The sequence below is a fragment of the Agelaius phoeniceus genome, chromosome 3 (assembly GCF_051311805.1).
Source record: "Agelaius phoeniceus isolate bAgePho1 chromosome 3, bAgePho1.hap1, whole genome shotgun sequence".
Lineage (NCBI taxonomy): Eukaryota > Metazoa > Chordata > Aves > Passeriformes > Icteridae > Agelaius > Agelaius phoeniceus.
Window position 1 is genome coordinate 23,513,143 of NC_135267.1, and position 255,105 is coordinate 23,768,247.

The following is a 255,105-nucleotide window of genomic DNA, read 5'->3' on the forward strand; positions in this document are numbered from 1 at the left end:
GGGCCTGCCAGTTGCTTTTTGCAATGCTGCTGAGAGTGTGTTAAATGAAATAGTAGTATTCAACATGTGCATTGCTGCAACAGCCACTGGCCAAGTCAAGAGATCAGAGTACCAAAAGGTTCATCTATCAAAAGACCCATTCCTGCCTCATCTAGGAAATTCACAGCCTAAATACAACAGTACATTGCAGTAACTTATATTAGACAAACCCATCAGCATTTGTTCTTGAGTAGGATTTTTCAGAGCTGGTGCTGAAACAGAACAGGAAATGGCAAACCTCTCATCTCCTCCATGCCAGGCTGGCAGCCATCCCAGCCTGCAAAGCACAGGATGGTGTGGTCCTGTCAAATCCTTTTTCTCTAGGTCACCTGCCTAAAAAATAGCCATGCTCTCAGATTCAGTTATGTTTTACACCCAGATATTGTTATGATTTTGCCCAGGTTGGCCTTTGGGATTGAAATGCGATAAAAATGAACTATACAAGATCTTAGATATTCCTAGTCATATGGAAGTCAAGATTAAGACTTTCTTTTTCCATTTTTTTTTCTTTTTTCTTTCTTTTTTTTTTAAGAGGCCACATTTTTCATTGGTGTGTAGGAGAGTTTAAAGACTCAGTATTTCTACCCCCATAGGAAAGACACCCCTGCAATGTTTCATGACTCATGCTTTCATGCAACCCCTTTTGCTTCTGACTTGTAGGATTTTATGCTGATTTTACTTTTCCATGTTTTGTTTACCCTACAATGCATTAAGCTCTTGTGGGAATACTCCATTGGATTTCAGCATTCCGCCTTTTATTTGGGGGAGATGAAGAAACTTGTCATTTCAGATTTAAACAAGCTGTTCTGCTTTTGGAACAGCAAACTGAAGAGTGAAAATACTCAATGTGAACTAACAGAAATTGGGTTACTGTTCATTCAGACAGAATTGGTTTCACGGAGTCAAAGACATAATGTAGTTTCACCCACTACAAAACAAATGCTGCTTTACCAAGTGCTTTCACTTCCAGGACTATGACTCCTGATGGAGTCAGGATACCTTTCAGTCTAGATTACAGTCCATAAGTGCTGGAAATTAATAACTGGATTGCTACTGAAAATGTGGCTTATTACCCAATTAACCTCACTGTTAAAAATGTGCATTATATTCCTAGTCAGAAGTCCAGTTTGCACAGAACAGGAGTGTTTGCATTGAAATTTACTGTATACTGAAATAACATGCTTATTCCCAGAATACTATTCTTAGCATCTATAAAAAAGTGAAATATAATCTCCAGATTTGATGTTCCTCCTGTTACACTGCCTGTTGAAGTAACATTGACAATACCTGCATAGAGGCACAATAAGAATTCTTTAGCTGTGATCCCACATGGCTTTTCATCTCACCCAAGTCTGCTGAAGGTAGCAGGCTGCTCTTAAATAGGGTTGCCTATCTCTAGCTCTTCCCAGGGAGGCAAAAATAGTTTAGAGCCAATATATAACTGTTACACATATTAGAGCAGATTTTGGTTATCTGGAGTTCTATGGATGGATTTTTGGCTTAAAGGCAAAGAATCAAAATGCCATGAAGATGAAAGAATGAAACCCAACATGTTAGGACTGTGAAAGTGGGAACACAACCGAACTCTGTTGGACCTAAAGGTGTGAGATCACTCATCCAAAGAAGCAAAGAACTGGAGAGTATCACAGTCTGTTTGTGCATCTTACAAGGGATGACTAGGGCAGCTGATGGCTGGAAAACCACAGTTTGAGTCAGATGTCTTAGTAAGCAATAACTTTGCTGGTGCCCATGGAATGGCACCATGCTGGGCCAGTGACCACTGTCATTGTACCTGAATCCTGGTGCTGCCTTGGCTTTTCCAGAATTGTGAGATGCAAAGTTGTCCCGTTTCAGGTTTTTTTTTTCCTTCTTCTTCTTAATTTTTTCTTCTTTCCCCATCACCAATTATTCTCAGCTCTCTCTATGCTGATGATGGCAGCTGGAGCAAGGACCTGGTTTGGAATTGCACTGCTCTCAGAAACAAGAATACAGTGATATACTTTGCCACAGCACCAACTACAATGCTGCTTTCTTCTTCCATGTGTCTCCTTTTCTTTCACAGGAAAACCTGCTTCTCCATACCATGCACTGTTTTGGTACACTAAGTTCAAAGAGTAAAATGATGACAGAGACGAGTGTTTAGTCAGAGTACAGAGAAAAAATGAACTAGGCAATTTATCAAGTACATTTCAAAGCAAAAGCAGGGTATTAAAACAAACAAACAAAACAAAACAAAACAACCAATTTTTTTCCCTAATTACAAAGGAAAGCATGTCATGGGTGCCAAAAAAAAGAGGATTTTTTTTCCCATGGAGGATTTTTCCTTCAGGAATGTGAAAATTATACAGAATAGTACCTTAGGCAGCTTATTTTGTAGCAGTATGCCCTGCCACCACCTCAATAGAAGGGAAGAGAGCCACCTCTGATAAGGAGAAGGCTCCAATCTTTGCTGCCAGTTCTCTTGCTGAGACCCTGCAGGATCCCAAATAGAATGAGCTGCACCAAGAGCCATCACCTACCACATCTGCAAGTTACCACCAATCTTTGTGCAATGCAAGCCAAGGACCCTGGGGCTCCTTCAGCCCTTCCTGAGCACCATCAGAGCATTGCCAACACTGTTTACTGCTGGGAGGGATGGGCAGTGGCACAGCAGCAGCTGCAACCCAGTTTTAGCTCAGAGAGAACTGCAGACTCTTGCTGTGCAGATGGGAGAGTTGTTGCTTCCCTAAGGAGCAGTTGCCAGAGCATAGATGTCTTGACTGAGCTGTGCTACAAGACATTGGTCTCACTGCCTTTGAAGATCTCAGAAATCAGCAAGACCCAGGAGCCAGGAGCCTTTCCCTGTCTGGGAAATGACCAGACCAGCTCCCACGGCCAGCTCCCACTGAGTTTGGAGATCAGCTGCTGCCCCCTTCCCAAGAGGCAGGAGCAGCCTCTTCTTCAGAGCAGCAGCTCCAGCTCCTCAGTCCTGCTGAGCTCAGCAATAGCCCAGCTGAGCTCTGAACCGTAAGCTGGCTTTGTGTGTGGATAAAAATAGTGCAGCACAAATAACATTAACACCAAAATAAGGGCAACTGTCACAGTTATGCTCTTTTTTTTTACTGTGAAGCCCTCACAAGGATAAAAGGTCGGAGACTAGAAGCCCGAGTGCAAAAAGTCTCTTAGTTGTAGCACTTCAGAGTACTTTTAGCTCTCTTATTTTTTTTCTGGACAGGTTCTTTGGACATGCAAACCTTTAGATGGGCTCTGCTAAGGAGTGAGGAGGAGTCATCACAGTGTGTAACCTCAGCACAGTGGGATTGCAAAAAGGCACTGAACTGGGAATGGAACCTTCCTTTCCAGCCCTGATGTTTAAATGTTGCCCATCACAGTGAAAATCCTCTAAGCTTATCTGAGCCAAAATGCAGAGAACATTTTGTGAAATTTTGTCCTTCTGAAATAGAGCCCTGAGCTTGCCTCCTACTCATATCAAACCTAATCTTATCCTGAGCAACAGCCTCAGCTCCCTTGCAGTCCAGACTCCTCCTCAAGTCTTTTCCCCCAACATGAAGAAATTTCTTGTGATTGTACCACTATGCATCTGAAAGAGCTGTCCTGCAAAGTGACCTGGTAAATGAAACCAGAGTGAGTGGTGTGTGAATATTATAGGTCTATTTCTTGTTCCACTGCTGAAGAATAGTCTTTGTTTTCAGAATTAACCCCCAGAGGTTCTTATTTATCAGCATAACTTTTGTTTCATTTGCCACTGAATTCCAAATATTGCTTTGCCCTGGAGACCTGTTGTACTAATGCAGAGCCTCAGAGAAAGATTTCTATTCCACATGCCAAATGTTGCTCTGATTCCTACTAGAATAATAGGGGAACTATTTTGGCTCTACATACAGAGAATTTTATGAAGAGACAATATGTGCTTTTACACAGAAGACCCCACAAACAACCCTGGATTATTTCTTGAGGTGGTGCACAGAGTTTCTCTATGTGAGAGGGTTGATTCCCCATCAGTGTCTTCCCAGCAATCTGAGGACATGTTTTTGGTAGGAGTCTTGTGTCTCTGACGAGCCCACTGATGAGGCAGCTTCATATGAAAAAGCTCCCTGTGGTAGATGTTGCTCTGCCAGCCATCCAACGTCATAATCCACAGCAAGGAATCAGAGGTGCATTATTCCTTTTCTGCTGCTTCCATCACACTGTGTGCCCACTTGAGGCAGATAATACATTTTTATCTGTCTGTGATTTTAATATCCACTACATAATTTACAGCTCTTTGTTGCTCTGAACAATTGCACCTTGATTGCTGTTAAGCAGCAGATGCCCAATAAACGCTGGTGTTGCACACATCCTTCCAGCATCTGTCTTAAACCACATCATCTTTTTAAGTAAACTAGGAACCTCTTAAAAGCAGCCAATCCCCTGCAGGCAAAGTCACTTGGTGTTCCTGTTAATCAAAGTGTGCAGCTTTTCATCACTCACCATCTTCTTCACCTAAATTTCAGTCTTACAGAAGCTCTGTGTTTAATTACTAACCACACTCGCCCTGGTTGTGCCCAGAGGTCAAAGAAGCCCCATGTCATTCTGTGCCAGTCCTGTGAAGAGCCAGGGGCACTGGCATTCCTCATTGTGCCTCCACTGACCTCATGACAAGTCAAAGAGAAGCCCAAAGCAGGCAGCAGGGCAGGTGAGCAGGCAGAGGGAGGAAGAAGCCCTGAGGCTTAGGAGAGTGGGCTGCTCTGAGAGGTGGTCGCCAGGAGCAGAGGAAACCCAGATCTAGCTGAGGAAAATACCAATGCCATTTCTGCTTTCACAGCAGCTGCAACTGCTCCGCCAGCTTTCATCTCTGGCTGCCTCCTCCTACGTTTTCTCTCCCATGGGCGGCGTGCCGGGGACTGGGATGGAAGTGCCAGGAGCCTTCTCGCAGCGCTTCCAGCAGCTACTCAGCGGTGGTTGCCTCTGATTGTTTACATGCTCATGTGCTAAAGGCACAGAATTACCATGTGCTCTTCGAAACACCACACCTGGGGAATGCACAAAACCAGGGATGGGCAAAACTGCTCCGTGCTAACAGCTGCATGGGAGTAGTGGGACAAAATCACAGCCTGGAAATGATTTCGCCATTTTGCCTCTCACAAACTGTAATCCTGAGCTGATTTGTTTTTAAGGAGTTCTGGCGTTACTCCAAAGGGCTGCATTTTCCAGAGATGAGCTATCCATTTCCTCTGGTCTTTTTAACATGGCTGCAGCTGAACTTTTAAGCCAGATTATCCCAATTTACCGGGCATGAGATTATTGCTGGTGTGCAAAATGAGGCGGAGAATTAAAAATAACCATGCCAGTAAATGTGCAGTCAGTTGGTTTAAGGCTTAGAGGTTTATGTGTCTTTTGGAAGTACATGAGCTCCAGAATAGATTGTTCAGTAAGTCTGTGTGGTAGGGAGCCATGCAGAACTGACTCCTTTGATTTTCACAGATCGTCTTAGGATATAGAAGCATGAAAAAACACCCAGGCACTCATTTTAGAACTGAGTAGGTCATTGCTTTAACTGCACGTGATGAAAGCCAGAAGTGTACTTGAGTATACTTAGCTCAGCTTAGCTCAAAGTAATTGTACTGTGCACATGTTAGGCTGTATCATACAGTGTAGAATGTGAAGTCCTCAAAGGCACTCAAAGGCACAAGTGACTGACTCCAGCCATATAGAAAAGATGCTGATGAAATTTCAAGAATCTGATTTCCTGTTGGTTTGTTAATTTTTGCAAAAATTGATTTTTTAGATGAGACCATTTTTGAATTCCTGCTTTTTACTGCTGCACAAATGCCCTACGTTTAAGAGCAGTTCATAAACCTTTTGTACCCACTAATGAGGAAAATGTTTGTAGCCCTCAGAACACAGCCCAGACAAATAACAGTCACCCAGCAGCCACAGCTTTTCATGTATTTTAAGTCCCTCTTATTCATCATCTCTTTTTCTGGTGTATGTGTTTGTATTCCTGTATAAAGAAATGACACTTTCTCTGGTCTTTCAATGCAAATTTAGTGCAGAAGATATTTACTTCACATATCTCTTGTGCTGTTGAAAAGAGGCTCCTTAAGCTAGTTTTGGACACCAGAATACATTAGCAATTCATCACAAAACATATGTAATTTAATATATCATTTTGCATTCAGATATTGGTCCCTTTTCTTAACATTAAGAGGCTTGCTACATTACAGTCAGCCTGCTGACAACCCAGGTAAAGAGTTCCTTGTCACCTTTTGTTTTTGATTATGGCTACCTAAGGCCTCGTGTGCTTGGACACCTTGGTCACTCTTTAGCCAGCAGTGGTCATTTGGAGCAGAAATGAGGAATGTTTATCTCCGTAAAACAGTTTTATTGGAGCTGAAGTCCTAATTTAATCCTTTTTACTTAATAATTGTGCTTTATTTTCCTCTTCTTTTGGTGTCTGAGATGTCCAAAATATTAAAACTAAACTTTTTACTCACCCTGAATAATACAAATGCAGCAGTCACCGTTAGACATCTGTCAGTTTCTGCCCTGTTCCATCTGAAATATCCACCAAGGATTTAGTATTCTGATCCTAATCCTAAGAAGTGGCACAAACCACAAGTGTTTAGGTTTGTTGTTACTATCCAACAGAGGAAAACACGTCAGTGCCCCAGGAGTGGACCCAGGATTTAATAATCCTTCTGCATGGATAATTTGACTTATAATTATTTAGTTTTTAGGGGCTTTCCCCAACCCTGGTCCTCCTCATCCTGACCAGAGTGAACACACATCTTTACAGCCCCTCTTGTTCCTGCCAGCATTCTGGGAGTGGCACCTGCCCAGCCTTTGTTCAAAGCCGGGGTGTGCAGATGCTGCAGCCGCCAGGGCACTGGCAGCTCGGGGCAGCAAAGCCTGCAGGAGGGGTGACACAGGATCTGCACAGGTGGGTTATTCTGAGCAGCCCAGGCAAAAATACTTCCATTGTTCAGCAGTCCCCAGAACAGCTAATCTTGCTCCCCTGTGCCAGTTGCTGTCCTATTAAATGTGTACTTTTCATAGACGTAGTTCTGCAAATTCCATGTGATACATCAAGATCAGTAAAAATAAGGTCATTTATAAACACTGCCTTCTCCTTCTTCCTCTCCCTCTCTGCCCCTCCTAAGATATGCCTGTGGGCAGGGTGAACCCTGCCTGTCACACATTTCACCCACTTCACCCAAGGCCAAGCAATAAGGCTTGAAAGGCATAACAGTGGTGAAACGTTAAAAGTAAAAAGAAAACAGAAAAAGTAATATAAAAGAAGCAGCTGTAAACCTGTTGGTGCATTTACAGCTCACCCAATGTGCACTAGAACCACCAAATACATTTCTGCTGTTCCCATGTATACTTATTGAATGCACTATTCTTTTTGGACTCACATGTATTTTCCACAAGGTCTCACCTTCCGTTTTAGTTAATGTAGCCCACCGATTTCAAAACTTGGCATAAAAAAAGGCTCCACTGAGGCCTCAAAGTTATAGCAAGCTGTGCAATCTCAATATCAGACATTTTGGTAGAGGCTTCCTGACACACAGTGGGTTTCAATTCTGCCAGGGCACTGCTATTCTGGAGTGGTACAAGGACTGTGTACAGAAATATACCATTGGCTTTGTCTGCCTCTCCCATCTACAGTCACACCAGCTGGAGACTTGGGCTTCTGACAAGACACCTGGACTCACCTGGCAGGGACTGTGCAATGTCAAAGTGCCATCTGGGTGCTTTAATAATTCTGATAATTCATGTCATAGGGAAACCCTGAAGAACAAGACAGCATTTGTATGCTGTCCTCTTTTTTTGCTCTTCTACCTTTCTGCTCATGTATTGTATTGCAGAGTTGCAAAGGGTTGTCATTCATAACAGTAATCTGGTGCCAATCATGTAAAAACTTCCTTTTAACAGAGATAAGATTCTTCAGTCTACCAGTTCTTTAACTAAATAGGATTAATTAGCAGGAAGCCAGCTGCTTAATTCACCACTGACCTGTAAACCTGATAAGAATGAGGTCACTGGACATAATAGAGCTATTTAGGAGTTTAGGTCAAACTCTAATAACATAGTTATTATAGTTATACATATAAACTATAGAAAACATAGTTTAAAGATCAGTCTGATATAATAAAATTCTGGGGTAACAAAATACTGCTTATTAAAAGAGATCTAGTCTTTAAAATAGTGTGCTCAGTATACTCAAAAGTACATTCCTTCCAAAACAAGCAATTGCAACATCTAAGCACAGTCAGTGGACACCAGACTTTGACATTCAAACCCATCAAGCTTTTATATCCTTTCCCCCCAAATTGTTATATAAAGCTCACTTTTAGTAACCTTAAGATCTCACAGGAGCTTCACATTATGAGAGCCTTGTTTCATGTTTCAATGAGTAGGAACCAGTGCTCCTCTGAGCTTATCCTAATTGTCTTGATTAAAAGAAGCTTGTGTAAGGATTAGAAAAAATAAATAGTGTGCATATATTTCTACAGCTCTCCAATTTTCCTCCAACTTCCACCTAAGTTTTCACTATTTTTTTTCTGAAAGCAATAGTTTGCAAATCGCAATTTCTATCACTAATACACATGTGTATTTGTATATTTCTGCTAAAATTATGTTCCTGTTTTCCCCCAGAATCCCTGATTTCTTCCCCAAAATTGTGTCTTGCCTCTTCTCCTCATTATGTCAGGAATAACAGGCAGGGTTTCATTGATTTACTGATAGTGAATCATATTACAGTGTGCAAACTATAGTTTGCAAATATAGCAAATTGTAGTTAGTGTGCATGAACTTTCAAAGAGCTTGGTCCAGAACCATGTACAGATCAGAAATACCACCTGAAGGCACTTTTGGAAACTAACTGGATGTATTTTAAAACCTTGCAGTCATGTAAAAACCAGACACAACATCTGAGACAAGGAACTCAAAAAAAAAAATTGATTTTCATGTATCAGGCCAATTTGTGCTTCTGATCCCAAAGCAGAAAGAAGAATGGTTACACCTTAGCTACCCATCTGGGAACAAGAAGATTTTCCTCTTTAATTTTTCTCCCCTTTTATTATTCCCTCCATCTTCAAAGCTTTCCTGTAGTAACTGGCTAGTGTCCCACCTTTCCTTGGCAAGGAAGTTTAAACATATTTCTTCAGATAGCCAAAAAGGTTGTTATGGTTTGGAAGAAAACATTTCTTCTACCCAGGAGCTCAGCACACCATGTTCCCATTTCTTCAGACTGCTGCCAATACTGAAAAGTGAGATTGCTTTTCAAGCCCACAGCTCAATAACGAACAGTTTTCTGAGTCTACTACAAAAGATCAAGAAGCCAGGCCCACTTTTTTATTTAATATACAGAGCCAGATTCTCAGCTGGTGTAAACTGAAGCAGCTCTACTGGTGTGAAGGAAAATATACCGATTAACACCTGCCAAAGTTCTGCTCTACATATTATGTTTGCAGAGTCAATGGCATAAATAATGGAAAATGTACTTAGTTTTTCCATTTTGAGACATTCTTCTTCCAGTACACCCTGGGAAAACATTGTACCCTTTAATAAAATGCTAAAGAGTCAATTAAAAAATGTAGGGCCAAAATTAAAAAAATTTAAAAAATATTCTAGACCAATTCATCACAATTACCTCCACAGCCACAGAAACAATGGGATGAATAGTTTCTCATCCAGAACTTTTCTCTCCTGTCTAGTATTAATATGCCAGAACTGGATTTGTGAGAGGAGGGATGCACACACATGATACACTCCTTGTTATGCACTGCTGTCATTCTGTCTGGTATACAGGGCTCAGCTACTGGAATTCCTGTTAGTTCAGTCTCTTCAAATGGCCAAATGATTCATCCACAGAAAAGGAAAACTTATAAACTTTGCCTGTCTTTTAGAGAATGTTATTTGTAAAAAGTGTTGCACATATGAAAAAACCCCATGTGCTGCTATCTTTTATTGAATTAATCTGTCTTTCATATTAACAGTGCAGAAACAATATATATGCAACTTTAAACAGGTGATGTCAAGGGTTGTTAGAGCTGAAAACTAACATGTTTTTTTAGTCATATAGAATTTCATATCTTCAGAGTCTGCTACTCATGTAACATTTTGGGGTATGGATGCAACTTTACAAAGAGGAATGCTACTTGGTGGTATATTATTAATCCTTTGATTCGATTTTTTTTTAAAGTAGACATACAAATCACTGCAACACTAACAGTGAGTAAACAAATACTCCCATGCTGCCTGAGAAGATAGGGATATGTGCAAGATGATAGCACAGCTAGTTTACTTTGAACTTCAGATTAAATAATATTTTTTTTTTTACCTTTTTGTAGATATCTGAGATGGCAAAATGAGAAAGAAGAAGGAAAGACAAAGCCAGGTAATGGAAATTTTGAGAAAGACTGAGTAGTCTTTCCAGTCATTCCTGCCAGCCTGGGATAGGGGAAGAAGGAAGTAAAGACAGAAAGGGATCATCCTTGTGTTGCTACAGTCTGTCCATGAGCAGAGAGAACCTTTCCAACCGTGCTTTGAAATGGACACACTCGCAACATTTCCAGTTCCTACACACATATGTCTGTCATCCTAATTAAAAAAACAAACCCAAACAAACTGTCAGTGACATGAAGTCTCATTGCTTGAGATTAATCCTCCCCTCCATGCTCCAGTTGCTCCTGCTATAGGTGGGAAAAGTTTAATAGCCTTTGAGAAAATCCTGGCTATGTCAGATGCAACACTAATCCTAGGAGAGAGCCAGGAATTCAGAAGTGACTGAAGTCTGCTGACGTGCCTGGTTCATGCAGCACCTCACATTCAAAATCATTGTTTGCCTCATTCCCATTGTTACAAGCAGGACTCAGCTTGGTGAATTTGTTCATTCCAGCAAGGCCATCCATGATTATCCAGGCCTTCCACACTGAAATTCTTGTCCAGGGCTGGGCTGCATCATGCCCCAAGCCACAGCCAGGACTCGTAAATTGGATCAGCTAATGGGAGACCTTTCACTGGTGTCAGCAACTCCCCAGACACTTCCCTTTGTGCTCAAACTGTTGTACAGGCTCCACAAAAGCAGAGGTCCTCATCTTGCCCCAGGATGGCCCATGCCTCAGAGACACCCTCTCAATGCCCTGAGGAGGGATATCCACCCCAAGCTCCTCCTGAGCACTGTTGGGGTACATATATAGCAACTAAATACTCAGTCCAAGGCCTGGTGGGGAGTTTGGACCTCCACGGTGGTTTAGCTTCAGAGATACACACAGCTGTTTGAAAGTCACTGCTCCAGCTCTTTCACATCCAACTCTATTTTTTTTTTTCTTCCTTGCTGTCCAGGAGATATTACATTTGTCAGCTCTGTCAGCACCAAGGTTTTATTTTCCCATTTTGTTCTTCCCCCTTGTTACCCGTTCATCTGTTTTCTTCCTGCCGTTTCTCTGCCCTTATGAACTCAGGAGCCTGGAACTAACACTTATTTCAAAAGTGGTGGTGAAGCCATCAGCTGAAAGCATATTTTTTTTTTTTTTCTCAAGCCTTGAACATCTGTCAGCAAACATTACGGGGGAGTGCTTGTTGCCATAATAGGTTGTGTGGAAAAACACAGCCATATCTCTATCATCTTCCCACAGTCTTCCTTGGATTTGACAAACATGGACTGTCCTTCATCTAAGGCCTACAGTAGGTAAACTGTAATGTTCATCAAATCAAGATGAGTAGGCCATACAGCTAAAGAGACTACAGGCTAAAAAAAACAGCCCTGCTCTGGCTAGCTTAAAGCACAGAAATAATTGTGGCATGCTGCTACTATCAAATCTACAAGACATATCCTCATTTATTACTCAACATGTTGTCATTTATGAGAAAATGAATGAAAATAGCAAAGAAAATCAGGTTTCAAAAGAGAAGTCCTGAAAACAGGTGAGTGATGTATCCCTCTGGGCACATGCTGGGTTGTAGGATCAGTTCTGGCTCAAAGCCTTGTATGTGAGAAACCCCAGTGATGAAAGGTCATCAGAATATACAAACCCTTCAACACATCTGTTGACCTGTGTCAGCCTCACATGAGCCTTTTGTTTACTTGCCTTTTTTTAATTAGAGATACAAGGTACAAAACAATAAGCTACACAAGGTATTATACCCAGGAGGATAACAACGACCCCATCTCATGCACAGGAGCAGCCCTGGGTTTTAGCTGCAAGTTTTGTGACTAAGTATAGTTTATTTAACCTCAGTAACCTTTCACAAAGGTGCTCTGTGCTCTGCTCAGCAAAGGAAAAGTAAACATTGTCACTTTATTAAGACCATTTATCTTAGGGTGTAAATGACCAATACCCTTCAGGCGTCACTTCTTGCACGCACACTCTGAGTTTGCACTTGCACAGCAAGTGCTTTGATTTAGAAAAGGTCTTTCCCTCAAATCCAGAGCCATGATGGAAGGTCACCAGAGTACTTCCCAGAGTACTCTGCTCCTCCCCCCTTACAGGTATGTTACAAAGGACATTGAGACCAGTGTGTGATTTTCCACCCACGCCACTGGGCTCCAGACCAGGATGACTACACCTTTGTCTCTTTGATTCCCCAGTGGATTTGGCACTGGCCCTACCCAAATGTGGAAATTGTCTGATAAAGGCTGACTGGAAATTGCATGATCTTGGCTTAGAGCAGCTGGCTTTTCCATGCCAATATTCAGCTTTTTCTGCATGCTTAGTTTAATGGAGGAGCTTGTTGTTGATAGTGTATTTACTGATAGACATTTGTCATCATAATTTTCAAGAACTGGGCTCCTGAGCTATGAAATGTCAGTTCAGAGGAGTTCTAGTGGAGATTATTGCTCCTCAAGAGTGCAATCAGACTTGCAACTGTGTGGAGACAGCAATGGGGAAGGAAGGTGGCAGGGAAGGAAAGAGATGGCAGGGAGGAGCAGAATATTAATAACCACATCAATTTCTCTTCTCATAGCTTTCTGGACAGTTTTACTGTAACTGGACTTCCATAATACCAGCAAGGTCCACCCACTTGCACTGCTCTCTGTGTCCCAGTGCCAGAGAAGAGCCAGCATTAGTAGATGACATACTTGTTTTGCATTGTGTGTGCCATAAATAACACAGAGACGTCATCATGTTCTGGGGCTGATTTTGTCCAGTTGCTGTTCCTCTTATATGAGGTAAAAAATTAAAATAACAGTGAAAAATACAGAGGAAGCATGTGACCTTTTCACCCAGGTGCTGTGCCTATGTGCTACCTGCTCCCCTTTTCCTGAGCCAGGAAGCAGCAAGCTAGATTTCTGGGGATTGTGCCAGATTAGATCTGTGGCACTACTGCAGGTGTCCAGGCTGTGCTCAGCTTTGGTAGTGCCACTCCATCCTGGGTGGAGGTCTGAGCACTTCAGCAGCCAACTTCTGGGGCAGCATTAGCACCATGGTGCTCATGCCTCTGAGCAATACAGTGCTCTTAACTTCTATGCCTCTTCCATTGATTTTTCGTAGCCTACATATGTGACAGAGCATTCAAATGCAGACTCTATTTCCAGCACAGGTCATTAATCCATTCTTTCCTTGGCCCAATGAGATGGATACACAATGCTGTTACTCAGTCTCTATTTCCCAAACTGCTTTGGCTTTCCTCTCTGTGGTGAGCTCTCCAGCCAAGGTAGCACTTGGTTCCCCATGAACAGCCCTTCAACCACCAGGCAGAGTTGTTCTCAATGGGGGTGTCCTCACTGAGAGTGAGCAAAGCCTTCTTTTTATACCTGTGTTCTCAAACTTTCCTCATCAGGCAGAAGAAAAAATGCAACTTTGATTTTTTTTTCTGCTCCACAAAGTCTTAAATGACAACATAAATTCTAGAAAAAGTTAAATTTTAAAGGCTTGGAAGGATTGAGAAAACTGCTGCCTCCCATCTCTTTCTTTCCTTCAGATAGGTGAGACTTGAATTTTTTACATTGGATACCAGAAGCAGGTTTTTTCAGCAGAAATCCTTTGAGTGAGTAAAATATGCAAAATCAGACAGTTTTCTGCACGGGAAATAAGTGAATCATTGCTGCTTTTATTGCTCATTCTGTTTATTAAAACTGCTGGGCCAAGATTTATTTTTAATGAACTCTGATCAGTCACAGCCAGTGATTTCACAATTCATGTTAGTACTGTAGGCATTTGTTGCACTGCAAACAGCACATTTGCTTATTTTCTGGAAGATTTTTTTTTCATCTGAATTGAAATTGGTAACACAGACTTCTCTGGGATTTTTCAGGCTGAGTATATTTGTTCCCATGGATAGAAGCCATATGTCAGAACCCTTTATTGTCACCAAAGGAAAAAAAAATCTTGCCTTTATTCTGCTAAGTCTTTTCCTTTTTGTTTCCTTTTTTTATACTGTGTCTTGACATCCTGCCTCATTAAACTATAGATCATCCTCATGTTTTCTCTAATATGAATGTGTGTGTATAAGGGAAAATACATACAGATGAGAAAAGATAACATATAAATCAAATTGTATGCCAAAACAGGGACAGACATAATGAAAGCTGTAGAATCACATGTCTGCATTATAGCTTCCATATAAATGGAACTGTGAAGTAGAAATCAGTGTGCTCAGTCCTTGACCACAAAAAGCTAAAATTCTGCAAAATTTTGTCAGTAAAACTGGACATTTTGGACTGGCTTTTAGAATGGCAAGCTGTTGAAAAGCAATGCAGAAGTGCTGCCCAGCAGGGCTGGGCTGACAGTGCCTAGCCAGCAGCACTACAGCCAGCTCCTTTTCTTCCTGCCTGTTTTCCCTGGGATCCAGGAGAATGAACCCACTCGCTCCAAAGGGATGTTTACTTTGATTTTCTGAAACAATTTTAAAGCAGCTGCTGGAAGATGATTAAACAAAGTATTTCAGAAATGCTTCAGATGAGGTGAGGATCACACTGTGTGGTGCTGAAACCAGATGCCTGTTTGGGACCTTGGCTGCAGGTGCTGATCAAAGTCCCCAGCTGATGATAGGTGGCCACCTGCAGGGCTTCACTCACAGCTCAGGTAGCACCATGTCAGTACCCTCATCCTCTCCCAGAGTGCTATTAAAGTTTGTTTTAAAGAAACAAACGGTACTACAGCTCTGCAAAAAAAGCACTGCTTTAATAGGATATTCTTGCCAAACCTCCCTTATTTCTTTTCCCTTGCCTCCTCCTGATATGGTGCAGCCTCATCCTTCATGGGAAACCATGGCAGCTGGATCATTTGGTGCAACAACTGCTGTATTTAGTCATTCTCTACACCTTTTTCCCTATTTTACTCCCTGAGTGTCTGTGCCAAGGTTGCCTGCACAGCCAACAGCAGTGGTATCTAATAGTGTGACCAAAGGGAACAGGATTGACACAAGGATAATTCATCTCTTTGTCTACTCAGAGGCTGAATTGTAGTCAAGATACAAATTTGGAGGATGTTAGAAGTTTAAACTCCTCTACCCCCACTGTAGAGTCAAATACCTGCTTGCATCCCCATAGACTTTAGCATTTATTATGTTTTCTGTGTCATAATGGGTATCCACTAGTAATTTGAGTAAACTCTCAGAGAATGAAGTTCTGCCTTCTCTGTGTGGAGCCTGACTCTGTCAAGGCCTCAAGTAGTGAATTATCCCCTCTGTATCCAGGAAGATGAGCTGGAGTGGTATTCAGAGCAGAGTGGAGTTTCCAGCCTGCCTCTGAGCCATGGCCAAGGTATAGACACCTTTTATGTGGAATGGGTTGCACTCTGTCTTAACATCTGGCTATCATCACCCTGAGGTGCACAGAAACATGGGTTCCCCAGGCAAAACCCAAATATTTGGCATTTCTAGCTTGTCACTTGGGCTTTGTACTAGCTTACATTTATTTAGGACTACAAAACAGACAGTTCTGCAAAATGTTAAGAAAATTAAACTTACAAAAATATTTAACTATTTAAAATTGTATGTAACACAAGTATTTGCACAGCAGAAAATTATTAAATAGATCCATCTATTTAAAACACTAATATTTGCTTTTACATTGTAGTACTCTAGCACTTTAGAGATTTGGGAAAATTAAAAAAAAAACATGTTGGCAGCAAAAGGCGTGGCCTTGCTTGTACTACAGAAAATAATGCCTCTATTTTCAGACACCACATCAGAGACAGTCCTCTGTTTTGACTTTTAACATCAGTGCATAAGTTCACTTGACATGGGAATACTCAGACCTGGCTAAAATTCTGATTCATTCTTACTCTGTTTTCACAAAATATCGTTAACAGAGTTTTTCAACCTTTCTTTTCTAAGACGTTTCATATTGTCTCTCAAAGAAAACTCCACATTTTTCTCTTTTTAGAGTTCTTTCAGAGAAAGGTTTACTTTTAAAAATGTTAAAATAAACAGTGTAAACTTCTAGCCTGAGAAGTAAGTTGCTGTGGGTGCTAGAACTACAGCTGTAGCCACAGAATGACCAGATATTTAGGGACAAGAAAGAGGACAACTCCTTCTGCTTCGTGGGATTGCAGGACTGAAAGAGGACAACTCCTTCTGCTTCGTGGGATTGCAGGACTGACACTACACCAGCAGTCTGGCAAAGGGATGTAGGACCAGAGTAAAAACCACTGCCATTTTAGGCACTCCTTTTCTCCCAGAATAGCCTGTTAAAGTCTAATGTCATAGAGTGGCTGAGTAGGAGTAATGCAAACTGAATTGTTCCTGACGCACATGCAGATCATCAGTGCCGAGTTAAGGGATAGCTCTCCTAAACCTCTTCTCACGTGGGTAAGTCCCTCATCCCTTGGGTAATCCCATTAACTTCCTCAAAGATCTAAATTCCCAGATAGTCAAAGATCTCAGAATGTTTATACCTATGGTCATTTTTCAAGTTGGGAAATGGAGAAAAATCATATGGGTTTTAGGGAATATGGGTCATCAGGTAGAGAACAGCCTCTGTACTGGAAATCTGGACTATCACAATTTTCTCAAAGTTAATGGTGGCTGTGTTTGACCTGAATTAAGCCCTGTTTGCCAATGAGAGACTCAATGAGAAAAAGGTCAGAAATGAGGAAACACGTTGTACTCTGAGAACCTCATCAGCTTTTTATTGCAGAGTTCATAGTTCTCTGTTGTCTCAGATAGATGTAACTTTTGGCCGAGGCAGAAACTCCAGTTCTCACTTGTATGCTCAGCTTTATTTAGAGTACGGGAGAAGTTCTCATAAACTTTTCAACAAAACCCAACTAAATTTTAAATATGTAACAAACCAGCTGAGTTTTGGGTTGTTTGGAAAGTAACAACCTCAAATCTGGAAGTACTTTATATGAAACATGCAGATCTGTTTTAAAACAAACATTGCAATAAATTCAGCATTGAAGTAGCTGGGCAACTTAATAGACCTAACTTCCTCCTCTATTAAATGAACTGCTTACATGGGATAATTAGTCTGAGGCTGCAAACAAAACTAAAAGAAGGCCAGAATTGTTTTCTCCTTTCCCTGCTTTTTCAAAGCATTGCTTGTGAGCTTTACAGAAATCCATAGGAACGTACAAAACTGTTCCAATGCTCCCCACTGCCTTTTTGTCTTCACTTCTGCAAATTGATTTGCTGCTTTATTATTTGCCTCTTAATATCACAAGGACATTAATTAATGCTTTAGGCTTCCCTGCTTGCCAGGTAGCAAACAAGTGTAGAGACTAGAAGCTCATTAGCTCGAAGTGGCATATTTTACCACTTGGAGCCAAGATTCAGGCTGATGCATTTGAAAACACTAGAATAAAAAGTGCAGTTTTGCATTGGAAATCTTGGTCTTTTTTCTATATACTACACTGATAATTTAGTGTCCTGTTCTTTCTCAGATTCAGTCTTAACTCTTAATTTTAAAATGATCAGACAAGCACCATATGACTTCAAGGCAACAAACACAATTTATTTGTGGTTTGATCCCAGAAACCTCATTCAGTTAAAACTCCTACTGTTCCCTGGGAGGTTTTGCCAAACAAGGATTCAGAACAGAGTGTGAGAATCTTCTCAAGGCACAGGGCAGAGCAGTCTTCACAGGGTAAGTGGTGGTCACCAACAGAGCTTGCTGAGAATAAACTCACTGAAGGGAGTCTCATCATCATCCACATGCCCGAGTTTCAAATGAAATGATGATCCAAGGTGGCACTTAAAATCAGAAAAGTGAGCAAAAATTTCCTGGACCAGGATATTAGACTGACACAGGAGCCCAGGATTTCAGTAATGGAGACCATGTGTTCCTGCTGCTCAGCAGGCAGAGAAGACACTTCAGTGTGACTTTGTGCAAGCCAAAAACTCTGGTTGTTGATAAGTTTTTTCCTTGACAAATTAATTATATGACTTTCACCCTAATGTAGAAAGGGCTTACAGTGTTGCTATGCACTGGAGGCAGCATGTCTTCAGTCCATGATTTAGTTACTTCTTGTGTAATTAAAGCAGCAAATAAAATTTTAAGGTGGATCAGCAACTTCTTTTGCAATGGCCCTTTTGGTGCTTTCAAGGCAGCATTTGTCCAGCATTTTCCTCTTGGCATAACAGTGCAGTTTAGAATCTGGATCAGAGGGGTTGGGTGTCTGAAATTGTTTTAGTTGCAGAAGTATACTTACAGTGTAAAAACGAGAATTGTGAGATAATTCAGCCTTAGTAAAAAGTCACACATTTCAGTAAGAGCATAAATATTTTGACTGTAGTTGACATAATTTCTTTTGGAGCAAGTAGAAACAGTACCAGTGTGCAGAACAGCAGTGACCTCCCACAAGTGATTCTTTTCTGACACAGATTAACTCCCCTTTTCCTTTCTCCACTACAATATTATCTGGGTGATTCTAAAATCTGAACAGTTAATTCCACTTGACAAACGACTCTAAGTCCTGACAAAACTATGGTAATGTAGCTTTATTGAGTGTCATGACGGTTTAGCTGGGATGTTTCTGAATTAGTATTTAAGTGTTTTGGTCAGGAGATGTGCAATAAAAGTCCAGAAGAAGCAGTTTCAGCAGGCTATTGATTGTTAGAGCTGGGGAGGGGGTGGGTGCTAGCAAGACAGCAGACTCAAAAGGCCTTTCTGAATACTTGTTCAACATTGATAGATAACCAATGCTGGGAATATAAGGCACCAACTCATCTCTGAAATAACACAAGACAACAGCCTCAAGCTCAAAGGTATTTTACCGTTCCCAAATTAATTTCTTCAGTTCAGCATGCTGTCCTCTAAGCCTGCCTTTGTCAGGTTAGACACTCGTGTAAAGTGTGCCACAGAAACAGGCCACAGAAAATAATCTGGAAATGATCAGCTGCCTTTTCTTGTGCACATGTCCAGTGGCACTCAGGGAGATCCTCAAGAAAAGAAGGCACAGAGCAGCAGTGTCCTCTACTCTGGCATGGGGCAGCCCTAGGCAGTTTATCTTTCCACTCCCCAGTTTGCTTTTCCCACTGGAAAAGCCAGAAGGACTGGAGATTGTTGTCTCATCCTGCACAGAGATGTGGACAGAGGATGCCTCCAGTAGAGCTGCCAATGTGCAAATACCTGATGGGCAGGAAAATTTTGTTCTTTGCTTAGGTTCCCTTTCAGCCACACAGAACTGATCACATTGTGCCTGCTGCTCTCTAAGCATGCATGCTCAGATGTAGACACAGCAGCAGAATATTATTCAACTTGAAAAACTCTGTGCACGACCTTCCTAGGTCTTAATCCCTGCCCCTGTTTTTGAAACAACTCATCCTCTCTCTGTTCCTTTTCTATAATTAATTAGATTTTTTCTTGCCCCATCTACACCCATTCTGTTTAAATATTTATTTCATCAAGTATTTATTTTATTGATTTACATTGAACAATATGGCAGAGATCTGGAAGGAGTGCTACACAAAATTAAACACAGTAAAATATTTTTTAAGAGTGATTAAAGACCTTCCCTTTCTGCTGAACTTCAGCAATAAAATGAGTTTAATTCGCTGCCTTTGTATTCAGAATCTTCAAAGCAATTTGTGAATAAGTAGATTCCTGTCTCTTTACAATATGATGATGCAGGAAATTAATTTGGTGGAAATTACTCTGGGAAAGATGGATTATACCCCTTGAAGTTAACTTGGTAGTGTTGTCATCAGAAAGGTGTACTAGCATAATTTTGCAGCTGGGCCTGAGCTCCTTCCCTAGCTGGAGACAGTGTCAAAAACAGGCTTAAAGATCATCATGTTTAATCTATTTCCTAGCATTTAGTATAGATATAAGTTTATAGTATCTGGTCAGTCAGTCTATGAAAATCCTATGGCAATCACTGAATACTCAAAATAAGTCACAATTATATTAGTCAGCAGGCAAAACGCAGTAAAAGCTGAGGAATCTGAAAGTATTTGAAGTAGCTTTGAGGAAAGATATTTACCTTTCCTCAAAGCTACCTCCTGGGTACAAGTTTGGAAGCTAACTCAGAAGCTGCTGTTTCAAACCAGTGAAATAATGATTGTGAGACAGGAATTACTGCAGTCAGAAGCAGGAATTGCTACACTCACTGGGAGAGGAAAAAAAAGCATCTCCTCCAAAAAGGACTGTAGGATATTCAGGTCAGTAATCATCCACTTCATCTTATAGAATAAGTAAGCAAAAATGGAGGAAATGTGCTTCTTTCAGTTGACAAAATATGTACCTACACTTGTGTGTGCAGAACAGCTGAGAGACACCAGCTAATGAACAACCACCCAGTATGTAAAGCCAAGACAGCCCTAACTTCTGAAGGCCCCTGCTTAATCCCTGCTTGTGTCCTGTGACAGAGCACAGAAGAACCCCCAGCTGGAAGGAAGATCATCTGCCATGATCTTTTAGAAAGAACTAGTGGATGCAGATGCAAAATCTGAGCCCCTTATTGAGGGACTTGGTTCTTGTAGGGTGATCAGTGCTTCCTGAAATCAAAGTATCTTTAAAGTGCCCCAAGCTGAACGCCAAACCCGAGAAGTTGGTTCCAAATTACAGTGCAAACATGTGAAGCAGATAGGCACACAAATGGCTACATACATGTGGACATGGGCCTGCAGTCCCATCCTTGGAGTGAATTTGTACTGTCTTCATATGGGAGAGTTAAAATAGGACAATGATTATTTAAATCGAGTGTGAACTACACAAATGCTGCCAACTAATTCTGAACAGCTTCAGTACTGGCTAAAATAGTTGTTTGAGGATTAGAAGGCTTAGTTGTTGAGATTCAGTATAAACAGATCACAGCAACAGCGCAATTGCTCAGAGAGCTTTGCTTCAACACAAATGCTGTGTCAGTAAAACATACACCGAGCATAAGGCATGGAATACACATGAAAAGGCAATGGCAGTCAATGGCTGGATGCTGGATTTCTCTTCTAACAGAACACTGGTATTCCAAGTAATGGATATTCTCCTCTTCACATGTATTTAATTCTTTCTCAGGCTGGTGTGGCAGCCCTAGAAGACAGCACGTCAGTGAACCTGTGCCAGAGATATATTCAGTCATACCTATTCCATTTAATCCTCATTATCTGCAAGGCTTCAGGCTGGGCAGGGAGGGGGAGGCAGCCGTGTCCAGCTGCAAAGAGCAATGCTGGGCTCATGCCTCACAAACAACCAGCAGAGATTGCCTCGGAGGTGATCTAAGACCTCTCTGGATCTATTCACATACACGTGCTTTTTTGAAACAAAGCTAAATCCTTGGAGACAAGCTGTCTGTGTACAGAAAGGGTCTCTTTCTTGTTTGATCTTACAAGATGTTACTGTTAACTAAGGCAAACAACCCACACCCCGTATTTAGTGTATTTTTTGTTAGTTTTAGCCTGTCTGAAATGCCTGGAGCCTGGTTGGGTCTGGCATAGACCTGTTGTGCAGCATTGCACAGGTGAAGGGCCTGAGTCCAATGGGTCTCATAGGGCTAAATTTCCTCCATGAAGAGCATATACAACAAAACAGAGGATTGCAGCTACGCACATTCAAACTTACCAAACTCTGAAAGGCCATCTATTCCCAATGAAATAACAGTGTTTGTGCTCTCAGTAGGCAGAAAGTAATTCCATTCCTTTTTAGTACTTTGTTACAATTATAGAGAGGCTTTTTGGTTTTGGATTTGCTTTGAAAAGCCATTTGGTCCCCACTGTTTGCGCCTGTCCAGTTAGATTATCTTTTATTGCATAAGAGTACATAAAAAATTTGAAAAACAAATGGAAATTCAGCTATTAGCACAGTTAGAAAAAAGAAAGCAACGCAAACCCTGGACGTGTTAAGCATCTCTTTCATCAGTCCACCCTCTTGTGTTGGACTATGACCAATGAAATAACGTAGAACATCAATCTTTTCCAAAAAACAATGTAATTCTTGCAATGTCTAGATTGCTTCTGGGATTTGAGACTGTTTACTACACTTTCTGAATTGTTCAGACAATGTTTATGTAAATGAAAATATTTATCTAGGTTACTGCTGTTAAGTACCCACTGAGAAACATTTTGCATTTATAGATGACCTTAAGCAACAATAGCAGAAGAAATTACTAGCAGGCAACATTTGGGATAGGCATGAAACCCTACATAAATCTAAAAAACAATAGTCCAGATTCTGCTGTGAGGGACCACCTGGTCCTCTTAGTCACACAGCTTTAATTCCCATTAGAAACATAGAATTTTGTTTCTGGATTGCAATGTCCAACCACAGAAATTTAACTGCAGCCTCTTTCCTGACAAGCAGCAATGCTATTTCATGTCATCAGTGACAAGTTTTGTAGAAAGTTACTGTCTATACTTTTAGGCAGAGCTGAGGAACTTTTTTAACATTCCAGTATATCAGAATTATACAATAACAGTACAAAAATAAATTAATATCAACTTACCTGCTGGGGACTGCTGTGATACTGTAGAGCTGGATGTCATGTGAAATAAAGTCATGACTACATTTATACCAAGGGATGCAGTTTCATTAGCCTTATAAAAGGATTTGCCTGGACGAAAATAATAAAGACAGTTAATCTAAGCATTTTAAGTGGGCTTGTAAAACTTTTTTACAACAGTGAGCAGACAGTAATGATGAGAATTAAAGCAGTTCTCATTAAATTTAATTTGTTTCACTTCCAGCTGAGCTTTCAACTGATGATAAATATGAACTTGTTTCCCTTTTGCAAATTTTAAAGAGAAAGACAGTGTTTGAGATCAAGCTATAGGCAGACAGTGCTTTATATCCACTTCTTAGATGCCTGCTTTCTGGCTGAAACAATGAAAAGTCAAGAAGTGAAATTATGGATACAGATTTGTTTATCTCACATACATAAAATGGCCATGAATCTTCTTGGGAAATGGTGATGTTGTTTTGATTGTTCTTCAGTCCAGAATAAATTGTGTTTTCAGGATGGTGATCAGAGAGCTCAAAGCAGCTCATGCACAACCAAGAGAGGAGAAGGCATGGAAGCAGCACCTACATGCTCATCTGCATCCTTCAGCCCAGAACTGCTCTCCCAGACCACTGTGCAGGATACCTTTCTCCATCTGGTGATGGAGATCCAAATGTTCCTGCAGGAGTGGTCCACACAGACTTTGCCCATACCACCTCATGCTTCTCTGCTGCCACTGCCAGCACAACTGCTTATGCAGCACCCACGTGGGCCAGGTGGGCAAACCATTAAGGATAAATCAGCCAAAAAAAAAAAAAAAAAGAGTGTATTATTTCTCAGGCCAGTCTGTTTCTCAGTCTGCAGTAGAGAAATCCAAACACATGGTGCTGGCACTGTTGGCCAGTGGAAGAGAGGAGAGGTGGCAGAAGGTGATGGCAGCTGTGTGGATGGCAGTGCCCAGCATCAGGAGCCTTTTCAGCCCATTGTCATTCTGTTTGTGTCTCAGTGCTTGTATTTATAATCTTTTATGCCACCACACTCTTCCAAGGCTGGCATGACACCAGAGGTGTCTTTATTTGCCATATGCTTTTGCAGACAGTCATCACACTCACACCTGTAGTTACCATGTGGCTCTTCTATCATAGAATCATAGAATCATTAACACTGGAAAAAACTTCTGAGATCATTGAGTCCAACCTTTGGTTGAACACCACCACATCAACTAAACCATAGCATTTAGCATATTAAATGCCTCATCCAGTCATTTATTGAACATTTCCAGCAATGGTGACACCACTGCCCTGGGCAGACTGTTCCAATGCTTAACCATCCTTTCAGTGAAGATATTTTTCCTGATGTCCATCCTGAACTTCCCCTGACACAGCTTGAGGCCATTTCCTCTTGTCCTGTCACTAGTTCCCAGGAGAAAAGGCTGACCCCCAGGTGGAAACAGACTCCTTTCAGGGAGGTATAGAGAGCAGTAAAGTCTTCCCTGAGTCTCCTTTCCTCCAGGTTAAACACCCTCATCTCCCTCAGATGCTCTTCTAGACCCTTCACCAGCTCCATTTTCTTTCTCTGGACATGCTCCAGCACCTCAGTGTCCTACTTGAAGTGAGTGGCCTAAAACTGAATACAGGATTTGAGGTGTGGCCTCACCAGTGCCAAGTGCAAAGGGAAAATCATTGTCCTGGCCCTGCTGGTGACACTATTTCTGGTCCAGGCCAGGATGCCATTGGCCTTCTTGGTCACCCAGAGTACCTATGAGTACATTCCCTTTGGCTGACATTTTCCCTGCCAAGGTGATAAATCCCAAAGGCATCTCCCACAGCTCTTATTTGATGTGAGAAAGAAACAGCCTACCTCCATCTATGGAGCACTGAGCTGTTCCAGGCACTGCTGCACTGCTTGTCTGCAATGTCCCTTACCCTCCCTGCCTTGTCTTGTGCTGGCAAGTGACACTGGTTGCAGTCTTGGTAGTCTTTGGGTCTGCCCATGGTGCCTTTACTTCCCAGAATAAGCTGTAATGTGTGCTGGCAGACCTGTTGTATGTGTATATATATTTACATGTATGTGTGTATATATATATTATATATTATATATATATATATATGTATGTATGTGAATATATAATATATGTATGTATGCATGTGCATATATAGATATATGTATATATGCATGTAAATATATACATAAAAATCTACAGATGTGTGGATGTAAATATGTACATCCATATATATATATATGTGTGTGTGTGTGTACATTTATATAAATACATGCATTCACATAGATGACAACAACCAAAGCACTTGAATTCATAGTGGTGCCAGACATTCTTATGAGATTTGTGACAATGTGGTTTTTACAGTCCTATTTCCACCTATAGACCACTCCTCTGGTGTCATAAACTGCTTTCTTCCCCTAAAATAAAGGAAATGTATGTACAATGCCTAGAAGAAAATGGAAGTGTAAAGCCATTTAACCCTCATGTTTAGGAAACTTCCACTGGTTAAAACTCTTTAAATAACCTTGCTTTCTGAGACTGCCTTTTCTCAAAAAATACCACACTCTGAAGAAGGCATTTTACAGAAAATTCTCTAGTTAAGAGATACATTTTTCAGTTATTAAACAATCCTGACAACATACTCCTCACCACGAGGGTGGTCAAAGAATGTGGCAGGCTGCCCAGATAGTCTGTGCTGTCTCCATCCCCAAGGGTTTTCAGAACTGGACTCAGCATGGCCCTGAATAATTTCCTGCCTGGAGCAGGAGGCTGGACTACCCCACCTTGCATTTTTTGTACAAGTCTGTGATTTTCAGCTAGTTACCACACGGAGGAAGCATGCAGTTTATGCTGGCCATATGGCAGACTTTTGGGCTTTAAAAAATGAAGAGCTCTTTCTGCAGCCCTCAGTGGTGACTAGCATATTGTTAAGCTTGCAAAAGATCCTGACAGATTCCTATCCTCAGTTGTCATAGAATCCCATATTGAGCCATGTCTAATTTATTATTTCCTGGCTAGCAGCATGCTGAAGGATGAGGACCTGGCTGAAGTGGTCCAGTCTTTTGTAGCTCTCAGAATCTCACTGAGGCACATGAAATGGGAGTTGGCAACAAGCTCCTCAGAAACCAACTCAGCTGTTTCAGTATCCTGCTCAGGAACAGAGACAGGAGCACATGTGCCACTTGCTGCCTGTGCTGGTCTCACAGAGCTCTGGATGGCACTTGCAAGGCCTTGCTCCCCCTGTCCAGCCTGACACAACACCTTTTCAACACTGCAGCCAGTGAAACTCGTTCCTCAAGATACCCCAAGTTGAGCTGAAGGACTGCAAGGGTCAGTTCTCTGTCAGGGGACCCCGAAGGTCCCAGTGGGTCCATCAGGAGGATTTTCAAGGGCCAACCTGCTGCCAAAGTGCTGAATGATTGTGTGGGGTACATGCTTTGGCTAAACTTCACATTTCTCTTGATACTTTCCTGGTTTTTATCTCATACTGTCTTTTTGTTTCTGTATTTCCCATCTTTCATTTTCCACTTGTGCAAATAAACAAAGCATAGTATTAATACTAATTCATTTAGCAAAATTGTAGCCTTGGCAAAAAGGACCATTTTCAAAGAGAACTGGCAGCAAAATAAACATGGAAAAGAACAAAAAGGCAGTGCTGCTTTTTTCCTGAGCTGCAAAAGTTGCCTTTAATCTTACTGGAGGTAATTTTTATCCAGAAGACAAAAAGAAGACTCAGATGCAAAGCAATATGGCCAAGTTTACCTAGAAACTCTGTATCTTACAAGAAGGCAACCATATAATTCGAGGTAGGAAAAGTCTGACATTCTTCAGACATTGTGGTATTGAAGGGAGACAAATTCCCAAGAGAAGCAATGTGCAGGAATGAGCAGCACAACACCAGCCTCTAACCACTATTTGTTCTGCACTTCTTCAACAAGAAATGAAATAGTTTGGTAACAGCCAAGACAATCCTGGCTTGCATGTCACCATATAAGCAGGAAATTCCAGTAATGAAAATATAATCCTGCAATAAAGGAACAAGCAGATAAAATAAGAAAAGCATATTTTCAGTTCCGAGGAAGGAAGGAGAATTATGTAAAATTGAAACACCTTTCTTGCACCTGTTAAATGCAGTAGCAAAATCCTGTAGGATATTACTTTCTTCCCCTAAAGGGACTAAATACTTTAGCTTTTTCTTATTGACAGTGACTGTTATAATAATCCCTTTGATCACATCCTCCTAACATTATGGAAAAACAACTCACTATGGGGACTAAAAATTCTTTAAATCTGGTCCCAGCCCAGAGACACTTCTAAAAAATTGAACAAGATCCTGTCAGTTGTTTCTGAATTATGTGTAAATGTCTGTCAAAACATATATTTCTTTAAGGCTTTCTTTCTTTTTTCCCTCATTCACAATTTACAACAAGGCAATTTTTTAGCATAAAATTTCTCTTCTATCTCTATATGCTTTCATGGACAAATAAATCATCTTTTTGTGAGTGATTTGAAAATTATTTTTGTTTATGTGTAGCAGAACAGTATATTCAAAATATCAAAAACTAAAAATGGCTATGATTGCCCAATGAACTTAGAAATTGTGGAAGCTGTCTGTGTCAAAAAAGTCCTTTCTAGATCTTCACCAGTTCAAAGGGGCCACAGTGAAATACTCTTTTTATTTAAATTCAAGTTTCTTTAAGGAGCTTGTGAACACTGGAGATCCTTTCCTTCCTGCAGAATTAGAAATTTTAGTGGTTATGAGTACACAATGTACATCTGCACAGAAATAACTTTTTTTTTTTCACTAATTGAATCAAATTCACAAGGCCCATGCTCAGTGGAGCATCCCCAGGCTGGCTCCATTCCCTGCTTGCTGTGTCTGTGAGGCTGCAGTGTGGGGCAGAGGCAGCCTGGAGAGCCCTGACACAAGGGGTCTCCCAAAAGAGCCCCAAAATGCTTTTATTCCCAGTGAAATGTGTCCATGATGCAGGAGCTGGAACCCTGCTCTTACTGTAAGTGCCCTGTGATTTTCAGTGACCACAAGTGATGAAGATCTTAGTTTTAAATTTCATCTATAAGTTGGGACAGGTTCACCAAGATCAAAAAGAAGGAGGAAGGGGAGGGCCATGGATGTCTGGGAAAACTAGTCCTTAAAGAAGAAAAGAGCTGAAATTCCCCAGGGACTGTCTAGCTTTGTGTTTTGAATGCTGTTCACTTAAATTGGTCTCCTGGTGTAGCTGTATCTGCTATAATTGCAGCAGATTGCAGTTGCTGAAGTATATCTCCTGTATGTGTACCCTTTCATTATGGCATATAAGCAGAGCATTTCCAGTAATTTAGAGGCAGCTAAAATCTCCTGTTCCTTGGAAGCTGCTTTCCCCATAGTAGCTCACACAGCATAAGTGGAGCAGTACAAACTGAAGAAAAGTACAGTAGTTGCTGTGTTAGAAGTTGATGTAACTAGTTAGAAGATCCTAGTTGGCATTAAAAAAGAAAAAAACTGTTAAAATTAAAAAAAGTAATACACAGAACTGTACTCAAAGTTCAATTAGAAGAAAACAAGCAAACAAACCACTGGTTTTCTCTCTGTCATTGAACTCCAGTGTCAATTTGACAGTTTCTGTCTAGCCCACTGAAGACATGGTTTTTCTTAGCATCCTTTGAAGCAATAACTTGGTTTCTTAAGGTTCTTTGCCATGATATGCTTTCCTAACAATTTAAGAGATAGTATGATTTATGACAATAAAGATCTATAGTGAGCAGCTTGAAGCAACCAGATCATAGTGATCTCTTTATCATTAATTTTTTTGCTTTTCAATGTTTTGAAGAATCACCCTCTACTGAAGGTGTCCTTCATTAAAATGAGGTAAATTGCCAGCTTTCACAGTTTTGAAAGAACGCTTGAGAGTCTGAAGTGACTTCAGAAACCTTTGAGCAATTAAAAAAGAAAAAAAAAATATTTTGATTCTCATGAAATCTTAAAGCAATCCCATTATTTCTTAGGATATGCTTCATGAGTTTTGTTCTCACACAGCTGGCAGCACTGTACTCTTTCCATAACTATGCTGTGGCTTATTTTCTTCTTATTGAAATGAAATATTTCATGCTTCAATAAAGAGACAGCCTTTTGAGTTATGCAATTATAAGAAAAAATGCTGGATCCCTCTTTCCTCACTCCAACACTGCAGACAAAATCTTGAAAATAGAAAGCCTAAAAATTAGGGCATGTATGAAAACAAAAAGTCCCAGGACCAAATAATTTGCTGCCTTTTTCTTTTAAAATAACTTCTCAATGCTTATAATTTAGTCTTGTGAAAAGCCAGCTTATGGTTGACACATGAGGTGAGTACTACTGTGAGTTGGCATCCAGAAGAGGAGTTACATTGTATTTTTTCTTTTGTAGTGCTTGAAAATGGAAAGCACTGTTTTCCAACAGTGCCACATATTGTTTATACTTTTATATCCCTTTATTTTTTGTGTTACTGTAGAGTCATAAAGCCTGCAATAATCAGAAGTCCATTAATTACTTTGCACAGCACAAACAGGACTCTTCCCTAAAGACCACAGTTAAAATAGAACGTCATGGCCAACTTGTTCAAATAGAGAGATTTTTATTTCACCTGGTTTTGATGGTTAATGGATACCAATTTTGTTTTACTCAAAAATGGCCCAGGAGGCTCAGAGGGGGAATAACTTCAGGCAGGTAAAGGGAGGCAGCACTCATCCCTCACTGGAAGAGGTTCTCAAGAGTGGCTGAGTTCTTATTCCAGGTGGAGCTGGCAGCAGAAGGGAAGAGCAGAGGGCTCTGCTGACTGCTGGGGTACAGCAAAGCACAGCAGCATGTACAGGAGCTTTTGGTACTCTTTGGCTATGCTTTATGCCATTCTCCAAGGACTAGATACACATATATAGAGCATAACCCAGAACAGAGCCAAGATATGACAGAATCTACCTGCTATTGAGGCAGTACCTTGGGCTTCCTACAGCCAGTGGGGCTTCTCTGTTGGCTTGGATAGGGGCATTCATGGCAGAACAAGCACAGCATACAGCCTTTGTGTCCCAAGCAGAGCAGTTGTGCCCTCTCTCTTCTGCTATCTAAAACTAAATACAGGGAGTTTAGATAACAGGAAATTAAAAAATACCCCCAGTGAAATACTAACCAGAATAAGGACCAGCAGTGTAATAAAGTTATTGATTTTCAGTCTGATCCTAGTTAGGTTTGGCAAGACCTTGGAGCTGCCAGCCATTCACAGGCTACTCAAAGCAGCTCCAAGCCATGCTCAGCTGAAGAGCTAAAAACTAGAGCTGTTAGCACAGGAGCTACTGGTAGGGACTGTCATCTGCCCAGCAAGGAAGATACTTATTTATAGAAAAGCCTTTGAAGCAGACCACTACATTTTAACGTAGTAATAACCAGTTAGGCTGGACTCAAGGAGCAGTAGGGTGTAACACAGCCATGCATTATATACCTCATTGTAAATGGTCTCAGAGGGAAAGCCTGTAATTTAGGGAGGTTTGAATGGCAAAACCTGGGTCATTGTAACAGATACTTTTTCTTAGTTATTTTTATGGAAAGGGTGGAAAAGAAATACTGGCCTGAAGAAGTCAGGCAGCGTGTGTTTTCATTCAACCTAGCTATGAAACCTCCCAGAGCCCAATCCCCCCTTGCCCAAATATTTGTTTTAAGATTAATTGTTCACACAGGAACTAAACAGCAACTTGCTGAATGCAAAGATTTACAGAAGATTTCTTTTCCTCCTCAGGACATTTTTCTCATGTGTTGCTGGCTCTTTTATGTGTTCTGTCACCTTTGGGGAGTAGGATTCATGCAGAACCAAGAAAAGGGCTTTTCTATTTCTTTGTGTGTTTTTAAAGTTTATCCACATATGAACTGGTTTTAGGATTAATTTTACAGGAGAACCTCAGGGCTCTGTTCAGATCATTTCACTGCAAGCACTCAACAGGCAGCCACCACACCCCAGAGCACAAGGAGAGAAAAAGCCAGCAAGTGCTGTCCCCACAGTGCAGCACCACCTCATGTAGGTGCCCTGGTCAGGTTGAAAACCACAGGCAAGAAAAAAAAACCAAAAACATTTGAGGAGGGAAACAGAAGCTCAGGAAGAGAAATCCTGGCTGCCTGGAAGACAGTGGTCCAGACCAACTTCTGTAGAGCCAGATTTTTGAGCAGGGCATGTCACCTAAATTGGGTGGAGAGCATGGAGAAAAGGTTGCCCTTGCTCCATGTACAGCCCATGGTTTTGAAAGACAGATCTTTCAAAAGTCAGCTGCACTTTAAATCCAAGCTCCTTGAACCATATGGTCAGTTTGGAGCAAGGTATCCTTTGCCTTTTCTGGCCAGATGTACATATTCCCTGCCTCATTCTAGTCCTTGTACTTGCACATTAGGGTTTTTAGGCAGTTCATTTTTCACTCCCTCTCTTCTCTATGCAGAGGATATGTATCATAGGCAATTCTCCTTGTTTTGTCTGATGCTGTAAATACATATTCCTGAATAAGTACTGTCATCAAGAGGTGAAAGTTACTGTCCAAAACCCTGCTGTGGGTAGGCTTTGGTGTATGGATCTAGAAACACTGGGGCAAATGTTCCTTCACAAATATTAGAGTTTAAAAGTGAGAGAAACAACCAAAAAATCTAAATACTAGAAACCAAGAAAGGAAGATTTCAGTAATTCCATAGAGTTCTTCCAGGTTATTATTGCAAATTAGGAAATTAAGTGTAAGCACATGTAGTAGAACTCTGCTTCTTTGTCACTAGAAATTATCTTCAAAGGAATTTAAGATCTCATCATCTCCACCTGCCTCTTATTTAATGATACACTAACCAGAAGAGGTCTGAATTTTGTCTGCATTATTATTTTCAGCTCTCTCATGCTAAGTTCCTGACGATACAGAATAATCACAAGTATGAACAGAAATTCTTGTGTGAGAAGAATACGAATTTAGTCTGTTTTTCATGGATTATGTTTATACACTGAATAAATTAGAAAAATAGAAGGAAATATTGACTCAACCACCACTTTTATTTACCCTTGCATTGTACAAGAATTCTGCAAAGCTCTTGTTCTCTTGCTTCCAAAAAACACTTGATTTTCAGCCAAACATTCAAAATCAGCATTAAAATATTGGGTTTTATCATTTGACCCTCAAAGTACTGAAAAAAATCACAGTCATTTAAAAACTACAGAACAAGATGCTGCCATGTTTTGTAGTTCAAATCAACATTTGTAGCATCAAATCCAGTAGAATACTTGAAAATTACAATATTCATTTTTTATTTTCTTTCCTTTTTCTTCTGGGAGATATGCCAAATGATAAAACTATGCTGAATATCGGCAGAACCATAAGCTGAGGAACCCAGTAGTCACCTACCCATGACACCAGCTGAAAGGGAAACTGTCTTTTGTAATCAGGTGTTTTAAAGTAGGACAATACAAGGCATATGCTATGGTGAGTCTGACTCTCATTAACTATAAATCAGATTCATTACTCGGCAAAGCAACCCTCCTGAAAGTGAATAGTAGCATGAAATGAGAACTGGGCTCTTGCTTATTGAAACTGAAGCCAAAACCAACCAACCAAACAGAATCAAGCCATCATTCAATACATAGGGCATTGTTTCAGATAATACCCAGAAAGTGATAATTAGCTGCTCTTCCTAGAATGCCTTGAGCCCCTGCTGTGTAGCCTATTGGTATTAGCATTTTCTTTTGTGGTAAAAAGACTATTTGGATCTAGTAATTGAGTTAAAGGAACAAACCACCGATTCAATTTCACATTCACTAACACCAGTTAAATGAAAAACATGGCAAAGTCCTGCCACAGCAGTCTGGCTTGAGGTTGGGAAAGGATAAGCAGACTCTAAATGGCAATCAGCATCTCTGTGGGTTCTACTGACAGAGCGTGGCTTCTGATGTGAAACTCATCTTCATGACTGAAGTCCAGAGTGTGAGGTCTGTCTGCTACATCGTATGGTTTGATTTGGTTTGATGAGCATGCTTAAATAATTTTTTAGGATCTAAATTAGTAATATTACCATCATGCAGTAATGTCTGGAGCTTTTCTAACATTCACAGGGAAAGCACAGTTGGGTTTGTGCTCAGCATGAGTTAAAGACCTTTGCAAATGGAGACTCTGGTGTAGCTTCACATGCAGATCCCTGCTAATGTCTCCCCTATCTCAGCAGTCCAATTTAACAACGCACCAAATACATTATTCATACTGTTCTAATACAAACAATTCAATTTGCGCTAACAATCACTCAGCAACAATTGTTTTCTACCTAATCTCATGTTAATATTGATATTATATAAATACACTAAGTGATCAGAAACTGCTAACAGCCAGTGCCCTGCAGATGACAATAAGAGTTATTAACAAGAAAACTTCAAATACATTTCTTTTCTCCCACAGCCTTCTGAGATTTAAAAAAGCAGAGAAAAACTGTGAATGCAAAGTGACTTGAATTTGGCATAGCTAGAGACTGAGATCTGCTGTGTGAAATATGGGCTTTATTTAAAATAGGTCATTAGTGCAGCTGTTGAAAGTGTTTAAATCTAATTGCTACTAAGCTATGTTTTCAGAAAGTAGTATTTTGTGGGTATCATTCTGGTCATAGAGCTGTGACATGGAGCTAAATATTATTTAAAATATTTATTTTACACTCCAGAGGCGCAACAAATACATCTAAATCAGACACAGTTCCTAGCCAAGATGATGACTGGAATTGATCCAAATACAAAAACAAGTGCAACTAAAACCATGCAGCTATTTTCTGGATTTGTGAGTGAACATGTCAGCCTTTGCCTTTTATATGCTGCTAACATTCAAGGGTCTTTCCATACTTCCTTGCCTTGCCTAGCCTCCCTTTTTGCATACAATGCATGCAGGGGGCATAAATTGTCAATAGAAACAGCAGCTCCAGCCTTGGTGCAGGGGAAAGATTGGCTCATGCACAGGAGAATGCTTGGAATGGCATGATAAGCAAGGTTAATCATGTCTAACCAGCTGCACTCATCTGCCCCACTGCAGCACAAAAAATCCTGGAAAACCAGGTGCTTCTGAAGATGAGACCATTCAGGGCAGTGAAACTTGTGCCTGTGACTGGATCAGGAATCGAAACCAGTAACGTCTTGTTTCTCTTTGTTATCTGCACAGGGAGACCTGCACAGCTAGGCTGGATTTAGACAGTTAATTTTTAACTTCTGAAGTTAGGTGTGATGAAGCCAGTCTGAAGTCAGCACAGGGAAAAAAACTTGCAAACTGCATCATCCAGTTCTGGGCTGCACTAAGGTGAGGGTGTAGCTGCAATATCACTCACTGGGAGCAGCCAACCGAACCATTGGTTTCAACATGTGACTTCTGCATCATAGTCCTTTTTTTGCATACATAGTGTTACATAAGTTTTGGCCCTGCTCAGGAGAGAAAAATACAGACTTCTACAGGTCTCAGGCTGTACTGCCACAGTGCTCTGAGTAGCACAGTTCTAACCATCTGAATCATACTTCCACCGCTGCTTAGGCTTCAAAGTCTTTCTACACCAGCACTCCCAGTTTCACCAATACAGAGAAGCATAAAATACCACATAATGCAGGGCAAAAATGTTCTTTAAATGATGGCATTTAACTCTGAAGTAAAATCAAAAGACCTAAATGCTAGAAACTGGGGGAGGCTGTTTTAGTTGTGGGTTGGTTTTAAAACTCTCTTAAAATCAAGTAACACTGGAAAATTTTAAAATTATCTGTCCTGTAAGCTAAGAAAATTCCAGACAATTCATTGAGGGGAGACTATAAAGATATTGTTAATTCTCCAGTGAGCCTTGTTATTCCGTAATAAATTGATTAGTCATCTGGCAGCCCCTGGATTTGATCTAATCATCCACAGAACACAACTGGCAGAAGAGCCAAAACACATCTCCTGTGCATGGCGATCTCTCAAGTCTGAAACTTGATTCCAAAAATAACAAGAAAAGAAAATTAGACGTACTTAGTACCAACACCAAGATGAAGCAGGGGGCAGGGGGGAAAAGGAAAGATGGCTGAAGATTCGTTGCACATGATTTTTGCACATCTTTTCACTGGTACTGAGGCTAGTCAATGTTCAGCCTTTGTGGGTCCTCATGGGAAGGTGGATGCCATGAAGAAGCAGCTGCCTGTTTGTTATGAGGACAGCTCTCAGATGAGGCAATTCTGACAAGAAAATTCAAGTTAAGCCTTCAAAGTGGGTGCCAGGGAAGAATAGTGAGTGCAGTAGCTATATATGGAGACTCAGGCATGGGAACAGGGCATTCCACTCTGCTGCATATGCTTCACTGCTTCCCTGACAGCTAAAAATAGGATGTCACGCATGGGCATCAGCAGAAGCAAGGTTTATTAAGAGAGAGGAAAAAATAATCTTTTTTTCTAGTTATCTTTCTTAACTTGACTGCATTAAAATCTAACTGAATTCTCCATTCAAAGACCATTTTTAAAATACAGATTTTTCTCCTATTATATTTAATTAAATTCATCCATAAATTATTCATCCATAAATTTTCTGTAAGTCCATGTGATGCAGTCCATGTGATGCTATTTTTTATATTATATCCTAGTTGATTCCAATATTTCAATTTTTTACAGCTTAAAAAATAGTCTAAAATGCCAAATTGCATTAACAGCAATATTTCCATTCATGCCATCAAATCTTAATCTCCAGATTTAAACTATATTGTTATCCAGAGAACCATTTCTTGGGAAAGAGTAGATTTGGTTTGGATCTGATTTAGCGGGAATTGCTTACAAGGAAAACAAACAACTTCAAAATTTATTTTTAAAAATATCTGCTATGTATGAACTAAATACATCCAGGAAATTATTTGATAATATTTCCCCAAAATAAGCATGAAATATTTTCACCAAAATGAACACAATAATTTAGCATTATTTGATCAAATAAATCTGCTGTTTCTGAATCACCTCTAGGGCAAGACATGAGATATTGTTAATTTAAGCTTTGAAATACATACTATCCCTGAGCATTTCCACAATAAATATTGTGTATGTATGTAATACCTGTTATTAAATGAAATAGAAAATTCTGTTTTGAGAAAAAGCCTTTAGGCATAACTATGTCACTTCTGCAGTAAGAAGAAACTTCTCTTTGCAAGATACATTTTTTACTTTGCCTTTATAGGCATTTTGTACTTTTACCTTCCTGGCTACCCTATTTTGTCACCAATATTGGTGCATACAGCCCAGCTTGACTCCTCTCTAGGATCCTTGGAAGGCTGATACAATTTGTTCTGATGCTAATCCAAGCTGATAAAAAGCTGGTAATTCACTAAGTGAACCTCACAACTGGCCAGGCTGAAGCTGGCTATGAGCGAGTACCAGAGCTTTGAAAATTCAGGGATGACATCCCAACAGAAAAAAAACTGGTTCATCTCTTTGGGTCTCCAGAGAAGAAAAGCAAATGGATAATCAACATCACCTTTGGACAAACTCAGTCCAACTCTGCATGCTCCACTTAGTACTGGTAGTGATTCGGACACTCAAAACAAGCCCTACTCTGAGTCTGAAAGTTCTAGATATTTACATAACTTTACATGTAAACATGGTGCCAGCAAGTGACCCAATGATGTCATCAGGGCTGTGTGCTGTAGGAAAGCTACAGCTTAGGCAAGTGTTTGTAACCTTTAGCTGAAATCCACTCAGGGATGGGACTGCAATTTTACTACATGGGCCCTGATCACCTGCTGAGCCTATGGGGCTTCTTCCATGATCCATTTCCACACAGAAATGCTACTCCATAGGAGTAATACAATGGCACAAGATAGAAAGTCTGAAGGACTGTCTAACAAAAATTGCATTCAAATTACTTAGGATTCCCTCTCACCTTAATTATTAAGAATTAAAGTGTGGACATGTGATTGTGTGAAGTGAACAAAAAGGCAAAGCAATGGTGGTATAAAAACAACACCATTAAAAATTAGATGTAATCATCTAAATGTAATGGCTGCAACCCTGACTAACTTACACTTTCTCTGTAGCTATGCTCTAACAGCTCTCATGCGGAATTTTGAGTTATGATCTTAAAAAAATTATATTCTAAAAAGCCTTGTTCTTATTCTACTCTTCTAAAAAGCCTTGTCATGGGGAAAAATACTGTAATTATGTGTGTTCTCAGTGAGCACCCAAAACATGCAGTAAAATGCTGAAAAAACAATGTTTTCCTGTAAGCACTTAGTTGCTAGCTAATCAGTCTGGTTTTATAAATGAATGTTCCACAGGATCCTCTTTCATGGCAGCTACAGCATTTTGTTAAATTATTGAGTGTCAGACATAGAGGAATAAATTTTCATACTTTTCTATTTAAAACTTGGATTGCAGGAAAATAAAGGATACAACTCTTTGCCTGGGATTAGACCAGTCATGAATATTTCTAACACAAAAGTTACTTCATATTTGTTTTGTACAAAAATGTGATCCTTTTAATTCTAGAAATTGAGAGTTTCTGTCAGTAAATCCATTTTATTGCTATACTTATGGTATGTGATACTTGCTCTCATGACATTTCACACATCAGATAAAATTTTGCTTTTCTCATTTCTCATGTTGTTCCTGCCATCATAAAGTGTAACACCATCATTCAAGGCACAAGGAGGAGTTGCTTATTATCCCTTAACTGACTCACACCCTCAGCTTCTGGGTTTCAGGCACTTAAGCTCTCTCAGATAAATACCATACAGTATTTTAAATTCTTTTCTTTCATTCTCATATAGACCTTCACATATACGGAAACCCAGAGGAAGATTTCAGCTGGCTTTGCTAGGCTTTCAGTCAAACCCAAATCACTTTCAATATCAAACTAGAAGTACACCAGGAGATTCTCTGTTAAATAAGTCAGCTCTAAAGCCATTGTGCTCCTATATTAACATCCCAGATTCATCACAGCTGTTCATCATGCTGCAGTTCTGCCCTTAGCGGATGCATACAGCAATTACTGTATGAGAGCTGAAGTGCCAGAGCAGACACACACCTGACTCAGGATTCTAGAAAACCTCAGCAGCAGCCCAGGAAGGAAAACAGGATAGGTCACAGCAAGAGTGTAGCTGTCCTGAGCCAGCTGAGGAAGCAGCCTTGCTCACTTGGCTGTGCTTGTTAAATGCCTGGATAAAGCACAAACGCCCTGGTGTGACCTCCCTTTGTGCAAGTCTACTGTGCTGCCTTATATGATCACCATACTTATGTAACATATTCTGCAGCTGAAGGAGGAGAGGAAGCTGATAGATTTATTTTCCTGGCATTCTTTGGCTCTTCAGAATTCTGTTACTGAACTGCTGAGAGATGAGGTCAAATCTATGGATACCACTACCCCTCTTCATCCCCCAGGTCTGCTTTTAGGGGCCAGGAAGCATACAGGTCTATGGGACCCAGTAAAACCTCCCCCAACACAGTTATTGTCATCAGGTTTCAAATATTAGGGACTTGCAAACATCTTCTTCACCTCTCTGGTACTTCAGTTTCCCAGTCTAAGTCCTGTCTTGCAAGTTTATAAAGGGCTTTCACATCCAGAAATCTCAGTATTAAAAATATCAAATTAATGAATCTTCAGAATTATACTCAAGTACATCCCTGTAAGTGTTCAAAGCAAGGTTGGATTGAGGTCTGAGCAATCTGGTCTAATGAAAAGTGTCCCTGCTCATGACAAGGTGTTGGAATTAGATTTTTAAGGTCCCTTCCAACCCAATCCATCCTACATCACAAAAATGAGAAAGTTTCTTTCTTTCTTTCTGTCTTTCTTCTTTCTTCTGCATAAGGAAGCAAGAATCAGTTCAGACAACCAAGCACCTAAATCATCAGTACAAAATTATGTTAAATCCTTGGTAATTAAAAATACTCATGAAACACTTGAACGATATCTACAACTTGCATGAAGCTGAAACAAGGTTACATTTTCCACAAGAATGCCAAATATATTCCTTCTTCCAGCTTGCTCTATAAAGAGGAGTGGTTTGGCAGGTCTCTTAAGGAAAGGAGACCAAACAACTTTGTTGCATTGCCATGGAAATACAAACACAAACAGAGCACCTCCTGCTTCCACAGGCTCCCGTCATTCACAGCTCAAAAGCACCATAGAGCATGAGATGTAGCAGACGCAGGTAACAGCAGAATTCATTTGCTTCCCCCTTTCTGAAACTTTTCCTGAAGTGTAGATCACGTATGTGAGATCCAACACGCCCTTACTGCAATGCTGCCATTATTTTGAATTTGTTTGTGACTCTATCTTTCTCTGTTTCAGCTGGGAATAGAAGCAGGAATACTGAAATGCCATATGAAAGGCTATGTATAGTTCCTTTTTTTTGATGAGAAATAGAAACTTTCAGAAACTTCTTGAGTTTTTATAAGGTTCTTAGCCTGTTTTTTTTTATAATAAAGTAAGCCTTTCCTTCATTAAACCACCAAGTATTTTGAGGGGTGACCAATGATCCACAATACTCAACCTGCAAGTTTTCTTCCTGTTTTTACTTCTGAAGTTTTGTGGAACCATTCCAGCCTGTTTCAGCAGGCACCCTAATGCCTCCTCCCAATCTGTATGCCATGAAAAGGAACTGAACCAAGTATTACATGGAAAAGTTATCAGTGAGATCAAAAAGGCAAGCAGGTGAAAATCATTATCCTAGAAATTAATTGGAATGGGATGTGTAAGAAGTTGTTAAAGTAAAAGAAAATTGAGGAAAAAAGTGCTTTGTTAAATGCCTTCACTGAAACTACCTGTTGCTGTTTTTTAGAGACAGAAATTCTAAACTGCCTGTAAATACTCCTTATCTGTATTTTCATTTATGTAGAAGGAGGAGGAGCTGTAGTGTCACCCTGCAACTAGGCAATTTGCATCCCTTTTCATACATTTTTGCTATATATAGAACTACTGATCTTGTTCAATCTTCAGGTGTGTCCAATGCTTCAGACTAGTTGGACTCTCCCCCCGATCAGTATTACGAGTGTTCACTGTGGAAATATTAAATATTTTATATACAACATTGCCCCCTACACAGCTACAATCAGCAGCCTGTAGCCTTTTAAGAGGCTCTCCTGGGCTTGGCAACACCTTTTTTAAACAGGCAGTTTATCTTCTGATAAGAAACAGAAATACTTCATTTACAATTGTTTAATGCTCTTAGAGCCTATGCACGCAGTTTCCATAACAAGATAGGAAAAACAAGCCAAGTCTTCTGCGTGGGATTTTTCTGATCTCCAGGATATAGGAACACACCTATGGTATCTTGGTGTATGAGTCATTGGGTTGCTGATGTCATGCAGTGTGTACTGTTCAGCTCAAGTAAGCGATAGGGAGAGTTCACTACAGGGCAATAGCTTCTGGTACTCTGACGTATCACCTGCCTGTTGCAAAGCTGTAGCCAGGTATAAAGTTACTTTAAACATATAAAAATTGCATTTAGAAACAGGAAAGCAGCATTCTATTTTCCATTTGTAATGCCCTGTGACTGCAGTGCTGAGCATGGAAAATCAAAATCTGCACTGCCGTTTGTCCGTCCCTCTACCTCGCTGCCGCTGGGCTCCCTGGGCACCCTGCAAAGCTGTGGCAACCAAGGCGTGCCACAGGCAAGGAGAACTGCAGGAAGGGTTGCCAATTTTACCTGTTCCTCAAGGTCTTGGAAAGCGCTTTTAAATATGGCTCAGCAAACAAAGCACAAGCCACACTCCTGAAGGGTTCGCAGCATCTAAATAAGAGTCTCACGTTACTATCCAAACATGCATCGGTGTGGGTGTTGTCAGAATGTACACTCACACATCCTGACACACACAGGATGAGGAGACAAAGCAGTTTATTTCAAGAGAAAAGGCATCAAGACATTGCTGAGCACTTGGACAAGTGAAAATGAGGTTTTGCAGGGGTCCCCATAACAGGTGGGAACACATGCAGAGTTCCAGTGGTTTGCAAGGACAGCTTTGACTACAGCAAAGGAAACAAAAATAAATGCAGCTGGCTGCTGCTGTGAAGAGGAATTGTTTGCCTACAAACCTGTTGGACATCGTAGAACATCCATCAGCCAGCTATTCTCTATGCATACACCATAACAAATCTTTTTTTAGACAAAATCTAGTAAAATACAGTGACAGTTCAGTGTCAAAGTCAGGTTTGTTTTTTTTCCTTACTTCCAATACTGTCTCTTAAACTCTCTGTCACAAGATCCAAGACCTGCTCCCTGACATTTCCAAAATGTTTTTTTTCTTAACCTCTTCTCTCTTATCCTATAGAAAAAGAAACTTCAGACACTTCCTTCTGGCTCTTGAGGTGAGTCCATTCCTGTATCTTCTAGGTTCCCTTTTTTTTTTTTTTTTTTTTGCAAATAATCCTTTTCCCCCATTCTTTATGCTTTCACCTTCTAAAGAATTGCCACCACAGCAAGCAACCAAATTCTCATTTGCTTAATTCATTGTTTCCTTAGAAATTAGGACTAGTAGGGAATAGTTTGAAAGAAGCCATGCACTCAGCCACATCCTAACCTTCATTCTAAGTAAAAAAATGCATGTTATGTCTTAGGAATCATCATCCTTTTCTGGATAATTTGCAAAGAATTACTAAGACTAACAAATATTCACTATTAATAGTTTATCCTTGACTATTAGATGCATGGATGATTAGATGGAGGAGCAGAATATTTTCTTTAGAGGACCTCTAGATAACTCCTTGAATACATATGATTTCACAAACTGCATAGGCCCTTCTGCATAGGCCCTTTTTACTGATAGCAGATATAAAGATATTAGGAAAAATTTCTTCAGCAAAAGAGTGGTCAAGCATTGAAACAATCTGCCCATGAAAGTGGTGGAGACCATCTCTGGATGTATTTAAAAGATGTTCAGATATGGCATTTGGGTTTTGGCAGTGCTGGGCTAAGTGTTGAATCTTAAATGTCTTTTCCAAGCTAAACAATTCTAAGATAAATTACACAAACTGGGGATGTATTGTCAGGAAAGGATCTGAACAGATTCCCTACAGAAGAAATTGGATTTCTTGTTTTGAAAGGGAAAATAATTTAAGCAGAAAGAAATAAAGAACAAATTATACCTTGAAATGAATGGTGAGGAAGAATACATTGCTTGATCTCAGGATAGATTTGCATTGTTGATTTTAGACAATTGTGAAAAACAACATTAAAAGAACACACCAAAAAACCAACCAAACAAACAAAACAAAACAAACAAAACAAAACAACCAAAAAAATACACAGCCAAAATAAACCCTTACCAAATACAACCCCAGAATGCAACAAAATAGTCATTTCCATTTCTGAATTACTAATAATATTCATTAGGCTCTCATCTGAAATACCTTGATTATGAAAGGAAGAATAGTAGCTGGGGTAGATGCAGAGAAGGCTACTGAGATGTCTGAAAAGTGAAGAGTCAATCCAAAAGGAGAAGGCCATAGAAATTATTGTACCTGTTTTCAGCAGGTTGACTAGCAAGATAAGGACTGCTGTCTGACAGTGCCAGAAGGTAAACAGGCCAGTCACAGAAGTAATCTCAGCTCATCAAAACTAGCTGTGAAAGAAGCATGGTAAGGAATCAGATAAAAATTTTTAACCTAAAGGCTGATACTCTATAGAAATAATAATAGCAGAAAACTAATTTGGTTTCAATCTTGAGTCGATAATCAGCAAGGTGAAAATGTTTTTATTGTGATAGCAGAAAACAGACCTTGAAAATTCAGAAGTTCTCCTCCAGTTGTCTTATTTAATATTTGTTGTACTATATTTGCAAACCTGAAAAGAACATCAGCAGAATGCAGAGAAAATAAAGGAACCACCCCAGTGCAGTTCATGTGACTTAGACAAGTGTTTAAATATGGCCAGTTGGACCCATATTGGAAGCCAGAGTTGCTCTCAGACTTGTGTGATCCTGGAATATCTCTTTGTTGTTGATGGATGCCTGCTGGTTCTGCTGAGCAGGGTAACTCAGAGATGTGTCTCTGCTGGTGTTCACATGCAGATACCATCCTTCCACCTTCAGCCCCTCCCACCACCATAACCTTAGGCTGCTTCCCAGCAGGAACAGGCATCCTTCAGCAACCACAGGGTGCCTGACTCCTTTAAACTGCAGATTAATTCAGGGATTTGTTAATATTGATTTATGGTTGAGAACAAAGTGTTCGCAATTAATTTGACGAAGATACCCGTGTTCATTTTATTAGCAAAGATGGCCAGAACTCTGCAAGGCTGTATGATTTTAAGTGCTTAAAACAAATTAGGACCACTAAATTTCAGATGTCATAAGTAAAATCCAGAATTTTACCCACCCATCATCTATTAACTCTTTCATAATCAAATTTCTTTGGCTAATGCTAAATTAACTATTAATACACATTTCAGAGTTATAATTCTGAAACAAAACCAGGTAAATAGATATCAGGACACATTCAGGGATCTTACTAAATCAGCTGGAGAAAACATTTGGGAACTGCTGGTGACAACTTTCCAACAATTATTCAATATGCTATTTTTACACTTCTGCCAAGATCCTGATGAGTTCAAATACAAAGCCCAGGTTACATAGTAATCTATAAACCAGGAAACTAGTGAATGAAAAACCATAGTGGAGTGAAATCCAGAGTGAATTCATAGTGGAGAAAAAAATAACAGTGAAATATACCACAGTGAAGTACTTAGCATTAATGGGTCCTGCAGTACAAGTGCAGATTCTGCAGTTAGAGAAGACCTGGAGAAAGATGAAAGAAAATAGCCACTGAAATAGCAAAAATTTTAAACCTGGAAGACCTACAAAGTGTGGAACCATAGGCCTTTGAAAAGCTTCAGAGAAGTTATGTTTTCATTTCTTGTCAGAAGAATAAGAGCAGCAAGACATTTACCTGTGTCAGGAAGTGTCAGATATAAATCTTGTTATGCAACTTGATCTTGGAATTTATTTCTCCAGGATGTCAGTGATGCCAAATATCTAGGTAAACTGAAATAGTAAATATATTTTCGGAAAGGGAAAAATATCCGGTGTTGTAGCAATTGATGTTAGTATTACGAAAGTATATGGGTATGAAAAGAAAAGGTATGAAATAATTTTTCATAGTTTATTGCACATTTCCTAGGGAAAAAAGGAATTCCCATCAATCAGATGAGGTTATTGTATCTTTTAATTATTAATACTTTTCATTTTCTGGTTCTACTCATCTTCAGAAAAGGCAAAGAAAGCTATTCTCTTATACTGGCAATTTCAACAGTAAATCTTTCACAGAGAGTAGGAGGAGGCGACACAGAAATATGTTTGTTAGCAGAAGAGAAGATGAATAGTATTTTTAAAGCCTATTAATTCCTCTTGCTCTACTGAAGGCAAGAAAATCCTTACTATGCACTCTGCTGAGAAATAGTCCCAAGCTTTTTCTGTGTTCCAACATTACAGATTAATGAGGATATGATACAAACAGCTATGAGCATTTCCCTATTAACCTTGCAGGTTTACCAAGACACTTAATACATCAGACTTGATGGCAGTACTTGGTGATAGTAGGTCAGGGTTTTTGCCAGCACTTACCCACAAAATGCATTTTTAAAGAGTAAGAAAAGAGAAGTAAGAGTAAGAGAAATGGCTGTCAGGTCAAAATGGATATAAATTGGAGGGACAGGTGTCTTTAAATAAAAAGTCACTGGAAGAGCAGTCCTCAAAGATTTTCCAGAAGACATGTATTTTAATCTATTCATTCCTTCTCTCCAATCTCAAAGAAGTTATGATGTAAGTTTGTTTGGGGCAGGACTGGTATGTTGACTGGCCATAGGTGTGGAGTGTCCTGAGATGCCATCTGAGCTAGTGGATATAACACAAGACCCATGGAAGGAAAGCAGACACCCATTTGCAAGGGTAGTCAGAGGCCAGGCAGGCTCCTTGAGAGTATCTCATGTGGCACCAGATGTGTTTGGGTGACTTAATCTGGACCCCAGGACATACAGCTTCAGTGGTTTAATAGAAAAACATTAATTAATGATGTCTGAAAGTGTAGCTGAAAATTTGATCCAAAACTATGACACTGCATAATTAAAACTCATCTGTTACCAAAATTTTTTAATAAAGAAACAGGTAGAGAAGTATGAACACCAGTCTTGTATGGTTTGCTAATGCCATTCTGGGATGAGACTTTAAAACTTTAGTCTTGGTTCTGCATTAATATCTTATGCTGTTTATCAGTATAAGGATACTTCCAGTTCTTTGAAGCCTTACAGAGGAGGAGAGGGAAAACAAGAATTCTGATATGTTATTAACCTTAGGAAACTGCTATAAAAGAAACTTGTATGAATTTCCTAACAAATAGTACATAATTCTAAAAATACTGGTTAAAGCTAAACCATACTCTCACAGAGATGTTTGTTAAAGTGTAATCAGTCAAACCTGTTATGCCCAAAGGAGAGTTTTTAATGTATGTGCCTTTTGATAGCCATCTTAATATTTACTGAATTTATGACCAAAATTGTGATCCAGGAAGGCAAAAGAATCATGGATTTCATCTTAAAATACAGTACCTTTCATCAAGGGAAATATGTGTCTGGGAAGCAAATTATATACCCTTCCATTGATATGATTTTGTATATTGGTTTTTTCTGATAACAAGAACTGAAATCATAATTTATAGAAATCAAAGTGTTACTAAAATCTAGTTTAGGGTCAAACAATTTCATGTACAACACTTCTCTCTGTATCATGTAGGTTTTGTGGCTTAGTAATCATATTCTCGTCTCCCTATTATAAAAGATACTTTCTTCTTGCTGCTATGATAAAAGACAGCACAAACAAGCAATTGAACCTCCAGGGGAAATAATAAACCAACTGTAAAAGGCACCACAGCATCAAGAAGCAAAAGCAAGAGAGAGGAATAAAAAAAAGTGGAAATATGTATTCACTGCTGTTTTGTAAGTGTGTGTGGTTAATTGTGACAGAGGAAGGAAAACTTTTTGACAGAATTGAAGAATATTTTGAAAAGAAAAATATCTCACAAGCACAAGATAAGGAATTACAATAGTGCAGATCAGGAGGGTCTTCAACATGAAGCTTTTTCTTGTAAAGTGAGATTTCATTTATTTGTTTATAAGAAGTCACATCAGTTCGATGATCCCACCAATGTGCAGGAAATTAGTGTATAAAGACAAATAGATAAATCTATAATCAAATAGTGTGTGTGTGTGTGTGTGTGTGTGTGTGTACTCACATGATGACAACACTGAAGCAATCATGAGGACTCCTGATGACAAAATTGAATAAAAGCCCATATAATATACTGGTAACAGATGTCATCTCCTGTGAGTGTCCTGATATTTTACCCTTTTCCTCACTTGACATTATAATTTTCTACAGCAGAACATAAAGCTCTACAAATTCTAAACATATGCACCAAGCAGCAGAAGCAGCCAAGAACCAAGTCCCTATCAATAAGTAAACTTTGAGCAGAAAAGCACACTTCTCCCTGTTTTCAACCTTTCAACATGCTTATCTGGAAATGGACTTTCCTCCCTCCCTGTTTGCCAGTCTCCCCCTTCCTCCCCACCCAGGAGCTGGAAGAGTCTTGCTGATACCAAGGTGCTTTTTCTCATTCAGTGCCTACAAAGCTGATCTCCCATCCTAGAAGAAGTCAGCTGCACTGCAAGGAAGCCAAGAGGGCCCAGTTAACCCAGGTGCATGGGGAGCATGGCAAAGCACCGTGGGGCTCCTGTGGGTCTCTGCTGTCCCTCCTCTCAGGCAAGGGTAAGTTTGTTTGCCTTCACTAGTTCAGCAGCCAGCATACAACTCACTGCTGTCCTGAGGGCAGCCTGGGAGGGCATTAGCCAAGAGGATGATGGCTCTGTATAAAGCAACGTAAAGAACTTCCTTCTCTGACTTCTGTCATTTCTAATGGAAAAGGTCAAAATATAATATTTATTTTTTTCTTAATTCCCCCAATGAAATTTTGCCCACGTGTGAGAAGACAGGAGCAGCAGGTTAGGGCTCTCTGTTCTGACCACTGACCTTCCACCTGCCTTACAGAGCAAAGCTGCAGGAGTTCTAAGCTTGATGAAAAGTTGCAGCTTAGCTCTAAGGCCTCTGACATTACATCAGCAACAGCATACTTAATGGCACACCCTCGAAAGAACTGAACATCCTAAGCATAAATTAATCCACTTGGGCATTTCAGAAACATCAGGAGAAACTCTGAGCTCAGATTTGTTGCTCTTATCAAGGTAGTCAGACTTACCAATCATGATGTCATTATCAAAAAGCTAGATAGGCCAACAGCCAATTTACTAGTACCTCATGCTAGAAGAATAAATCTCACTTGAATACCATGAAGCTGTATAGCATTTTCCTTGCCAAAGCAGCTTGTGTTCACAAAACTTAAATGCTAATTATTTAAATACTAATACCTGAAAATATGTTTAGGACTTGGGAATTGTTAAGCATGCATCCCACCTCCAACAAGAAATCTTCCAACAACCTGCAAGAAATCTTCCCTTGCCAAATACAGGCAGATGTCTGGAATTAAAGACTCAAGGTTTCCAGCCCCACCTTCACAATGGCCTCTGAGCCTCATCTTGAGCAAATCCCATGTCCACTCACTTGTTTCTTTTGCTTGAAGTAGGTAAATTCTGTCCCAAGATTCACAGAGTTTTAAGGCGGATCATTTATTTGTCTCTGGCAGTGTTTTGTGTGCTGGCATAAGAATCAAAAAAAGAGATTTAAATAAGACGGCTGTGATTTAGGAATAGTATTCTTCATTTTAGTGTTCCCACTGAAGCATTCCAAACCACGCATCCCTCACTCACTCACTCACTCACTCACTCACTCACTCACTCCCCCCTTTCAGTCCCCCTGTGGCAGGATGGAGAAGAGAATTGGAAGCACAAAGGGTAAAGATCACAGATTGAGATAAGAACAATTTACTGGAAAGAGCAATGGAATAAAACAAACAGTAACAGGAGTAATATCAGTGACAGAGGGAGTTGGCGCTACCTGACCTCTCTCTCTTCATGCCACACTTACTCAACCAGAAGGGACCCCATCCTCAGAAAATGACATGAGCTGGTATAAAATAACCTCCAGGTCCTGGCCATGTCCTCTCCTGGCTACTGCAAAAATGCACCTTATCCTGGCTGGAACCAGGACAGACCTGATACAAACACACATGAACCTCTAACATTTGCACCCAGGAGAAAGAGGATGGGAAAACCAGCCCTCCTCACCTCAACACATCTGGGTAATAAAAGAGTTAACTCCTGCTCCCAGTCAGCAAAATTATGTAGCATAGCTGTCCTTTAGTCAATGCAGTTTTAGATTACCCTCTCTAGTTGGCAATATTATTACATTTATCTTTCCACTTATCAACCAAATATCTAATCTTCAAACAGCATATCCTTTCTAGTTGAGTAACAGAATAAACAGCATAATTATATTAAGGCAATTAAGCAAACATTGCACAACATCACCACCTGAGGCTGTCAGTCTACCAGATACCTCATACTGTCCCAGCTAAGCTAACTGACTCTTGAAATAATTAGGAAATAGAATGAAAGTGACTCCTGAGCTGTAGACAGGAACAAGAAGCAGCACTAGACAGGCACAGAAGATGGATGGTAACGGTGGATGTTGTGGGTCCATGTCAATGATAGATGGAAGAGGCTGGAAGAGGATGTCATGCAAGCAGGGAGCACATGTCATTGCTGCCAAGTCTTCCTGTGATTTTGGCAAGGGCAACCTTTGGGTTAGGTTTTCTGGTTTAAAAAATTGCCCAGTGAGCAATATCCATTTGTCTTTTGACCTTCCTATGTTCCACCCTTATGCAGGCAAAAAATTTTGAGCCTTGAGCAAAAAAGGAATCAAATGATATGTTAGTGCATCTTTTGAAGCAAAATGTTTAGGAAGATTGTTGAGGAAACTAATTCTTGGTTTTATGTCAGTCAGAGCTAGGCTGTCATAAAGCATTGAGATAAAACTGAAGTACAAGAAGGGAGAGATTACAGAAGAGGCAGAATGAAAGACAAAGAACACTTCTGTATATGAAAAGACAGTAGAAAATGGTGCTTTATTTATCAAAGAGATAAGCAGATGTTCTCTTAACAGGAACAGAGGTCATATAGGATAAAATGGAAATACACAGCCCAAAGGAGTGCTGTACACACCTGAGAGTCAAGCATTAACTAAGGCTGAATTTCAACCTGGGGAGACAAACAAAAAAAGCCTGACTGTACTAACCAGCATATATAAATGGAAAGATATCTAGAATTTACATAAATGAATGCACAGAAACCTAACTGATTCTTTAATCAACTACATATATCAAGCACCTCTAAAATAGTTTGATTTGTTTCTCGTTCTTTGCTTACCCATACATTATATTTTTCAATTTTGCTGAGTCTTACTTTGAATGCAATAGAGTAAAGGGTTTTCCATTATATTTTTCAATTATATTTTTCAATTTTGCTGAGTCTTACTTTGAATGCAATAGAGTAAAGGGTTTTCCATTTATTTCTATTGAATGTCTTGTGATCGGAACAGACTTTCTCTATATCAGCCAGCTTAAATATTCCTCTCTGTTACATTTGTCCTTGCCAACAGAACAGGTCAAAATAGGATGATTTTTCATCTCTTCCTTTCCCCATATTGAAATTCTGAAAATATTCAGGCAGTTCCAATTCCTAATTACCTCCTTTTATCTCCTTAGATTACTCATCTGGTAATCTTTGCAATCCATTTCCTTCAAATACCATAAGTAATTAGGTGTCCCTATGGAGTTATTTACCTGTGATTTTTGTCATTTTTTACCAAACCATATCCATTACAACTGCATTGCCCTCTCCAGGTTTTCTGCAAATTTTCTTGCTAAAGAAATGCCTAGAAGCAGCATCTCAGGAACAATTGAGTGTGAGCTGGCATAGTAACACCATAACACCTCACTTTTCTGGGTTCCACTCAGCTCCCCAAGCTCACATTAAAAGGGCGCACGCAGTGGATCTCCCAAGGGTGCCTCTCTGCACTCTCCTCCATTGCATCTTCTCAGCCAATGCCCTTCAACTCTGATGCATGGGAAACTTAGACCATAAATTGGTCTAAATGGGGATAAATTGGTCTGCTTGGGATAATTTAACACAATTGTAGACAAAGCCTTCTCAGCAGGCTTGGTGTCAAAGCAGCAATAGTTTTACATTTGCTGTTACACTGCAGAACTCGCAGCATGTGGTTTCTCCTCCAGAAATTTGGACCTGCCTGGGTGCCAAGTTCCAGTCTCTGAGATGGATGGATGTTGCTCTTCCTCCCCAGCTGGGGTCAGCTGCCTGTGGCAGGACTTACCCCACACTCCCAGGTGTACATGGGGTGTGACAGCACAGCTGTCTCCCCGCTACGTCCAAGGAATGAGCTTATCATCTTCAGACATCCTTGTGGGCTCCCACCGTGCCCTTTGCCACCACCAACAGCTCCCCAGCCACAGCTCATTCCATGCTGCCTCTTCTGGAAGGCACTCCCTGCCCTCTGACAGTCTGGGAATGGCTTTTTGTTCACATCTTTTCATCAATCTGGGTAAACGTTGCTGGTGTAAGGTTGCTGCTGCTCACAAACCCAAGACTTTTAACGTGTACCAAATGTTCCTGCAATATGGCTGGCTCACCCCACATTAATATAAAAAATACACACTGTAAACACATCCAACTGCTTTTAACATCAAAAGGAAGTTTTCCACTGATTTTTATAAGGTCTGAATTGGGGTCTTGTGACCCTGCTACAGTGAAGTATTTACATATATGCCAGACCCTAAGTATGTGAAGAAGCCCTGTGAATTCAATATGCTTCTCAGATGCTTAAACACTTCAGTCAAGGCCTCAATGTTTATTTTAAGCTGCTGTAACAGTGCCACTGTTATATAAAATAAAATCCATGTGAGAATTCCTTTGTTCCTATAAAAGGAGAAATAGGCCTTTACATTAGTATAGATACATACATATAATGTGCCTGTTTATATACATATGCACACATATTTACATACATATATTGGCATCTTTTCTGCTCTTCATATTCCTAAAAGTAAAAGTTTTTTCTCGTTCATAGAATTAACTGCAAAATGCAGCATTTGAGTCCACATTTTTACAGTGGAAAAAAATTCCTTTTAAATGCTCTTGTCCCAGTGCTGATGGATGCTTTCCAAACCAGGAAACTGTCACACAATAGACAAATCAAAAGTCTTAACCTGAGAAGTAGGAATATTTGCCTGGGAAACATATATACAAAAACTCACAACAACAAAAGGAAGAAAGAGAGTTGGGCAACGTAGTGAAAGATTTACCTCAGAGACCATCAAAAGGAAGAATCATTTCCTTTCCTGCTTTAGGGCAATGTTTATTTATATTAAAGTGCAAAAGGTACAGTGGAAATAAACGTCCTCATTATTGTCTATAAAACCTTCAAATAACCTTCATCTTATAATGGCATTCAGGAGACATTTTAGGTCTTCTCTCTCTATTCCTTTTCCTTCCTTTATCTCTTTCCTTTTTTTTTTTTTTTTCATTTTGGTTTGATTTTGTTTTTTAATATATAATATGCAGGGTTCAGCCTAAAAATTCCCTACTGAAATTGAGTGACTTCATGCATATATATGCTGAGCAGCTGCAATCACACGTGACTCAGACAGGGCCAATGCAGCGTTTCAATGGCAATGTCTCCAAAAATTAAATAAGAAAAATGAGACTTTACCTTGGGGTAAAGGCTGGCAGACTAACACCGGAAGGGACAGAAACAGTATGTCCCCAGTTCTTCAGTCTCTGATGGAAAAGACTAAATTCTTGCATTGCTTTACAGAAGAACAGATTCCTCCAGATTCACTGCAAATCGCTTAAAGCAGTATAGAAACAGATGGTTAGGTAAATACCATTTTCTCTTTACTAGCAAATTGTTTCTGCTCTATTATTATTTGATTCTTTACAATTCATAAATAAGATTAAATCAATAACATCTGTGAACATCACTGCACTTCCGCTCCTCTGAAATACCCCATAACCCTCCATAACTTTCTTTATTGCTATTGAGCCTCATGTCGGGCTATCTTGAAACTCCTAGCCCAACAGGAAATAATGTCTGAATTACAAACACTTGGGGATTTTTTATGGTGGCAGGCAGGCAGGGAGAGGACATAACACTGAAATTCAGGAGTATTAAGAGGATTATGATAACTCTTGGAAACTGAGGGGTTTCTTTGGAGTCTTATTTCTCCTTCAAGTGCAAAACACCTGGAAAGGCAGGCATTTCCAGCAGAGACAGGCTCTGGAAATGTCAAATCATCAGAGAAGAGCACCAATTTATCATGCCACATCCTCTGTTAAAAACTCTTCAGGGATTTACTTCCCATGCAAGTGGTCTGTGGATAATGCAAAGGAAAGAGCAGCTGGTGTCAGGACCTGAGAGGTTCATCAGTGGCAAAGCCACTTCAGTACCCTCTGTGTCTGGAGAGGTAATCACCACAGCAGTCCTAGACCCAGCCCAGTGTTCCATCTGTGCTGTGCCATGTGTCATCTGTAACTAAAAAAGCACAAAAACATTTCCAGAAGGTGAAATGTTGGCAGAGGCAAAGGCTGATAGGGAGAGACTGCTGTGGCTGGTGAGGTCCTGTAGTGTGGCTTAAGAGGCACGTTGTGTTACAGCACTGTACTCATGACTCTGCTGGGACTGGGACTTCTTAAGAGACAATTATATTTTTTTCTCTCTTCTCCATTTAAAGTCTCTGAAATGAGAGGGATGGGGTCAGTGTTCTGCATGCCCTGGCTCCAGCAAGAGGACATGTTTGATGGTGATGAGGTTTGGGGGGAAGTGGAAGACTGAATAGGATAAAGGAAGCTAACTTTGCTGCAATTTCACTCATATCAATGGTTGGGATCAGTGTGCATGGTGGAACGTGACATTAACCATGTTGAAGTGCTGTCTAGGAGAGACGTGGTTGGGGCTGTCAGAAAGCAAATTAACAGCTAACTGATGATCTAGGATCTAATTCTTGAGCTCATTCCTTGGCTCTTCCTGGACATGCCATTTGCCCTCTCTCCACTGAAGGGAAAAGCTATTTTCCTTACTGCTATTAGTTTTCATGCCTTTAAATACCACGTATTTATTTAGAGATCAAAAATCATTTGTGGAGTAGATGTGGTAATGAAATGGATCTATAGTCTGCTTTCTGGATTAAATAAAAATGTATAATGTTAATGGTCATATTTTTTCCCAAAGTTTATTAATTTCTCCATGAGAGATCTGAGCCTTTTACATCCATTTACACACATAATCTTTTTTTCCTGGGTAACTAGCTTCTGACTTTTCACAGGAGGATCAACAGCCATAAATCAAAACCATCCTACACAGTTACATACCTCCATCTCTCAATATGAACAGGGAGCTAATCACACAAAAAAGTCATAGGCAAGTCAATTTGCATGCAATCCTGATAGATAGTTGAATCTGTTCAAGCCTCCCAGACCTATGTTTGAGCCTCCTGTAGCTGTGTTAAATCAGACACAAGCATGCATAGGACACGAAGGCCAGAGAGTTTTCATTAAGAGATTGTGCTCTCCACTGTAATTCCTGAGCAAGACAAAATGGCTGAAGAATAAACACAGGCAGTGACCACCAGGGCAAAGGCAAGCCCAGCACTGAGAGCAATTTAGAATAACCTCTGCTTCTTAGTCCTCAGCCCACTTGAAGCACAGGTGTGTTAAGTTCTATTATGCGAGACTGATGCAGTAGCTCCCCAGGCTTCAGTCCCCATTTCCCAGCTGAAAAACAGTATTTGGGCAGTCTGCACTAGTCAGGCTTTGTGAATGTTAACATACAAAAGATGGGTGTATTCCAGACATTTTTCTTCTCTTGAATGACTTCAGGAACCAGCGCTCTGTGTGTAACCCTGCAGCCATATCCATTTTTAGCAGATTTTTCCAAACTCACAAGTTACTATTTGTCCCTTCAAAAGTGTTTAAGCTTTATGTATTAGCCCCCTCCTATATTGTTAGAAAGCTTGAATACTTAATTACACTGATCTAATTTGGCTAAAGAAGTTCACAAATGCTGTTATTTATTTTTATCTGTGCAGTTTCTGTTTGTCTAATGATTTTGAGCATATGCTTCAGAGACACTCTGGGGCTGGACTCTCCAGATCCATAAAACGTGATCCAGAAAATGTAATCTATTTTCAGCAAGCTTAAATCAGTTTTTGCAGACATCCACTAGAGATTTCTAGTGGTTAGAAAATGAAAGAATGTAAAAAAAATTATTGTCCATGTCAAAATTATTCATTTCTCTTGATAATTATCAGGAACAGATGCTGTATTTAGTTATCTATATTCTGTGATGTGTTAATCCTTGTTTTTCTAGCCCTTTGTTTTTTTCACCAAACACATAGACATTCTTTCTGAAACAAGAAAATACATCATATCTCTACAATCTGTTTTGTTGGAAAGTTCAGAAAATAGATTAATGACCCGAAGCCATGGGCTTATTTCTTCTAAACAAAAGGTTATCACAGAATGTCAAGATTATTTTTTCATGCCCCTCTTCTTTCTTACATGCATACTACCTCCCACACCCACCTCCTGGCAAATCAAGAAGCTCTGAGCAGTCAGTCCTCACTTTCGTGACTCAGTCTCAGAGCATTAAAGCCGTAAGCTTGGCAGGTGTCCAGGATGAAGAAATATTAACAAATCTCCCACAAAGAGCACTCTAATCATAGCAAGCACTGAAGCCTTGAACATAATATTTCCTCTATGTATAAGATTTCCAATTTGCTTAATGGTCTCTCAAACTTTGCACTATGATATTGCAAATGTTCTTTTAAAAACTCCAAGTCCTCTCCAAACACATAACCAGCATGTACATTACATTATAAAAAAATATCATTTACTCTCCACTTTTGGCTTCCACTGAGAAATCTTCTTCCAAGTCATCATTTATTGGAAAATAAAAAAGAAATACCATGTTCAAGTTATCGTTAAAAGATGCCTCATTTTGTAATTCCCATTGCAACAAGAGAGGCACACACTTCCATGAAACATTGTTGTTTATCTCTTTTTGGATGACCTCATCGAAGGTTAGTTGGAAGAAGATGGAAATGCAGACAGATTTATTGGTAGCTGGAGTGCAAATTTCACACAAAAGTTCAAATGGCAGATTTTATAACTACAGCTAAATGGTCTCAATTTTGTGTGTTATGAGTAATTTCCACAAGTCGTTGTTCTGTTGTCTGCCCCACATCACACACTCAACTCTCCTGCTTTCTCTTAGGATATGAGCTGACACTTTTTCCAGATAGCTACATTCAGAGCAAGGATTTTTACAAAAAAAATGCAACTGCACCCATTTTTCTTCATACCCAAGAGGTGTGAACAACATCCAGCTAAATCCAATTTTACTGCATCATCTATATTTAGGCTATGGTAGAACTGTAGCAAATACTCTGAATATTGCTTATCTAAGGCCTTTAAGTTTATTTCTATGAATAATTACAATTTAGTTACCAGGGAAGCACATATTATAGCAGTCATTCTCCTTATTCATTGGCAGAGAGTTATGTCTGCCACTTTACAGACAAAATGTGTCTGAGTGTAGAACTGCATTAAACAGTAATTTCAAAGGACTTTTCAACAGATATTTTTCCTAAAATAAAAATATTTTTCTAAAACTTTTTTCTTTAAAGTTCCCCAGTCTACACTACTGAAACTCATAAATTGTTCTCTGATTTGGAACATTATTTATTCTTTGAGAATCTTTCTTTAGTAAAAATCTACTCTATGCTGTGAATAAGAATTTTGTAACATGAGCGTGATTAGTCTCCTAGAAAAGACAGGCTATTGAAAGCAGAAGTGTCAGAAGAAATACAAAGGTACAAGAAGAAAGCAAAGCATTACAATAATTTATGCAGTGTATAAATTCAAGTCACTACAAAAGAGCACAGCTCTCCCGCTCATAAGGATGCATGCTAGTCAACCCTACTTAGCTGGGTTTATTTTAAGAAAGCAAGGACTATGGCCAGCTCTGGAGGAGCAGGAGAGAATCCAAACTCTTTCATTAAGGAGGAATTCTGCACATTCAAACCATGTGAAGTGGGGAACACTTGCTATGTCAGCTAGTATTAATGGAGAGAGGAACAACTATGCTTCAGTTATTTATGTGCTATAAAATGTCCCAGTTTTGTTCTTTAAAGCTGCTTAGTTACATTAAAGGACAGCCCTTCCCACATTCCCTAAGTCGGGCAAACACATCCACTTCACAGGAATTCCATGCTATGCCTGATGTTCTGCAGTCCCAGGCTGAATGTGAGCAACTGCAATTCACCTTTGAGCTGGCTATGTTTCACTCTTTAACTAAAGTCAACATAGCTCTGTGTCTTATATTGTTCTTCACATTTCCACAAATTGCTCATGCTAAATATCTGGTTTTCCTTGTACCATATTTTTTTCACATCAGTGAACAAAAATGCCTTTTTTAATTTTTACCATTTTAAGCATGGAAAAATAGTGTCTAGAACACTTCATGCAGACATCTCCTTGAAATCTGACACAGTCATTAAAAAAGGGTACAATGCACAATTCAATAAATGTGGGAATAAAAAATTTTAGTAAGTCTTGAGTCATCAGTAACAAAATTAATGAATGAGATGTTTAAAACCCACGATTTCCAAGTTCAAAACTTATGAGCAAATACTTCCCTTAAATGGTTCTGACTGGTTGCCAGTGGCCAGTTCCCCACATCCTAGACAACAGACATAACTTCAAAATATAAATAACCCTCTTGGTAGAATTGGCATACACACTTCTAGTAGGGTAATAAATTTGACAATGACCACTGAGAAATAGATTTGTTCCTTTCATGTAAAAATGAAGAGTGTTTTAATATGAAAACAAAATTGTTGGTTTGAAAACCCTATATCCAGATTACATCTAAACGTATTTAGATAAACACATGTTTTTAGGAAGCAGAGCATGGAACTGGAGAATATGAAAGACCAATTAAAGAGCTAAGGAAAATTAAGCCCCTGGGTTATACTAATAAAAGAATGATAGTGATCATCTCCCCATCTAGTCTTAATAGCTGTCTTTCATAAATTTTCCATTAAAATCAAATTAAAGTTTGAGCATTGCCATTTCAATGAAATACTTTGCAGCTGCATTTCTCTCAGCCCAGTGTTAATATTAAGCATTTAGTGAATTTCTTTTAGAAGTTAATTCAATAGTGCTTGCCATTATATAGCTACAATCTCATTTTCATTTAATCACCAAGATGTTATGATCTTTCAGGATGAGACAGTTTCAAAAACTATAAAGATTGTTTTCTGAAGTTTAATAGTACCCACTTGGCCATGAGCATTAATTTCAATGAATAGTCAATATTTTCTACATCATACTTTCTACATTCTTCATCCTGACATTAAGTACCCAACTATTCATTTGCAAGACACCATAATCTTTTTATTAAGCACCTTTTGCTGCTTTATGTGCCCCTTTCGAAGCAACATAATTTATGAGCGTCTAAGTATGATCTAGTCATTGCATTTAAAATAAAACGTATTTCAAAATTGGTCAGATCATTCTTGAATTATATTTTCTGGAAATAATTTAATATGACTAGTTCAATAAAGCATTGAAATATTAGGGAAAAAAAAACCCTCACTGGTTGATTTAAGGTGCTTTTTATGTCAGCTCTGTCTATAAATGTTGCAAGATTGATTTTTCTCTTAAGCAGTTCTTTCTAACAATGTGGAAATGGGGATCTAGGTTTCTTTTTGTATCCTAACTATATACAGGGATTTTGAGATCATTTTCTTTATCAAATAATTTAAGAGAACACATGCAGAAATACTACATTTTACAATGTAACTTTTTCTCAGCTACCTTCATAGTCCCCCCAGCATGGTATTAGATTGCCACTCAGCCAAATGCAGCCCTTCAGAAGCAATGAACCTCATCTCAGTTATGTGAGGTGGTTCTCATTTCACAGCACCACACTTGTGGAAATCCTGGTGTGAAAAGGAGTCACAGACTATTTTAGGATGGGAGGGACTTGTGGAGGTCATCCGGCCACCCTTCCAGATTGTAGGGTGCTGTAGGGTGGCTTTGACCTGCAGCCCCCAAATCACCTCTGTAGTCTGTGACCTTTCTGAGCTGGAATCCCATTGCCCAGGTCACTGATGAGGATTGCTAAGCAGTGTCAGCCTCAAGTATAACCCCTTAGGAAAATCACCAGTACTCTACAGCCAGCTGGATTTCAAACCACTAATCACAACTTTTGGGTCCAGCAGTTCAGGTGGGTTTCACCCAGCTGTAATTCACAGGTAGTCCTTATCTCAACTGGCTGAACTGCATCGATACTATGGAGAGAGACTGTTAAAGGCCATCCACTGTTTTTCCCTCCTCTCATAAAAGATCACAATTAGGCCAACCAGACATATTTTTTGCCTTGTGCTGCCTGCTCCCTCTCTTCTTTTTCATATGCCTGGACATGACTTCTGGGATTATTTGCTCCACAATCTCACAGAGACTGAGGTGAAGCTGGTAGTTCCCCTGGTTGTCCCTTTTGCCCTTTTATTTGGTTTCTTCTGAAGTGTGATGCTTGACTTTTATAACCTCCCTCAAGTGCTCTGACCTTTCGAAGAGGATAGTTAGCTCCCTCAGCAGTCTCCATGGATTTGTATACGTTCCCTTATTTGATCCTGGATGGGATCATTCACTAATGTAGTCAGTACATCTTTCCCATAAACTTTGCACAAAGAACTTGGAGGCCTGAAAACAGATCTTGCCAGGAAAGAACAAGAGAAACACTGAGCACATCAGAGTTTTTTAAGCCTTTTTTCATTAGATTGTCTTCCTATTTAATAGGGAAGTGTTTTTATATAAATCTGCAGGAGGACTGGGAGCCAAACAGAGGCACAATACCAACACAAGACCACGAGAGAGTGTGAGAAATGATTCTTTAAATCCTTCCCTGAGACTTGAAAGCTTAACCTTATAGCCTTCTTTTAAAACATGCCAAGACAGCTATTTTAGTTTTGGTTGTGTTGTTTTTTTTTCTTTAACCTACAAGTCCATGGCTAACACACTAACACAGACATTGAGAACCCTGGGTCCTAGGCTCTGTGAAAGGAGTTTAAGTCCTCCTCCTCTACTGCCTGGAAAAGTGGTCTCATAGCAGATCTACAGACTACATGGAGTTGAAGAAAATGTGGTGGGTTTAGTTCTTTCTACTGGAGCTGTTCCACCCTTGTAAAGGAATTCAATATTTACTAGTCCAGGAATGTTACTTTCTAGCCAAACCATTGAGGACACTCTCTGGGAAATAGGAAAACCTGAGTTCCAAACTCTTCTTCTAGAGGCTTTTTTTTTTTTTTACATCAAGCTGTCAATTGATAAAACATACAAAGACTCCAAGGCAAAGTACAATGTGTCTTGTGTCTCTCTGCCGGTACCTGTGTGGCAAAGTTTTGGTTTTCAGTCAAACTAAAAACATCAGCCTTCAGGCAAGATGTCTCCAGACACCCAAAGTCTTCCTTCCACAGATTTTTCTATTTTTTAAATCTAGTTTGAGTGATCTGCTCCCATCCAAAGAGTCAGATTCCCCTGCACAGCTAATCCATTCTCACTGAGTTGTTCTGTTTAGCCTGCTCTTTCCAGCAGTGACACTAACTAGGGAATTGATAGATTTTCTGGCAGGACATGTGGAATGTACCTGTTGCTTTCAAATCACAGTATGTCTAGACTCATATCCAAAAAAAAATGCTTCACTGCTAAAAATAGAAGCATGGCATTTTTGGAAAAATACATTAAAAAGGAAGTAAAAAACAAAGGATTAAATATCTTTTTAGATTTGTGAATTACATAGGATGTGGTAAATTGTCTAGTCAGCGTTTGTCTACATGTGGTCTGAACATTTTTATGGAGATCCTGGGTTTAAATACATATATTTTTTGAATAAAGTTTTAAATCCCAAGAGTTGTGATGCCCATAGCAAATTACAGGGCGTTTTCCTCATCTACAAGATCACTAGTTTTTGCCATTGGTTTTGGGTACTGATTTACCCATAAAAATGAAATAGAAGAGTCACTCTACCAGAGACATATATTGTGTTTTCAGTACAGCTGAGGAAGTTCAAAGAAAAACACACATAGGAACAATTTCTCTGTTCCCACTGCAGTAAATGTACTTAACTTTAAAACTACAGGGTACTTTTTCCAAGGGTGTTCCAGGAATTAAATATTTTTCTGTAGTAGTGAAAGCTTCAGAACCATTCAGCAGTTTTTCATTTTGATTTCTAATTTTAATCCTGACACTATCCTTTTTCTGAAATGATAGAGTGAATTTTATCATTTTGCACTTTCCTAGATAAAAGAAATAACCCCTTACATGGGCAAGGCAAGATGCCTTTATTCATATATTGTTAGTCCCCTAAAATACCTCCTATTAAATTTCATAAGTACTTCTGATGCCCCATTATCTTAAGTAGGGAAAGGTCATCTTTGTCTGCTTAAAGAAATTCAGAAATGTAGCAAACCCAGAGTTTAAAATATTCCTGGCAGGGTGAGGTTGTTCAGGCAGATTTAGGCAGATGCACATAATTCACAACATTCTTTGGGAATTCCTACCCAGTGAGCATCACTCACAGAATCTGTCCTGTGAGTTTACATTTATTCTTAGTATCGTATCTGTCTTTTCCATCCTGTAAATGTTCAGATTTATATAGTTATAATTGAGCACAGGATAATGGCTCCAAACTCAAAACAGGCCCAGTCAGAATATGAGAAACAGCACAGACAATTCAGTAAGCAGTCTTATTTCCCCCTCTTTCAAACTATTTGCCTTCTTAAAAGTTCACTCAATGTGTACTCTATACTGGAAACAGAAGGATGAATAACACACCTGCAATAGAAATTAAAACCATATCAATACTATTCAGGACACTGCATACTTTTTTTGCCCTAAATTTGGGTTGTATTAACATCACCATTAGTCTGCATCAACAGTAGATCATCCTTCAGCTTGGAACCTGCTGCTTTAGAGCAGATTAATCTAACTTGGTTACTCAAACCACTTCTGCTCTTTCAGTGCCCCACAATGATTTGTGTATGTAGTATGTTCATTTTAGAAGTGGGATTTCCTTCCTTTTTTCTTGCATCAGTTTAATTATTTTGAGTGGAGAAAATGCTACAGACTTACTGAAGAGTACTAGCAACCACCACAGGTCTACAACCTCCCACTAATCCTTGCTTTAATGCAGTCCCAAACTGCTCAGCAAGCTATTTCCGTAAGTGGTTCATACACTCTCCCATGCTGTGAATATTTTTCAAAAGAATTTTTTAAAAAGAGAAACTCTTTTTTTCATTTTCTCCAAACTTACTAGAAATTAAATTTTTCTACTAAGACCTTCTCCATCCAATTTTTACATGTTCTTTAGGACCCTTTTTATGACTTGTCTAAAGGTAAATGGTTCCCAGGCCAGCATGCGTCCTGGGATAGCATTTTCACAAAATATAATCGCCAACACTACCATGACTCAGAAATTGTACACAGGCACTACTACTCTGTACTTACAAAAATCATGGCCAAAGGAAAACAAAATGCACTCATTCAATATCACAGATTATAAAAGTACTCATGACAAGCTGAGGTAAAGATTTTAATCAGAGAACATTTCTCAGAAATTGTAAAAATTGTTGAACAGGTCACAGGTCACAGGCACTGGGAATGCTGGATCAGATGCAGGAGCTTTGGGGAGCATGCTCTAACTTTGGAGGGTCAGAGGAAGATAGAGGCATCCTAACATCCTAACATCTCATCCTAACATCCATACGAGACCAGTGCCAGAACACCTTGGAGGCAAAGTAGAAGGCTTTCACTATGAGGGGTGTGTTTTGAACCACCTCTGGGTGATTGCTAGTTGGGATGGTTCCCCACCTTATTAAAATGAAGGAAGACAAAAAGACAGGTGAGAGGAAATTCAGTACAATTAAACATACAAAGCAGAGGAAACACAGTTCTGTATTGCTGCTGCTCCATTGCTGCCATGACTCACTGCAGTGCCCTTGTTCTGCAAGGACCACAGCTGAGAATGAGATGTGATGTTCCACGTCCTTGTGCTAAACCCACGCACAGCAAGACTAAGACACAGAAAACAACTTAGTTATCCTTGTACTTATTTCTGATAAGTTATTATTTTGTGCCCTTTTTTTCAGTTGCATTGTCAGTTTAGCAGGAATTTCATAACTTCAATGTGAAAATAAAAATACTATGTGCACATGAAAATAACCCATAAATTATGGCTGTTGCAATGGATTAGAATTACCCTCGAAAAATTTTTGTGACTTTCTGGGCTTATTGTTCATTAGAGATATTTAATACAAGAACTGTTTGAGGACTAGACTTGAACAGATCCTTCTAAATCATCAATAGTACCTATACTTACTGTGTTGGTTGTCTGATTGCTGAAGCAGTATATTACCTTCTTGCTGCAATCCAGTTATATCAATGTGTATTTTCATATAGCATTCCCTAAATTGTGTTTTTAATTTTTGCTGTTACCTAAGTTGTCTCTCCATTTCTAAGAGCCCAGTGGGCAAAAGCCTTCCAAGATTAGACTTTGCCACTTCTAAGTGGAAGAAAGTGAAATTCTCATCAGACAGACACTAAAGTAAAAGTTGCCTTTTTTTCTTTTTTGCAACAGAATTGGAGAATTAGTTACTAAGCTCCAGCTTCATTTTGAGCATTTTGTTGTTGTTATTCTTAATTTTTTAAATCACATTTCCTTATTTGCTTAGCACAGTACACATCTCATGTTTAGACTTCATCTTGCTGATTTCCCATTGCCACCCCAGTTGACTGCATCCTTCAGGAGGGTTATGTTATGCCATGCAGGTGTTTTATGCAATCACTAATGACACTACTGTGGCAATATTAGCAATTTTTCTTTCCTTGGCTTTCTAGCAAAGTCAGCATCTTCAGTTTTAAAAACTACTTCCAGCTACCTTCAAAACGGGAATGATATGTACATAGCAAATAGTGCAGAAAAAGATTGAATATTAAGGAACAAGATAAATTAACAAGGCTTGCCTGGACCTTGTTGTACCCCACAACTTCCTACCTATTTTTGATTGTAACAGATGTATATAATTTCTCAGAAAAAGCTGACAGCAAGGAAAAGCTCTCAACATATCCAACAGGTACAACGACTACAATTAGCATTTGGTTAGCTAACAATAGTTTCCAAAGTTAAATAATAATAATATTATTCCTGTGCACGCAAGTTAGCCTTACACAGGAAAGATAAAGAGGGAAGTGCAGCCCATGATATGAAGAACTTGTATCACTTCTTGTTAGTAATGTTTGCCAAAACTGAGAGCCTGAAAATATTCTTTTTAGTATCAAGAGGTGTTGAATATATATATATATATATATATGTAATAAGAATTGTCTCTTAAAAGAGAACTACAGAAATAGTTTTCCATGGCCAGAATTTCCTTTCCTTCTTACACCAGTGTAAGGCCAAGTAATGTGTAGGGAGTGAGGAACAAGCTTGAAAAGGTGATCATGTGGGACACAAAGTAACACAGATTCACCAGGAGCAGCAAAGCTGTCCCCATTTACTCTAGATGAAGGATTGTTCAGAAAAGGAACAGTAGACAAAATAGTAGTAGTTCATCAAAAACATTTTGTTGGATTGTAGTCTCTCAGTAACAAACAACAAGGAAATTTCAGTTAGAAGGAAAAGGTAACTTTAATATAAGCAGATGTGTAAATAGAAAATGATACAAACAGAAAGCAAGTCTGGGGAAGGAAAGTGGTGGAACAAAGCAGCTTTAATCTGCACTTTGTAATCTTGGATAGAGATACTTCAAGCTTACAAGCTCCGTGTAGCTCATTTTAGTGCCGGCAGAACTGCTACTTTGATTTCTTCTCACTGCCAAAATGAGGAAATCTTCAGGAGATGCTGTTGAAAAGGTTCTTTTTGCCCCTCAGAAATCTTCAAATCACTTTAATCTCACTCATTTTACAATACAGAAATGTGTGTTCAAGGTTCAGAGAAACAAAACAAATGGTTATGGAGGCAACAGAGAGACAGGGTAGGAGAGAATGGGACCAGTTTTGATTGATATCCAGGGCAAGATGGGGGAGGTAATTCAAAGTCCTGCTGATAGAGAATTGTGTCAGAGAAAAACAAGTAGATGCTTATATTTTCTCATATTTTTAAAGACGTATTTTCATATTTTCCTATTAAAAGAACACAAGGCAAAAACTGAATGGAGAATAAATTTGAAAAAAACAAGTTTGAAGGTTTCCATGAACAGTGATAAAAAAGAAAAAATATTTTTGAATTATACTAGACCAACACACCAATTACTCCACCATCAGGAAACAAAGTCAGGTTTATCTCTGCATTTCAAGGAAATCAAGCCCAAAGAGGTTAAGGAGGTTGCTAAATGGGTGAGGGAGCAAGAGAACAATTTACAAAATCATCCTCTAATTTGGAGCCAAGGTCAATGATTTAAACTTTATTGCTCATCTTGAAACCAAATTCACAATGAGCATAGGTGGAACCATCCCAACTAGCAATTACCCAGAGCCAGGCAAACAAGAGCTGCAGAAGTAAGTATAGCTGCAAGAGAACTCATGTTTTCAAAACATGAGATCAGCCCTGCCAATTTGCTAGCCACTGCTCACTTCTGCTGGTGATAACTTGTTAAGCCACAGCACTCAGCCACATGCCGAGCACTGAGCTCTGTCGGGAAACTGCCACAAGTTGTGGTGCCACTAAGAAGCTTCAGCTGCAGCCAAGATTTCAACACTCAGCTCTCCTATTCTTCACAACCTAATCCTCTATGCCATGGTCAAAACCAAGTGAAAGATGGCCTGGTTACTGCTGCCTATATGGAGTTTAGTGCATCTTTACCAAGGAACACACCCAGCTTCAGGCTTGTAAATATGTCAGTGAAGTACTTTGCAGAGATAAATGGTCTTGTAGGAAAGAGAAGAATGCATAATGATTGCATTTCAGGAGCTCTGATGAAACCTTCCTCTCACCATGCAGTGAATCCCAATTCTATGTAATTATATGGTTCACTGATCCTTTCTTTTGGCCCAAATTTAATGCAGCCCACGCAAACTGGTGTCATCTTCGCGCTTATTACTGTAAAATATTGACCTCAGCATGCTGAATCATGAAACAGAGTTTGTAGAAAAGGTTACAATGTGCTCTATGTTCTGGAACCCCACACCCAGTCAAGTTTCTGCTATAGACATTTTGTTTTGGGTTTGGAGGGAAACTGAGGGTTTGAGGGTTATGTTCCAGAGTACTGAATTTAGAACTTTCCCATTCAAATGACTAAATGGATGCCAAATACAGTGAGATTTTATCTATCTAGACAGAAAATAGGCACATCATTGAAAACACGCTTGGAAAAGATGTGTTTTGCAGGGAAATCCCTAAATTATAAACTTGCAACAAAAAACAGGCTGAAGTGAGGTTGTGAATATTGGAATTAGCACGTTTCTAAATGGGCTTGTTAGGAGAGTGTATCACAGAGTGGCTGCTGTTGGAAAAGATCTCTGGAGATCATCTCCACTTTAACTAAACACACAGTGATCTTCCAGGCCTTTTCTTTTCATAAACAAAAATATCTTGTGAGGGAGAAAAAATTGCAGCACTGTTACAATCAAAGCATGCTGAAGCTATGGCAACAGCAAGAAGAAAGAAGCACTACTTTCTTCCTTCACCTCACCTCCTGTATTCTACCCACATCAAGAAAAAGTTCAATGTTGCATTTGGCACTTCTAAGTTAAAGAAGAAGCAGTATAAGATATGAGGTCAGATTTTCCTTTTCTTTCTAGCCCTTCTTATATGAGTTTCACTTTTGGAAGTATTTAGTGTTTTTCATTAGTAGGAGAAATAATAAAAATTACCTGTTGAATTTATACAATTGTAACAAGAACTTAGTTCTATTAAATTCTGTTTATGTTTTTTTTTCCTTCAATTAACTGTTACTGATAATATATTTTCTGAAGTTAAAGTTATGGAGTTTTTGGTGCCAAACACTTTGAAAATTATACAGTCTTTTGATAGATATTTGCCCTTTTAAAGCTGAATCAGGACATTAGGAAATTGTGATTTCTTTGAAAAGGTCAACAAGAAGTTTTGGTATATAATAGGTAAGAATGCCAGCTTACAGACAGTCCTGTCTTTGAGGTGAGGCTGATGTGACTATTCCATTCTCAGGTAACACACATGTAATAGCTAATTCTTCTAAAATAATTCTCTGAAAGATACCAAGGGAGCTTTGAAGCCCCCCATTATCCATAACCATGCAGTTCTCCATGAGCCAAAGAAATTTCTAAGCTCTTGGAGTGCTACATAGAATATCACCATGACAAGGCTGCTGCTGCTGAGTGGTGGTTTTTTCATGGCTAAACATGAGGAATTCTCAAAGGACAGTAACAAGCACAGTCTATGAGTGTTACTGACATCCATCCTGGGAGACCCTCAAGCCATTTCTTGCCTCAGCCATACTCTCCAATTAAACATATTTAAATATTAACCATGTTACAGATCGGGCTAATTGATGTTTCCAGAAATAAGACAGTCTGTCAGAGCAGTTAATAGAACTGAACATGCCAAAAAGGCATTGTCTTGTTCTTCAGTTATAGGGATGCCTTTAGCTCCTTTATGCCTTTGTCATAGAAGCAAAAAAAAACCCTGCACTGCCAGCTTCTAACTTCTCCCTTGGAAACCTAGGCACTCTTTGTATGAAACTCACAATTCATTATAGAATTAGAGGGAAGTATTTAATAGACCCTAATGAAATGTTGAGGGAACTATGCTAATTCTGTCACTTCAGCAGAAGAATAATTTCACTAGAGAACTAGGCAAAGTCAAAGCTGCTTGTAAAAAAGGAGGAAACAGTAAAATTCACCAACAGCTGCTACCAAATAGAAATGCTAATAGAACTTCATCACAATATATTTTAAATAGTGTGGTGTTAAAATAAATTGCATTTGAACCCAAAGTCTCAGGGTCCATGGGAAATTAGGCATGAAAGATGAGCTATAACTTCTATTTGTAAGAAAGAGCCATTTTTGTGGTGTGCTTACTTATCCAGCTCACTCCCCAAGGCAGGGACCTTGAGAGTATTAAACAGGGTCTGATTCAAGAATGAACATTCAGGAATAAGCCAAAAGCAAAGAGCTGAGGCACAGCTGAGGACAGGTGTGATCACAATCAAAAATGCATCTGATGATTACCCACTGAAATCCACTATGTGAGAAAAGAAACCTCTTGATAATTAAGACTATTACTTTTCTAAACACATCAGTGAGGGAATTTACACACAGTGTTTTCTGAAATACAGAGAAGAACGTTATTATCTTTTACACAATCTGAACCCCTCTGGCTGTGCTGGGCATCCTTTTATGATACAGGATGTTGTTAGAAAGCAGTACAGATTTCTCCAATGTCTAAACAAGCATATGCTTGTCGGATGTATTGTCAGTTTACATACAAAAACTGATTTTCCTACTTCAAGTGAAAACTGCAATCTCCTACTAAACAGTATGGTTTTTATCACTAAAGGTCTTTAAAAAAATTGGAACAGATCTTTCTTCCTCAGCATAGAGCAAGGAAAAAATAGGGGTTTTTTTCTAGAAAAAAAATATCAAAACAAGTTAAATTCAGTACTATGTGCACTTGTTAAACCTCTGGTTCCCACCAGCTTCCTATTTCGAAATAATCCATATATATGTAAGAGCAGAAAGCTGTTCAGGGTTTTACTGTGTATCCTATATTGACCAAGGCCAGTTTGATTTCAGAAGGGAATCAATAGAGAGTGAAGGAGGCCAAAGTTGAAGGTTTCATGGTTGTCAGTAAAGCAAATAAATGGCAGACAGCACACACAAAAGGGCAGGAAATATTTAAATCTCACTGTAGGTGTAACAAGGTATATTGCTTTCTTAACTATGAAACCCTTTCCTGAGCTAGAGCACTGCCAGCAACAGAGAAAGTGCTGCTGTGAAGGAAGAACAAAGTGAAATTAGCTTTTGCCCCCAAGCCAGGTCCCCGTGGTCCCTGACACCCCTGCCTGTCCCTGCCCATCCCTGGCTCCTCTCCCTGCCCAGGCCCCCAGGACCGTGGGTCCCTGCCCCACTGGCAGCACAGCAGGGCCAGTCCCTGGCTCCCCAGCACGATGGGTCCACAGCCCACCTGGCCCTTTCCCCAAGGAGATGCCCAGAGCTGGGGTAGCCACGGTGCCCTCCTGCCTGCCCTGCTTTCCTGCTGCGCTGGACCAGGGAACCTTTGGAACCTGTCCCAGCTCTGGGTCACTGACCCAAGCACTCTGGCTCCCTGCGACAGGGAGAAGACACATTTAAATGAAGAAAATAGGGCAAGCAAACTGCATCTGGAAGGTACACAGCCATTTGCACAATTAACAGTCTTGCCCTAAGAGGAGTCTTGGCAGTGCCAGCCAGGGGGGCAGTGATGTGACTAACCTGCTTAGACAGAGAAGCTACCAGAGCAGAACAAACAAAAAAACATGGCAGAATTCAATTATACCCATGTAAACTTGAAGGAATGTGATTGTGAGAAATGATATAGAGGTACAAGTTTTAAATATCTTAAAATGACCACTTGTTAAACTTACTGCTCAGAAAACCCACAAGTGAAGAAACAGTTTGGCTTAGTCTTAACCAGACGACATGTGGTTTGCAATGTTACTTTTGAAAAGTTTCTCTGTAATTATGACTACTATATATTCAAATTTAGCATTTAGAAGAATGAAGTAGATTTAATTTAAAAAAAAAAAGAACAACAACAAAAAAAAGAAGCTTGTTAAAAACAAATTAAAAGGAAGACATAGAAGTCAGAACCACTGAACAACAATAAACAAAGGCATTTAAACTTGGAAAGATTTCCTCCAAAAAACAGAAGACTTATCTGAAGAAGGGAAACAGAAAAGATAAATTCAGATAAAAAACAAATAAAACTATAAAAGGCAAATGAAAACAGATTTTGAAGATTAATTTGAGTAAATAAGAACTGCTTTCCTCCCTGGCAGAAAATTTGTACAGTCCACAGACCTAATAGAAGTAAAAAAAAAAAGTAAAGTCAAAACGAAAAAGTTAGATGAATTCTCTTTATCCATATTTGTTTAAGAAAAGCTTAGAGAGATTCACAGACACTTGCTTTATAAGGGTCAAGTTTGGTGAACCACCAAAAGGTCAGTAGGGAACATTTGTGAACAGACTGATAAAATAAATGCTAAAGAATCACTTGGGTTCCATTGCATTTAACACCAAGTAGTACTATATTCAAACTATGAGACTACTGAATTTCTGCTGTAGTGGTAACCTACTGACTAACACTTCCTCAGGAGTAGAGAGTATCAGCTGTAAAAAACCTCCTTTAAAGGGGGATTGAGAGAGGGTAGAAGCAATGTACACAGGAAAGTCTGAATTCTGTACATATGGAGCTGTTAGAAATTATGAATCTGCTCAACATTTGATATCCTGATTATACTGCAGCAGCTTTTGCAGTAGAAAATCAAGTCATAGGTATTATATATACACAGGTATTAGGATTCACTGAAGGGTCAGTAGGTATATTGACAATGACTGTCTGATTTACAGAATTGCATGAGTTTTCAGAAAACTGTTCACAAGGCACCTCTCCATCAAGTCTCAAGAAACAAACCAGTCATGATACAAGGAAGACAGAGAGGTTACTTGTATGTTTGTAACTAATTAAAAACTGAGAGTGGGCATAATATAAAGAAATTATCTCAGGAATTATTTAGAAACAAAAACTGTTCAATAGAGTCATACATAACTACTGAATAAATCATGAATTTGTAGATGATATATAAAGTTAATCAGGTTAGTAAAAATTCAAGTTGTCTTTACAAAAGAGTTACATCATATGGCACAGCTTTTTGTACTCTTTCCAAGCATTTGTTCTTGATGACGGAGACAGAAATCTGGAATAAAAATGCCTATTGTCTTGTTGTCCTAACAACTGAACTGCTGACCCAAAAAGACTGACACAAAGATAAAAAAATTACAGATGAGCTAAAGTGCATAGCAACATTTCAAGAAGGGAAGGATGGAAATAGATGAACATTCTTTCTTCAATATAACCTCTGCTCAACCAGCTTTTATGCATAACTTACTGTCATTTATTTTGAAACTGCTATATTGAGCATTCAAGGCAGTTAAAGAACATGTTTCCCCTTTAACAGTTTGCCCCTGCATGACAAAAAATAAGTATAGAAATATTTTTAAATTACAGAAATTTAGTGCACTCATTTTCCAGCCTTCAAATTACTAGCAACTGCCAGGCTTTGTCACAAGGCCAGGTTTTTTGGATACTCAGCCTTCCCAGCCCCTTTACCCCAGAGCAGCTCCAAAAACACCTTCTGAAATAATAATTGGTTAAAACAAAATCAGTTTGTATTGTCCCAAAAAATTCCTGATACATCAATCCTACTGAAGATACTGAAAAATCTCACATGATAGTCAGACAGTCAAAACAAGAAGCAAGGGTTTTTTGTGTCTGTGTAGACACTTGTTTCTTTCCTTTTGACTTTGCAGTTTTGTCCTCAGCAGCAGGTGACAGATGCTCACCATTACTCACTAAAAACATAAAAGAGATTCAAAGCTTAAGTCCATGTTCTATAAATACTCAAGACAATGACATTTCCGTTTGCATGATAAGCAAAACAAAAGGTCAAGGCTTAATGTCTACTTTCATGTCTCAGCAGTGCCTGTTCTTATCTGTGGTCTTTCCCAGCCACTGTATTTCTTTCTATAATGTGCATTGCTGCGTAACAACAGCTATGTGATGGAAAATAGGTTTAGTTTTTGGTTTACAGGACAAATGTGTTTTTCATCAGCCTCACTGGACACTGGAATTCACATCATGCTACCAAATATTATGAAAAATACAAAAGAAATATAGTAAAAAGTGTAACTCCACAGCTGTGGTTGAAAACAGTTGCATAAGTGCTATACAGAATAACCAAACAGAGGAGTTCTACTGTCACTGAGAAGTGTCTGCAGTACATTATATTTTGCAGGATCACAAGGAGTCAGTCCTCTTGACAATGCTTTCTTCTGCTGCCCTTGCAGAGGTGTCATGAAAATAAAGGAGTTGTGCAGAGGGAAAACCCAAGTGGTTGAAAATGTATGTGACTGTAATGTTCTTTAATCTTTGCATACTTTGAACAGTCTGTAAAACCGTCAGTGAGAGCAATGACACCCAGGTGATAAGCAGAGAGGAGGGAAACATTCAGTGGTATGGGTGGTTGTGACATTTCCCCACTCTGTGAAGAAACAACCATGATTAGACCTTTTGAATAGAAATGCCCTGAATGTCCTTGAAGACCCATCTTTCACTTCCAGTGAAATACTGTGGGCTGCATTCATACCAAATAAGGGTTGCTGACTTAAATTCACCTCCACTCACATTTCAGAAGATATCTTCATCTTGTGGCCTGCATGCAAATACCCGGTATTAAATCTCCAGGTGTCACTTTTAACTAATAGCCTGCAATTAGTGTTTGATGGCCCATCAATGCATTATGCAGTTCCTTCCTCTGGAAGAGTTCTCTCTTTCTTTAAATTGCCAGAATTGAAAGAATTATGCTCTAATCCCCTGACTTCATCTAGTTCATTTTGAAACTTAATGTTTTTAATTTAAATCCCCTATTGGGAACTCATTCACTTCCATGGCACCAGCACAGCTAGGTTGCCCTGATTAATTACTAGCACTTACCCTTCTACTTCAGTAAATCTCAGTACGATGTCTAATAACTGGAAAGATTTAAACAAATATTTTATGTCATTTCAAATCTGAAGCTCCAAAAAATTCTACAAAATTGAAGAAAGGCAGGGGGCTATAGAGAGCCTGGGTTTAAGAATTGAGAGTCTGTGAGGTTCAGAGCTCATTCAATTCCCAAGCTACTAAATCAAATCCCTACTGGAAAGCCAGCTCACATAGGTTACACAACTCATCAAATAACACAGGTTTAGGAATCAAACACAGGTTTAGGAATCAAATTACACTTTCAGTCCTGGAGATGCAACAGAGATCCAGATTTACAATTTCTAACATACAGGAGATGCATTTTAAATATCCATGGGTTACTGTAGGAGAGGAAGCTCATGAACATAGCAAAGATTAAACTTCCATTCATGTGAAGTCTACTGGTGGCAAACATGAAGAACAGTTATTCTAAGCCAGTTTTGGAAATGGACTTTCACACATGGATAAAAACTTACAAAAAAACCCCAAACAAACAAACAAAGAAAAAAAATCAACCAAAAATGTTACCAAACAAACAACAAAAAAACTATTCCCAGCTGAAATTCAGCTTGATTATCCTTTACCTACAGGACAACCTAGGTAAAAATTCTAAGACTAATGAAAGGAAACAATCTAAACACTGAGTCTTATAAGAAAAATGGAGATATTCTTTTTCCCAAAGTATATACTCATTTTGTTTGCTAATTAGCTGTGATGAGCAGATAAAGGCCCTTTGCCAAGACTTTGCTGAAAGTCTCTTTCCATTCAGTGGTTGGCATAGAGATGAAAAGAGAGTCTTCTTCACAGTGTTCAGACTAAAGCTGCATTTTTACTCATGCCAGTTAGAGCAGCGAACATTTCTTAAGGTATGAAGGTACCTCACACTATACAATCAAATGGTCAACCATGTTTTGATAAGTTTGATCTTCAGCAATTTCTTCTGCAATGAATTAGTTCACTAAATGAAGATTTTCTCCATCAATCTCCCCATTCACTCATCTCTGTCTCAAGCACACATTTTTCCCATGATGTATCACTGCCACCACCTCAGATGCTCTAAGCAGGGAATCACATACCCAACTTTGTGGCCAGCCAGTCCAAAGACAGGTTTGCCCTAAGCAGCTTTAAAAGTATAAAATGTACATGTAATTACAATCAGACCTTGATAAAGACATCTTCTGTATGCCCATTATGACTCTAGTGAGCTACCCAAAAGTCCAGGCTCAGATACTTCCTGAGTTGGAGCCTTCTTGGAAAGCAGAGATAAAATTTCCAGGCTAATTTCATAAATGTGTGTTTAAAAAGTATATTGTTACAGTGACATACACAGACCAATAAAATTAAATTCCCTATTTTAAAAAATTAAGATTATCCATTTTGTTTTTCCTAAGTGTCATTGTTAGTTGGCTGTTGTGTCATATTTTCCTAAAACTAACCTTTTCAAAAATCAGTAATTATCTTGAAATACATTCCCTGATTTATGATAAGGAATGGATTATATTAAAAATGGGATGATGATTTAATTTATATCCCAGGTCCAATTCACCTCTAAAACAGTCTTTGGTTTTGCTTTCTGGGTGCTCAGCAAGATAGAATATTTTTCTCTAAGGACATGATTTAATGATTTATTGAGAGTCCTTAATTCCCACTGAGGTCAAAACTATCACACAAGGCCAGATCCCAGCAATACCTTAAAGGGAACTGGAAAATTTCTGCCAAGGCATCAGTACATTAGAAACAGATAAGAGAAATAGTGGCTTCCAAAAGAAACTTTCACTTCCCAAGCAAAACTGCACCTTTCTTGGATTGTATTTCTTTTTGGTCACTTTTTTTGGACAAATGCTACCATTTTATGTTTTTGGAATTCAGGTGTATGTCTATAAAAGTCAAAGTTGACAGAGCATTTCTTTCAAGAAATATATATGTGTGTGTGAGAGAGAGAGAGAGAGAAAGAGACGGAGAAACAGTTAGGAAAGGGTTTGTCCTGGTGTGCTCCCCTGAGGATCAAAAGAAGCTTTTCATCTTTCCTGGATGCTACAACCTTGATGCTGCAAAGTCATACACTGATATGCTACCAGAGAAGTCAAGTGCACCCCTGGCCCTGAGTTGTGTTTGCATCAGGAGCACAGGCAGCTTGCTTCTGCCTTGTGGTAGCAGAGGGGTGACACTGCTGACTAACCAGTGACTCCCTTCATTGCAACACCCACAAATAGCCCTGCTTTCAAAAACTGTAATTATCTGCTTCCTCTCTGATGGGCTGATAAATGGGACTGGCTTTGGACAATATAAGAACAAGGGGGTAGTGCTGGACTGCCAAATGAAGCTGCCACAGGGAGCATGAGGGTAGGATTCTTCATATGGGAACAGTGCAAACAAAACCCCTTGGCATTTGCTCTAGAGACTGTTTATTCTGTACCTCTGTTTTCTGCCATAGAAAATCCATGGGGTTCTGCTGGGCTTTCCTCATCCCAGTGACAGCTCCCACATACTGCTAAGCAACTATTCACAAGATATTTGTTTTCCTGCTCCAAGGGCAAGTTTCCCACCAATGTCTTCATGCACAGTTGAGCTACATAAAACCGTTACCAACCAACTAGCTCAGCTTCATTAACAAAAATTTATTTTCATTAGATCCTTTTTAATTCTAACTGCTAGACTAGCAGCCAAATCAGTGACAATTACTTATGGACTGTGGAATTGGTTATAGACTGTGTCACCCATGTAGACACATACATAAAGACAGCACAAATTACTTAAGCCTAAATATCTGCCAGCAAATAAGAATCTCACTTTGAAAAGGCATAATACTGTTAATAGGCTCAATCCCAGAAAGATACAGAGTGTGAAATGAATAGATCTAAGCTCAGCAGGAGTGCCTTTTTTTATATCCACTGCTAAGGTGAAAAACTGTTCCTGAAGCATTGTTCCTGTTCTCCTCCCACTCCTGATGTTCTGTGCCCTACCAGCATGCATGCTACTCAGGGAGACATACTACTCCTGTATAATTTGGCTATTCTGCCTCACACCTTAACATCTAGGAAGATAAAAAAAAACAAAACAAAACAAAAAAAAAGCATACCACACACACAAAACACAAACAAATGAATAAACACATCAACCAAAAAGCACCCCTCAATTCACTTCTATTAAAACCTTAGGATATACATAACATGGCATAAATAACATAAGAAGTTTATAAACTAATCTGTCTAATTATGAAAAAAATTGAGAGAAATAATTCTTATATCAATGAAGCCAGCTGCATATCTCTCCAGACAAATAACACCACCATCACTACTTAGGTACTCCTTTGTACTTAGCACTTTTAAATGATGCTGAGCTATAGATGTTAGTTACATCTATATTGGTAAATTAAACTTGTTAACCATGACCGTGTTAACAAATTTTTGAGAACTGATTATTGAAATTAGACAGACCAAATTAGCCAGGGGGGTTTCTAGTAATTTAACTGAAAAAAAGGTCAGGGTCCAAAAAGAAGCTTGAGTATTCCCAGAAATTCATCTGCAGCAAATCAGCCCAAATTGCAGAATGGGCTGCAATGGCTCTGACAGGCAAAGGCAAATCTTGCCTTACAACAATGTATGATGAAAACACACAACTCTTGAAGCTTGGAGGTTATGATGAAAACACACAGCTCTTGAAGCTTGGAGGTTAGCCACAGGTTTTGCAGAGCTGTAGCAAGTGGTGTTACAGGGAACGGTCGCACTTGGGCTTGCTTCACAGGAGGTGCATGTCTGCAGGGAGAGAGAGCTGTCTGCAGCTCTTTGCCCAGAAGTAACTTAAACTCAGTCACATGGGTCTAACTCACCCCTTCTCACCTTTCTGCACTGTACCAGAGGTGCTGGCAAGCAGTCAGGGGGGACAGATCTTCCTGCCCTCTTTTAAGTCTGTTTAGAATCAGGTGCGCAGCTTCAGATCAAGGAATCCACCTCCATGCCAAAAGGGGGGGAAATGGCAGATTGTCAGTACTCCTTTCTGCCCACCTGAACCATACCTCTAGCTCCTTGTTGAGAGCTATTGATTTATTAGAAAGGTTTACTTTAGGTAGCTACCAGTGCAATATAACACTGGAGTGAGCTTTAGAAAGAACAAGCTTTATCAACTTCATGCAAGCACCCTTTGAGTGCCAATCAAACATCGAAACACAGGCATGAAGAAGAGACAGATCTGGCACAAAGCGTATACAGTACAACAAACCACTCTGGGGAAGTGCTGGGCCACATTCACAACCACCTCCACTGACAGTTTATGAAAGTATACCTGTCTGAAATAGTATTTCTGTCACTTTAATTTCCCCATTTCTACATTTGTTATTTTCATCATCTCCTTAAGGATCATTCCCACCTTGTACCAAGATTACAAAATCCTAATGATTATCTCCCTTTTGATCACCTCATGTCCCCCAGCATGGCCCCATGCACCATGGGCAGCACTTCTGTTACACTCATCCTTTCAACAACATATTTCCCCCAGTACTTCTGGCCAAGTCTGGCCACCAAGTTGCCTGGTTTTCTTGTTGAAGAGTAATTCTGATCATTATCTCATTTGGAGAAAAGAGGAAGCAGAGTTAAACTATAACAGGGTCTGTTTAGTGACTGAAATGTGTCTTATGCTTACAATTATTAACACCTGACTGCATATTATCAAACACCTCCCAGTATAGGGAGTGTTGTATAGGGCTGCTTGCTACTGCCAGAGCCATAGCCAGCATTTTATAGCGGACCTGTCAATTATCAGCAGTTTCCTACCAGCAGCTTATTTTAATTTTGTTTTTTAATACCTCCCCTTATTTTTCTTCTCACTGAAGTCAGCTGTGAGTCCTCCCACCACTTATGGGTTTCACACTGGTTATCAGGACTGGCAGTACTCAAAGCACAGGAAGTGGGGTGCAGTGACTGTGGATGTCACTGCATGCATGTGGAACATGACAGTTCATGCGACGGTGGGCATGAACCTTAGCTAAAGCTATGAAAAATGCTTTTTTTACCCTTCTCTGTGCACTCTTCCCCTTAGATATATTAGTTTCAAGCAAAATAAGTTTTTGGGAAGCTGCAGTCAGAAAAGCCTTCTTTTGCACCTTCTAAACATATCTAGAGAATCATTAAGGAAATAAGAGCTTCTGTTTACAATTTTTTCTTGCTCTTTGTAACTCTCATGATTGTAGTTGGGTTACATTGCACATGAATGTATTTATTTTTTTCTATCATCTGTCACTATATAATCTTACTGTCCAAATTTATTCTCCTTATTCAGAAAAAAAAGTGGGGAAGGGAAGGGAAGGGAAGGGAAGGGAAGGGAAGGGAAGGGAAGGGAAGGGAAGGGAAGGGAAGGGAAGGGAAGGGAAGGGAAGGGAAGGGAAGGGAAGGGAAGGGAAGGGAAGGGAAGGGAAGGGAAGGGAAGGGAAGGGAAGGGAAGGGAAGGGAAGGGAAGGGAAGGGAAGGGAAGGGAAGGGAAGGGAAGGGTTCTTTAACTTTTTTAAAGGAGGATCATTTTAGAGAAAAAAAGTTCTGAATTTTATAAACATAATGAAGTCTCAGAAGTTGAAACCAAACACAGAAGTAGAAATGCATATATATTGTTTAAAATATGCGTGTTATTCTTTGTTTGAAACATCACAAATAAAATGAGTCAAGTCACAGTTAGGCTCATCTTTCACAAGCAAACTGCAGTATGCACCAACATAAAACTGAGACTATCCACAAAGCTTAACCACTTGATTTCATAAGTAACTGCCTTCTGTTTTAAAGACTTCAATTTGTTGGACAAGAAGGAAGTGGTAAGCCAAAGAGTGATTGAAATCTATGATCCATCACCACAGACAGAGCTGATGCATGATCAGTGTGAAAATAGAGAGTAGTAAAACAGAAAATGAGATAAAACAGATAGTGTGAGTACAAGATGGTTGCTTATTTGTCTGTGAATCATGAGAAAGTGGTGACTTCATTGCACATGAAACATTGTAAAATGATAATACTTAGGTCTACAGCTTTCACATGACCAAAGGACTGTGCAGGCTGTGAAACTGAAATTGTTCTTGGGAAATAACGCGATTACATCTCAACTGCCCACTGGGGCAGTTATTTCTGGTGGCCATGGATTGCAGGCATTTAGAGGGTAAAATATGCATCTGAAATGATTCCTGTACCATTCTCAGTGGAATGCCTGGTGCCTTCTTTTTATATAGCAGTGCTTAATACAAATACTCAACTAAGAGTTTGTCTCAGAGCACACCAGCAAATACTTCTGTATGCCTGCAGTATGACTCCTGTACATACCCTCAAGTGCCCATTATACCAGTCTAATCATATTTTTCCATGGAAACAGAAATAAACACACTGTTTAAGAAGATGACAAAGGCTATTTTCCTGACAGCTTTTTATAGCAAAAAAAGGTGTATAAGAAGGAGTCTTGACAGGTTAGATATATTTAGGTCATGAAGCCATTTCTTTTCTCCAGCATTTCTAGAAATGTCTGCATTTGGCATCTACGGGTGACTTTGACTATGAAAAACTGCCCAAGTTAATATATGCTGTGTTATTCTTGAGCAACATCAGAAATTTCTAAAAAGTATTTCCAAGGCACTTCTAGCACTCCTGCAGAAGTGGTGGAAATTTGGCAATTGCTGTATATGACATGGAAGAGGTATTCACATTCCCTCTGTTATACAGTTGTCTTGAAACCATGTAAACCTTCTTTAGCCAAATAAATACAGTTGAAGACTGCAATATTTCATTCTGGTATCCCCAGGACTGTCCAACTTGTTCTGAACTGAAAATTCAGATTCTTCTCAAGGTAGCCTGACCTATCCTGCTTCAGTAAAAAAGATCTTTTCTTTGAACTTCAGACTTCACTCTTCACAATCCCCTCTATGAAGCAAGAATAAGTTGAATACTGATGAGCCACACTGAAAAGTTGGGGGAAAAAGCCCAAAAGACCACTTTAGTTATCAGAAAAAGTATCAATATTATTTTCTTGCTGACAGATAACACACACACACCACCTGTCACCTTTCCCTCCCAAACAAGTACTGAAAATGTATCTCATATTATTAATACAGCTCTTTCTGACATGATGATTAACTATGTTTTCCTCTTTGTCCACATCTGTCTGTAGACACTGGCTGGCCTTGTCATGTCTTGATTTGTAGCTGGAGAAGATACTGTCTCCAGGCACCTCCCTTTCCCCCACCAAGTTGAGATGTGTACCTCACAAATCAGCTCTCAAATAACATATTGAGATTAACCTGAAAAAAAAGACAAAAATTCAGAGCAGCAAAGGATTTGCCCATTCCCAGAGACGTCTTCAATATCTGAAGTTAAAACAAGCTGCTCAATGCACAATACTGCAATGTACTACAGTGGCCTCTAATCACAAAAAGCTTCTCTCATATACATAGTCTCTGTGCTCTGTCACTGTTTGCATGCCTATCCCTGAATATTCTCCAAAACTACCGATTAAAAAAAAGGCTAATAGGACTAATCACTGCTAATTATAATAATTATTAACATTATTTTTTTCACATCCAGAATAGGTTTTATCCTCTCAATTTTCCTTAATTAGAAGGTTTTCCTGAAGTGTTCTTTATTTAATGTGAACATACTGTAGCAAGGTTTCTTATTCCACACACATTTGTGATTTTGAAAGAAAAAAAAAAATAAAGGGAGACATAACATTATATTTAAACCCAAAATTTCAAAATGGTAGAAGGGTTTGAACATAAAAGCCCATATATATATGATCTACTGTATAACTTAAAGACTGGGGATAAAGCAAATCTCAGCAGAGTTTATTGGTACCCTGCAGTGGAACTGGAACAGTTATAACTCAGCAGACACCCTTACAGGCCTGGACATCCATGTGTTTTTCAGCAGATTTAAACTGTTCAGCATTTGACAATTTTTATTACTTGAGCCTCTGGTAATGATACAAAACAACAAAGGAATCCAGTGCAGAGATCTCTATTCTGCTATCTGAGTTTGCTCTGCATATAAGAAAGTAATTCAGCTCTGAGATTTCATAGAGAACCTAAAACCTACAGGACTTTTCAAGAGGTTAGGATCTCATGTCCATGAACCCAGCACCAAGGGGTATGGTTGTACTTTTCAGTAAGAGAGGGCCAGTGTGGGAACCACACACTGGACCCCTGATCAGTTTCCCCATGAAGTCACTTCTCACCTCTGGTTTGGACTACTTTAACAAGCATTCTGCTGGGCAGTGCCTGGGCATCATGGGAGCTGCTCTCAGTTCATGATGGTCAAGGGTACATTTGTTTTGGCTCTCTCCCAGCAATGCAGCCTTGTAACAGCATCCTAGTAGATGCTGCATCTTTGAACGCACCACATCCTAAAGCATAAAACATACACCTTCTAATTTGTATGCTAAAAACATTCGTCTGGTGGGTTGTAACACAGACCCTGTATTATTTCAGGCAGTCTGAACAGCAAAGAGACATAAACATGTCTTAAGGCCAGAGGGTGCCCAGGAGACCTTAAAGCCAGTTTATACTTAGTGCCCATTTGAGATGGTGCATTGGACATATGGTCCCCGTGTCTGATCTGTGCCTGTGATGTTTTCAGCAATACAGGGATTGCATAATGCCCACTCTGTCTTCCTGGATGCCACAAAGTCCCAGCCAGAGGCTACCCCTTGTAAAATCCAGTCTTTCAGGTTACAGTTTCTTAACATGGAGATGCGCACGTACACACAACTCAAGCTATCATTTTACAGCACAAGAGATCCTCTGCACGAGCACATGGCATATGCAATCAGGCTGTGTTTATTCCCTCTGGCTCTGAGGCCATCTGGCACTAGTGAAGTCTATTACCATCCAAATAAGGGTGCCCACATCCAAACTACATGTTAGGCATGGTGCCTGGCCCGTGCTAATTCTCAAAACATGCCCAGGAACTGTTTGGAAGAGGCCTGGGCTGACTGCCCAGGGACAAACCATTCCAGGGACTGCTCAAACAATTTAACAGTGTAGACAATGGAGTTAGTGCCTGGGTCTGTCTTCTGGCACTGTGTAATTTCCAGTATTAGCAGAGCCTGCAAGTGCAAGGAAAAGGCTGATTCCTTCATGGGGCACACTTCTCTCTGACTGGCATAAAGTACTTCAAATCTACTGCATGTTAAGAGTGTCTTCAGAGATCAAAAGATTTCTGGAAGTCAAACTGTATCCTGGAAACACTGCAGATTGAATACTTGAATGTATAATAATGAACTGATACAGGAAAGATCCATTTGTAGTATTTGTCTCTGTATGTTCAATATAAGTGGGCAGAGCTCAAGAGGAGCGCAGGCAAGCCAAGGGGTGTGCAGAGGAACAGGCTTGCATGAGCAAAGACATAAAAAGCATTCAGCTGAGGAACCTAAAGCCAAACAGCTTTCAGGATGTTGGAATATCACATCCATAGTGGTGAGCATGGTTTTCACTCCTTTGGTTTTCTCAGATTTGTGAGGAGACCACTTACAAATAAAGGGAAAGAAAAAAAAACAAAAAACAGAGAGGCTTTAAAAAGGTTCTTCATTCCAACTATGTACCCTGTAGCCATTTTAAACAAAGTAAGACTGGCAAAAAAAAAAATCATATTTTCCCATTTATTCTAGCTTTTCTAGCTTGAATGCTAAGAAACTGAAATAGAAGTTTTTATAAATGTGAATGCTTTTCAGAATCAACATTCATGGATATACCAGAACACAAGATGATTTCAAAACCCCATTTCTTCTTTTTTGTAGTTTGTCCTAGGAAATGGGATAGTGGATGGCTTCTGTAATAACCAAAGGCATTTTCTGAAACAATCCAAAATATAGTTGTCTTCTTCACTTATCAGCACCCATGTAAACCCACAGGACAGTGGCACTTCACATGACAATAACCAGTGTACAGAAACTTGAGTGTGGAAAGGATTCCCCTGGGCTCAGCTGTCTGCGACTGCAGCTGACCATGCCAAATGGTTCCAGATATTTATGAAGCTCCATCTTCATAACTAGGTCATTAGCCTCCAAGACAGAGATGTTACTGAATTTTAACTCTCTGACAGTCAGAAACCTGAAGTTACTCACAGCACCATTGCTCCTCATTGTCATTGCTGAAATCTTTGTGCACCCCCCTTATGTTCACAGAGACAAGGCCTTCCCACTCTCAGACTTGGGACAAACAAAATCCAAAGAACCAAAGTTCTTTGCACTGTTAATGGCAAACCTTCAATAACTAACACTTATTTTTGACAAGAGGTTATCTCGTTCGGTTATCTCGTTCAGATACAGAACAGCTTGGCACAGCCATCCTTTGAAAGATAGGTTGCATTTTTTATCTTTCACACCAACAGCTTTCACTCTTTTTTCTAGTACTCTCAAACTACTCAAGTCAGACTAATGGACATGAAATTTTTGCTTTCCCTTTCATAGATACGGGTATTACAGCAAGTGTGAATATAAGGATAATCTCATGAGCTCACAAAAACAGTGTTAATGAAAATCATAGTTCTTCTTTAACCTTTATATTTCCTTGTTTTTTTTTTTTCAGGTTTATTTCTGGGGATTTTTTGAAGTTTTTTCATTGATTGGGGGTTTTTAATTATAATTTGTATAAAGGAAGTGTCAGAAAAAGAAGCTAGTGCAATAGTGCAGAAAAACACTGAACATTTAATTTTTAACCTTAAGCTATGCTCTATCTTAAATTATAGAATAAAGATCTCCCAGTTAAAAGATAAGATTTTGTCACTGACATTTTTATGAAGAAAAACATACAAAATCCAGGGGTTTCTTCGAGAATTGGCAAATCCCACTGAATGAAAATCCACAGGAGTCTCATTGTATTAGTGCAGTGCAGGTATTAGTCAACTCATTCAATTCACTTGCAAGGCTCAGTATGTGTCCTTCTGCTTCTAAAGCTGAACTGGTCTTAGCAGATCGTAAAAGAAAAGGCACTTCTTTCCCCCATTACTGAAAAATCCTTAAGTAGACTCATGGATTTAATTTAAAGTATCTGGCAAAATAAGCATTCAGTGGAGGAAATTGCAGCTGAAAACAATTTATTTGTGAATGCTATAAGCAATTAAAAAAAATATTTGGACTGGAAGTTAGACTCTAACCATAACTAGCAGACATTCATCCACCCAGATTTGCTGAGAAATTGTCAGGGTAGAGCTGCAGGTACTCTAGATCCGTGTGTGCTGACCACTACATCGTGCATCCCATGTGTGGGAATCACGTGAGCCGTATCACACGTTGGTCATCTGAGCTTCTGACTGCGGGCGCTGCTTTCGAGCAAACCGCAGGCAGAATTGCTGTCACAATTATGCCAGCATTTAACCTCATTTTGGTTCATTTATATTTAAGTTTTGCTGTCTTTCCAGAGCCGTGCATCGCTTACGACAGCTACTGTGTTTGGGTTAAGTTTCTGTATTCCTTCCAAGTTTGTGTAAATCACAAGCTGTGGCTGTCTGGTATCCAAATGGACTTTTTTTGCCGTAAGCGGCTTCTACCATTTCCATCAAACACAGGCCTTCTCTTACTTTTGACACCTATATAACTGCAATTATTTTTTTCTCTCAGTTCTTTTGATTTTCCCTAAATTTTTCTTAATATAATTCTGTGTGCCTTTTACCTTTCTGCCTCCATCTGCTTTCTGAGATTACAATTCTCACACTTTCCTTTCCTCTAGTGTCCTTTCTTAATATCATTGTCTCGTATAATTTCTAAAAGTAGACAAACATAAACGCCAAGCTGCACATACACATGGGTATTTGCATTGATTTCCAGTGTAACTACATTATCTACCTTTACCTTTATCTACCTTTTTTTTCATGCTTTTCTGGTCGAGGTTAGTTCTGTTTGGTTCTTTGTGGCCTACCTCTTCAGTGAGAACTCAGATTTATGCAGAAATTCATTCAATATTTCTGTGAAACTGAATAGATAAACTCTCCAAGGTACGAACCATTTGCTTCTCTCACATTTGTCTTTACTTGTTTTTGTAGAGTGCTATGCATGCCTAAGTTTAAAATACTAAGCATAAGGACCAATGCCATTAATTCCTCAAACCCCAAAGCCTCATGGCAGGTTGATTTTCAGGTGAATACTCTGCATAAGCTCAGTTTCCCTCAGTCTGGGGGGACAGGATAGCTCCAGGGACTGGATTCATGCCTCTCTTCATTTAAACTTGGTGAGGTATCAAATGTCTGGATGAACGTGGCATATTGCAAATTGTTATGTTAACCTACTTGAGAGATGCCCAACAAAAGCAATATTTTTAACCTTTTTCATCTTCAAGTGACAAAACTTGTTGTGAACATGGTATCCAAGTTGACATTTCACACACACACAAAAAACTCCCAGTGACACCTGGTGCTGCTGCAGACAAGAGTCTGCAGAGAAAGATTGCTTTTGGAAAACTATTCTGGGAGCTGATTTTGTCATCAGCAGAATCACTGTTTCTGGTTAATATCTATAGTAATTCAGTACACAGAAGCAATTTATATCAATGATACCGAACTGTCTCATATAGAATAACCTTTCTCAGAACAGCTATACATATCTAGAAAAAAAAGAAAAAAATTATCAATCCTTACTCCAAGATTAATCTGCCAAAAAGACAGAGACCAGAGATTACTTACGAGCTGTGTACAAGGAACATTCTTCTTCCCATTTTGGAGGTGTACTCAGCAACAGTGTTGAGTCCCCATCTTGATGAACTCACGATTGCTCAGGCCTCCCTTCTCTCACAGCTCTTTCTGTGCTTGTGGTTTGGCAGCTACAACCCTCACCCTGTAACCTAAGGTGAGACTCAGTGCACACTTAAGAAGAGCTCTCAAAAGGAGCAGTTGAAGACTCTGGCATGATGGGACCTCCCTGAACACTCAGCTCTGTGGAAACACTGGCATCCCTCAACCCCATCAGTTACAGACTGAGAGACCCTTCCCCATCACCCAATCCTTCCACCACCACAGTTTTCTTCTGTTCTTGACCTACTTTGCACAAATATTCGTTCACTCCTCACTGACAAAACTACAAATCGCAGTTTCCTTTCTCTCCTTGCCTTTCTCTCCTGAATCCTTTCTCTAGATGTACATCATCCTTTTCTCAATTTTAATGTTGTTTTTTGTCACTTATAAATAGACATCTCTTTGTGTCTGACCTTGGTTTGCAAAGCCTTCTCCGCCCTATGGCTGAGGAGAGGCCATTTTGGTCTTTCTGGTTTTGCAGTTCTCCCAAGAATATAATTTCCTTGGGAAAAGGAAGAAGCAAAATTTAAAAAAAAGAAAGCAAATCTTCCCCTTCATATCAAAATCCATTCATCCACTTCTAATTTTAGTTTCCCTTAGTGAATGAGACCCTGTAATTAAAACATTGGCAGATGAGAATATTATAGAGCCTTGCAGTTGAAGTGAACATTATTGTAAAACGTAATAATTTTGTGTCTGACAGTCTAGTAAACTGACTGAAAACATGTAGGACCATCCAAACTAAGGCTTGCAAGGACCAGCTTACACTGCATCATTCAGACTCTGTTTCCACAGGTAGTATTTGCAACAGGACTGAAACCAACATCCAGCTGATAGGGGACAAATTACCAGGGCCAATGCTGACCTCTACCAGCAGATGTTTTAACTTCCTTTTCACAGGACTGCCATATATCTTTCTTGGACACCTTTCATTCACAGATGTGTTGAATGTCAAGTTACAGGACCTTTGCAGAGCAAAGCTGCCAAAAGCATTTCCTCCCACCCCCAAGCATCCATATTCCACATATCTGTCATTTTCCTAACCTGGTTAAAAGGATTCAAATTACTAAGTGCCATGCTCAACAAAACAAATGCCAGTGTCCATAAGCATTTTTGTTAGTAGTTCCACTTACAGGAGACTCCCTACAGGCACTCATTCCTATCCTTACTGCCTTTCATTTCATTAGCCATTCCTTCCATCCCCAACCCCATTTCTGTTCCAACCCTAAACACAGTTGCACCAACAAAACTGAGGCAGCTGTGAGCAGCACTGCAGAGGAAGGAACAAATGCCTGGGGAAGAAGATTTTAATGTGCAACCTCTCTTAAACATGCTTTATGAAGACCAGATTGTTTCAAAGAGGAACTATCCCATGACACAGAAACAATCTAAACATTTTACAGATGACATATACCTGATCTGTGACAGAGCTAAACAGGGATTTTGCCCTTCTTACATCAGCAAGATGCAAGGGTGCAAATCCTAGTCAGTCTTCTACCCACCTGTTCTAGAGATTTTAGCCTAACAACTGAAATAATACAGCAAATACTTTTGTCAAGTAGAAATAAAAAGGAGCAAAGCTCAAGAATATGGGTAAATGTCAAAAAGCAGAGCCTAGAAGGTCATTAACAGTTTTATCAATCCCTAGAAAATTAGCAAAGATGTGAAACCCCAGAGGACAGTCTGTTAGTTCTCAACTCTTTCCCCTCATCTGCCTTACAATGCAGAAGATATAGCTGCATGTATCATCATTACATCGTTAAGTTTTCTCTCAGACTGAATATGAGTCAGAATTTCTCACAAAGCAAATCAGGCCTTAGAGAAGGTGGAAGGAGAAATGGATCATGTGTCTTCATGAGGAAGAGTATCCTTTTCTTATGAGGAGAGACAACAGGAGCAGGGCCTGTTTAGTCTAGAGAAGACTGAGAGGCAATCTCATCAAAACATGCAAACATCTTAAAGGTGGGTGCCAAGAGGATGGTGACAGATTCTTTTCAATGGTGCCCAGTGACAAGATGAGGAGCAATGACCATAAAATAAAACACAAGCAGTTCCACCTCAACATGAGGAAGAATTTCTTTACATTGAGGGTGTCAGAGCCCTGGAATAGGCTGCCCAGGGAGTTCATGGATCTTGCTCTCTGGAGAATTCCAAACCCACCTGGACAAGTTCCTATGTAACCTGCTCTAGGTTACCCTGCCTTGCCAGGTGAGTGGGACTGGATGATCTCCAGAGGTTGTCTCCAACCCGAACAATTCTGTGATTCATGTCACACTGTCTGGAGATAGGAATGCAGGGCTGTGCTTTCTTCTAAAATAAGGAGGGAAATGGAAGACACTGGTTGCTTTTTACTAGGATTTATGCAGTTTAGTAATTCTTGGCTTTGTTGTAAATGCAGGGGAAACATTTTTATATAAAGAAATAAAATAGGCTTATTTAAATGGAAAATACAGTTTGTTTTTTAAACTTTCCAAACCAGTTTCAAAAAATCTCTACCTCTGCACTCCTAAATCCCTATCTTGCATTCACATTTTACTGATGCAACACACTGGAGTAAAACATGAATAGAAGTATTTAAATTGTGTTGTTTCAGTTTTAATCTGATTCCTCTGTTAGCACCTTAACAGCTCTTTCTGGAGGGGAATTCTGTTGTCACAAAGCTCCTCTAGGGTTTTCCTGGTAAATTTGCTGGGCCTCCCTGTCCCTGTAAATTTTGATATTAGCTCTCCAAAGGGGATGGTGTATTAATTGATGATGGGCTTAGTTTTCAACCTTCAATTATAGTTTTCGCTTAAATGCTGCAGGACCAGCCTGTTTAAAGTCTCATTAATATTAAAATTTGGGGTGTTTTGCCTGTAGTGAGTGAATCTGGGCTACAGCTGAGAGACGTCCAGTATTTCTTGTCTCTAGTGATCCACAGAGCAGAAGTTCAGTCAGTGGAAGCAACTCGCTGTCATAAATATGTCTTTCCCCTGGTCTCAACTGCATGTATTGCATCATGCCAGGAGGCAGACAGTTCTCTCACCTATTCCTCCAGCCTTCCCTGGGAGCCTTCAGTCCCTTTTACAAACTCATTCCTCATGCCTGGAAATAAAGGGTTAGTCTTCCAGATTCCAGCTGAAATAATGCGTTGTGCAGACTATGAAATCCAGCATCTCTCTTGCATGTCCCCTCCTCCTGAGAAGGAGTTCACTGTCTTAATCCCAAGAGATTTTAATGTGCAAACTACATGCCAGAGGAGAACACTACACACCCATCCAATGTGCACAGAAAGCAGGATGAATCCACTAATATGTTGCTACATGACATGAACTTGCTGCTTCTTCCCAGGAATGTTGCCAGTGAAGGTATTCAAGGTCATCTTGCACAGAAAAGAGACATATCACACTCACATGAATGATTGTTCCTTGAACTACAGCTAACTTCACAGAAAGATGAGTTAATCTTGGCCAAGTTAAAATAAAATATTCCAGAGACTAAAAGTATTGTGCAGAGGGAAGCTACAGAAGCTGTCCAAATGGATAATTAACAGTACAAGGAATAGTGGATAAAATATTATTGGTGGAGAAGAGCTTAGAAATTCAGTTAGAGACAAGAATTTAATTGTATTCTATCATTTCCAAAGCTGGCATCTATAGCACCAGTCTGATACATGTGGGTCTCCTTTGTTTTGCCCTGAAGGATATTCCCCAACTCATCTAGATACTCCTTGGCTTATTTTTAGTTTAAGTCTACATTAAGTTCAGATGTGTATGTGGACATTCTTGTCAGTCATATTGCTATAATTTGTTAAAGAACACTAAAAGTGAGGCTACCTTAATAAAAGTGTACAAATCATATTTAGACTCAGTGGGAGCTTCTGCTCAGTTTGATCCAAACACAGTAGTTTATACAGCAATAATGCATAGTAAAATAGGTAGAACAGATTGCTATGAAATCTCAGTGTTCAGGTTATGTACATGAGCTTATATCTTATCATCTAGGATTAATATCTTTACAGTACAAAATCATTTCCTCTGCATCCAAATTTCTAACCATTAATGTCATTCAGGCATCCTGAATTGCTGGTCTATAGAAGTCAAACAGTACTTTAAATTTACTTCTGGGTGCATAAAGATTTTCATAATCAGAGCTCTTTGTATTAAATGTCATTCATATTTGATAAGTAAGTGGAAGACAGCAATCCCCATCCAGGGGTATCCATCTCATCAGCTAGTGTTGAATCCCATAAATTTTATGTGCACTAAATTACTTTTCTTGATTTCTAACATGTAAAACCTGTTCAATACTTGCCATACTGTAGCTACAGTTATAGTTTTTCTGGATCAGTTCCTACCCTGGGCAGAGCAGCAGTCACAACACAGATCATTAAAATGGATCAACTGTGGCCCTAAGGTCTGGATCCACTTTGCAGGAGTAATTCCTTCTGACATCCTTGCCTTCTCTTCAAAGTCTCACTACCTCTTAGCAGTTCTCCTCCCTTACAGGAGGTAGGTCCTTCTTCTGAGGAAATAGCTCATGGTATACATTTCAAGTAATTAATTCCAAAAGGAACACAACCTTCTACCCCACTCTTGGGGTAGAAGGCTCTTGGGTATCTGACCTGAATAAATGGGACTGCAAGCCCCTCAAACTGTGTAATCATCTCCCTTGGGCACAAACCAATTTAACACTAAAATAAATTCCAACATGATTCACAACTAAGTGTTTCATTTGTTGTGAGCAAAGAGTTCTCAGAATTTCAGTTCCCATAGGGAGAGGGAGAAGGGATATTTTAACTATCAACCACAGTTTGGGGCAAAATAAGCACTGAAACACTTCCCCAGAAGTGATAGGTTGGGGTTTTTCTTTCTTCTGTTTTTTTTTCTCAGCTTGATTTTTCCATCTGTAGGTGAGAAAGATGGTGAGAAGGCAGCAGAACACAGATATGATGATAGAAGCTGGAAAAGAAGTAAGAAGGATTTTGTTAGCACTTGCATCCAGTCTCAACTACAGAAAATATCGTGAACTCCTGTGGACTGAAATGCTATAGATGTGTACAATGCATGCACTTACACAAGCCAAAGAAACTCTTAGCTTGGTTTTTCCTTTTTTTTTTTTTTTTCTCTCAGCACCAGAAACACAAGTTTCGGAGTTTCGCCCCTTGCTAGAGGCCTGAACTCTTCTTGTGCACATTTTAGAGTATGATTCAGACTAAGTTCTTTTTTTGTCACTGGCCCCATTACCTAATGTTTTGCAGTCCTGCCCAATAAAGATTTATTCATCTCATATGTTCCTGGTTGTGACCTTATGTTCGGCCGCAGTTGGACTGCTTTGCACTCCAAGGCTCTTTCCTCAGCATTCCAAACCTGGGAGCTGCTGTGCCTGGGAAGACCAGTCTGCAGAACCTCACTGGACAGTAAATCAGCCCTTGAAGGCCCAAACTTTTTCAATCAAACATTCAGCCTCACCTGTTTTGTTATTGCACTAATACTGCCCTGAGGAAAATCAGAAATAAGAGTCAAATATACTTCAAATATGTTATTTAACTGAAGCATGTTTTCTTAGATTCGGTTTGAATATTGCAATGCTTAACTTTTCTTTGAACCCCCCTATGTGCTGCTTATGATGAAAGTATCAAAACCAAATTTTCACTGAAAATAGGAACCCACCATGAGGTTTTACATGACTTAAGTGGGCACTGTACTCAGTGGGCCAGCCCCCTGATCCAGACTTATTTCACACTGGAGTTTTCTGCAGCAAAATCTCATCCTTTCACAAACTGTGTGCAGCTGTGCAGTTCAGAAAATGTGACTCAAAAGTTTTCTTGTAAAGCATTTCCCTCCTTCACTCTCCCTTGCTGGCCAGAAGTTCATGAGGATCATCCCCACATTTGTTTTAATCCCTTCAGCATTTAGTTCCTCAATCCAGATATTTTTCCCTCCTGGTGAAACCTAATGGCAAATCTTGTACTGAGAACTACCAGCAACACTTTCTCTGCTCAGGGAAAATCAATGATTAACACAGGAGAGGCTCAGTGCTCACATCTCTTAGGAAAGGTGGTGTTTAAGTATCATGAGATACTCAGCTCCTAATAGTTATTTGACAATGATCAAAAGATCTGTGATATTAATTGCAGCTAATTTCTCCTACTCACTATGCCGAAAGTGAAGTTCAAACTGTGAAGGATTAATGGCCCTTTGCTACTTATGAGGTTCTTTATGGCTAATTTGTCCCCATCCATCAAGCTTGGTTCACTCATGTATTCAACAAAATGAGCAAGGCTTTAACTATCAGGGAAGGTGAGTTAATACAAAATAATGAAAGCTATTTCTTAGACTCTCTGAGGAGCTCAGTACTCGAATCCTTCAACTTGCATTTATTTACCCAGATGACCATTTAATGCAATCTTCCATTTTCCTCTATTCATTTTGCTCAATATATAGTTTTCTCACATATTTCACTATCTGTAAAAACAGTCTAAGACACCAAGAACATAAAAAAATAAGCCATCATTATTATTATACCAGTGGTTTTGATAGGAGGAGGTGGGGCTGGTAAAAAAGTTGTTTAATCTGCACTGTATTCACTGACTTTACAAGGGACCCATCTTTTGCTCTTGGCTTAAGTCACAGAAAGTTGTGGTTGAGGTGCTACCACTATCTGAAAAGTACTTTTCATTGATCTGAGAAAGAACATATATGGAGACTTCAATCATTGTGTATTTCCTCAAAAAAATCATAATATCAAACCTTTCCTTCAGATTGTCACTGTGAGAGAAAATTCAAGTGTTTCACATAGAAACCTCAGACTTAAATAATAATAGTTGCAGAAAAACAGTTTTTAAACAGGATTGCATTTCACAGCTTCAGAAAAAACGTGAATTCACCTCACTTTGTGTGGGTTCTCTAAACAGGGAAATCAAATTCCCTTTGGATTCTTCCCCTCTGAGCAAGGGTGAGAGTGAGTCATCCTCCATTTGTTTGTCTTTGATGACAAATATTACTCTCAACTTACAAACAATGTCAGCAAGAAAACAGAGCATCTGGAGCTTGTTCAGTTATGCTCCTACCTTTCCAAAATGCTACATAATAAATATGCATATGGTTAATTTTGGACACTTGAATACCTCCACTGGCTTTAGCTGGGATGATTCTAACACTAAAATTCACTGAATGAAGACCATCATACTTATTGAAGCTGTGCCACATTTGTGGTAGTAATGTGGCATTCATGGCAGAAAGACAGACCTTGAAATTCTTTAGTTTAGACATGCTCTTCTGGGAGCACCATGACATTCAGGATTTAACATAACTACTTATGCTGAAGGTGCCACCTATACCCAGATGGGTAGGTTTTTGGACAAACCACACTGTTCCCCTGCAGAGAGCATTGCTAAGACTGCCACTCTTGCCTTTGAAAGCTGGTAATTCCCTTTGTGCACCTGTGAGTCCAAAATGCAAGGTATATGATAGAAACCTTGTGAAAACATAGCCCACTCTGCAGCAAGCAATGGATCTAGTCTGGAATTTCATGTCTTCTTTCTTCAGTGATTCAATTACAGTGCTATCTGAAGCAGTGACGAAAACAGAATGCTGGAACTTCAGCTATCCAATTTAAAGGCAAATAATTCCCTACCAGACTACAAAATGCTGCAACAGAAACTATGAATATTAATGTATTGCAGTTTCAGCACTCAGAGTCTTTTCTCCTCGCTGTATTTTGCCCTGCTGAGCAATGAAATAGGTGCTCTGTAGCACCAGGCTCTTTTCACAACAGACAGGATGAAATCGTTTCCTTGGTTAGACAGCTCACCCTTGAGGTATGCTCTAAGCATATCCTTTTTTGCACATCTACACTGCAACTTCCAATTAGGGAGGAATATAAGCAGCAAGAGTCAGCAGGGGAGAGAATAAGATGTTCTTTGTCACCAGACAGAAAATTCCTTGCTGAAAAAAGGTTAGGATTCGGCATGTCAAAGTTCCTTTGCTTTTAGTCATGTGAGAGAATTCACATACATGTGCATGACTGACTTCTTTCCTAGAGCCTGTTGGAACTACAGCTCTCAGAACTTGGACTATTCAAAGAGTTGGGAATGTTTGTTTGATCCTCTGCAATAACACTTTTATAGAGAAAAGTTTTCTTCTCCCAAGAATATTTTCATCTGCAAATGCAACACAGCCTCTTCTCCATCTGATAGAGGTTTTCCACTAAATTCAATCTGAGCAAAATAACTAAGCAAATCCTACTACCTGTTGCTGTGTGCTGATCTTTTTTAGTCATTCCTAATGCAATACAAGATGAAAAAAACCTATACTTTTAAAGTAGGGGACAAAAATACACTGCATGGGATTATTTCCAAGTTGGTGCTCACCATCAAAGGTTGAGATGGCTGGACAGTGCTAAGGCAACACCAAGCAATTAACAACTCAGATTAAATATCCAACAAAGCTCCATCTCAGCTGGGATTCTAAACCATGCCCTTGAGCAAATCTTTGGGGAAACCACCAGTAACACTCCTTTCCTCATAGTTCGTGACTTTTATCTGAGAATACAAAATTATTTAATTATTTTCAAGCTTCACAATATTCTAGTCCTTACTCATGTTTGCAACAGATTGCAATACCTTAATGATGTGCCTGCTGTTTACTTGGAAGCAGAAAGGCTAAGCAGCACCTAGCTCAATCTAGCACAAAATCTGAAGCAGATTTGGGGTTAAGTTTGAGCCCTTCATGCCACCTTTACAGTTTCTGAGTTTTTCTTTAACTTTTGGCTTTGTAGCCTTGAAGTAACTTCAGTCAAAATATCTGAGCATTGTCAGGTTTCAGGTCAAAAGTATGTCAAAAGTAGAGTTTTACATGAATCCGACCCAACAGTAAATCCCTCTCTGCACTTGATTTTAAACATAAGCTTCCTTGAAAAGTTTTAGGTTTTGTGGTGAATATTTCTCACAGCTCTAGGTTGAATAAAGCTGGAATGTTATACTCCTCTCAGCAGGTTTCATCCAAAGCCCAGCTACTTTGACAGACAACCTCCTGACTAGGAGAATGGTTCAAGGCAAAGACTTGCTTGGTGTCCAGTCAGATTCTGGAGCATTATGCACAGGACAGTGCCAGCCAGAACAATAAAACAAGACACAATGGTCGCTCTTCTTTTTCACTTACTATTTTCAAGTAGCAAATATTGAGGGGGAATGCCTCATGAAACACTTATCTTCTTTTAGACTCATTACTACAATAAACAACCTTTTAGAGTCACAGCAACAAATAATTTCTGCAGTCTGTTAAAAATAGTCAATTTTTCACCCTTAGAGGGAGTCTCAACTCCCCATTTCAGCTGCCACCTACCTTCAAGAATGCCCCAAGCCTCTTCTTTCTTCTGTGTATCCCAAGAAAGTCTACTGGATGGTTAAATTTCTGTAAATAGGTACCACGCAGCTTCCTTTCTCCCAACTACACAGAGCACCAGCATAGGCAAATTCTGCACCAGAGGGACCTTAGAGCACAGATTACAGAATCACTGAATGGGTCAGGTTGAAAGGAACCAGAATGGGTCATCTCCAGAGAGAGAGGTTCCACAGCCCCTTTGGGCAACCTGTTCTAGTACTTGGTCACACACGGAGTAAAGAAAATTTTCCTCATATTCAGGTGGAACTTCCTGTGCTTCAGTGTCTGCCTGTTGCATCTTGGCCTACTGCTTGGCACCACTGAGAAGGGCCTGGCAACATCCTCTGGCACCCTCCTTTCAGATACTCAGAGACATTGATGCTATGCCTCTCAGCCATTTTCTCTCGAGGCTAAACAGGCTCAGATCCCTCAGCACTTGTAAGAAAGATGTTTCAGTCCCTTAATTACCTTTGTCATCCTTTGTCACCTGCTCCAGAAGCAACTGGATGCACAATTTTCCAGATTCAAACATGCATAGACCAGCCAACAAAAGACCTGACAAGATTTTTGTCAGAGGTGTGATATGACCATGCCTAACCTATGCCTGTGCAAGGGGATTCTGATGGGTCAATCACATGAGCAAAACTGTAAAGACAGTATCTTTGGGTGGCAGGTAGGCCCCAAGCCTCAGGACAGAGATCACAGAATCACTAGGTTGCAAGAGAGCTTCAGGATCATCAAGTCCAACCCATGCCCTAACACCTCAACTAAACCACAGCACTGAGTGCCACACCCAATCTTTTTTTAAACACATCCAGGGATTATGACTCCACCACCTCCCTGGCCAGACTATTCCAGTACTTTATCACTCTTTTTGTAAAAAACTTTTTCCTAATATCCAACCTATATTTCTCTTGGCACAGCTTGAGACTGTGTCCTCTGGTTCTGTCAGTGGTTGCCTGGAGAAAGAGACTGACCCCACCTGACTACAGCCGCCTTTCAGGGAGTTGTAGAGAGTGATAAGGTCACCTCTAAGCCTCGTTTTCTCCAGGCTAAACAACCCCAGCTCCCTCAGTTGTTCCTCACAGGGCTTGTGTTCCCAGCCCCTCTCCAGCCTCGTTGTCTCCTCTGGACACGCTCAAGCATCTCAAGGTCCTTCCCAAACTGAGGGGCCAGAACTGGACACAGTACCCAAGATGTGGCCTCACCAGTGCTGAGTACAGGGGAAGGGTGACCTCCCTGCTCCTGCTGGCCACACCATTCCTGATACAGGCCAGGATGCCCTTGGCCTTCTTGGCCACCTGGGCACACTGCTGGCTCATGTCCAGCCGGCTGTCAGTACCCCCAGGTCCCTTTCTGCCTGGGCACTGTCCAGCCTCACCATGCCCAGCCTGTAGCACTGCAGGGGGTTATTGTGGCCAAAATGCAGGACTTGGCACTTGGATTTATTAAACTTCATCCTACTGGAGTCTGCCCATACATTCAATCATTCCAGGTCTCTCTGCAGAGCCACCCTACCCTCCAACAGATCGACACATGTTCCCAGATTAGTGATGTCCACAAATTTACCAGTGAAAGACTCAATCCCCTCATCCATGTCAGCAATAAAAATATTGAACAGAACTGGCTCCAGCACAGACCCCTGAGGGACACCACAGGTGACTGGCCCCAGCTGGATACAGCACCATTCACCACCATTCTCTGGGCCCAGCCATCCAGCCAGTTCCTAGCCCAGCAAGGAGTGCTCCTGTCCAAGCCATGGGCTGCCAGCTATCCCAGGAGTGTGCTGTGGGAGACAGGGTCAAAGGCCTTGCTGAAGTCCAAACAAACATCCACAGCCTTTCCTGCATCCAGCAGGTGGGTCACCTGGTCATAAAAGGAGACCAGGTTTGTCAAACACAACCTACCCCCCCAAATCCATGCTGGCTGGGTCTGATACCCTGGCCATCCTGCAAGTGCTGTGTAATGGCACTCAATAAAAACTGTTCCATAACCTTTTCGGGTACTGAGGTTGGCTGATTGGTCTATAATTACCAGGATCCTCCTTCCTACCCTTTTCACGAATGGGCGTCACACTGGCCAGCTTCCAGCCATCTGGAACCTCACCAGTGAGCCAAGACTGCTGGTAAATGATGGAGAGTGGTTTCACAAGCTCATCTGTCAGTTCCCTCATCACCCTGGGAGGGATCCCATCTGGTCCCATGGATTTATGAACATCCAAGTGGCTCAGCAGTTCTCTGACTACTTCTTTCTGGGTAACAGGGGGACCATTCTGCTCCCTGACACCATCTACCAACCCAGGAGGACAGCTGTCCTGAGAACAAGCTGTCTTTCTACTAAAGACTGAGACTAAGATGGCATTAAGCACTTCCACCTTCTGTTAAGCACCTCATCTGCAGTTACTAAGTTCCCTCCTGCACCTAGTAGAGAAAAAACATTGGTCTTACCCTTCCTTTTGCCATTGATATATTTGTAAAGACATTTTTTATTATCCTTTATGAAAGCCGCCAAATGAAGTTTGAACTGAGCTTTGGCCTCCCTAGTTTTTTCCCTACATGCCCTAGTAAGCCCCTCAAATACTTCCTGAGAGACCTGACCCTCCTTCCAAAGATGATACATCCTCTTTTTATTCCTAAGTTCCTTCAAAACCTCATTGCCCATCCAGGCTGGATGTTTGTGTTTTTAACTCATCTTTCGGCACACAGGGACAGTCTGTTCCTGTGTCCTCAAGGTTTCTGTTTTGAAGCACACCTACCTTTCCTGGACCCCTTCATTTTAAAGGACTGCTTCCCAAGGAACTCTCCTAAATAGGCCAAAGTCTGCCCTCTGGAAGTCCAATGTAAAAGTCTCATTGATATTCCTCCTCATTTCACCAAATATCAAGAACTCTGTATTTTCATGATCACTGTGCCCCAAGCAGCCTCCAACCACCACATCTCCCACCAGCCCATCTCTATTTGTAAACAGTTCTAACATAGCCCCTCCCCTGGTGGGCTCACTCACCACCTGTGACACAAAGTTGTCCTCCACACACTCTAAGAACTTCTTGGAGTGCCTCTTTTTCTGCTGTGTTAAGTTCCCAGCAGGTGTCTGGTAAGTTAAAGTCACCTACAAGAACAAGAGCTGGTGATCCTGAAACATTCTCCAGCTGCTTATAGAATAAGTTGTCCACCACTTCTCCCTGGTTAGGTGGACAATAACAGACTCTCAGTCAGGATGTCAGCCTTGTTGGCCTTCCCCTTAATTCTTACCCATAGGCATTCAACTATGTCTTCATTAGCTTCAATACCCATGGCATCAAAAGCCTTCCTAATATAAAGGGCCAGTCCTCCAATTTTTCCTCTTTTCCTGTCTCTCCTGAAGAGCTTGTAGCCTTCCAGTGCAGCACTCCAGCCATCTGAGTCATCCCACAACATTTCCATGATGGCAATTGCATCATAGTTTTGCTGTTGCACCAGGGCTTCCAGCTCTTCTTATTTGTTACCCATACTGAGTGCATGCATACATTCACCTCAGCTGGGCTACTGATTTCACCCCTAACTCAGCCTCACCACTCTTGGGCCTGTTCCCAGAGAGCACAGCTGCATCCCCCTTCCTTCCTCAAACCTAGTTTAAAGCCCTTTCAATGAGTTCTGCCAGTTCATCAGCAAAAATCCTTCTGCCCTTAACAGAGAGATGGAGCCCATCCAGTTCCAGCAGGCCAGGTGCTGTAAAAGTTGCCCCAAGATCAAAGAACCCAAAATTCTGCTGATGACACTAACCCTTGAGCCACTTGTTGATAATGTGGGGTCCTCTATTCCTTTCATTGTTTTTCTCTGCCACCAAAGGGACTGAGCAGAACACTACTTGTGCTCCTGCCCTATCAACCACTTGACCCAGTGCCCTAAAGTCCCTTTTAATTGCCCTGGCACTCCTCTTTTCAGTCTCATCACTGCCAGCCTGGAGTATCAGCAGTGGGTAATAATCAGAGGGCTGAATCAACCCAGGGAGTCTCCTGGTGATACCCGGGCCCCAGGGAGGCAGCAGAGCTCCCTGTGGGATGGATCCAGCCAACACATGGGGCCCTCTGCTCCCCTCAGAAGGGAGTCACCCACTACCACTACCCATCCCATGCCAAACTGTTATTCAGAAGGCAGATTGCCTGCTTCAGACTTGGGCAGCAGTTTTCAGTGTTGGTATCAGTATTGGAGAGTCCCTGGACACAAACTTCCGAACACATAGGAACCTGCCTCCTCAGTTTTGTGTCTCATTGTCATGAAGAAGACCCAAAACAAATATTTTCAATGATTTTCCTTGTATTTTTCTTCACAGCCATTACCTAAAGGCGATAAAAACAAAAGTAGTTCAATATTAGAATTCATATTCCTTCATTTGAAAATTTACATTGTTGACACTTTTCTGTAATGAAAAGCATTGTGCAACACTACTTTTAATTTGTCATGCAGAGTAGATTAAAATATCTAAAGAAATTATACTGAAAACACTGCAAAACAGAAAAGAAACCCTTTGCAACAGTCCTCACTTGAATTATTTCAAACATAACACTTTATATTGCAAGTTCCCTGACATTCTATCCGTATGTTTGATCACTGGAGGCAAACACTCTCCTTCACAAAAGAGAACATTCAAGGTTTTCCATCATTCAAAGTGTCCTATAGGCTTAAGAATAATAGAGCTGCTGGTAAACTGATGGCAAATTCTAGTCAGGCATGTATTCAGAGGACAACTTCCTGATCCCTATAGGCTTAAGAAAAAATACAGCCTGTTTCACCAGTCAAAAAATGAGGCCCTGTGGGTCAGTTCTGCAAAACCACAAACAGCACTAAATAGAAAGGATTACTAGCCTCTATTCAAACAGGGCTCTCTTGGTAGGTTGTGTTACACAACTTTTCCAAAAGCATGTTAGATATTGGCAGACACTGAGAAATATCATCCAAGTCCTGTTTTCGTTCTCTCTCTCCCTCTTTTTCTTTTTTCTTTAATATACTCAGTCAATTTGGTGTCCTGGAGAGAGAAAAAATGTTCCATGAAGAAATCACTTTGAAGCTTAATTTTTCACTGCCAAAGTACTTGGGACACTTGTTTTTTCCAGTATTTCTCTAAGTCTTGTTATCACTACTGCTGACTCATCTCCTGATGCTGAGGGAAAAACAGTTTTATGGGAACACAAAGAGGTCACGACTGAATTATTTTGGCTGTTATAAATGGCTCGGCAACTCATTCTCTGCACTGCCATTAAACAGATTTTCATAAAATCTGGATCACAGTTAATGTTCCAGAGTAGAAAGATTCCCAGAGAGGTGGAGAAGCATGCAGCCTTACCTCTCAAGCAGAAGCAGCATCTCTCAGCCAGTGGTAATGAACATCACTCTTCTGAGTACTGATGAAAGCAATTCCATTCAGCACTCCCCAGTGGGAAAAGAATGTCTCCAACCTTCCCTACAAGTTCTTGAAAGGTGCAGTAAATCAGGACTGATATGTCAAGGCACTTCTGGAAAACATAGAAGTTCTGCTCTTTGTTTCTCTTTTTTTCCCTGCCTCCAAAGTTTGCATACAGACTTTGTTTGTATAGAAACAAAAAAACCCTTTGAATTATTTCTCCCTCTTTCATAACATCCCACATTCTCTCTGCATATGCATATAAATATATTCAAAAGCAAATCAAGTAATTACAATAAATCACTATTTCAATGAATTTTACCTGCATTTGCTGTCTATTAACAGAAGTTATTTGTAAATTCCTTTAACAAAAACTTGTTTGTATATTATGCTGTTTGTGACTGGTTCAGTGTACACATTTATAGCAACGTTATATGCAACTACATCCCAGTAATCAATCAGATGGGTTGTATCTACTTCTTTATCAGAGACAGAACATTATGAGATGAGAACATGGACAGACTATGCAGCTAAACACAACATTGACTGGGAATCTTCAAGTCTTTCTACTTTTCTCAAGATTTTAATCAAAGTAATAATCAAGAATATTGATCAGATGGCTGTGTGTGCATGTTCATGTGAAGATAGCAGGGATAGGTTGTGAAGAGACATCAAACTGAAAAGTCCCTTCTATTAAGAACCACTCCTGGATACTTTCCTTACCCTGAGCTAGCAGGTTGTTCAGCTAATCCTCATCTGGTGAGATTAAAGAGCATTTTACAGTTCACGTGCTAAAATGAATGTCTAATTTTTTATAGGCAAAGGGACATAGTAACAGAGGGGAAGCTTTCTCCTGACCTGAAATAAGTTTGCATTGCAATTCTCACCCTTGTCAGACAAAATATCTCACAAGCAGAGAGAGAAGCACATGGGCTGGACTGCAGTATTAAAGGAACACAGTGGCAGCCTGAGGGCAAAGCCCATTGCTGCTGCAGGCTGTGCCTGAGCCCACCCTGGGACAGATGTGCCCTTTTCCCACCAGGTTCTGCAGCCACACCTACAAGCAAGGCAGACAGAAGGAAGCTGCTCAAGTTTGGCATCTCCTTAGGTTTTAGGCATGGAATGCTTGCTCCATAAATACTATTAGCACAAAGAAAGTTGTTCTGGACAGGGAAGAAGTCAAATTTTGGGTGCTTAGAAAGTCAGAGACTGGATTGCCAACACAGAGTAAACATGTCCAGCTTTGGCTGCAAGCTGAGAGAAGGTCTTGAGGATTGCAGTATCAGCGAGAATCACCTGCATCTCTCCTAAACCCTACCTCAGGTGTCCCCTTCCTTAATAAAGTTCTTGGTGAACTTTGTTCCATCTGTCAGTTACTTGGAACTGTCACTGAACTTTGGAATATTTTTCATTAAGGCCTGCTGTGGGAAGTCTGGAATAAGCACAATGAAAGAAAAGCAAGAATAAATCTTCTCAGTACATGTTCAGCTGAGGGCTGATGGCTCAGATTACTGTTGGCATCAGCTTCTCCTGAGCCTTTCTAGTCCTGGCATTCATGAGAGTAGCGATAAAATATGGCTAACGTCTGTCAATCCCCATTTCAGCAGTGAACTTCACAGTTGAATAAACATACTTCTGAGCACTACAGTTCAATTTTCTTTTTAAGCACGTAGTTTCTTTATTCCTTCACATAGAAATTACTTTCATAGGAAATTTAAAATAAATAGAAGAGAAAGTTCAGTATAGACATGTGGTGTTCATCAAGGAGAACTTCCAAATCAGCAGGAGCTTTCCTTCACAGAGCTGGAAACCATTGCCATGCCATCGTCATATGCTCATTTGGATCCCACCAGCTACCATGGCTGAAGGCCATTAGCCCCCTTGTCTGCCAGCTTGACCAACAGCACTTTCAGCAGTTTAGTCTCCAGAGGCTGATAAAATGGGGAGAAAAAATGACCAATAATGATGGGTATTGTCCTGTTTTTGTTCCTAGGAATGGGTCCTGAGCCATGGGTCCTAAATGAGGTCACTCCTTTAGTTGCCATTAAAATGCCAGAGCACCACTGCAATCATAGTAGGAGTTTGCTTACTACAACACTTAGGATTACTCTTGGCCATGCATCCTACAGAAGCATGGGACACACTTCTCTCCTTCCGTTAGATGAGTGCACATGTGGCCACTTACAGCTTCCAGTGATGAGCAGTCTTTTCCTTTAAGCTTGGAAGGCTTATTTTGAATCAGTGTAGAATAAACATTAGGTAGTATTTCAACAATTCACCATGTCTCTCCATCCCACAGAATTTTCAATGCCTTAGAAAGAATTAAAAGCATCACTAGCTCGTAGTTGTACTCCAGAACACATTTCTAATGAGAAGCAGTAAGTGTCCTTTTGATATATTTATCTATACTTGTACATTTCTTCTGAAATATTTTCTGGTTTTACCCTGATGTTTCCATTTAATTCACTTTTTCTTTCTTTTCTCATGATTGTATCAGGTCCTGCTAGCTTTCAATTAACTTCTTTCAGTGTTCATATCCCTTAACATTTGTAACTATTTTGTTTCTCCCATTATACTCCTTTCCTGGTTTGCATGTTGCATATAGTTACACTAATTCAGTAGAGACTTTGTAAGTTGTAGTTCCTCCACCTGATGTAGGCTGAGGCATAGGATTCTCATATGCCACTACACAAAGGAGAGACATACCATGAAGGAAATTTCTTTTGCCAGCATGAGAGTTGCTTTCCACAGCCCCCATCTGTGGGATGAAGCAGGTTTGGTTGTGCCAAGTAAAATCCTGGCTCTGTCAGAAGAACATTTGTCATAGCTACTCTTTCTCCATTTTTCTCTCTCTCACCACAGCCTTGAACTTGCCTAATCCAGAAGATGTTGAGAAAGTTTTCTAGTTTGAATCCTTCCCAGTTGTTTTCCCAGCTTCTATTTCTCTCCCTCTGATATGCTTTGTCCAATAGGAATTATCATCGTGATGTTATTTTGAAATTAACTTTTCAGGCTAATGTTATCAAGTGTACATGTAAGGAAAAGGTTTGCTTCCTAAAAACTGCTATTTTTGGCAAACATATAATATTCTTCTACAGTATTTATAACATATAAACAACAATACCTGATTATTTTGGAAGCTAGGCTTGAAAGAATCTTTGATATCAATATATTATCTTTACAAATCCTTTGAGTATTTCAAAGCCTATGGATATTTTTGCAATAACTTACATTGTGTCTTGATGAAAGTCTCAAGCCAGTATTTCAACACCAGAGAAGCCCTCCAGGACAAATAGCACTCCACATACTGCTGAACAAAAGCCATTTTCTTTTTCTCTTTCAAGGTTTCATAGCTAGAGGATACAAGAAAAGTGGCTGTGGCACAGCCCCAGGCATAAATGATCCCCTTGCCTAGCTACCTTGCTAATGAAGTGGATCCAAAATGGCAAAAAACCCATCAGTCTGAACTTTTGTTCAAGCAATGTTCAGTCCAGCAGACACAGTGGTTACTCCCCATGTCAGTAGTCACTAGCATCATCCTCTGCAACAAAACTCAAACCATTTGTTTAGCATCTGCACCCAATTAATTCTGTGCTTGAGCTGTGGCAGGGTGCAATGAATAATCTCTCTACAGTTGCTCATTTGTACTTGCAATAACCTTCACGATTTGTGCACATTTTCACTTGTCAGTAGGGCACTGAAACACAGATCACAGAAAAGTTATTATAGTCCAGCAGAGCAACAGATAGACCCTACAACAACATCATTTCTGTTCATACCAATCCCAGTTCATTATTTCTTCACACTGCAAGGCAGAAGTCTCAAACCTGGAAATTTTTTGAGATGTCAAACTTGGGAACTTGGGATCAACCACCAAGTCTGCAAATCTTTTCCATCTCTCTTCTCTTAGAGGACTAGTGGGGTCTCAGCACAGTCAGTTAACCTAGATTAGGTCTTGATTTCAGACTTTGCCACTCTGTGATTTTGAGCATATCATTCAAGTTTTCAATGTTTTTGCTCTCTTGCTTAAAGCTAAACATTCAAATTGATCACTTCATAGAAATTATGTGAAGATTGATTATTTTTCTGTCATGTTCACCCACTGCAGGCAAAAAGCATCAGAGAATTTTTAAAAAGGAATATTTGCTGTCTTAGAGCTGCAAGTTATATTAAATCAATCTAGTTATCCCCCTTGATAAAGAGTCGACTATAGCATCCATATGTATAAAAGAACAACATCTTCAAGAAGAAGTTCTGCTGTGTTAGAATTTCTCCCATAATCAGTTTGTTCACATCCATTAGGAATATTAATGGTCTGCTCCAGAAGTAACAGCTTTCAACAGTCCAGGTTTTGCACAATCATGCCTCTACGAAAACTCTTGAAACCAATATACACAGTGGGCAAAGCAAAAAGTAACAAAAGTACATGTTGAAAAGAACATGTTGAAAGAAAAAGTACTGGATTATTTCTTTCAAATGATGAATATAATGTTGTACTTCACTGAAAAATATCTGCATTTGGATAGTCTCTTATTTCCTGTTTCAGGGCTAGGCATGTTATTTCCTCAGGTACTGAGGAGTTTTGTTTCAATTTTCAGGAGCCATAATCATTTAATATAAGCTTCCCCCCAAAGTAATATATGCTACACTGAAAGCTTACCTGTCATCCATTATATAAAAATAGGGAGACTAAAGGCTTTCTGTGTGTTTTGCTCTCAGATGTCAAATTGAAGCCACAAGAAAGCAGTAGGGAGAACTTCAGATAAAGAGTATTCACCATTAATGTGAATATATGAGTCTGGATTATGTTCTAGTAGTGAGACCAGCATACCTCCAGAACAAGACTTCATCAGCTTACTGAAGAAACAGTTTTTGAAAGATTTAGAGCAGAAATTAACTGAGTCATCTGGAAAACTTAGGTTAGTATGGATGCAATTTCCCAGGGATCTATCTTCTCAATGCAACAGCTTCTTAACAGGAATCAAACTTCACTTTAAGTTCAGGTCCTGTTACGCAAAGCACTTCAAGAGATTGGCTTAAGTTATCTGATAAAGGAATTACCTACCTATCCCAAACCACCTTTGCCATGATGTTGCATTCTCAGCTCAGCAAAAAACTGTGTACCAGGGCCACAGACTCACCTTCCACCTTGGGCAGCCTCTTAACTGATGCCTCACATCTAAATGTAACCCCTACTGGACTTGAATTTACTGCACATTCACACTAAAATAAAAGAATATTAAAAACCACCTGAAAACACACAAAGGTATTTATTTCCTAGAACATGGGAAATCAAAATAAAAAGCAATTATCTGGAAGATGCTCAAATGCTGCAAATTATACAAAACCATGCAGATTTTGTGTTAGAATGACCTTCAGACCTCTGTAAGAGATCTGTCCTCCTGCTCCCTTTTTACTTATTTCATGGAAAGGCTCAAAGACAAAGTAAAAATAAATTATTTAAGCAGATATGTTTTAATGTACTGATTAACATTCATATTTGCTGTGAACCAGATCAAACTTATCTGGGAAAGGAACTTACACTGCAGTAACTTGAGGATGTTTTTGCAGACCTTTTCATTTGAAAGATTTTTTAAAATAAGATCTAGTATTGCATTAATTAATTTGAATTTCAGGTTTTCATATGATTCTTGAGTTGCCTGAAATTCCTATTGTATTCTTAGCAACAGCTTGAGCCTGTCACATGAATTCTTCAGAAAAGCCAGCAGTTCAAGTATATTTTTCCCTCACATCTTACCTTTATATGTATCCTAGTGTCTTCTTTTCTTGTGGTTCAGTCCTGGGTAAAATTTGGGTTTGAAAGAATCAAAAGCTACTACAATTTTTAAGTTTTTTGCAGCCACACATCCTGTAGCTTGTGTCCTTAGTGTGAAGACACGGACCAAGGAGGGTCCTTTGGCTGGTACCCCTCTTTGGTTCTAACTCCTATGTTGGAAAACCTTACTAAATTTAGTGCAGCTAAACCTATTCTCCAGCCTTTACAAATACAGGCATAAAAGGCATACACCTTCTGCTACAGAACAAAACTGCTGAAAAGAGTGGTTTCATTCAATAAACATTGCTCCCTTTGGCGATTATGAAACATGGAATGCTTCCAAAAATCTGCTCTAAGTCCATGGGCATGCAGTGGCTGTGTTTGAAAATGTTGGTCTTCATTTTTGTTTGCATCCAAGCCCTTTCAGATCTGTTCTTTCCTCTGCTGGAATCACAGTGTGTAAACTAAATTCTGGCACTTACTAACTGTGCTGAAGGACAGCAGATCTGCTCTGCCTCAGCCCTGGTTCCTGCTGCATGTTCCAGAACTGCCTGGCAAACTGCAGACAAAACTTAGGTGGTGATGGAGAACTCCTGGGAGCAGATGTCCCTCCAGTGAGAAAGACAAGGGGATAGATGAACTCCAGCCCTGCTCACCTTCACTTATTGCCACTTTTGACAAAATTTATACACCAGGAGTGTCAAGAAAGATCGCAGCTGCTTTTGATTTCTCAGGGGGAGGGTAGGTCTCAAAGTCCTAGATAGAATCCAAATGGAGATGGTAACAAGCTATTACTAAATTAATGTCCCCTGCTGGAGTGGCAAGTTTATTTAGTACACTTTCCTGTACAGAGAAATATTTCTGCAAAACAGACCTTGGAAGACAACATTTGTGATCTAAAAACCAGAAAGGCAGGGCAAAGAGAAGATAGGAAGGCATTAGGTATAAACAGGGAGGAGCTGGCAGTGGGGGCTCCAGCAGACTCCCTGCAGGGCACAGCTGAGCCAGCAGCTGGAACCTGTTAATTTTATCCAGGTTTGCTCAAATATTGTTGGAGACAGAAGAATCTTGACTCACCACTACCATTCAGCATGATGTGGTGCATCAAAGATGTAAAGAGTTGTCACAACAGCTGAAAGGTCTTCTCAGTATCACTGAGACAAAACCAATATAAAACCCTCAGCCTATTGATATGGTGAACTTCTGTCTGCTGGGCACCTGATCCTCATTGTGCTCAGTATCTCACAGGATCAGATCAAACTAAAACAGGAGTCAAAACATTGGCTGTGTTGAATATTGCTGAGTATTTTTCTGCATTATGCAGTCAGTAATTTACTCTACACACTTTGCTTAACCGAGGCCTTTGTCAGACAACCAAGAATATTGTTTCTGTCCAATTGAGCAAGTACCACTTGCAATTCATTCTTGATTAAAAATCTGAAATGAGGATCCCAAACCTGTTTTCATACAAGTTCACGTAAAAAGTATGATCTCCAACGAGGATTAAATTGTACAGCCCTGATTTCCACCTGTCAGTTTACATTTTTTTTAATTTAGAGATAATGTTGCCTGCAAGTTTGCTCCCACATACAAAGCAGAAGAGAAAGAGGCATAACTGATAATTCATCTTTGGCTCTCAACACATTTGTTTTAAAGCAAACATCACTTTACTTGCTGTAGCATATAACAGCAAGTAATTCTTTTAAGAGAAACAATATATTTAATTGGAGTTGCTGTAGCCACTGGATAATAGATAAGTTTTCAAGCACAAAAACACTTCTCTGAAAGTGCCCTAAATGTTCATCTGTTTTCCACAAGTCTTTCACTAGTAACAAATAGAGGTAAGATCATAGCTTTCCCTAAAAACTCGCCCTTACATTTACTCTGAGATTTTGTTTAATGTTTAGAATCCTAGTGGACAGTGGCAACCCCACAGCAGCTGCAGAGCAAAACACCCCTCTTTTCACCTGAGTCCTGCCTGTTTTCACCTGCTGAGAATGCATCCCCATGCTCTCTCCCTTAGTTTTCATAGTGCAGCAAAGTGCAAACAGAGTGCAAGTATTTCTGTGTGCTTCAGGGGATTTTCTGTTCCACTGAACAAACAGGTCAGTCAAGCCTGTGGCCATGCAAACATGAGGAACAGGCCCTGCATTTGGAGAGCTGCCCCACAAGGTTGCAGGGTGGTGAGCTCCCTGGCTCAGGAGGGAACAGGGCAGCTCCCATCCATTCGTCCATACATTTGAAAGAATCTATTTAAGTACATTTGGAGTGTAATGTAATTCATAAGTAAAATTCAAATAGGAAAACAGTTAATAAGACACTTTATGGAAGTAGGCTGTTTAGACATAAACTACCTCATGTTGAAAAGGCCCATGGACATAGGAGTAATTTCCATTCAGATAAAACAGGAAAGTGTTTCTATCCCAAACACACAATATTCATTTACTGCAGTCACACATATGCCACAAGCAAGGAAAATAATACAATATTGGAAAATTTGCAAAGTGTTTCAAAAGCGTCTAAAAGGAATTTACTTATTTACACCAGATGTTACAAATTAAATGCAGCCTTACAAAAGAAGATGAATGCTGTTCAAGTATTCAGTGTTTTCTAAGGTGTGACAAGAGCATGGAGCTCACAAAAACCTCCCAACCATTTACTGCCTGCAGTTCTATTTTAAAATGCTCTGGACCAATGACATGCAACAAGAACTTGAGAAACCTGGGATCATAGAATGATTTAGGTTGGAAAAGACCTTTAGAGATCATCTAGTATTCAACATGACTTTGAATACTTCCAGTACCACTTCTCTGGGCAAACCTTTGTCAGCGCCTCACTACCTTCATCATAAAAAAATATTTTCCTTGTGTCCAATCTAAGCCCACTCTCTTTGAGTTTAATACCATTGCCCCATGTGCTATCACTACAGGCCCTTATAAAAAGTCTCTGTCTTGCTCAAAAGCTCCCTTCAGGAAGTGAAAGGATAAGTTCTCCCTGTAACCTTCTAATGATCTAGCCCTCTGATTTATATATTGATACCTTCTTTGTGGCTCTCCTTTGTTGCTCTGTCTTATAGCACCTCACAAGAATAAAACAGGAGTGGGAAAATCCCCTCTCTCTCAGCCAGCTGGTTACACCTCCCTTTATGCAGCCCAGGAATGGCTTGACTTTCTGGGCTGCAAGTGCTTAGTGCTGATTAACCTTCAATTTTTCTTCCACCAATATCCCTAAGTGTTTCTCATCAGGGCTGCTCTCAGTTTTATCACCCCCATTCTGTATTGATACTGGGGATTACCCAGCCCAGGTGTAGGATCTTGCATTTTGCCCTGTTTGCCTTAATGAGGTTCACACAGACCCACCTCTCAAGGCTATCAGGTCCCTCTGGATGTCATCCCTTCCCTCCAGCATACTGCACCAGCCAGCTTGGTGTCAGCCACAAAATTAGCAGAATGTTTCCCATTTGGTTGTGTCTTGCATGTGAAAACAGCAAGTTGAACCTACAAACTTATTTAATTCAGCTCATTTTACCATGCTAATAAATATTTCTATTAATATTAAACTATATACTTGGGCAGGGCATGCAATATAGATAAATGTGATCTACTTCAGACCTCTGTGAGCTAACTTCTACTTATTCCTTGTAGGCTGGATTCTGCAGGTTGCTTTAGTTTGCCACAAATGTCATTGGTCCAGATCATTTTAAAATAGAAGATAACCCAGAGCACAGTAAAAACTCTGCTCAATAAGAGCATCTCTCAGCTGACAGCAGTGGTACCCAGAACCTCCATCAGAAAGAGCTGTTGTCCTAAAATTAGAGCTACAAAGGATAAAAGGTCTCCCTGAAAAATGTCTCTCTAATCTTATTTTATCTCTTTTAGATGTCTGGAGAGAAGTGTAATTATCTGAAAGAGTAAAATCTTGTCTATCTTGATTATTGCAGACACTGACTAGATCCATGTGTAGCCAGTGTGCTGTGTTCTCCCTTGACAGTTCAAACCAGAAACAATTCAGCATAAGCTCCATTTAGTAGCTGCAGAGAGTATGCTTTCCTTTTCCAGCTTTGCAAGAAAATGCAAATTATAATTTTATTCACTGCTCTTCAAGCCATGTGAGTTTTGTCAAAGGTGTAGGGCCTGGTCTAATTCTGCTGGGCCCAATGGAAGTTTTTTTCCTACTAACTTGCTTAAACATCCATTGGACAACAGGAATTCATTGGACCTCAGGCATAACCATCACTTTCTGAATTTATTAGTTAAGACTTTCACACACAAACACAGAGCCCCAAAATTACATTGGGTAGTAAGAAAATAATACTAAAAAGATATTTATGGTAAAATTTAGTCTAGCTATATGCTACATTGACTAAGCTGCTGCCCTTGGAAGAGTCTAAACACAAGAGCCTGCAAAGAGGTTTAAGGAACTTACCTGTGTAGAGAGAGGGCAAAGTCACACCAATAAATGAGAAAAAGATAATGAGGTCTTTGCAAAGATCTCTGTTGTTGACTTAAGTTGCAGTCTGGTGAATGACAGAAGGGAATATGAATTTTCACTGAAAAAAGTCAACCTCAAAACAAACAAAAATCCCTAAAACGACCCCCTGAAAACTAGATCCTTATTTGCCATCAAAACAAGTGGAAGATGGTGAAAGTGAACTGAGTCTTATGACTGTAATTTGTTACACAGTCAGTAAGCTAATATCTGAGCCTCAGCATCTGCTGACTGCTCACAAAAACATTCTATTTAGCAACAGTTTTGCTGATACTGTATAACAGATTTGCTTTATTTTCTCCTCCTTTTCCCTTTATTGCAAGGGCTATTTATACAGAAATAGAATGCTTGCTTCTGAGGAGTTCATCAGTGCCTTCTGGCGTTTCCATCCCTCTTATCACAAACAGATGATCAAGACCTGACACAGAGCACCAGCTGAGAGAGCTGACTAACCCTGATGAAGCAAAAGGCCTGGCTGGTGATTCAGAACAGAATATTCTCTCAGGAGGACTCACAGACCAAGGCTTCTGGCCACTGACCTACATTTGCCAGAGAGTTGCTAACTAATCTGTCACCCTAATTTGTGCATACGTGTTGGTGTACGCACACGTATTCTCTAGTTCATACATGTCCTGCATCTAATTGTTGGGTTATTATTACTTCTTCTTATCACTAATAAAAAAACAACAAGGAACTCTTTGAATTATTGATGTTGTCATCGGTCCTGCCATTATATGGGGCAAAAGGTTACTCAGATTTTGGTCAAATTAGTTGCCATGGATTTTCCCATGTCCGTTGCATCAAGCACCCATCCAACCACTCATCTTCCCCTGGTACATCTTCAACAGCCACATCTGTATTCTTTTGATTTTACCTGATGCTGCTAAACACAATTCTGGCAATAAAATGGATTCCATCTCATTCCAAATACAAGCCAGTAGCCATCTCCTAGGATTTTCCACCACCTTAAATTATTACTATTACACTGCCATAATTTGTCATGGTGCAGAAATGGTTTTAAAAGCTCATGAAGCTACTATCAGCTTCATAGCTGAAGTATGAGTAGGTGTATGCTCCCTAAACAAATTCAGATACATATTTTAAAATAAAGAGACATGCCTGACTTTGATTTTCACTGGGAAACTGAACCAACAGTGAGGATACCTTCAACACAATGTAAAAACACTCTCAGTAGAAATTCTGCTGTTACACTAAATTCAATTGCAATTGCAAAATTGTCCCATGACATAGCCCCTTGGGAGAGATTTTACTATTAAAAATCCCCAGTCCTGGTTCTCAGACAGCAGGGACTGGCTCACTGAGCATCCCAGAGCAGTTAGATTAAGGGTAGCATCTGGGTTACTGATGAAAAAAGCATCTAATTTTAAAGACTTGCCAAAATCAAAAGCTCCCACTGATGTCTCATTTTCTAAAGACTATAGTGAATCATCATAGGTCTTTGCCTTTTCAAGTTCAAAACTCCCTGCAGTCACATTCTTAGGAGGAGAACCTGGTTGCTAAAAACTTAAAAGAAAGGAGGGGGCTGTGACATTAGTAAAAATATAAAGGCAAGCCTGGAAGACTGAATGCTCAAATGGTGGGTACCAATTCAACCAAAGTTGAGAAAAATAAACTCTTTCTTTTTTTTTTTTTTTTTCCTTTTCCCTAAGAGAATAAAAAAGCTGTCTAGGAAGGAACCTTTCTGTGACAGACTGCAAATCCCATTTGTTATTCCACTTCATCCAAGGAGCTGAAACTCACTAAATACACTGCAAGATGAGGAAGAGCACAGCCCAGTGAAAAGAGCTGTGCAAGCAAATCTCTTCCAGTGCCACTGCAGTTCAACAATAACTCAGAAGGCCCTTTTTCCCCAGTGGAGAACAGTGACTCTTTTCCAATGGGAGCTATAGAGACTCCAGAAGTTTTCAGCCCTTCTTACATATCAAAATCCTCTGGAGCTCACGTACTCCAAGTGGGGATCACTTGGGCATGGAGAGTAACAACTGACTCCTCCAGCAGGACCCCACAGCCCTTAGAGGAGGCCAGCACATTCTAGCTGAGTAGAAAAGGGTAGGGCACAGGTTAGTCAGGCTTTTTCAAATTGCACTGTAGCATTTCTGCCTTCTTCCTTCAGTAAAAATCTGTTATGGTCTTTTTCCCAACAGAGCTCTAGTAAAGAGGAAAAATTCTGCTTCTGGGAAGCCTAGGCTATCTGATTTTATAGCAAAGGCTTTGGGGTGAAGTAAGTGAACTGAGATAGTTTATGTTTTTTAATTAAACTGGCTGGAAAAACAGAGCTCTGCTGCTGACCCTGCTGCTCAGTGACTCAGAGGGGGTTACAGCTCATCTTATCTTTGCATTTTAACAGCTTTTACCAATCACCTCTCCTACATCTCAGTAAAGTTGATGGAAATTCACACAACTAAGACACAAAACATTTCAACAGTATAATTCTCAGTTTCACATTCTTTCCTCCTGCTCTCCTTGTGGGAAAATAATGGAAATCTAGCATGAGATCTAAAGTTGCACAAATGTGGAGTGGAGGCCTGACTGCTGGGATTCAAATGGGGACGTGACCCTTATAGAGATCATCATAAGCTTTTTCTGAGAAGTGAGGGATATTGTGGTATAGCTCTGACACATCTGATGACAATTCAGAGCCACCAGAGATTCTGACTCAGTTCTCACCACAACTGCCATGCCTGGATGGCATCCAGCAAAACAGATTAGCACTTGAAAACTAGTTGCTAGAGATGTAGGTGGGTAGCATATCACAGTTGCCACCTCAGAAGAAACTTCATCTTTGGAAAAGAATTAGTAATTTTATAACTATCTCCAAATTACATCTGCATGTGTCCCAAGTGCAAACAATACTGCATACTGGGACTTCCACATGAAAACTGTGCAACTTCTTTGCTAGCACTCTGTCATGAATGCACCAACACAGAATTAAGCAACAAGAGCAGCAGACCAGGGGTGTACCAACCAACCAGACACTGTCTGTCCATCAGCCTAAGACACGATCACTCTCAGAAGGTCTGACAGTTCAGATTTCCAAGGAAAACATAAGAAAAGGCGTGGGTGACTTAATAACTGTGACTTTTCCTTCTGAGTAATGGTCCAATTCAGTGGTTCTTTCAAAATGAAGAATCTTTCCATTGATGTCAACAGATGTTGACCATCACACCCTGAGAAAGAGATGGTGAAACTTCTTGGTCTCTGTGACTACACTGGTTTTAAGAAACAGCCCAGTTTCCTTTTTGGCAAGTCTTGGCTAATAAACTGTTGCTTGTGCTAATGGTTTGCCATGGCTGCTGAGAAGGGGACCAGCTCTCACTGCAGGTCTCTACAAATTTTGTAAACCAGCTGATTGCTGTTCAGGACATGGAGGCAAACACTGCACAGCACTTCAAGGAAAGGAGGTCATGAAAAGAAACTAGACCTCTAAAAAAAGTGACATGAAAGTAAAGAAAAGTCATTGCAAATAACAGAGTTGATTGATGAAGTCACTTTAGGTGAAGATGCAGCTAAGAGTCAGACCTGTCCCTTACTAAAGCAAACAAGATGTTTTTACATAAACCTGGTAATCAAAGGCTACACAAAAGTTGGATTTTCTGACTCAGATTTTACACCGCAGTTTGCACCTCCCTTCCATACCCCATCTGCCTCTCTTTTCTCCCACAAAAGAGTATTCCTGTCCAAATTATTTATCAGGAATTATCCTGGGCCATAACATGCCTGGATCATATCAGAGTACTACTGAGACACATGTTGGTCACTAGTGACCAAAATCATGCCTGAGAGCATGCTGGCAGTCCAATGATCAAAGGACAATTCCCTAACCTCTACCCCAGGACTCCCCTTACCTGCTCATATAGACATAAGTAGGAAAAAATGGGGGGAAACGCCTTGTGAAACCAAGGCTCCTTACTTGTCACCATGAGGTGTTAAACTGTACTGCTGTCTGCTCTTCAGGAGGTTTCCAGTTTCACCTCACCTTTGGCTTGAGGCACCAGTTCATTCATTCTGAAGCTGTTTTTATGTGGAATGAGAATATAAAAACCAAACAACGTGTTCACACCTTTAAAATTTCACTAAATAAAATAATAATCAATTCTCTCATACCCAGTAAGGAAGGATCACACCAAAAATGTGCACTTTGCCAAAAGACCCCTTTGGGACACAGATTAAGGCTGGACTCCTGCCTCTCAGAAGCTGTGCAGCCAGGAACAGTGTGGTCGCATCCCCAACTCTAATTTGTTAGCCAGAGTCTTTAACCAGCTGTTTGAGATATTTGAGAAAAGACATAGCTGCTAGCAGGCTGCTAGAAATTACATAGATTATCTTATGACAATAAGTTCTGTTTTGAAACTTAGCCCTGAGTATTTCTGAGGGAATAACAAGGAAAGACAAGCATTGTGAAGACAAAACAGCACTGAGTTTCCATTTCCATAGCACTTTATAAAAGCTGTGATTCTATATGGTCACTTTTTGAAAACAGTTTTAAAGGAAACGAAAGGTTCCAAAGCAAATGTAGTGGCCATGTTCCAAACAGAGGAAGCAAGGAGATTTCAAGGTACATTTGAAATTTACAACTCTACACTAAGCTTTGGCACAACTTAGAGCTGCTTTTTCACTGGAATCATCAGCTTGGAGGTTCCTTGGTTGTTGGTTTGATTTTTCTTTCATATGATTCTCAAGTCCCCTCCTGACACAGTAATGTCACCTTTCTGTTCCTTGGAATCTGCTCAGAAGAGAATATGTTCATTATAGAAAATGACAGACCTGAAACTTTATAATTTTGGGAAAAGAATTAAAGATTAGTGTCAAGATCAAGTGAACTTTCAGGACAGAAGGAGTTCCCTCTACTTGACATGACTTACCATGAACTGCTGCTTGCACATTGTTTGGATGTTGGCATTTGTTCAGCTGAGTTGATCTCTTATCACAGCTGGCTATCAGCCTGCTGCAGCTGCTCCTTCTTGACCTTTCACTTGCAGTATATTTTCTCCCCAAAATCTGTTAGGATGCACAAGGCTGGGCAGCACTTCCCTGGGGATGACAAACATCATTGGCAGGGCCCTCAACACCTGCAAGAAGGATGCCTCCTAGTATGATGTACATTATTAGGAGCAGAGTTCTACACAGCAGAGCAACAGGAGTGAAGAGGAAAATATCTAATGGTTCAGGTTGCAGCTCTCTCATCTATAAAATTGAGAGGCAAGCAACAACTGGAGAAACCTCAAAAGCAGCTACTAGAAAACTACAAGGGACAAAGATGACACTGACAGGGCCTATGGGAATGCAGTATTTCCCAACAAATAATTAATTAACAACAGCTTAGTATGATGGAAGGGAGAGAAATTTGGACTGCAATACTACTGAGAAAGTCTCTTTTTTTCCTTCTCTTTCTGTCTGCCTCTTCCCTTTCTGCACCCTAAGGCTCTTCTCTCCCTGGTAACTGCAGGGTAGCTCACAGCTGATGCCTTCAGAAAAGAGGGTTCTTTACTATTGAAACAGACCATCTCTGGTCCTTATTATGCCTGGAATATAAATCAGATGTTACAACCAATGGAATGTCTTTATATCTCTCTCAGGGAGAGGGAGTAGTAATCTACTCTGTAAAATCCAGCCTTACCAATAGCTAAAGTCAAAAATCAAATCAGTCTTCTGAGGGTACCACAACATTTCCCACTTTGATCTCTGCAGGGGAACTAAAGGAAAACAATATATGCCTGTCATATGTTGTTTCTGGGCTCCTTGTTTTGGAGGGCTCCTAGGGTGACTCAGTGATATAGCAATAAGTCAGTATCCCACACACCTTACCACCAGGGATTAGGACATGGGCACCAGAGAACACACTTACCTGCACACATTGGCATTTTGTGACAGAATCTCAGTTAAACAGTGAACAACGGTCAAATGTTAAATAATCCCTCAATTTCAAAAGGAAAAATTGCTATGAGCAGTTGCAACCCCTTACAGCAGAATTAACCATGTCTTGAAGAGCTCCTCTCCAGGTGCCACAATCACTCAAGAAAGGATCCTTAGATCCCAGCCACATCTCCACCAGGAAGGCCAAGAGCAGATCCACTACAAACTGCAGGGGCAGGATGGGGCTGCAGTGGGCTCAGCCAAGACACTGCTGCCACAGGCTGCTCTGTAGCTATGGGGCTACAGACTGTGTCCTGACCAGATATCCTGGTCAGCCCAGGAAATCCAAGAATTCCAGATGGGGACATGGGTAACACAGAGAGAGCCATGCTGCAGCTTAGGGGAGGATGAGGCTGATAGTCCCAGCAGAAATGCAGCTTCAGTGGAAGGGGGGGAATCTGCAGACACATCCTCACCTCTCATTGCTCCCCAACCCTTTAATGGTGCCCACTTAAAGCTTCACAGATTTTAGGGGAGAATCCTGAATGTTCTCTGTTTGCATTTTTATTGTTAAACATGCTAAATATTCTTCATATGTTTTGAAAAGCTAACACATTGTCTAGCCCAGCCCATCAAGCTGCAAAATTAGATGATGTTGAGCTTTGAACTCATGTTAGTGATTACACCCCTTCATTTACACTCATAGCTGGGGAGACAGCTGTCATACATGTGTGCTCAAGATGCTTCTGCAGAGAACTGAAATGCAAGCATCACAGTTTGTACCTTTTTTGCTTCCTTTTTTGCCTCCTTTTTTCCAAGCACAGTCAGATACTACATTAGGAGAAGAAAATTATTTAATTCTATAAAATTTTTATTGAGTTGCGGGGAAACAAGTCAATCCAGGCAGCAATGCAGATATATTTAACTTCTATTCATCCAGTCATCAGTATTCTGTTCTTGCTGTTGAAGCAGTCCTCTAAATATTAGGTAGCTAATGAACTTGTGCCTCTTTAGTGACATCAACATATTGAAAACTTGTAGATTGGAATTCACTGCCATTTTGCTTTTTTCATATAGCTTTTGCAATTTGCCTAATATTACTCAAAATATTCAGTGAGAGAAGGGGCCAGTTTTGGGGGAGAAGAAGGTATAAGGGTCAGTTACATATTTCATATGTATATATTCATCAAGGCTTCACTTCTGAGCATTCTGTCTGTAATTCAGCAAGACAGCTAAGAGCATTGCAACACAGCAATATGAGGGCACATGTATGCTTAGAATTAGACACAGACATAAAATCTTCCAGAACTGGAACACATAGCAAGTGTTCCACTCAAAGTCCACTAAACAATGAAATTCAGGAAGTAAAAATGCATTTTGTAGTTCATGGTTCTTTTTCTGTCAGCATTCCAGGAGCAAAAGCAAAGAATAACTGTGGGAAAGATCAAGTGCTTAAAAGCTTCTTCAGAAAAGATATTTAGTCCTTAAAGAAAAATATACATTAAAAAAAATCCCCATCATTCCAGCATTTCACAATACACATCTCTTGATCATTTGCATTAAATATAATGTTCTGAAAAGGTCAAAGAATCACATGACTGTGAGACCAGGAGAAAAAGGCATTTATATGGTTATACCAAAAAAAAATGCAGTTTATTTTATATCTTGGGACCACATCCTTGGCTTTATTCAATTCCAAGCTTTTTAAAGTACAGTGTATGGAAAAACTAGAGATATGGTTTATCAAAATTCATATATTTTTACAAGCTGGATACAGGTCTTAGAGTTGTAGGAGAATCATAATTTAGAGTAAAGAAAGGAGCTGAAAAATGCTGTTTGAAAATTATGCACTTTTTATACCATTCATAGTTATAGTAGAGCCCTAGTTTAATAGAAATACTACCTAAAAAAATTTAAAAACCAAACCAATAAACTTCACCCTAGAAACAGCAAAAGATTTTCTTTAATAATTTATTTGAAGCCTGCTACACAAAGTTAAATTTTCAGAGCAGTAAAATCACAGACAGGGTGTTACTTTAAAGAATTTCTTCAGGAAATTCAAAGCAAAAGCTGTATGCCTCTAAGTATACTATGAGTTTCCTGGCATTTGCTTGTCTGGTGCCAACAAGAAAGCTTAGGAATGCCACTATTCCAAGAGAACTGGCTAGAAAGCATCTCATTTTTCCAAGGCAATAAATCTTCTCCAGCATATCAGATAAGAGACAGGTCTTTCTCTTGACATGCAGACCTATCTGTTCTCATCCAAGTGGTGAGCTGGAAATCTCAAGACATCCGTTTACTCTAGGCCAAGAGTCCATAAAATTCCAAGAAATCTCTCTGGAGCTTACCTCAGAAACAGAATACCAAAGCAGAACAAAGAAAATAATTAGGAATTTGCTTTGCCAACAAATACAACATCTCTTTATTCTGCAGCTAACACAACCTCCCTTCCTATTGGCAGCATGCACAGAGTGAGAGAATATGAACAATATGAAGGATTAAAGATAAATTTGGAATTTTGTCCTTTGATTAAACAATGCTTGACTCCCTTTCTGAAACCAGCAAATAAGAGCTAGTGGCAATGACCATGGGGAAATTCTGTTGAACTCCCAGCCCCCTTTTTTTCAAGAAATACTGAATGCACATGATAATAAGATCACAAAAAGTGTCATAAGCAAGCTGGAAAAAAATGAAACTTTCCTCTTACGAAGATGAACACCATCTTGGCTCCTTTAAGTTGCCCCCACTCAATCATTTCCCTCCTTATTTCTTCCTCTTCTTCATATTTCCTAACGTAATTTGGATTTTATGTAGTCCATTAACAATAACAAGAAATATGCCCAAAAGATTTGCAAACAAAAACTCCCCTGGACTTTGGTCTGAATCTTGACTTTTCTCAACTCCACCATCATGCTCAAACAATTCATCCATCATGACCTGAAACATGCATGGACAGACAAATGGGATTGCAAGAGCTCACAAGAGGAGAAAAGCAAAGCGGCTGACAGACAAACACTGGACAGTTTTTCCCCTGAAAGAGTTAGCTGGAAAGAAAAGGCAAAGGTAAACACCATCCATCAGGCCTTTTCATTAAATGAAAACTCCTCTTGTCACACAGTGGTCTCACCCATCTGAGCTAAATGCACAAATTTAACTGTCTTCAAAGTCATACGGCAATTGGTTTTGTTGCATCTGTGCTACTTACTACTGACAACCTATGCTCCATTACAAGATCCCCGAGAGAAGAAATCCCCGTTCTGAAAAAATAGGCATAAACACCAACAATGCTGAGGGTAAATGGAATTTTTTTCTAGGTCCAGAGGAGCCACAGCACTGCAACCCCCATCCTGGGTAAAAGTGAAATAGTCAGGTTTGAAGCATACCTCAAATTTCCATAGGAAACCAGAGAGTAGAGCAAAGAATTAAATTCAGTATCAATTGAATAAATTTCATTCAGGTCTCAGGTCAGCTCTGTCTGACCAGCATGTCTTGTTTCCTTCAGTTCAAAAACCAGTTTGATTATACTACAGAATCTGCCAGAGAAGCCCTTCATTCTATTTGCAGTATCCACACAGTGGATGGGATACATTTGACTAAATAAACTTTCTCAATCAACCTAAACTCAAAGAACTCTTCATGAAGATAAGGCAGTCTTCAAAACCCTTCCCAATAAAATTCAGCCCCAAAGAGTGGACTCTGGGATCATTCATTTTATCGTCATTAATATCTGGTTTTGGCTTTAGATGAAATTATCTCATCCGAACACTCATCTAAACAACTGCACTGACATTCCAGAAGCCTGTGAACAAGATTATTTTATGGAGTTCAGTAACAAACAGTGCAGCACAGTGGGTGCTGTGGGAGAGGCAATCCCAGCTCAGGTTACACACCTAAGGTTACACTCATGGATAGAACTGTTGAAATTGGTGGCTTTATCTGAGTGTTTACATATTTAACTTTCAAGTGGGTGCGGGCCAGAGCAAGAACAAACAGTGAAATCTTGATGTGTTGTAATCACCAAAGGTCCCACTGAAGTCAGTGCTGTAAAGATGCCATCTGTGGCAGCAAGAATTACACCCAGCAATTCCTGCAGACTTGGGATGCTCTCCTGCTGCTATTCTGGTCTGTGCCAGTAGTACTGAGCACATGCTTTTGTTTCATTACTTACCTTCTTTTTCTATTTTTCCCCCCAATAAAAGAACAGGTCTGAGACACGTAATTTGCATTATTGCAAATTCAGGGATTTTCTGGCATTATGGATAAAGTAATGCAATCTATATACATTGCACACTGGGGGATTTTCTGGAGTTCTGAAGAAAGTCATGCAATCTATATTAAAAAACTCTTTCATTAGGTACATGGTGTTGTTACCTTATGCTTGCCATGAGATTCTAGAACAAATTTGAATAGTTGCAGTGACTCAGATGCTCACTGTTACCTTGCTAGGCCAGTATCCTGGAAGAGGGGAGATCTCCCAGAATGTGTGCAATGTTGCCATCTGTCTCCCTGCCCTCTCTGCCTGCTGATAACTCACAAACACCTTAAGTACTACATCCATTTTAACAGACAGGGGAGAGAAGAACTTTTCTAAAATGTTTCACATAGCACGGCAGGAATTGCTAGAGAGCACACCAGGTCCATCAAGTCCAAGAGAGACCCTTCAGCACATAGGGTTCTTTTCTTATTTATTCCCTGATAACAATTTTTTTGGTGTCACAGGTTCAATTTCAGAATCGAGTGAGGCTCCAATATCTGCTGGGCAAGGCACTCTTGCATCTTAAGACTCAACAGTCTCAAAAATCACATAGTGGTACACTTGTTAATGAACACAATTCTGCAAACCCACTAGACATCAGTGTGCCAAAAGTATTCAGATGGCTTGTCCACAGCCTTGTGAACAGACACAGCAACAAGGGTGTCTGGGTAGCCCATATTTTGCATTCAGGGACATCCTTACAGATATTTGGCTTAAACTGTATTCCAGGCACTGACTGCATAGCCAAGGAAAACACAGCTTCACAGAGCTATTGTTCCTTCTCACTTGATTTATTTCAAAGTATGCATACATGCATACAAAACTCAGCAGATAGCTCCAACCATATATCTGTTCATCTGTGGTCAAGCAAAAAAAGACAAGATCCCTACGGTGCAGAAGGCACAGACAAGTATCACATTACATTTTTCCACTGGAGCAACCGTCATCATCTACCACAAGCAAAAAATGGTGATGCCAAAAGCATCACACAGATGCAACTTTCCAAGTAGCCTCATAATCTTCTAAACTTAAACATTTTCTAATAAGGAAGAAAAATTTATTCCATTGTCAGTCTCAATCATTGACTTCAAAAGAATATAACAGTCCAGGAACGAAAAATCAGCAGCAGCTTCTAATGATTCGCAGCAGCTAACCAGTCTAAAACTTAAAGCCCTGGGTTTGGGTGCTTGTAATTTTCTGCCAATTCCTGCTTTCCAATAAAATAAAATATTTTCCATGGTATGTATAGTGTCAAGGCCCACATATGAGCATAGAGTTATAGAACAGATTGGGTTGGAAGGGACCTTAAAGATCATCTACTTCCAAACCCTCTGCTGTGGGCAGGGATGCCTTCTGCAAGACCAAGTCACTCAAAGCCCCATCCAACCTGGCCCTAAGCACTTCCAGGAATGGAGCATCTCACACTCATTCCTGCCATTGTTAAACATTTCAGCAACCCTTTCCTCTCTAAATTGTTTCCTTCCATAGAGGAATAGGAATCCTCAGAGTAGCACAAACCACCTTACATAGTGCTAGGGTATGTGTGCAATTATAAACACAAGATGAGAAGTACAAAAAGTGATAAGAGTGCTAAACATGTAAAAGCAATGCATCTGTAACTCGTGTGGAAGCACCATCCCAGTACAGGCTGAGTTGTCCTCCCTGCTCCCACTGCTCTTCTGTGGGAGCCAGAGGTCTCAGAAAGAACACAACAGAGCCTCTCAGTCTGCATTGTCCAACCCATTTCTCCTCTCTGGATTCACTCTCTCTTTAATCTGCTGATAGCTATTTTGACACAGAGTAGTATTTCACTACAAACCCCTTCTCGGTGCTTCAGTGGCCAGAGCGTGGTGGCGCATCAATATAAATCAATGGAGATAAGCCGAGAGTTGTTAAGAGCTACAGCTGACATCTGTACCCTCAACAGCTCAACAATTCACTCATAAACAATAGCCACATTTCCTGGTTTTATGTTTTCATAAGTTAATGAAAAGAGATAGGTTTCCCATGAGAGGTGCTGGAGCTCCACACAGCATTATTTACCCTTCTTTCAAAAGCATAATCATCGCCAACGGAAATTACTCAGAATGCAGTAAAACATGTTTTTCTAACAAAATGAAGTCCAAATCCTGCTTCCTGGACCAACATGAACTTTCCAATAGAGGACAATAAAGCTACCTCTCAGACCAGGAAAAACATATTTGGGCCTTATTCTGAACCATCCAAGAGCGGTAAATAAATATGTAGAGACAAACATTTCACCTCATTATGCTTTGGTTTATGGAGGACTGGGGTGGTGCATGCACAGGAAGATTCTTTAATGATCTCAGGGTGATACTGAACAGACCATGCTGAAAAGCTTTTTTTGATTCACTAATCCCAATCAAGTAGTGATGTTACAAATATCTTTCAACAAAAACACCCACATCTTTGTCAGTGCTTGCAAAAGAATTAGCTATAGATCAAACTAATTTAGATATACCAGAAGAAAAACAAAATCAGGAAGCCATTTTTCTTTCCTGTATATTTTTAAAGCATGTACGTAGAGGGTTTTTGTAACTGAAGCAGGTAAAAGAGAATTTTTATTTCTAATCTGTCTGCCTCTATACTGTGGAGATCATTTCCAACTTTATCATTTCATGTCTGCACTAGAAAATTTTACCAGTTTTTGTACTGCAGGGTCTGGGTGGGATGATCTATTTCTTACTTAATTGACAAAGTTGTAATGGTTTTTCAATTCCTCCACAAGAAGGAAAGTACTTTAGTAAAGTATTCCTCAAGTGTATACTTACAATGCCATGAATTTCTGCAGGCAAAATTTTTCTGTTGTCATCATAAACTATGTTTACCCTAGATGAGTTCAGCATTCTGGTTAGAGACAAATCTTTTCTGATGAGACTATGAGGCCACTAAAACTTTTCTTATGCATGAATGGTGGCACTGTTTTTAAACAGAAACTTGTTTCTGTTCAAATGAGCTCTTTATAGAGCATTTTCTCATATGATGATTGCAGATATTTGATCACAGTAAGCAATAAAAAACTAAGTATGTTTAGTTCTTCTCATGTATCTTCAAAAAAAGACAAAGTTTTACATTACCCATTTTTTAAATTTTAAAATGCTAAACAACAAAAATTTTAGGCAGTCTCTGACAGTAGTAAGGACCAACATGGAAGACTAGGGATGACTGGTTTTTTCCTGCTGTGCAAATATTACTTTTCTTGTTTGAAAGTCAAAAAACAATATCCAGATATGGTTGCTGGATATTTAATAGACAATCATTACTCTTCTTCAGAAAAGAACCCCAACATAATAAACAAACACATCTCAATAAGAAGTGTTTCACACCAAGGTCATTGCCTGATGTCCCAGACTCTCAGGCACCAAAGCCCACTGCCACCAGCAGACCTGGGAGGGCAGAGCAAACAGAGCTTTTGCACCACAATAAAAGCTGATGACTGAACAAAAATGATGTGTGATTTTTCAAAGGCCAGATGAAGTGTTTTATGCAGATGACAACTCTGACCTGGACCTCTACCCTCTAAATTGTTTGACTTGTGTTTTCAAAGTATGCACCTAGATGAGACGGATACAACAGGTGAGTTTACTTAAATAAATACCCACAAGCATTTCTGAAATTACTAACTTTTGAAAAATCCAAAGAAAATCTAGTTCTTCAAAAGTTATGTTCTCTACTCACAGTTTCACTAAGTCTCTTCAGCCAGCAATCATGGACACAAACAAACTCTTGCTCTCTGCAGGCAACTTGCAGTGAGTCCTGATGGGTTTTTTTTGTTACCACAAAGCATTTTTGGCACAATGGGTAAAGTTTTTCAAGCATCAAGATGGAGCACTTGTTGTGTGCAGGTTAAACACTTGGAGTGTTCAGAGGGTTTTGTGCTGAATGTGGGCTGAAATGGTGATGCAGAGTCCTCTAGCCATGCACATGTACTGTACAGCAGCACCCTGGCCCAGACACCATCCCAGCTGCACTTGATAGGCTCAAAGTCTGTCATGGTTCTGACTGCTCTGATAAGCAGCTCAGCTGCTCTTCCTTTGCCATGGAACCTTTTGAAGTTTAGAAACTAAAACAAAATAATAAACAAATAAAAAGAAAAAAAGTAATTGTTTATCTCAGAGTAACTGAGACTCTAAGATGAGGTGTTAACTTAGACTCTACCTTATTCAGTTCTGGTAAAGAAGATTAGGCTGCTTTTGCACTGCCCAAAGGAGTGTCCTGCCCTATAAGAACACCTGACCTACTCCTATTCCTTGTGGAGTCAAGGAGCCCAGAAGCACGAGGATTTAAAACCAGCAAAAAGAGTTACTAATCCACCCAAACAAAGCTGCTGAGAAAGCCTGCTTGCTGTATGTTGAGCAGCCCTCCTGTATTCATTCCTTCACCAGTTACCCACATGGACCCCACCTACCAGCTCTTGTAACACCTAATTAACACTTGCAGGACTCCTTAAACATGATCTTCTGAAATGGGCACCCAATCCACAGGGAACACCAGGCCATGTGGGAAGCATTCAAAATATGGATCAAGACCCACACAAGTGCTTTAGAAATCTCAGAATATCAGTTGTTTTTCAAACCAATCAACTGATGCTCTACAAAGGATGCATTTTTAATGTTTGTTTTGCCTGATGATTTCAATTTGCTACGATGTTCAGAAAATCTAGAAAACATCCATTTCAGAGCCATCCAACTTCCAAAATGGAGCCTCTCCTCATCTTTAATTTGATGTCTTCCTGTGCCATGGCCTCTCACTGCTGGTATGTCTTCAGATGGAAAGGTTTTAGGTCTTGAGTGCTGACAGGAAGACTGGGTGGTTGAAGAAAGCCTATCCCCTTATTTGAAAAACATTTTAAATACCTTCCCTTTTACTAAAGATATTACTTAACATATAGACCTAGGTCTAAATTTAAAAGATATAATATGTATGAATATTGAAATAATCTTTACAACATCATGATCAGAAGAAAGTTCAGATAAATGAGAAGAAATGTAGTAATTAGTGAACACAAATGAGCTGTATAAACTAAGAGATGCTGCATAGCACTGTTTCACTGAATGACAATGTGATCTAATTTAAGAATAAAACCAGCATGAGTCTTCCAGGTTTGAGGTCCCAGGTGAGAGTTTGAATATCTTCTATGACAAATAGCCTGTAACAACTCCAGTAATTATGTTTAAATAATTTTCCAACAATGAGCTTGGAGGTTTAAAATGTTCTCTATTTTACTGCACAGACTTGCTAAACATGTTAAGGAATACAGAGGTAGATAAAAATGAGGACAAATTTAAAACAATAACAGTGAATAAATAGGAACTACTTACTAAAACAAAATATATCCAAATTACAGAAAGATTCCAATAAATCAAACCATATACTCCTTGAAAGAGAATTTTACTGTCTCAATGGTGCTAACCTTTCAATGCCCAGTTAGCCATTACTTCATCAAAATCTCAAGTAGGAGAATTACTGGTGTGCTCAGGCTGCCTTTAGATTTCCTAGTATTTTCTCATTAATGTTAATATGCCGTTAGAACATTGTGCACTTGAATTAGTGACTCATGATATTAGACATAGCCCTAAGGCAATCAAGAGTCACAAATATCTCATAGCACACTTCAGTAGCAGTGCTCTGTAAAATATCCTTTGCATCTGAAATTCATCACTTCCTCAGCAATCTCATAAAAATGGTAACTTTTAGAGATGCCTGCAGCAATGCAGGCAGAACACAAGCCCTTCTTCCACAAGTTACTTCCCAGTGCTGTTATCAACATTCAGTGGTGGAGCTGGCTGGTAGGGAGCAAAGCTCTGACAACTTGTCATGTTGCATCAGTCACTGCTGATACAAACCGGTGAATAACGTAGGATACAGACAGAACTTCTGCAGAGAATGGCAAAACATCAAAATGACAGCAAGGTCATTACTGAGTGATACTCATTTTATAGTGTGTTTTACTTAATAACACTGACAACAGGTAGTTATTTTAAATGCAATAAAACTAACTGTTTCTTGGTGTCAGCTGAAAATGAGACCTTGTAGGAATCCGGGCTTATAAAAAAGGAACCAAACAACCAAGTTTAAGACACCTTCGATGGAAGATGCAAAATTAAAAAATTCCTTTGATGGAGGAAGAAGAATGTAGAGATATCTCCAGTTCCACATGACACTAACAAGTACTGAGCACTACAGTCAGTGTGGAAAGGAGATTAGAAAATGTTATCTACACATCTGCCAGTTGCACACCTTTCCCCAGGCTCTACTAGTTTTTGTTTATATAGAAATATTCTTTTTCCTTCAGTGCTGATTACATTAGTGTTATTAACAGTAGTGTTGATCTGTAATCATTGCACTAATTCACCCAACTGCAAAGCACCAATGTCCTGTACACACAGACATTTCCCCACACAACACTAAATCTGATAAGGAAATAAAGGAGATCCTTAAATCACCTGTGCCTTAGGAAGAGTTCAAAGTAATCTAGAAGCCATGAATTGTGCAGGAAAAATTAAAGAACAGATTAATAACTCTAATTACAAAATGGTGATTATCCTTAAATGTTTCAATCTGAATGGGTAATTAACTGAGATAATGGTTGCAAATACACATTCTGAAGTGTTCTTACCTTTCATGTTTAAGTAAGGCTAATATCCTTAAGGAGGAAATGTCCTCAAAGCATGCTTACTGTGTTAACCCAGTCTTCCCCACACAATGTGAAGTTCTTCTGGCTTAACTCTTCGAGCAATAGATTCCTTACAGCAATTTTGTTTGCTGGTTTTCTGCTGCATGAGCTTCAGCAAGATTAATCTGACTTCAAAGCAGTCAATGCTCTCTCAGTACTCATTTGCATTGAGTTTTGTAGTGAAGAAATAAAGTTATGCTGCATAGCTTACTTGAACATTAGTCTTCCATCAGCCATTTGACAAAACACTAAAAATAAACTCTGGTTAAGAAATTAAAAAAAAAACAACAACAACAACAAACAAACAATTCATGAACACAACTGCCTTAGGTGGGCATGACCCAATTTTTGGATTTTTTCCCAAATGCACATGCTAATGAAGACCAACAAAATTTACTTAGAGGGTATTGCCTTTTTTATGTTAGTAGGATAGCTAGACTGGAAACTGCACATCTCATCTCGGCAGCCCAGAGGAACTAACCCTGCCTTCAGACCTGCCCCTTATCCATGGGATATTTTCTTATTCTCTTACTTTCCTATTCAGAATTACAGCTTTGTTTAAGTCAATATGGCATGAACCATTCCAGAAATTTGACTGGATCTTCAGGCCTGAACTTGGTTACTCCTACTCACAGCTACTGATGAGGGCACTAGGTACATCCTAGGTTACCTGAGATGTACCAAAGACAAATCCATTCTTACCTGGAAACTTTCCCACCCACTCCACCCTTCTGAGAAACAGAGTCATCAGCAGGCACAGAGAGGTTGCTGCCCACCTTGAGTTCACAGCTGGGGACTAATTGGCATAAACATGTTGTCACTCCCTTTGGCAGTAAAAGCAAAGCAAGAGCATTCCTCCCCCAGACACTCAGGCTGCTCCATATGCTCTTTATGGCAAGCTGAGTGGCTGCAAACCCCAGCTATACACCAGCCAGAGAGGAGCTGAGCAGGAAAGAGTCATAACAAGCTTTGGCTTCCAGCTGCTCCCCTACAGGCTGACATTTCTTAAGTAGGTGTACATTTTGTAAAGTAACACCCTGAGGCACTCAGAGGAGCAGGAGGTTGTTTTCCAGAGCAGCCACCATCAGTCCCTGTACTCACCACAAAATTGCTGTGAGCCTCACTGTTTCACATGACTGCCTCAGACTTGGTAAAAACTCTTTGGTTATATTAACATGAAGATATTAAACATACTTGCTGGGACTGGAGGTGTGAGATATGAGACACAGCAAGCAGAAAGGAGGGACCTTTAAAAATTATGTTGTTTTTTGTCTCTAAAACACATTTCTGGAAGCACAACAAGGAAGAAATTGTTACTGTAATGGTGAGATGACAAGAAATTGTAAGAGAAAAGGCATCACATAGGAAGGTGACAAGGAAAAAAGATATAGCAGGAAGAAAAATGAGGAAATACAGCAAGAACTCAGACTGGAAGCAATGGCCAGAAATTTTGATTCCAGAGGAAATGTTCAGGCTAGAGCAGAAATAGGTTTGAAATGTATTTAGGATGTGTTCACCCACAAAGATCAAGACCACTTTGCCAGCTTTCTTTCCAACAGTTCCTAATGCCAGTACACAGAGCCTTATCCCTGCACAAGGCTTCTACAGCCACCCACATCTTAACATTAGACTGTCTGAGTCCTTTCCTTTGATGACTTAGAGGGTATGCCCATGAATTAAGGCTGCACCTTTTACCACTGGTCAGGTGTTAACTGGGTTGGTGGCTTTTGAGGGGTGGGTGTGTGTGTGTGTGTGTGTGAAATGGGGAGGGATAATGAGGAAAAGTACAGCCACAGGGTCTTGCTCTGGGCTGCCTTGTCTGAGCCAGTTTCTATTGCAGTTTCCAGACCAAGAACTCACTGTTTGTTCGTGGTCTGTGGAAACCTAACTTGTGAAAGGTTTTTTGGCTCTCCTCCTCATTTCCACTAGCTAAATTGCCATAAAAAGCAGTCATGTTATGCAGGGATTTTCCCCTTTGCCATTTCTGAGATGTCTAACCTTCTTGTTTTTCACATTTCTGCCCTGTGTCAGCAAGTGGTGTGGCTTCGGGAAACAATCTGTGTAGTCATGATTAGCAGAGAAAAAGTCCTATGAAGCTGTGAACTGTGAAGCCAAGAAGGAAGTGTGATCCACTGCTGCTTTGAAAAAGTCCAAGAGAAAGAGGAATTAAAAGAAAATTCTGATTTCTCAGCTCTACTGGAATGTGTCAGTGGTGCTGGCACAGAGAGATTCAAACCCTTCAGAGACCGCTGCTCTGGCCCCAGACTCAGAATCTTCTTTACCTCCAAATTCACAACTGAGCCTCACTGGTAGAGGCTCCTGATTCAGAGGTCCACTAAATCTCCTATCAAGAACAGGAGGCACAAAAACTATGACTGGATACCAGGGAAAACCACACCTTGTAACCATCCTTCACAAATATCTTCATCACTTAGAATCTAAATAAACCTTTCCAGAGCTCTTGGTGGGTCCAACTCTCACAATAAGAGGGAAACAATAGATCTACAAAGTGCAGACACAGGATGTTCTTAGAGGGAAGTTGCAAGTTCAGCTGTAGTGGAGGTAAATGGGGTGACAGGACAAAAGGTCTGAAGGCAGAAAGGAAGTTTCCTCAAGGTAAAGAGGATTTTTTTTACAGTAGATTTTGCTTTTTATTCAAAACTGATTTGTTTTGTGCATGCCTTATCCATGGAGCAAGGCAACATTCCACTGCCCTGTCAGACTTCTAAACATCCTCTTTTATTGCAAAGGGAGTGTCCCCTCATCCACCCTGGGATCAAGCACAGGTGGATTGCATTACTCTGGGCTGATACTGACGGTACAAGTGGTAAAATCTGAGCCTATGCACTAAATTCATGTGCCACACACTATCTTCTCTCTCTCACAACGGGGTCCAGCCCAAGCAGTATCAAACTGAAACATGGTATTTCTCTAGTGCCCTGCTCTAGAGAAATTGCTCCTGCTTTTCTCAAGAGATGCCAATTTCTTTCTTTCACTTAGACTTCACTTTTGACCTTCTTAGTGACTCTCAAAAGAGGGGGTTGGGGGAATAAAATAAAATCAGCCAGGCCACAGTTACTTTGACTGAGTTAACTATAACAACTAGCCAGTAGAAAAAAACTTGGGAAACCATCACCACAAGAAATGCACTTAAACTAAAAATATTATGGTACGGTTTCATTGGGTCTTGATCTAGGTATCACAAAAATTTCTCTTTTACTGTTTTTTTTTTCAATAAAAGATCACTAGAAAGTCAGCTATTATATATAAACTCTAAGTGATTTTGTGACTTCTTACCAAAACAATCTCATGCCCTCTGTTTTACTCAGGTGAAAAGAATTTAAACTGAAACCCAGAGCTACCATACCTAATTACGAGGTCCAGCACTGCAGAACACTTCTCGTAGAATGGCTTCATTTCTGCTTCTGTAGATGACTTGACACAAAAGGAAGTGCTAAGAAGCTGTCCAAAAATTGATTTTGAGCAACTAAGGGGTGTGGGGACACTATATGAAGAGGATCAGGGCTAAAGAGACTGTGTAGTTACTACAAATTGTGAAAATGGAGCAGATTAAATCAGGCACTTGTGCCAACCTGATTTACTTGTTCATGCACACTTGCACATCCATACTGCTCTTGTACTTCTCCAATAAAAACCAGGCATTATGTGCTATACTTCTCCTTCTGATTGCCAAGACATAGCACCTGGTTCTTGCTTCAGTTACTGAACTTTGCAAATCACAGTTATCCTTTTTTAAGAACATCATGGGGTTTTTAAAAAGGATGGTTTTTGCAAACTCACACAGGCATACTGGAGTCAATACATGATTTTCACTGAGACAATGCCAAGCTCTAACTACTTTGAAGGGCCCTTTAAATAAATAGATGAATATTAAAAGCCATTTCCAGAAATAAACTGAAATAATTAAAATAATTTCTGACCATGCTTAAAGAAAACTCATTTCCAAGCAGTAAAAATTGATAGTCAAATCTTGCTATCCAGCCATGGCACGTGAGATTTTTGTTTTGATGTCTATTAGTTCTGTAATTGTTTTCCCTCCAAGAATTCATTTCTGGAGATTTGGTAGCTCTCTGGAGTTGTTATTAATTAATCTAAAATAATTTGTCCTGAAAAAATTGCCAGGGTTCTTAATAAGTGGCAGGTCTGAATGCTTACCTGCATGATTCATGAACATCAAACTAATCACAGCTCGTCACTAAAAATACCAAAAGTTCATTGCAGTAATTACAGCCTTTAATGCAGAACATTTCATATAACTGTCTTTATATAAAGGTCTCAGTTTCATACAGATGTCAGCAGTGGCAGAAAGTGCTCCCTTTTCAGGAGAGTACTGATCATGATTTCAGGTGAACTACTCTGCAAGAGGCTATCTGCACAGGAAGGGGAAGAAATGGCTTGGATGGGAACCCAGATCACCTTATCCTAAGTTGGGATTAGTTACACCTGTCTTCATACAGCCTATTCTTAAAGACATCAGTGATTAAGACTGCCTAGGGAAGTCATGGCAAGGCTTCATCATACTTGTTATCACAAGGATTTTTCAAGTGTTTCAGCTGAGTCCTCAATGGTCCAGCTGTGTGGTGTATTTCTATTTCTTTGTAAGATCCACTACTATTCTTTTCTTGAGACTAAAAACACCTTTTTTTTTTCCAGACCTCCTTCAGTGGTGGTATTTTCTACGTGTGAAATAACTTCTCGGAGGAAATGTGTCCACCTCATCCAGAAACCTGCACAGGAAAGCAAGTCCAGCCCACTTTTACAGGCTGTTCCAAAAGCCTCCTGTGACCTCGACTGCAACAGGCAGCCTCTGTGTGTGCAGCTAGTACATAACTCTGCACATTGATGTAAAATCATACATATAGAGGCAAAAATGAAAGCCACATGTGACAATGAGAGATTAAGTGAGGAAACAGTGATGATGAGAAAGCTGGGATGATGACATGAACATAAACACTGAGTATGAGGTTGAAGGGTTACTGGGATTTTTGTACATGTCAACAAATCAGATTAGAAAAGCAGAGAAACTATCTACCTCAGCATTTGGTTATACTGCGACGTCTGTGGAGTGCTGCAGCAAATCACAGCACACAAATATTCACATTTCAAAGAAGACTTCAAGAAGACAAGAATAAAAAAATCCAGACATGTTTAATAAAGAGCTGTTAAATAACTAAAAACATGAAAATCATCATAGGAATCCAGCACATTTAGTTCACAAAGTTACTCAGTTACATCCTCTGGGATTATAAATACATTGAGGCCCCACACACAAAGCAAATGATTGGAAGCTGAAGCTAGGATTCAGAGATTACCAAGATTCAAACTCAACTCACAAGTGTAAAACCGTTCAGACTGTTTTACAGGACTTATGAATCTGTCAGTTGCCTTTTGAGTAGTAGACTCTGTGCATTTAATGTCAAGGACTTGCACTTAGATCAGGATTTGATTAAGTTAATGTTGCAATCTCAAAACCTGCTGAGTTTTAAAATTCTTAATTCACAGGGTTATTGTCAGTCTTCAATTTTAATATAAAGCAGTTTCCTTTGTTCAGAACAGAAAAGGAAGGTAAGAATATGAAGTTATATGACTTTATGTAGTAAAGCCCACAAGGAGAGACAACTCAGCAGAGATTTTCCCTCACACTGTCCATCTCTGCCCATGGCATGGCCAGACAGGAATGTTCCTGAGACAGAAATGCACTGCTGAGCTTCCCACAGCAAGCTCTACGCATGCTCCTCACAAAAATTCAGCTCCTCTGAAATTATGTGTCAGCTTTGACAAGACAGGATAAAGGAGACATGCTTGGTACTGGAGATTTTCTGCTGGAAGTAGCTGAAACACTTTTATTTTCCTGGTCTGGCAGAGTCCCTCTATTGATTTACCTTATCTTACTCAAGTCTTGTTGATTTCTCTGAATCTGATTTCACAGATATTTAATTAAACTTCTTTAAAACACTAGCACTAACTGTTGAAAACTCACATATGAGACAGTACATTAAAAGGTATCAGATAAGGGGAAATCCCAGGTGTGTATGAAATGGCTTTTAGTGTCTAAATGTGCTGGCTAACAATTAGCAACACACTGTGGGAACAGAAAACTGTAACCAGAGATGTTTCTGACCACAGTTTTACAGGCCCCTATGGAAGCACAGAAGAGATTGCAAACTTCAATCCAATTTCTAAATTGTATTGAAAAAAACCTTTAATCTGGGCTAAAAAAGAAAATTGTTTGCATCTGGAAATAATAAGAAGGCTAGGAAAAAATGGAGTGTGATTGTGGCTCCCTGGTGAAGCAAAGTCGGATATAGATTTAGACTGCAGGAACAGGCATGAAATCAGATGTTACAAATATTGCAAAGAAATGCATAAATGAAATATAACCAGTGAGAGCCAGTAGATCAGATTCTTGTCTACAAGCAGGTGAACTTTAAAGGGAAGATGTATAACAAGTAGTGTTCCCCTAGATAAAGAGAGGTACCATGAAATTGCAGTAAAAAGAGAGAAAAAGATTGGGAGAGGGAAGCTAAGTGCAGTAGAGCAAGGAGCAGCAATTAAAAATTGGTGCAACACAATGCCAGGGCATTTCAATGAAACAGAATATTGTGGGGGGTGAGGGAGAGGAATCCTGGGAACTTTCCAAAAGCATTTTAAAGCTGCAGAAAAATGGCATGTGTGAAAGACATTTTGAACAGGGTTATCAAGATGTTGAAGGAACCCCACAATAATATTTTGTCAAGCTACAAAAAATGTTACAGGCTTGTGTAACTACCCAGTTTCCAGAGATGAACAGATGGCACTAGTAACAGAAAAGGAAAAGGCAACAGCTGAAATGAAAGCACAGAAAGATGCAAACTCTAGCAAACAGTAGAGACTTGCACAGACCTGAGAAACAAGCTTGTACACAAACAAGAACACTAAAGAGAAAGGGGCATGCAAGTGATACAGAAAATAAACCAGCACACAGTCAATAGCAAATGTACAAGATACAGAAAAAATAAAATTAGAAAAGCAGTGATGTCGTGTAGAAAACATAGTGGAAAAACCTTATGCACAGAATCATCATGTCAGGGGTTTCAGGAACAAATTCAACTGCTGATAACTTTGAGATTTCTCACAGATGACATTATTGAAACACAGTAAGTAAAAAGTAAATGTTAGTCATACCCCTCAAAAAAACCCCCCAACAAACAAAAAAAGACAGCAGTGAATGAACAGGAAAACAGAAACCAAAGAGAAAATCAACACTTTTTTCCCCATGCTAAAGTGTGTCCTAAATAGTGCAAATAAAACCTATAATAGGATGAGTCTGGGGACTTTACTATAAACAACACTTAGACTGATGAAAAGGGGAAAAGATTGAAATTTCACATAGGGAGGAAAAGCCACAACTTCTGAATTAAAAAAATGTATATGGTAACTAAACCTGAGACATACACTAAAACTAAGACATAGGAAAAAAAATAAAATGTAACAGGACCAGGTTATTTACAAGCCAGATACATTATATAAGTGGCACATTGTCTATCACTGACTCCAAAGAGGTAAAAATGCTACTACATTATCAGAGCAATAATCTAGGGTATAAAACCTCCTAATATTTTCTCAAAAACCTCCAAGTACATCTGCCACCTGAGACAACAAATGGAGTAAGCTTCTACAGGATACTGTCTCAGCACACTGCAGCTTGAGCGTTGATGGGAGCTGGAAGCCAGCTACCACATCCTGAAAAATAAAGCATGAATGAAGAGGCAATCAGCATACAGCATGAGATCAGCCAGGCAGAGCAGAAATACCACTCCAGGAAAAGGCAGTGAGCTGCTGGATTGCACATCAGCTTCATTATCAAGAGATGGTCAAGAAATACTTGGAAAGAACATCTTGAAATAAATGCCTTCTTGACAAGAGCCAGACAGAACTTTTAAGAGTAGGTAAAAACCAGTAGCAAATGATATTAGAGGATAATAGCCAATGAGTAGAGGGGGGTTTTTGGGTTTGCTTTTTTTTCCCTTTTTTCACTTAGTTGATTATGGGGTTGTGGGAGTTTTGGGGTGTATTTTTTCATTCTGTTTCATTTTTAATGAAAAATATCACAATCCAAACAGGTACTTCACTGAAGTGATTGAGAGGTGGATAGCTAATTGCTGAGACAATGACCTTGCTATGTGAAAACACATCCACTGAACAAGAACTTTGACCTCACAATCAAACAGAAAACATCACCATCTCAACTAATGGAGAATTTTAAGGCAGGCACTAGAAAGACACAGGGAAATAAAGCAGAGGTTTCCAAGTGGGCATATTTAATATTCTGCCAGACTGGCCCTGCCAGAGAAGAATTCCTCTCTGTGCCCATAAAGACAAGAAAAACACAGAGAAAAGCTGAGCCAGGTTGAAAGCATCACTTAAAAGATGACTGGATCATCAAAAACAAAAGGGTTGTCAAAAATCTGAGCCACTGTCAGAGGGAAAGCTATTTCTGACAAGTCAGAATTGCCAAATTCAGCCCATGACACTGGGTTAAGTGGTCATGGTACTTGCAGAAGTCAAGTTAAGAGCCAAAGAGATAATGACAGCTCATAGCACTAGCAGCAGGGTTTAGATTTTAGAGTTACTAGTTCCAGAGAATTTTACAGGTTAAAAAAAAATATTGAAAACAAAGGAAAAAATAAAAAAGGAAAAAAAATTAAAAGGAAAAAAGAAAGCAGAGAAAAGAAAACAAAAAGAAAAAAGAAAAACAGAAGTATTTTATGAGCAAGAAGCTGTGTGGGGCTGAGTTGGTGGCCAGGATTAAACCATGACATAAATGTACAAACAAGTCAGCTAATCTACCCTAACAGATGTCCTGATTTTTAAATTTACATCTCAAACAAATATGACAGAGGGAAAAGTGATGCAGTCTCCCTGAACGGGTCACTATGATCTTACATAAAGAAAATGAAAACAACTTTCAGGACTTTTTACTTGGTCAGAACAACACATGTGAAAGAAGAAGCAGGACCAGGACACTGCACTCTTGTGTCTCACTCCTGTCTCACACAAAATGGGAGGGAGCCAAAAGAGTCTCTGTGACAATTTATCTGCTTGAAATGCTTTTAGCCACAGGGAATGGAGGTAATTTTGCCCGAAATTTACTCAGCTCATTAGGAAGCATTTCCTACTATAGAAGTGAATATGTGAAGGTATATGAGAAGGAAATTGGTTCCTGATTTCAGTCAGCTCTCCATCCTTCACTGCATACATTCCTGTACCTCCTTAGCACTGTCTAGAAGTTACTGTAACCTCCATGGCATGCATCAAGAGCATAAGATGGTTTGATGAGAAAATAATCCTTGCTATTTTTTTTCTATTTTCTTTTAAAGCAAGCTTTCTGGTACTATATAGTTAGTACTTGCCACGAAATACCATCATAAAACCTTAAAACAGCCCTTGGTAATGTTACTACTGCAAGACCATGTTTCAGTTAGTTTAACATTTAACACATTAAAATAAACACAACCTGGTTTGGGTTTTTTTTTTCTCCCTTTCAGCCTGACCCAAAATATGCTAACCTGATAGAAGGAGGCCAGGAGTGCTGCAAAGGCTCAGGCTTGATACATTGCCTCTACAGCCACAGCTGCACCACCACAGGAGAGCACATGAAGAAGTAGCCATACTTTCTGGAGATATTCAAGGCACAGATATTTTAGGGAAAACAGGGCTGGCAAATTGATGTCTGATAAAGTCTGGGAAGCCACAAGGGAAATACTCTATGTGTAGAGCTCAACAGGACATAGGACTCTATGACATTTTCCAGTTCTTCCTCACAGTTGGACTTCACAAAACCTAAGACTTAGTTTCTCTCCCCATGAACTGCTCAGCAAGGTTAAAAGGGATTCAACATCCAGTATGCTGAATTATTATGCTGTCAGCAGTAGAATCTAAAAGAGATGTTATTAAAAAAGAGAGCAAGAGTAAAAAAGCCAGTTCTTGAGTCTGTTGGATGTCAGCATATTGCTTCAGAGTCCAAGGCAGAGTTGGATTACAAGCATCCAACTCTGAACACTTCTATAAGTTAATTAAAGAAATATTACATTCCTATTCATAAAATCTTCCTTCTTCCAGAACGGACATTGATTGATGTTCTTAATAAATAAAAGATCATCAACTTTTATTCTATGATAAATCTTTCAAATTGCCATGTTGTTTGCACTTTCCTGCTCTACCCACTGCAACTCCTCCAGCTGCTATGAGCTATTAGCAATATTTCAAGAATGAAAATATGGAACTGTTCTTGTTCCTTCCCAAATGCCAGAACTGACAAAAATGAAAAGAAAGTGACATTTTCAACAGTTTTTACCTGATCCCATCATCCTTGCTGAAAATATGTGTCCAAATAATAACGCACAGCACTCTACTCCTACTTGAGTTAACCTAACTCTTTCTTTGACTGAAGTAGGAAGAGACCATCATATGCCAGTCCACAGTCTCTAACCATATCAAATGTCTTTACTTCTCATTTCTCATCTGTAACTTCACTTGGGGTAGGGGTGGGTGGTGGATGGAGCAATGGATATGACAGAAAAACCCAAAACCAGCTCTAACAAACAGGCCATGAAAAACCCAATCACATAACCCAAAGAAATCCTGAACCATACATCATAGTTAGTTAATATCTGGCCATGATAAGCAGTCCACAATCATTTACAGGACCAAATTAAAGAGCAGAATATGTAGGTTTGTTGTTTCCACATAGGCACATGCCTACAGTTGGGGCAGGTCATGATTCTTGCATGCAAAAACCTTGTGAAGCAGTAGTCTAAAGCAGAGAGGTTTGCATAGAACTATTTTGCAAAAACATTTCATTTTTCAAAACATTCTTCAGCTTTGTACCCAGAGATACAAAGCTAAAGCAAACAGATTTACAGTCCTTCAGGATGACCCAGTTAGACCAAGACAAAAATAAAAAAGGAGCACTGAGTTAAATGTGATAAGGCAAAGCATTGATTTTCAGTCCACTACATTGCTCCTTTCTAAGGCATCCACAACAATCCTTGCATTGGCTACACAGGGAGATAAGGCTCCTGTGCTTTCCTTGTCTGAAAATAGTTGATGCAAAAATTCTCTTTTCAGAGTTCTTTATCTCCAGTGTAACCATCTTACCACAGTACCAGTAAGAAGTCCTATCCAATGTAGATTGCCTGCAATAGTTCATAGATTAATTTCCTTTCCTATTTAAAAAAATAAGCTTTAAGAGCTTGCTGGACTTTCATATTTCTGTCCCTGCAGTAAAGTTTCTGAGAATCTGGTCAAGACCTTGCTGCAACAACAGAATCATTAATAATAATGATTATATCAGTAATAATCATCAGTAATAATAATAAATCAGTAATAGCAATAAATATATATTATAGTGTTAAACAATTAATGATTAATCTGCTTTAAACTATTGTTTAAGGAAAGTAATCTGCTTTAAACTATTGTTTAAGGATAATTCTGACCATGCTGACACTCCCTATCAACAACGCCTTTAAGCAAAGCTGAGAAAGACACAAATGCAGATGTGGGGGAAGGTGGTGAACAGAGAAATCTCTTTTCCCACTAATGAAACAACTGAAACAAGTAAACAAAGACAGTTCACCAGTAAGTGAACTCTGACAGCTTTGTTCACCTAACATCTCAGTAACACAGAAATGTGGAGGCAGGTAGGTGATGAGGCCTGAGATGGATACAGCCAGTAAAGATCTCTTTCACCCATCAGTGATGTCTCATCCAAACCAAAGGGAAGGAAAAGGCAAGAGGGTTCACACCCTAAATGGAGAGAAAGGGAAACACTCCTGAGCAATTGAAAAGGAGACAGTGGTACTCAGACCAATGGTATTGGTAATATCTACTTAACCTGTTCTCCTGGGTCACAGAATATCCTGAGTTGGAAGTGACCCACAAGGACCCTCAAATCCAACTCTTCAATGGTTGATACAAACCCACAATCTTGGTGTTAATAGAACCATGTTCTAACCCCCTGAGCTAATCTCAGCAGTCAAATGGTGTTTGGCCCCAAATTTAGGGCCATTCCACTTCAAAGATCCAACTGTTTGAATGGACAGTCAAAAGGGAAAGCTTGTCCTCTAAATATTCCTAGACAGTACAAAGGCATGGACATTCAATTTTCCCCTTGGTGAGATAATGAGTTTGCCAAAAGGGAACCCCAGCCTACAGATGTGACTGCTCTGATTTCCAACACTGTGTGACAGAAAGGTAGTAGGAGAAGTCAGACTTATGCTGACCTCTCCAAAACAGGACAAGAGAAAGAGGCTGGAGGCCTCAATTCTTGTTTTGATACAAACAAAAGCATTTTTTATTATCCAGCTTACAATAAAAATGAAATTTAAAAAAATCAAATAATAATTCCCACAAAGGTCACAGCAGTATCCAACACATTTGGAAAGAGAAGCCAAATGAGAGGTTCACCTTGAGGTTCCTGGGTGGTGGGGCAGAGTGCACTGTCAGCATGCATGACACCAGACTGGGGAGAGTGACTGATACACCAGAGACTGTGCTGCCATCCAGAGGGACCTCCACAGGCTGAAGAAATGGGCTGATAGGCACCTCATGAACAACACAGTACTGCACAAAGAGCTACAGAAAAAAAAAATCATTATCAAGATTATGCTGTGGAGGGGAAAATATTTTGTTGTCATATGATCAAAAACAAGGAAACAATAAAAGTCTTGGTAACTTGCTCTTCTAACTCCTTTTTGTACTTAGCCCAAGTTGCTGAATATAGATCTGCAGAGGCCTACTGTACAGGCACAGAAACACCCAAGCATTCTGCAAGGTGTTAAAGTGCTAGTAAAGATTTTCTGTGGAATCTTGCAAGATCTTGCAAAAAGACATTTTGTCCTCTAACAAAAGTTTGCACCAGGTCAGCAGTTAGGTTTATTTTTCAATGGGCTTAAAATCTCTGTTGCCATGTGCCACAGTAGCACATAAATCTTTCCATCTCCTTGTCCACCAAAAATTTATCAATACTAGAACTTCAGTTATTGCTGCTCATTCTGAAGCTGCTAAGGAGCAGGGGGAAAAAAAATTAAGTAAATCCTGGGTTTATTGTTTCTAGGAAAGAAGATGTCAGAAACTAAAAGATGAGAATGAATAAAAGGTAGCTCAAAAAATTGCATCTCGCAACTTACAATGGGTGTTCAGCAAAATTTCAGCCAAATCCTCATTTTTGATGCCATCAGTGAGAAGAGAAAGTGTCCTGGGAGTGGAATTTCCATCTTTTCTTTTGGTGCAAGCCTCTTTTTGCAGCAGCTGCACTTGTTTCATAGAGAGGGTCAGAGAAAGAGAGGAACAAATCTTGGCTGAAAGGCATTCAGCCTTTCAGCATTTAGCCTACATAGCTGATTCCAGAAGAGCTAGAGGCTCCACATGGGACAAGAAAAGAAGGAGAAACTTCCAGATTCTCCTTCAGGACATGACCATAAATGTACTGCTTAGCCTTAGACTAACCAGCTTCCTACTTGCATGTTGACAGCCACCACCTGGAAGCTGAATAACAGTCCACAGTCAGTGTGCCTCACAAATACAGTGAGACGTAATCGTTAACATTTGCAAAGCACATAGATAAAGTTCAGATGAAAAGGTTCACTACCACTGAGTACATAGAGATGGAGGGAAGAGATAACACATTACCTGTATTTGTTGAATGGTGCAATATAATTCAATTCTACAACCATAAGCAAATACAGCTATGCACACGTGCATGCACACACATTCTCCTTCAGCCCATGTGCTATTAGCTATTTGTGTAACACAAAGATGTGATCCTGGAAACCCTGCTGCACTCACAGCCCAATTCCATCTTTGCAGTATGCATGAACATGGGCAGGGTGTCTTGTAAACATCTTAAAATACACATAGTGGGAAAAAGACTTATATTTTGCGCATTTTTCCCTCCTATTGCAAGAGAGGCAGTATAGAGAAGGTCAGGTGAACAAAAATATCTGTATGTGTGCATAAGAAAAAGAGAAAAATAACTTTAATACATCCTTTATGCCTTTTTCTTTTTTGCTAATGTATCGGTTGTTCCCAGTGTTGTGTCACCAAATGGCACAAGCACAGCTCTAATCACCAAGTGCTGTGTTGTCATCTATGACCTCTGCAGAAATGGTGGGTCCCCTTCAGAACAAACTTATAACAGTAGATAAAAAATTGGCCTAGAAGCCCAGTCACACTGAAGGCAGCCACAGCTGATGAATCACGAAGACTGCAGAGAGATGAGCAGGAGGCAGGAGCAAGCAGCTTGTACTCCCTGCACAGCTCTCACGACCTCGTCACCTACAGTACAGGGGCTCAGCCGTGCTCACGCAGCAGGTACAGCGACTGTGCTTAAAGCAAAGGGCACCTGGCACCCTCCCAGCCACCTGACCTACAGCACAGGCAGCTAGTCCCTTCTAGTCCACTGTCTGGCAAACACACCTGACATATTCCTACAGAATTACAGGATGGTGAAATGACTGTGTGAAGAATAAAGACCCCTCTTCTACTTTAATGGCATACAGTCTGAGGAGCCAAATCTGGAAAGAGTTTACTACTGTGAGAAATTCGTTGAGAATCTAGGCTCAGGTGTGGCACTCTATCATCCTGAAACAAATTTTAAAACAATAGAAGGGAGAAAAAAAGAAATCTTACAGTAATAAGAATGATATAAAACTTTTGTATCCATTTTTCTCTGTCCATGTTCTTATTTGAGAATTATTAATGAAAATTATTACTTTAGTATTATTATTATAAGGGAGAGAACTGACTCTCAGCTTTCCCTCAGCTGTACATTATTACTTGAGAGCAAATGCAGGGGATCTGTTTAAGTATGCTGTAAGGCCAACTTGCCTTTGTTTGTTTGCTTGCTTGCTTATCTGTTTTTCATACATCCTTTATGCAAATGAAACACAAAAAAATCCCCCAAGCATACCCCAGCTTTTAACAATTATATTTCCGTCATTATTGGAAAACCTCGTGCATGATTTGGAAGAATTGACCCCAAACATTAGAATTATGTGTTTTAAAACAACTCTGTAGATCTACAAAGAATTCATTTAAATCAAGATCAAAGAGTGTGATGGTATTTCCTAAACCATCACTTGACTCAAACTTTCTTATCTCCCTGGATCAGTTTCCTCCAAGAAAACTGCAGCTGAACGAGAACATTGTTCTCCCACTCCATGAGATTATGAATCCTGTTGAGGGGCCTGATTTTGACTGGGTATTTCCTTCTCCAAGACGAGCCACACAAAGAAAATGCACTCAGCACAAAGCTAATGCTTTTGACAGACTCATGGTGTTTCCATGAAGACATGAAGCAAGGAATTTTCCTCCCTCTTTGCAAAGGTTGAGACATGCAAATTCAGGCACCTTCATGTGCTCTGATTGGAGGTGCAGAAGACCCAGCCCAGGCAGACATCAGAACCTGGAGAGAACTCCCCTGCAGAGTCCTCAGAAGTCACTCCAGGATTGTCACGCTGCCCTCACTTGATTGCCCAATTCTTTACTGTCTGTGACCATGGCTCAGTCACTCACCACCCACCAAGGCCCAATTTCATGCCTCAGGCCTGAGCTGAAATCTATATATTGTATAGAAACAGAATATGGTCAGTCACTTGAATCACAGGATATAAAGCATGCTTTAAGCATCACCTTGATAAACCAGAGTGCATTCTTCAAAGCTGATCTAAAGAGCAGACTTTTAACTATTAGTATTGCCAGTCCTTATCTGAAGCCATTGCAAAAGTTCTCTTTTCTCATGTTATTCAGGTGCCACAAAATAAGGGGACAAAAGACAAGTCATGCTAAAGAAATAGTATACTATGTGAGAAATAAAAAGAGAAATCAATATAGAGAATGAAAGAGGAATAGAAATCAAGAGAAATAGAGAAAGAAAAACAAAACCAGAAAAACAGAACAACAGAAAGAAAAACCGAAGAACATAAAAAGAGGGAAAAATAGAAAAACAGAAAAGAGAACAGAAAGCAGAACTGTTGCTAGAACAACAGGCACCTCACCTGAGGAGTATCTTCGTTTCCAGCACATTCTTCACATCCAGCTTCCTTTCCTCCAAGCAAAGTTTACAAGTGCTGAAGGACTAGTGTAATGAGTGTCCATGCAGGTATCTGAAAGCTGCTATAAAAATGCCATTTTTTTGGTTCCATGATACACACTGTAGCTCAGGAAGAATTTTACTGGAAAGCAAAAACTTTCTAGGTAGAGTTTGTGTCAGATATCACTCTCTTGAACAAGAAACATCTCACACAAGCCATTAGAGGGACTCCCTAAACTCACAAGAATTTCTCTGCTGCATCATTGCTAAAACCCTTTCACTTCAAACTTAGATTGTGTGGTTGTGAATTTGCTGGCATTCTGCAATTAATGAAGTTTTTTTCTCAAGTTTAGACACCTGAAACACTACAAAAATAGTTCCTTCCCTCTAGGCATTTCTCAGGTCTGCCACATCTAGAGCCTTGACAGGAGGGATTCATTTTGTATGCCTCAACATCTCACCATTTTCCAGCACATCAGGCCATAGAGAAAACCCTTCCCTTCAGTTTAAGTACCTGGCACTTCAGTGGAGTTTTACAAACTTTTCTTGGAGTGAGAATGGATGGAATACATTCCGAGATCATTTGATACCTTAATTGACAGCTCCTGTTACTACAAAGTGTCCCTGGTGACATCCTGCAAGTCAAGGATTAAGGGCTTAAATTACTTTATTCCTGTGTAAATCTTTTACCTTTATATTTAGAATATGATCTAACAAACCAGTGTTCTGTTCTGACTTGCCTTTACATCAGAGCTAGCAATTGTTTGGGTAAGGAGGAGAGTCCAGGTTGCTAAGAAGCTGCAGAACATAATTTCAATTGCAGAAAAATCAATGAACACAACCAAGCTGAACGCTGTCAAAAGAGCTCCAAGTCTCTTTTTATATTATTAAAAAAAAAAAAAAAAGGAGGGGCAGGCATGGGGACAAAAAAATGGACACATCTGAAGTTCAAAAGTGTTCATTTTAAAACATGCAGCTAAAATAATCTATCACCACCTACAAATGATGCTAACCACAGGGTGGGGGATGGGGAATTCAGTTAAAAAATATACAGTAGGAAGGTATCATCAAGATTTATAACAAAAGCTAAATTAGGAAATTCAGTAATTTTTTTGTCAATTCTGTTCTGTGAAAGGTTGCACAATCAGTCCTGATATGGAAATTCCATTCAACAATACTGTCAGATTAGTCACCAAAAAAAAACTCTACCCTTGAGGAACAAAAGTAGCAAAGATTCTACACCTGACTGAAGTCTCCCATTTTACTTACATTTTCATTTCAATATACAGTGCAGAAAAGTTATGCATTCCTCAAATGCCTTGACACAGTAACAGCAAGTCCTGAAGGTAGTGCAGTATTATTAAAATTTTAAATTGTTTTTTTTTCCTCCATTTGAAGGAGGAAAATTTGCAAGTCTTATTTACCCCTCTATTTTTAAGAAGTTACTGAAGTTGGGGATAATGAATGATGAAGGAGAAAAGACAAAATGCTTATTCAAGGAAACTTATTTGAGAGGATGGTTCATTTGTCTTTGAGATAAAACAAATACTTCAGTAGAATTCTTTTGTTAAAGTTGTATTTCTTACACTAAATAGCTGCAATACATCTCCTTTAACTTATAAATCTATATGTGAAATATTGTCTTTTACTGCAAACTCTGATGTGCTGCACTATGTTCACCAGAACCTGGGAATTCAACCCTGGTTTTGTGCAAGTTAAAGGAGTTAACAAACCCAGAAATGACAAAATGTGATGAGAGCTGAATTCATGTTTGGCGTAAAGAAAAAAGGCCACAAAGTTGGGCATCTGAGCTAGAAAATGACATTTTTTGTGACACACTTTAGCCTTAACAAAGCTGTTCAATCACAGCAGTTTAGTGTTCTCAACTCCAGAAGAGTGGTACACTGATCATTCTTCACTTTTGTTTATGAATATTACATATAACCAGTGATGATTCCTAAACAAACTGTGACAATAAAACCACAACCTGAAAGCAGTCAAGCTCTTTGGCATGGTGGAAACATCAATCCTCTTAAAATTTCAGGATAATTTTCAGTGGCATATTTTGAAAAAAAAAAGCAAATTAGCAAATTGAAAAAAGCAAATTGAAAAAAACCAGCAATTTTACACTTGATAATAAATTAGCTCCCACCTGGAAAGGCCTGCTGCTTCTATAGCTATTTCTCACAGTACACAAGCTTTCTTTTAAACCAGAGGATAGTTTCAGCAGGCCCTAAGGCCCTTTACTGCACCAAGTAAAGCCTTTAATGCAAGTATTACCATCAGTTTAGTGAATGAATTACCAACAGAATTCAAAACAGAATTAAAACCTACATCTTTCCTGGCCTGTGTAGCTTCAAAATGTCTGCAGTTCTTGTTTCAGACACAAAATAAATACTTATCAATTACTCTAGTTACATAAATAATCATATATAGACAGCACATAAAAGTACACTATCTTCGTATAAATCAAGATTTTATGGTTTATTGTGTTTTTTTTACAATTTTTGTGGGGGATTTTTTTTGGTGTAGCTTGACCTGAAATCATTAAGACATATCTACATCACTTTTTTCAAGGTTCTTTTATCACACAGTGATCATTTTTTTACATTCATTTTCTGTAGATGTCTCCATTCCAGTTTTCCAGAGTTCATGAGTACTGACATTACTGAGGAAGCACAAGTTCAAACACACCTATACAAACAAGACAAACTAGACAAAATATTGCAGATAAGGCTACCTTTTTTTTCATCTTTTTATATCTATAAATTTGTTTCAACCAGGCACAGAGAACTTTGGAACACAATATTGAAAGCCATCTATGATAATTTTTGCAGCTCAGGTATTTGCAAATTTCCCAGTCAAGCACTCGCCCCTACAGCTTCAACAATGTATACACTGATCTTTGATTTCCTCAGCACTGCAAGTGAATAATCCCCAAACATAGTGGTTCTAAAACCATACCATATTTACCAGAGTAAGACTACAGATGGGCTAATAAGTGGCACCACATCCTCTTGAGCTGTGTGCTTTAGTTCAAGACAGAGCTGCTCCAAGGCAGGGCTCACTCACAGCAGTGACAAACATGCACAGCTGAGCCGAGCACAGGCCATGGCCGGGCACAGCCTGGGGCACAACAGGGAAACGTGCTGGCCACAGCAACCAGAGAACCAGGACTCGCACACATAACTTAAGAAAAACTGCATCGTCAAACTATACTTTTACATGAAGTTCAAGCACAAACTTTTTCCCAATATTCCCAATTTGCAAGAAAGGTCTGAAGGACACACCCCCAAACTTTAAAGGTGTTTAATTCTGCACATTCAATTCCACGTTAAATCACAAAATGAACACTCGCTTTTCACCTGTTAATTTAACAAAAAACCCTTACAATTTAAGATTAGCAAATACATTCCCAATCTACAGCCTCATGTACCATTACTAATTATAGGTGTCATTAAAGAATTGCTGTCAAAACATACATACCATAGATACTGTGGGTAAAGGACACAGTGAACACATTATTTCATTCTCTCTAACAAATACCTAGTGATTATGGGCAGTGTTTTAATGCTGATGTTAAAAATTACACGATTCTTATTCTTCCAGTCCTGTATTACTTGTAAGAAGAATTACAATTTCAAAAGTGCACATACAGCTGTGAGAACTGTGGGAGGGAGGACTGTGAAGAGTACAAATTAGTGCTTGTTCCACATAGGTGCTGCTATAGGTCCCTGTGGAGCCCTTTCAACGGTCACAAATTCTTCAGGGTTGTCAAAAGCTTCATAGTGGACTAGTAAGTCTTGAATAGCACACTCCTCAATCTGGAAGGAAAAAAAGAGCATGTATGTCAGTGTCAGGTCTACATTTACACCATAGGCATGGTTATGAACTGGCTTTACTGGTCCTGAATGCATCAGATCTCCTAATCAGGAGGGAGTAGTAGATGATACATTCTTCAGACAGCTTGAAGAAACCTCATGTTTTCAGGGCCTGCTCCTCATAGGAAACTTGAGGCACCTTGATATCTGCTGGAAAGGCAAGAGAGCTGGACACAAACATTCTAAGACCCCTCCCCATTGGTGAAAAATTCTTAACACAGATGAAGGAGGCGATCAAGGGAGATATTCTGATGGATCTCATATTCCCCCAAAAAAAAAGGACTGGTCAGGGATGTGAAGGTTGAGGGCAGCCTTGACTGCAATGACAATGAGATACTGGACTTCAGGATCCTGAAATCTGGGAACAGGAGAAATAGCAAAAAACTTGGGACTTTAGAAGAGAAGACTATGAAGGCATCTGCTTAGAAAAATTAATGGGATTTGGCCCCAGGAAGAAGAAAGGTCCAGGACTGCTGGTTGACTTTAAAGATCACCTCTGCCAAGCTCAAGAATAGGCCATGCCAATGAGCTTCCTAGCCAAATAAGAAAGGCAGGAGGACTGCACAGCTGAAAAGAAGACCTCCTGACAAAACCCAAAAAAGGAAGCATACAAGATGTGGAAGCAGAAAAAAAGTCACACAGAAGGAAAACAGAGACACTGTGTGACCACATAGGACAAGAATTAAGAAAGTCAAAGGCCATCTGTGGTGAAATCTGGCAAGGAACATAAAGGCCAGCAAAACAGGCTTCTACTGCAGCAAAAAAAGACAACATGGATGCACTACTGAATGAAAAAGACATGGAAAAGGCTGGGGACCTTCATCTTGGTATTAAGTGCAAAGATCATGTCTCCAGCATGCCAGGCCCTGGAGATCACAGCCAGCCAAAATGACTGCAAGACCACTCTCAGAAAAACCTTTGGAAAATTGTTGCAATAAGGGTTGATTCCTGAGGACTAGGAATCAAGTGTCATTCCTGCCTTTAAGAAGGGCAAGGGGATCTGAATGACCACTAGGTGCTTCCTGGGAAAATGGTACAGCTTAAGTATTAACTAAGAGTTTAAGTGGACAAGCTTAAGAACAGATCTCATAAATGCAATGTGAGACAGACTGAAAAGTGGCAGAACTGGCGATCTCAAAGGGCTGTCACCACAAAGTGGCACAAAGTCCACCACACCAGCACTGAGACTAGGGCCAGCACTGTTTAACATCTTCATCAATAACCCACAGGAAGAGACACAGTGCACCCTCAGCAAGGTTGCAAGCAGTAGAGAATGGGAAGGCGTGCTGATATACCAGACAGCTGTACTGCCAGAGAGACCCAGACAATGTTGAAAAAATGGGCTACAAGGAATCTCATAAAGTTCAAGAAAGGGAAACATGAAGTCCAGCCCCTGGGAAGAAAAACCCCAGACACCAGTACACACTGGGAGCTGACAAGTTGGAAAGCAGCCTGGCATAAAAGGAGCTGGGGTCCTGGTGGACAACTTAGCCTTTTAGCCAGCAGTGCTCTCATACTGCAAAGAAGGGTGGCAGCCTCCTGTGCTCTATGAGGGACAGCACTGCCAGAAAAATGAGATGACATTTTCCCTCTACCCAGCACTGGCAAGACACACTTGAAGTGCTGGGTCCACTTCTTGACCTCCCAGTACGAGAGAAACATGGGATATAATGAACAGTCCAGTGACATGGCATAAAAATGATTAAGAGCCCAGTGCATCTGACACTGAGGAGACGCCGAGCACACTGCACTTGTTTAACATGGATAAAAGAAGGCTTAGGGTGATCTTATCAAAGTGTATAAATACTTGCTAGGAGAGAATAAAGACAACTGACCCATGCTCTTCTAAGTGAAGAGAAGAGCATGGGTCAGTAGAAGAGGCAAAGGGCACAGATTGAAAACAGAAAAGTGCATTTAAAAATCTTTTTTCATGTGAGGGTGGTCCCTGGAACAGGTTTTCTAGAGAGGCCATTAGTCTTCATCCTTGCAGATAATCAAAGGCTGTCTGGTTTTGAGAAACCTCCTCTAAACCTCCTCTGAGCAGGAGTTTGGATTAGAAAATTTCCAGGGTTTCATTCCAAACTCAACCATTCTCTGAAGCTGCAAATACATTTATCACATTTACCAGCCATTTTGACTTTAATAGACCTTATCAAAGGTGAAGACCTTATCAAAGCAGGGTGAAGCTATTATTAAATTATATTTACTATCATTATGTAAATGCCATGTAGAAATACACAATTAACACTAATAATTGATCTCTGAAAGAGTCATTGGAAACTCCTCGTGTTACTTTAGAGCAGCAGTAATTTTGCACTTTACCTGGATCAACGCCAAAGGTTTTTCTCTGCTCCTAATAAGAGCAGCTTCCTGCTGCAGCTCCTCCTCCACAATAGCTGAGAACATGACAGGTGCTATCACAGGAGAGCTGGCTGGTGATGCTGTTGACCAAGGACTGCAAAAAAAGAAAAACCAAACATTATGAGGCAACATCAAGGTCAGCACAACACACAGTAAAAAAGTTCCAGAACCTATGCCACTACCAAACGTACTTATGACTCTCGAGCTGTGGAGAATCCACAACATGGTCTTCCAGACCTGGATTACTTCTAGTGTTGCACCTAGAAAGGTAGGAAAGGAAAGAAAAAGTCATTGGCAGAGCATTTTCCTACATCATATTGTGAAATAAAAAATTGCAGTAGGAAATCACAACAAATGTGTAGGATTTTTACCGAGGAAAGTCATTAGGATATAATGTGGAATTTGTTCTCAAGTGTGATACTGAGATGGAAAAAGACACTGATTCTCATTTCTAACTACCAGACCCTAACAGAATTTCATCTTGGGCATTAATTCTGGCATTTCCTAACATTTGAGGATTTGATAAAAGGAGTTTCATTTCTGATTATTAAAAAAAAAAAAGGCTCTTTCGCTTTTTTACATGTAAATTAGCCCACTGAGTTATGCATTTACAGCACTACCCATAAAAGTTGGCAATTAATATGAATGAACAAAAAATTCAAATTAAAAGGATAAAGATTCAAGATAAAAATTGAACTGTCCTGCATTCAACTAAGTGTTTCATGCAAAAGAGTCAGTGCTACAATCTCACTAGAGTAAATTCTTTGAGTGCAAACCCAGAAATTATGGATTTTCAGTACATATCCTGTAACCACCTCTCACATTCACAATAACAGCGTAAAACTAAAATTAACAGAATAGAAAAAATAAAAATCTTGAAATATCTATATAGTTCCTGACAGGAAGATATTTTATTCAGTTGCAAAATGTTAACCTCTCAAAAAAAAGAAGCTCACATTTGTTACACTGTATTCATTAAAAGACAAGTGTATTTGTCAGAAAAATCCTATGCCAGTAGGAAGAGAGGGCCCTATTCTCATGATTTAATACCTATCTTTGACAGAATAGTTTTGCAATTTCCAGAACCTTAAGAAAGTGCTACAGCATAATGTGACATGCTGGCAAACATTTTTTGAATTATTCTATGGCACTACAAACAACCTAAGGGTGTTGCAGTTTAAATAAATCACTCTCAATTTTATTTAATGCTTTGGTAATCCTTTGTAAGTGACCACAAGCTCTTGGATAAAACAGAAAAAAAATCTATAGAAAGTTAAGAGAATTCCAGTAACTACCAAGTTCTCTGTCTGAAATATTTTCCCCACAACACAATTCCAAGGATAACAAAAAACATGATTCCTACCACTAAGTAGTAAGGGCAAGATCTCAAAAATTCTGAAATCTAACATCCATCATCAAAAATGGATTTAAATTAATCGTGTTGAGCTTTCTGTCACAAAACATAATTTTTCCCACAAAACAAACAATGCACATTGCCAGGTCATGCATCCTTGTTCTCAGTCTGAAAAATATGAACTGAGTAAATGGACTATGAGATGGGTGGAAAATGGTCTGGAAATGGATTAGCTGTACAAAGTCCAACTGAAAAGCAAGTACTAGTGGAGGTCCTCAGGGGCTGGTACTGGAACCAATCCTGTTAAGCATCTTTGGTAGAACAGAATAGAACAGAACAGACCCTCAGCAGGCCACAGCTGGCTGTGGAGAGGTTGGGATGGTGCATATTCTGGATGTCAGGCAGCCTTTCAGAAGCCCTCAAGAGGCTAGAAAAATGGGCAACTAAGAACCAATGAATTTCAAAGGCAAGTGCAAGGTCCTGTATTTGGAAGAGAACAAGCCCATGAGGCAGTACTGGGCAGGACTGACTGGCTAGAAAGCAGCAGAGAGAAAGCAGAACCTGTAGAGTCCTGGCTGACAATTAGTGGAAGATGTTACCAGCCAGTGTCTCTGCAGCAGAGAAAGCCACCTGCGTGCTGGGCTGTGCTAGCAATACTGCAGCAAGGCAGGCAGAGGATGTTGTATTTCTTCATCTACATATAGAGCAACATCCTCAATTTTGGGCTCCACAATACAAGAAGGATGCTGTCAGGTTGGAACAAGTCCAGGATTTGGAAGAATGTGTTTTGTTAATCCTAAAGGGAGGCAGCAAAGGGGAGATCTCTTTGCTGTCTTCAACTACTTAAGTGCAGTACAGAGAAAAGATGAAGCAAGAATCTTCTTAGAAGAGCACAAGGACAGATTAGAGGCAACATACACAAGAGGCAGAATAGTAAATTCTACATAGATAAAAGGAAAAATAAAGATACCATACAGAGATGATTATCCACTGAAACATGCTGCCCAAAGAGTCTGGGGTATCTTCTTGGAAGCAGTCACAACTCAACCAGGCCAGGTCCTGAGTAACATGATCTAGTTTCACTTATTTTGAGCAGGAGGCTAAACTACAGAATCAAAATTATTCTGTGATTTCAAAGCAGGGCACTATTTTCCAGCTGCATCCAGCTCTGACATCCTCAGCACAAAAACCACATGGACCTTGCTGCAAGTCCAGAGGAGGCCACCAAGATAATTAGAGGTATGGAGCACCTCTCCATCCAGGGAAAAGCTGAGAGAATTGGGTTTGTTCAGCCTGGAAAAGAGAAGGCTTCAGAGTGACTTAATTATTGCCTTCTAATACATGAAGGGACCCTAAAAGAAAGATAGACAGGGATTTTTTACAAGCACATGTAATGTCAGGACAAGGTTTCAACTGAAAGGTCTAGTCTAGATATTAGGAGGAACTTCTTCACTGTGAAGGTGGTGAGGCACTGGAACAGGTCTTCCCCCAGGGAAGCTGTGGATGCCCCATCCCTGCAAGTGTTCAAGGCTTTTACTGCACTTAAAGATAAGAACACTGAAAAGCAGAAAAGAACCAAAGAAAAGGAAGACAAAGAGGGGATGAAGGCAGCCTTCTGTGCTTTTATACTGATATTAACTCTCAATTTCATCTCTTTTTCCACCTGCTTTTATAATACTCACCTTCCAGCATATTTGGCAGTATCTGATTTGACAGCTACACTATTCTTTCCATTCCCAATCCAAAGAACTCACAGCATTACTATAAATGAACTCAACTGGATTGCTACACTTAACAAACCTGATGACTTCTATACAAACAAACAAGCCAAAAACCCAAGTAACAATTTAAAAAAATTGCCTCAGCAGAATTTCCCAAAACTGGAATTAATAGTTCCAGCATCACAGTATACTCTAGTGATCAATTAAAACATAAGTAAATACCTATATCATCTCCCTCACTTAAAGTCAATGGGGCTTTAAAATGTAGGAAGAAGTCCAGGTGTTTTGAAGCTGTTTGTACATATGTACATCTGTGTTTCTTGCTAACAAGACACTCAGTCCAGATATTAAATCAACTGCAGATATTTCAACATTCTAAATTAATTCCTCAGCTGGCATCAAAATGACTAGAAATGGAATACACAGGAAATGTGAAGCTAGCATATACAGAAAAATGGAAAAAGAGCCACAAAAACATAGAACTTGGAAATCTGGAAGTCTAGAAATTAAGACTGATGCAGACACATAAATGGTCTGCATGGAAATAAACCAGCCAAGTATCATCAGTACTGAACCAACCTGATTAACTCAGTTGGCTGAACTTGCCATGACTCTTGTGCAGCCACCAAAATGTCCCAGCCCTGAGCTCCCTAGTGTTTCTTGAGTATTTGTTCATGAGACGCCAGGTCAGGTTTGGTGCCTCCCTGATCTAATAACTGCTCTCAGAAAGAGAACACAAAGCCTGGTCTCCTGCAGAACCCTCCTGGGTTTTGCTATACCATTTGAGTCATGAGCTACATATTAGCTCATTATTAGCCATGACAGAACTAGGCCATTCCCACACAAAGCTGCAAACACTTGTTTCCACTAAGACGCTTCCCTGCTCCCTGGAGTAACACCATGAACACAAGTCAGGCTGCCACAACTGAGTTAAGTCATGTCAGCCCCATGCTTTTAGCTTGGACTGTGAGCTATACATGCACAGCATAACTCCCAAGGCTGAGGTGCCCCTGGAAACAACACAGCCACAGCCACATGCCCCAGCTCTTGGAATGATGTGCCTCTGGATTGAATGCAGTTCAAATCACCACAATTCATGACAGGGTTTACCTAAAAAAAAATCTGAACTGCAAAAATTGGAAAGTGACAGTACATAGAAGAATGCTTATGTCACCATCCAAAATACCCTCATCCAGAGATAAAAGAAACTGTCGGTTCAATTAGTGCACAGTTTATCCAAAGGAGAAAGACAAAGCAGGAACATAAAGTCATGCAAGTATCTTCAGTGTCCCATCACCAAGTCTGACATCAACAGATGGGGATTGCTTATCTCTATGCCTGTGTAATTTCCTCCTCTTTAAAAGGAAGGGGTAAGGGTGTGGATAAATAATCTTCACATAAATAGCCCTTAAATGCCTCAGGTATAAAATCAGAGCCTACTGTGACAAAACTGTACAGTCAAAAAAATAAAATTACCTCAAACTAGAAACTCTACTCCTAAGTTTCAGATGGAGGGACTAGTTACCTAGGCTCTTTACATGCACTAGAAAAAAAAAGGCATCTTCAGACACAATTCAAAAACAACCTGAAATGGCTTTGGAGGGACCTTCTTTTCAAAGTGATGATAGCCAATTTAGCCATCTACTAGTCTTCCACTAGCTTAATGTATCATTTTCAGACATTTAATGTATTAAACCTGCATTCAGCTAAAATAGTCCACTTTGAGAGCGTGCAGACTGGCCAGACTGCACAGACAAGACAGGGCAATGCAAAAGGAAAATAAATGACTTTATGAAGATTACAGAGCTGTTGTGGCAAAGCTAATAATAGCATCCAGAGCAAATTCTCTTATTACCAGCCCCTGGCATCTCCCATACAATGAAAAGTTTTATTATTGTCCTAGCAACAAAATGAAAAATACCTGTTCTGCAAATTTGTGTTTCATGTCCCCACACCTCCACTCACCACAGTAACTTGATCTTTATCACTCTTTCTGAGGAATGCCTCACCATCCCACACACTCCAAATGCCTCCTACCTCTCTCCTCAGCCACTATCCCACACACAATATTCCTACATTTCTATCCTCATTTTATTCTTTATATAGCAGTAACACATGTACTACTTCTGTCCTAGAGAAACACCAGTTTTTATACAAGCTGAACAACCAAAAGCAAGACCCAGAAGAACTTTCTTTTCCTCACAGAGGAGTCAGTTACTGGAAGACAATGGAACAGGAGTTCATAAAAAAACCAGCCAGAAAATGATATAGCTTGTGCACCCACAGCTCTGCAAACTTCTCCCTCAGCACAGCTGCATAAACTTGAGTCAGATTGTTCTGAAGTTGTGTTGTAAGAAGAGTTGTGTGAAGGATTACAGAAACTCCCCCTCTTTATACAAGAGCTTCACTTAAGCTACGTCCCTCAGGCCTTTCTTGAGCTATGCTGCAGCTATGGCCAAGCCCAGCTTTGCTGTTCCTGACCCTGACTTGATTTGCAGGTTTGACGTCAACCTTGCCTGATCCCAATGCACCTGTCTGTGCTCACTGACTGCGGCTCATGTGCTTTCTGCCACAGAGCCTGCCCTGCTCACCTCCCTCTGGCACACTGGGGCTGTGCCTTTGCCAGGGAAGCCACCAGCCAGTTGTGCTGTCACACTTGGGTTCCCTACCACTGTGGGTCAGCTGCTCTGCAGTGCTTGCAGACAGTAGGTGACAGAGTCTGTAAGATTTTCAGTCTCTCTGTTTTGTAAATATATTTGAAACATCTAGCATTCAAAGTTACTGATGATTGGGGGAGGAGATGCAGGTGGGTGGGCAGTTCAGTCATACAGACCTTCAAGAATAAGGCTGAGATTCTTTCCTCAGCTTAAGCAGTTATTTTAACCCAGAACAGAGATTCTATTGGAGGTAGCAAGTGGATGCATGGCTAAAACATTTTGACCAAAGAGCAATATTGTCTAATAACTAGAGATATTATTCACACATGCCTTATTTTTGTCCTCAGAACTGTAGCCCCACAGTAATTATAATACACTGACATAACCAGTGCATCAATGTTTCTGTAAGCCTGCTTAATCCATGAAAAACTGCACTTAAACAATAAAGTCATCTTATAAGAAAACTCAGATTAGGAAATGCCAGAACTGTGTTTGAATAAACTAGTTTTATCCACTCAGTGGTTACACAAAAATACTTCTTAGCAAAATATTTAATGAATGCCATATCTGAATGCTCATGAATATCTAATTACTGCAAAAATTAGAAAATACTGGTTTATCATTTGATACAAAGATACATAAGCAAACAAATTCAGATATGTTTTGTTTGGAGCCTGAAGTTTTTATATACATACATACATATATATATATACACACACATATATATATACACACATATATATATTTAAATATATATAAACATGTATGCATCTATATGGATACAAACACTTTGAAACTGAAACAAAGTATTAGCAGTGGCATTAAATTGTTCCAATCTTTAAGCTTTCTATTCTTAAGAGTATTTCATTCATAAAATCTTATTAACAAAAATCATGAGAAGAATGCTCTTTTTAAGTCACAATTTTATTCTTATTTCAGCAGAATTTAACAGGTCATTGTGCTTCTTGTACAATGGTTGACAAATCATAAAAATGTATTCTTACCTTATGGTGTTTTGGACAGATGAATCCTCAGATCCTTTATATCCACATCTTTTAATACCGGTACCAGGTGAATTATTCACACTCATACTTTTTTCTTCTTCCATCACAAGATCACGGAATGACTTTGGCAAAGCAGAATGTAATGAAGATGACCTTTTCAAAAATAAAAATGAAACAAAAGCAATGCACTTGATACTTGCACTTTCCCAGATCCCATATTATTCCATGATTCAGATAGCAAAGAGGCCTTTCTACTTAAATATACAAATAAAAATACATTTATGACTATATGACTAAAAATACATTGTTACTTAGGTTTTGTATACCACCATTATCCTGCTAGACCCCATCTGTTACAATAAGTCATTTTGGGTCATATAGATAAAGAACAGGAAATAAATATCTATGAGAACAGAGGAAGACAGTAGTTTTGAAATGTCATTAGAATAAAAAAAAAAAAAAATCAAACCCCACCCCTCCACCTATTCCCCCCACCTCATCTTTTCATAAATTAATTCTTTTTTTCATAGATCGCTTCTCTTATACAAGCTGCACCTTTTCTAACAGTGCTAGTCCTTGAAAAGTATTTTCATAAATCATAATGCTCCAGGTACTGTTGGTCTAACATAGGCAGTTTACCACCATGAAAGTCAAGTACACCTTATCTTTTCTTCCCAAGATACTGAATGGTTTACTCATACCTGCTTGAGGCTCTATAAATCCCTTAATCCACAGTGAAATTCAAAAATCTGATATGCTCAATTTTCTTTTACTTGTCCAAGCACAAGTTACTGAATTAGAGCCTGCATATTATCTTTCAAAAATAAACCAGTAAGAAAATATAGCAATTTAGCATCTTAGGTATCATGAACACTTTCTAAACCCAAAACCTCTTTATTTACAGAATTCAAGGCAGTTACCATGAGTCTTTCTCTTACCTACCAAGGCTCTGGAATTAATTCTTCATAAACACTACAGAAGTCAAACAAGCTTTTTATACAATGCCAATTGTTTGTGCAACTGCCATAAGAAGAGCAGCATCCCATGTCAAAGACTTTAAAGCTACATCTGGGTGGGACACAATTTAAGGTAACAAAGACAAGGGAATTTTAAAAGTGCAACACTGTATCCGAAATGTTACAACAAAAGCACCTGAAATCTATGTATGATGTCTGATGTTAGACCACCCTGGCTTAAGTCTGGATCTTTTACTTTTATTTAAATATTGGATAAGCAACACAGAAGACACAGAAAGCAGAATGGGAGCCTCCAGATACAGGGGCTCAGAGTCATTTTGCACATCCTCTATTCCTACCACCAGCTGGCACACAGAAGTTCAGGCAAGTGTTTGACCAGAGCTCCCCCAAAATTATTATACTGAGTAGGCATATGGTCCATGGGATCTGCTGTCACAGAAGCTGCTTCTGCTAGTAACATTTTAAGTAGCCTACTTTGATTTGATTTACCCATTTCCATAAAAATTCTGTACTGAAATCAGATCCACTTGCAACAGAGAGCCAAAAAAAAAAAACCAACCCACAAACAACATCTCCCAAAAAAATCAACTGTGTCATTCTCAGTTTGTGAACCTATCCAAAACAATTATTTGTGGCTTAAAATGATTTGTCTGAAAGGTGGTACAAAATTTTCCAAGCATGTAACAACTCTAAATTTCAGCTTTTCCTGCCTGATACATTGACATTTTTATCTAATTTGCAAAATTAGAAAAACTAACTTATACTTAAAAAAAACATAGAGTATAACTATGGTTCTCTAAGATGTAACTGCAAACCATCAAAGCACAGAGTTCCAAAACAGCTGCTGATGTTAAGTATAAGCTGTCAAACCGACAACCTAGACATCAGGATACACAATTGTTAATTCTCAAGAGAGATTTCAAATTTCTTCATGCCTCTGGTCTTGAAAAGCCATAGACTCTCCTGAGCTTAAAGAAGGCCCAAAACAAGTAAGCAACACTCCTACCTCCTTGATCAAAGTAGGCTTAGAGAACTAATAAAGTCAACATGCAATTAACTTTAGACATTTTTTCAAAGTATTACTAGCATATTAAATCAGCATTTTATTTTTCCCTTCTAATTTTCAGTTCTCTTCAAAGGAAGAAAGAAAGGTTCAGTTTCCAAAAAACTGTGAAACTGGAGGCTTCTCTTGGTGGAAAAGGTAGGGCATAGTGTATAACAGACTTTCAGTCAACCCAAAAAAGTCAGAAGGTCCCACACCCTTCTGGCAAGTGTGCTTCACTGCATTCAACATCCAAGTTGAATATCTGATTTCACTGGAACACAAGTTCTATGGCTTTGACTATATTGCAAGTATGGAAAGCTCAATCAACTGCCAAATGCAGTCGATTAATAGTCCACTGTGAATTTACAGACTAACTCTGCAAATATAATATTAGCCTAGATGAGTAATAACCATTCTACCTTACACACAAAAATACTTTGAATAACTAGCAGGGGCAATCGAATAATTGATCGCTTGCCTAAAGCAGCTTGAAGTTTATTCAATAAATGCTTTCTTCCAGCAGCGAGGCCTAATTTTAAAATTTCATATAGCTCCCACTGGTTCTGTGCTTGAACTCTTGAGCTACTGGTATTTTCCAGATTGGCAGCCAGAGGAACGCAGGAGGAACGAGTGGAATCACGCACGGTGACCACATGAGTGTTAGATTGGATTCCATCCTCCTGAAATATACCCTAGCCTTTCCACCTAAGATGGTTTGTGTAACACAGTAGGCCCAGCTCTTTCCAAAAACTGTTTAATCAGAACCTTAAGAGCACAATATACTTTTTGGAGACATTTATCGAGGGATAGTCAAAAATCAGTCTTTATTTGCTTTTTAAAATCAAGGAAGAGTTCATAGGCAGTTTACAGTTTAAATAACACTCTATATGTAAAGAATTATCTATCAGAGAGTAGATGAATAGTATGAATAAGTCAAACTATTCAGGCACAACCCTCCTTTCTTAAATCTATGCTGGCTAGACCTGACCATCCGGTTGTCCTGCACATGCCATGTTAAGGCACTAAGGATGATCTGCCCCATGAGCCCCCTGGAGCTGGGGTCAGGCTGACAGGCCTGTAGTCTCCCACATTCTCCACCCAATCCTTCTTAAGATGGGTGTCATATTGGCTCACCTCCAAACACCAGGGCCCTCTCTATTTGACCAGGGCTGCTGGTAAATGATTTAAAGTGGCTCAGTGGTCACCTTCACCAGCTCCCCCGGTACCCTTGGGTCGCTCCCATCCAGCCCCATGGACCTGTGTGTGTCTAAGAGTGTAGCATATCATTCCCCTTGGATTATGGGAGATTCATTCCAGCCCATGGGGCTGGGTACCTGGAGAATGACTCATCTTACTAATAAAGACTGAGGCAAAGAAGACATCAGCTGCCTCAGGATTTCCTTCATACTTTGTCACTGCAAATGATAAAAGGCTAGAGATTCTCCTTCACCTTCATTTTATTTCTATAAACAATTTTGTCTTTATTTCTTAGAATTTTTATATGGAATTGTTTTTATGGATAATTACAACATTAGTGGAGAGATTACAAATAGTAGATAGAGTATTGCTTTTTTAATAAAGGATAGAATGACTCAGTGTTTACTGTGCTCATCAACATGTGATTCAACCATCAGTTCCTCCTAGCAAATTCTAAGCCTCAGAGCTATAACAGCCCTGTGACACCTCCATTAGCTAAGGCAAATAATTAACCTGCTGCTTGACCTGCAAAATCATCTGCATAAAGCAGGTAGCATGTTCTTCAAAGCATTTGAGAGGACCAGTTTTAAGGATACAAATTCATCCACTCACTAGACTTCAGAAGATGAATCTTGCAAACCTTGTTTCTCCTTTTGTCAAGATCTCAATTAGTGTTCAGAGATCAGGAAAAGTCTGAATCTTTAAATGCAAACCAACTCATTTGTCTTTCCTCCTAAAAATAAAATTGTGGGCTTTGCCTAATATCGTATCAGAACAAATTTAAGGGATTGGGGGAGTAAAAGAGACCCTAAATTTTAGTATTAGGTGTACATGGATGAAAAAACAATTGAGAAGACAGAAAGCTTAAGAGTGACAGTGATGGGTATGCTGAAACCTTTGCTCCCACTGAGGTACAACCAAATAAGCTACAGGAACAGGAGACAATTCTTCTAGGGTAACAGTACAAATGTAATCTGCAACAAAAGTCTAGACCTTCTTGAACAGGGAAAACTGGAAAAATGGCCACATTTACTTAAATGAACTTTAAATGAACATTTACTTCATGCTTAGAGCATGCAAATAGGTTTATTCCTGAGATAGTCAAACCCATTAAATTTACATAGTTTGAAACTTCTATATGTTTTGTTTATGCTTTTATCCAATACCAACAGTAAAAGTGAAGAACAAAGCATGACTTGGGCTAGCACCTTATTATATTTGTTATAAACCTAATTCACTGAACAGATGACAAACTTTTTTTGCATTAGTTACTGTGATATTGTATGTGATCAGCATTCAAAGTCATCTTAAACCCCTATGTATCCTTCCACCATAAAAACTGTTAGAAGCATCCAATGCTCCCTCCAGCTCCGAGACACCTCGATAACTTTGTTATCCCTAATTTGGGTCAGTTTTCTCTAGTCCAAAGTCATTCCAGACCTTTCCCCAGGAAGGGCTAACATTTTCCTTTGGTTTTGACAGAGAAAAAGCACCATTCATAATGGTTTTCAATAACCTCTTCCTAACTAAGTTTCGGAGCTAGTTCTTCTTCTTCTATGATTTACTTCAACACCATCTGCAAATACAACATCGTACACAGGAAAGCAGCAGATGGGATGCAGTCTTCTGACTCAGAGCAAAATTTCAAAGAACTGTTAAACTGCAACCACTGCATTTCCCTACCCCCTTTGAATTTCTGGATTACTTCCAAATGTAGATTCAAATAGTTCAGTCTGCCTATTCAATGTAAAACTCTCCAAAGAAAAAGAATTGATATTTGATTTATAACATACCACACATTCCCTAGTTTTGCAACTTTTGTGGGTGGAGGTGGTGCAGTTACTAGAGTGGTAGGCTCTGGGCTGCTAGCTGATCCATTATCTTTTGCTGCCAGGGCAATCATTTTCCTTTGCTTCTGAGAAAGCTTGATTCCATGAGACACCATTCTGCTGTGAATGGACATTGCAAAGAAAGAAGTTGTAAGATTCATGTCCTTTGAGATGACTCACCTTTAATCCTGCAAATTAAACTGAGAAATAACTTCTTCCCTAAACAAAAATACTTTGCTTAGAGTGCCAAAAGGCAAGGAGGGAACAAGGGCTCAGATGGCTAGGAAGCAAAAAAAAAAAAAAAAAAAAAGAGGATCAATTAATATCAAGAGTGACAGAAAGAAAACATCATAGAAATATTCTTCACATAGATGTCCATAAATGAAAACATGCAGAGTAGGAATCAAGTCACCAAAAGAGGACTACCACCAGATGAAGACTACTTTCTAATCTGGTGATTTTTTTAGAGATTTTCAAGCTTAGCTCCCTTAGCTAACCAAAAATATTCATACATTAAAAAAATGTATGCAATAGCATAGAGCCATTTCTTCTATCTGCAACAATATTCTTTTCTAAGCTATTTGGATTCTTCAGTCTTGGCTGTTTTGTTTGCAGTTTCTGAATCTATCTATCAAGCAAGCCTTGACCAGGTTCCATGAGTACTGTCCTAAGTCTCCTTTATAAGAAAGCCACACCTCAAAGGTCATGAGAGTCACCTCCTCTTCTCTTCCATACGTTGCCACTTAAACAACATTAGCTTTAACACACTGCCTTGTAAAAAAGCACATTTATCTCCCTGTCTCGTTTGGGATGCTCCTACAAGAAGGAACCCCACTTGCTTCTGTCTGAAGACTTGTTAACATCAAGACAGGGTTTCTGGGAGAGGTCAGAGAATGCAAGACAAGAAATGAACTTCTCAAATCCAGTACTCGTGCACAAGTAATTTCCAAAGTCCAAGGGCAAGAATTAATTCTTTTTGGCCAGAAACAGAAAGGCTCAGCAGGACAGGCCACTTATTTAAGATACTAGCTTACTTGTTCTTTTGCAGTAGTTGACAAAGTAAGACTAGAGTAAAATAAAGGAATTCATTTTGTATGCTCAAAGAAAAACAACATAATGAAGTAAACAAAGCTGTTCAAAACCAAATAGCACAACTTTTCTCCTGCTTTTTTTAAACTGAATGGCCTAAACCACTAAGTAAATTCATAACAACTTAGACCTATCACCCTTTTTTATAGATTTCGGTTTTTTACCAACCTTGAATTTGCCTTTGGCATGGTTCCACATTTCTGCATACTTTCTTCAATTTCCATGATGGTTCTCAGATCCATAGCAGGAGGGCTGGCAGGACTAAATGAAAAATAAAAAGTTACCTTACAAGGCACTGATTTTTACTTGCATTCCACAGTTCCAGCCTTCACTGAAATCCTCTAAATCATACATAGGATGGGTAACTGGTTGTATAATTTATGTCTGTTTCCTCAATTATGGCAAACCTCAAATAAAATGTTTCTGACAAAACTTTTATAAATATATACATATTTAAGAGCACACTATAAAAATACTTTCAAGACTTATTATAGTACGAAACAAAAAGATGTGAGCTATGATTACTTTAAAAAAATTAGAGCCCTAAAAATTAGATACCTAACACTATGATTACTTAAAAAAATTAGATAGCTAAATAAGGATACTTATTTAGTAGTCAAATGCTCATGCTAAGTTATAGAGAAGCACTGCTTGCAGCTCTGAATGTTGGATTAGATCTCTCTTTTAAGTGCAGGATTAAAATTATTTCACATGATAAACAAAACAGCTTTTGCAGTCAGAGTGCTACACAAACATCAGTAAACTTCAGATATCAGTCTCTTTTTTCATACATGACCTAATTTTAAACTTTCACAGAAATAAGCATGAATTAAATCTACACATTCCCAAACTTTACAAAAAACTATAAATTAAAATGTATGTACTTAAAAGCATCTGTAAAGTAAGCTGCATTTCAACTCAATTCAGGGACAGGCTTTGGAATAAAACATAATCAGCACTTCCTCCATCTCTCCTTACAGATAAAAAACAATACTCAATTTTTCATTATACCAAGTATACCAGTTAAACCTGTGGTGTTGATTTTTACAGCCCTTTTAAGTCTAAAGGCCTAAAAAATGTCAAAGTCCAGTGGAGCTTCTAAAGGCTTCAGGCATGGTATGATTCTATAAAAAACTGTCCCGTATTTTTCACACTATTAATCAAGCAGGTGTTATAAAAACAGATATTACAAGCACAGAGTGGAAGCAATTAAAAAAAAAGAATTATATATATATAGCATTGTTTTTCTCAATTAATAATTACAAAATATTCTCCTTTTATTAAATTACCAAGATCTTGAGTTCACGTGTCAAAGTAATGTACAATCATTTTGAAGAGCAAATAGCTTTTTAGTCTGAATAGAACATTGTTAGCTTTCACTACCAAGTGTAAACCAGTGACTGTAAGTATTACTGCACCTGAAACTGGTTGCTACCCAATTGGGAGAGCTTGCAGAGTTGTGTCTGGCACTGGGAATGGACTGTGGAACAGACTGCATCACTGCTGATGCTCCCTTGTATGACTTCATCTCCTTGTTAGGGTGAGAGGGTTTCATACCCGGACTGCATACTTTGTCCTTCATCTAAAGATCAGGCAGAAAATTGTTGAAAAAACACTGCAAACACTAAATTTTATTTTCTTAATCAAATAAACTACAACTCTTCAAAGTGATCCACTCTATTGTACAACAGGTTCACAGAAAGACTCTAAAATAAAAACTCTGCTTTTGGTGGACTAGATAAACACAAACAACAAAAAAAATTGCTAAGAGGAAATCCAACCTCTGTCCTCTCTGGATGAAATCCTTTTGTGAAGTCAGGGGACTGCAAGTCTCTGGGACTACTCACTCCTGCATAACTACCTTCAGAGTCAGATGTTAACAGTTCTGGAAGTGAGTCTACTGAGTTAGCTTTATCCAGTTTTACTGAGCCTAGAAATACAAAAAGATAGTAGAACTATTAAATCATGAGAGCCAGACTAAACAATGCTTAACAAACACAAAAATTATTAACACCATATGATGAATTAAAGCAATCAGAAGTTTACCTAGTCCAGAATACCAGCCAGTGGTAAGTATAAGCAAATTTTTTGCTATCCTAAATATTTTTTCAGAATAACATTACTCCTAGTTTTCTTCTTCTGTCTCAGAATACACAAATAACAACACTTTTCCTTTAAATTCTTAAACCATCTTCTCAATAAAAAGTGAATAATTTATTCTTTGTGTTTCAGAAAAAAAAACCCACAACAGAAATGTTCCACTTACTAAAACCACATAATAAAATTTGTATTATCTTTATTTGATAAAATACATGCTTTTAGCTGAACTTGGGTACAATGACAAACACTCTTTCAAAAGGGTGACAAACACCCTTTCAAAAAAACCCTTATCTTAAGAATTCACTATTTAAATTCCACTATAGTGTTCACTAGAAAAGAAATAATCTTTCTAAGATTTCCTTCTTGAAATACAGAAATTGCATTGCATATTACACTTTATGCTCTGTTTTTATACCTGAAAGGAATCTCTTTCCCACTGACCTGTAGAGGCCGGACTCTGAATAATATCTGACAGATTATATCCTCCAGAGCTGTCAGACCGTTTCCTTGGCTTCTTTTTTGCCTTAGTTTTTGCTTTTTTGAAAAGGGCTTCCCTAATAGGAAAAAGACCAAAAAATCCACAGGATGCATTAAAGCCAAAGAAACTGAGAACTACCCATGTCAACATCACCTTTCTCAGTCAGCAGCAGCAGTTATACTTCAAACACTAGTACCTCATCTCAGCAGCTGTCACTTTCTGCCTGCTCCTCTCTGCTTATGCACTGGCACAACCATTTCATAAATGACTTTGGGGGAAAAGAAGAATCCAGGAGGAAAAGCAAAAAACTCTTTCCAATCTACATCTAGCCTTTGGACGATTATACTGCACACAGACTTCTGCTGAGACAGTGGAAGATACAGCTGCTGCACAGGCTGGCACTGCCACCTAGGTCAGATTAAACCTGCTACATATCACAGCAACTGACATAAAGCAAATTACATACAATTCTCCACTTTTTTCTCTCTTGTTTTCTCCTAAATTACTGAAGCTCAATAAACACCACAGTTGGTCTCAAATTTCCCCAACATAAACACTACCATTGTGGTAATACTAATTTTACAATAAAGCAGATACAGGGTGATGCTAACTAAATATCATGTGTTCCTGTATATGCTATTAGGAAGAGAGAAATCAAATTAAAAAAAGGCATCTTTCATTTTAACAAAACTACCAGATATTCAGAATTACATGAAATGCAGCTACATATTCAGAATTACACGAAATGCAGCTACAGTGCACTATTTCAAAGTTTCTTTAAGCAGATTTTTGTTAAGTAACTATATAACTACTTAACCACTGCTGCAGCACTACCGTACTCTACTTTTTCAATCCTTGGACTACCCAATTCCCTAGATGCTACCACCCTGCCTTGAAAATCACTGAAAGGCTTGAATATAAAATAGCCTCTCAGTTGCCTTGATCTACTAGTTCTTACCTACACTAGTTTATTTAGTGCAACTTTTCCTGACACACATGCTCAGAACAATACACAATATTTCAGGTGAGGTTTCCTCTGCAGGCTGACATTTTATCCCACTATTTGGAAGCCTGTTACCAAGCCATTCTATCGTACTACAAAGCTCTGTATTTCACTTGACAAGTCTGTGATATTTCTTAATATCAAGAAATTTAGATTATCACAATTTTTCATACAGATCTATAGTATATTCAAGTCTGTTTTTTCTCTTTTGATCTCTCCTAATGCAGTGAAGTACATTGAAATGCACAGTTGGTCTCACACATATACAGATACTCTCATCACATGCACAACTCCCGAACATTGCTGTGAATGCTCATTTTGCAACCTTTACTCATACGCCACTTATAAACTGCAAGGGCTCTGCTGCAGTTTTGCAACATTTTCAAAAACTTAAGGAAACTGAGAATGGTCTTTGAAATCTCATTTCTTAATCTTTCAATTCTGAACTTAAACACAGTCAGGCACCAATACCACACACAATTCATCCAGTTAAAAATATGGATGAAAAACAAATACTTACTGAGAATTTTGTTCTGTATTCATTTCTTCCCTTAAAAAGACAAAGTTCTCTCCATCTTCAGGCTCAAAAGAACTTATATCAGGTCCATCTGGATATGGAGTAATTACTCTCCTGACCATAGCTGGAATCTGTTGTAAAAGTTGTTACATTAAGTTTCACTGAAGTTGTATGCTAGCAAATTTATCTAAGAGGGCCAAAACTGTTCATCATTTAAAACCCTTTCACAAATCAGGTAATTAATTACCTAACAAGCTTATTAACTTAAGTTATATCTTTAAGCAAAATTGGAGAAGTACCTTAAGTGACAGACACAAAATGCCTATGTTTCATCTATTGTTAACTTATGGCAAAAAAAAGCTTAAAGATCTTGCAAACATTTATCTTTTACAGTAAGAGAATACTGGATTATAATGGCTCTTGGCTATCACCACTGCATTACAGTTCGATTTTCACTTTATTCTTCTTACTGATTTTAACATCTATGTGATCACCCTGAACGTTTTAGCTTTCTTCTAAGTAAGGGATGCTCTTTTCCATAGGTTTTGCTTACCCTGTTCCAAGCAACAACTGTTAATTACAGAACATTAATATGTTTAATGTGTATAACTAATTAATTTAAAAGACACAACACTGTAGCAGCAGTAGCTAGTGAATAATGAAATATGGACTCCTTGAGAGTGATAACAGCAGAAGACAACTTTGAGTCAGATATTCCATTTCAGCCTGTCACCTACAGACTCTGCAGGTACATATTTATCACATCTATTCTAATTTTACACCTAATCAGCTTACACTCAAGTTGTACAACTTACCATTTTCCTGTAATAAACAGAAAGATCCTTCACAACTTCATCACTTAAGACTTCCAGAGTCCTAAAATAAAAAAAAAAATTATCTTTATCCTTAAATATCACAGTCATCTTAGCAACTTATAAAAAAATCACATTAATTAAAAATTCAGATTAACATTTCGGATGAATCTCACCTACAGGTATTATCACCTATTCATGGCAGTCAGAGTCTAAAGGAAGACACTGAACACAAAATAAAAACTAATCAATACCTTTGTTGTAGGGTAGGATTAAACACACAACCTTCCCACCTACCTTTACCTAAGGTCACAGCCAAAACAGACCTATATATTTAAGTTACCAAGAACTGGTAGCTTTACCTATTTCTGCATACTGTCCTCCTGACATGTATCTAAATGTAGCCAGACTCCTAATTGTAATAAGAATATTACATGTAGGCTTAAGAGGAAACAAGTCTGAATTCCAGGTAATATTTAAGGCAACATTACTAGACTTTTATTCTTCTCTCAAAAATCAAAGGTTAGAATGTTCATATTTTATAGAGAGGTGAAGAGGGAAATTGCTAATAAGAATGAACTTCTGTATCTGGGATGCAAGTGAAGCCACTGTGTGACGTGGCAATGAAATGCTGGCATTCTGAACTGTTTCAGATCTCTAAGAACTTCTCTAAGTGAGAAGAAGTCTGACAAAAAGGACAGAGAGAACTCACAATTGAGGGTTTCTTTTGGCTGGGTTTTTTGGTATTTTTCTTAAGGTTTTGCTAGAAAAGAACTTCATTCAGTGCTGATAAGGTTTGTTCTGAGAAGATGATATGTACTTAGGAAACAACTTTATGGCCTGTCCAAATGCATCAAGAGAAGGAAGGCCAGAGCACACCTTCAGCTTCTCAGAACTTTAGAACCACTGTGGAAAGCAAGGATAATAAATTAATTTGTTCAGCTCTCACTGCAGACGTTAAAGCAAAAAGACTACCAAAGGCCCATCCTCTTTGGAAAATGAAGCAGCTATTTAATACACCTACTTAAAACAAATCAAATATTCATTGTTAACAACTATGTTTTTTAAAAAAAAAAACACACCCAAACAAACAGTCCTAAAACAAACAAAAAATCCCCACAATAATCCCCATCCCCCAAAAAAACCCAGCCTTCAAATGAAGGGAAAAGCCCCACAGCAGTTTTATGCATCTTCAAAAACGCTTTTAAAACCCCAGAAAAGACTAGACCTAATGTTAAAGCCCACTGAATTCCAGAGAGGTTCTTCATGCCAGACTGTAACATATGGTTTTGTATTACAGAACTGGTACAGTATGTACAGAGATTTAACTAGCTTCTCTCTCCCTAACTGACAAAAATGAGCCTACCTTTAAACTAGAAGCATGCAGCTGCATTTTAACATTAAACTGTCCATATTAGGTATTTCAATCCTTTTACCTTTTTGGGCTTTTTAAATTTTACAACTAATACATGAACACATTTGCATTCCTGCTTACCTTGCTTCAAGCAAAGCTGCCATATTGAGTCCTATGAACTGCAAGCAGGACAATTTTAGCTGTTCAGCATTATACATTGCTGAGAACTCCAACAGCTCAGCAGCATTCTTTAAAGTCACTGCAGAAACAAAAACCAACAAACTAAATTAGATAATTGGCTGTAGTATCAAGCAGCCATTTTAAGAGTTATTGTGCAGCATGATCTAGTTATTGAAACGTATCTTATACTATCCCATTCCTAGAAAAAATGCTAATGCTCCAATGGCCATAAACAATAGGGAGCTCCATGTAACTTTGTGGCAGCTTGCATGCAATGGCTGCTGCACAGAACTAAAAAGCCCTGCCTACAAACAGACCAATTTCAAAATATTAAAACCCAGCAGTCCAAAACAAAAAGGAAAAAGAAAGATAAAAATAGTAAGTTTCATAAATAGCATAAACATCCAAATGTTCAAATTTAGCACAGATAAAGAAAAAATAAGGAGAGTGAAAGAGGAGAGTGGGAACACTAAATACAAGGACAGAAATAGAAACAGAATTCATTTTATCATATTTTAAAGAAAAGAAATTTCAATTCAATGAAATGAAGATTTCATTTGGATTAGATTTTTTTGGTTTTTTATTTTTTACATTTTTTATTAAAGAGCATGGACATAAGTAATGGAAGATCATGCTAACCTAGAATATTGCTCAGACTAAAGAAGCAATTATTAGCAGACATGCAATGAACATCAAAATGTAATCATCTGAAAGGAAGATACACAAATTCTGTGCTGCAAAAGGCAAGAACATCTAAAAATAGCATTTTTTGTTCTCTAACCCTTTACAATACATGTGGAAGGACTCACATTTTTCTGCAATGGCTACTTCACAGATTTCTTTGAGTCTGGATATAAGAAGCTGGTCTGCTACCACAAGAACATTACATATGAATTCCACATTTTGAGAATCTGGAAAACAAACCATCATATAAACACTGGGGGCAAATCAAAAGCAACTATAAAACAGACAGCTTCAATGAAATTTTACCAAAGCACAAATATAATGGCGTCGCACATTTTGATAGTATTTTCACAGCACAAGAAATACCTTAGAAGCGCCCCAACAATCCACTTTTTGAAGCAACAGAAGGAGGGAAAAGGAATACTGCAGTTTGACAAACTAAAGAAAAGGTAAAACAAGGCCTGGGGTACTGCTATCCCCTCAAATTCCAAAGAAAGAGTCAAGAATTTTGATTTTTTAAACGTAACTCCAACACAAGCATATTAAGTTTTGAATTTCTATTTTAAAAATATAAAAATTGCAAGAGTTACAGTTGAAAATATATTAAAGGCACCTTTGATGGCAAGAGCTTCATCTGTATACAAGTAATCCACAATTATCTGTAGTATGTCAGAATGGATGGGCATTTCCAGAGCTGAACAGGTAGCCTAAAAAGCAGAAATATTTAAAGAAAAAAAAAGAAGAAATAGAAAGAATAAGAGAGGCTGACTACTTGGAATAAAATGCAAAATTAAGACAGTACCTATATTAAGAAAATAACATAGATTAAAGGTGACATTTTCAACATTAATTACTTAAGCATTAATGCAAAATCTGTCCAAGTTTTTCAATCAAGAATTGATTGTAGCAAAGCAATTAAAATCTGTTCAAACTTCTGAATAAATACCCACGAAACAGTTTCATGTTTGATCACTTTGATCATCTACTCTAACAATCTTCCTTGACTACATTACTTTACCAACAATTGCCTAAAAGTAGAACTACAGGAACCCTCTATGCAAGTACTGAACTGCTTTCCTTCCAAGGTCAAAAGAGCTAATGAAATCATGAGTTCCCAAATAACAATAATACTGAAGTAGTCACTACTGTTAACATCTCTGCTAACAAGGTCCTCATCAGGCCCCCATTTGAGCCATCCTAACAATTAAGGTAAAGCTCTCATAAGAGCAAACATTGGCCACTAAACCATGCAATTGTCACCATCTGTGTTTACTCAACATCACTGCTAAACAATTTTGGTTTACTTCAGGTGGTACCCAAGTAAAGCTTCATACTAAAATATTTACTTTGCTTTAGAACACACTACTGGCACTTACATATTTTCCTTCTAAAGGTTAAAAATCTCTTACAGACATTAGGGTTTTTATATAACATCTACAGCCCTTGCTTCATAAAATATTTACTTATTAATTTAGGTTGATTTAGGTTGACTTACAAAATAATAGGCAACTTATGAACTACATACTACTCATATACAAAATCATGATACAAATGGACACTCAACACTCAAAAAAAACCCCTTAAATCCATAATTTGTTGCAAATATGTTTTCTCAGGGATGACTTGGGAAAAGACAGCACAGTAACCTGGAGTACAGGTGAAGTTCTGTTTCACAGCAGAACAGAACTGCCAGTACTTCACTTAAGTACTGAATGTTCTTAATGTTTTGCCAGAAAGCTAAGAAATTTGAGGAACTCCTGCACACTGCTTTAGGTTTTAGTCTCAGAAAAATGCTTCTCCACTTAGACCATTCCTCTCTTTCCATAAACATTATCAATAGTGCTCAGGTAGTTAAACAGAGATGTTTGGTGAAATTACAATGTGCAGGAACAACCAGGGCATTGACACACAGCTGGCAAATAGGAACCAAGACAAATTAAAGATCTACACCTTTTGAAGTAGCAGTTGGTGACTAAGTAGAATAGTCCCTGATATCCTCTATTTAATTTAACAGCAAAAGTCAGCTGGAGTTCTACACACTGACCCTCAATCCTGTTCTCTCTCGCACTCAGTACACATGACAAGCTATTCCAATCTGCATACTATTTAAATTGTACAATCTTTTACAGAAAGAAAATGAAAATTCATCCAAAGCAGTATCCCATAAGAACAGTCCAGTCAAAGGTTTTTATAAATCCATGAACTAGTTCAAACTAAAAACCCCTAAAATAAAAGCAGTAATTTCCTTCAATATAAAGTATTATATTTGCTCTTCTCATTTAATACACAATCTCAATAGTACAAATACAGTGTAACCAAAAATGTGGCTTGTGGGGTTTTTTCCTTGCAAATGGAATCAAAGACTCCAACCCTTTCTTTTACACAGCATTTAGGATATGTTATTATAGGAAAAACTGAAAAGCTGTCACTTATTGGATGCAAAAAAAATCCATCACACATGGTTTTGGCAAACTTACCTCAATCCATGAGCTGTTTAACATGCTGTGAAAATAATCTGCAAAGAAAGGCATTTCAGTTCAAGATGCAATAAAGTGACAGTTTAAAAAGACAATATAACTTATGTTATATAAAGATATAAAAATACACACACATACCAAGTCTTGCACAAAGTACACACTTATGACACGGGAATTCCTTTCCATCTAAAGATTTCAGGGTCACATCGCAGAGGTATGAACTAGAAGATATTTAATAGCATCAGAACTGTGACTATTCAGATTTACAACTATTACAAGTTGTAAACTCTACAATTAAATGCTAACTTAAGCAAGTTAGGGTTTATCCTTTGAAATAACACACACCTGACCTTTAATAATACCACAGAACATGAACCCAAAAGAACAGGCACAATACTTTCCAGGGAGAATTTCTTTGTCCAAAGTTAAGCTTCAAAAATTCCATCTGAAATATTTCTTTCAAAACTCAGTCAATTACTGTTTCAAAAATGCCATGATTAAATAAATTAATTATGGCTTATTTTCGTCAATCTTAAATGGTCTTAAATGGTTAAGTTACCTATTTCTTCAATATCAGGAGGTACCATAGGCCTTGATGATGCATTTTAGGAATGAACCCCAATTCTGTGAAACCAGCTACTGTCATGCAATGTTGCTTTTCCTATATAGACAGACTATTCAGGACTTCGGGTATAAGTAACTCAATCACATCAATGGAATTTAAAAAAAAATCACTTTGCTAAAAGCAATTTAGAAAGCATACTATGCATTTGCTTATTTCCAATCCATGTATTCTTATTGTTACAGAAAGCAGATTTACAGAAGTCAAATTGCTTTTGACTGGATTACCCATTACATTTCTCCTGGCATTAGCATTCAATGACACAGTTAATCCACAGAACACATTAAGGTACAGTAAAAAGAAACAAGGATATACCACATGTAATCTATCCCCAATTACTGATCTACAGATCAAGTCTATAAATATCTACAGAGAACTTCCAAACCTGAGTTAATATGATAGAGACAATTGCATACCAGAAGTTAAAATGCAGTTGGATCAACCTCAGCCCTTATTTAACATATAAAGAGATGATATAAGAGGAAGATAGTGGGGTAGGGAAAGTTGATTTCAAAAAATTACCATTTCTTCTGATTTAACTTTGGTTTGTTCCCATTCTTCTTGTTGACAACGTTAATTTTTCCATTTTCTAATCTGACTCCATCCAACCTGCAAATTATTACCATTGGTAATAAGCAATACAATTAGTATACAGTTCAAACCATTAAGAACAGTTTCACAAAGTAACAGTACTTCAGTAGGCTCATATTGTGAACATGAAAACAAATCATCATACAAAAATAGAAGCCAGTTGTTACTTGAAAGGTCTTCAAGGAAGATGCAAAATGTAACTGACATTCTTTCCTCACCTTAGATATGTATTTATTATCTTAGATGAAACCTATACTGTATAGTTAATGTCAAAGTTCAATACTACAGAGTCAAAAAACAGGAAGTTAAATACGTATCAGTACCAGTCAATAAACTGAGCAAAGACAGTGGTTGGGATTCAGCACAGGCTTTTTTAGCATCCTAATTCATAAAGGAGGCTTGTGAATGGGATAGTAAAGACACAGGAGTGCTGCTGGTAGATTACAAAGTAATACACCTTTAAAGCAAAGTACTTTACCACAGAAATGTTACTTAGGAACTCAGTTTTAGCACATATCTTGGCTGTGTATGCAAGAAGTACAGTAAGAAAACTGCCCTGAAAAAGTTCATATCCCTCTTTGGAAGAGACAAATGCAGGGAAAAAAAAACCCAAACTGATTAATGCAGTTCTACAGAGACATTTGATCTCAATTCCATTTGTTTCAGCATGTAACATAAAAATTACATCACTTGAGCAAGAATTTAAATTTGCTTTGTGGTGTTTTATACTAAACACATTTGCTGCCTTGTGAAAAAACTGCTAGACTACAGACCACAGTATAGAAATTATACAGTTCAAAATTCAGTTAGATCAGCTGTCTCTAACATAACCAGTACTGATGTTTTACGACAGTATTTCTGGAAAGTCAGATGATTTATACCAGATATCAAACCTCAGAGAGCTCATGTCTTAGAGGATATTGTCCTGGTTTAACTTATATGGCTAAAGACCACACAGTTCCTCACTCACTCACTCTGCCCTCACCACCCACCAGTGGGATGGGGGAGAAAACTGGGGAAAAAATAGTATAATTCATGGCTTCAGAAAGACAGTTTTAATAGGGCAGAAAAAGAATGGAAAATAGTAATAATGCTAACAGTATAAGCAGATACAAAACAAGTGAGGCCCAAATAGTGAGGAATAGCTGACCACTCACCAACCTGAAACTCCTCTATGTACTGGAAATAAGCCCAGTCAGTTCTTAAGTAGCATCCCCTCATCATCTCCCCCTTGTTTCTATTCTATTCTATCCCCTCATCATCTCCCTCTTGTTTCTCTACTTCCACTATTGTCACAACTAAAGTTAGATCAGCTTACATTAAAAAAAATCCATGGAGAGCACATCAAAATAGAAATGCATTTCCTTTCACCTACCTTCCACTTAAATTGCTGAGCCCAAACTTCTTTGCTGCACTTTGCAACATTTTAATGAGGTTAGCTTCATCATCAGCTTTACCTTTTTTAGATTTGCTCTTCTGTTTTTCATTTATAACTTGCACTTGATTATTTCTATAAATCTCAAATGCAGATTTTCCATTGACATTTTCATCAAAGCTCATTTTGCTGAGATTCGAAATTAAAGTATCTTGATATTCATCTGATTTTTCTTTATATGAGATTTTTGGCTTATAACCATGAGTCAAAAGATCACAAGTATCAGTGTATATGAACTGCAGAAGGTATGCAAACAGATCTGGATGGACCTTCTCAATTACATAGAGATCACATCCAACAGCATCTTCATCTTTACGGTAGATGTCTGGAGTGTCTAGCTGGTTCTCACTGGAAAGAAAAAGCTTCCTGAAGAAGTCGGAGCGTACGGCCAAGATGTATTTGTGCACAGGGTACATTCTTGTGCCAATCTGAAAAGTCACATCATGGATGCTGTCCATTTCATCTGTTTCATCTAACAGTTTGCCAAAATCCATTCCAAAACTTGATAGTGACACACTTGGAATTTCATAGAGACTAAAACAAAATTAAATCCATAATCAAACACTATTTTAAACCTTCATCACATTTTACATAGTATGTTTAATGACGAGAACAATGATGTTTCCATTTGGTTTCTTTGTTTCTTACATTGCTGCACTGCTCAACATGTCTTGTCCTGTTCTTTACAAGAATAACTAATAATACGGTATTTAGGCAATTAAACTACATAAAGAAGAGCTGTCTAGCTTCAGTATATTTGTAGTATATAGTATTTTGCCTTTATACTGTACCAGTATTATCAGAACTATCTTATCTTCATCTCATTTTTCCAATGTGAAAACACAGAAACGCTTGCTGTACTTCATATTACAAACTAAAGCAATAAGGGAAAAAAGCTAATGTTCAGCTATTTATCACATATGTTGGAAACTATTATGAGAGCATAAGAAACATTGCCCAGTATTCTATTTATTTATTTCACTTTATGCATTTCTTTCCAAACAAAGAAAAATTTACCTGTCGCTTTTAATTAAAAGCTGATTATTAAGGGATGAATTTCTCCAGTATTTAGAACTCAGAGTGTGTTAGGATATACATGGAAAATGCTTGCCTTAAACACTTCAGATAAAACATCAATAATGTCTATTATTATGCAAATGCATAAGCTTAGGCCTTTAGATAACTTCAATATAATTACTAACAAAGTACAAAGTACTATTCTCTACCAGTACGGATAACTGTATTTACTGTGACTTCTGTATGAGCCAAAAAACCGTTTGGAAAAGAATTGTTCAATCACAATCACACACAAAAAAAAGGAAAAATTACAGCTGTTACTATCTTAAATATACCTGGTTTTAGGATCTGACTGTAATACAGCAAAATTGCAGCCACTAGGATCAGTGGCAATACTGACAGCTCGGTGGACAAAAGTCAGCTTCTGAAGTCGAATTCTTTCATACACACTGGTTGTATCATGTTCACAAGCCACATCACATGAAGGATGCTGAAGGCTTGATACAGGTTCTGTTAAAAAAAAAAAACAGAAAGTGAATACACATCACAGAAAGATCCTGCTCATTAAAATACAACTAATACAAAAAAGGCAAGACTTTGACGTTGGTATGTCCATTGATGGAATAATTGAATAAGGCTAAACCATGCTGAACATTTCAGCTTGCTTATTTACAGAACATATAGGAGGAGAGCTGACAATTTCAGTTAAAATTTTGTCCTGTATGAGACAGATATATTCCTTGCAGAAAACCAAACCATCAGGACCTACTTTCAGTAATATGAGCCAAGTTAATAAGGTGGAAGTTGCTTCGGATGCTGAATTGTGCCCAGATAAGGGACTGGGAAACAGATTTCACAGACTTAGCAGAGCAAGCAAGTATATGCTCCTTCTCTTGCTCAATAACAATTCTCTTCAGACTCGTCATCTAATATGTGACAAGATCATTACACTAGATCATTGTGCTACTACTATTCTCCAGAAGTACTTTTTTTCCCAGAAATCTCCACCTAAAGGTATACTGAAGGATGCAAAGTCAATCTTAGTATTACTGAGGAAAGAGTCCAGTAGCAGTCAATGCTAAAAACTGTCAGTCACAGAGAAAAGAACAAATTTGTCACATAATAATACTGTTAGAGATTGTAAAGATTCAATTAAACTTTTTTACTGATTTAAAAGTCCTTAAAAACCACTAAGAAATCACGGCTAACCTTTCTTTTCTGAGTTTTTTTTCCCTTCTTCCAGCCACTTCCCTGTAAAGGCTTCACCATCATGTGTGACAAACATGATTTCATTCCCATTCAAGGCAACATCAGACATGAAGACTTGCCGGCCATACACCCAACGACACTGCTTCATGGAGTTGTTAGATGACTTCCAGCAAAACACCTGTAATATCAAATTTTTCAAGAAAGGGAAAATCTTCATGTCATTTAAAAGCAGTTACATATTACATATTACTTTTTTAAACACAAGAATATGCCATCTCAAAATTGCATATAAAAGGAGAAAGACATTATTCAAAATTTTAGGATGAAGTGTTATGAGCATCTATTAGAGAGAATCCACAAGTAAAACAAGGAAAATCTATCATGATATCAAGATCCATTTGCTCATGAAGAGCATTTGAAAACCTTCTCCAAATACTGAAATATCTTCACAGCAGTCATGTATAGGACAAGTTTTACTGACAACTTGACAAGGAGAGTAAAAGGTGTCAAGTCAAGAAACAAGTTTTATCTAATTCTTAATTTACAGATTTTTCCAGCTGGTTTGCTTGTAAATTAGACAAAATTCAAAGCTAGCACACTGGAAATTTAAACCATTTCCTGTTAATTGCTTGATAAAAATCTCTAATTTCTCTGTACCAGTCTAAGTTTGAAATTAAGATCATGACCAAACACCAACTTCAAAACCCTCAGGAATATGAAGCACTGCATGCACAGTAAGACCCCAACAAGGTACACTGTACATGTCTGAAAGACAGCCCCAAGCAAGGTAAAGTCAGAATGTGGCATCAGCAGTGCTAAAGTCAGGCCTTTGTTTTCTACCACTGAAGGACCTGCACAGGTCTGTTAGTATCCACATAAGTAAGGGGCAGAACAACTTGAGTAACCTATTTCATTTCCCCTGCCTTGAGCCCTAAGAATTAGAGAATGTTGAAACTGAAAGAGATCTCTAGAGGTTGTCTAGTCCAACCCTCTGCTCAAGCAGGACTACCCAGACAGCTTTTGAGTACTTCCAAGGATGTTATTTCACAACCTTAACTGGCAACCTGTGGCAGTGCTGGACCACCCTCAGTGCTTCCTGATATTCAAATGGAGCCTGCTCTATTTCAGTTTGTGCCCACTGCCTCTGGTACTGGCTCTGGGACCACTGAAAATAGCCTGGCTCTATCTTCTTTACATCTTCTCTTCAAGTATGTATATACAAGATTCCCTTTATGACTTTTATTTTCTAGGTTAAACAGTACTCCCTTCAAGAAAGTGCAATCAAGCCAAACCAGGAAGCACTGATTCAGTAAACCCAAGTGTTAAGATCCCATCCCTCTCCTTATTCAATAATTTATAATGCCCGAAAGCACCGAAGATCCCAATACTTGTCAGTATTCAACATGAAAAGATATGAAATGCACATGGACTTTCTTCCTCTGATCCAGGAAGATCAAGTAATTCCTTACTGCTAAAGCAGTGTCCCAAAGATGTTGAAGGGGCACTACCAATACTACAGATGCTAGAGGCTACACCTCACATGATCAAATACTGAATTGAAAGCTCTGAGACAACTAATGACCTAATTAAAAGATAAGATCATCTCAAAACATAATTCAGCCAAATGCAAGGAAAGAAAAGGAAATAACCACATTGCTCCTTATTTTGATATACAAGCACCTTTTTCAACATTCTTTTAGAAGGCATTTCAGAAAGGAAAAGCTTCCTTGTAAACACCACTAGATGGCAGTAAAGGTTGAGATCTCTCAGTGAGCAGATCGGAAAAAGGAATTTAGTAGGGTCCTGTAAAACAGCACTTAAAGAGTAAGGGAAGAAAATAATAGTGAATGGAGTGACATCAGACTGGTGACTTGTCATTTACTGGGGTTGTTCCACAGGGCTCCTGAGCGCTGTTCTCTTCAATATCTTCATAAGTGACTTTGAGGCAGGACTGGAAGATACACTGAGCAAGTTCACAGATGATACCAAATTGGGAGGAGCTGCTGACTGCCTCCAGGGCAGGGAGGCCCTGCAGAGACCTTGGCAAATTAAAGGCTGGGCAACCACCAACCACATGAAGTTCAACAAGAGAACGTGCTGGATTCTGCACCTGGAACAGGCCAGCCTTGGATGTATGGACAGAGTGGGGAATGAGATGCTGGAAAGCAGCACCTGAGGGCACTGGGTCTGTTCAGCCTGGAGGAGACTGAGGGGAGACCTCACTGCAGTTACAGCTTCCTTGTGAGGGGACAAGGGCAGGCACTGATCTCTGCTCTGTGGTGACAGTGACAGGACCTGAGGGAATGGCCTGAAGCTGTGTCAGGGGAGGTTTACTGCAAAAAGATCCTTCCCCCAGAGGGTGGTTGGGCCCTGGAACAGGCTCCTCAGGGAAGGGGTCACAGCACCAACCATGACAGAGTCCGAGAAGCATTTGGACAATGCTCTCAGGCACCTGGTGTGACTCTTTGGGATGGTGCTGTGCAGGGCCAGGAGCTAGACCTGGAAATCCTTGTGGGTCCCTTCCAACTCAGCATATTCTATGATTCTGTGAAATTCATTACTTTCTATGCATGACTTTGTCCTGTCTTACATTTAAAGTTTGATTAATCACTATGCAGCCTTCTTTATAACAACTTACCCTTCCAGCTTCATCCAGTGCCAGAATGCAAGTCTTTTGACCTCCATTTTCTTTAAGATGCTGGGTATCTACTTTATATTCCAAATATCCTCCACTGACAAGAACTTTTTTAAGGTTCAGCTGTCTGAAAGAACACAAAAAGTTAAATTAGTACCTCCCAGATATCCAGCAGATAACCTAGTACTTAATGTTGGTTCTATGACAGTTACCTTTTTAATTTACACAAGCAGTAAAAAAGTAAAGTTGAGGCAATGACACTGAAAAATTATTTATGTTTAGTTTCATCCTACTGGTTCTATTAACATAGTTGCTAATATTACAGCAGACTATAACTTTTGCTTGTTTTTAAATATATCACATTGTATATCTGTAAGTTCTTCACAAAATTCTATGAGTGAAAATCGGTAGATTATGTAGCTTTGATTTCATCATTACAAAAATTTATTCAGCTGTTTGTATTAAAACATCTATCCTATCCCAGCAGGTCATTTCTCAGGGGTTTGCAAGGTCTTGGTTTTTAGCTGATCAAAATCACATTCATTATCTTTTTTCAGTTGCTTAGCATGAGAGCACAGGACACAGCATTAAGGTTCTTCAAGTGTCAACATCTTCATTTACAGCCATGTAGAAATTAAGAATAAAGCAATAATTAAGCTGTAATATGTCAATAAATACTGTTAGAATTTGAAGCAAAGCTGAAAAACTAGGGGGGGGAGTTATGTGGGCAAAATCAAATCTAAAAAAATCTATTCTAATCTGCCATTGCAAACTAAGTAAAAGAGAACAGGATTAAATATTTTCCTAAATTCATGAGTCAAGAATCCAGCTTCTTCAACAGGTTTTGCATTCTGGTTTTAACATACGTACCAGAGGATTTTACAACGTCCTTCTTGCAACCTAAATTACCCTTTATAATGTACTATATCTACACATTAATTAGGAAATTCAGACCCCAAATCACTGATTCAAAATCATAACAACATAAATAAACAGAAAAGCAGATCTTCAACATCTCTACCAAGATGCACTTAGACAAATGCAGGGTAACAGAGGAAGAAAAATATCAGTTTCAATGTCTTTAAACTTACAAAACATAATACTTCCTCCTAATGTGTTTTTTTAAATATCTTTGGTAAACAATAAGTGGTACCTTAGCCTCTTGAAAAAAAATCCCAAAAAACAAATGAAGAAACAAACAAAAATGATAGCCCTAGTTCATATGAAAGAACTACAAATGAAGAAAATACAGGGCACCACTGTATTTTCTGTACTTTATGCACAAAAATCTTGAAAATAGCTTGCAAGTATACAACTACAGTGAAATCTTCCCCTATTGTTCTTCATGACAAATTAGAAAAGTAACACATACTTGGAAGCTATCTTTTTGCACTGATAGTCTGCAAGTAAATAAATATCTCCTCTTTCAGAAACACATACTGTAGCGCCATCACTTGCAGAGACCAGGGACACAGAGATGTCTTTATGGTGTAGAGCAGAGACTTGGCGAGGTGCAGTTACACATTTTTCTCCATTAGGATCCAGCAGATAACCTAGAAAATACAACACACTCAAAAAATTACTTGTCATTCCACACATTGTGCACTTAAAGGATACTTTATGACACTCCTTTGAAGAACCTTTAAATTCCAGAAGATTTTTTAGGTAGTTGGATAATTTGTCTCCAAAATATTTAGACAGATGAGACCCACCACACCTACTTGTTACTTCACTACAAACACCCGAAAAACAAGACCTGATACATAAAAATGAAGTAAGGCATATTCAACAGGGAAGCTATTTAATGTGGTGGTACTGCTTTGATTCCAAAAAAGGAGTATTTATTTGATCATACAAAAATTCAAGACAGGAGAAATACCATAACACTGGCATAAACTACAGATTATTTTGGACACTGGAATACAAAAAAATAAGCTTGTCCAAAAAATTACTGTAACTGCAGGTAAGCAAGAAGGCAGCAGTTACATGAAACAGAAAAGGTTGGAGCTGTAATGCAAGATCTCTGAAAACATTAAAAAAATAAACAAAACAGGTCAGTGCTGCTCTGTTGCAACAAGAAACCTAACATCAGGAATCTCATACACGGCATAATCCTGTTTTTTGATTCTTGGTATCTTATGCCTGCACCACAGAGCAGAGCACAGATACCAAGAAACAAGCAGCAGAGCTGCCTCTGCAGCTGGCAGCAACCCTGCCACAGGACAATGTAGGGCTATGCTCAAACACCTTATGGAGGCAAGGTTTACCACCACAGGTCTACCATGGTGCCCAGCTGACACAGATAATATCACTTAAGATTCAATTACTGTCTTTCTGTGGTACTGCACTGGGCCACATGCTAACCAGAATAATCCCAACAACATAAGCAACCATAAAAAAGCTTATATGATGGGTGCTTATAAAAAAAAGGCAAAAAAAACCAAGAAGACACTCATTACTAAGGTATTTCTCTGACAAATACAAGTTTTTTCACATACCTTTGACACCTTAATAGAAACACAAAACTACCTGGAACCTGAGGCCAGAGCTGATGCAGATTAAGTACCAGAGATAGCTAATAGTTTTGTTTGCCCATAGACCCAAAACTGCAAAAATGCAAATCCAAATCAATATAGCAATACCTGTTTATTAAAAAAGATAAAAGCAATTAAAATGTCCCATTCATACAAAAAATTAAGTTCACTGGTTGGAAATATATTTTTAAAAGGTTCTTTTTATATTTTTAAAAGGTTCTTTTTGATTTCAGACTAAGAAAAAAGTTAACTGAAGATTCTGGTAGTGGTATTGCTGAAAAAAATCTAGATATAGGAAAGTATTTAACTTTAAAAAGTTAGTATGGAAAAAGTTATCAGTAGCATGTTTACAGTGCTTGATGAAAGAAGGACATAGGCAGGAGAGCTGAAGGCTAGTTTATAATTTATTAAAAGCAGTGCCACCCAGATTGCTGGAAGGCTTGCCTTGGAGTAATTTCCAACACAGCAACATTCTATTTCCTCAAAGTATCCAGTAGCAGGACCACACAAGATACATGGAAGGTAAAAGTTAAAAAGAGTTCAAATGAGAGCTAAATCTGACAAGCTCCTGTCATCTCTAAATGTGAAGTAATTGGTAGGAACAAAAAATATTCTTTGAAAGAAGTGTGAAGGGATGATGTCATCAGATTGGTTAAAAAAAAAAAAAAGAGAGAGAGAGAGAGAAAAAAGCTTTATCCAGGCTTCTGTTCTCAGAAGCAGATGATAGGTTAAGCATGAACATCTTTCAATGGCTGGGTTTTACTGTCAGAATGCTTCTACCTTACCTAGTTGGCCGCCATTCAGCCCCATGGTATACACTGCTTCCTTAGTCCATAGCACAGTATGGAATCTGCCTGCAGCCACTCCAATCACCATTCTACCTTTCAGGTTTTTTGCCTGAACCTAAGCACAAATCCAAAGTACATCTTAATATTAGGTAGCAACAGGTGAATTTCACATGTACAAACTTCTGACAACATTTAACTCCTAAAGTCATTAAGAATGAAGCACTAATATCAATCCACATACAGTCTAATAAATCAAATTATTTCAGAAGTTTGTCAAGTGGGGAACTATCGCACTAATGAAAAAAAGAACAACTTTTTGTAATAGCTAATCAGAACTAGAATCAAGTCTCCTTGGGCTGTCTTCATATGTAAGACGTTGAACAAGACTGAACAGGACATGAATAGCACAGCCACAAAAGACTCAGGTGCTGCAAAATGTCAAATAGAAGTTTAAACTCGGAAGTCCTAATGGCCTAAACACACTGCAGAACACTACACTACTAATTCCACACTTCACATTTAACTTAAATTTTCCATATTAAGATGATAAAATCATAGCAAATACTTTGGATATAGAGCTGTCATCACACTACTAAAGAACACACGGTACCCCAAAACACTATCCTGTTGCATTTTGGCCAATCATTCTTTTTGACACTAATAGTGCCATGTTGCTCTACTTCAGATGAAGTTAAAACTTCTTTACTTACAAAAAAAAAAATAGACATTAGGCATAGAAATATAGTTAAGCTGCTGATGCCCATACCCCCTCTTCCCTGTCACTACTCTTCCCAAAGCACTGACTCCATCCAGTGCTTCCAGCAAAGGATGTAATGCTCAAACCCTGAGAGCCATCATCCAGTGATCCAAAAGGAGTTCAGACCATGATTCTCAAGTGATACATACCTATTAATACTTCAGCTACAGAACAATCTGGGGAAGAGGGAAGAAAAGGGTTTTGGCAGCTGTACCTTGTATCATGCTACAAATTTTGGTCTTGTTCAGGTTACAAACTCAGACATTTATCAGAACACAGTTAAGATCTGAGATGTCCGATAACACAGAATCAAGATTTATCTGAACTCACATTAAACTTTGCTGTTCTGAAAAAGTTTAGGGGTTATTTTTATAATCTTCACATTTTACTTTCTGTTAAGAGAAACCAAAACAGCAACACCAAACAATTAAGCTTTGACTGATGTTATTTTTACCTGTCTTGGAACACTGCAATTAGAAGGAGGAGGAAGAATACCCAATTGATGGAAAGTATTCAAACCAAATGTGTAAACATATCCATCTTCTGTTAGAACAACAGTATGATCCTTAGCTGCAGCTATCTGAGAGCACTGATGACCAGTTAAGCCTTCAACAAGTCTTGGAACCTGAATCAGGAAAAAAAGAGTTGATATAAAAGCATATTGTTTTGTTATTAACCAGTGGTCATCCACGAAACTAAAGTTACACCAACAGAAAGTCAGGACCAAATATTGAAATAAAGATAAAATGCATTTGAGCACACAACACACTCATTAACATAACAACCACATCCAGTGCAGTAAGTAATTACTTTCATTTGAAATGCTATCAGGGAAATGTCCTTTTCTATCATGAGAGATGAATTTTAAACCACCTGCTCTGAAATTAGATTGGAAACTACATCTTCAGGACAGCTGAACAAATATTAACTATCATGTGGTATTTTAAGTACCACAAACACTAAAGCTATCTTCCTCCAACACAGGATAATCCTAATGAAATTTCACAGAATAAGGAAGCAGTTCTGTATCTTTGAATCTCGATGCACTCTAACATGACTTCTCCTTTATTCAACCATGTAACATCACAATTTTGAAAAGCAATTTGAAAAAAAATCCTAATTTAACAGAATTACTTTCTTTTACAAAAAGTAAAAAAATGTGAGCTCTAGTCTCCACTATAGCATTCAGCAACAGAATATCAGGTTCTACCAGATACTCAATATTAGAAATTTTTAAAAATTACTATGCTGCAAGATAAATGCATACTACAAAGTAGGATAAGATGCTTAAGTCTAAGAATTGTCATCATATTTAGTCTTCTCAAATTTTAGTTTTATGTGTTGCAACAATGTACTATTCAAATGAAAATGACTTTTCAATTAAGTTGCATAAGTCTAGTAAAAAGCAACCCTACCAGCCCTCTTCCTGCCGCTACAGCTTCCCAGCGCTGTACTGCTGTTTCTCTGCCAAAAAAGCCCAGACAAAAAACATTTGCTTTCACTTAGCTAGCATCAGCTGGCCTTTAAATCAACTCAACACAAGTTTGACTACAGCATCTAGCTATCTGAAGTTAAACTATAATTAAATGCACATTCCTCTTCTCTCTGCCACCTCACTATTAGCACTGGAGTTTTTCTGTTACTTAGTGGGAAACAGGGAGTTTGGTTTAAAATGAATAGCAAACTCAATTTGAAAGTACACGGACAGAAACTCTAATTCCCTTTTTAGACTTGCTGCTAGAAATAAAAGAAACATCATAGTAGACTACAAGGAGTAATACAAGACAGCATACCAAGCACGTTTGTTCATCACCATGACCCAAGCGCCCTCCTTGTCCATGTCCACATGTATACACTTGGCCTTTGTGGGAAAGGAACACAGAGTGGAATTTGCAGAGTACCACCTGAAAAAATAGCAAAAAATGGACGGGGAAGAGGCAACATAGGACAGATTAATTTTTCTGGATAATCTGAAAACACCTGCCATAAGTACTTTGTGAGTAAGTTCTGCTTTAAAGCTATATTCATGAAAATACAAGATAGTGGTATTAAATCATAGGACACATAAAATACTTGCTTTAAACATATTATGTACTGCCTTAAGCTACTTGAAGAGATCAACAGTTTCAGTTTATTAAAATAAGATCAAGCATGGCCCCATAGGCTAACAGAAACTCGAAAGACTGAGTCTTAAGGTCCACAATGCTGCCTCAGAAATGCCAAAGAAAACATGTTAAGACTGCAGCACAGATTGTCTGCCCTGAATGTTTGCTCAAGTTGTACTTTAAACTTTCAAATATTCTCAAACTGAAGTCACAAGAAGTTATTAGAGACATGTGCTTAACAGCATATGCTGCTTTGAACACAAGATGAATTTTAATTCAACAAGTACCAAGCACATTTATTATTCCACTTCAGTTCAAAATGTGACTGAAATCATACAGTAAGTCAGCAGCTCAAAACAGGTACAGAAGTGTCAAGTTTCTGAATGTATTTAATGACACACAAGCCATATATCCAAAGTAAATAATATAGAAACCCCTGTTCTCCCCAGAAAACAGAGGACCACAATTTCAGTGATGGTGAATGGGGGTGCAGGGAGGTAAGGAGGTGGGCAGAGAGGGGAAGGCACCAACAACTGTTTTTCCATGGAAATCTTCAATGTTTGATAACTCCTTGGTTACTTTTTCCCCCTTACACACCCCCACCAGGAAAAGTGCCTGTGTAATACATGAGGAATACCTGTTTAATATACACGCCATTCCGAGGAAAAAGGTCCACCAATTCAGGATGATGTCTACCCTGCTGACCACCATGGCCCAAAGTAAAATTTATATTGTTTCCCCAGGTGTAGACTTCTGTGGGATCTGTAGTGAAAAAATCCTCTCTGGTAAATTTATCAGTATTGTGCATATTGACTTCAAAAAACAGCAGTTGCTATTTCTATCTAAAAATTGAAGAGGAATTTTTTTTATCTAAAACTGAACTTTAAAAACATTTAATATTATAAGAAGTAAGGTACCATGACAAAATATTCCAATAATATTGTACAGATGATCAACACTAGCAACAGGCATCTCAATTTATGAATTCCCAATTAAAAACAGAAAACATTGTATACACTGGTACATTCATTAATACATTGTTGGAACAGATCTCATTGCAAAATTAGACTATTTTATTTCTTACCAGTTTTCTTGAACACCACATGGATAGGCCTATCTTTCATCACAAGATCCAGGGCTGATAAGCCTTCTTTATCTTGAACATACAGACTAACACCATGCTGAAAGAGGAGAGGAGAAGAACTCAAGTTAATTTTAACTGCATAGCTTGATGTAAACCAGGTAAACCTTTTAAGGAGCAAAACATACCCTTAATTGAAGTTTAATACTGATAAAAGAAAATTTTCAGATTCAGGTAAACTGTATGCAAATCTAAAATAAATCAAAAAACATTGCAAATCTGTTCTGCCATGTGTACATCTTGTTGATATATTAACATGGATTTTATTGTCTCAACACTGACTGTGTAATAAACTGTAACCAGCAAAACACAAAGGGAACAGATGTGAAGATAAAGCACTGACATCTAGAAAAGGCAAGTATTCACCAAAAATTAATTTACCAGCTTCAAAGGATGCATTTTCTTCAACTGGCATTCTACAGAATCAGTTTTGACAAACTAGACAAGTGACAAAATAAAAAATAAAATACTATGACTTTGAAAACAAGCAAGGAACAGAGTTTCACAGTTGCTGAGAAAAGGCAAGAGGACACAAACAGCCAGGAAAGAGAGCATTAGGGAAGGTTCAGAGGCACAAAGCATGTACAGGTCATTCTTTCAGAACTTAGACAGACACAGACAATCTCTGTAAATACCATTTTTCAATAAAAAAGAGTGCTGCTACAGCAGCATTAATTTTAGGAAGGAAGTCAAGTGCCATCAATCACCTCCCAAAAGGGAACTCCAGATGTCCTCAAATAGAATCTAATAGCCAACTCAGCTGTACCTGTGTACCTTGTACCTGAGGTCATGGCTAATATAAAGGATACCTTAGAAAACCTCATACTTAAGAGGTAAACACATGAAATACAACTTTTTTTGAAAAAACATTCCCCAGAAGAACAACAGCACACGTTCTCCAAATTATAAAGACAACCCTAGTGCAACAGGGCTGGGATTAATTTGCCATATAACAGAAAAGACTGACCTATTTTTATGACCTAACAGATAGCTGGATATTCTTCATTTCTGGAAGTTGTTTAAAATATTCACAAACAGACAGAGGCTGTAGGGATATTCACATGGTCGGAATTTGTGAAAACAAACTCCAATTGCTGCATGGCAAATCTCGTACTTAGATACAGCCTGAGAATAAGCCAAGAATACCTCCAGCCCACAGCAGAAGTCTGCCATCCACACTAGTTTAGGAATCCAGGGGCTCATTCTGGAGCTGCTACTGTTTAACATCTTGACTAACAACCTGGATGACAGGCTAGAGTGCTGCTCCCTCAGCAAAGGTGATGACAGGAGACCAGGAGGAGTGGCTGATAAGTCAGAGGGTTATGCTGACATTCAAAGGGACTTTGACAAGCTAGAGCAACAGGAAGAGGAACCACATGAAGTTCAAAAAAGGGAAATGCAAATCCTGGCCCTGGGGAAAAACAACCCGGTGAACTGGTACAGCTGGAGGCTGAATGACTAGAAAGCACCTTAGTAGAAAAGGAATTAGGGACTCTTGTAGACCACCAGATGAGCACAAGCCAGCAAGCTCAGAGTTAAGAATGCTGAAAGCATCCAGGGCTGCAGGTGGGAGTGTTGCCAGCAAGCATTACTCAGCACTGGAGTGCTGGGTTCAGGTCTGGACTCCCAGACAGATAAGGACATACAGGAGCAAGCTCAGCAAAAGACCATGAAGATAATGACTGGGGCATCTGACGTTGAAAGAGAAGCTGAGAGAGCTGGGATGCTTAGCCTAGAGAAGGTTTGGGATGGGGGAGGGGGACAGCAAGCCTAATCATACATAATAAATACCTAACTGGAGGTCAGAGGTAGGGATGACAGCGATATCCAGTGACAGAAAAAGTGGCAATGGGCACAAACTAACATACAAGAAATCCTGTTTAAATCTAAACCACATTTTTACTGCACTGATAATAAAACATTGGAACAGAGACGTCTGATGCTCTGCTCAAAATCCAAGCAGACATAGTCCTGATCTGCTCCAGCTGACCTTGCCTGAGCATGGGGGCTAGATTAGGCAATCTTCAGAGATTTCTTCTATCTCACCTATTTCATAATTCCATTCTATAATCAGTTCCTGTTGTTGCTATAATACCTTAAGAACACATCCTTTTTATGACATAGTACAGCAGACAGACTTCAGTTAAGGAACTAGAGGAGAGAGCAGCCTCCATGAACTGTTTTGTGCTGCTTCTTAGAACAATATCAGCCGAGCTGGCTAGTAAAAAAATCTCATTCACTTATGTAACTGACAGAAAAGTAAAAGACATTGGGGAAAAGCTGTACAGGCCTCCTGTAAGCAAATATCAAAGATACAGATATACACACATGCACTAGAGGACTGAATACTTTTTCATATGTCACATGCACAGTTTCCAGTTTTCTAGAGAACAGAATCATTCGTACAATGCTTATAAAAACATCTACGTTTTTCAAGTTTAATGAAAACTTCCCCACTCTGTAAGGGGACAGCACATGAAATAAATATTTAACAGTTATCAGACCATACCAGATCCACCATCTTTCTATTTAAAGTCTTGTAGGAAGCAGAGTTACATCTACAAATGGCTAGTCATTGTAATTTTAAAAGACTGCATTCGAAATGGAACATTCTCTGCCTTAAAAGGTTTCTTTTTAAAAAACCTTGAACCACAAATATTTCATTTTCTCACATGGTTAAAGAGACTCTGAACATCTCAAACAAACATCTCTTCCCTTTGCTGTACTTGCAATAGGAGGAACAGAAGGAAAATTAATTAAAAATACATACAACTTGCTAATTGGATGGGAAGAAACAACAGTTGTAAGAAAGGAATAAGGGGGACTGAGCAAAAGCCCTGGTTTAAAATGCTAATGAAATGGAGAGTCACTTAATAGAATACTCCATATCTTTAATTGTTTATCTCTTAAATATAAGATTAATTTCTAATTATAACTCCATTTAATTTTCCCTTATTTTTCATGTTCTCTAACATCAATTGATACAATTACTGCAGGTCTATTTTCAGAGTATCTTTAGTCTGACCACTCTCTATTTTTAAGATCCTCTACTTTTAAGATCATCTACAGAAACGAGTCTTCAAGGAAGTCCACAATTAATCAGGGATCCTTTCTCAGTGCTGATTTCTGCATGGGCAAAGGCAGACATCTGTATTAACAGAGACAACCTTCAAGTAAATCAATGCACTGCAATCTGAGCACAGTATTAAGACAAGCCTCAAGAGGCTTCCAGTCAAGTTTAAAAACAAACTTTTACAAAAGCAATACAGCTCTAAAAATCGTAGGTGCCCAGGAAAATTACAGTTGCAAATCACTCACCTTCAGTAATGACAAAACACAATCAATGTATCCATAAAATATACTTCTGTGCAAAGCTGTCCATCCAGACTCTTTGTCTTTTGCCAAGAGATCCACTCCTTTGGTCTCAGCCAACCAGTCCAGCACACCTTTTTTGCCACAAGACGAAGCAAGATGTATAACATTTCTACCAAAGGCATCTTTGATAGTTGCAGCATTGTAGCAGTAAGAAGAGAGAAAGGCCTTGATCTGGCCTTCACTTCCTCTGGTAACTACAGAAATAACATCCAAAGCATGCTGTAGAGATCGACACTTTGAAGTGCACTCTGGCATGTAAGAATTCATCTTCAGTGCTAAAGGTGCTCTTCTCCTTAAGGGAAACAACCCTTAAGTGTATCAAGGCACTCCAATTCAGTACACAACACAGTGCCTTAGAAAAATTATAATTCCAAGGATGTAAATCCAAGTTTATTAAGCTGCCATTAGAAGTCTTTGTACTGTTATGTTTGGCACTTGATCCAAATAAATATTTATAAATATATATTTTTAGAAGTCTTATTTCACCATTTTATATAACAAATAATCTTGTCCATAGAAAATTCCAAAAGTGAACTGCCTCTAGTGTGCAGAGGGGGATTCCCCCTCCACACTACCTTATTCTTCTAAAACTCCATAATTGCAAGGGAGACCTGAAAGAGAGCAAACCAGAACAGATTAGTAAACAAAACCACTTTGCCCCTGCAACTGTAATGACTTAACTGCATATCAAAATAGCAAGTACAGGACAAAACAATGTGACAAGGGCTGATTGACCTGCCCCATGCCATCTGAGCTTATACTCAGACATTCAATCAGATTAAAAAAGCATTACTCCCTTCCCCACCCCAGCCTCCCAAGGCACCTCCTACCTTTCTTTGACATAAGTTGTTTAGGCCACAAAGTAAACTAGATCCAAAAAAGTTTGCTTTCCCACCCTGAGGATCCTCAGGATCCTGACTGTTTAGTGTCTAATTGTATCATTACTTTGTCATCAGAAACTAAGAACTGAACTAAAAGACTGGGTGGGGTTGAAGCCATCCATCAGAAAATCCCCTCAGCTGTTGAGTACACCATGGCTAACAGAGGCATTGTTAGTAACATGGCAGAAGGAAGGAGAGACCACCAATCTTCACAACCACTGCAATAAAAGGCTTGTGTCCCACTTTCTCCTTCCTGGCCCAAACACTTATCCATGTCCCTGGTAATTCCAATCTGCAGAATCAATAGGAAAGCTCCTCTCCACCACTCCCAGAGCTGCTCACAAAGGTGGGGTGGAGGATGGCATCAAAGCAAATAAAAGCAGCTTGTACAAGAGACATGAACTCAGGCTGTTAGCACTCATGCAGAGCTAAGGTCTACAGCTCCTGAAACAGGAAAGAAGAAAAGAGGTCTAACTTGGAAGGGGAAGGGACAAAGAAGAAAGAAAAGGAAGCAAAAATAAGAATAATTCTTCATGAAAAGATATATTCACAGTCTGGGGCATACAGCTCTTCTGCTTAGCTGTGCATACTTATCTTTAGCATATACATCTTTCTCTGGCATCCCTTTTCTCAAAAGTAAAGGAGGCCTGACAGAAACACTCACCTGGCCTATGAAATGTCTGCAGTTATAGTCAGAAGTGTTACAAGACGTGCAGACTGCAGTACAAAAATCACACACAAACCCAGAAAACAGAAAAAATGAACTACATACATCATTAGTACAAGACCCCCAAAAATCACTCTTCCGCCTTCCAGATATAAGTTTCAAACTGAGTGAAACAGTATTCAGTTCATGTTTTTGTTTGCTATGCAAAACATAATTTAAAGTTGTTCTACCCACAATTAAAATATTCCAAGAGAAGCTGAGCAATGCCATCCTGAAAGCTAAAAAAGAACAAACTAAAAATGTTAACAAGCCCTCAGAGTGGGAAATGGGGGGATAAGACAGGGATGAGACACACCAAAAAGAAAACCAACAAAACACAAAACTCTCCCATCCTACTCAGCTTAGCAGTCATTATAAATGTTCACATCCTACTCCTTGACTCCAACCTCATCAAAAAGGTTGAGCTCAGCTCCCATTTAGTGCTTTTCAACCACTAAATGTATAACCATATTTTCTTAATATCTTTATTTGCAAAGACATATCAGAAAAATATGGTTTTGTTTGGCAAAGTGAAATTCCAGTACTCCTCCTGTTTTAAGAATCAAGATTTCCATAAAGCTGCAAGCAATCAGCTTAGAGCAAACATTAGCAATAGAATCTAAACTTTCAAGGAAAAAAAAAAAAATCTAGTCCAGAGTATTCATTTAAATATCTCATAACGAAGCCTCCAACAATTACTTTTCAACCTCATTCAGAAGGGTTACAATACTCAGAATGCAAATCTACGGACCAGAAGTTGTTCAGTGTATACCTTCAAAACAAGTTCAAAGAGCAGGCAAATGAAAAAGAAAAAAAAATATCATTTTTATTCACTACAATTTAGTCCCTCATCCCTGACCAGGGGTAGCACCAGGAAATCTTTACAAGACTTGAACTGACCCCAGCTGTTCAGCTTAGATTTGTCACAGCAAGCTTCAGTTCACTCTACAGGGCATTTTCCAAACAACATACAAACTTCTGCAGTAACACAAGAAATTTATCATATATATGTGTGGAGTTTTGTCCTCTGACCTTCTCAAGCCTCAGATTATAACGAGAAGTAAATGACTTGTTGCTCCAATGAATCGAAGTGTGATAGGTAACTATTAGCACACTCAGACTGCCAGTGCATCAAACACCCTTCTGAAACTAATAATTAAAAACAAAACACCCTCAAAAAAAAAAAAAAAAAACCGAACCAAAACAAAAAATTCTACAAAAAAACCCAAGCATTTCAAGATCTACAGGAAAAAATGTATCACATCTCACCAATATGACACTAGGCAACAGAAATGTCATGGAAGAAGTAAAAATTTTATGCATGCCTTGTAAAGCACATCTTAAATATAGCTCATTGTTTAAGCATTACTATTGTTGCTACACAGGAAAATAAAGGTAATGATAAAAACAACAGATTAAGAAAAATCACTCAGGGGAGACATAAGGTTGACTAATCTGTTAAACTGGTATGAAATGGCACCACCACCCAAGAAAGCAGTCCTGCTGTCCCCTGTGTCATACCTTCCTTTGTGCAGATCCACACCTATCTAAGGCACTGAATTGCATGAGAAAATGATCCAGAAGAAAGCAAATCCTGAGCTTGGTGCCATTACAAGAAAAGAACAGAGGCCAGACAAAAACTTATTGAAGGCACCTGAGCTCCAGCCTACCAAACACCAAAATAATGTGAATAACAAATCAAATATTAAAAGAATAAAAAGCCTGCCAGTAAACAGAAATATAAGCCTGCCTATCATACACTAACTCCATCACAGTGACATTTACTTCAGCTATGTGAAACCTGACTCTGCTGAATTATTTCTTTATAAGTCATTCCAACCCAGCCTTTCTTTACTGTAAACATTACAAAACTAAATACTGTATTAGTATATTGATATATATACACTTTGAGCTGAAGACAAAAGACTGTAGATCAAGTTTTCACTTAAAGCTGTCACACTGGCAACAAACACTGTCACATTATAACAAAATCTGAAAAAAGGTGATCAAACCTGACTGTTCCACAAAGGAAGTCCTTAAAAGAAACCTTAAAACTTTCAAATTGTGAATTGAAGCTCAGGTCAGTGTGAAAGCATTTCCACCATGAAATGCTTACTTTTAGTATATCTATGGAGTCCCAGCTGAACAGAGAGCACCTAAAACAAGCACAAAACAGGAAGCACCAGCATTTTTTAAATTTTGAATTAAGATGATCTGGAACATGGTGCCATTTTGATTATCCGTCTCCACTTTTATTTGCACATATTTCTGTAGGCTTCTCAGCATGAATCACATCCATGTTATAATACCAGTGTCTTCTAAATGTTGTAAAAATTAAAAGACATAAAAAGCTAAATAAGGCTATAACATTTTTAACACTTTTATGATACAGTAAGCATTATCTGGAATTCAAATTATTTTTAAAAACTGATTCCTAATTAACATTATAGAAAAAAGTCATAAAAAATGAAGGAATTAGAACAGCGTTCAAAGTATCACAAAGATATTTTATTTCAGCAGCAAGTGGGTTTCTAACCCTCAGAGACATGAGCTATTTATTATACATGTTCATAGCCCAGGAAAATGTAAAAGATTGGAACCAATTTGGAAGCAATTCTTTAGTAGCAAGAAAGTGTTTGTGGTATCTCGCCTCCTGCAAGTGGGTAGGTAGGGCTGTCTTACTCAGCTCTCCCCCTCAGAGAAGGCAAAGCACCACTGCACCAGAGCTGTCAGACACCCTCCCCAAAGGAAGGTGTCAGCTGCGTCATCTGACCCTATGGAGGCAGAACTCCTACAGCTGAAACAGCAGCTCTGCACCTACTGCGCTGGTCTCAAAAATCTGTTTCTCTCAGGAAGCCACTACAAAAATCAAAGCTGTCACACCTCTCCTGAGTATGAAGTGAACAAAGATTCTACAAATACCTTAGTGACTAAGGATGATGGTGATAGATTTCATTTCCTGCAAACAGCAGACATGAAATCTCAACATTTGGGAAAAGTGAACAGAGTTGGCAGAAGCCTCCCACTGTGAAGTTCCAGAAACCTCCCTCTGTGTACCATATTTGCTACCAATGCATCCCCAATTTTCTCTTTTTCCAGAAAGCATTTCCACAGAGGTTGTGTGCTCTCAGCTCAGAGGTACAAGGAAACAGCAACCAACCCTCACCTCATGGGTGGCAGTGTCAATGTATGTTTCTAGCATCCAGTCTGATTTGATACTAGAACTGCCATCTGTGGTCCTTCCTGAATGCCTACACTCAGGTGTTAGAGCTACCAAAACCTGGCTAACATGGATGTGGATACTGGTACCAAGAGAGTGGCTGGTAGCTGCTGTTGTGCCTTTTTTCATTTAATATGGACAATGGTCTTACATGGAAGTGAAAGAGAACACAGAAGAGATTCAGCTACTCAGAATTCAGCACCACTCAAAGACAGATTGCTGGGTTTGCATCTTCAGTGTGCACTGCATTAAAGTAACTCAACTGTCAAATTAGTCACATGGCCCTGAAACCCATCCTTGGCCTGATTTACTAAAAACATATTTCTTCTTAAAATTGGCAGAACTTCATTCCATTCACTGCTTTTTTGTCAGAGTTTAATAATTTATTTTTTCAGTGTTATTAATTTTACTAAATATCAGTCACACCTAAAATGCATATGGTGAAAAATTACCTAGCTTTCCTAAAACAGAACTAAGTAATGGTGTATATTTTTCATATAAAAGTAGAATACAGCTTCCCTTGTCAAGCCTAATACCCTTCCTTAAAAAAAAAAAAAGTAAAAAAAAAAAAGGTTTTTCTGAAGGCATAAAATTAATTTTCTTTTCCTTTTGATAATAAGTTGCTAAGTAAAGTGAGACTGGCAACACCACACATTTCAAGAAGGTTAACTCTATCCTTATAAGGGTATTGCAGTATCTTAAATATTTCCAGTGTGGAATGGTAGGGTGTTGTTTTTTTAAACAAGCATGCTGACATTTCTCCACGTTGGTCCATTCACATTTGTTTCATAACACCACAAAAGATCTGTAACCATAACAGCACAGAAATCCTTAAAATATTTGTACCTAAAGCAAACTTCACTAAACAGACTACTTGATTAGTAAGCTAATAAAAAACGGCTTACAGAAATAAAGCCATAGGAATTTGCTATTGTGTTACCACTTTTCCAGGACTTTCTGTTGACTATATTCTTACCTAAAAGCAAATTTCACTAACACCTATTAAAGAAACAGTTTAGAATCTGACAAAAGTGACCAGAAAATTGAGGCTAGGTAGTAATATAACAGCCTTAGCACTGGCATTAAGCAAGATTCTTCAAGGAAACACAGATGAATTCCTAGATAAACAAAGGAAGTGCACCTTTCAGGTACAGGTGGCACATTGTCCTAGCCTTTAAAAACAGTTAGACTACTAATTCCTGCTCAGATTACATATCCACAGATAGTTTAACCTGTTCACAAATTCCTTGTATGTTAGTTGAAGAATGGGCAAAAATCTATGCTTTCCAACTCCTTGAAATCACAATGTATTTTCTGGGGAGAAAAGTGATTGAATGTACAAAGAAAACCGGGTAAATCTAAGCTATGCAGTAGCTAAGAGTGGTTTAGCAGCCTGAAATTCCCACAGAGAGACCTTTAAAAAAGCAGCTTCTTCTTGACTATATAATAGGAGCATTGAGACACAGAAAACAAGGGTTCTGCCCTGCACAAAATATCAGAGTCCTGCTTCTAGTTCAGATAGCAAGTTTTAAGAGAAGCAAGTAAGTAGAGAAAAACTTAGAAAGAGTCACTAGGATTCAGAATGTTTATGGAACAACCCCTGAGTACAAGCAAATTGGACCTCTTTTCTCCTTCATCTGTGGCTTCAGCAGACCACCCAGAGCCTCTGAATAAGGCGTCTGTTACACAAAGAACAAACATCAAAACTCCAGTCCCTTTTACTCCTGACAGTGGACAAAGCAGCCATTCGTTCAAATTTCAAAAAAGATCCAGATGATATGTCAGGAAGGATTTTCAAATGACAAACTGAATGCACGTGAGGCTCTCAAAACAAGCTAGACAACAAGCAAACTGCTCAAGTTATAAATAAATGTGACCTGCCCAGAAGCAAAGCTATGAAGGAAAACCAATTTGCTTTGAAAGACACCACATTCCACCATGCCCACTATGTCCCTTGGGCCACTGCTGCTTCTTTTCCTGGGATGGGGCCTCCGTGCCACCACTCAGCACAGGTACAACCAAGCACAAGTGACCTTTAGAGGCTCTCTCCAGATTTTCTGTGACTTCCTCCTTCAACAACAACAGCATAATCCTTATCAGAATGAGACATTCAGCAATGCAACAACCCTAATTCAGTTGCTCCTAGCTGAGCTAAGCAGCACTGCCAATTAAAGGCTGACACATCTGTCAAAAAAAGACCAAAGTACCACTGGTAGCTAAATTCAGCTACAAACGTCAGAGCACATCTATCACTGGGGAATCATTGTACATAAACAGTAAACTGTGATATACTGTGCTGTGCTTATCAAGAAATACTGAGGACTGCTTATGCTTAATAACTTAGTACTATTAAAAAAAATTAAAACAAAGTGCTATAGGCAAAAGTACAGTGAGTGCAGCTACAGTCACTTCCACAATCCATCAAGATCTTGCTTCAGGCTTTATTGAAACAGATAATGCTCAAGGGAAGTTAAACACAACAAACCACAAGTGCACACTAGAACTTCACCCCACTTCAAATTATGCCATCAAGGACTTTTCCATCTTGGGAAAAAGTGACGTTTTTGAATTAACTGGGAACTTCTGGTACCGTTTTATTGTAGGCTACCCACACCAGATGTTGGTGGGCGATTACTGTTTTTTGTAAACCACAAACTGCGACCAGTTTCCACAAAGACAGACAGCTACACTGACCACATAATCAAAAAAAGAGCTGTATTTCGCCTAGGAAGACTGCATGGAAGTATCTTTTTAAGATAACTTAGGATACTTTAACGAGATCGCGGCTCTCCAGTGCTTACGGTGCTGGTCTAACCCAGCAGCACTGTGAGCTGCTACCAAAAACTGACAAGTATCACCAAGAAGGAGAGAAACACGCCAAGCTTTCCCTGAACCCACAGCTGAGGAAACCTGGCAAGAGGCTCCTGCCAGTGTCAGGGCGGGGGAAGGTTAGAAATGCTTCAGGGAGCCAGAGAGAGGCCAGGAGCAGGCAGAGGGGCAGGGGCCCATTCTGACTCCCACTGCACGCGTCCACGTAACCGAGGAGCGATGAGAGACTTATTGACACAGGAGGCCGAGCCACGAAGCCGGACCCCTCCCATTCTACGTGGCCAGCCGTCCTTTACCCTCCCTGGCTGCCTTGCCCGGAGCTCTCCCCATTCCTTCAGCCGTCCACCGCCGCCGTCCCGACCCCTCCGCCAGGACCGTCCCCCGAGCGGCTCCCCCGCCGGACGCTCCGGCCCGCCCCTCACCAGTCGCTAGATGAATGGACTCGGGCGGGCAGGGCGGGACGCGCGCTGGGCAGCGCGGGGGCTCATCCTCAGTGACTCCGGGGCAGGGCCAGGCTAAGGCTGCAGCTGCTACCCCGACAGCTCCGCCGGCGACAGCGACGGCGACAGGCGGGGCCCGCGGCTCTCAGCGGGGCGCACCGACAGCAGCCGCCGCACCCACGAAGAAGCGAAACGCCGATTGGCCGCCGCGCCGCCGCACCTCGCGCGCCGATTGGCTGCGGCTGCCGTCTCGGCCCCACCCCTCGCGGCCGAGCCCCGATTGACTGACAGGCGGGGTCAGGGGGACGAGGGGGCGGGGCCCAGGGCGGCCGTGGTGCTGCAGGGGTTAAACCAAGATGGCCGGCGGGGATGTGGGTTGGGGCAATCGGTCCCTGGGTCGGGCAAGGGAACCGGCTGGAGTTATCGGGAAGGGGGGAGAGCTGAGAGGCCTCCTTCTGGCAATCCTGGCCGGAGAAGCACCGTGCCTTGCTGCGAAGGGTGGGATGGGTTTCTGGTAAGGTCACGCCTCCCTCCTGAAGGCTCAAAAGCAAATAGTTAAATAACCAGCCTATGGGTCCCCTCAAAGTAATGGGGAGAAAGCGTGGAGGAGGCTGTGCCCATTCAGAATGAGTTAAAGTTTCTCTCTCTGATAGAGCAAGTGGTCTAATGTGTCGGATACAGCTTGATTTTTTGTGAGGCTTTTGACACCTTCTCGGGACAGTCTCGTAAGCAAAGCCGGTGTGTGCACAAGGATTGGCAAAGCCGCTCCTGTGAGAGCCCTGCGGGGCACTCCGGGAGGGCTCAGTCCTTCTTGGTGGATGTCTTGGATGATGCAATAGGTGGCACAGATTACAAATTAAATCAGGGACAGGATTAGGGTGTACTGTTTAAGGGCAGGAAGCTCAACCCAAGACAAGCAGTACCCAAAGTAAAATACAGAGTAAAACAAAAACACATCACCTCTAAAAAGAAATAAAAGAAATTGATGTATTTTTTCTAAGAAAAACATTAATGATGTATTGATATTAATGTAATGGCCAGAGTTCCTATATGTTTTTTAAAGCCACAGCATTATCCCATGCTGTGTGAGCATTATGACCTTAAAGCAACATAGCTATCTTTAATACCACAAAACAGTTGATTAAAAAAGTTATGTATGTTCTTTAGTAGCAATTCAATTTGGAAAATATTCAGTATGAATTATATTTAGGTGAATCTCAAGCATTTTTACCCATACCATCTGACTCAGTTAATGTGAACTATGCAATCTGCTCTCTGATTTTCTCTGTATAAACGTTTAGTTTGCCAGCAGACATTCACCATTATAACTAAAACTGCAAGCTACGTGAAATTTATTTATGCATTATTTTCCCAGTGACAGTTTCTTAGTGCTTCAGTCACAAATAAAGGTTGGAGGTGGCCATGCTCCAAGTCTGCTGCCAGCTGGCCTAAGGACAGAGATGACCATCTGGGGACATGAGGAGGTCCAAATACGGCTCAAGTCAGTTCTGAGCAATGCTTTGATGCATAATAACAAATTCAAGTGAATAGCCTGGACTGACTTTGGAGCAGCAAAGAGCATGATGGAAAGATGAAGAGGCTTAAAGTAGAATAATGTCTAAGATTCCATATGAAAAAGATAATATCTGGAAGCTGGACTGCCCCTTAGGTTCTTCATAATAAATACTACTGTGAAGAATAGAAAACTGCAGCAAGCAACACAGAAAAGAGGGGAAAAGAACAGAATCATGAATAGGACCTGATAGAGTCCAAGCCAGACAAAACCTTGACAGAATAACCAAAGGGTTTTAGCAATTGTTTTCTATGCAAGAGTTTTATCTTTGCAGAACTTGTAATATATGCTTGGAAAAATAAGATATTAACTGCTTTGCCTGTTGTTTATTGTTTAGGTTTTTCTAATTTACCCCAGCCTACACAATAATAGAAATTCCTGCTATCTTGTTTGCTCTGCAAAAGCAGCAGCATACTAGTGAACACCATTCACAGAACCAGGATGCTACAGCTTGATTTGCAGAGCTATGTTGAGGTGAAAAAGTAATATTGTAAAACAAAAGTAGCTCAAACAGGGTAACTTGAGCCTCTCTTTAAATTACTTTTTTTTGTTTTGGTTTTTCTGCTGTGGAAAATTGCAACACTGTTGCATAAAATGCTATTTTAAGTCTTTTGGAAAAAATTACAGATGTGGAGATGAAAAGCCAGCAACAAGTCACTGAAGAGTATTTTTAATTGGGTAGTCCAACAGCCGGATTTGTAAGTTCCTGAGACACATAGCATGTGTCTGTCAATAAAGAACTGTTCATCTGGCTTTTTTCAGTCTGTGATGAAAAGATCTGAATTATCAGAAATAAATGAGTAATTATAGGAAAAAATATGTTTGTAACTGCTGTTGTTACTTTTTATAGAAACTCTAGACTTTAATCCATAAAAAGGAAGAGCAACACTTAAAAAGGAAAACCAGTATACTTAGCCATCTTCAGAATTTGAGGAGGACATAAATTTTGAGCAACTAGCCCACAGAGTGTAATTTTGTCTTTATATGCTTCTCAGCTCATTGACTGTTAAAGAATTAAAAATTGACTGAGTTCTAAACGTGTGTACTCATTTAAGGTTAGGGAAGATAAACCTAGGCTATAGGGAGGACATTACCCCATTAGGCAGCTTTCTAGTGACCTATTAATCTTATCCATCCATCCATTGTAGTCTGCACCAGACTTAGGCTACTGGAGGAATTAGAGAAGGAGATTTAAGTGACAGAAAGGAAAAAAAGACCTTTGTGCTTTATTTTGTCTAAAATTGATCCTGAATGTTGGGAAAAAAAGAGTGATTTTTTTTTTTTAAGTCAGTAATCAAAAAGTTCAATCTATATATCAAAAATAAAAATAATTAATTCTTTCCTTTTTGGCTATACTAAATGTCAAATGACAGATTTCTGCCTTCACATATCTATTTATGTGCCCTAGCTGGCCTAATTATTACCAGTGTCCTCTGGAGCCTTGAGTATTGGCAGCAGTAATACTCTGCTGAAGAAAATATTAATCAGGCTTAACTTCTGCTACTAGAAAAGTTTCTCATGATCCTTCTCTTTAATGAACTTGAAAAAAAAAGAGTATAATATGCTAGAAAACTTGTATTACAGAACTAATAAAGCAAAATTCAATGTAACACCTGTTAGAAGGGAAAGTTTGCAAAAAAAGTGTCTCCAAATTTACTAAAACTATGTGCATCTTGATTTAACAAAGCTTATCCTCTTACTCAAACAGACTGTGTCATTAAATTCCTGATGTATAACAATCTAAGAAAAGTGTGGAGAAGTCCAAGGATCAAACAGCATGGAAATGACAATGGTAATGAATGTAGGCATCCCAAACTGATCAATCTACTTGAATTCCCCTGTGAAGTAGGAAATAGAGAGGTGGGAGCTTCCAGGAGCTTTCTCTCAGCAAACCATGGCTCCAGAAAAGCAGGTTCTTCATCTTGCATGGCTGGAGCACTTCCATGTATCTGTGACATGTCAGAAATTCCAACATCTCCTCTTCAGCTTCCAAGATTTCCAGCTTGTCTAATTAGACCTTGGGAGCCTCTCTGATGCCCAAGGTAGATTTTCTGTTGCTGTAGTAGTCCAGACACACAAAAAGGATAGTTTGTTATCAGTGATATGAGACATGTGTGGTGACAATGCATTGTCCCCTATTTGTTCAGAATTCCCATATTTTTAAAAAACATTTTGTAAAATCCTAACATACATGAAACAAAAATTATAATGGTATCCCACAGGTACTAAAAGAACTTTTGTGGGACCTGGTAAAGGGATAGTTACTAGAATGTAACCTTCAATAAAATCAGAGACTGCAGTATATGTAAAGTTATTGTAGTGTGATCTGTTGTGTGTGAAATATTTTGCAGAAGAGCATGATTTTAAACAAAGTGGTTGTTGGACTTTCTTTCATTTTGGGGGAAGTTTATTGTACAAGTACAGCAAAAAATTCACTTTGTGGCCTGTCTTTCCTGCATCACCCTTATCTTACTGAGTAGAAGGAGCAAGGCTGCAGATTATTTCAGAGCATCAGCCTTCTGTGGAGAGGAAAGATGGACAAAAAGACAAGAGAATCAAGGACAATGTCTTGGGCTTCTTACAGACTTTCCAGTGAAAATCTCAGAGTCCACATCCATGGCAAATAACACTGCTGGTCTTTGGCAGTCTCACAGAGAGGGGAGAGGAAAGATCATGGTAGCTAAGAGAAAAAGAAGATCTGTTTTTCTCTTCTGAACCTGTGGCAACAGAGAGAAACTGCCTTTCTTGCCTTATTCTGATGATGGGAAAAAAGAGGTTTTTTTTTTTAAAAAAAAAACAACTTTTTGTAAAGACTAGGTAAACATACTGTTTATGGTACTGTTGTTTTTTTTTTTTCCTGTCCGTTTCATGCCCAGGTGCAGCTATGTTAGTGCTATCCCTGAAAAAGACATCTGACCCCCTCTCTTGCATCAAGCCCCAAGTAGAGTGGCCATGCTGGCAGTAGGATCTGGCTGTGCTCAGTGTGGGTGGCAGAGGGAGACTGGAATTGTCCTGCACCACTGTCCATCCCTGTAGCAACTCACTGCTCTTGTGGAAGGTGTTGGTCCCCAGTAGCACTACATTCAATAGTATGTTGGCAAATATAGCATGGCATTCCTTCCATCACCTCCAGGTAGGTCTCCTCTGGCCCTACCTTACTTCTTTTTAGGTCTTTAGTCATAAAATGCTCTCTTGATATCAGTGTTGATAGATAAAAAAACAATCTCAAGAGAATAAAATCTCCACAGCTACAAGAGACACACCTTTGCACTTACCTTGCAGTGCCATCTACAGTCGGAAAAGTCTTTGCAACACTCAGATGGCACCTCAGTGTTGTTCAGTTAGCAGGCAATTCTGCAACAAAAACTGTGGCACTGCAGTTTTCTTTGCAAGTTTAGCTTGTGGAGTGCAGGCTCGGAACTCGAGGCATTTCTCTTGACCTAGTTTCAGCTGTGCCAGTGCCTTGCTAAATATTGCATCAGGCAGTGGGAAGAATATTCATCCTTCCTCACTCCGTGGTGAGGTCTCATGGTCTGTCTCAGCAATCTAAATAAGCACCTTTATTGGGACTGCTGAAAACAGGAACTTAACTTTTCTGTTTTAAATTGTTCCTTGTATGAAGCTGTTTGTGATCACTGACTCCCCAGCAAAACAGAATCAGGGTGGCCTGGGTTGGAAGGAACCATAAAGGTCATCTCATTCCAATCTCCTGTCATGGGCAGGGGCACCTTCCACTAGACCAGATTGCTCAGAGCCCATCTAACCTGGCCTTGAACACTTCCAGGGATGGGACATCCACAGCTTCCCTGGGCAACCTGTTCCAGGGCTTCTTCAGACTCCCATAAATTATTTCTTCCTGTTGTCTAATCTACTCTCAGGTTGAAGCCATTCCCCCTTGTCCTGTCACTACATGGCATTGTAAATAGTCTCTCTCCTTCTTTTTTGCAGGCTCCCTTTAGGTACTGGAGGGAAATAGAAGGTAGGATGCAAATAGGACTCTCTAAAATGGGTTGAGACCTATAAATGAAAGGCTGTATAAGAAACAGTAAATATTTCAATACCTAAAATTTGATATTCAGTTTTGTTTTAGTGTGTGATGAAAGTTCAAATGAAGATACAAGTAAAACTATAAAAATTTCAACAGTTTTTAAAACATATAGAATTTTAAAACAGTTTGGGTTGCAAGAGACCTTAAACATCATCTCATTGCAGCCCCCTGCCATATGCAGGGACATCCTCCACTAGACCAGGTAAACCCTTATCCAGGCTGGCCTTGGCCAAACACTTCCAGGGATGGGGCATTCACAGCTTTTCTGAGTGACCTGTTTCAGTGCCTTACCACCCTCCCAGTGAAACATTTCTTCCTAATACCCAATCTAAACCTACTCTCTTTTTAGTTTGAAACCATTAGGCTTTTATCTATCACTCCCTGATAATCACTTTCCATCTTTCTCACAGGCCTCTTTAGGTACTGCTACTGTAAGTAGCTTTCTCTTCTCCAGGCTGAACAGCCCAAACTCTCTCAGCTTGTGTTCTTAGGAGGGGTGCCCCAGGCCTCTGATTGTCTTCATGGCCCTCCTGTGGACTCACTCCAAGACATCCAACATATGCCAAATTGCAGGGGAAAAAGAATAGGAAAACTGAAAATGCTCATTTTTCTTCTCACAGATAGCTCCAACCTACCCAGCTATCATTTAGCCCCACTGTAAATAGATCATACATAAATACATTGTATTTCAGACAGAATATATCAGAAAATATATAGATTTTTTTCCAATTAACACCTTTAAGGATTTTTTCTTAATAGCTTTCAACATTAAGTCTAGCAACTTTGATATAACTGTTTGAGTTTCTGCTAAGGATAATAGCAGAAGTTAAGCAGCAGCATTTCCATGAACTGCCATTGTAATAAACATATATGGAAATTATAAATTCTATTATTTTTTCCAGTTTCACAAAGATGCACAAAATTTGATGGATTTCATACACCATGATGATTTCTAAATTTTAATAAAGTAATCCCGAGTTTGATGTAATTATTTCTGATTGGTTTTTAATTTTGTTTATTTCCAGGTATGAAATAGGTTTCCGTCTCCTCTTTTAGCATTGATTATGCAGTGTGAATATCCAGTACAACACTGCAGGTCCAAAGGGATGTTTTAGTAGTACTGTAGCCCAAAAGATCATTAATGTCTCTGAGACAGCATGGATTGAGCAACAATACTACAAAAAAACACTCAACTCTCTCCTGCTTTCCTTCCCAAATGAACAGTAAATTCATCTACCTGGCCCCATGCCCTGGGACTAAGATCTCCAAAAATGGGAGTCCAAATAATACAATTGTAGTGTATCTCACCGCACTCATACCTGTATCTCATTTATGTAAAGAATTCTCTCAAGAATCAAGCCAACTCCTATCTTTACATCCATTCTAAAATTCCTCGGTGCTGGGCAGTCGAGGATTACATGGAGATAACATTGCTGTAGATAATCATGGCTGTCTATAGGATAGGTCTCTCTCTTCTTTTGATGGGGAAGGTAAATCTCATGTCCTAGATTGTGACTCAAGGTGATGATCCACATCTTCATGACAGTAGGCTGGAGTTTTGCAATGTAGTGGACACACTGTAAGCACAGTAGCACAAACATAAGTAAAGTGAAGCTATTTAGAAACAGGAAAAAAAAAAAAAAAAGTTTTTTCCTTCCTTTGTTTTTATGTACCCAAGTGGTTAAATAGTTCCTGTTAGCTCTGCTGGGAAATTCTTCTGCTGTTCCCCAGCACAAATTCATGTGCAAATTCAAGAGCTTATGCTCTTGTAGTTTGACTTGCTGTGTCAGACTAGCTTAAATACTTCCTCAGAAGATACCAATCCCCCTTTATGGTTTCATTACACAGGAAATCTTTTCAGATGTGCAAAGGGCAAATCTTTCCTAGCACCTGAACTAAAGGCATGGACCTCTCCCCCAGAACAACATCATCTCCTGTGCAAACTGCTACATGTATTCCTCATCTATTCTGGATGGAAGAAGCCTTCAAGTCGCCCGCAGGGAGAGCTCCCAAGGTACAAATCTGTGGACCAAACATTAATCAGTTGTGAAGAATAGGCTGCAGCTCTCTCGAGGACATCGCACGTATTATGCCACTAGATGCCACTGTCGAGACACGTTTGGTCTTTGATCCCGCTTAGCCAAAAATAAATTAAAAGAATGGCAAGATACATTTCTGAGCAGTATTTGGATAGTCTTATTCTTAAAACGTGAGGGGGAAATACAGTCTAAGAAACTAAAATTTCTAGCTAAAATGGTATGTATACTTTACAGAAGTAGAACCAGGGAAACATATTCTCAGGCTACTGCAAGTAAATGAGTTCATGTTGTTTAAATAGTTATGGTACTATTTAGAGACAGAATGAAATTCTGTTAGCTACTTGCAAGCCTACTCAAACATTACAGAATCAAAACTAGAGAGAGAAGTTGGCATTTGAAATTTCTATTTAATTTGGCCAAGAAAAATTGTTAGTTCTTCCCTAGTTTTACCAGTCCTCTTATCTGGCAATGTATATATATGCTTTCCTCACTGAGCTGAAAAACTTCTGTTCTTTCTCACGTGAAAGACAGCTAATAACCAACAGCCAGGAGAAAAAGAAAGGCACTGATAAGCTGGACCATTCTTTCATCTTCTTTTTCCAATAATGAAGAAAATAAGAGGTTTCCTATTACTCTGAAGGTATAATAAGGAGTAGGAGGACTCCATCCAGCTCTAAAGCAAACTTGCAATCCTATTGCTAGCTCTTGGAAACAGAAGTTGTCTCTTAATCATGTGCAGTTCTCCTGACCCAGAATATGTTCACATGGTCCCAATTTATTTGGTTTTGTAGTTACCTGAAAAGCTATCCTTGTGCTAAATATTGTTCAGCTCCTGCCCAAGGTACTTGCAGGCAGCAGGACCATTGGATAGGCTTGGATAGGCTAGCCAGAACAAGGAGACTCACCTGAAGCATCAGCTAAAAGTGACACTGAAGTAATTCTAATGCTGTTTTGATCAAATATGGAACTGTTTTAATTTGACATCATTTGGAAGTGAAATAAAAATACTTGTTCTCAGAATCTATAAGTGGCAATTCAGTGAATGTTCAGTACTTTGAAAGATGAATTAAAACCTGTAGTATTTGAAATTCAAAATGATGTTAAAAATGCAAAAACATTCATTCATTCACTCTTCATTTTTAAAAGTAATTTTTCCCATGCATACATCTTCCCTAGCTATTTCTGCTTAAAAGTTTGGTCAGCAGTAAACTGTTTGCAGAACATGTGGCTGCTACTTCTTGAAAAACAGCCTTATCAGCTTGCTGCTTGCTGCTTTTAATTTTTTTTTTTTTTTTAATAACAGAATAAACTTTTCAGGGCAGATTTTATAGAGGATTGGATTAAGTTTTTACTAAGCCAGTAAGTATCATCTCAGATCAGTGTCAATAATGTAGTCCCACACCACTAGATATATACTGAAGTGATGTGGATTTCAAAAGTACTCCTTTTTTTAATCCAAATCAGACCAGATCTTGTTTTCAGCAGAGCATCACAAACCTGCTTGAGACCAACAGAACAACTGCAGCAGAGACATGGCAATAAATGTGTAGGACAGAGGACAGGATGGAGAGGCAGGAATCTTGTGGACCACCTATGCAAAAAGAAAGAAAACATGGAATACCCCACGGTCTGTTACACGGCTCACAGCACAATTCTGACATCTTTCTTATCAGCCATAACAGTGGAATAATAGCATAATACTGCCCCAACTGCAAATAGGTGTTTTAGCAGAGGTATTTAACATTTCCAAGGTATGTAACATTTCCAAGGTATGTGGGAAAATACTTCAAAATCACTGTGAGAGCCAGGAAGCTGCAGGTTGGCTCACCATACTAGTTCTGTTTCAGCCCTTCACATAAAGAGAGTGTAAATGGAATAGGGACTGACAAGAGTACAGACTCCTTGTGCTGCTAAATAGTACATGAAAAGATTATGTTAAAAAAAAAAAATCACAGATTAAAATGGATTTTAAAAGGAAGAAGGACTGGAAGCACCTCTCAGCTACAGCTGCTGGGTATCAGTTTACTCACCAATTACATGGTTAAGAAAACCCCGGGGGGTTTTGCCCTGCTGGCTGGCTGTGGTGATGGGATCCCTGGCTATGAGACCTTGAGAACTCTCAGGGGAGACCCTGCCACTCCAGTCTCCAGCCCCACTGTGCCCTGACATTTGCTTTATCTTGAGGAAACTGCTCATTTCTCTCTGAATATACCCATTTGTATTTCAGGTATTCTTCCTTGCTCTCTCAGCTCTATTTTTATAGAAAATAGTAGAAAGAAACAAAGATCATTTTTCATGCCAAAGCTCATTAAGCAGACTTGGTTCAGCTCCCAAGCAAAAAGAAAAGGCAAAAAAGAAATGAAGGAGCCTGTTTTTCCCTATAATTCAATAGCATCCTTAAAGAACCAACCTGTGAAAAATTATTTTTGTCTGTCTTTTAGTTGCCTTAGTAAAGAGTTTGCAGCAATGTCTCTGTCTTATGCCTTGGGCCAGCTATATGGCAGCACAACAAAACCTTTATAATCTTCTTACCAGTGCAGGCATGTTTTATACTATGTGACATTATGCTATCCTTTCACCAAAGCACAGAAAAACAAGGCTGGAGAAAAATACTCAGAGGTGGTATTCTGAGGTAACAGACCCATTAAGAAATTTTTAAGTGACTGATGTTGCACAGCTGTGAAAGGGATGAGACACAAAACACAATTTCTGCAGTAAACAGGCCTAAATAGGAGGGATTTAATGATATCATGTAGTCAATGTGATGATTCACTGGTTACTCTGTAAGGACATTGCTGCTACAAGCCCTCCTCAGGGTTGTTTCCTTTCTGCTGCCTACTTTTATATGACTTAAAGCTTTGTATTCAGTCTTTTTCAGCCTGAAAGATTACAGCCAGATTTTTCTCAACTCTGTCCAACAAAGAGCTCTGTATTACCAGTACAGGCACTACCCTTGCACAGCAGCATTCGACATGTCTCACACATAGCCAAACACCAAAGCCAGCATAGCTTTATGGAAAGGACAAGCTGAAGGGGAAGAAAATGCAGAAAACTTCTTCTATAAAAGCAGCTTCTGAAAACTAAGAAGCTTAATTTGTCTGCTGCAGTCTTTAAAGGAGTAGCTCCCTTTAACAGCTAGTAAATCTCTGATCTGGGACTCAGCTGCTCATCGCATAAAAATGGCATATGTCGCTGAACCTTCAGATGCCTCAGCACCTACAGATATTTTAAACTCATAAGCACTCACAAAAAGTTGTGTCCAGATGGCATAAGACTTAAACATAGTTTCTCTGTCTCCTTGGGACTTGATTATCTCCTGTCTTGCTCTTTAAATTGCTTTCACTGTTTGTATCTTCTAATTTATGTCTCTGTAAAGCATTGTCATTTTGGTAAGGTGAACTATACACACACCTGTAAGTGGCTGCATAGGATATAAAGTAGCAGAAGATTAGGTCTGTGGTTCCAATCTGTCCTGCAGGAGGAAAAACAATCTAGAGATGAAAGGACAATAGGAATTACCAGCTGCTAGGACAAAAGATAAACAAAACCATTATTCTCCCATCAGTCAAGAAAGCAGAAAAAAAATCTGGTGTGACCTCATGCACTTCATCTCAGATTGCTTTTCTTAGATCCTAAAATGTAGCTAGCTACATAATGAAAGAAAGTCCATTAGAATGTTTTAAGGAGTTTTTCCTGAAAGCATATGAACAAATGTGCTCCTGTTACCTTCAACAGAGTGCTCAGTCACTCTGGCAAACAGCAGTAATTCATTCTATTGCACACTTACCTGGTACAGCAATGCCTCAAACAATATAGCTGAAGTGCCAGGCATTTGCCTCATGCACCTGAAAAGCTGGTGGGGAGGTAATTTCTTCTCTTAGTGCAAGAGAGAATGCTACCAGTGCATCTCTTGTGCTGTGAGAGGAGTACTGAAAATGTTAATGCCTCTCAATGAGGAAACCAGGCTTTCAACAGCTGCCCATTGTGCCCCTTGCATAAGGAGAGAGGAAAGCATTACTTCGTCTCCTGGGGCACATGACAGCCTCCCCATAAAACTACAGCTGCTGGAAAAAGTTCAGGTTTGTGACTCTGTAATGTATCTAACCAGTCCTTTTTTACCATATCTGTAGTGCTGTACATGCAGCAGTAGACATCAGTTCAGTTTGTGCATGTTACATATGTGCAGCTTATAAAATAATCATATATACCCGTGCTAGTCAGATTTTCTACATGCTGCTAAGCAAATGGGGCTGACTCAAAGCTCTACAGATATGACCCCTTTCACAAGCCATTTTATCTCAGAATACTTTTTTGTATCCCATTAGATCTATCCCCCTTGCCAAATGATATCAACATTTAATTCTCTAAAACAATCCCAATTCTCCCAATGAAGGACTTTGATAAAAATGAAAAAAAAAGAGGGGGGGGAAGCCTTTACAAGTTTGAAACAGTCAGCTTGTTCAAAATGAAAGTTTTGAAGCTGTCCAGTGAGAAATGATGATATTAAAAAAAAAAAAAATCTGATTCACCTGAGTTCATAAATCTGATGATTACTGTGAACCATTAAGACTAAATAGATCTGCTTCACTGTCTAGAGGCTGCTCTTTATGGTGAGTTAAAGAAAAGCATTGGACATCTCTGGGATGCTCTACACATTATCAGAGAAGCTTTTTAACAGCTGTAGGGCTACTTTGTCCAGAAGAGTATCAGAGAGTCATGGAAGTTGTAGATACATTTTGGATACCAAAGTACCAAAAAAGAACATCATCATTATTAAAATGGTGTGTGATCTAAGAGATGCAATCTAGTGAATAACTTTAACCAGGATCCCAGAAAAGTCCAGAAATGGAAGTGAGAAACAAGTAAGGAAGATGAATGGGTTAACAGAACTCAGCACTTACTCTGCTTGAATGGAATCAGTGCCTTCCAGAGGAAAAATGGAGGATGGTTTCTTTAAAAAAACAATACCTGTAATCCTTTCTTATTCATTACCTATTTTTGTAAATTAAAATTTTCTCAAGTTGTTGAGAAATAAGCATTGCCTTATTCCAAGGATCTGTATTTTTATTACTCTTACACTCAATAACTGGCAAGTAGAAATATTTCAGTTGATACAAGTGCTAGTACAGGGCTGATTTTCTTTCTGTCTCTGTATAGAGAGTGCCCAGTTTGGAGTGCAGCTCCCTTCCTAGGACTCGGCTAGGAACAGGAATGTAACATATGGAGCTGTTTGTAGAATCAGCATTGAAATTTAGTCAAGCAGCTTTTGTAATTTTAAATTTGTTCTGACCCAGCAGAGTTATTCTGTTGTATAATTAAGTTTATCATCACTGTAATAGGAACCATATCTGAGGTTGAAGAAATGTTACTTTAGCAAAAATGAACATGATAAAAAAATGCCTCATCAAAAATTGAAAATGCTCAAAGATGTTAACTTTTTAAAAAGAAACAGTAAACAAGTCACCTAAGCTGTTGAAAAATAATGGTTTTACCTATTTTCACATTATTGTGATTTTTCAAAGACTATCTCATAAGCAAAATAATATATTCTATAATGCACTTAGCATTGCACCGAAAATAATTTCTGCCTATTTCAACAAAGGCAGACTTTTACTTCAGCTCCATGTAATGCATCTCTGGGATTCTTAAGCTGCCAGGTGTTTTATATAACATTCTTATGGAAAAAGAAAAAAGAAAAAGTATACTCTGTTCCTATAAAAATAGCAGGTCTCATCACATTAACACAGTCAAAGCAATCTCATATGCAAAAGAAATGAAAATAGCTACAGCAGGTTGATAAGGAGCAACCAGTATAGGAAACAAAAGAAGCCAACATAAGTGATGAATTTTGAATTTTGAATAAAATGAAAAGTTCTGATTAACTTAAAATTTACAGAGCCTGAATGCCTCATTGATTGCCAATGCTATCTGACAGCCTGTGCAACAGTCCAACATAACTCATCAACAGGAATAAACATTTCCATATTACACAACATAACCAGGTGGGCAAATGTCACTGCCAGAGAGGAAATAGTTAGTAAAAATAAAAAGGAATCTGTGCAATGGCTGAGGTTACAGCCTAAGAAAGCCACATGCAAAGCCTTTCTCCTACAAATCTCCTCTCTTCCCCACAGGCTGGAGTTATATACATGGACCCATGCTCATTTCCAGAGAGGCAGCACAGATCCACGAGAAAGTGGTTTTGTACTAATCCAAGAATATAAACGAGCCTGAGTGTATAAATAAGAGAGGCTATATTTCCAGAACCAGAAATGTTTTATTATTGCACGTAAACCACTGAGATACAGAAACTCAGTTGTAGCCTTAACAAACTAAAAATACTCCTATCAAAATTCGCTTGACATCTCAGCTTAAAAAAAGTCCAAGCCTTTAGCAAATATAATTTAAATGAAAAAAAAAATTATTTGTTCAATCTAGTCCAAGTTTTGACAGAAGGTTATTTTTTTAATTAGTTGAATGAAAAAATAGTTCTCTTCCCCATCCAACTGAAGACCTCTCTTACATACAATTAGCAAATGCCTTGACAAATTTAGCTCTCTTTTATTTTGAAGCTCAACATTTGACCTTTTTACACTCTCAGTATTGCTTTTTACAAATTAACTTTATTTTTAGATTAAATAATTACATCACTTTTAGTTTTCTTTCAAGAAGAAGCTACCATCAAAAAGTAATTTTGGGATACATTCTCCCCAGTCATGTTTCAATATTAAAGGTATTGCCTGAACAATTAATAAACCTTCTTTAAGAATACATTTGACATGGTAAGAATTTTTAATAAGCATAAATATATTTTTTCCTTATAGATTGAGTAGAAAAAATTTAGTCAATAACAAAAATTGTTAATTGGGTTTTTTTCCTAATTCCCAAGAAATACAATTTCAAATACAATTTGATATTGTATCTAGAACCTTTATTTTTTGAGTAGTGCTGTTCTACTTATCAAGAGTCTGCAAACAGTATATATTTACCTTGTAGAGACACCAACTGTGAATATTGAGGACAATATCTCTGTAACAAGGAAATAGTTAGAAACCCTACAAAAGTGCCCTGACTTGAGAATTTAGTTACTTACAATGAATGAAATGCCTGGAACCACTTTGGCATTTGCCAAAGTGTTGTCTTTTTCTGAGTGAAACAATTCATCATCAGTCAGAATCTGAATTCATATGCTGATGGATTAATCATCAGTCTATTATCGATTAACCTGAAGAAAAACAAATGACTTAAACTGAGGAAGAAATGAGTTACAATTCTTTTGGAAAACCTGAAAAATATTTGAGATAACAAAATGATTGTTCTAGCCTTCACACTTAGTATTGCCAGTGTAAATGACAAAAATAGAACCCGAGAATTACTTTATTACTTAATTCCTATCTGAATGGGGAAACAGTTAAATTCTGAGCTGCAACATAAGTACCTTTGTAACCAGATAAAAACATTTCTACAGAGCTTCCACTCCCATTAAAAACATCTGCAGAGTGTCATATTACCTGTGGCTTTCAAAACTTTACATCATCTGTCTGATGTACATCTTGGTTAAAATGCTGGTCCTAGTCTTTTGTGACAGCTTTTCAAATATGTTTTCCCTCTTTCCTTACACAGGCTCATTTTCTATACTGGCCAACACTTTTTAAAAATAACTACACACCATCCAGGGCAAATATATAAATAAGCAATGTTCCATCATTATAGAGTTATTTTTCCATTGGGTGGCTCCACTGGATTCAAGGTATGCTAAAATACTGTTTCCTGAAGGAAGAGTAAAAATAGAGGATTTGGAAACAGATCTAGCCAACAGTAGATGTCCTAGCAGCATTATATGAAATCTTAAACTCATTAAATGAAAGAGGCCAATTTTTTTCTCTTGTATTTTTCCAGCAGTTGACTTTGCCTTTGTTCTGATGAAGCTCTGAACTGTGAATTGGCAGCATGAGATTGGCAAAGTGAAGGCATTTTTCAAACTGATACAAAATGAAGGACAAATGCCAACTGACTAGAGATTTAGCATTCATGGCATGTAGAAAATCTACCACTATTATATGTAAGCAATAAATTATGATCCTTCTAATACTTTTTGAGTTTTGGTCAAAAACACAGTGAAGAACAAATGAATTTATCTGGTCCTTTTTGGTTCCCCTACCACCTTGCCTGGCTGTTTCCTGGATTGCAGCAGTTCTGTAGAGGTATGTGAGTTAGCAGTTTGTCTAAGCATGTCAGAAAGAAGATGTTGACTGAAAGGAATAAATAAAATACTGAAAGTACTAAAAAGATAAAAAATTACTTTTCTGTCACTGTAGAATAGTAAATTAAAAAAAAAAGAAAAAAGAAAAAAAGTTTTACTTGCAGCCTCAAAAATGCCAAAGTGTTCTTCATCTCCCATTCATTTGAATAGGAATATATAAAAGTAACAAGTAATGCCCCTGTAGTATTGCAAATACTAAAAACTTTCTTTTTCACATTAAAATTACTATTAAATACTGAAACTGATTTCCATTCAAGAAAGAACTCATGGCTTAGTATCATTTTGTCCAGCTTAAATGCAGCATGACCTCCATGCCCAGTGTGATCAATTGTCAATTATGGTAAAAAACTACCATCAGCAACATCTATATGAGAAATAATAAAGCATATACAGCACTGAAAAGTTCAGCATTTTTTTTCAGTGAGACCTGAAGATGATTTAACTATCTTAACAACTGCTTCCCAGCCATTTTCCCCAGTAGCACATTAATTTTCAAGTGTCATGTTTATATACTTTATATTAGCATCCCAAACTTCAGAATATTTTAACCTAGCCATAAAAAAACCAGCTCTTGCCATCCTGGACCTAATTTCATGTCATAAATCTCTTCAAGCAGGAAATTCTCAGCAAGAACACCTTTGATATGTTATTGTGCATCGCCTCCATTGCAGGCTGTGATGCTGCCATCTTTTCCCCACTATTCTGTGTTTCCAGTGATACATTTCTTCCACTTAGGGGAACCTCTATATCTGTGTGTCCATAATGCCTGGAGGTTACACACAACTGGAAACTGCTTTTTCCAATTACTTCTTTTACCTTACCCTTTTGTGGGTATGAATTGTAGAAAAAAGAATATGGGGACTGAGAGTCTAAGTTTGTGCTGTAGGCTGTGACTGTGCTGTCCCACATGTGAGTCAGAGCAGTCTCAGTAAGTTTCTGCCACCCTCAATATCCATGCAATAAATTGCAGGTATATATGGCTCACTCTCAAACTAGTATTCCTTTCAAAATGTTCTACATCCATGCCCCATTTTCTGTAGAGGCCGTCTGCACCCAGAGAAGGGAAGGAGCTTCAGAAAGCCATTTTACACCCTATAGGGCATTTTGCTCTGAATATGGCACAGGGAGGCCCTAATGAAACAAAAAAAAAATCCAACAAAATTTTCAGAAGGATTTTGCAGGATGTATATTGTGCAAGTGCATTTCCAACAGTTTATTCAATAACATCAAGTATGCACAATGGTTCTGAAGTGTATTACAAATACATGGAAATTTAAAATTAATGTGTTTAACATTATATTATCTACTGAATTTTAAAGGCAGGAAATCTTGAATTTCTTAATAAATATTTTAATTGACATATTCAGATGGCTAGAGAAAGTCATTACTAAAATTGGTTAAAAATAGAATTTCTCCCAGAAAAATGTTCAAATACTTTTTCTTGTCACTTATTAATAGTATTGTATGGAAAGATGGATCAGAAATAGATCTAAAAAATAAAATGTTTTCTGTTTCTCCTTATGTTCAATACCATTAATTTTAAATTTTGATATTTTAGAATTTTATCCCCTTTATTCTCATCTCTCTCTCTCTCTGTTTTGTCACAGAATGTAAACAGACTAATTAAGACCACAGCTTCACTTACATTTTTCCCATTCTTTTGACATCCTATGATTGAAATCTTTCAGAGCTAGAAAATGAAAAGGGATGGTGTAAACTTGTATCTATTTTACTCTTTTTAAAAAACACTTTCAAAATGATTTTGTTTTCGAACTTTAGGTTGAAACAAAAGAATATTTCAACAGAGAACCTTTTCATTGTAAAATCTTCCAAGTGAAAAGAATTGGCCAACAGTACTCATGTTCATAGTACTGAAGATTTTTAAGCTCTGATTCAAAAGTCCCTCAGCCACAAATCAGCGGAGTTTGGGAAAAAATGTTGAAGAGTTCATGTTTGAACAGAATTTAATGTCTTTCTTCAGCAATGTGTGCTGGCCACAATAAGAAACAATATGCTGGACTAGGCAAACTTTTGCTATAATGCCATAGCAAGAGTTTGGCTCTTTTTCTGGAACTGAAATTCTTTCCAGTTGACATTCAGAAATAAGAAACCTAAGGGGGTAGACCTCAAACCTTATACAACTTTGAGCTGATAATTACAACAGACTTGTAATGTAAAATACATTGCATTACCCATAAAAGATACTAAAATAGTTCAGCCCAGTGACATTAACTTTCCATGGCTAGCTGGTGATGACATGTATCATGCTTCACTATTGCACTAAATCATTAAAGCTAGCATATTTTTAAGCATGCAAATTTGGCCAAAGAAAGCTGATGTCTTTTGATCCAGACTTTAATTTTATTGGAAAAACAGTGCCAGAACAGACTACAGTTATATGTTCTACATATAATTGCAGAGGATCTTGTGGTTCTTGGCTATGACATCACAAAAACAGAGAAAGTAAAAATTAAGAATGCATTCTTTAAAAACACTCATTTTACCACATTAGTTCCCTTTTACCTTTTCATCTGTTACCATAGTGGACTGACAGATAGATATAGAACTTCCAAGGTATATAAAGATTGGACTCTAGTGAGAGGTACTTGGTCTGAAGTAATAGCCAGAAATTGCACAAAATCTGTAAGTGTTCACAGCCATGAACTAAGGGAATGAGATTTCCAAAGTTACAAGAAGCAGTCAGAAAAAAATAAGAGTTGCCTTTCACACAGACAGATTCACGTACACCCACTGGCCATTGTGATATTTGGGACTCTTTTCAGGCATGACAGAAATATAAGCATGTATTAGAGCCATGTGTTCACCAGTTCATTTAGCTCATTGTAGCACAGGGAACTTACTATGAATTCTGATGTACTTTCTATAAAAAGGTACAGTAAACTACCACTAATTCAGTGTACTAAGGGCAGAATTCTGTTGTGTAGGCAAGTTTATTTTTTTATACTAAGCATGTATTTTTGTTTCCTGAATGTCATCCAATCACCTCTACCCATCTTGAAGTACTACAACTAGCTCCCCTCTTCACTCAATTTCAGCCTGTTTTGAAACAGAGATATCTTCTGTTGCCTTTTTCCTTGGGCAAGTCTTAGCCTAAGCTTTTAAAATTTATTTTTGTCTTTCCATATAAGTCAGCATACATCTAACCTCCAAATCACTTTTACTGCTCCTTCCTTCTTCTTTCTTTTTCTTTCTTTCTTTCTTTCTTTCTTTCTTTCTTTCTTTCTTTCTTTCTTTCTTTCTTTCTTTCTTTCTTTCTTTCTTTCTTTCTTTCTTTCTTTCTTTCTTTCTTTCTTTCTCTCTTTCTCTCTTTCTCTCTTTCTTTCTCTCTCTCTTTCTTTCTCTCTTCCTTTCTTTCTTTCTTTCTTTCTTTCTTTCTTTCTTTCTTTCTTTCTTTCTTTCTTTCTTTCTTTCTTTCTTTCTTTCTTTCTTTCTTTCTTTCTTTCTCTCTTTCTTCTCTTTCTCTCTTTCTCTCTCTCTTTCTTTTTCTTTCTCTCTTTTTCTCTCTTTTTCTTTTTCTTTCTTTCTTTCTTTCTTTCTTTCTTTCTTTCTTTCTTTCTTTCTTTCTTTCTTTCTTTCTTTCTTTCTTTCTTTCTTTCTTTCTTCCTTCTCTTTCTTTTCTTCCTTTCTTTTCTTTCTTTTCTTTCTTCTCTTTCTTTTCTTTCTTTTCTATGTCTTGCCATTTTTTCCAGTCATAGGATGCCAGAATGGAATGCAGTATTTCAGGTGTAGTCATTGATACTAAAGGGGAAGGAAGGTATCATCTTCCTCCTTTGTTGACAGACTATGCCATCTCCACAAAAAAAAATTACTGTATTCCTTGTTCCTCCCACCCTCATTGGGTGAATGCAATCCCCAAGAATGCATTCCTTTTAAAACATTTCAGATGTAGTAACCCAGAAAGGTGCAAAGTCTTGAGCTAAAGATGGAGAAGGATGGGAAGGCAAAGAAAAACAAAGAGTTCAGTAGAAGAGGATTCTATAAACCTACATGTGCCACAGCAGACAAATGCAGGTAACAAATTATCAACAATCATAAAGGAAAAGAAGCAGGGGACTGATTCACCAAGCTTTTTAATATTGTGTACTCAATCATACTTGTGAAGGAGAATCCTACCCAGGCAGAGAGGTTGCATTTCAAGTCTGCTTTGTCAGATCATAAACAACACAATGTGTAAGACAGGGGAGAATCAAACCCCATATGTTCTCAAATCTGCTGAGCCTTTTATATGTCTTTTTGGGTTGGGGTTTTGTTTTGTTTTGTTTTGTTTAATGGGGAATTCATAAAATTCAACTCTTCCCTATGAAGACTTTCAGTTTCAACAGATGAAAATGTTTTAATGAAAAAGGCTTTCCATGGAAATACTCCCAACTTGCAGTCCTCTGTGGTTAGAGCTCCCACAACCCTGGAGTCAGCCACTCTTACTTGCCAGGGAAAAAAGGGCAAACTGGGAAACACCCCTGGCACCACGAGGGGATGAAAAACCTTGGCACAGCACTGCCTGCAGAGTGAGGAACGAGTGGGACTGTCGAGAGAAGTGTGAGGAACACATTGGCCCAAATTCCCTGCAGATCTGGGTTTCTGCTTCTCAGAGACAAAGAAGAAAGCAGTGTATTTCAGCTCTCCCTTCCTTTCTCCACTACAGCTCAGGGATGGCCCCAACCTATGCCATCCTTTAAAAGTCCTCTAGAAAAACTGGAACCCAGCACGTCAATACAACGTGGTGCCTTCCTTACACACTGTAACGAAGACAATGTTGCCAGTTGGCTAAAAAACCAGGATTTGAGTAAAGCCTCAGCTGGGAGTGACTGTGTGTAGCAAGGCAGGTCACCATGGCCCAGAGCAATATCAATCCAACAAATAATCTGCTCAGCCAATTTCCTAGGTTTGCCTTCAGACATCTAGATTGATATCCCAAAAGGACACAAATACGCAAGATTTCTAGCTGAAGCCTACTCATATTATCCACCCTGCATTGTGAATCAGAGTAATAAGGAGTAATCAGAAACCATGTCATTCAAGAAGGACTAAAATCAGAAAGCTTATTTTGTAGAAGGAAGAGTTTTACTCACTGTAGTGATTTACTCTAAGTAGAATTTATTTGGAAAGTAGCCTAGGTCTAAGAACTAAACTTGCATACTTAAAATTAGAAAAATGAAAAAGAAATTACCATTTTAAAATCCATATAGGAGTCCATCAAAGATAGATTAAAAGTAAGACATGTATTGTTCCTGAGCAAAGAAAGGATAAAAGCATGATTGAAAATTTACCCTGACCTGTTTAAGCATGTTAAATTCTCAGTTATATTGTGATGATCTTGTAAGCAGTTATTCAGCTTGGATTATGTTGCAGATACTCTACGTGTCAGAACACGCTGAGCTGGAGTACAGGCAGAGGAATAAGCACACAGTGCTTACCTGGAATACAGCATCTGGAATACAGCAAGTCCTCCTCCCCAGTCTTTTTTCCTAGTACATTCCTGACTCCAGGTCTGGTAGCTGGTTTTGCTGGAGGAAGTCACCATTGCTTCTTTCTCATTTGAGTAAAAGGTTTTAACAATAAAACACTACCATGAAACCTAGGGAGCAGCTAAAGAGTCCATCTTCAGTTTCAGCAGGGCTCAGCATTGCTTACATTCAGATGGGGGCACTTTGTTTCCTGTGGTCCCTTCTATTCCCAGCTAAGCATGCAGGAGTCTTCAGAAATTAAAACAGTGCACTGATAACCAATTAACATATTTAAGGACCCCCAAAAAAGGTTACTTTCAGCTAAAATAATTTTTTCTGTTAGTTCTGGCAAACTTTATGTTTTCACAATATTAAAAATCAACATTCTTTGTACTAAATTTTTTCAATATAAAAAAATTGAAAACATACAAGAAAATGCAAATATCGATTCCTTGAAGATTGTCTTCTCCATAGCTTCAATCAAAAACTATCACATGAATTTAAGTGCACCTAAAAAGAAAACTGGAGCCTGAATGTTTATGGTTGTGAACATGTGAATGCTAAATAAAATTCAAACAAGGATTCAAGGCAACATTTGGTTACTTAAGTAGTTTTATGACACAATCTTAAGGATTCTGATGGTGTTTGTTCAAAGGAAGCCAAGCCTCAAGAGGAGTCCCTTGGAGGACCTGCTGGATCTCTCTATGTGAGGAAGCAGATGGAACTTGCAGCTTGTTCTCCCACTTTTGTGGGAAGATATTTTTGGTAGAAGAAAAGAATTCTGGTCTCTGTACTATTGCTCACTTGGTTTATTATCTTTAGCACATTATAAATACCCTTCCAAGGTCACTTCCTATGAAGTGCTGAGTATCATCATGCAATGTTGAGGCAATGTAGAAACATTTCACAGATGAAACAAAAATGTCCCCATTGATAAAAAAAATAAAAAATAAAATAAAGATGACCACTATTGCATGGAGTCCTACCCCAAGTTATTCCAACTCCTTGGACATCAGCTGCAGTCAGGCCACTCAAAAAGGGTATTCAGCATTGTTTAGTATCTGTCGAAGGGGGTACTGAGAAGAATTTAGGATGGGATCCATCTCAATGAGCTTAATCAACAGCCTTGAATTTCAGTATCTAAAATAATCTTTCAGATTTTCCTAAGAACAGTGGAGTCACATGAGCATCTACAAATGATACTTTATTCCTTTCTAAGCTGAGAGCCTTAGAAGGGGAATAGCAACACCAAAATGGTCAAGTAATGCAGTTATCAGAGGTTGTCCCCATGACTCTCCGCAGTCCCTTAGGTAGGTGGAAGGTGAATTACTGGAGTACTGATTTTCAAAAGCAAGCAGATCTCATCACTGTCATATGAAGCAAGCTTTAACCCTTTAGAGAAGGATGATCAGAGGTTTCCTTCATGATTCCAGATGGCCAGCACATCATCCAGCCTCAGCCTGGAGCAGCAGACTGAAGCATTGTCTCAACCCCCACACTGTTTAACATGAGCTTCTCAGTCAACTCCTGGAAATATCAGCCACAGGAACAGTTTCCTAATGGTAAATTACCTTCCAGGTTGCGTCCTTTAGCCAAGACAATCTATTTTTAAATCCTATACTTTAACTCAGGCAGAAGTTTTGCATAACCTTTATGCAAAAAACTGTAGTCTGTGCAATGCAAATTCACAAATGAATCAATCATAACTGATCTGAAATATCAAGGCTGTTTTTTTTTTTATTTTCCGAGTATATATTACAAACACATCCAGGAAATCCACTTAGTATAGATGAATTCACCAGAAAGTACCATATTTTTTTTCAGAGTATGCCTCTAAGAAAAGTTGTTTTATTTAAACAAGAAGAAAATAAATCAGATTACAAGTTATTTTCTTCCTCTTGCAAGCTTAAGCAGGTTTAGCAGGTACAATTTGCTACTGGAATAATAGGAAAGAATAGGAAAATGCTTGTTATCTATTATTTGCATTACTGCAGCACATTCAAGCACCTGTCAGCGAGCACTCCACAGAGATGGAAAGAAACCATATCCCCTGCCCAAAGAGCTAACCTGCTGTGAAGGACCAGAGGCACAGTCCCATCTAGACAGTCAGGAAGAGCCTGAACTGCTAGGAAAACTATGGTCAGGACAATGACCAGATCAGTGTAATTGCTCTTAATTGTATTATTTAATTCAAAATTACATTGTATCTAAATATTTTATTAAAGGTGATTATGTTTATGCTGATTTAGTATTTTTTTCTATGATTTACTTCTGATAATATATTCAGTTACATATTTTTAAAAGCCATCTCCTTTTGGAAACTATTTATTGATCACTGAATTTTACTGTTGTCCAGTTGGACAATTCAGGGATGGGGTGTTTCTTTGACTTTTTCAAAGAATTTTCATAGATTAGGAGAACAAGTCTTTCTCTTCCAAAATGCAAAATATCTTTACCTATCTATTTTTCTGAGCACTATACTAAGAGGCATGTCAACAACCTCTCAACCAACTAAAATCTCCTGCAGTGTAGTGCCACTGCTTTTCTAACTCAACATTAAAGCAATAACTTCCCAAAGTTCTGGAACTGCTTGTGAGTCCAAGATCTCATTTGTATCACTATTACTTCAGCCACCGCATATTTTCTTTTCTCCATAAGCTTCATGTCTTGCTGCTCTATCAGCTGGACAGCCCTTGCCTGTCACCCCAGCCCCAGACTTTGCTGCACTGTAACACCACTGTCAGGCTAGAGAGAGAACAATCCGACAGAAACTGGTGTTTTAATTCATTATTCTCCAGATTCTGGGGCTGATTTTATCAAGACTTCATACTGGATTCATCTCTTCATTTCCCCTACGGCTTTTGGCAGCTCTGAGATTCCTGCTGACTCTACCAAAAAAAGGAACATAGTTTATCAGGAGAGCAGGAGTGTAACTCTGACATACAGGGAGAAGGAAATCTTGTGTAGGCAGTCAACAGAAGGATAAGGAAAGCCCAAAGGAGTCATTGCCTCAAAACTTTCTGTTTCACATTGCTAAAACTGGTTATTTGTATACACTGGTGAATCTTTTGTGTTAATTAGGTGTTATTTAATGGTCTGAATCACTTTCTAGGGACCAGTGGCCAAATGCAGCCCACATGGCAGCTCACACCATTCACGACTTCGTCAAATACCCCCACTGTAGGATAAGGTAAGGGAGTTACTCGGTTGCAAACCAGACTTTGTAACACCCGGGTTGTTCAGCCCTGCCAGTACGGTTCTGGGACAGCCACAGCGACTGAAGCTGCTAAAACATTTTACACGCAGACAGGCACTTACAGGCTTTTCCTCACCATAATAAAGTTTAAATCTCAGTCTTGAATTGTCGATTTGCAGGTTCATTTCTTTTCTTAAAAATCACTACTATTATATATTTCAGGACCTCCAAAGTTCCCGGTGGGTTTAAGTGTAGTTTTGATGTTATTTTGGTTTGGGATTTGTTTGGGGGTTTTTTGTTTGGTTTTTGGTTTTCGTTTTTTGTTTTTGGTTTTTTTTTTTTTTTTTTTTGCTTTAGCTTTGGAGCTCACTCGGTGTATTTTGTGGCTGTTGTTGTTCCCTCCTCTCCCGAAACACGATCCCTGGGTAGGCGGGCGGGGGCAGTGGCCGCCAGCAGCCGGCACGGCACCCCGGCGCCCGAAACCCGCCGGGATTCCCCATCCTGCCGCCGGCCTGAGCGCGCCCATCGTGGAAACCGCGGGCAACGGCGCCCAGCAGCCGCGGCGGAGCAGGCACGAGTTCGGCGCTGCGGGGCGGGGAGCGGAGCGCGGGGCTCTCCCTTCCAGAGGCGGGCGGGACCCGCTCCGAGCCCGGCGAGCCGAGCTGAAGCCCCGCACGGCGCGGCTCCGCATGGCGCGGCTCCACATGGCGCGGCCCCGCTCGGCGGCAAGGTGAGTCTCCAGCAGCACCACCTGGGCCGGGGGCCGCGGGGCACGGGACGCCGAGCGGAGCAGCCCGCGGGCTCCCGGGCCAGGCAGCGGCGGCGGCCGAGCTGGAGCGCGGGGGCGGCGGGCGGGAGCCGGGCGGGGCGCGGGCGGCGGCTCCCCCTGGCCGGGCGGCGCTTGGTTTCTCCTGCCAGCGGAGGCAGGGCCAGGCGCGGCGAGGGTGGGCGCGGAGTTGGCGGCTGGGCTGGGGGCAGACGGCGGCGAGCTGCGGCGGAGTTTGTTCTGTACGCGGGGCGGGAGGTGAGGGACGGGGTCCGGGACCGGGCTCGGCTCCGCTGCGCTCCGCGGTGGGTTTTGGGGGCGGGAGTTTGTAGCGGCCGCGGCGCGGAGCGGAGGGGAAGAGCCCCGGGGCAGGGAGGGCAGGTGGGGAACGGCGGGACACGGTGGGCGGTGGCGGGTCAGACCCTCCTCTTCCTCTCCGAGCTACGCCGGTGGAGTCGACGGCCGGGTGGGAAGGTGGCGGCGTGAGCTGGAAGTGGGCGAAAACTTGTTCCTCCGCGTGTTCTCCCGCTCTGCCGTTGGGCCGGGGCCACCCGGGAGAGCCGCGTATTATCGGGGGCGGGGGACGAGACGCGGGCCGAGGGAGGGCGGGTGGGCGCGGGCAAGAGGAACCGCGCCGCCCCGCCGCTGCCGTCTCCCTTTCCTCCTCTGCCGCAGGTCTCGCTGCGGGAAGCGGAGCGGAGCCAGCCCCCGAGGGGAAACGCCTGCCCCCGAAGAAAGGGCTGCCCGGAGCCGGCCCCCGCCTCGCCGCGCCGCCCGGAGCCGGAGGCGCCCGAAGGGAAAAGTTGCGTGCGGGGCCGGGCCGGGCGCGATGCCGGGGCGCGGCGCGCTCTGCCTGGGGCTGCTGCTGCCCGTCCTGCTGGGCTGCGGCTCGGCGCAGCCCGGCGGCTGCCCGGCCCTCTGCGAGTGCTCGGAGCCGGCCAGGACAGTGAAGTGCGTGAACAGGAACCTGACGACGGTGCCCCCCGACCTGCCGCCCTACGTGCGCAGCCTCTTCATCACCGGCAACCCCCTGACCGACCTGCCGGCCGGCGCCTTCCCCGCCCAGCGCCTGCCCGACCTCGCTTCCCTCAACCTCAGTGGCAACCACCTGCGGACCGTGGAGGCCGGCTCCCTCGCCCTGCCCGCCCTGCGGCAGCTGGACCTCAGCGGCAACGCGCTGGTCTCCTTCAGCCCGCAGGCCTTCGGGGAGGGCGGCAGCCCGCTGGAGGAGCTGGTCCTCCGCGGGGCCCTGCGCGACCACGGCGTCCTGCTCAGCCTGGCCGCCCTGCTGCAGTCCGGGGCCCTGCGCAACCTCAGCCGACTGGAGCTGGCCGACAACGGGCTGCTGCTGCTGCCCGCCGGCATGTTCACCGCCCTGCCGGCCCTGCGGCAGCTGGACCTCAGCAACAACTCCCTGGTGGGCCTGCGAAATGTCTCTTTCCAGGGACTGGGCCAGCTGCAGAGCCTCAACCTCAGCGATAACTCCTTGGGCGTGCTGTGGAACAGCACCCTGGCCCAGTTCCGCAGCCTGCCCGCGCTCCGGCACATCGTCCTGCGCCACAACTCCTGGGTCTGTGACTGTGCCATCGAGGACCTGGTGGCCTGGCTTAAAGAAAGTGACCAGGTGGAGGGCAAAGAAGCCCTGACCTGTGCCTCCCCTGACAAGATGTTGGGCAAAGCCCTGCTGAAGATCAATGGCTCAGACCTGAACTGCTCCGTGCCCCTAGACCTGCCCTCCCAGCTTCAGACTTCATACGTCTTCCTGGGGATAGTCTTGGCTCTCATTGGGGCCATATTCCTCCTAGTTTTGTACTTGAACCGAAAAGGAATCAAAAAGTGGATGCACAACATCAGAGATGCCTGTAGGGATCACATGGAGGGCTACCACTACAGATATGAGATCAATGCAGACCCCAGGTTAACAAACCTCAGCTCCAACTCGGATGTCTGACAAAATGCCCCAGATGCAGGGCAGTGCAAAGTACCTATGCATGAAAAGTAGACTTATGCTTTACCCTTGTGCTTGCTTCCATCTCCCCTGAAAAGTCTCAGACATGCTTGTAACATGAGGGGGATATGCCTCCCTGTGATGTCAAGTTAATTTTTGTTTTGAGACACTGAACTGCTGAGCATGGCGTTCAGCTGTGTGTAGGAAACAAGCTGCTACTTATTTTCCTCTTTACCTGTCTGCACTTGTGGGAAATTTTTTTCAAGATGTCAAAAGAAAAAATTGATTCTCTCTGATGATCCAAAGCCACCAGAGTTTATAAAACGTTTACTGATGCAGACGCCATTCAACAAAAGCTGCCTCAACTTTTTGGGAAAAAAAATGTTATGTTCCTCTGTGCCAGTTTTGATCTTGTATATCTGAATTGAGATGTGATGATTACATTTCATAGACTATCTTGAGATTTTAAAAACCAAACAAACTCCTTTTAACAGCTCTTCAGAAGGAAATCAAATAGCAAGCATGCACAAATACTGTATAGTTTTACATGTTAGGAAATTTATGATCTCAGTAAGTCTCTTACTATTTTGTAGTTATTTTTGATTGCAGTTTACGTGACTTGACAGAATTTTTTTATACAAACTGCATCTAAACTCCATCTAAACTCAGTCTGAACTGTTAAATTCAATAAACAGTCTTACAAGAACTGTCGTGTTTGCTGTTCAATGAGAAAAGTATGGACATCTAAGAATGTGAATAGTGCTATAATCTCTGAAGTAATAGTCCTGCAGTAGTAATATGAATAAAAGTTTATACAAATGTGTAGCTTAGAGCAGTAAATGTTTGACAACTTTGTGATATATGCTAGGAGAATTACACTGAGCTTAATTACACTGAGAATTAAACAACGGGAGCAGTTTCACTTGGCACAAACCCCTCAGACTGCTCTCTGAAAGCACCTGCATAATGTCAAGACAGATGCTAGGGTCTGCCTTCCTGGGAAGGTACAAGCTAATAGAATTTTCATAAGGTCTTCTCTACCAAATTAAAAAACAAAAAAACAATGAAATTAAATTGTGGAGTCTGTAAGCTAAAGAACATTTTACCTGAATGGAATGGCTTATTATAAAAAAACCATACTTATGTGTCCTGAACTAAATTAAATGCAGCTCAATCGTGCGGTCAGGAAGCTCTAGGCTTATGCATCACTACAGCATTTATTAGATTGCTGTTTCCTTTTTAAGGTCTTGGTACTTGTGAGGTTCTGTAGCGATCTACTTCCAGTAACTTGATGGAACTTTACATTTATATTAATGCATTTAACAGGTGCACCTCAGTATGGTATGTTGCTTGCTACTTGCTTGGGAATGCATTTTCTTGTAAATAGATAAAGCATGCAAAAGAACCCTTCAGAATGCCTAATTTAGGATGCAACTCTGACCACATATAGAAAGGTTAGCAAGAACCTTGCAGTGGCTGCCAATAATAAGTGCAGTTTTTCTAATATATTTATGGTTTTTTAATAAAAAAAAAATACACCAGCTGTAAAAGTGTGATGTGACTTGATATATATCAGTTTATCTGTGGAGCTTTTTCCATGGTCACTGTTACTTGAAGCTCTTGAGCATCTCTCAAATTTTACGAATTGCTGGCTAATTCCTTTTGCTTTCGAAAGTGACAGTTTTCTCATAGATGTACACATTTGGTAAGAGCTCAAATATAAAATAGTCTCTAAAGTATCAGAAGAAATATAATCTATTTTGGGCATTGGTATTATTCAAAAGTATTTCTCATCTTGCGACTTCAGACAAAGCAAGTAGCACAATTTGCTTTTGATTCATGTCCTACTGCTTTAAATTGGATTTGTTTAACAGCAGTGATTTTTTTATGTACTATGTGCATTTACCCTTAAAAGTAAAAAAAGAATGGCTATTAAGTACAACTATTGTTTTGTAAATCAGTATATTTTGCAAATAATGTGGAATAAGTGATAGCATATTTTCCTGCTGTAATTTAAATGTATGAGCAATATCTGGTTAACAGCATATTAATTAAATTTGTCAATTCTTACAAAGCAGGCTGCCCGTCTGAATATTAACTGCCCATATTTTAAGGATAGTGTGAAAACCCCCGTGTGAAGAGCTGTTACTGTTGCCACTATGCAAACCCTTCACACTTGGTATACATCAGATAGGTTATGTAAGAAGCTAGAATTTACAGTAGCTGCGCAGTGTGCTTTGTTGTATCCGTTATCCTGGAGATTATCAATTTTCACTTACCTGTACAGTGCCAAGAGAAGTAGAGCATCATCCTTGCTTAAGATGCTCCTGTAATAATACAATAGATAAAATATGTGCAAACCAAGCCATTTCTTGGGCAATTTCCTGAGTTTTGTTAACAGATACTTTAAAGTAACTTAACTACAGTAAAAGCAATTATCCGTGATGTGTTAATGTAACGGCCTTGCATTTGTAGAGCTGTGTAAGGACAGGCAACAACTTTAATTGCAGTCTCTCACCAATGGAGCAAGTATTTGTATAGTGAGCAAGTGTAACTGTTGTTACTGTTACTACACATATTATTCTAAAGATTATTATTACTATTATTTTTGTATCTTAGTCAATGTAATAGAAATTTATTAGAGATCTGGTGACAGCTACTTAAAAATAATTTTTGTCATTTGCTTATATGTGTATTTATTAGGATGTAACATTTAGCATGTGTCAGTGTTGTGTTGGATGATGTTCCCCTACAGTGTTTGACCAACAGTGAATGCTTTGGTGTTTTGTACAATGCATTATTTGATCTTAAATTCCCTTCCATAAACAGTGCTTGAAATTTGTTTTGCTTTTCTTTTACAAAATAATTAACAGTGGTACTCAGACAACACATAAAAGTAGCTCCCATACTACTCCAGAACGTGGTTAAAAACGAAACACCTAAAAAATAATTAGTTTCAACTTTCTTCTGAAGCACATTTTATAATCCTACTCTGCTTTGACACCTGAGATTCCAATTGACTATTTCCAATTGACTATTTCCAGAGCAGCTTATTCATTCATTCTTTGATAAAACACATGTCTTTCTAAATACCTCTAAAGTGTGTTTTGTATACATAAATCCCCTAAGTTCTGTGTGACATAGTTGTTGCTGAAAAACATCCAGACTATAAAGTATTGGGTAAATCTTCATGAAAGGCTGCACAGCTAAGAAGCAGAAAGGATCATTTTTCCAAGGTTTAGCTGCTTTGTTTTAGTTGTAGCAATCTCATAATTTTCTTAGAAAAATAGCACAAGGAATTAACATAGCTTTAATATATTTTATTAAAACACTTTGGATAAGTGATGTTGCCAGGTAAAAAAATTCCCCAAAACCTCCTTTAACCAAGGTAGCTTTAAATTAGAGAATTTTTATTTTACTAGATAATATTTATTTTTCCAAGCCATAATATTGCCTGTAATTCTGACATCCAGAAAGTAGTTTGAAGTTTTTCAATAACTGCTTTAAATCTTTTCACTCTGGGTAATTTACTTTTTAAGCACTGGTGACAGTCCCCAGTGACATGGCAGCAAGTAGAGCAGTCTGTTCAGACCCGCATTCTGTTGTTGAGTGAGATGTCACTGAAAACAGGCATGGCAAATTATTTAAAATACGACTGCACTAGGATCTCAACTCTCATTATTCTTCTAGCATTTTCCCTGTGGTATACTCCAGTCCTTCTGCATCTGCATAATTTCTTTTTTGCCTCATTTTCTCAAGAAATCCATTAAAAAGAGTATCATGAATCTGCACAGGTAGAGAAATCAGTCTGACTGCACCAATATTTTGAGGTTTAGCATCTTTATTTCTCTTTAAGCCTTAATGTGGAAAAGAGCCTTTGTCAAAGTGGACAGAATGAAAATTTGATATGCACTTTTTCTTTCTCTTTAGCAGCTGAATTTTCAAGAAGAACCATTCATTCTCAGCATATGATGAAGGAAAATAGCATTTGGTAAGAAAAATGTTTTGGTTTCAAGCTTCCAAATGACATTCATATTCCGTAAGAGAAAGTGTAAGGGAGAAGCTTGTGAAGGAAACAGAGATATCTCTTCATAAGGGGTCAGCACTGGAAGTCACAATGCTATGGATAGGAACAATTCCTGATTGAATCTGTCCATTATCTTCTGGTCATTTTTATAGGTTCAGCTCAATTTCTTCCTGTTGCTATAAATAGAAACATTTTGTTAACAAGTGCTGTCCTATCTTACAATATTTGCAGTGAAGGTGTTTCCACTGTGAGGTTCTTGTGGAATATAATAGAAGATTGAATTTAATTCAGTGCCTGCTGATTTAATAATGACCAGATCAAGCTCATAACTTAATAATCTTTTTTTTTTTTTTTTGCAAATATGCTGCTTACAAGGGGAAAAGACCTTGGCATGAAATCAAACAATAAAAGCCCAATAAAAAACCAGGAGAGATAGATAGAAAGCAGAACATTTGGAGAGTGCAGCATTTATTAGGTACTTAACTCAGAAAAGAGGCAAACCACGTGGGAGCTGAGGGTCCTTTGGTGATACAGAAGTAAGTGTACTCTGTTAGCTTCCCAAGTCAATACAGCAGTAGCAGAAAAGTGATGCTTTATCCCAACACAATAAACCTAACAGCACTTCTCTCCCACATTGAAAAAAAACCCCACCAAGCCTTTAGAAGGAAGAATACAGGTTTGCAGTATAAGTATGTCCTTAAAAAGGACTTTCACTTTCTCAACTGTGTTACAATTTATGTGTTGTCACATCCTTGGAAAACCTTGCTATGCCAGAAGTCATCTGTTGCGTAGGCAAAGCTTGAAATCAGTCTTTGCATTCCCAATGTTAGCCTAAATAGAAAAAGCAAACTATTAAGGAAATTAAACCAGTACTTTAGACAGCATATCTGTGGCATAGTTAATAATTTAATATTTGCAATTACTTACATTTTTCAAAGTATTCACTAGATAGCTTTTCCTATCTGATGGTAGACTAGCAGAAAAACAGATTTGTGTTTCTAGTAATTATGCATGAAAGCATCTGAATAAATTAGCAATATTTCAGTACATACAGTAATGAAAATGCTAGAAATCTTGTGTTCTAGAATGTTTCACTGTTATAGAAATGTTAGATGTGCAAGAAACAGCTGTAACTTTCTGATTGAAGTTTGGTTTCCTAATTTAAAAATATTCTTGAGGAAAACCCCAATAAAATATTCACCAGATTGCTTATACATGGTATATGTTCACTCTGTTTATTTTATTACTATAAATCCTTACAGATATTGAGGTCTTTACTAAAAGTAGTTGTATTCATTTTACCCCAAATTGATGGTTGGGCTGTGAATTTGCATGATAGAATAATGAAAAAGCAAGGTCCATATAGTTGGCCTGATTGATTTACTTAGAAAGAAATTTGGCCAGTGAATATAAGAGATTGTGCTTCAATTGTTTTTGTTATTACAGACATAATTTGATAGCTTTTTTGGTTTGAATATATGTAGTATTAATTTTCAAGTTAGGTGCCAATTCTAAATTTAACAGGAATGTATTTTCATCTTCTTCATTACCAGATCAGACTGTGTTTTAAAGTCTTCAAATACATATTTACATAGTGAAATATAAAGGCATTGTTATTACTGATGGAACTATTAAGGAAAAATGCTGCTGGAACAGAGAAAATAGGTGAAAACCAGGGTGGTACAAAAAAGCATTCAGTTGACAAACTTTTATTCCTTCAACTTCTTTTAATGAAATTGTTTATATTGTAACCTCATGGAAATCCAAGGGAAGAATGGCCATTCATCTTCTCATATTTAGCTAATACAGATGTCCAACATTTTATTAGGTAGGAACAATTTTTTGGGGTTGTCCCAGGAGCAATAGCTGATAACTTAGTTTTGTGTCTAAAGTGTTTGCTATTATTTTTTGCTAGTTCTTAGAACAGCTGACACAGAAGGATGTTTGGCTTTGCACATGGTAGATTGATCTGTCCTAAGTTTTATCACAGAACTGAACTGTCATAGTATCTGGCCACAATCTGCTTCAGGTGTTCCTTTTGTTCCAGTAGAAGTTCCCTTCTGCACCATAGCCCAGGGTAGCTTTGTGTGATGCCATGGGCATGTATACAATAAAGAACTCCTTTGCCAAATGGTCATTATCAAAAGTCAAATAGACATTTCAACATAATTCACTGTATATTACATCAAGTAATGGTAGTGAAATAACAAAATAAGAAAAAAGTAGCATTTATTACCAGAATGCTGTAAGCAGTCATGAACTGACACCACATTGGAGCATTTGAGTAATTTAAGCTGCTTCTGAAGATGGAAAAAAAAAAAAAAAAGAAGAAGCTATTGCAATAACAGTTTTCTTCTTCAGGTAGGTGTCTTCATTAATTCTCATTAATAGCTCATGAACAAGCAATAACTGAATCCTACAGATAGTTACACATTTAAATACATTTCAGTCAGGGGTTTTACCCTACTGGATTTTCTAGTTCCATCTTTGCAGAGGTGGGTACTTTAGTTAGCCTGGAGAGGACTAAGAATTCTTAAATATTAGAAGACAAGAATTTTTATTTTACATGTACACAGAAGCATTTTGCATACACACACATACATGTATAAATATATTTACATAATGTAAAATTAGTAGAGACAGAAGAGGAGTAAAATCCAAGACACACCATCTCTCCTGTCCAACATTCTGTTGGCTAGCTTAGGGGCTTTTTTTTTCCACAGATTGAAAAGGGGACCTAAGTGCCTAAAGGGAGTGGGGAATTCCTCTGAGAAGCACATAAGACATAATTCATGTTGCAGCACACCTACTGTGACCATTAGCTGCAAGTTAACAAAAACTGGTGCTGAGTGGTCAAGATTTTCCAAAGCGTCTGCAGTCTGGGGTTCTTCTCTCAAAGTAGCTTAAAGGGGCTTCATTTACAAAAGTTCTTGAACGCCTTTTGGAAAATTACACTTGTTTTCTTTTTAAGGCAAATTGAACAAAATGCAGAAGAAACAATTTTCAATGTGAAAAGGTATATGAGAGAAAATATAAATAATTACTTGTAAGAACTCCTGAAATTCCCAAGTCTTTGCTTTCTTTGTAATTTCTCAAATTGAGATCTCTGTAGCACCATCTATCTAGAATATGTTTCCTCTTCCCTATCTTATTTAATCATCCCTAATTCAGATTACTTTTATCTATCAACTTTGTGGTTACAAACGTGATTACTTCACATTGATAAACAAAGGTAGAACTCCAAGGAAACAAATCATGCATAAAATCAAATACTCAATATTTATCACCAAGCAGATTATTATTAAGGTTATATTTGTTGACAGTGTTTCATTCAGGTTTTCCCTTTTGCTATTAGTCCCTTTATGTTTAGCTTTTCAACATACTAAAAAGTTCTGTGGTAGCCCAGAGGAACTCTCTGATTCCAATTTCCAGGGACAAACAGGGAGATCTTATTTTGAGATGATAGTCTTGAAAAAAACTTGCAGAAACAGTGCTTGAACTTTTCTGACAGGATAGTAAAATGTCACTGAAAATAGCTCAGCTAACATATTCTTCATTTGTCAGAAATGCTACATGTGCAGAAAGGGCTGGAATGCTGAATTTGTGATGCTGATGTAGATGCTGTTTAACGAGCCCGTGAGGTTTCTGTTACAATAGCTTGTGCTACCTCTGCTCCGATTTCTCCTCCCTACAGCTCCACACACACTCTGATGTGCTCCAACAGTACTCGGATGAGTTTAGGACATGCATTCAGCAGATTGTGGTAATTTGTTTATATTATTACTCATATGTGAAGTCCCTTTATTTTCAAGCATATAAAGAAATACATTCTAGTACTTGTAATTTTAACATAGAAAAAACTGGCTGGCATACGCCTGGTTTCATAACTTATCTGTAAATACAAAAAAAATGCTCTGAATTTGAGCTTGCAAGGAACAGATGTCTTTCAGCAAGCTTGAGTGTAAATTCAGCAGGATTTCCAATTTAATCCAGGAAATGATGACACGGAAATTTATTGCAAGCAGAGAAATAACTCGTTCTTCATCACAGTTATGTGGACTGTGCCTTTTTCACGAAGCAGTGCAAGGTGGTTTTTTTCTCCTGGGTTTCCAGGGAGACAGTCACAATCCAGTAGGGGTTACTGTTGTTCTTAATAAAGCTCTCTAGATTTTGTAGTTTTAGCAATTTTTCTGATCAAAATTACAGAGATAGCAGATAGGATTTGATAAATGACACTGAGTAACATGAATTGAAGTGACCTATTTCAAACACACACAGATGATGCAGTGTACACCAGCTTAGAGTAGCTGGTACTAGTACTTTCACCAGCTAAAATCATTTTAACTGGCAGGAAAGGACTCAAAACTGAGTATTAGTCACTGTAGAGAGCTATACAAACTATCCTTAGCATTTAGCAGTTGATATAGAATATAGTATATCCAAAAGGTTTCTTATATAGGTGTGAAGCACCGTGTCCAGTTCTGGGGGTTTTTGTGTACAGGTTATACCCTAATTCACAACCTGTATGTCTGTCTGTGATTTAGAAAGAAAATTGAAGTAAACAAGAACTGGTTGATGTAAATCAAATTAATAGACAAAAATCTCATCTCTCAAAATAATAATGGTTAGTGATCTTATTGTTGATGAGAATTCAAGAAATTTTGGTCACAGAAATATTTTTGCCTAACATATTTATTTATTGTTATACATTCAACAGTGAAAGCACATAAATTTGCAGAGGGTATATTTACTACAAGGAGATCAATGGATAGTACATCAGTGCTACTGAGGACCCTCTCAATTTTATTTTCCATTATTCTGCCATGTGAAAGGAAGAAGTAGAAAAGGGAAAACCTTTGACAGAACGAGCTTCCTTAAGAAAGGAAGGTGTAGAGCCAAAAATTTCCTGTAATGACTGTCCTTTTTATACTTACTGAAGAAGGATGTGGCAGCAATAGTGATGCAGTAGTAGAAGATAGTACAGTTTCTTTCATAAGTTTAAGGTTATTTAGGTTTATTCAGGGTTTTACGTTGTTAGATCCAGAGCTAATTCATGCATTAACATTTAATCTAGGTCACCAGAAAGTACCAGTGCCAGAATGTGCTATACATTTTCTTCCCATAGTTTTTACACAGCACTCTGTGCCTTCCAGTAATGCATGAAGTGCTTGTTGTTCTCTTCTTCCCTCCCAAGGGAAGTGTGTATGCTGGCTGAGGGATATGGTATGCACTGTCTTGCCTTATGTTTCTGAGAGAAGGCATAAGCAAAGTAAAGCATCTTGCACTTCAAGGTGGATTTACTTTATGATATTCCCCAATTCCTGGACAACTAAGTTCTTTTGCAAAGCCTGCTGCTTGGAGAAAGTTTTGTCTCCCACGCAATAAATAAGCCTTTTGTCTGATTTAGAAGAAAATGTTAGGGACATTCTTCTCTTTAATTTAGTCCTAGAAGTTCATCTTTTCAAAGGAATATGATAAATACTCTTAAAATTATGTTTTGCATCAGGAAATAGAAGGTCAGCTGTGCATAAATTCGGTACCATGATGGAACCCCCAGGAAAATGATTGCTTAGAAACAGTGAAAAAATGAGTAAAGATCCTTCCAATTAAATAAGTTTTTAAAGTACATCATAGTTAATAAACTCCCTCCCTAAGGATCCTGCAAAGCTCTCAAATGTGGGCATCATAGTACCCTGTGAACTTCCCTCTCTCCCCTTCCCTTCCCCTGTCTCCTCTTCTTTCTCTTTTTTTTTTTTCTCCTCTTTTCTCTCTCTCCTCTCCTGTAGCCTGTGTTGTTCTGACTGAGCTGTGTACAACCATCCAGCTAAAAGGACATGAATGTCATCCTCTTACATTCCTGATAAACAATATTTGCAGCTCACAGTTAGTTTTAATATCTTTTCTACATCAGCCATAATTTAGCATGTATTGATCCGAGCTTTGCAGTTAAGTGAGTGGAGAATACAAGGTAAATTGGAGATGCACATGCAACTTGGTCAGCTTGTGAATTGGTCTTACTGTCTTTAAAGGATGAGGGGAAACATGTCCATACCATTTTGCTCTTCATATCTTCACCTCATAATGACACAAATAATAAAATACATTTTTTGCATTTTCAATATTTTTATGTACATGCATTTATATATATATAAATGCACATTTACATAGTACATTTTAGAATTCTTGCATATTTTATATTTACAAAAACACATATTTCTTATATACAGGCCATGCTATTCTTGCTGGAAAACAATATTTCAGTTTTAACTCATGTGCAGGCTTTTGCAAATAATGCTAATTGAAAGCTATTTATACTTTGTTTACTTTTTTAGATAAAAGAAATAGAGTCTACGAGTTTAGAACTAATTATTGCAGTAAGCTTTGCAATAAACACTTTTGATAACAGGAATGATAGTTCAGGCTAGCATGGCAATTTTTAGCATCTATTAAGTCTTCTGAGTAGCTTAGAATTCTGTAACTTGTAAAACAGTCAGACAGAAGCTTATCCTGGGTGAATAGTTTAGCACAAAATACTCCCTTGCCTTCACTTTGTTTTTATTGCTCCTTCAGCATGAGGATGCTGCCAATATTTTGACACTTTTTTCTCCTTAAAATCTGCATCTCTCTGATGGAATGCCTTCAGAGAAAAAGAGCAAGGGACTGGGATATTCTTGAATTTTCTTGTCAAAACACCGACAGGATAGTTACCAAGAGATGATACAATTTGTCAGCAGGAGAGTGGGTGTTTGTGCATTGTGAGAGAGTGTCACCATGGCAGGTACATTGTGCAGGTGTCACATCCTGCTTCTCTAATGTGAAAAGGTCTCCATCCTCAAATGTGATAGGGGAGCAAGGGCACTTCTGTGAAAGGTGGTATAAGATCCAGTATTGCTTTGTCCTGGATTGCCCATTTTCTGGGCTCTAAAGGAGAGAGGCCTTCCCATTATAGCAACACCTCACGGGTCTCCAGACCCATTGTAGAGAAGCAGGTCATGTAGGACATCATGCAATAGATCTTCGGTCTTCCTGCATCTGGTCTCTCTACACTGCCAGTAATCCTTTTGTGGCCAGTTATCCTGGCTAGGTGGCTGTTTTGTACCGGCAAAGAGAAATAAACCGAGCTGATTACAGAGGAGGACTAGACCTCCATCCTTATTCCAAAATCACAAAATGTGTGATCTCCAGTGTGACCTGGAGCACTCCAACGAGGAGAAAAGGAGCTTCAGAGGTATTTCCTTAAGGTCTGGGGATAAATTGTTCTCGGCAGAGATAATTTAGATTTGGTTGGGGAGGCAGAGTTCTAGCAGTGACAGGAAAAATGTTCTAAGGTGTAATCTGTGCTAGGTACTCAAGCAGTTCTCTTTGGCCCATTAGCTGCCAGTTTCCCATTAGCACAAAGTAGTAACAGAGAGGGGTGCCTTTGAAAAAGGGAGGGAAAAGACAGGGTACTTACCCTGATTTCATTTGAAACTTTATTTTTACTAGTGGATAATGCAAAGTAGGACTTGTGATAGTGCAAAAATAAGGAGTTTGTGGAGGTCAAAGTTATGACTCAACAATAAGGTATTTTAAAGGAGGAATAGGTAAGTGTTCTGCCTGCACTAGGAACCATGTTTTTAGAAACATGCTATCAGAGAATCATAGAATCATTAAGGCTGGAGAAGACCTCCAAGTCATCAAGTTCAGCTTTTGACCAAACACCACCATGCCAACTAAACCATAGTGTTGTGTTGTAGCTATAAGCCAAGCCACGTCCTACCACAAGGTAGCACTGCTGTCATAGCACAGCGCGTTTGCCTTAGGTGCTGTCCCGAACCACGGATATCAGGATAATGCCCCCGTACTGCTAGCAGTGCTGGACAGCTGGCCGGGACGTCTGAGAAGGACAATCAATCTTTCTCCAGCTGGACCACTTCAGTTCCTGGCACCCAACGTGGGGCCTGAGGGCATCTCCAGACTCCACGAACAAGGCTGTAAGTCTCATTGGCCATCAAACTACCTCCAGAAGAATCGACCCCTTTTTGGTGGGTGGCATCTGGGGGATCGGGAATGGCAGCTCCTCCCACCCAAGGATTCGTTCCCCCAGCAGAAACCATCGTTCCCAGATTTCTTTTGGCCCTTGCTGGATTGTAAGTATTTCTCTCTTTCTCTCCCTGTCTTTCTATTTTGTCTATCCCCCAGCGCCACACGGCGCTTTCCTCTGCCGTTTTTCGCGCGCGCAGTTTCACAGCCATGGCACATTCTCTCCCTGCCTCTCCCTTGCCCGGTGGCAGGGCACTGGCTCGGTTTTTGGGCTCGCTCAGCTTTTCGGAGGGGGGCAGCTTTCCCGCTGCGGTTTTTTGGCGCGGGGTGGCTTTCCCACTGCCACTGCTTTCAGCGCACACTGGCTCCCACCACCGCTTTTGTCACGGGCGGCTCCCGCTGCCGCTTTTGGCGCAGCCGGTCCCTACCGCCCCTTGCAGCGCGGGCGGCTCCCGTCGCCGCAGCGGAGCACCGGTTCAAGCGGCTCCGAGTTCTCGTGTGGCAACCACGTGGTACGGGGGGGCCAGCAGCCACCGCCTGCCATTTTAAGAGCCACACGGCGAGGCACGGGGGAGCCCGCAGCTGCCGTTCGCCATTTTCCATGCGGTGTGCCAGGGGGGCTCATTTTGCTGCGCAGGTTTCTCCTTTTTATGACAGGGGCTGGTATGGAGCTCTTTGTTCTTTTCTTTAAAGTTTTTCTGGGGCGGTGGGCAGACTGAGTCACACCATATAATATCTTTATAATGGGTGCTTGCTTTTCTACGGCTCAGAAGAGAGCTTTTACCCAAGTTGCGGGAATCCTTGGGGGGGGGGGGGGGTGCTGAAGTTCAGAAAAAAGAGTTTAAAAAATTAGTAAAATGGCTGTATTCCCAATTTCCAGATATTTCTCCTGACCAAATTTATGACCCCAGTTTCTGGGATGTTGTTAATCATAAATTACAAGATTCTGTTAAGTCAGGGGACTCTTCTTTGTTAAAAGTCATATTTTGGACTTCTCAAATTAGATCAGTGTTAAAATCCAGCTCAAAATTGGGAAGACAGTCATCTTTACAGAGGTTAATCCCCAGTTCTCCCTGTTCCCCTGCTCCTAGCCCTTCTCCCTCCCCTGCTTGCCCCAAAAGTGGGATTTTGAGGGGAGCAGCTCGCTCCAGCACAGCGCAGGGTGTCCACCATTCCCCTGGCTCTTCTCAAAGCTCCCAATCCCCCTGCCTGAGGAGTCCTGGCCAGACTCTTCGGGGTTCCTTTCCTTCCCCCTCTCACCCAGTTAATAAATCCCCAGTTTCTAAACCTCAGGTTTTGTCTCCCTCCCCAAGATGGCTCCCATGGAGCACAAGATGGAGGGAGCCACATGGTTTTTCCCGCCTTTTCTCCTTCTTCATCCCACAATCCTTTTCGTTCCCCAAAAAACCCCTTCCTGTCCCTAGACTCCTCCCAACTTCCTTCTGCTCCTCCTCCCATTTCTCCTCCCTCCTATGAAGCTCCGCCCTTTGACTCCTCCCTTGGCGCAGAGACCCAAACATCTGACATCCCTGCCCAGTCCTCCAGCCACTCCCCTTCCCTTCTCATTTCCGGTTCCCACGCCTCGCCTTCCAGTTCCCATGCTCCAGTGCCCGGGGGGAAGAGGGTGGAGACCTGGGACCCGAAGCTGGTTTCCATCCCTTCAGCGTCTCCGGTCACACACCACCCGGTGAGGGAGGGAAGAGCCCAGGCTCCCCCACCACATCATCAAAGATCTGTGCAAGGCCCAAAAGGATTTCTCCCGGGAGAGCGAGTATTTCCGGGGGATCCTGAGGGCCACACTGACAGAATCAGAAGTCACCCCCTCTGACCTGCGGCGCCTTTTTTCATGCCTGCTAAACCCCACGGAGTTTGTTATGTGGGAGGCAGCATGGAAAAAGGAGGTGGTGGGAATCTTACCCTCCCTTTGGGACAATCCCCACACTGGTGTTGACTTTGATGGTGAGACCATCTCAAATGACCATCTGTGTGGGATGGGGAATTGGGCAGATGGTCATTCCCAAGGTAGGTCCATTCCCCCGGAGGCATTGAAAGAAAGTGCCAGGGCAGCAGAAAGGGCTTTCTTGAGGTTGCGGTCAGCAGCACCTCATGTCACCTATTCTAAAATTTTCCATCATCCAGATGAATGATTTGTATCTTTTGTTGAGCACCTTCGCAAGGCAGTTGATTTGCAGGTGCAGAGTGAGGAGGCCAGGACGGAGATTCTAAAGGAGGTAGCATCTGCAAATGCAAACCCGACTTGCAAGGCTGCCATTTTCAGTTTACCCCTGGACCCTCCTTCTATTCTGCAAAACATGCTGGAAGTTTGTGTGCACAAAGTCTCGCTGTCACCAGGAGACCTCAACTACAAAACCCAACCACAACCTCAAAGGATTGCTGCTGCTGACACCACAGACCTCACACCTGCAGATCCAGCCCTGCCTTTGGCCGATCATCCACCGCGTCCCCGCACCCCAGGACTGTCCCAAAGGAGAACTGCTCCCTGCTATCTCTGCGGGAAGCTTGGACACTGGATGCCTGACTGCCCCTGAGACTCCAGTTTTTAGAATTTAGGAGAGGGCAGGGACCTCGGGGAAACCTCCAACAAAAAAAATAGTTTCTGAGTGTAGTCCCCCCCTGTGTGAAGATAAAAATGAGGTGGGTTTAATAACATCTTGCGGGGAGCGGAAAGGAGGAGAGAATTCTAAACCAGGCCTGCCTGTGTCCACAACCAAAACAGACTTTGTTAAACTGGACTTGACTTGTCTAGACTGCATTCAACCTAGACCCATTTTAACCATGCTTTTCAAAACTGTCCCTTTCAGGTTGCAGCTGACAGAACCACTCCATTTAAGAGACTCCAACTTCCATCTGGTGACTGTGTGCCCTGAGTGCTCAGGTAACTGGCATCAGATCAGATGTAAGTATCTTGTCGTCAGAGACAAAAAGTTTACACCACTTGAAGTAAATATAGTCCCGGGTCTCTTAACATCAGACCCAGGGAAGTTTTCTATGGGGCTGTACTGTGTCCGCCCTCCCCTCTTTCTGCCTAAAGGCCAGGTTGTAGCTCAGGCCATCCCAGTGCCTGAGCTGACCTGGGTTCAGAGCTGTCTTGCACACCTCAGCAAGATATCCCTCCCACAGCAGCCTGGGCCCAGGTTTTGGGGTGAGAAAAACCCCAGATCACCTGCTGACTTTCGAGGGGTGGAGATCACAAATCTCTCCAAGGGCTTTTGGACACAGGGGCAGATGTGACGATCATTCCTTCTGGGGAATGGCCATCACATTGGGAGTTGCAGGATGTGGCTGGTTGCGTTCAGGGTGTCGGGAGCATGCAATTGGTGAGACAATCCAAGAGTATCGTGCAAATAAAGGGGCCGGATGGTCAATTGGCGTCTATACGCCCATTTGTTTTGGAATATACAGAACCCCTGTTGGGGAGAGACCTTCTTGCCCAGTGGGGAGTCAGAATTGACCTCCCAGTGGCTCCCCAGGTTTTTCGGGCAGTGGTCACTGAGGAGCGCCCTACCCAAAAGCTGCATTGGAAATCTGATAAACCAGTATGGGTAGAACAGTGGCCACTCAAGAAACAAAAATTGAAGGCACTAAACGAGCTTGTTCAGGAGCAGCTACTTAAGGGTAATCTGGTAGGGACCATGTTGGAATGGAACTCCCCAGTTTTTGTCATCAAAAAACCCAACAAAGATAAGTGGCGGCTCCTCCACGACCTCCGTCAAATTAATAATGTCATTAAAAACATGGGCCCTCTCCAACCAGGGATGCCGTCCCCAGTGATGCTCCCCCAAAATTGGAATTTGGCAATTTTAGATATAAAAGATTGTTTCTTCCAAATTCCCCTACACCCTGACAACGCCCCACGTTTTTCCTTCATGGTCCTCACCATCAACCGTGAAGCTCCAAGGAAGCGCTACCATTGGCATGTTTTACCACAGGGAATGAAAAACAGCCCTGTTATCTGCCAGTGGTACGTGGCTTCCTTGTTGTCCCCAGTACGTACAGCCACGAAAGATGCTATAATCTTCCATTATATGGATGATATACTTGTTTGTGCTCAGACGGATGACATACTTACTCACATGCTTGACCTGACAATCAATGTATTGATTGCTGCAGGGTTCGAGCTTCAGGAAGACAAAATTCAGCAGATGCCACCCTGGAAGTACCTGGGTTTGGAGATTAGCAGGCGGACCATTGTGCCACAAAAATTGGTTATAAAGAACTAATGTTAAGACCTTGGCAGATGTCCACCAATTGTGTGGGTATTTGAATTGGGTAAGGCCTTGGCTGGGAATTCCAACCAACGACCTAGCCCCCTTTTCAATTTATTGAAAGGGGGAGAGGAGCTCAGTTCTCCTAGGTCACTTACCCAGGAGGCACAGACAGCACTGGAGAAAATCCAAGAGTCCATTTTGGCCAGGCAGGCCCACAGATATCAGCTGGGTCTGCCATTCAAATTTATTATTCTAGGAAAGTTGCCACACCTCCATGGGGTGATTTTTCAGTAGGACGAGTCACCCAAGGAGAAGGACTGAGGCTCGAGAGACCCTCTCTTAATTATAGAGTGGGTCTTCCTCAGCCACCATAGGTCCAAGGGGATCACACAGCCACAAGAGCTGGTGGCAGAACTGATCTGCAAAGCAAGATCACGGATCAGGGAGCTTGCAGGTTGTGATTTTGACTGCATTCACATCCCCATCCAATTGAAATCAGGCCAATTCAAAAAGGACACATTTGACAAACTGCTCCTAGAGAATGAAATGTTAAAATTTGCACTGGACAGCTATACCGGCCAAATTGCTGTTGATCGACTGGCCCACAAAATTTTTAATCAGGACGTTCAATTTTCCCTGTCATTAAAAAGTGTTCAGAGCCGAACCCCTCTGAAAGCACTGACCGTGTTTACTGACACGTCCGGAGCATCCCACAAGTCTGTAATGACTTGGAAGGATTCTCAAACCCAGTGGTGGGAGGCTGATGTTACTGAGGTGGTAGGATCACCTCAAGTAGCTGAGTTGGACGCAGTCGTCAGGGCTTTCGAGAGGTTCTCTGAACCATTCAATTTGGTCACAGATTTGTTTTACATTGCAGGTGTAGTGTCCAGGGCAGAAAATGTAATATTGCAGGAAGTGTCCAATATTCCCTTATTCAATTTGCTCTCAAGATTAGTCACGCTGGTCTCCCACCAAGAGCAACCTTTTTTCGTAATGCATGTCAGATTACACACCAACCTGCCAGGGTTCATTGCGGAGGGCAATCGAAGAGCTGATGCCCTTGCCACTCCAGTCCAGATGGCCCCACTCCCGGATGTGTTCAGCCAAGCTAAGATTAGCCACCAGCTATTCCACCAAAACGCCTCTGGCCTTGTTTGACAATTTCAGATCACTCGAGAACAGGCCAAGGTTATTGTGGCTACGTGCCCTCAGTGCCAGTGCCATCAACTCCCATCTATCAGCTCCGGTGTCAACCCCAGAGGCTTGTATAGTTGTGAGGTGTGGCAGATGGACGTGACACACATCCCATCTTTTGGCCGGTTGAATTACGTCCATGTTTCTGTGGATACCTTCTCCGGTGCAGTCTATGCTTCCGCCCATACAGGGGAAAAAGCAGCCGACACAGAAAAACATCTTGTGCAGGCTTTCTCTGTGCTGGGCATCCCCAAGGTCATCAAAACTGACAATGGCCCCGCGTACAAATCCAGGGAACTCAAGAGCTTCCTGCAGCAGTGGGGAATAAAGCACAAGACCGGCATCCTCTATTCACCAACAGGCCAAGCCATGGTGGAGAGGACCCACCAGAGCCTAAAAAAGGTTCTGGAACAACAACGCACAGCAGTGAAGGTGGAGTCCCCACATGTCCAACTGTCCAAAGCACTTTTTATGATTAAGTTTTTTAAATTGCTCCTTTGACAACCTTAATCCCCCTATAGTTAGGCACTTTCGTCACCACGAACAGCTGCACCTGAAAGCCAGGCCTGCAGTCCTAGTCAAGGATCCAGAGACCTGGAAGACAGAAGGGCCCTTTGACCTGATAACCTGGGGAACGGGATACGCGTGCGCATCCCCTCAGGTTTGAAATGGGTTCCATCAAAATGGGTCAGGCCCTTTCTTCCAAGGAAAGCAGCGGTAGTCAGGGTTGTGGCACAGGTCGAGGAGGCTTGTTGGAGGAGGAAGCGCAAACCCTTCAGCCTAGATCTAGACCTCCTCCTGGGGCAGAACCAAAGGTTTTAAACTTGTTTCTCAATTTTGTTTCTCTGTTGTTTTAGCAACCCCCAACCTGATGGCTCCCTCTCAAGCTGCTGTTATCCTATGGAGCCTCTCAGGTTGGGTGGGGTCGATTTTCTGTGCTTTTAGTTCTTCTAATTTTAGTTGTAGTTTTAATTGTCTCCTCTATAATTTAGAGATTACCTGTCATTATTTTTTTTAAACAAAAAAGGGGGAGATGTTGTCTTGTGTCTGTATAAGTTGGACTGTTATGCTCCCCCTTATCATGTGGTGCTTCTGCCCTGGTTCTCCCCTCCCTCCTTTGTGCTGCCAGTTATCCCAACTCCTCCCCAGTTGCCTTGGAGATCAATGTACCCCTTCTCAAATCCCTCCCCGGTGCCCTGTCCATCACTTGGTGCTCCCAGCCTTCTCTCTAGAACTCTCTAGAAACTTCCAGCTAGAGCGTCGAGTGATTGGCTCAGGGGCCAGGGCCCCACCCTCAAGTTATCCTCATTGGGGTTTTCCCTAAGTCAATCTTTTGTATCCCACTCCCCTCTGAAACCCTATTTGTGAAAGGACTGACTCCTCCTCTGTGTCCCTCCCTCCTTATAAGCTGTTGCAACCCCTCCCTCATTCTCTTCCGTTGTCGGTTTCCTCTGGGACCCAATAAGCCTGGATTCACCACAGCTGGAGAGCGCTCTCTTATTTCTGCTGACTGTAGCCACAAGCCAAGCCATGTCCTACCACAAGCTGCGCTGCTGTCATAGCACAGACCTTAGGTGCTGTCCTGAACCACGGAGATGGGGACAGTGCCCCTGTACTGCTAGCAGTGCTGGATAGCTAGGTGGGACGTCCAAGAAGGACAATCCTTCTCCAGCTGGACCGCTTCACCATAGCACTGAGTGCCATGTCCAGTCCTATCCTGAATATTTCCAGGGATGATGACTACAGCTGCCGTGGAAAGTCCATTCCAACGCTTGACAATACTTGCAGTGAAGAAATTCTTCCTCATGTCTAACCTAAATCTGCCCTAGAGTGGCTTGAGGCCCTTTCCTCTTGTCCTGTTGCTGGTTGCCTGGGAGAAGAGGCCAACTGCTGCCTGACTACACAGAGGGTTAAACAGAATTATAAGGTCACCCATGAATCTTCTGTTCTCCAGGCTAAACATACCTAGCCACCTCAGCCACTCCTCATATGATGTGCACTCCAGACCCTTCTCCAGCTCTGTTGCCCTTCTCTGGACTCCAGCACATCAATGTCCTTCTTGTAGTAAAGGGGCCCAGCACCGGGCATAGTACTTGAGGTGTGGCATCACCATCGCAGAGTACAGAGGGGACAATCAGTGCCCTGGTCCTGCTGGCCACACCATTGCCGATCCTGACCAGGTGCCATTGGCCTTCTTGGGCACCTAGGGACATTTTTTCAGTGAATTTTTGGAGTAGGGCACACCTGTAACTCTGTTCTGTATTTCCACATTGCCTGATACACTGGTTCACTATTCTCTGCCAGGAGCATCCAAATGCTACTAGAAGTAAATAATGGTAATGCTGTGCAGACTAATACACTTAACTTCCTTTCTTAGTTCTTAACACTTACTGCTTTAACACCACCAGCTCTTTTGGAATAGTGTAAAAAATCCCCCAAATGCCTGAGCCTCCTCCTTCAATACTTACCATGGACTAAATACTATCTTTAGGTAAAAAGTACTTAATATTATAAGAAGGCTTTGCCAGGAAAGAGATTTTTGTATGAGGAAATTTGAGACAGGCCTAAGAATTCTTAAAACAGCTAAACACTGCATGCTAAACTGGGACTGGGGGAAAGACTCCAATGTAATGCAGAGATTCCTGAGTTGGCTTAAAGTACATTGCTTTGTGTATGAGAATTCCAGCTGTGGCAATACAGAACCCTTTGCATGAGAATTTTCTCTGCCAGAGAGACTGCCTCTTTCAAGGCTACAGCAACAACAGCAGAAAGATACCTGCTTTTTTGCCAGAACAATTCTTAAAAAGAATATCAAAAAATTAACACAGGACAGATCTCTTACACAAAAATAAATGAAAAGGGACATCTTATTTAGTGAACAAGAATTAGGTTGTGAAAAGACTGCAGTGAAAGAGGATGAAATAATTTCAGATGATTTAGATTTTACCAGGAGCAAGTTTTCTGCTGGAATCCATGCTGCTGTGAATATCATCAGTGCCTGCCCAGGGCTCCTTGTCAAAGCCCAAGTCTGTGCCATCTTTTCTGGGGACAGCCAGGTGTGCCCAGTCCCTCAGCACAGCACCTGTGCTCATAGCAAATTTCTTGTGCAGGAGTTTTATGTGAACCTTATCATGAGCTTTCTTTTAATAAATAAATTGATAAAAAGGTCTGTGCAAGAGAATTTGCAGAAACCTCTGAGGGATGCTGTGGCCCAGTCAGTCATAAGGACTGTGGCTAGTTTGCTTTGAAGTGTTTGTATCAAAGTAATGTAAACATTGCACTGCTTCTCTTTCATTTATTTTCTTTCACATGCTTCCAAATGTGCTAATTTTATGCAAAGATATCTGTTAACTGTAACAAATATTTATCCTCTGCTGAAACTGAGCTCTTTTGAGTACACAGCAGCCCTTGTAAGCAAGCATTTGAGGAAGGCAGGTGCTCACCTGCTCCATTCCTCTGGTTTTTTCCAGCTGGCCACCTTACATTACCCTTCTCAAAAGAGCTGAACTTCCCAAGGTCTGAGTCTGTGTATGGAGTTGCAATTAATCAGCTTCAGTGGGAGCTGCATGTGTAGTATCTGAAAGTAGCTAAGAGCTCAGAAATGTGTACCAGTACTTCAAGCAGGTGATTTCTCTGAGCGAACTATTTATATTCCTGGCCAGCAAAATAAGCATGTCCTGAACTTCTGAGCGACTCATTCACAAAGTAATGCATTGTTTTTACAAGGAAAAGAGCCTTAACACATTGCAGCAGGAGGTAGAGGATAGTTTTCCCAAGCATTTTTTGTCTTGTAAATTTTGACTTCGCTCCAAAGGAAAACAAGTAGATGTGCTTTCTTTGGACACTGTGCCTCTGGTTCCTTGAAATAGCTCAGCTACATTCTGCTTCTGATCGTGTTGCATCAATGATGCTTTATAATTCATGAGTTGAGAGAAAGGCTTGGAGGGACAGGTGATTGACTTACATCTGCTCTGAGAGCAGATTGTGATTTTTCTCATCATTTTTTAAACTCATCACTAGAAAAGATGTTTAATGCAATGAGCTGCTAAACCAAATAGTTATGACTTTGTTAGTAAAATGAGACTAGTACACTTCTCTTATGGTGTGATTTATGTCATATTTTTAGACTTTTGTATCACCCAAAGGCCCTGTTAAACCCCAAGACTTGTCTTGTACTGCAGGTAAATATCCTTAAAAATTTCATCACCAAAGTTAATATGATTTGCTCATCAAATTATGACACAAATTTGCTTTCCATATATATTTCACATTTATATGTGTAATTATACATACACCCCTTTAGGAAAGACTGAAATAGTTCTAGGACATTATGACTTAGAGAACATGTAATGTATTTTGCAGTTATTTTACCTGTTGGCTCAGGAAATAGGCAAATTAATTCAAGCAACTACGAGCCCCTCCTTGCAAGCTGTTCCCTTGGAAAATTCCTTCCTGTGGCTGGAGTTTTACCCCAGATTTGCTCCTATAGACACATCTTTTTGCTGTCTTTTGAAGGAAGTGGCTGAACACTTAAGCAGGAGGTCTGTGGCACAGGATCTTGCACAGCAGGGATAAAAAGAGGAAAGGTTGGAGAATGCTCACAGGCTTTTAAGGTCATGGTGACTTTGCCTGGTCCATGTGCAGATCTGTGATGAAGTGAGACAGTGATTGTATTGTGATGGTATGTAGTCACAGAGTGGCTCTATGTGCCCTCCATAGCTTGGAAAGACAAGAATTGTCCCTTCTGGAAAGTACCTTCAGGAAAGAACTTTTCTTCTTCCTCATGCAGAGAGGGAAGCGTTTGGTTCAGTCCAATAGCTCCAGTGAGCTGCTAGATCCTACACTCCATAGCTTTCTGTCAGCTGGGATCTCTCCAGATTTCCAAGACTGCTCTGAAATCATTGAGAGAGCCTTTAGGATGACATCAGCCAACTCTTTGAAGATTCTTGGATGAATCCTATAGATTTGCAGGGATCTAGCCGGGGCAGCAGATCCCACACAGTTTCAGGATCAGCTGTTATTTGATCGTTCTCACAGTCATGAACCTCCAGCTCAGTGCATTGAGAGCCTCTTGGTCCATCATCCATGTTGAGGACAGAGGCAAAGAATGAATTAAACACCTGTGCCTTGTCTGTGTCTGGGCTTATGGGGTGACCATCCTCACTCTGTAATGGGCTGATGCTATTTTTACACTGCCTGTTGCCATTAATATATTTGAAAAATCTCTTTTATTTTCCCCTACAGTTCTGGCCAGCTTCAACTCCAGTTGAGCTTTGGCAATCAGCACAATTTTTGATATAGTTATTTAGTAATGCTAAAGTTGGCCTTCTTCATTAAAATGATCACACCAGTTCTACATTGTTTATTATCCAAGAAAAAGATGCTTTTATGAAGCAGTGAAACAGTACTTCATGCTGTAAAATACAGTTCATTAAAATGCATTCTCATTGAGTTTTTCACTGGTAGTATTTGCAAAGTAATTATTAAAGGAAACTATAAAAGCTCTAATTTTATTCATATAATATGAAACTGTTATTAATCATCTATATGTTTTCTTTTATAGAAATTTTGTTCATTAAACCTAACCTTAGTAAAGAAATTATACTGGGATGGAGAAATTTATCACATTTCATTTTTCATCAGCAAGAGCTGCCTATAGTCTGGTGACCTAAGCTTGTTTACACTAGTCACAGCTCAATGTTTAATGCAGTAATACAAACACAATATGTAGTTCCACAACTCCTTTTAAGCTCTGGCATAATTAGCTTCCATTAATTAGTTAATGAATTAGCTTTCATTAATACCTCACCTCTACAGTTACAAAGGTCACCTTCAGATTGAGACAGAGGAGTTTCTGCTGATAATTCTAAGAGATGGAAACTGTCCTCATTAATAGCTGTAGATGTTAATTCTGAAGTTTAACAAATACTATTAAAATTTGAACAGTAGTATGAAATTACCTTTTTACCTGTCACTTTCCAAGCAGTTAAAGTTCTCCTTACCATGATCACAGCTGTATCCATGATGCATTTAAGGCCATTCTGTTCCTTATAGACTGTCATGGGCTGCAAATATCATAGCCAAAATCTGTGCTAGCCCTCGACAATGTAATTATTTGTAGGTTTTTTGACAAAAATATCAGCATAGATCCTAATGTGGCAGAAGAAACAGGGTCTGGAGGTTGTGCTGCACAGTTAGGTCTCACATGAGGTGGAAAGCTGCCTATTGGCATCATATGGAAACATGGCAGTCCTGGGTTTTCCTCCAGATGGAATTTTTAGGCAGACACATGAGTTGGCTTCTTTGCTACACATGCCTCCATTTGCATGGTAGGCAGGTAAGTACATAACTCTGTAGGCTCACTCAGAGTTCTCCTTTTGCTCAAGGAAGAGCTATGGTGTCACTCTCAGTACAGCCAGAGGCAAACTATTAAAATTAACCAAAAAATTAAGAATTTTTTTTTAAAAATCGTTTTCTTTTAATGCCTGACCAATGCCTAATGTCCTCGGCCATTTTGATGAAAAACCACTAGGATTTTTGTGGCTGTAAAGAGAGAGGCCAATGATGGACCTTCAAGAAGAGGAGGCTCACATGTTTATGACATTTTTTCTTTAAAAAAGAAAATAACCATGTGAAAAGACCCCTTAAGATGGAAGTGGGAGCTCTCTGTAAAGAAAGGCTCTTCATGCTGATCAGCAGTGATGAGATGTAGAAAAAATACCAGTGTCAGAAAGATCGCTTCATTTGCAGGTATAATTGTCTCCAAGAGAGGTGTTCATACAGCCAAAGACATTGCTCTCCTTGCCACTCATTACTGGTGGTGGGTGTAAGGGATGTCATGATAATGCAGGTAAATGAGGAAGCAGGTAACTAACCTAAAGCACTTTGATGGTTGCCTATTGAACACTTGGCCTCCTGGGGAAGCAGCATAATACCCTGAGATGCAATATAAAACATTTATAGCCTCCTTTTTAAAAGGCTTCCAGAGGGGAAGGTTCAACTTTTCCATTTTGTTGCCGTGTTTTGCTGGAAGAAACACACTGTGAAGAAAGGGGCAAGCAGAGAAATTCAGCAGTAATTATCATGCTTTAGGGCTTTTTGTTAGCAACTTCCTTGGTGGTTTTTACAAACTAAAATATTTCAAAGCAATAACATACATAGAAACTAATTCCCATTTAAAACAGGAATAAATGCTGTGTTTAAAATGTTTTTCAACTTCATCATATACAGACATCTCTGAGTTTCAAAATGAGTTCTGCAACTACCAGACAGACAAAGCCTCATGTTTCAAGTGTAGAGCCTACTTGACATATTCTAACAAGCATTTAGAATATCTGATATACCTTAGTGGTAAGGAAAACATGAACTTCATTTATTTGCCAGTAAACTCTGTACTTAACAGTTAAACATATACAATGCATGATTTTCCTCACTTGGTATGGTATGGTCTGTGACATGTGACAGGATATTCACTTTATTTAATTTTGTTAGGAAAAGTTAATCAAATCTAGTAACATGGTGTAAAAGTAAAAAAATAGCCTAATAGAAAATTGAATTATTTACATTTAGTTCCATGTCATAATCCAGCCTCCTGAGGAAAGAATTTTATAACCTGTCCAACTTTATGCTGAATTTTACCATCTGAAGACATGTATTTAAAATGAACAGTTTTGAAAGAGAAATCCCATTTTAATTGCATTTTAATCCACCCACAGAGATGCTGCATTTTATTGATTTGATTAGCTGAAGGCTATTCCTTTTGCATACTCAGAAATGCAAATTTTTGAGTCTCATCAGGCAATTTCACTTAGGCAAGTCAAGTATGTAGAAATATACATTGAATAGGGCAAAATCCAAAAAATCCTTTCCCTGACTCCAGCCTGTGCTCATTCTTTCTAATAAGTTATCATTACTCTGAGCCATGTTTGCACATCCTACTTCCTTAGGGAGAAGAAGGGTCACAACAAGGAGATGTTCTAAGTGCCACTTGTCTCCATTTCTTACCAGAAATCATTTTTAATGAGCACATTCACTCGTTTCAGGGCATTGCCCACCAAATCGCATCCCTCTGAGCCAGAACACATGGGAGTCTTTAGCAAGGGTGTGTGCCTTGTGAGCAGACCAAAAAGAGGCCTGCAAAAAGAGGTCTGCAAAAGATCCCATGATAAATTGCTAGCTGAAGTGAGTTGCATTTGAAACATGAGCTGGTGTGCTTCATTATTCTGCTTGCAGCATTTGTATGGGAAAGTTCAGTAAACTAGGCTATAAAAATTTATGACCAGCGTGAATGTGGACAAAAATAGTGAGTTTATGTGTTTCCTGATGCAGATGGTGATGGACAGTGAGAGCATATAGTACTCCCAAGTACAGAAGCCCACAGAGCTTTATTTAGTGTGACCTGTCACTGTGCCCCTACACATTTCTAATAAGGCAGCAGCATTGGCTGGTACACTGCACAGTGAACTGCTGCAGCTTAAAAAACAGCAAAGAGGGTATTTCTCATATGCATGAATATTAACTATGGTACTTGGTGCTGCAGGGAATTGAAGTTAGAAAAGAATTTAAGTTGGAAAAATTTAAGTTAGTTTTGTTGAGAAAACTCAACAAAGATTTAGGAAGATTTAACTCTGCTCTCCCTGTAATGTTGGCTGGAGGCCCACAGCTCCCCATCCACTTTGTACTTCTATATCTTTTTATACCCAAAACCCCACTTTTCATTTCCTCCACAAGTTTGTAGAACCCAGCACAGGGCTGGTCCAGACAGCACAACAGTGGGAATCCTTGATCCCAGTCCAGGGGAGCCCTGCTGCCAGTGACGCAGTGAAGACGGACTGTTGCTGGTGGAACGGCAGGAGATTTCCTGTACGGTATTAGTCTCACTCTTTTGGGACAGACAGAGCCAATTAACCCTTTAGCATGTGTATTTCCATTTATGTCCTCTAACTCTTCTATACTCATCACAGGAGTGAGGTGAGTCTGCTGCTGCAGCATAAAACACATTTATTGTGTTTTCTCAGAAAAAAAATGAAAAAAAAAAAAGGATTTCATCTTTCCTGAAAAGTCACGTAAGTTTTACTATCACTATTTACAATTAGGCTGATGCAGTAGTGTTCAAAGTAAATAATAAACCTCCCTTCCTGATGACATTGCTATTTCCCCCCTAGTGACAGAAATTTTCAAGGAAAGATTTGCTGTGGTGACTGAGCAGGACATGGTAGAGGAAAGCCTTCTTTTAGGGTAGTGCTTCTGCTCCATCTCAGACTAAATAAACCTAGCAGAGATGCATACAAACATGTTTCTATCCTGCCTGTGTTTCTAACTGAAGAAATGGACTTTGGAGACCTTACATCTCTTCTCCAGAGTCTCTGAATTCAGTGATTTTCAATAAAACGTGTCATGGCAGTAGAGGAATTTGAGAGCACCTTAGGGCAGCCCTGGGCCTTGCTTACTGCGCTATTTTTCCGTTAGGTGATAAGTTGCCTTCCACTGGTTATTTTGATTGTATTTTGAAACACATCCATTTTACATAAGATAAAGTACTATATTCCTCAAAATAACCTGTAAGAGTAGAAAAGCTAGTTTTGTTTGATACTGGTGTGAGAAGAATCACAAACTCAGATTCATAATGAGAAATTTATTGCTACCTGGAAATTGTTCACTCTCTTCTCACTTAGTCTGAGGACAATCTAGTTACCTTGTTCCTTTGGTTTTATAAACAGAGTACCGATTCAAAGACTAACTAAATAAAATATCAAAGCAAAGGTAAAGCAGCCGTTGGGCAAAAGTTATAGTATAACTAATACAAGTCTGAAAATTACATAGTAAAAGAAAAATAGGAATATCACTGCTGGGAATTCAATAATATGGATTAAAAAACTTGATCCCTCTAAATTTGAAGATAATATTGCATATGCAATAAATTTCTATAATCTTTAAATCATTAATGTGTTAAGTTTTAGGGTGGATGTTAAAGGAGAGTAGACCTGAGACAGTTCTTTGGGTTGCTCTGGGAATTTGAGAGAGAGCTTCTGAACTCCTCTGGGAGCCTAATGCTCTGTAATAAACATAATTCCTGAATTATTAATCAAAAGAGCATATACTCTCATAAATTATAAGCAACAGCTGAGAAGTGACCGGAAGACAATATCCTTGGACACCAGGAGCGTGATGCTCCGAATTTCATTGTTTGAACTGAGATAGATATAGCTACTCTGATTCAGTAGCCTTAGAACAATTTCCTCAACTCCAAGTACTTTGCTGCACTCAGGCTGAATCTTCTATACCTACAGTAGAAACAGTGATCCCCCAGATGGGGAATAATATGCTCTGACTCCATGATTCAGTAGGCTGCACAATTGCTTGACTAAGCTATGTTATATTACACAAATATTATACTAAATTACATATGAAAGAAAAACCTGTGACTGTCTGAGACAGTCAGGACACAGCTTTGACCCAACTGGCCAATGAATCCAAACAACCATCAGCAGAATCCAATTAACAAATCACTCTTGGTAAACAATCTTGGTAAACAATCTCCATAACACCTTCCACATGTGCCAAACAACAGGAGCAGCAAGTGAAGATAAGAATTGCTTTCTCTTCTTCTCTGAACTTCTTACTGCCTTTCCCAGGAAAAATCCTGGGAGAGAGTTGTACCTGATGCTTTCTGTGAAGAGAGCTGCAGCCACATATACCCATGCTCAGGGATGGACAAAGGGTAGCAAATACCACCCTGTCTAGTTTTTTAGCCAAAGAGTGATGTTTGAACAAGCAGCCCACTCCACAGTGCTGAGAGGCGTTGCACTGAGGCCAGGCACAGCTAAGAGGCCATGCCAAGCAGGGCAGTGCTTCCCAGCAGGTTCCTGCAGTGCTGCTGCAGATGGCCAGGGTGTGAGCCATCAGCCCAGCAAGGCAAGCTCCTGGGGGACCTTGCCAGAGCACCTGCAGGAGGGCAGCAAGGGCCAGGAACAGCTGCTTTGCCCAGATCTGCTGATGGGTAAGGTGTTATCAAAGGGAAGCAACCATTTCCAACTTTGATTCTGGTCATTTGCTTACTTTTTCTCTCCTTTGAGCACTCTCCAGCCGTAACTGAGAAATCTCTGTCAAGAAATTGTTACATTGAGAGACAGGGACCTGGCTGCCATGTTAAGGAAAAACTGAATCTAATGCCTCTTTCTGCAGGTATTGAGAAATGCCTAAAATCATAACTGTGGTCCTGATAAACATTTCAGCATTTTACTTGTGTTTCAAAGGTAGGAATAGGAGAACTGGGGTTTGTGCTGATATGCAAAAAAATTGAAGAAATGTGGGATAATAGAAACCAGATCTGTCTCCAGAAGGTAGGAAGGTAGTGATTTTTACTTGACTTATGATTGTGGAGAGGGATGAGGTGTTGCTTCTGACATCTAAAGAAACAGAGCAGAGAGATTAGAGCGGACATTGTTGGTGATGTACATTACTAATCTCTTACAGCAAGTAAGTGGAGGGAAAGAGGTGACCAAAGGCAGAAAACCTCAATTATGCTCTCTAGAAAATAATTGACTATAATATTAGAAGAAATGTATCACAGGAAGCAGTGGTAAAGAGCTGTTTAGTTAGTTGCCTGATTAATTATTTTAATAATAAATAACCTTAGGTAGATTTTCTGAAAATTCAGCACAGCTGCATAGAAATTTCCCATTGTCGGTCAAAAAATGAAAGGGCAATTTCTATTCTGTTTCTATCAATCATTTTGAAATTATTTTTCCTGCCTCTCTATGCAGACAGAGAAGGGAGGTGAGATCAAATATTTCTTCAACCACTTGTATTGTCATTGTTATCATCTGGCTATTCTGTACCTGTATCAACAGGGTTGGACACCTTCAGAGGACAGATCTGAGCATCTGAACTATTTCTCTCTGTGGCTATATGTCCACTGCTAAAGATTTTTGTCCAAGAGAGCAGTGCTTGTTCTCAGGCCAGACCAAGGTACAGGGTGGGTGGGGTCCTGAATGTTTGGTCTGACTGCTGCTGGAACAGAGTGACCATGCAGCTCTGCCCAACCATTTCAACAAGTCTTCCCTGGGTGCCCCACTAGCACTGAATCCTAACAGCTGCTTCTCAATGGAAAACACCTGAAATATGGCAACACCAAGTCCTGTGATCACCAGTCCAAGCATAAGCAGTAGGTTCAAGTCCTGACCATCTGTTTATTAATCAGGGAAGCAGAGAGATGGAGTGACCAGTAATTTCTCTCTGTATATAATGCAGTAGCAAGAGAAGAGCTGAGGAGGAAGCAGCTGCTGCCTCCCCTTTCTCAGCCCCGTTTTGGAACAGCACTGCAGTACCCAGATTTTGAAATACAGCCTTACTGTAAACATGCATCTCTTCATCATGTAGCTTTTTTAATACAGCCTTACTGCAAACATGCATCTCTTCATCATGTAAATGGAAAATAGTGCTTGACGTACAGCCCCCTCATAAAAACAAACTGCATATGCCTATGGCTATGAATATATACACACAGAGAATTCTCTGTACCTCTTTATCTATAGATATAGTTAAATTTCTATCTATCTAGATATTGTATTTATATCTATTGTATCTATTCTATATATTTGTACCTATTTATCTATAGATAAATAGATATAAATATCTATATTAGATATATATAAATATCTGTAGATATAGATAAATCTCTGGAATTAAATTTTCCATGCTTCTGTCCTGTCTGATTGTCCTTTGGTGCCCACATCAGCAGATGCCCAGTGCTTGCTGGGATGAAGTGGCAAGATTATCATGCATTAATGGAGCCAAGCTTGGTGTGATTTACACACAAATGCTCTGGCCTGAATTAGACGGAGGAATTAATTGTCTGTTCATGGGTTTTCTTTTTGAGAGAACTAACTTTCATTCAGAAATTAGCTCAAAATTAAAAGAAAAATGCAAACCCCAAAATCCTAGTTTATATGTAGTGTTCTGCAGGCATCCAGGAATG

At 39.5% G+C, this 255,105-nt stretch overlaps 2 protein-coding genes and 1 long non-coding RNA gene across 7 annotated transcripts; 2 read left to right on the forward strand and 1 right to left on the reverse strand.

Annotated features, from left to right (window-relative positions):
- The first annotated feature begins 38,916 nt into the window (after positions 1-38,916).
- LOC143693522 (uncharacterized) lies at positions 38,917-137,557 on the forward strand. Of its 3 annotated transcripts, XR_013181269.1 has the most exons (5): positions 38,933-39,001; positions 41,121-41,157; positions 42,320-42,426; positions 46,458-46,604; positions 109,756-110,111. It is a non-coding gene; the product is annotated as an uncharacterized LOC143693522 (long non-coding RNA). The 3 variants fall into 3 exon arrangements; XR_013181268.1 differs by lacking the exons at positions 42,320-42,426; positions 109,756-110,111 and adding an exon at positions 130,933-137,557 and having other exon boundaries at positions 38,917-39,001; XR_013181267.1 differs by lacking the exon at positions 42,320-42,426 and having other exon boundaries at positions 38,917-39,001.
- Positions 137,558-144,810: 7,253 nt separating this feature from the next.
- Positions 144,811-197,553, reverse strand: IBTK (inhibitor of Bruton tyrosine kinase). 2 transcript variants are annotated; one of them, XM_054629305.2, is made up of 29 exons: positions 197,339-197,553; positions 189,224-189,891; positions 185,849-185,945; positions 185,402-185,526; positions 184,453-184,563; positions 183,114-183,284; positions 181,900-182,017; positions 179,953-180,133; positions 178,584-178,707; positions 175,946-176,123; positions 175,072-175,246; positions 173,660-174,253; positions 172,216-172,302; positions 171,210-171,292; positions 171,072-171,109; positions 169,208-169,301; positions 168,720-168,821; positions 167,872-167,989; positions 166,380-166,440; positions 165,568-165,695; positions 164,008-164,120; positions 163,248-163,396; positions 162,885-163,048; positions 161,635-161,727; positions 160,342-160,494; positions 155,330-155,482; positions 148,785-148,853; positions 148,555-148,687; positions 144,811-146,175 (listed from the first exon to the last, which is right to left on the reverse strand). In XM_054629305.2, exons 2-29 carry the CDS (start codon positions 189,545-189,547, stop codon positions 146,050-146,052), a joined length of 4,062 nt encoding a protein of 1,353 aa, XP_054485280.2. In that variant the 5' UTR covers positions 189,548-189,891; positions 197,339-197,553; the 3' UTR covers positions 144,811-146,049. The 2 variants fall into 2 exon arrangements, with proteins under 2 accessions (XP_054485280.2, XP_054485279.2); XM_054629304.2 differs by having other exon boundaries at positions 160,342-160,497.
- Positions 197,554-222,382: 24,829 nt separating this feature from the next.
- On the forward strand, positions 222,383-227,485 carry TPBG (trophoblast glycoprotein). 2 transcript variants are annotated; one of them, XM_077174865.1, is made up of 2 exons: positions 222,383-222,670; positions 223,382-227,485. In XM_077174865.1, exons 1-2 carry the CDS (start codon positions 222,630-222,632, stop codon positions 224,655-224,657), a joined length of 1,317 nt encoding a protein of 438 aa, XP_077030980.1. In that variant the 5' UTR covers positions 222,383-222,629; the 3' UTR covers positions 224,658-227,485. The 2 variants fall into 2 exon arrangements, with proteins under 2 accessions (XP_077030980.1, XP_054486374.2); XM_054630399.2 differs by lacking the exon at positions 222,383-222,670 and adding an exon at positions 222,715-222,964.
- The last annotated feature ends 27,620 nt before the right edge of the window (positions 227,486-255,105 follow it).

Excerpts from the sequence above, each read along its gene's own strand:
- IBTK (XM_054629304.2), bottom strand. The coding sequence starts at position 189,547 with ATGAATTCTTACATGCCAGAGTGCACTTCAAAGTGTCGATCTCTACAG. Across the intron at positions 165,696-166,379 it reads CTGTTTATTACAGGAAAATG|ATTCCAGCTATGGTCAGGAG; the intron begins GTAAGTTGTACA and ends CTTTTACAACAG. Across the intron at positions 148,688-148,784 it reads CCACAGCTCGAGAGTCATAA|TCCTTGGTCAACAGCATCAC; the intron begins GTACGTTTGGTA and ends CTTTTTTTGCAG.
- TPBG (XM_077174865.1), top strand. The coding sequence starts at position 222,630 with ATGGCGCGGCTCCACATGGCGCGGCCCCGCTCGGCGGCAAG. Across the intron at positions 222,671-223,381 it reads CGGCCCCGCTCGGCGGCAAG|GTCTCGCTGCGGGAAGCGGA; the intron begins GTGAGTCTCCAG and ends CCTCTGCCGCAG.